Source organism: Martes martes (assembly GCF_963455335.1).
Source record: "Martes martes genome assembly, chromosome: 15".
Taxonomy (NCBI): Eukaryota; Metazoa; Chordata; class Mammalia; order Carnivora; family Mustelidae; genus Martes; species Martes martes.
The window spans coordinates 4,872,062-5,149,406 of record NC_137903.1 but is presented as its reverse complement, the minus strand read 5'-3'; the positions used below and the strand labels follow the sequence as shown (position 1 = coordinate 5,149,406).

At 51.6% G+C, this 277,345-nt stretch overlaps 9 protein-coding genes, 1 long non-coding RNA gene and 2 pseudogenes across 25 annotated transcripts; 4 read left to right on the top strand and 8 right to left on the bottom strand.

The window, feature by feature from the left end:
• Positions 1 to 44,173: 44,173 nt before the first annotated feature.
• On the bottom strand, positions 44,174 to 51,854 carry VANGL2 (VANGL planar cell polarity protein 2; the record flags this gene model as incomplete). The annotated part of the gene is made up of 7 exons (XM_080825043.1): positions 44,174 to 44,434; positions 45,126 to 45,357; positions 47,133 to 47,268; positions 47,735 to 47,871; positions 48,596 to 49,203; positions 51,524 to 51,644; positions 51,784 to 51,854. 7 exons carry the CDS (start codon positions 51,852 to 51,854, stop codon positions 44,174 to 44,176), a joined length of 1,566 nt encoding a protein of 521 aa, XP_080681169.1.
• A 20,465-nt stretch (positions 51,855 to 72,319) lies between these two features.
• LOC308356074 (cytochrome c oxidase subunit 6B1-like) lies at positions 72,320 to 72,577 on the bottom strand (annotated as a pseudogene). The gene has a single exon. The product of its transcript is annotated as a cytochrome c oxidase subunit 6B1-like (transcript).
• A 6,829-nt stretch (positions 72,578 to 79,406) lies between these two features.
• LOC308356002 (large ribosomal subunit protein eL38-like) lies at positions 79,407 to 79,617 on the bottom strand (annotated as a pseudogene). Its single transcript has one exon. The product of its transcript is annotated as a large ribosomal subunit protein eL38-like (transcript).
• Positions 79,618 to 89,561: 9,944 nt separating this feature from the next.
• On the bottom strand, positions 89,562 to 89,963 carry NHLH1 (nescient helix-loop-helix 1; the record flags this gene model as incomplete). Its single annotated transcript, XM_080824417.1, has 1 exon — positions 89,562 to 89,963. One exon carries the CDS (start codon positions 89,961 to 89,963, stop codon positions 89,562 to 89,564), a length of 402 nt encoding a protein of 133 aa, XP_080680543.1.
• A 10,434-nt stretch (positions 89,964 to 100,397) lies between these two features.
• NCSTN (nicastrin) lies at positions 100,398 to 115,080 on the bottom strand. The gene is made up of 17 exons (XM_080824691.1): positions 114,962 to 115,080; positions 113,249 to 113,353; positions 109,353 to 109,476; positions 108,703 to 108,824; positions 108,112 to 108,257; positions 107,248 to 107,398; positions 106,862 to 106,971; positions 106,445 to 106,597; positions 105,676 to 105,780; positions 105,417 to 105,494; positions 104,537 to 104,709; positions 103,129 to 103,231; positions 102,945 to 103,040; positions 102,637 to 102,724; positions 102,221 to 102,375; positions 101,794 to 102,006; positions 100,398 to 101,210 (listed from the first exon to the last, which is right to left on the bottom strand). The coding sequence occupies exons 1-17, from the start codon at positions 115,044 to 115,046 to the stop codon at positions 101,088 to 101,090; spliced, it is 2,130 nt and encodes a 709-aa protein (XP_080680817.1). The 5' UTR covers positions 115,047 to 115,080; the 3' UTR covers positions 100,398 to 101,087.
• Positions 115,081 to 115,175: 95 nt separating this feature from the next.
• On the top strand, positions 115,176 to 158,988 carry COPA (COPI coat complex subunit alpha). The gene is made up of 33 exons (XM_080824262.1): positions 115,176 to 115,320; positions 118,474 to 118,587; positions 118,977 to 119,050; positions 121,954 to 122,034; positions 126,549 to 126,625; positions 127,566 to 127,675; positions 132,757 to 132,866; positions 134,247 to 134,346; positions 135,132 to 135,267; positions 135,790 to 135,872; positions 138,961 to 139,111; positions 140,058 to 140,124; positions 141,021 to 141,096; positions 143,111 to 143,193; positions 143,817 to 143,956; positions 144,505 to 144,590; positions 144,706 to 144,844; positions 149,899 to 150,061; positions 150,163 to 150,309; positions 151,219 to 151,408; positions 151,527 to 151,622; positions 152,990 to 153,078; positions 153,271 to 153,394; positions 154,415 to 154,504; positions 154,684 to 154,793; positions 155,192 to 155,269; positions 155,432 to 155,500; positions 156,046 to 156,182; positions 156,414 to 156,600; positions 156,686 to 156,796; positions 157,119 to 157,280; positions 157,884 to 158,078; positions 158,354 to 158,988. The coding sequence occupies exons 1-33, from the start codon at positions 115,281 to 115,283 to the stop codon at positions 158,411 to 158,413; spliced, it is 3,675 nt and encodes a 1,224-aa protein (XP_080680388.1). The 5' UTR covers positions 115,176 to 115,280; the 3' UTR covers positions 158,414 to 158,988.
• Positions 158,989 to 162,377: 3,389 nt separating this feature from the next.
• PEX19 (peroxisomal biogenesis factor 19) lies at positions 162,378 to 168,671 on the top strand. The gene is made up of 8 exons (XM_080824175.1): positions 162,378 to 162,463; positions 163,854 to 163,963; positions 164,382 to 164,547; positions 164,990 to 165,075; positions 165,748 to 165,909; positions 166,672 to 166,848; positions 167,075 to 167,119; positions 167,283 to 168,671. Exons 1-8 carry the CDS (start codon positions 162,394 to 162,396, stop codon positions 167,364 to 167,366), a joined length of 900 nt encoding a protein of 299 aa, XP_080680301.1. The 5' UTR covers positions 162,378 to 162,393; the 3' UTR covers positions 167,367 to 168,671.
• An 11,144-nt stretch (positions 168,672 to 179,815) lies between these two features.
• On the top strand, positions 179,816 to 222,212 carry DCAF8 (DDB1 and CUL4 associated factor 8). Of its 11 annotated transcripts, none has more exons than XM_080824531.1 (15): positions 179,817 to 179,970; positions 181,015 to 181,087; positions 183,486 to 183,610; positions 194,087 to 194,161; positions 196,891 to 197,561; positions 198,517 to 198,657; positions 199,909 to 200,003; positions 204,475 to 204,585; positions 212,425 to 212,497; positions 212,969 to 213,026; positions 213,537 to 213,644; positions 215,199 to 215,329; positions 219,065 to 219,184; positions 219,578 to 219,694; positions 220,294 to 222,212. In XM_080824531.1, exons 4-15 carry the CDS (start codon positions 194,113 to 194,115, stop codon positions 220,408 to 220,410), a joined length of 1,791 nt encoding a protein of 596 aa, XP_080680657.1. In that variant the 5' UTR covers positions 179,817 to 179,970; positions 181,015 to 181,087; positions 183,486 to 183,610; positions 194,087 to 194,112; the 3' UTR covers positions 220,411 to 222,212. The 11 variants fall into 11 exon arrangements, with proteins under 11 accessions (XP_080680656.1, XP_080680657.1, XP_080680651.1 ...); XM_080824533.1 differs by having other exon boundaries at positions 179,927 to 180,299; positions 181,048 to 181,087; XM_080824532.1 differs by having other exon boundaries at positions 179,933 to 180,142.
• Positions 222,213 to 222,548: 336 nt separating this feature from the next.
• On the bottom strand, positions 222,549 to 231,917 carry PEA15 (proliferation and apoptosis adaptor protein 15). 2 transcript variants are annotated; one of them, XM_080824538.1, is made up of 5 exons: positions 231,799 to 231,917; positions 225,972 to 226,145; positions 224,715 to 224,870; positions 224,475 to 224,562; positions 222,550 to 223,153 (listed from the first exon to the last, which is right to left on the bottom strand). In XM_080824538.1, the coding sequence occupies exons 2-4, from the start codon at positions 226,141 to 226,143 to the stop codon at positions 224,498 to 224,500; spliced, it is 393 nt and encodes a 130-aa protein (XP_080680664.1). In that variant the 5' UTR covers positions 226,144 to 226,145; positions 231,799 to 231,917; the 3' UTR covers positions 222,550 to 223,153; positions 224,475 to 224,497. The 2 variants fall into 2 exon arrangements, with proteins under 2 accessions (XP_080680665.1, XP_080680664.1); XM_080824539.1 differs by having other exon boundaries at positions 222,549 to 224,562; positions 231,799 to 231,916.
• Positions 231,918 to 234,396: 2,479 nt separating this feature from the next.
• On the bottom strand, positions 234,397 to 243,300 carry CASQ1 (calsequestrin 1). 3 transcript variants are annotated; one of them, XM_080825107.1, is made up of 11 exons: positions 242,546 to 243,300; positions 240,814 to 240,898; positions 239,978 to 240,078; positions 239,644 to 239,755; positions 239,256 to 239,329; positions 238,833 to 238,963; positions 237,868 to 237,913; positions 237,401 to 237,455; positions 237,070 to 237,170; positions 236,173 to 236,247; positions 234,397 to 235,166 (listed from the first exon to the last, which is right to left on the bottom strand). In XM_080825107.1, exons 1-11 carry the CDS (start codon positions 242,804 to 242,806, stop codon positions 235,023 to 235,025), a joined length of 1,185 nt encoding a protein of 394 aa, XP_080681233.1. In that variant the 5' UTR covers positions 242,807 to 243,300; the 3' UTR covers positions 234,397 to 235,022. The 3 variants fall into 3 exon arrangements, with proteins under 3 accessions (XP_080681233.1, XP_080681232.1, XP_080681231.1); XM_080825106.1 differs by having other exon boundaries at positions 234,545 to 235,166; positions 239,978 to 240,114; positions 242,546 to 242,987; XM_080825105.1 differs by having other exon boundaries at positions 234,545 to 235,166; positions 239,840 to 240,078; positions 242,546 to 242,987.
• On the top strand, positions 243,125 to 265,819 carry LOC308356260. Its single transcript, XR_013968066.1, has 3 exons — positions 243,125 to 243,337; positions 246,229 to 246,400; positions 264,650 to 265,819. It is a non-coding gene; the product is annotated as an uncharacterized lncRNA (long non-coding RNA).
• LOC308356258 (sodium/potassium-transporting ATPase subunit alpha-4) lies at positions 246,518 to 275,494 on the bottom strand (the record flags this gene model as incomplete). The annotated part of the gene is made up of 22 exons (XM_080825104.1): positions 246,518 to 246,546; positions 246,717 to 246,808; positions 250,017 to 250,118; positions 250,236 to 250,366; positions 253,032 to 253,177; positions 254,395 to 254,518; positions 254,675 to 254,829; positions 256,093 to 256,261; positions 256,518 to 256,668; positions 257,055 to 257,191; positions 261,033 to 261,205; positions 261,330 to 261,519; positions 264,579 to 264,713; positions 264,882 to 264,991; positions 265,201 to 265,399; positions 266,929 to 267,197; positions 270,299 to 270,416; positions 270,691 to 270,825; positions 272,641 to 272,754; positions 273,447 to 273,650; positions 275,164 to 275,223; positions 275,342 to 275,494. 22 exons carry the CDS (start codon positions 275,492 to 275,494, stop codon positions 246,518 to 246,520), a joined length of 3,096 nt encoding a protein of 1,031 aa, XP_080681230.1.
• Between the last annotated feature and the right edge of the window lie 1,851 nt (positions 275,495 to 277,345).

Below are 277,345 nucleotides of genomic sequence, written 5' to 3'. Positions count from 1 at the left end.
TGAACTCCCTCGGTGACTCCAGTCTACGTACTGGCAGAAACATTCTTTTGCACACGTAGACTACACGGTGTGGTCTTTGAGAGGAGACTGATCTTCTTGGTGAGGTCATGTGTTGATCTTCAGGTACTTTAATAGAACATCAATGGCATGCTTATAGACTCGAGAGACCAAGCTGGAGGTGAAGCTTCCCCAGCTCTTCCCCATTCCTATCCACAGGCTGCTGCCCCCCTGCTGCCTCCCGCAGAGTCAGCACGTAAGGGTGGAGGAGGAAACAATCAGAGTCAGTGAATGGCTGAGAAAAGGGGTTTAGGATCGATGATGGAGGTGTTGTGGGGGTGGGGAGTCAGTAATGAAGTGAGGAATGAAGAAAGTATTCCGTTGGCATACTTTCTTAAGTCCTAAACCAGAAATCACAAACTGGCAGCTGAAGATAAAGATCCTATCTACAGATATTTGGCCCCACAGTGCTTTAATTTTGTTGTTATTATTACCCTGTGCTCACCACAAGTGTAGCTGCCATCTGTCACAGACAACACTATTACAACACCATTGACTATCTTCCTATGCTGTGCCTTTCATCCCCATGACTTATTCATTCCATAACTGGAGGCCTGTATCTCCCAGTCCCCTTCACCTTAATTTTTTATAGAGTAACATGAAAAATTGAGACAATTTACCTTGAGATACTCACTTCTCACTTTTCTTTAAAAATGTTTTCCAGATCCCTGACCATACTGGGAGCACATTTCTACAGGGCAGCAATATCTGGTGCTAAGGGACATTTGTCCTAATCTAAATGGGGCTCACACTCTACACTTCATCCCTGGCCTGGCCCGCCCACCTCACTGATTTATTTGATATGCCTGATATCTATAAAGATTTAAGCTTCCAACCTCTAGATTAAGCCATGAAGCTTTGCCCCACTCCATACTGGTCCAAGAAGCAGATTAGTAAGTCAGGCAAAAGGCCTGACCTCCCTTCCTCACTCCCATCTAGCCCCAAACCAATAGTTGGATCCTGTGCGGCTTTAGAACATTTCTCCAAAGCTTTTAGTCAAGAACCACTTAGCCCCCATCCGGGTCCGATGTATATGTTTCTAGGAGGAAGATTGCCACTGACGGAGGCAGAACAGAGAGAAGGTAACCCTGCTCCAGAGTCTCAAGGCAGACCTTTCATGCTGAATTTCACGGTGATGACAATGACCTGAGAAGTGAATTCTCAACTTGAGACAGGGGAAATCTGAACTCCTGATTCTCCTCTTCCCAGATGTTGCCTAAAGACACTTTCTGTGGGAAAGAAGGAAGAGGCCATTGTCATTGACCTCTGCCAGACCGCTAAAATGAATGACTTATGCCCCCAGTTTTCACTTCTTCATACCTAGTCGCACCACTCTTCTGAAGCTTCCTTCTTAAAAGCATCAATATGCTGGTGCCTTCTGGGGCATTTGACATTACAGAGTCCTCTCCACTCCAAAAGTTTCCCACTTTTTAGTTCTCAGTAGGTTGTGCCAGCCTAGCCCTCTCCCCTCTCTTTCTGGTCCTTCTTCCCTTTCCTTGGCTTGGCTTCTCTTATGATTCTTTTCTCATAAATAGATTTGTTTTGCATGATTCTGCTGACTGGACACTTCCTGGATGTCCCATAATCACCTTAAACTCTGCTTTTCTCTCTCCTTTTACTCATTTCCATGGACTATATATCATTAATACTTCCAGTGACTCAAAGGAGAAACTCCCTACAAAAGCCCCTTTTGGGATCTGATAACAATCCAAGTCATAGGGTGAGTTCACAGCAATTTAAGACAAAGGGGAAGGTAACTTAAGTTTTTAACTTCTTACAATAGAGATTTTCAAGAGAGGAAGGGACAGGAGCCTGCTTATGACAGAGGGCAGAACGTGCAGTTTGAAGAGACACAGTCAGTGTTACAGGCTTATATTTAGAAAACAAAATGTACCTCTTCAACAGCTAATCCTATGAATAATTGCATTTATTAAGCAGTTGTCATTTAGCTATTCATTAATTTGGTAAACATTTAACTGCTCCCTGAGTGCTAGGTACTAGGTATTAACATTTAAAAAGATAGACAGGGCCTCAGTCCTCAGGAATCATGGGGATAACAGACACTACACAAATATGCAACAGATCTAGGTGGGTAAACACAAATAAATACAAAATGACCTCTGTGGTAAGTGCTATATGAGTCCTTCAGAGGTACAGGCAATGTTGAACCTGCTGGGATCTACGACCTCAGGGCTTTATACTTGCCACTCTCAGAGCACATCTCTCTCCCCAGATCCTTGTGTGGCCAGCTTCTTCTCACCAATCATATCAAAGAGGATTTCTCTGATTTTCCTACCTAAAATTTCTCCCAGCCTCCCCACCCCCACTCATTCTGTCCTGTACCCTTTGTTTTCTCATAGCACAGATCACTATTGGAAAATACATTATTTATTTCTATACAGGTTTCTTGCCTAGCTCCCCAACTAGAGTCTAAGTTCAGTGATGGTATGGATTTTGTCCTTTTTCTTCACTGTATTCTTAGCACTCAAAATAGTGTGTGAGACGAGGGGTGCCTGAGTGGCTCGGTCATTAAGCGTCTGCCCTCAGTTCAGGTCAAGATCCTAGGGCCCTGGGATTGAGCCCCACGTCGGGGGCTCCCTACTCGGTGGGAAGCCTGTTTCTTCCTCTCCCACTCTCCCTGCTTGTGTTCCCTCTCTCACTGTGGCTCTCTCTGTCAAATAAATAAATAAAATCTTTTTAAAAAATAGTGTGCGAGAAGAAATAGATACTCTGAACTTTTGGTAAACTGATGAAGGAACAATTACAGAATAACGAGGAGAAGCCTACCCAGACAAAGAGATCAAGGAAGGCTTCTCTGAGTTAGTGACTTTTTAAAAAAATTTACAAATAATAATCTGCGACCAAAACTTCTTATCTGGTGTGGATACACGTGTGCGCGCGCACACACACACACACACACACACACACATACACACACATACACACACACACACCAGTTCTCAACCTAGAACATTCCCTGTCCTGAATCTCAGGATGACTTGTCAAGGCAGTGGGTTGGCTTTCAACACCCATCCCGTCTTCCTTCTATGGGTCTCCCTGTGCTATAGAAAGAGAACATCTAATAAACCACATATCCTAGACCTCTATGAAGTTGGGCAGTACCTCTCTGTTTTTCTTCACCAACTTTTTGTTGCACAGATATAGGTTTGAAGGAAGCAAAGTGTCAGACTTAATCAGTGTTGACATTCAGATATAAGACTCAGAGCTTGGAAATGGAATTCACAGAAATCAGTGACTTGACTATATATGGGAGATGAGGAAGAGACATATGACTATGATGAGTCAAATATATCAATGATTGGCTGAAATTCAAAAATGAAGAGGAGAAGGTTTGGAGAAGATAATTAACATGGTCTTGAATGAATTTAAGCCGCCTGAAGGACATCCAAATTCTCGTCACTGAATGTCAGAAATAGAAGACTAGAGCAGAAGAGCCCATTTGGGGCTGGAGCTACAGATCTGGAAACCACATGCATTTGGGTGGCAGCTGAAGCCATGAGATGGTGGGATCACCCAGGGAGTACATGCACAGTGAGAAGAGAAAAGAACATGTAGGGATCCCTGGGTAACTGAGAAGTTACCCCTGAGAAGGAAAATCCAAGAGAAAACAACAAAGGGAGTTGACAGAGAGTTAAGAGAACCAGCAGATCTAGAATAACAATGGTTCAAGATAAAAGAGGTTCGAGGAAGTGGAAATGATGACAAATTCTGCAGAAAACTTAAGTAAAAAGTTTGCTAAGCAGGAGATCATGCATGACCATACAATGAACAATTTTAGCTTTGAATCTCATGTTATAAGACTATAACACCACCAGTCTTCCTGTTAGAGTCACATGCATTCCTCGGGTCACTGTCCTCCAACTCCTTGAATTTAACTCCCGGCTGGCTAACTTGTACACTCTTCAACACTACTCCCTTTGAACTTCTATCCATGCACATGGTCCTTCCATTAACCTTGTTTTTCAGATCCCTGACCTCTTGTCCTCCAATGACCTTGTCTTCCACTCCTTTCACTTGATTAGCCTCTCAGTTGTTCCATCCTGGTCTTCTCCTCTGTCTTTCTGGCTCTTCCTTACTGCTCCTTGGCTTGCCTCCTCTTGTGATTCCTGTCCCATAACCTGATTTGTTTCTCTAGATTCTGCTGATTAGCCATCTTCTGTAGTCATACCTAGTACCAAAAGCTACACTCTTTCTGTAATCTTAGTTTCAAGCATCCTACTCTTTCTAATCTCACCTTCTTTCTATTTCACTCCTTCTTTTGCCCCAGCTCCAATAATCCCTTCACTTCCATGCCCCAGCCAATAGTCCATTGAGCCAACTACCTTTCACTGTCCCTCCTGCCCCTCGTGACATCACTTTCCTCCTTACCCAGTTTAATGACTACAGTAAGTCATTGTCATCACTCCCTCTCACACACCCTTAAGTCCCTTCTTCCATTTTTGAGTCGTATCACCTGGCAAATAAATAAATAAATAAAAATTCAATACTGCTTAATTCCAACTTGGGCTTGTTCATGCGTGAATTTGTACAACTATCTGGAAAAAGAGTATACAACCATGCTATGATTAGTCTCATTTAAATTTATGATTCCTAACTTCAATGCTACCAAGAAATTATACTTTATTTCTGTCGTTCCTTCTCTCACTCTCTTAAACAACTACAAGGTGAGGGCAGAGAAGTCATAAGGGGCACCACCTTTCAATACTTAACTGTCTTCATTCTCAGCTTCCTTACTGAAAAAACAGAAGGTATCTGAAGAGTATTTCCACATGCTTCCATTATAACAACCAGCCACCCACCTTCATTTGTATCCTACTCTGTCTTCTCTTCCTCTCTGTATCTTTCTTCATCTTCCTGTTACTATGGATGAATTTAATTAACTGTGTCAAGTGAGGGACAGTTCCTCTACTTATGCACTAGAACCAACTCCTCTTGCCTGCTCAAGGACATTGTTCTAGCAGTTCTCCCCCTTTAAATCTCCCCTTTTAAATTTTAACAAATTCCCTCTCCACTAGATCTTTCCCATCAGATCACAATCAGATCGCAGACATATTATTTCTCCCATCTAATAAACAAACAAAAAAAAATGCTCTTGATCCTACTTCTCTCCCTAGCTGCTGTTCTATTGCTCCTTCCATTCACAGAAAAATCCCTACTTTTCTTCTCCCACCCTCTTGACCCATTGAAATACTCAGTCCTCCAATTACATGAGCTATCAGTATTATTTGATTTGGTCAATTCCTTCCTCCTTCTTGAAACATTCCTTCAGTCATTTTCCAAGCCACCACACTCTTCTGACTTTCTTCCCATCTCCTGCCACTCCTTTGTCTCTCTTACTGTTCATGCTCACCTTCCCTGCCTGTTAACATTAGATTATGCCAAGGTTCAGCTCTTAGAACACTAATATTTTCTATTTATTCTCATTCTGTTGATGATCTCATCTATCCTCATAAGTTTAACATCTACCCACAGGATAATGACTGACAGATGCACATCTCCAGTCCCTTGGACAAATAAATTCCATCCTTTATCCAGCTGTCTCAGACTTCTACACTTGAATGTCTTCTAACCACCATCTCATGTTTAATTGGTACAAACCCAATCTCCTAATCTTTCCTCCAACCAGCTTTTCCCACAGTACTCCCCAGCTCAGTAAACTGCAACTCTATCCTTCTAGTTTCTAAGGACAAAAATCTCTGAGTCCTTATTTCTCAAACCCTCATCCCATCTGTCATTGTATGCTATTGGTTCTCTCTTTTAAATAGATCCATAACAGCTCCTTCACTGTGACTTCCCCGATCCAGATCACCATCATCTCTCAGCTAAATTACTGCAATAGCCTCCCAGCAAGGTAGGTCTTCTTCCTATCTTGCTCCTTTCAATCTACTGTCAACAGAGTGATCCTTTTTAAACTTCAGTCAGAACGTATCACTCCTCAGCTCAAACCTCTCCAATAGCTTTTTAGCTCACTCATAGTAGACGTTAGAGTCATTAAAATGGCCCAACAGGCATGATGTGGCTTGATTCTCCTATCTTCCACTACGTCTCTGACCTCAATTCCTACTAAATTTTCCCCTCACTTTCAGCTGCAGCCACACTGGCTTTCTGGCCATTCTTGAAACATGACAAACCTTCCTACCTCAGACCTTGACCCTTGGCTATTTCCACTCTTTGGGATGATATTCTTCCAGATATTTACATGGCTTACTTTCTCACCTCCTGGTTTTGCTCAAATGTCATTTTCTGGAGAGAAAGATTTGGGAACCATTTGCATTTGGGCGACAGCTGAAGCCACAGTATTGATAAGGTCACATAAAGAGTGTGTCTATAGTGGGAAGAGAAGATGGTCACCTACAGAGCCCTGAGTAATACCATGGTGGGAGAGAATACCAACAGGAGAACAAAAAAGGAATTAACAGAGAGCTAGGGAAAAAAAAAACAAAAAAAACAAAAAAACAGAAAACCCTAGTGTCACAAAATTCGAGGAAAGGGAGAGACACAGGAAATAGGAGACATGTAAATGAATTCTGCAGAAAACTTAAGTAATATATAAATGTGGCTGTTAGGAAGTCATCAGGGACCTCAGCAAGGCCAGTTTCCTTGACATGGTGGGTCGAAGCTACTGGCAAGGGATTGAGAAATATCTGGAAAATATGGAAGTAGAGACTGAAATTGGAGAGATTACTGTTTTGAGAAGCTTGGTTCAGTAGAGAAAGAAATTAGATGGTAGCTAGGGGTAAATGCAGGTACATGAGAAGGAAAGTCTTATTCCTTTGGAAGAAAAAAGCTTGAGTTTATTTATAGACTAAAAGGAGCTAAGAAAAGGAGAAGTGAAAGATCCAGTAGAGGGTAATTGACACACCAAAGTCCTGCAAAGAGGATTCAATAGCATCCAACAAATATTTATGGTGGGCCAACTACCAAATGATATCAAGTGTTGATTCTCAACGAATGAAAGAAATATACTGTAGCATAATGGATGTGGGCAAGGTTAAAACCACAACCACAGATTCTGATTTTAAAGCCAAAAGGAATAAAGGATGGAGGAAAGGATTGGTTACAGAAAATTGAGAGACTTCATATTTTTATGGCCTCTATTTTCTCAGCAAGCAAGAGACTGCAATCTGTTGATGGTGAAGGGAATATGAGAATGGGACATAAGGAAGATATTTCAGTTAAAGATTTGTAATAATAATTAAAGGGAATAGGAGGGAAATCTAATAAAACCAAAATGAAAAAGAACCTCGGACAGCTTTGGGACACCTCGGTGGCTCAGTCAGTTGGGAGTCTGCCTTCAGCTCAGGTCATGATCCCAGGTTGAAGTCCCACATCAGGCTCCCTGCTCAGTGGGGAACCTGCTTCTTCCTCTGCCTCTGCCCGCCCCCCGACCCCGCTTGTGCATGCGCAATCTCTCTCTCTCAAAATAAAGAAATAAAATCTTTTTTTTAAAAAAGCTCTGAATGCCTACATGATATAAATGCTGTTAATTTGTAGAGGTTTCATTCTCTGCAATTATGTGATTTTTATTCACTAAACTTCAGCACTCAGGTACAGAATGACTTGCAGAACTCACAGATGGCTGGTGGCTTACAGGGCAAGGGAAGAGGTCACGTGTAGTGGTACGATCCTGAAAACAATCAGCTTGGGTTTGTCTATTTCCAACCCGTCTTTCCTTTGCCTGCCTCTAATAGTGAGGTGGTAAAAGGTAAACACTTACTTCCCCAGCAACCCTGCAGCTAGGGGAAGCCATGCGCCGATGAGACATAAGCATAAGTCTACAAATAATGCCCTTCTGTTTCTCTTTTCTAGTGTTTACAGCACAGTCATGATGCTTGGAGAAGCAGCAGCCACTTGGTGACCTTGAGGCCGCAAGTAGGTGGATAAAGTCACACAGTAAGGACGTCAGAGCAGAAAGGGAGAAAGAATGTGCGTTCCTGACGGTGTTCAGTGCTGTTGTTATCAGCTCTGGACTGACTAGCCTCAGGTTTCTTATTATGTGGAATAAATAAACCCTTATTTATGCAGGACATGTTTTTTGTGTTTTCTGGTGGTTTGCAACCAAATGTGTTCATACCTGAAACAGAGCTCTGGGCTATGTAAATATGTTAGTCACGATGCTTTTGGGTGTAAAAAACAAAAATGTTAGGTAAATGTACAAGCTTCTTTTGTATCCCATGCGTGGGATACAAAACAGACCCAGCTACAATGCAGTTTTTGACTTGACAGACCCTCTACCTCAATGATGTCTGTCTCAAAATGTCTCCAGATCATCTCTGTACTGCAAAATAAAGCCGAACTTGGGGTGGGGGTGGGGGGGGGGTAATTATAAAGTAATTTAAGGGAAAATAAGTGGGAGAGGATTTACTGACTCATATGGATGGAAACATCCAAGAGATAAAATTGGCTTCAGGTCCAGCAGGATCCATAGTTCAAATAATATCACTAGAAAAATTATCTCTCTTTACCTCTCAGCTCTGCTTGCCTTTGCTTGGCTTTATTCATTCCCAAATCTCTCCAAGTTTCCAGCAGCTCTGTTTTTACATATTCTCTTTTTTTTTTTAAAGATTTTATTTATTTGACAGAGATCACAAGTGGGCAGAGAGGCAGGCAGAGAGAGAGAGGAAGAGAAGCAGGCTCCCCGCTGAGCAGAGAGCCCGATGTGGGGCTCGATCCCAGGACCCTGAGATCATGACCCAAGCCGAAGGCAGAGGCTTTAACCCACTGAGCCACCCAGGCACCCCGAGTTTTTACATATTCTTTAGAGCTCATGACCGCATAGGCTGACCCTGACCCTTTCTCTTACAGTGTACATATCAACCCTCAACAAGGATTGCTTGGATGGCCTGGGTCAGGGGCCCACACCTATGGTGGAGGATTAAGCCACAAAATCCAACAGCCCCACCACTTCCTCATGGAATGCAATAAGAGTTTCCGGGTGGTACCAATGTTCAACACACAGAGAAACAATAGGCCGATGCTGCTGGGAAAACAAATTGAGGCTAGGAAGGAGACAAATAAACTGGGAGAAATGAGTGGGTTACTGAACTGGAAATATTTTTTTTTAAAGATTTTATTTATTTATTTATTTGAAAGGCAGAGATCACAAGTAGGCAGAGAGGCAGGCAGAAAGAGGAAGGGAAGCATTCTCATCGCCAAGCAGAGAGCCCGATGTGGGTCCCAATCCCAGGACCCTGGGATCATGACCTGAGCCAAAGGCAGAGGCTTTGACCCACTGAGCCACCCAGGTGACCCTGAACTGGAAAAATTGATGAGGTTTATAATTTGTATTGAGAAATGATGCAAGTCATGGAAGGATAAAAATTTGTGGTCAAGCAGTAGGATACAGTAATTTAGTATTTCTTTTTATTTTTTTTAAGATTTTATTTATTTATTTGACAGACAGGGATCAAAGGTAGGCAGAGAGGCAGGCAGAGAGAGAGGAGGAAACAGGCTCCCCACTGAGCAGAAAGCCCGATGCGGGGCTTGATCCCAGGCCCCCGAGACCATGACCCGAGCCAAAGGCAGAGGCTTAACCCACTGAGCCACCCAGGCGCCCCAGTAATTTAGTATTTCTGACAGGCGGAACATTTTAGATAATTGGCAAGGTCTAGTTTGTGCATGTAGATGAAGGTGGTAAAAATAAAGATCTGAGTCAAGAAGATTAAGGTACTAGATCAAGATTATCAAGGATAGATTTATATCTTCAAGGCCTTAAACTAGTAAGATATTTATGATACCTGTGTTAATTACCTATGGCTATGTAACAAGTTACCCTTGGAAACCACCATTCTACTTTCTGTTTCCTTGATTTCAATGATCTCAGATACTTCTTGTAAGTGGAATCATACAATATTTATTCTCTTGTGACTGGTTTACTTTACTCAGCAAAATATCCTCAAAGCTCCTCCATGTGGTAGCATGTGACAGAATTTCCTTCCTTTCTGAGGCTGAATATCTACTGAGTTTTTAATTACAGCAATTATATGCCTTATTTCTGGAAACTCAATTTTGTAAAATCTTGTTTTTTGTTTTTATGTTTTTAATAATTTTAAGCATAAATATTTTACTTTCTAGAATATGATGCCAACCTATTATTTTAAGTGCTTGAGGGCTCAATTTTTCCTTTTTTAAATATGCTGCCTTTTTAAACACTCTTGTGTGCTTTGAATTCCCCATCAAGGGAAAAATGGGAACTTGTTCAATGGGTGTAGTTTCAATTTTGCAAGATGAAAAAGTTCTAGAGATCTGTTACACAACAATATGAATATAGTTAACGCTACTGAATTATATACTTAAAAGTGGTGAAAAGGGTACATTTCATATTGTGTCTTTACCACATTTAAAAATTTTTAAATTAAAAAAAACTCAATAAACACACCCACCAAGATAAAGTTGATACGCTTTCCTATTCTTCTCACTGAGAGCAATGTAAAACCCTAGACATTGTATATAAAACAAACGCAAGAAGATGCTGAAGGTGGAGAGAAGAAGACAAACAGGCTAGGGAACTCAGGACCCAAGGAAAGGCTCAGTGCTGAGTTTTCTAGGTTCTGTTTTTGCTTCATATATCCTAAACTTAAAGCTGAAGAAGTCAGCAGTCTAAAAATGCCAGTGGGTGTAGACAACTTATACCTGGAAACCACCAACATGTGGGTAATTTTTAAAGGCATGAGACCAAATGTGGTCCCATGACGAGTTAATATAGAGTGAACAGAGGAAATGTAAAGCAGACGGTTGCCTCTGGAAGAGGAAGACATAATAAAGGAGTCTGACGAGGAGTGGTCAGAGGGGGAGGGGGGGAAACCACTTATGTGCCAGGCATCAGGCTCATATTGTATACAAATTATCTCATTTAATACTCACAACTGCTCTATGGTTTAGACACTATTATTATTTCCACTTTACAGACGAAGAAATTGAGGCTTCAGGCTACTTTGTCACTAGTGTGACCCCTGACACTCAAAGTACCACCAAACACAGGTCTGTGTGTCTATCACTCCTCCACTTGTTGAAATTACTTTCTAGGCCCAAGGTGGGCCACCCTGCCTACAATACCATGGCAGCAAGCTGAAACACACAATGTTCACACCCTGTAAATGCTCTGCTTGATCAGAAACACGGTATGTCCAGTCAGCCAAGCCCCATCCCCCAGGCCACCCATGGGCTCTGTGTCTTCTTTCTTGTTCTTCATTCATTGTCCTAGAAAAGTGTCCTGCCTCCCACTCCATTTTGCAGTGCTCTGAATGGAAACGGTCCGCCTCATGAAGTGTGAGATAAAGTTTATGTCACCTACATGGTCATCTTTAATCCTTTTTAAAAACACTTAAAGATTTGAGGGAGGGGCACCTGGGTGGCTCAGTCGGTTAAGCATCCGGCTTCCCCTAAGTTCATGATCCCATGATCCCAGGGTTCTGGGACTGAGCCTGCTGAGCAGGGAGCCTGCTTCTTCCTCTGTCTCTCCACCCCACCTCCCGGTTTGTGCAGTTGTGCACTCACTCACTCTCTCTCTCTCTCTTTCTGTGTGTGTCAAATAAATAAATAAATAAATAAAATCTTTAAAAAAAAAAAAAAACTTGAAGGAAAGGGCCAGGGTGCATGATGCAGAATAAGAAACAAATTAAAATGGAATCCTTCAAATCACTATCTTTGAAGTCCCTGGGCCAGCCACATAGAGAGACGTCCCCACTGGTGACGTTCTCCATCGGTTCCAGCATGTGCCGTTCCTGCGGGCTCACTCATCCTCTCTCCTCTCCTCTCAGACTCCCAGGCCCCACGAGCCACAAGCTGCTCATACAGGTTCACACAAGTCAACTGTTAACATTTCAGGAATTTTGCTAACCTGTTGTTAAACACAGCCATCATAAAAAACTGAATTGTATAAGCTTACATGTAAATACACTAATTTTTAAAAAGGTAGTAAGTACTCAAAACACATCACTTCCTAATTATTTGACTATACGTGACATTCTATGCCCCTGAGATGATTTACATCTATTGCTCTCATATGGTGGAAATAGTTTATATTAGTGCCGATCTCTATGCAAATGCCGCCACAGACTTGGGTAAGTGCTGCAAATTAGGGTGTTGTGGGGTTGGGGGGAGGTTGTTTGTTGTTTTTATTGGAGAGGGGCTGTTAAACCTACCAGCGCTCCCATGGGAAAACTGAAACACACCTGTTATTCTACCTGAAGACCAAGCTCAACCCCAGGTCCCCGAAGTTCCCTTTTCTGAGCAGGCTCTGGGGCCAAGAGCTGAACAAGACAGACCTCCTGAGGAGCTCTTTGAAGACTTCCTCAGGTGAGTTTTGCCATCCATAAAATTTGCACCTGTTGCTGTGGGTTTTCTAAATAGCGCACTCACAAATCCGAATAACCCTGTTCCTTCAATAGCAGATCCAGGGCACAAGTGTTCGGTATTGCAATGGCTTACGAGAAATCAGTGAGAAAGACGGCAGAGCAGTGACTTTGGAAAAACTGAATCTCCCTCCCAGGAAGGAGTCAGGAGAGACTGTGTTGTTGTTGAGGGAAAAATCCTAAAAACGAAGAGAATGGAAACACGTTTTTCTGTGAGGGGGATAAGAAAAGGGAGGGGAGCACCCCCTTCTATGGTTTATGAGTCATTTCCTGGTTTAATTCTGCCTGTTTGTCCTTGGTTTTTCCACAAGTACCCAGTGAGGCTCGACCTTCCACCCTTACCACCCCTCCAGCGTCATGATTACCGCAGTCCTGGTGTTTGGGCGAATGGCAGGGACTCTGGGGCACTTTGATGTTCAAAGCTGTTAAAAAGACATCTAAATTTGCAAACTTTCCGGTGGCTGTGAGCCTCTCTGATTGAATATGTAGATATGCGCTCCGAGGGAGCCTCTGCCTGAATGCCTTCTGTTTCTTTGTGTCTCCGTCTCTTCTTTCTCTTTCTTCCTTTTTCTCTTTCTTTCTTTCTTCCTGCCTTCTCTCTGTCTTCCTCTCTTTCTTTCCTTCTCTCTCCCTCTCTCTTTCTGACCTGTTCCCCCCACAAACTCTTGTCACCCACCCCCACCCCCTCCTCCCCCACGTCTTTTCTTTCTTCTTCAGTGTTACTCTCCATACTTCAGATGCATCCTGATTTGGGGGTCCTATCATGAGGAGAGGAAATAGGAGTCTGAGCACATGATTTTGAGGCTCATAACTGAACTACTTTTGGTCCACAGGAGGCATGAGAAAGAGACAGACAGATAAGAGAAAGGAGCAAAACAGTGTTCATTTGAAAGAGGAACCGTAAAAATGAAACTTAGGGGCCTTGTTTACCTTTCTCTAAATAACATCAGAGTACTTACATCTGAGAATAATAATAGTTCCACTGTGTGGCGACTTTCTTCTGAAGTATTTGCTGTAGTCGCTGGAAAGAGCATGGACTTTGTTGTGGGGTCGCTTGGGGGGTAGCCCGGGCCCCCTTGCTGGCTGTGTGACCTATGTGGGCTGCGAAGCCTGCGTCCTCAAGGCCCACACTTGGGCTGACCTCATGGGCCTACTGACTGTTAACTGCCAGTGTCCTGGTTGGTGGCTGACTCTGCTTACCCATTGCTGAATGTTTTTAGTCAATCCTGACCGAACAGTGTACGTGAGGAACCGATCAAAGAGTGACTGGAACATAGTAGAGGATGTTCAGTAAATTTTAGTTCTGTCAATTCTTTTCCTACCCACCCACCCCCAAATATTGTCACCAACACAGTTCTGTAAGGAAACAGTAAAAATATATCTATTTATATATTACTATTATGTTCCACAGCTTACGTAACAGAAAGCATAGACACAGAGGTGAGTGGGTTAAGAACACAACGATCAGTCAGAGCCGCCAACACCTGATCAAAGCTCCTCACGCCCAATTCAGAGTGTTAATGGCAAGAATCCAGGTCTGTCTGGTCATCAGTTAACAGTTTTAAAGTGGAAAGAGTGTGAAGTTTGGAGTCGGAAAAATCTGGGTTCAGACTCTATCCTTGTCACTTATAGTCTGTATGACCTTGAAAAACCTGTATAACCTCACTAAACCTGTCTCCTCATCTGTAAAATGGAACTAACATATCTAAAGGTTTCAGTGAAATAGTGTATGTGTAAAAGGAGCTTAAAATGAGATTCTCTCTTTTTAAATTTGGGCTAAGCCTCCAAAAACCATAAATAAGACAATAGATGCTAAGTTCTTCCCACATTACAGGGCTGGCCCACTTTTTCAGGAATCTACAAAGATGATGAGAAAAAGCTGGTTTTATGGCCCTCAACACTTCGCTTCTAGCAGAAGTTGAGGCTGAAGAGAAAAGGACAGACTTTCTCTGCAAAAAGTTGTGGGAATGTTGCGTTTTACACAGCATGGGGCAGGGGATGTCCCCTCCCCTCAAGCCGGTTGGATAGACTCCAATAGAATCATAAGTGGCAGGTCATTCAGAGTGACATGTGTCCTCAGGAGGAAGGGCTGTGAAGAGAGGCTGTGCGTGGGCAGACGGGCCTAAGGCCACAGAGCAGAGGACGGGTGACCAACTGCAGATGTTGGGACAGATCCAGGAGTGTTTCCGCAGACCAAACATAGGCTTTCGGAGGTGGAGCTGACCTGGAGCCAGTCTGAAAGCTCATCACTCCACAGAGGTCCCCCAAGACCAACTTTGGGAAGCTCAGTCCTGAGAGTTGACGTTAAAACCAGGCAATCTGATAAGAAGCATCACCCACATCTCAGGATTTACAGTTAAATATTCCCAGTAGGGGAATCTTTGAAGAATTTACAAAACAGCCAGTAATGTTAATCTGCCCCAATCCAAATCACAGAGATACAAAAATGTGCTCAACCCTCCATCCTGCGTCCTTTGTCAAGGCAATGCCCTCTTTTATTGTATTGTTCTCGTAGTCACTTTTGGCTCCAAATTCTTGTTTCTGCCAAATTCAGTTTATGGATCATTTGACCACCCATGTGTATTTTCCTATTCTTTACTACCTTAAATCCAGGGAAGATTCAGATCACTCCCGAAATTTCTGCCACAAAGTCTCATTTACACAAACCTGTTGCATGGATACAACATTCCAATTGTAAGAAAGGTTTTGGGGGGCACCTGGCTGGCTCAGTCATCAAGCGTGTGATTCCTGATCTTGGAGTTGTGAGTTTGAGCCCCATGTTGGGTATAGAGATTACTTTAAAAAATGAAATCTTTAAAAAAGAAAGGTTCTTGGAAGAAAGGTTGGTTTACACCAGAACAACACAGAATCAGCTATTATTTTTATCTTTCCAGGAAGTATTTCTATCCTCATTCTTCTGGTACTAGACCCTTCCCCCACCCCAGGCAAAAATGTACTCACATGACCTGTGTTAGTTGATCATAGGGCCCTATTTCACTGGCGCTGATGATTGGCGCAAGGGATGAACACAGAATCCAACCAAGGCTAGTTAGAACATGTCCCTGGAATTGTTACATACACACCAGAACCCCTTTCCCTCCTCCCTCAACAAGCTCTCTCTTTATGGTTGCTGAGCTAGGTCTGACAGCAACCATGTTTCTTGCCACATGGCCAAGTCCTGTCTGCTGCAGGAAAGAATGAAGTCAAAGAAAAGCAGAGCCAAACAGAGACGAGGAAGGCCAGACCCAAAGGAAAGCAGGGAAGAAGGGAAAGAGAAAGCGAGATCTAGCACTGCTAACCCACGTTGCTGCTTTTGGTGCCTGCAGCATTGGTGTCTGCAATTTTTCCTTAGTTGCTTAGTTCCCAGTATCTTACCAAACTTTGCGACCCACTAAGATCCTTTTTTTTTTTTTTTTTTTAGATTCTTTGCATTGGATTTGTGTCACTTTCAAACATAACAAGCCTGATTAATAGAGCAGAAAACGTCCAATTAAATGATGGGTATCTCTGGCTTTAAATGCCCTTTCCCTACTCTGCCTCTAGAAATGCTCACCCATGCCTGTCTCTCGTTTTATATTCTTACGGTGGTTCCACTCTCTTTCCTTGCTCTTCCCCTTCTGTCTTCTCTTTTCTGTTGCCTCCTAGAACGAAAAGTGAATTCCTTCCCTTCTATATGTCAAACGGTTCAGCCACTTTTTTCACTATATTGGTCCTGAAATCCATGTCCTCAGTTCACATCCTTTACCATAAGTGCCTTATCAAGGTATTTTCCTAAATACAGGTCAGTACACACACACACAAAGTTTTGGGCCATTTGTTGTCTATTAGGGAAAAAAAACCCAATCTACATATTCCCTAACAACTTTCTGGATAATTGGTCAGGTAAATTATATCAATTTTCTCAACTGTAAATTTACATTTTAGAATTAAGGAGGTTATGTAGATGAACTACCGTAACCCCTTTAATAAGCTTAGAGAAGTCAAGTAGTTTGTCCAGGGCAAAAAGGAGTTAGTAGTATTATTGGGGCTCCTGATTCTTTGTCCAGAGCAAAAGGACAAGCCTTTATGACCTTGATTAATGCCATAATATAGGTAGGTTTAAGTTCGCAAACTCAATGTTCAGAAGAACCTCTGAGCTTCAGTCCCTCAACCATAGATGACATAAAACAGATCATAGTTCTCAAACACTTTTAAATCTTGAACATTTATTTAAATGAAATTCTATACCGACTGCAAATAAGAACCAAATACATATTGGTAATAATAAATATATTAATTCAGATAGTTCAAGAAACAAGATGCCAAAGGTTTACTGGAGGAAATGCCTATGAAAGAAAAAAGAGAATAAGCCGGAGAGGTGGACTCTTCAGACCATGATGCAGTCTCAGACGGCTGTGCAGTTCTAAGAAAGTTTCATCTGGGTGGATGTGTCCTCAAACCAGAGTCACCCATCAGAGGAATCTGTACCTTGCAGGAAAAGACCTACATTAGTATTCATACCACATTCAATCAATGACTACAGGCAGCCCATGAAAAGGGAGGCTTTCGTGCAGATACAATGGTGGATTCAGAGCACACTGCCAGAGTCATCAATCAATTAGGTTTCCTGCAACAAAAGACATGAGTGGTGTACTTTCATGGCAACCTCAAAAAAAAAAAAAAAAAATTAAACAGAAGTTGTTGCAAACTGGGTTCTTTTCTCTATCTTCCACTTCTCTCTTTATTGTGTTTATGTGGAAATAAATGGAAGATACAGAAACCAGGCAGAAGCTATAGAGTTGAAAAATACAATACCTGATATGACAGTTCACTAGCTGAGCTAAACAGATGCAAAAGAAATGATAAACAAACTTGATGACATAGTAATAGAAACCATCCTAACAGAAGTAGAAGGAGGAAAAAACTCTTAAAAAAAAAAAGAAAAAGAGAGAGAAGGAAGTACATCAGTAAAGGGTGGCACTGTTAAACAGTATAATGCAAATGTTGTCAGGTACCAGAGAAGGGGACAGCGGAGAAATATTTCAAGGAAAATGACCAGAAGTATTCTAAATTTGATACAACTATAAACTTACAGACCCAGGAAGTTCAACAAACCACAGGCAAGATAAACATAAAAACTACTCAAGTAATATCATAACCAAATTGTTGGAAACCAGTGATAAAAAGAAAATACTGAAGTAGGCAGAGGAAAAGGAACATTATATACATGAAAGAAAGATAAGATTTAAGGCAATCTTCTAGTAAAAACAAAACCAAAAAAAAAAAAAAAATGCAAGCCAGCAGACAAACAACATCTTTAAAGTGTTAAAAGAAAGAAAGGGGGAAAAAAAAAAAGCACAAAATCTAGAATTCTATCCAGGGAAAATATCTTTCAGAAAGGAAGCAAAATAAAAACCTTTAAAGAAGAATAAAAGATTCAAAGAACTCGTGACCAGAACTAAATATTAAAAGAAGTTCTTAAGGTCCAAATACCAAGATTCCAGATGGAAGCCTCGATACGTACAAAGGAATAAAGAGGAATGGCTCTAATCTCATTTAACAAAACTTGAAAATATGCCTCAAATATCAAGCAATTCCCTAGTAAACTAACTGCACAGACAACTCAAAATTATTTAAAAGAATTCAAAGAATCTCAATAACCTAAAATTCGCAATAACTGGAATCCAGTAAAAAATTACTAGGCAGGGTGCCTGGGTGGCTCAGTAGGTTAAAGCCTCTGCCTTCGGCTCAGGTCCTGGTCCCTGGTCCCTGGGTCCTGGGATCCAGCCTGGCAACAGGCTCTCTGCTCAGCAGGGAGCCTGCTTCCCCCTCCCTCTCTGCCTGCCTCTCTGCCTACTTGTGATCTCTGTCTGTCAAATAAATAAATAAAATCTTTTTTTAAAAAATTACCAGGCGGGGCGCCTGGGTGGCTCAGTGGATTAAAGCCTCTGCCTTCGGCTCAGGTCATGATCCCAGGGTCCTGGGATCGAGCCCCACATCAGGCTTTCTGCTCAGCAGGGAGCCTGCTTCCTCCTCTCTCTCTCTCTGCCTGCTTCTCTGCCTACTTGTGATCTCTGTCTGTCAAATAAATAAATAAATCTTTTTTTAAAAAAATTACCAAAGTAAAGAAGCAGGAAAATATGACCCATAATGAGAACAAAAGGACATTAAATATAAACAGAAGCCAAAAATGATACAGATGACAGAGTCATAGAAAAAGACATTTAAACCATGACTACAGACACATTCTATATGTCCAAGAAGCTAGAAGAAAATAAGAGCATATTAAGGAGAAGCTTGGAAGATATAAAACAGCCCAAACTGAACTTCTGGAGAATAAAAATATTCAATGTCTCTCATCAAAATATATACTAGGTAGAATTAAGAACTGATTAAACACTGCATTAAAAAAAAAGACATGAACTGGAAGACACAGTAATAGAAACTATCCAAAATAACACATAAAGAAAAACTGAAAACAAGATAGCTTGGAAGCACTGATTTCTGGGGGCACTTCACATGGACCAACGTACATTTCACAGGAGTCCAAGAAAAGGGACGTGAAAGTGAAAGGTTTGAAAAAATAAGGGTCAAATTTCCCAAGCTTGATGAAATTATCAAAGATAGATCCAAGAATAAGATCCAAGCTCAATAAGTCCCAGCCTCAAGAAACTTCAGAAAACTATGCTAAGATCCATCATAATCAGGTTACCTAAAACCAGTGATAAAGAGGAGAGCTTAAAAGCAGCCAGAGATAAAAGACACATTAAGCACAGAGGAACAGGGCACCCGGGTGGTTCAGTCAGTGGGGCTGTCTGCCTTCCGTTCATGTCATGATCTCAGGGTCCTGGAATCGAGTCCTGCCTTGGGCTCCTTGTTCATCAGGGAGTCAGCTTCTCCCTCTCCCTCTGCCTCTCACCCATGTTTATGCTTTCTCTCTCCCTCTCAAATAAATAAATAAAATCTTTACTAAAAAAAAAAAAAAGTACAGAAGAATAAAGATAAAATGACAGCAGGCTTCTCGTGGAGAACAGTGCCAGCCAGAATGCGGGGCAGCAACATCTTGAGAGTGAGGGACAAAAACGGTTAACCTAGAATTCTATACCCAGTGAAAATAGTCTTCAAAAACACTTTTTTAGAAGTAAAAAAGCTGAAAGAAATCATTACCAGCAGATCAGCGCCATAAGAAATGTTTTAAAAAGCCCTTTGAGAAGAATAATAGTTTAATCAGAGGAGGTGGCTCAGCGGTGAGCCCCTACTGCTGAGCCCCTCCCGCCCCTCCACTGAGACGCTCCCTGCGGGAACTCTGGAGATGCCTAAGGACACCTCAGAACCACCTCAAATGATTTCTGAAGACCCTTCCAGTTCTTGCCTTTTAAAAAGACTTGATTTTGAGTCCAGATTATGTGTTCTCTTGGGCATTTTGCCTAATAACAGAATGAAGAGCCATCAAATTAATACTAGTGAGTGTGTGACAGTTCCATGTTGCAGCGTCAGAAATTAACTTCATGAGACAGTTCTCAGAACCAGCCCTTCTGCGGCTGCTAATGTTGGATACCAGTATTACTTGGATTGTCGGCAGTCAGGGATGGGTCAGAGAGGCAGGATTTGTGCTAGAACTGACAGACAAAGCCACAGTCCCAAGCATGGTGTGTAGCGGCGGGAAGTGCAGTGAAGCAGACTCCTAACACACTGAGCACTGGGCCCACGGTGCAAGGAGGGACCCAAGCTTGAGACTCAGTTTCTCTGTATTTATAATTAAGATTTTGGTTAAATGACCCTGAAGTTCCTTCTGGTTCTGGCTGCCTGTGAGCCTGTGAGTGTGACTGAATTCAGACCAGTCTCATCCTGTCACTGTCTTGCCCTTCTCGATCTGACTAATTATGAGCAGGGAAATTCCTGCCACCCCAAAATAACCATTACTTTTATCATTCAAAAGTTCGAATCCCACGGTATAAATGCACATTGAGCACATCATGCCAAGTAAAATAAGTCAGCCGGAGAGAGACAGATAAACAAACAAACAAGCAGGTGGCTGCAGAGGATAGAGTGGCGGCCACCAGAGACAAGGGTGGGCAAAATGGGTGGGGGCAGTCCAAAGGCACAAACTCTGTTATAAAATAAGGAAGTCACTGAGATGTAATGTACAGCATCAATGTATTTAATTTATATTTAATGCATATTTGACAGTTGCTAAGAGAGTAGATCTTAAAAGTTCTCAACACAAGGAAAAGTTGTATAACTGTGTGTGGTGATGGATGCTAACTAGACTTTTCGTGGTGATCATTTCACAGTATATACAAATATTAAATCACTATGGTGCACACCTGAAATGAACATAATGTTGTCTGTAAATTATATCTCAATTTTAAAAAGTAAAATGGAGGGACGCCTGGGTGGCCCAGTGGGGTAAGCCTCTGCCTTTGGCTCAGGTCATGGTCTCAGGGTCCTGGGATCGAGCCCTGCATCGGGGGTCTCTGCTCAGCGGGGAGCCTGCTTCCTCCTCTCTCTCTGCCTGCTGCTCTGACTACTTGTGATCTCTTTCTGTGTGTCAAATAAATAAATAAGATCTTAAAAAAAAAAAGGATAATGGTAGGTTTGAAAATCTTCTCAAAATTTACACATCATATAATGTCCTTGCAGAGACACCCCCAGACAGAGAGCAAGTGAGTGATCACCAGGGTTTGTGGGTGGGGACAGGGGTTCACTATAATTGGGTGGCACAGGGGAAATTTGGGAGTGACAGGACTGTTTCATATCTGGATTATGGTGGTGCTTATATGACGGTGTATTCATTTGTGAAAACCCATAGAATGGTACACCCCAAAATGAACTTTACTCTATATAAATTTAAAACTAAATAGTTTCTTAAAGAATAAGCTAATAGCTTCAGAGTTGATTCATGGTGTTTAAAGTTTACATCATTTTAATATAGCCTAGATAATTTTCCAGGCATTGATTTAACTTCTTATTTGATTCCTAAAACCTCTTAAAGTCTCTTAAAAATATCCCAATTCTTAGCATATACTTTAAACCATCTAATGTACAATGTCAAATAATTGTTTTATTTTAAATTTTAAATTTAAATTCAATTAACATATAATGTATTATTAGTTTCAGAGGTAGAGGTCAGAGATTCATCACCATCCAGTGCTCATTCCATCCGCTGCCCTCCTTAATGCCCATCCCCCAGTTACCCCATCCCTCCACCCCCACTCCTCCAGCAACCCTCAGTTTGTTTCCCATGACTAAGTCTCTCATGGTTTGTCTCCTTCTCTGATTTCATCTTGTTTCATTTTATCTTCTCTTCCCCTATATAAATACATTGTTTTAAAAAATATGACAGTGCATGGTCTTAAGAGACTTTTAAGAAACAGATTTTTCTAGGTATAATACTCATACCATAAATTCATCCGTTTTAAGTGTACAGTTCAATGATTTTTAGTAAATTTACAGAATTGTGGGGCGCCTGGGTGGCTCAGTTGGTTAAGCAACAGACTCTTGATTTCAGCTCAAGTCATGATCTCAGAGTCATGAGCTCACGCTCTGTGCTCATCACAGAGTCTGCAGGAGATGCCCTCTCCCTCTCCCTCTGCTCCTCCCACTCGTGCTTATCCTCCCACTCTCTCACTCTTTCCCTCTCTAAAATAAACAAATAAAATTGTTAAAAATACTTTCTTATTTGTAAAAAAAAAAATACTTTATCATTTGTATCTATGTTATTTCTTTTTTTTTTTTTTTTAAGATTTTTTTCCCAGAGAGAGTGAGCACAGGCAGACAGAGAGGCAGGCAGAGGCAGAGGGAGAAGCAGGCTCCCTGCTGAGCAAGGAGCCCAATGTGGGACTTGATCCCAGGACCCTGGGATCATGACCTGAGCCGAAGGCAGCCGCTTAACCAACTGAGCCACCCAGGCGTCCCGTATCTATGTTATTTCATTTGGTCTTCCTGACACATGTATAGAGTAAATGAGGTCGGTAGTGAAGGAAACCATTTCGAAGGGGCACAGGTATCGTTACAGGGTTTATAGAAGACTGGATGGACCTCCAGCCTTCATCACCAACTTCTCACCAAGTCTCCCCACGCGGGACACCTTCTTTCCGGTTCTCCTCAAGAGTAAGGACTCAGTTATCCATGAAGCACGGCGTCCGTCCAAATGGGCTCTGTAAGAGACACTGGAGGCAGAGGAGAAACGTTAAGTCCATAGATGTGCGATACACACAGTCACAGAGAAAGATGGCGATGGGGTCCGTTGCATCCCAGCAGAGAAAGAGTCACTGGAATCACGCAGTTCAAAGACTCAGAAAGCAAGTCAGCCTCTAGAGCAGAGACTAGCACCCAAAGGACTCGGGTAATCTGCCTCCTGCCCAGTATCCAACTTGTGCAGGGGGAGCTCCTCCAGTTCGCTTGCGCAGTTCTTCCCCTGCTGACTCGAAGGATCCCTCTGTTCCCCCAAAGCATCAAAACCTTGAGAATCGGCTACCAACAGCAGCAGCCACCCCGGGGCCCTGAGAAAGGCAGCAGCTGGGGCCACGAGGTCCCAGGGAACTTAGAGGTCATGAATGTGCCAGTCTGCCTAGAACCCACCCAAGCCATACTCGATACGGGTGATACTGCAGTGTTTTCACGATTCCACGTCCGTAAAATAGCCACATGCAAACAATCAGTGGGAAGAGGGAAGAATAGGTGTACAAAGTGGTTCATTCCATTGCTCTCAAATTTGTGCGGAGAGCAAATTTTTTACCGTGGGAGAAAAAAACAATGGAAAACAGATATATAAAAGAAGTGATGGTGTGTATCAGTGGGGAAAGGAGGGGTTTTTTAAAGGAATCACGCTGGGGCAAGACATCCTGCCACCTGCCACCAGACACAAAACTCACTTCCAGGATCATTAAAGAGTTGGACATAAGACACAAAAATATAAGATCTTAAAGGACAATATAGTAGAGTAGCTTCATGATCTCGATGCAGGAAAGGATTTCTTAAACAAGACACAAAAAGCGTTAATCATACTCACCTGTTAAAATTTTTTTTTTAATTTGTTCACCTAAAGACATTATAAAGAAAGTGAAAAGCCAAGACACAACCTGGGGACAAATATTTGTAACATATGTAACTGACAAAAGACTGACATCTGGAAACATTTAATGAATTCCTGTGAACACAGATGTACATAAAGAGAGAGAAAATAAAATAAAATAAAATAAAATCGTGGCAAAGACATGAACAGGCATTTCCCAAAGGGCAAAGGGGAAATCCAAATGGTCAATAAAGACACGAGATATTGCTCAGTCTCTTTAATAACTAGAGAAATGCAAAGTAAAACCACAAGAAAGTGCCATTACACACCCTCGGATAACAAAAATGAAATATTAAAGTCTAACCATACTGCATGGAAGAGAGAACACAGAGCAGTGGAAACACAGAACAGTTATACTTGCTGAGTGCAGAATAATTTGGTATAAATCGTTTAGTCTTTTCCTGCACTTGGTAATTCCACCCATAAGTGTACACTTGAACGGATTCCTGCCAAGTGCACCGGGAGCCGGATGCAGGAATGTACACAGAAACTCTATGCTTATTAGCTCAAACCCAGGAACAGCCCAAATGCTTTTCAACAGCCGACTGGATAAATAAACAGTCATTTAGTCATATAATGTAATATTACACAACAACCCAAAAAAACTATAATTGCGTGAGCAATCTAGCTCATTTGCACCAACAAAGTAATGAATGAGAAAAGCAAGTCTCAAAAGAACACGTGTGGTGTGATCCAGTTATATAAAGACGTAGCAAGCACAAACGAGCTACGTTCCTTAGGGTCGCCTTCACGAGGAAAAGAAATGCTTACCACAAAACTCACGTAGTGTTACCCAGAGGGACAGGAGGGACGTGTCCCGGGGAGGGGCGTATGTGGAGGCAATGCTCTCTTCTTTGAACTGGATGGTGTTTATACTCCTGTTTGCTTTAACATTTTCCAGCAGAGAAAGGGTCACTGGAGTCATTAAATAGCGTACAGCATAACACATCATGAAATTGCCATTTTTATGTGTCAAATCTAAGCAAATACTGACAATTTCGAATGCTTCGATATAAAATTATATGTGTTTATACAATATGATCTGTGTACAATATATTTCATAATTTAAAAAAAAGAAGAAGGGGGGACGCCCGGGTGGCTCAGCTGGTTGAGCTTCGGGCTCTTGATTTTGACTCGGGGGTGATCCCAGGGGCGTGAGATGGAGCCCCACGTGGGGCTCTGTGCTCAGCGGGGAGTCTGCTGGGGATTCTCTCCCCCTCCCTTTGCCCCTGCCCACCCCGGCATGCGCTCTCTCTCTCTCTAGTTCTCTAAAATAAATAAATAATTTGTTTAAAAAATGAAAAGAAGAAAGAAAGAAGTTATTGAATAGGAGTCAGGAAACCTAGATTCTAAGATAATTCATCGGGTTCCAAACTGTGTTCTAAAACCACACAGAGCTCTTTACCCCTGTCTCTATAGAGACCCAGTGTCGACCGGTTGTTCCGTGCCAGGGCCCCGAAGACAGGGGGGCTCTGGGTTTGAATCCCAGCCTTGCCCACTTAGGAGCGGTGCTTCCGTGATCTGATTAAATAATTTATTGACCCATCGATCTCCTCATCTGTAAAGCAGCCGGGGTAGTGGTTCCTACTTTACAGAGTTGTCGTAAAGAGCGTCTGTGAATTTAAATGAAGCCGCCGTAACTACAGAAATAGCTTAGAACCGTGCCTGGCCCTTGTAAATAACCGGTCCGCATTGGTCACGTGATTTGGTCTCATCCTCTCCCTCCACATTTCTTCACAGAGTTCCAGAAAGGGGCAAAAGGAAAATTATCTGAGCATGTTCTGAAAATGATTCCATGCAAAGCCCTACGGCTGTTTTATCGTCTTCCGTGTCCGTGTCTGTCTGTCCTCATTTAGCACAGAGGCCACGCTGTCACCCGGACAGCCTGGGAGGCCAAGCAGTCACTGGGAATTGGGACAGAATCAGCACTGACTTTCACACATGTCAGCCGCGAACACAGCACCGTGGCTTCTCAACAAGAAATTAAACCACGGTCTTCCCAGGCCCGGCCTCCTAGCGCGACCCTGAGACTCTTGAACTTAAGGTTACAATTAAGGACACTGGGGCGCCTGGGGGGGCTCAGTCAGGTAGCCAACTGCCTTCAGCTCAGACATGATCCCAGGGTCATGGGATTGAGTCCCGCATTGGGCTCCCTGCCCAGCAGGCGGTCTCCTCCCTCTGCCTGCAGCTCCCCCTGCTTGTGCTCTCTCTCTTTCTCTCTCTCTGATGAATAAATAAATAAAATCTTAAAAAAAAAATTTAGGGACACAAAAATAAAGTCAGAAACAAGATTTTCTTTTAAGCAAATGGGCAGGGGAGTGCTGTCCTGCTGCGGATTTCTTAACTGCAGCTGTTGTAGGATGGTACTTACTAGGAATGAGTCTGGAAGGTGTTTGGATTTTATTGGTAGGATTAGAGGAGGTCTCCCAGCTGTCCTTGGGTCTCAGGACCCTCTTCCAGATTCCTCTAAGTTCCCCATGGGTCTGAACCTCAGGGAAAATGTGGATGGGTTGTTAATCTCAGCATTGAAGGAAAAACCGAAATGAGTAACAAGCAGTTGCTTAGAAGGCTAGGGACGCTATTGCCTTAGGACAACAGGCATGGATTAAAACAGGCCGTGTTAAAGCTGGACCTGATTAGACCCCCTCCCTCCCTCCCTGCAGAACTTGAGCAATATTTTCTGGGAATGCAAATGGATTTGAACGCGCCGAATCAGGGCTTCCTGACCCTGTGCATGAATTGCCCTGAACGGCTGATAATAATTGACCCCCATATTATCCATCCCCTGGACATTTCATAGTGTCTGGCCTTTACTGACCACACCAGTCACGGGCCTACCCATTCATACTTGGTGCGGAAAGAGGCCGAGCCTTCTATGCGTTCTAACACTCATGCTCCTTAAGATGACGGGCAGAACATCCGGCCTCTATCATTTGGATAAGGAAACTGGCACAACCCTTGGCCAGCTCATTTTTTCAAATTCTGTGTCGATGATTTGCTGCCTTCCTTTGAGAAACGGGCAGGGAGGGAAGCCTGGGGGGCTCAGTCAGTGAAGCCTCTGCCTTCAGCTCAAGCCATGATCCTGGCGTCCTGGGATGGAGCCCTGCATGGGGCTCCCTGCTTAGCAGGAGGCCTGCTTCTCCCTCTCCCACTCCCCCTGCTTGTGCTCTCTTTCTCTCAAATAAATGAATAAAGTCTCTAAAAAACAAAATAAATGAAACCAAACACCATACTAATCTCCAGGAATTCTGAATACGGCATCTGGCTTTGGAGGAGAGCAGTATCTGACAGCATTAGGACGGGAACGGAGCGAGCTGTCACGTTAAGTGGGAGAGTAACTGTGGAGAGAAATGGCCACAGCCCCAGAGGTGTCCTGAACCAAACTAACTGCTTCATAACAACCTAAACAGAAAGTCCAAAAGGAGCCTGAGCAACATTCGTTCATCCAGAAATGAGAAATGCCCATTTTTCACAATTCACGAGGTGCCCCGGCCCGTAGCCAGAGTCTGTCTCAAGAGCACTGGGGCCGGTGAGGCCGTGTTTTGTCCCCCAGGGAAGAATCCAGGGGCACAAACAAGCACAAAGACTCTTCTGAACCACCTCCCAGAGAGCAGGGACCACACACCACAGGGCCATTTTCTTCAGCGGCTAGTCCTAACTTTACACATTAAAACAATTAAATTAAAAAATTTTTCGCTTTAAAAAACATTTAATTTTATGCATTCAAAAAAAAATTCAGTGAACTTTGTAAAGGAAAAAACCCCACTCCTTCCGTGTATCTGTCACTCACAAAACCACCACATTCACAATCCTTCACTTCTGACACCAGGCATGTGGGGTTCCCCACTGTGGGGCAGTCCTCCCAGATAGAAGCTGAGCGAAGAAGCTACCAGACAGAGCCCAGGTCTGGCTCTATCTACCCGAGGGCAGCACTGGATGCCACAAGTTAGGGGCTGAGGCCACAAGACGGCCCGCCAAGTCCTGGGATTTCAGCCCTATTTCTGACCTGACTATAAGTCAGGGTTCTCGTGACTCCTTCTCAGGGTTCAAGAATTTGCTAGAATGACACACAGGACTCAGGAAACACTTGCTTACATTTACCACTTTATTAGGGAATACAGATGATCCTAAAAGATACAGATGAAAACAGCCCAATGAAGATCTATGGGCCCAAGGTGTGGGAGGGTTTATGGCTAAGTGGAGTTTGAGAGAACCATCCTCCCTATGCATGAATGTGTTCACCGACCCAGAAGCTCTGTGAACCCCGTATCTTTGGGATTTTTACAGAAGCTTCATCACATAGGCATCATGGACCATTAACTCCATATCCAGCTTCTCTCCCTGCTCCAGGGAAGGGGATTGGGGCTGAAAAGGTTCCATCTTCCTGGTGACAGGCCCCCATTCAGGAGCCCCCCCAGAGGCACCTCATTAGAACAAAAGACACTTCTGTCACCCAGGAAATTCCAAGGGATTTAGGAGCTCTGTGTCAGGAACCAGGGGCAAGATCTGTGTAAATACACACAATTTTCTCTATTATTTCACAACCTTTGTACGACTGTCACATTATCTGGTAGTCCAAACAATATATTTTTAAAAGTTTTTATTTATTTATTTGAGAGTGAGAGACAGAGTCTGAGTTGTGGCAGGGAGGCAGAGGGAAAAGCAGACACCCTGCTGAGCAGGGAGCCCAGACAGGACAGACATGGGACTCGATCCCAGGACCCCAGGATCATGACCTGAGCTGAAGGCAGATGCTTAACCAACTGAGCTACCCAGGTGCCCCCAAAGCAATATTTTTAATGACTATTTATTTAAACCTTCCAAACTCTCACTTACAAAATATAATCTTGTCAAGTATTTTAGAAGAAAATACAGTGACTGATACTATTATCTTAATGTGAATGTTTTGCAGAAGAAAGTGCTTCCAGTAGGTGAGAATGTAGAGGTTAAAAACACACACGAGCACTGGGTGCTGGCTAGGCACTATTTTTTTTAATCGCTCTCAATTTTAATTTTTTAAAAGTTGCTAAAGGGGCACCTGGGTGGCTCAGTGGGTTAAAGCTTCTGCCTTCGGCTCGGGGTCATGATCCCAGGGTCCTGGGATCAAGTCCCGCATCAGGCTCTCCGCTCGGTGGGGAGCCTGCTTCCTCCTCTCTCTCAGCCTGCCTCTCTGTCTACTTGTGATCTCTGTCTGTCAAATAAATACATAAAAAATCTTTAAAAAAATAAAAAAAAAAAAATAGAAGTTACCAAAGATTGGACACCTGGGTGCCTCAGTCATTAGGCATCTGCCTTCAGCTCACACATGATCTCAGGGTCCTGGGATCAAGCCCTGCATGGGGCTCCCTGCTTGGTGGGAAGCCTGCTTCTCCCTCTCCCACTCTCTGCTTTTTTCACTTTCTTGCTGTGTCTCTCTCTGTCAAATAAATAAATAAAATCTTTTTTTTAAAAAAGTTGCCAAAGATTTATTAACTAATAAACTCAATATGATAGCACAAAGTCAACTAAGAAGCATAGAAAATTAATAATAGAAAATTAATTAATTAATATTTTCAGATGCAACACAATAACTTACTATTAAGAAATAAACAGAAATACAATAACTTCTTGAAACTTTACACAGAATCACGAAATTGGGTTAAATCTAGGTTCACATAATTTACAACGTTGCCTAAGGTTTATACAAAAGAACCAATATATACGGATACCACTTATTTAGGGGGTCCTGAGGGGCAGTTGCTTGAGCACTGAGTCTTGGTTTCACCTTGGGTGGTGGCCTCAGGGTCCTGGGATCGAGTCCCACATCAGGGTCCACACTCAGCATGGAATCTGCTTGGGATTCTCTCTCCCTCTCTTTCTGCCCCTCCCACTCTTGCTCTCTCTCTCTCTCAAATAAATGAATAAATCTTTTAAAAAGAGATATCACGGGGCGCCTGGGTGGCTCAGTGGGTTTAGGCCTCTGCTTTCGGCTCAGGTCATGATCCCAGGGTCCTGGGATCGAGCCCCATATTGGGCTCTCTGCTCCGCAGAGAGCCTGCTTCCTCCTCTCTCTCCCTGCCTGCCTCTCTTGCCTACTTGTGACCTCTGTCTGTCAAATAAATAAATAAAATCTTTAAAAAAAAGAGAGATATCACTTATTTAAATTATAATTCAATGTAGTCGCTTATAACTATGTTTATATTTACATACTTTTAAATAATAGGTACTTGACCTAGAGGACAAGTGTAAGAAATTTAGATCGTTCCATACAATCTAGTTTTTTGTTAAAATAGAAATACAAAGTTTTGAATTAATTAACATGCTGTGTTTGTGTTTTTGTTTCACGCTGTGGCAAACACAAGAAAAAGAAAGAGTCATAATATAACTCCAAATTCACAAAATAATTGTATTTATTGTAAAATCCATTTTAATTAGAAGTATAAGTGAAATTGAATTTAAATTTGGCTCTCTTGTTTTTATTTTACTGAGTAATATTAAAACTTTATGGGGTTTTGGGGCTCCTGGGTGGCTCAGTTGGTTAAGCGTCTGCCTTTGACTCAGGTCATGGTCCCAGGGGCCTGGGATCGAGCCGCACATCCACTGTCCATCCGGCAGCCTGCTAGCCCGCTTCTCCTCCCCGCTCTGTTCTTCCCTCTTGCTTGTGCTCTTCCGCTCTTTCTCTCAAAATAAATAAATAAATAATCTTTTAAAAAAAACAACTTTGTGGAGAATACAAAAAATTTCTTCCAACCTTTTAAATGACAACTAAAACTTTTTGTCATTGTTGCCTTTTTTACAAAATAAAAAGTTGGACCTGAAGTCTCTCGATTAATTTGTAATCAAATTTAGATTGATTTTCCCCTCTTAGAAGTCTGAATTCCCTAGAGGTTTGCTGTGAACTGCTGGCCCCTCATGCTGACATCCCTTCTCCATTTGAAAAGCCGTGGCAGGCTTGCTTCTGGGAGCTGGCAGACACTGGATGTCTGCCCTGGGGACACTGAAGTGTCACGTGACACAAACTGCCCCCCACGAACGGCGTGTTATCTGACCACTGAGTATACACGTGAATGGGCCTCACATCTATCTATTATAAACCAGAAGTGGAAGGTGCCAGACGGGGTGTGATCAGGTGCAGAGGGCCTGGGTGAGCCGCATCAGCAGGAGGCTCGGTGAGGGTTCCAGATGCTTGTCCGTCTCTGCCCTTCACCGCACACCGACAGGTGAGTTTCCACTAATGGAGGAAGAAAATGCACGGGGTTGGATCTGTACTCCATGCCGGCTCTCGAGGGAAGAGAATGGCCTCTCCGCTCCAGCCCACTCAGTGACCACTTCGAAGTCAGGTATGAGAGAAAATCTCTCCACTAGGAAGCACCCCAAGTAGCATACCGGATAGTCCCCTGTGTTTGGAAGGAGACCGCCTGAGGTCCTTATCTGCATGAGTCATGAGTAACATCTAACAGGTGGGCCGTCTGGTTGGAGACGTCAAAGAAAAACCTTGAAGACTGGTAAAAAGAAAGTCTAGGAAACTACGTGAAATGGTCAGAGTATGGAGACACTCACATAAATGTCATTGACAACACTGGGATCCCGCAGCTGTCACCTGCGACTACGACAGGCAGAGTACTTGCCGGGACATCTCAGCATCGGCCCGTGGGCCCCAGAGGCAAGGGGGAGCCAACGCAAATGTGAATCCTTGCCTCCAGGTGGGCCATGAGTGATCAAGTCGTTTGTCTCTGACCCAGGACACTTGTATCTTCTGTCAGCGTCTGTGAAACAGTGGCAGGCAAACTTGTTAGCTTGTGAGCAGGCGAAAAAGTCTCAGATCCTGACAGTTGTTAACAGTTTTGGCAAAGAGGACAAGACGCTGACAGAAATATGGCTTCCTGGAGGAGGAAGTCCGAGGGCCCATTGTGGGCTGGGTCAGGAGATAGGAGAGGCTCCCTGGGATTTGGAAGCAAACGCTCTCATCCAAGTGATGGGCAAGAGGTGGGGAGCACGGGTCCCCACTGTTCTATCTGTCAGTGGGGCTGAGGGTCAGGAGTTAAGATAGAAGCAAGCTGTCCGACGGCATTTGGCTGCTGTTCATCTTCCTCTGAGTGGGAGGAAGAAGGGTGGGGCGGTGTAGTGCCCCAGCAGCCCCCCAGCAGTAGCCACTTAGCCGAGATACCCCCAGAGCTCAAAGTCATGGTATCAGGAGCAGAGAAATCAAGCTTTGGGTAGACAAAACCGGAAGTCTGGCTCCTTGAGCCTGGGCCACCAGCAGTCACTTAAAACTAAAATAAGTGCAAAACCTTGCTTCCTGGCACAGAATCATCCTCAAGAGTCTGGTTGAGTCATTGCAGTCTGCCCCAGAGACAAACACTATCTTTATCTTTCACAGCTCTGAGAGTTGTTTAAAGGAAGCTTCTCTATGAGGTGACATTAAGCTGACAGCTGAATGACAAGAGCCTTGTAAGTAAAGATCAAGTGGTAAGCATTCCAGGCAGAGAATGCCTAATGGAAGGCTCTTCACTGAAAATGAGCGTGGCCTGTTCCAGGGACATGAATGTGGGGAAAGAAGACAGGACAGGAGTCAAGGATCATTCCTCTGTTTTTAGTTGGAGCGAGGTGGACAGACGTGTGTTTAATGAAACGGGATCACCAGGGAAGAAGCAGATGTAAGCAAGGAACCAGTCTGTTCGGCCATATTGAGTTTGAAATGACTCTTTGATGTCTTTGTGAAGAAATCAAACAGGCACTGAGATTTATGGATCCAGGTTCTGGGGAGAAATCAGGACAAGAAATAGCGATTTGGGAGGACTTGGCATACAATGAACATCTGTCGGGTGTTTATAAGGTGCTGGACACTCTCTAAGCAATTTATGAATATTTCCTTAGTTATGCTCTCAAAATCCCTATGTGGTTGGCACTGTACTATTGTCTTCATTTTACTGATGAGGAAACAGAAAATTTCCCCATGTTTGTTCAACCAGTAGTGGTAAAACCAGAAGAAAACCCCAGGCAGGCTGACCCCAGAGCCCAAGCTCTTTACCACTTGGCTGTGCTACCTGTACAGGATGGCATTTAAAGCTAAAGGACCAGATGAGGTTCTCCAGGGACAGTATGTAGATGAGGGGGAAAGGACAGCATCTGGTTATGTCTCTTCAGAACTCCCAATTCCCTCGATCTACTTCTGTACTTAACAGGCAGGATGTTAATTTGTTCGTTTGACCTGTCTCAGCAAGAATGTACCTGTCAACAAAACGAAAAGGCAACCTACAGAATGGGAGAAGATATTTGCAAATGTCTCATCAGATAAAGGGCTAGTATCCAAAATCTATGAAGAACTTACCAAACTCAACACCCAAAGAACAAATAATCCAATCAAGAAATGGGCAGAGGACATGAACAGACATTTCTCCAAAGAAGACATCCAAATGGCCAACAGACACATGAAAAAGTGCTCCACATCACTCGGCATCATGGAAATACAAATCAAAACCACAATGAGAGGAACGCCTGGGTGGCTCAGTTGGTTAAGCCGCTGCCTTCGGCTCAGGTCATGATCCCAGGGTCCTGGGATCGAGTCCCGCATCGGGTTCCTTGCTCGGCAGGGAGCCTGCTTCTCTCGCTGCCTCTGCCTGCCTCTCTGCCTGCTTGTGTGTACTCTCTCTCTCACTCTCTCTGGCAAATAAATAAAATCTTAAAAAAAAAACACACAATGAGATACCACCTCACACCAGTCAGAATGGCTAAAATTAACAAGTCGGGAAATGACAGATGTTGGCGAGGATGTGGTGAAAGGGGAACCCTCCTACACTGTTGGTGGGAATGCAAGCTGGTGCAACCACTCTGGAAAACAGTATGGAGGCTCCTCAAAATTTGAAAATAGAGCTAACCTATGACCCAGGAACTGTACTCCTAGGTATTTATCCAAAGGATACAAATACGAACATAGTGATTCAAAGGGCATCTGCACCCCAATGTTTATAGCAACAATGCTCACAATAGCCGAACTATGGAAAGAGCCCAGATGTCCATTGGCAGATGAATGGATAAAGAAGATGGGGTACACACACACACACACACACACGTGTGCATGCACACACACTGGAATATTACTCAACCATCAAAAAGAATGAAACCTTGGGGCAGCTGGTTGGCTCAGTTAGTTAAGTGACCAACTCTTGATTTCAGTCCAGGCCATAATCTCAAGGTTGTGAGCTTAAGGCCCGCATTGGGCTCTGCACTGAGTATGGAGTCTGCTTGGGATTCTCTCTCTCCCTCTGCCCTTCCCCCTGCTTGCTCTCTCTCTCTCTCACAAACAGTAAATAAATAAAATATTTTTAAAAATGAAATCTTACCATTTGCAATGATGTGGATGGAACTAGAGGGTATTATGCTAAAAGAAATAAGTCATGGAAAGACAAATACCATATGAGTTTACTCATGTAGAATTTAAGAACGAAACAGTTGAACATAGGGGAAGGGAAGGAAAAATGAAATAAGATAAAAACAGAGAGGGAGACAAACCATGAGAGACTCTTAACTCAAGGAAACAAACTGAGGGTTGCTGGAGGGGAGGGAGGTGGTGGATGGAGTAATTGAGGGATGGGCATTGGGGAGGGCACTTGATGTAATGAGCACTGGGTGTCATATACAACTGATGAATCACAGAACTCTACCCTTAATAATAACTAATAATACAGTATATGTTAGCTAAATTGAATTAAAATAAAGTATTTTTAAAAAGGTGTATTCCCATACAGATGACCACCCTCAGTCCCCAAAACAGATCTACTAGGTGCTAGAAATTAATAGAATCCCATTCTTATCTGTAACTGCTCTCCTGTGGCTGGCTTGATTCTATCCCCCAAACATTGTCTCCCTTTGATTCACTGATAGAAGTAGAATGTCTGGACCAGCAATGACCTTCCAGGCTGCTAACACTCTGTGGGGGTCCTACCAGCAGCACCCAGCAGGCTTTCCTGGGCATCTCCTTAGCCACCATATGCGCCATGCCAGGAATCCATGTAGCTTGCTGAAAAACTCAAGGGGAAAAAATTCTGAACTGCAAATGGGTAACTCAGAATTTTCCTCAAATGGTACATACTGTGTTTCAGCTATGCACAAGCTTTGGCAAGGCGGAGACCGTGCCCTCGGGAAGAACCATGGCCACTGAGCAGGAGCCAAGACAGGGATGAACTCCGTGGTCTAACCATGGGGGATTGCCACAAAGTTCCTCCTTTCCCTAGTATCGACTAATTGGTGTGTATATCAGCAGGACGCATTTGATGCTCCAACTCCTCCTCTCTCTCTCTTTTTCTTTTTTTATGCTTAGAACAAAAGATTCACTTATAACTTTTATTTCAGGTGCCATGTCTGTGAACAAAGACCACATCTGTACTTTTCATTGCCCTATCACTAACACCTAGTGTAGCTCTGAGCACAAAAAGCACTCAACAAGTCTTCGTTGAATGGCTCAGTGAGTGGAAAACACTGGGCACAGATGAGGCAGCAGCATCAACTCTGATCGATGATGTTGAAGTTTGTGTCGCAATCACCACTTTGACAAAGAAACTCAAGAAGGTATTTCCAATCTATTGATATAGGATGATAGTTTACTTTCATCCTATAGCCTTTGCCATTAATATAAATACTGTAGCCCATTAAGACATCTTATCTGAAGCTCTCCATACTTGATAAAACCGAATTTCCTCTGTTCTGTTGATCATGTTGGCAAGAAATCTGAGGTCAAAGATAATTGATATTAGAAGCTGCTCCCTTCACTTCTGTGGGCTTTAATGTTAAAATCTCACCAGATTGGCCCTTGTTTACGTCATTATGATCGTCTCACTGAATCAGCAAGAGGTTCATGGGGCCACTTGTGTGTAAACTCTACACAGAAGGCCACCTCACAACACCTGAGAATCTCACAAATGACAACTTGAGAGAGGGAGTGCCATCTTACAACAGGCACAACAACGACTTTACCAAACTATTTACTACATCCATGAAATTTAGGTCGCTTAACAATTTCGATCTCTTGGATCAAGTACCTGAGTGTTAAGTAAGGCCAGGTTGGGCCCCTCAAAATGTCACAGGAATACGGTGTCTCTGAGGGACTTGCCCGTCAGAGAAGTTCTGTGGAACATCACCAGGCAGCATCTGGTGTTGGGACTGAATCCTGTCCTTGCCCAAACTCCTATGTTGAAGCATCTGTGATGGTTTTACATTGGGACGTCCAGGAGGTCATCAGGTTTAGCTGAGGTCATGAGGCTAGAGCCCACATGAGATTAGTGTTCTCCTAAGAAGGGGAAGAGACCAGCGTTTTCCGTCACTGCCAAGTGAGAAGAGAGAGAGAGGGTGGCCGTCTGCAAGCCAGGAAAACAGTCCTCACCAGCACCCTCCTCTCATCTTCAGAACTCTGAGAAAATAGGTTTCTGTTGTTTAAGCCACCAGTCTATTTTATTTATTTATTTTATTTTTTTCTGGTAACCTGAGTGTCTAAGACACCAGGGAGCTTGTTAGGAGTGCTGAATCTCAGACCTGATCCCAAACCTGTTGAATCAGAATTGGCATCAGAACCTACTTCAAGACAGAATAAAAACCCACCTGAACATTTCCAGCCCAGCCAACAGGTTCACTGGTGTCAAACTCTTCAAGATGCTCCCAACCGGAAGAGCCCAACTGCTGACCAGTCCTTGGAAAGGACATCTTCAGGGAACACTTCCTTTTCAACTGGGTCTCATTTTGAGGTTCCGTATTAGGATGTAAACCAACAGGCCTTTGATCTTAACTCTAGGAAGCAAACTGAGGGTTGCTGGAGGGGAGGTGGGTGGGGGGATGGGGGACTGGGGGATGGGCATCAAGGAGGGCTCGTGATGTAATGGGCACTGGGTATTATATGCAACTGACAAATCCCTGAAATCTCCCTCTGAAACTAATAATACACTCTATGTTACTTAAATTGATTTTAAATTTCAAAAATAATTTTTAAAAAGATTCTAAAAAATAGTCCTTTGACGGCAAGGTTGTTTTGCGCTTCATCGCAGTTATCATTGCAAACAAAGTTCTTTGTATTCTAGTGTACAGCAGGTTTTGACACATGTATACTTTGTGAAACGATGACGGCAATCGGATTGACACATTGGTCACCACACTGTTACCTCGTGTGTGTGTGTGTGTGTGTGTGCGCACGCACGAGTGTGGTGAGAACACAGAAGGTCTACTCTCTCAGCATATTTCAGGCACACAACACAGTGTTGTTAACTGTAGTCACCGCGCTGAGCAGCAGACCCCCAGGGCTTACTCATCTGATAACAGAAAGCTTATCCCTGCAGCAACACCTCCTTAATGCAGTAACCTCACCCTAAATTCACACATTCTGTGTCAAATAGAACAAACACTAACAGGAACTTGAAAGGAGCAAAAACTGCCTTTAAGAGAAACCACCTGTTTCTTGACACATTCAAGCCCATTCATGCAAATTTCCAGCTGTCAATGCGTGGATGGACCACCAAACCCTCCTTTTCCGGAGGTTTTATCAGAGTTCCAAGCTCCACGCACGGCACACCTCCAGGGATCCCGCAGAAACACCAGACACTTTCATGTTTTTTCCCCTGAATCACAAGAGCCAATACTATTACTTTTATTACTAGATCCGTATCTGGAACTAAGTTAGGGTAGGCTTGCATTGGGTCTGTTTGGTTTTTTTGGTTTTTTTTTTTGGGGGGGGCATCTGTTTTTTTTTAATAGATCTTATTTCTTCTCCTTTCCATTTTGCTGAGATAAAGTTGACCTGTGGCTCTATGTGAGTTTAACGTGCACGGCGTAACTGCTTGACCTACAATGTATTGTGAAATGATGATCGCAATGAGTATAGTCAACACCCGTTATCATCTCACACAGATACAAGAATAAAGGAAAGAGGGAAAAAAAGAAAAACGACTTTTTCTTTGGGATGGAAACTTTTAGAATCTACTTCCTTAGCAGTTTTCAGATACATCATACAGCAGTGTTAACCGTAGTCATCACGCTGGGATTAGATCCCCCGTACTTACTTATCCTACAACTGGACGTTTTACCTTTTGGCCAGACTTTATTGTCCAGAGCAGTCTAAGGCTCAGTGTGAAAAATAATAAAGAGATACGTCACTGAAGTGGACTCTGGGGGCTAGAAGGAGGGTGTGGTGAGGGGAGCCCTACCGCTCAATGTCAATTATGGGAAAAATGACTTTCCTCTCCTGCAAGAAATCGACCACCCCTGCAACTCAGCCAATGAGAAGCCATCATTGTCCTAAACTCTTGTTTCTCTCCAATGGACTTTTGTTCAAAACAATCCCTCCCAACTCCTCCTTCTTCTCCATAAAAATAATGCTCTTCCCCTAGGTTTGCTGGACTCACCTGTGGTTTTCATGGCTTATTAGTCCTGGATTGCAATTCTCTGCTCTTCTCAGACTCATCTTTTGCCAGTAACCTAACTGGTAAGGTACAGAGAGTTCCCAAAGGCACCTTGCCCCCAACACAGGTAGAGGCGCCTCCCCCCATGTCCACATACCCCACCAGAGCAGCACATTTGTAACAACTGCTGAACCTATAGTGACACATTATTACCCAAAGTCCCCCGGCTTCCATTAGATCTTACTCCTGGTGTTGGGACTTTCTGTGGATCTGGACACGTTTATACTGACACGTATCCACGACTAGAGTCTCATATGGAGTAATTTCACTAAAAAATTCCTAAAAATCCACTTTTACTTGCAACTGCATAGTGTCCTGGGTGAGGGAGCAGAATGGACTGTGCCCATAAACCAAGCAGGAAAGACAGGACCCAACTGAAGATCTCCTAGTCCTCGAACCCTGTTCAGCCAAAGCGGTCCCCGTTATGGGACACCGGAGGGTACAGATGGTTCTTTTTCGGTGATGACATCCTGCGGCTTACCCACCAGGCTCAACACTCTCCCCAAATCTTGGCTTCAGCGTGTCCCACCTGCAGGTAAAGTTGACTTCCTTGGGTTGCTGAAAACAGGCGACAAAATAATAAAATTTCTGTGGTTTTACTAGGCAAAGTCCCATGAACTAGAGGAGGGGCGAGGCTTTATTTATCTCTGTATGTCATTGCCTAGCATACAGTGTCTCCCCCAAACTTGCTCAGACAGGAATGAGAGAAGCCAGTGCCTTCCCGGGTTTCCCAATATGGCCAGTACCTTCTCTCCCTTTTCCACACGTGATTCAGTTCCGCAATTCTTGTGATGGGTTCTTAGGATATCACGTCCGCCCTGAGCTGTGTAATGAGGGAAAAAGACCCCATTCTCCATCTACAGAGAAAATGGAGAGCTAGTACAGGGATAACTGGTCCCCAAGTTCTTTCTACAATGCGGGTGGTCCTCTACTCTCTCTCTAGCATCTTCCATGACCGCTTGTGCCCTAAGCTGTGATAGTTTTCCAAAGGCTGACTTCCTCCCGCCCCGCCTTCCCAGCAACTGGAGTCCATCCACGCTTAAACTAACATATGAAAAGTCAGGGCCTCTGTGAGGCTGCTGTTTTTTAGTTCTGTAGAAGACATTTAAATGGACCCAAACAAAGGTTTTGCGGACAACTGGATCTAAAGATTCTCATGTCTTCCCCCGCCCAGAGCCCCAGCCCTGGATTTTCCCTTTGGCCCCATTTCAGGGGCAAAGGCTAGAAAACCACGTCTGGCCAGAAATGTCCAGGAGAAGTCTGGCATTATCCCGACAGCGCCCGAGCTGACTCTGTCTTGAGTGATTTGGAAAGTACTTCCATGGAAAAAGTGCATCCTCTCAGCAGTAACAAAAGCCCTTTGCGCCCTGACAGTGGTCAGGGCTATCACTTCCTCATTCAGCAAACCCCAAGAGAGGATACGATCCCGCAGATCAAGGGCTGAGACCTGGCCTTAAATCTCTTCATTCCTGTGGCCAGTGTTAATGGAGGAGGAGGTCTGGGAGGTTAAAGACACAGCTGGGGGCATCACGGACACTGAATAAAGCCTCACTAGCCCAAGGTATTTGTTGTGCTTGGCCTCAAAGAGTGAGAATAATTTCAGAAGCGGATGAGGGCAGAAATTTGGTTACAGTAAGTCAAAAGTTGGCTTCGAGGTGACCTGGAAACAGTAAGTGAAACTACAAGTCTAATTCCCAGAAGGATGGTCACGAGGCTGGGGGATGACACTTCAAGGCGAGTGTTTTTATTCATTTTCCCATGAGAAAGATGGGAGCACAACTTTAAAGGGAGAAGAAGAATATGACCCCTGTCATGTGCCCCCACCATTTGGTTAGCTTTTTGAATTCATTACTCATTCAATAATTTTCTTTTTATTGAGTGCGAACCGTATGTGAGGAACGCTGTAGATCCCAGGAATACTTTGGTGAACGAAACAGAGAAAGCCCCTTCGCTCAAGGAGACCGTGTCACCCAAACGTGATTCTTCAGCAAACTCCAGAAACTTCTTGGAGGAAGGCTCCCTGAGCTGCTCGGAGTCCGGCTGGCGCCTGTGTGTGCTCTGCCCGTGAACGCGGCACGCGGCATTTGGACCGGTGCTTTGAGTGATCTAGCCTGGGGTCGCGTGTGCCCTTGGCTCTTCCTGCAGGACAAGGCCCGAGCCGCCTGTCTTTGCATCCTCAGCCTGGCAAAGTGTGCACCGGGGAGAGGGAGACGGAATCCGGGAAATGGGTCAATGCTCAAGAGAGCTTACAATTGCTTGCTTGTTTGTCGTTAACCCCAGAAGGCTGCTCGTGGGTGAAGCCTGGTGCCCAAAGTCCCAGACAAGTGGGGGCCTGGGCAGAGCTGAGAGAAGGACCCTGATCTCCTAATAGCGACTCTGGTGCTTGGCTATAAGCATCCGGCCAACCGAATGCTTCCATCTTAAATAAATGACTATTGCTGGAAGATTCTTTTTGCGCCATGCCTGAAAGATTAGAGAATGGCAGGAACAAGAAGATGCTTAGAAGAGGGGCGCCTGGGTGGCTCAGTGGGCTAAGTGTCTGCCTTTGGCTCAGGTCATGATCCCAGGATCCTGGGATGGAGCCCCGTGTCGGGCTTCCTGCTCAGTGGGGAGTGCTTCTGACCCTCCTCCCTCTTGTGCTCTCTCTCTCTCTCTCTCAAATAAATAAATATCATTAAAGAAAAAAGAGAGAGAGAGAGAGAGAAGATTTTTAGAAGAGAGATACTTCAGGAATTTTTCTCCGTGAGCTATGACGAGATAGCACTGTTGACTGAAATCACCAACTTCCTGAAAATACTTCGGATCCATCCAAAAAGTAATCTTTCCTTCCTCCCTATCCTGATTACCCCGCCCAGGGAGCAGCGGAGTCTTCACTTCTTGGAATCTGGGTTTGGAGGGGGTAGTTTCCAGTCTCAAGAGCCTGGGGCGGCAGGGGCAGCAGAGCAATGGTGAGTTCACACTGCCCCCTGCTGGCCGCTCTCCCCACACGAGGAGGACACACCTGCCCAACAACTTCTCCTGCTCCAGTAGAAAAAGAAAAACAACAGAATGCCCCCACAAAAGTCAAATGTCTTTATTTTATATAAAAAAAATTTGTACAGTTTTAGTTCCTATGTTTAAGAAAAAAAAATCCCTAAAATTGCCATTATGTTTCGATCCACTGCAAACTGTAAAAACAAGCTTTTTATATATTAAAAAAAAATTTACATTTTACAATTTTCTACATGCATGCACAAGGTCTCTGTAACCCAAAAAAAGAAAAACAAAAAGAAAGAAAAAGGAGAAGAAGAAAGAAACAAATGAAAATGAAAAGAAAAAAAAAAAACAAACCTAGATTCAACAGTGGCAAATTCTACATTTACAATCTCACTTGGAAGGGACCCAAAACAAGCCCCCTTCCTTTCGCGCACAGAACAACAGATCACAACAGTCACACACCAGGACCGAATCCATCAGCAGATGCTGCCCTGGGGGAAGGGCAGGGGAAGAGAAGACGGACGGACAGACGGACGGACGGACGGACGGACAGCGCGGAGGGGTGAGGGAGCTCCTCGGGTCCCACAGAGGAGAGAAGCGCAGACTCTGGGAAGGGGTATTTCAGATGAGAAGGCTCTGAGGGGTCCCACTGCCTCTTCACAGGTACCATGGCGGGGTTGGGATGTGGAGCGCGAGACGAAAGGCTCAGATGGGACGGAGATGGGGAGAAACAAGGGAGGATCAAAAAGAAAAAACGAGAGTCAACGGAGCGCGAAGGGTCGTGTAAGAGAAACGGGACCCGTGGGGACAGGCAGCGTGGCGAGGTAGGTGAAGGCCAGACGTGCAGCGTCCCCAGGGCGCTCCGAGGTGACGACAAGGAAGGCCTGGCTGGGGGGAGCTGGAGAAGGCCGGAGACCCGGCCACACGCCCACCCGGGGTCCTGGGGGAGCGGTGAGGGGGCCACAGGTAGGCGTGGCCCCCACAGGAGAAGAGGAAGAAACCCCAGCGTGGCAGGAGCGGCGGAGCAGGGGGGACAGTGCCCAGGGGGCCTGGGCCCGGGGTGCGCCCCGCAGCAGTTCACAGCATGAAGACAGCTCCCCGTGCGGAGAAGCAAAAGACACACACAGCCGAACACTTGACAACTCATCCTGACATTTTAAAAAATAATAATAATTATTATAATAATCGTCAAAGAAGACAAAGATACCACAGTTCCGACGCAAAGGACCAAAACGCTACCGTTCTCAGTCACAGCCCTTAGTGCTTAGAGAGTTGGGGGAAAGTTTGCTTTTTGTTTCCGGAAAAAGGAATGAAAAAATCACAGTGATTAAAAACATGGCAGGTTCTGAAAAGAAACGCTCCCCCACCCCTAACGTAGGGCCACAACGAGGATCCCACCGGGTCCTCCCGTCTGCCCGCCCCCACCGGGTCCTCCCGTCACACCACACCCCGCGCCCGCCCACCATCCAGGCCCCATTTTCCAGGATAGTGAGGTATTTAGAAATGCGACCCAGGAGGGACTCCTCGGAAACCCGGTCCTTGAAGAGAAGAAAAGATACCTTCCCGCAGCCCCCAGGACAGGACGCCTTTCCCTCGGGCGCTGCCTAAGTCAGGCCCCAACCCACTGCCCGTGCGGACGGCGGCAGCACGAGCCGAAGAGCCTTGTCTGGGAGGTGGCGGGTGGACAGATGTGCTTTCTCAGAGAGGACGGGGGAAAGGCCAACTCGAGGGCTGCCCCTCCACAGGCAGGAAGCCTCCCTGGCCAGACACCAGTGGGGATCTGAGCCCAGGGGGTGCTCCGCGTGCCCAGAACCAGTGAGTCTGCCGGGAGATGATGGGACCGGGAAGGGGCGAGTTACTCAGAGGCCCGGCCCGGGGGGGGGGGGGCACCCTCCAGCCCGGCCGCCAATGGTCCGCCGCGGGGATCCCGGCTGGAGGTTCCAGTTCCCTTGGCTAAAACGACACGTCTGAGTGAAAGGCTCAGATTTACACTGAAAATATGTCTTAGAACACCGGTGAATTTTGCTCCAAAAGAGACCTAAACTCTAGAGAATTCAGATCGGGTGTAGAGACTACAGAAGCTCAACGGGGCGAGGGACGGATACCCACGAGGGCGGCGATCCTGGCCCCTCACCCCAGCACTGAGGGAGACGAGCGCCCAGAGAACCAGGCAGGGAGACAGGAGGGGACCCTGGCCAGCCAAGGAAAAGAGACCCCTGAGGCAAAGAAGTGGGCTTAAGGCAGGGGATGAGGAGGAACTACCGGCTCCCCCCCAAACGAGATGAGGCAACAGGTCCCTGGCGCGGAGAGAAGACACACAGGGGGGCAGGGGGGGGTGTCAGGGAGGAAATAAAAGCGTTGGTCTAAGACCGCAGGGGTCGTCGGGTCGCGGGCGGCAAGCCACTAAATCAGGGCTGGCGTCTACTCGCCATCCCTCCCCAGGAAGGGGAAACCTGGCCCAGCGAGGCGGGAACGAGGGTACAGGCAGGTTCAGGGTGGGGGTCCGCGATGTTCCCCGGGGTCTCTCCCATCCTTCCCTCAGAGGCTGCCCAGCAGGGACCCAGTGAGGGAAGGCACCGTCCCCCATGGCCCAGGAAAGGTGGTCACAGAGGGTTTCTGCCTCAGTCTGCCTATGGTCCCGGGAGACCATATGACTCAGAGACAAGGCAGAGACTTTAGGGCTGAAGGGCAGGATCCCCCCTTGCTCTGAATGTGTGTGGCTGTGCGGGGGAGGCTCCGACAGACGAAGCCAATGACCACAGCAGGGAGACCCCTGACCCGGGCTGAGTCAGGGGGACGCACGGGTACCCTGCCCCGAGGACTCAGCGATGGTACCGGGCCGGCTGAGTGGGCAGGAGCGGACGACCCTCCGTCTGGAGGAGTTTGGCACGGTGGCTCTCTGGAGTCATGTCTGTGCCCCCGGGACACCTCATCGGGGCCACAGGCGGAAACTGCTACCAGAACCTGGTTTGGGGGGCGCGCGGGGGGCTCAGGAGGGCCCTGCCCCCTCTCAGGAGAGACCGCCATCCGGGAGGGAGAGAGGGAGAAGCAGGGCTTCCCGCAGGATGACACCAAGTGAGGGCTGGGGACGGAGAGCGAGCTCCCCAGGCTCTGCTGACGCAGGGGCCTCTTGAGGCTCCCGTGGGGCAACCAAGGAGGAAGGGGGCAGATGGGTGGGGGGTCAATTCAAGTAAAAGGAAACGGGGGCAGGGGGCCGAAGGGCGGCAGGAGACGGGGGCCGAGCCCGCCCCCCGCCCACAGGGGCCCGCGCCCCCGGCCCTGCGGCTCAGTCACACCGAGGTCTCAGACTGCAGCCTCATGACAAACTTGTGCGACTTGGGATCCACAAACTCCTCGGAGAGTTTGAAGAAGGGGACTTTCTTGGTGCTCACCACCAGGCTAAAGTCCTGGCGTTTTAAGAGGAAAACGATGCCGTCCTTGAGCCCATTGGTCACCGGCTCCTCGCTCACCAGCGTCCACTGTTTGGCCAGCCAGCGCTCCTTGTGGTACTGGATGGTGGGTCCGGCCGCCAGGTACCGCTCCAGGAAGGCCTGCGGGGGGCCAGGGGCTGCGTGGGCGTCTCTCCCACCCACCCATCCCCTCATGCCCCCACCCCGGGGGGCATGGCTTCCAGAGAGCACCAAGAAGTCCCCCAGCTCACGCTCTGCTTCCACACCGTCTAGAACAGAGCAGAAAGGGGCAGAGCCCCTCGGCTTCAGGCCCTCATATGAAACACGGGGGAGCGGAGTGCAAAGAAGAGGGGGGCGCCCCGGGGTCAGGACCTGCGCCCGGCCACTTGCCCCCACCAGGCTAGGCCACAAGCCCTCCCTGGTTCTTCCTTCCCCTGCAATCAGCTCTCACGGAGGCTGTCACCCCGCTCACCGAGGGCGGCTCCGGATGCAATTCTAGGGGGCTGACAGTACAGCGGAGGGGAGGGTAATGGCTCAAAAAAGCACAAAAGCGGTGGTGAAGGGGCAGGGGGGACTCGGTGTGGCAACCACACAGAACTTGCAGAGATGGGAGTCAGGTCTCAGTGGCCCCGGAAGAGTCCAGAAGCCGCCCCTGCTCCTCAGCACCTGGGAACTTGACTCAGAGCCGAGCTGGGGGGGCAGGAATGAGAGAAGAGACCACAGGGGGCGGGGGGGGGGGGAGGGCAGGGCCGCGGGGCGGGTGTGGTGAGAGCACCGTGGGATGGTGGGCGGAGCAGGGAGCGGCGGGATGCCGGCGGCAGGGGGGGCCTACCTTGGGCGTCATGTCGTGGGTGATGCAGAACTCCAGGTGCTGGAGGATGCTCTCCATGGTGTGGTAGGGCTGTTGCTTGGTGGTGCGAAGGTACTTCTGCATGGCCCGGGCCATGGAGGCAAAGATGGCCTGCGCCGCCTCCCGGGGGTCCATCACCTCCCTGGGGTTCTTCTGCTCCTCCTCCTGCAGCCGCTTAATGTGGGTGAAGGCCTCTTCCACCGCCACCACGAGCCTGGGGGACAGGAGGGGCCTGGACCACACGCCCACCTCCCATCTCCCCCTCGGCTCCAACCCTCCAGCAGCCTGAACGAGGTCAGGGCTCGGGGTGGGGAGAGCCGGAAGCACACAAACCCACCTGAGCCAAGGGCTGGGCTATAGGGGTGTGCGTGGGGGGCGGTGCACACACACGGTGCAGTGGGGGGTGGGGGGGGCAAGGCAGGAAAGAGCTGTAGAGCTCCGGGAACAGAGCGCAGCCGCCGTGCTGCCCGAGACCCCCCATCACGCTTCGCTGGGTGACAAACGAACAGGCACAGAGCAGACATCCGTCTGGGGGGTGGGTTTGCAAAGAACTGACTACAAACCAGAAGAGAAAAGCAAGAACACGAGGGCCGGATGGCAGAGGTGAGCCCACCATTCACGAGAGACCTGGACGGCTACAGACACGCAAAGCCCTCCCCGGCTGGCCACCAGAGAATGAAAACGTCCGTGTCCATCGAGACAGGCTAAGAGGGAAGAGGACTGTAATCCAAATACGGCCGAGGGGGCGGGAGTCACCCGTGACCCACGGCGCAGCGACAAGATGCTACACACCGGACTCGCCGCAGCAGGGGTGCGTCTCAAGAACCGTGTTAAGGGGAAGCAGGAGAAAAAAGTCCATCTGCGTTACAAGCATACAGGGGTGCCCTGTGGCTCAGTCGGTGAAGTATCTGCCTTTGGCTCAGGTCATGAGCTCAGGGTCCAGGGATCGAGCCAGCATTGGGCTCCTCCCTCTGCCTCCACCCCTCCACTCATCCGCTCTCTCTCTCTCTCTCAAATAATTAAAAAAAATCTTAAAAAAAGAAATGGCACTGCTGGTCTCTGACCTATGGCAGGGGACACCAGCCTCATGTTGGGACAGAAGGCATACCTTCCTCCCTTACAGCCTGGAGACCGTTGGAGGAGGGGCAGAGGGCACAGGGGGTGGTCAGATCCGGGGCCGCACTCCTGCCCGCAGGCCCCATGGAGATCCCAACAAGCCGCGGCGGGACGCGGCAGCAGCAGGTACCAAGAAAGACTCTTCAGGCCTGACTTAAGTGTACGTAATAATGCGGACAGGACAAAGGGAGGAGTGAGGACGGTACTGCAGAATGTACCAAGATCTGAGCGCCAGAACCTCATTTTTTGCAGGTAAAAGGAACCATCGGCTGAGCAGGCCTCCAAGAGCTACTGCTAGGAGGCCCAGTCCAGCCTCAGGCCCACTGCCGCGGGCAAGGCTCCTACGGTTTGCCGGGTCCCTGCTCCGCGGTGGGGGCAGACTTCCGAGACACCCCGTTTCTTCGCCTCCAGCAGATTCCCCGCTCCTGGGTGTTCCGCTCGCTTGGGACATTTTGCAAATACAATTGCAGCGCCAAGTCAGTTGACACGGACATCATAAAACAAGGAGATGACCCTGGCCAGCCTGATCTTATCCAGTAAGCTCTTTAAAAGAGTTTTCTCCAGGAGGTAGACATGATGCTGGAAACATCGGACTGCCCTATCCCGACTGCCCGTGAGGCCAGGTGACAAGGAACTGATTCCAGGGGCCGGGGAGCCTGGAAGAGGACCCAGGCTCAGGTGGGAGTGGTCCCGACTTTGGCCTGACACAGACCGAGGACCTGACCTGCGGGACTGTGAGCTGAGAAGCATGTGCGGGTTTACGGTGCACAGCATGGGGGTCTGTCCCGGCAGCCGCAGGACACAGACGCTCAGCCCACAGCCCCCGTGCCAGGCCCAGAGTCCCGCCCACACCTGGCTGGCGCCCAGACCCACCTGGCCCGCCGCTTGCGCACCCTCCTCTCATGCTCTGCCTCCTCATAGTAGTACTCGTTGTGGCTGTTGTCCCGCCTCCGAGCAGCCGCCGCGATCACAGCCCGGGACTGGCCCGTGGAGTTGTTGGTGCTGTTTTCTGCGCAGGAGCAGGACAGACAAGCACTGTCACCTCCCAGCGCGCTCGCTTCCCATCCCGGGAAGTCTGGAGACGGCAACCTGACGCGTCGGATGAGGCCGTGCCCACCCCCGTGGTACTGCCGGCACCCTCAACCCTCCTGGCCATGGCTGGGAGAGGCCCACAGGACGGCCACCAGGAGGGCCCTGGAGGGCAGGAGTCCTGCGCGTGCTCCCCCGGCGCAGGGGGCCCTGGAGCTCAGAGAGCTGAGGGCTCAGGACCACAGCCGGTGAGCAGAGAAGTCAGAATGGGGGGAGCGGGAATAACACGCCACAGCACGGAGGGACAGCAAGCCGCTGCCTGGAGTCCGGGGAAACAACAGAAGAAAAGGGGCCGGGGAAAGCAAGGGAAGAGGCTGAGAGAAACGGGGAGCAGGTACCGCGCCCTGCCTGGGATGGACGGGAGGGCAGGGAGCAGGGCCGCTCACCCTCTCTGAGGGAGTACACCTTGAAGCCAGACACTTTCTTGGCCAGGACGGACTTGGGCAGGTTGAGGAGGGCGGGGTTGTAGACAGGGAAGTCATGGTAATACTTCTCCAGGATCCACACTGCCACTCGCTGGATGCTGTGGGGGAGACGGCGGGAGGGGGAGGGAGAAGGGACCGACAAGGGGTGCCGGGAGGGAGACATCAGGGCAGGTCGGCAGGGCAGGAAAGGACAAGCACAGGGACAAGCTGCTTCCAAGAAGCCTGGCTCAGGGCCGGAGGTCGACTTACCAGGCTCCCAAGCCTTCCCCAGGCAGGGCCTGCTAGTCCTTCCCTGCTGTGCTGAAGCCCAGGGAAGAAAGGGCACGGGGCCTGGATCCCCGCAAAGGACCACCCAAGAGTCCCCCAAGATTCCCTCCGGGACCAGGAGGTGCTCCAGATAACTCCACAGGGCCTGGGGCGGGGGGGCGCAGAGGAACTCCCCCGTTATCTCTTCCTCTGGGGGTCCTGGGGGTCCGTCCTCCAGCCAGTTCATCCCAGCGACCGCGCACTTGAGGGCTCACCAAGGCTGTGCCTCCAAGAAGGCCAGGGAAGTGCTTCCCCAAATCCCCTGTTCACGCCCCACACCTTTCTCCTCTTTGGTCCAGCCCTCTCTAAGGTCCCCAGTGGCTCACTGCTCGTTCTCTCCCCACTCCTAACTCCCAGCCCAACCGGCCCCAGGACCCTGCGCTGCTTAAAACCTACTGCGTGCAAAGTCCCCTACTGCAGCCTGCGGCCCCCCAGCTCCTCACCGCCGCCCCCACGCCCGGCTCTCTCCCATGCGCCCTGCAGACCCCCAGCCTCCCCTCAGGCCCGTGCCCACACCTGAGGTGGCCCACGTTGTAGAAGCGGCTGGCGCCGTCGGTGGAGCGCACGACCTTGAGCGTGAACTGAGGCTGCAGCTGGCGCAGCTCCAGCAGCACCACGGCCAGGTAGTGCACGAAGAGCAGGGCGTCCACCAGCGACACGGCGAACTGGACGACGCCCTGGTAGCTGCGCTCGCGGGCGTCCAGGATGCGCACGCCGTAGAAGAGCCAGTAGGACACCACGAGCAGGAAGACCAGCACCATGAGCAGCGCGCGCAGCACGAAGACGCGCGGCAGCGAGGCCTTGGGCCGCCGGAAGAACAGGGCCCAGCTCCCCAGCAGCAGGATGAGCAGCTTGAAGGCCACGGAGATGAAGAGGCCCTCGCAGGCCGTCCCGCAGGGCTCCAGCTCCTCCCGCCACAGCAGCGGAGGCAGCAGCAGGAAAGCCAGCGGCGTGAGGAAGGACAGCAGCGCCAGCGCGGCCCCCGCCGCCACACCCAGGTGACGGGAGCAGTCCAGCGGGACACTGTCCTCCATGTCCTTGGCGATGCGCGTGAGGTCATCGTGGGAGATGCTGTGCTCTGAGGTGCCCGTTACCACTGTGGTCGTCTCCCCCCAGTTGTCATCCTACAGCAGGAGGGGCAGAGGCATCGAAGGCGGGGGTTGGGGAGGAGGAGGGGAAGAGGAGAGGAGACGGGGGAGATAGGGGAAGGGGAGGGGGGGGAAGGGGAGGGGCAGGGAGGGCGGACAGACAGCAGAGCACAAGAGAGAAGAGACGGCCGTCAGCCAATGTGCAACCACCAAAACATTACCAAGATCCACTCTGGCCAAGCTTGGCCTCTGCAGGGCTCGCACTTCTGAGACCTGGACCAAAGGGCACACAGCAGAGAGCTCGGGAAAGAACACCGATGCCCAGATCCCACCCAAGAGGAAAACCACCTTTTTAAAAAAAAAAACCAGATGATTTGGCAGTGCCTGGGTGGCTCAGTCAGTTAAGCATCTGACTTCAGCTCAGGTCATGATCCCTGGATCCTGGGGGATCGGCTTCTCCCTCTCCCTCTGCCCATCCCCCGGCTCACGCTCCCTCACGCTCTCTCTCAAATAAACAGAATCTTTAAAAAAATCATAAAAAAACAAAGACCAGATGATTTTCACGTTCATCCAAAACTGAGAATCACTGAATTCACTCAACAATCCCTAAGTCCTGTTTACTCATAACATGGTCTGTGGACCAGCAGCGTGGACACCTCCTGGGAGCTGCTGGAAACGCGTGTCTCAGGCCCCACCCCGTGCCGACTGTGCCGGAACCTGCATTTTAACAAGCCCCCCATGAATCACTCGAACGTTCGGGGGCTGGCAGGGGGAGCTGAGGCGCCCCAAGGACGTGCAGGGGGCACAAGCCAGGAGGAGAGTCAGGCATGGCCAGCTGGAGCGGGAGCGGGCCACCTGCACACTGGGCTAAGCCAGAAGCACCTACTCCCCAGACCTCGAGAGCCACTTTAGGTTTTTGACGAAGGGGGTGACCTGAAACAAAGCAGCATGGCCAAGGCCAGAGGACCCCGGGGGGCAAGGAGGGGGAAGGCAAGTGACCAGTGCAGGGCATGGGAGACAGACACACTTAGGGCCACCCGGGTCTCTGGCTGGCCCGCAGCACTGCAGCTGCCTGTTGCTGGAGGCAAGGGGGTAGACAGGCTGAGGTCCCCAGTGTCCTTCCGAGTGGGGTTCACTCGAGCAACCTCTGCTGCAGCCGGACACCATCCCACAGAGGGGCCCCCAGTGGCCATCAGTGCCCACACCCTTCACTCCTGGACAGCACGGGGACCGCGTCTCAGGACTAGGACGCCGACTGGGGAGTGCAGGAGATGCCTGGCAGGGTCAGTGACTGGGCCTTCCGAAGGAAGATGGGAGGAGAGTCTGATCTGATGAAAGGAAGTGGGTGCACTGAGCACGTTCAGCTCGAGGAACTGGGTCTAGTCCTCACTCTAGGGTGACCCGCAGACGCGCTGCCCGCCCTCCCCAAGCATCGGGGGTGTGGCCTCCTCCCCCACAGCAGGTGAGCGGACCATGTCTCGGGGTCCCTTCAAGAACTCGGGAGGCCAGGTCTCAGGGAGAGGACAGGACTGGGGAAGAGGGAGAAAGAATACTTCCCTTAGGTCCTCATCTGCTCCTGAGACCCAGGAAGTCCCCACGTCAGACACAAATCTGTTGTGCGGGGAAGGGAGCTGGGAGTCTCCAGCCCGAGAAGGAAGCGCGGCAGGCACGTGAGACACAGGCAACCCCAGAGTCCCCTCAAATCCTACCTCTGCCCTCATCCAGCACAGCCTTCTGCCTCCTGGCCTCCCTGCTGGCGAGCACAGTGGGCCACAGAGGTTAGAGCAGGAGCAACCTGCTCACGGGCCCTTCTGGGAATGACAGCGTCCTTCCGGGCGCCCCCTTCTCCCGCTCCTTTCTCCACTGACTCCGCCCACACCTGCTTCCCTCCAGACCCAGGCATCGCAACAGAGGGTGCGGGCGCAACAGAGGGTGCGGGCGCGGGCGGCAGTGCCCACGCCTCCGGGCTCAAGGGAAACCCCGCCCACACTCTCAGACCCCACCTGCCGCACGGGGCCCTCCTGCTTGGGGTTCCCAGCCCACCAGCCTGGCTGGCCTCAGGCCAGAGGAGCCAGGTGATTCCCAGGACACAGCCCAGGTCACCTTACCTCTCTGACACCGGGAGGAAGAGGCTGCTGCTTCCAAAGGGATCTCTACAGAAACTCCCTGAATTCTACTGAAGCAGGGTCCTACCGTGGGACACCAAGCAGAAGGAGGTGTGACACCAGATGCCCTCCCTGATAGGACCTCTGTCCAAAGAGCCCAGATCTCCAGGCCCTGCCCCATCGGTGGACCTCCAGCTTCACGGAGCAGCCTGAAGCCCCCTGGCCCGAACCCCGTGCCCACTGAGGCTTACCCGCTCATCCCCTCGCGTGGACTCGTTGTCCAGCAGGGGCTCCCCTGGAGCCTGGATCGTCACGGACTTGTCGCCGCGGCTCCCATCCCGGCTCTTGGAGCGGTGCCGGTCCCGGCGGTCCCTATAGCAGGAGGCCAGGGCAGCAGGCACAGAAGGTCAGAGGGGGGACCTGGGTCTTCTCAGCAGCCCCCGTGCACGCCCTCCTCTCACGCACCCCCAACACACCCTCCACCACGCACATCACCCCCACGCCGGCCCACCTGTGCTTGCGGGAGCTGCGGGAGTGGCCCGACTTGTAGGAGTAGCCCGAGTACTGGGACTCGGTGTCCATGGCGTCTGAACGCCGTGCCTTGTAGCGCTCCAGGGCCACGGGCTGGGGCCTTCTGGGGGGCCCCACAGCCGCCTCCTTCAGCACCGGCTTCTTCAGGCCAAGGGGCACCTTCAGGAAATCAACTGTCACCCTGAGGGACTCTATCTTGCTGGACGGGTGGGCTTGTCTCAGAGAAAATCAAGCGGCGTTCCTGAGAAAAGCAAGCAGCTGGTTAGCAGCTGGAGCTCCCTGGGAAGTCAGGGCCGAGAAGAGGACCGTCCCCAAAGGGCGGCTGCACACGGCCTCACCGCAACCTCAGAATAGTCCATCCAGGTTCCCGGTCTGCCCAGCGGGCCCAGTTCCTCTGACCCCGCCTCCTACAAAGAGCACCCCTTGGCCGTGCCAGCGGGCGCAGGAAAGACGGCCGGCAAAGGCCACTAGGAACGACCCGACCCTGCGCGCCCCGGGGCCGAGAGCCAGGGCAACGTTTTCCTATTCTCAGCCAGGAAACCCAAGGCTCAGAGAGAGCAGGTTCTGGCCAGGCCGGCAGGCTGGGGCAACAGAGACCTCACAGAGCAGAAAGCAGCTGGCTGCTGTCCAGGCCTCTCCTTCCCCGTCAACTCCTTGTCCCCTGACTCACAGCTTCCGAGGATGCCCGCAGAAGGAGGGCTCCTGTCACCATCTTGCCAGCATCTACATCGAACAGCCAGGTCACGCTGGCGGCTCCCTCTGAGCCTCAGAGACAGGGTGTGTGTGTGTGTGTGTGTGTGTGCACGCGCGCGCACGCCCGCACACGTGCACGCACACAGACTAGGGGACAAGGTCAGGAATGGAAACCGTGGATAACGTTGGGGGCAAGTGGGGAGTAGAAGGCAGCAGAAACCATTCTCTAAAAGCCTCAAGTCCGTAAATGGCAAGGTCGAGGCAAGGTCCTGGCTGCGTGCGCTCCGGGCGGCATGCTCATTCTGCACGCTCGCCTCCACGCTCCTCGGAGCAGAGCGAGCTGTTCCTTCTCCTGCTTCCCCACCCCCGACCCACATCCTGCCCGGGCCCCCAGAGCCCAGCCCTCTGCGACCAGCAGCCAACATGGTGCCATCTCCTCTCTGTCCCTCCTCTGTCGCGCACGCACGACTCCGCCGCGCACACGCGCATTTCCCAGCCTCACTCGCCAGCCCGTGGTCTCACTCTCAGGGACCGCCATGCACTGTGCTCCCCGCAAGGCCCCGGGGGTACGGCGGGGACCTGACACCGCATTCCCGGGCCGGTGGGGCAGGTGCACACTGACCGAGGAAACCAGAATACGAGTAACTAACCACTGCAGTGATGACAGGAAAAGAGCAGAAAACCAGGAGGGACGGCTCTGGGGGCCGCGGCCAGAAACCGAGCGCTTCTGGAAAGTTTCTCGGAGAACAGGACACCTGAGCCTAAAGGGAGAGCAGCGGCGAACCAGGCAGAGTGGAGGCGAACAGCAGGGAGGCGCGCTCGGGACGACCAAGGGCGGCAGAGCTCGGTGTATTTCAAGGACCAGCAACGACCAGTGGGACTGGAGCTGAGGAAGAGGGTGGTGACAGGTAGCCAGGGGCCAAGCTTATCCGAGATCCTGGGCCAGGCGAGGAGCTCACGTTTTATTCCAGGCGCAAGGGGAAGCCTGTGAAGGATGTTAGCTGTGTGGGCAGGGAAGGGCTGGGGGGAGAGGAGAGCAGACGTGGGAACAGGAGGACGGAGGCGTGTGGGCCTGGAGGTGACAACAGCCGGGTGTGAGACATGCTGGGGGGGATCAGCAGGGCCACTGGGGTCTGGCTGAGGGCAGGGAGTGCCTGCGCAAGAGAGTAGATGGCGGTGCTGTCACGTGGGGGAAGGGGGGGCCAATCCGGGGAGGAAGGCCGTGAGCTCCGTTTCCAACGGGTTGAGTTCAAGGCCACGAGACAGGCGGTCAGGGAGGCAGTGGGGATCCTGAGGAGCCAGACCCAGGAGAGTCTGAGCTGGAGGTGCTGACGGGGTGCGAGGTGGGAATGGTGGGACCCCCTGGGAAGAGGAAAGCATACGGGGGATCTGGGAATCCCAGGATGTAAGAGCAGGCAAAGGGGCCGACAAGGCACGGCCGGGGGAGGAGGAGGGCCAGAAGGGCTGCCGTGGCTCCCAGAACAGGAGGGCGTTTCGAGGTCGCATGCCGTCATAAAGTCAACGATGTTCAGAACCGAAACGGGTTTGCCTTCGTGTAGTTGTTAACTTCTCTCCAACTAAGCCAGGTCTTCGGCAACCGGAGAACGGGAAGCACGACCGAGACCCGGCTGTGTCCACGCCCCTCCCAGGGGCCCGCGGCAAGAAACCGGCACTGACCTTGGGAACGCACCTGCTGCTCTGACTCCCAGGGAGCCCGCCACGACTGTGGGAGATGAAATCCATCCCCCCATTCCTTGACCCCCCCACCGGCTACCTAGAGGCAGCCCCGTGGCCTCACCATGCCTGTCAATAGCCCCACGTCAAGGAAAGCATGTGACCGACACACGTTTAGGGGACACAGACACAAAGCCTCACCCCAAGCCGAACCCTTTCTCGACACCGTTGCCGTGAACAGGCACCCCGTCCACAAACGACACGCGGGGCTCCTGCAGCCCGGCTCCCGAGAACCCTTCCTCCGGGCTCACATCTCCGTAGGTGCCCGCCCTCCGTCTGCGGCCTATTCTCGTCCCCAAACCTGAACTCCACCGGGAGGTTCAAGAGAACAGGTGGGCTCCAGACAGGGGGTGGAGAAGTGAAGGGGAACAGACCTGCCCTCGCCTGGGTCTGGACTCCGCACCCTCTCAGTCTTGCCCTCAATGCTCACGTCTCCCGGAGCCAGTGGCACAAAGGGCCGGGGACGCGCGTCCGAGGCTCGGCATTCAAACCCCGACTCTCCCGGCTACCCGCTCCGTGACCACAGGCAAGTTACCTAACTTCTCTGTGCTCTGCAGCCTGGTAGGCTCATCAGTACAACAGGAAAACAATGATGCGTGTTTGATGGGGCTGCTGTGAGGACCCTGGGGTGAAATGCTTCTGCGTACGGCTCAGTTAGAATTAGTTAAGGAATTAATACGCTCTGGCTCCAGGGTCGCCCACGCTCGATCCCCAGACACCTCCTCTGAGACTTGGGAGAGAGGTGGTATAAATAAATCCTGCTGTTGGGACTACTAAATAAAGAAGTCTCACACACGCACACACACGCACACACGCACACACACAGCCCTGGCCGGGACCACTTCAAACACACCCAGGAGGGAAGCCGATGCCATTGTGTTTCCCCTACAGATAAATTTCAAACCAGACAAGGGTGCCAGCCCCTCCCAGCCCTTTGTTCCGAGCTGCTCAGCCTGCAGCCCCTACCTTCCTCCCAGCCACGTATTAAAGACCCAGCATACGCCCTGTTCCCCTGGCCTGCTCCACCCACCCCTTCCAACCCAACTTGAGGTGCCCCAGAAAGCATCCGAACGTGCTCCTCCTTCCCCTACCAGGGTGGCCCGAACGAGCCCGGTTCCTCAGAACCTTGCCTGCTGTCCCCTCGAGCACCCGGGGAACTAACCCGAGTCTGGAGAGGCTGGGGGAGGGATGGGAGGTGAAGGAGGACGAGGGGAGAAGTTGCCCTTGTTTCGTCAGCTCAGGAATCAGGGGTCTGGAGGGTCTCCCGGGTGGGCGGGTTCCCAGGGAAGAGGGTGGGGGAGGGGAGCCCTGGATGAGACCAACAAGTGGAAATGTCAGAGGTGGACCTCGAGGGCAGCAAGACCCGGTGTGGATGGGGGTGGGGGGTGAGGGGGACTGGTCTGCTGCTGGGAGGCTGGGAAAGGGAAACGTGTCCCGGTGCATTCACCTTGCCCCCACCACCAAGACACAAATCACACTCACTCGGTTCCCTGCTCAAACCAACCATGGATTATCCGGGGTTAAAAGGAGGCCAGAGAGGAGAGAGGGAGGGAAGGGAGCCTGTCACAAAAACAAGACCCTTCTCCCCCCAAAGGCCTTTCAGAAATAAAATTAATGGAATGTGTCTCGGTACCATCCCAAGGGGATTGGGGGGAGGGGTGGGGGGGAATGTGGGGGCTTTTGTCCCGGCTGCCCAGCTTCTCCCACATTGATCACCATGGCAACCAAAGCCCCCTGTTGCCTAGGTGATGGCAGCCGGGTCCTGGAACCCATACCCAGCATCCAAAGCGAGAGAGGTTGTGAAGGGGGGGGGGCGGTTAGGGACAGAGGGGGGAGAATGGGGTTTCTCCTCTGGTAGCCCCAGCTTTTGTCTGAGCCCTGGGATCGGGTTTCTTCAGGAAACAATCAGAGGCCTTTGGAAAAAATACACTCAGAACCTGGCAACAGGCAGAGGGAACAAGGCCTTGCGGGGGTAGGGGGCTTACAGAGGGGGAGGCTGGTGTTGACCAAAAGGCAGACTGAGACGGGACCCTTCCCCTTTGCCCCCTCAGAGGCACAGCTCAGGTGGACAAGGCACTGGACATGGACACGGGCACCCCAGTGTGGGGCGGGTGCTGGGGACCGAAGGCCAGCCACCAGGTGGCTAGGCTCACGACCTCCTCCAAACGCCGTCTGGACCAGGGCCACCCCACCACCCAGTCCCAGCTCCTTCAGGCCTGGGGTGGGGAACCGAGGCGGGGCAGCAGTGCGGGTGGGGCTGGGGGCGTGACTTAGCCCGGAAAGGAAAGGTGCGTGCGGAGGGGACTGGACACAAACGTGGACCTAGAGAGAGCACCTGTTATTCCCCATCTCTAGGGAAAACGGGGCTGGGGCAGTAGACCAGCTGCACCGTGGAAGGCGCTTGGGCTGGATCGTCCCGCTGCCGGGGGAAGAGGATGCCAAGAGGACAGGATGCCAACAGCTTTCCTGACTCTGATGGGGCAGCGCTCTCGATAGGCCACTGTTGAGACAGAGGGCCCTCCTCTTCTCAGTCCGAGACCCGGAAGGAAGGGGCGTGATCGCCTCCCTGGACCCCTCCTACAGAGCAGTCTGTGGACACTGGCCCTTGAAGGGCTGTGATCCCACGCAAGAGCCTGGGTCTGACGGCCTCCGCCTCCCCCTTCCCGCTTCCACCCACAGCTAGGTGTGGACGTGGGAGCGCCCCGGTCCCGCGGTCTCTTCAGCTTCACCCACCACAGCCCCGCTGTCCAAGGACGTCAATGTGAGTTCCACGCCAAGTGCCGGCTGGCCACCTCCCGGGGGGCAGCGGGGTCCTACCTCCCCACCCAGTGTCCAAAGAACTAGAAATCTGTCAAGGAAGACAGAGCACCCTACCCGGTCAGGTAGGGCAGAGGTCTCTGCAGGGCAGAGACTCAAAGTCATAACTATCCTTCTTCAGCCCGGTGGTGTCTCCTCTTTGCCATGAGACTCATCTGTGTGCTCAATCCAGACCCTGACAACCACAGGTGGTGGGGAGAGGGGTCTGGTGTGGGAGTGAATGTGGTGACCGATCCAGCTGCCGCACAGGACAGTGAGGTTATGAGAACCCCTAACTGTGCCCATGTGGTCCCCGGGCTCCCCCTTCTCTCCCCTCCTCCCAGGAGGGAACCGCATGGACCCATCCAGCTCTTGGAAGGTGCCAGCACTAACCTGGAGGAAGGAGGCCTTCCAGAGGCAACCCTATGTTCCAAGATAAAAACACGCACCCCAGAGAAAGACACCACAGCCGCATCTCGGGCACGCCTGTTTGGCCTCCCCCGTCAGACCTCACTAAAGCTCTGCCTTTGCATGCTCCTCTCAAGAGCGACACCAGGTTCCTCCACGAGACTCCTGGTCCTCGGAGTGGCCAAGACTGTAAGGCCGGGATCGGGAGAACTCACGTGGACCCCTGCCCCAGCCGCTCTTCTCACCAGTGACAAGGGACAGACCAGACAGGCCCAAGCCGAGACAGTGCAGACCAGAGCCCTTTCCCTCCAAGGGCTGGTTTCTGCCCCAGCCCTCCCCCACCCATCTGAGGCTCCTGACGCTCCCCCAGCCAGTCCCCGGGCAGTCCCCAGCAGTGGACAAGCCCTCCATCCCAGGAGGCCGTGCTGGATTTCCCCATCACAAGAAGAATCAAGGCAAGAAAGGCCAGGAACAGCCCCAGGCCCTAGACCAAAAATGGGCTGGACATGTGCTCCCCCTGCCGCCCCATTCCTGCACGTGAAAAGGGTCCCAGTGTCCCTGGGTGAGACCAGAGGGAGCAGCTGGATCTCAGAGGGCTGAGGAGGAGGAAAGGGCCGGCCTGGGGAGCCCCCCCACCCCCACGAACCAGGCACTCTCCCAGGACAGCCCCAGACATGAGCTCACCATCTTTCCAGCCCCAGGGCGGGGCAGGACCCTTCTCCTCCCTGGGCTGAAAAGCAGGGACGGCTGTGCCTGAGTCCCCGTGGCGACCGCGCTTCCAGGCAGATGCGCAGGGCCGGACCCTGGAGCTAGGAGCCCCGCTGGGGAGAGCCCACACACCGGGCTCCCGGCCAGGACACCTGAGGCTGCATTCTCACGGAAGAGGAGCTGGGGGAGCCAGAGCCAGGCGCTCCTCCTCTACTTCCTCAGTTTTCCTCCATCTAAGGCAGGGGTGATGTGAGCACCCTCCCATATCCACAGACACACTGACACGCAGACACACATACACCCACACTCCTAGCCCCCTTTGAAACCTGGACGGGCTCCTGCCTGCCCCACCCAGCTCCACCCACCCCGGCCAGGCAGGTTCTGCAGAGACCTGCTTGGCTTCCTCTCCGGCTCCCCCACCCCCAACCCCGCTCCCAGAAAGTCTCTGTCCCCCAACACACCAGGCACCCGCACCCCAGCACCCCGTTCCCTAGCCTCAGCCAGCAGAGAAGGGTACACTGGGCCGGGGGAGGGTAGGCTGCAGAAAGGGTGAGTAATCACTCTGGCATCTGTCCCAGGTTGGGGGCCAGAGGGGAGACAGGGTGCCAGGCGCGGGGAGAAGGGAGCCAGGGCTTCTAGGTGCCCGGATTCCCGGTTTCATTTCCACCCAACGGGCTGGCCCCACAACTCCCACCCGCCAGGCTCCAAACTTCTTCCTCCCTCCCTCGGCTGGGGCGAAGGACTGGCCCCTACCTGCCCAGCAGGTGAGCTGTGGGAGAGCCAAGAAGGAAAACAGGCACCTCGAGTTGTCCTCAGGGACAGGAGAAGGCTGAGGGAGGTGAGCGGGCTGCTCACAGATCAGCTCCTGTGCGCTCCGCAGCCCCAGCCTTGCGGAACACAAAATGCCTCTCTTCAACGCCTACCGTCTCGGGTAGGCCCCCCGTGACCCTGACTCCAGGAGGCCCCCAGCCTGCTCGCCCAGCCTCTGCCATGGAGTAGGAGGTGGCAAGCGGCTACTTGGGGAGGGGAATCCAGCGGACCTCGGGCTGACATGTGGTGGGGGAGCTGGGAGCGAGGGCCACAGACTACGGAAGCTGGTTTGTATGGGAGAAGCAGCAGGGTGGGCCTACGGGTGTGATGCAGCGGGACAGAGGGCGCGGGTGGCAGGCCTGGCTCTCCCCACTCTGGAAACCTTCCCCTCACACTTCAGCCCAGGGGCCGAGATCTGGCAAGCGACCCAGCTCCTGCACAGGAAAACCAGGCCAGCTGACAGGCCCACGAAGCAACCGACCTCCACCATCTTGACTAAGTCACCACCCGAGGTCTCCCTCTTCCGAAGGAGCCGGGATCAGGAGAACTCACGTGGGCCCCAGCCCTTCTATCTGCCACCTCCTGTCCTGGAGCAAAGCACGTGACAAAACAGAGTGTCTCTGTTCACACTCGGTTGTTTTTTAAGTTACCGCATTCACACCTCGGGCTCCGCACCTGCTCCCGTCCAACCCCCAGTTACCCTAAAAAGCCAGAGGCCCCTCCCCAGACTCACACTATCTTCTGCCCAGGGTCGGGGAGCCAGGAGCCCTCTGGTGAGAGTGGAGGTCCGAGGGATATTTTGGGGGTTGCTGGAAAACACTACAGACAACAAGGGCCAGGCCCCTCCCAATCACAGACAAGACCCCACGGGCTGGAGCGGCCAGCGCCCGCCACGTGTAAAGGGGCCCACAGAGAGGAAGAGGCCGGCCCCTGGACAGGCTCTGCCCAGGCTGCAGCCCTGCCCCCGGCTCGTGACCAGGAGGTGCTCCTCTTCCAGGAGACTCCCCTAGGCCCAGCCTCAGACGCAGCCGTCTCTCCTCGAGCTGACACGGAAACTCATGTCCACCTTGCAGGAGACAGGCCAGCTATTCAAGTTCAAGATTAAAGGCCATAATGAGCAAGTCAGATTCCACCGGAAGGAGGCAGGGGCAGGCGGGAGGGGCGCTGTGGAAAACGGAAGAGCCGCGAGGTGTGGCGGACACAGCACAGCCTCTCGGGGGCACGCCGCTCACCGTCTCTAAACCTCAGTTTTCAGGCCGGTAGAATGGAGGAATGGCACCTACTTCAGAAGGTTAAGAGTTTTCCACAAAATAACGTACACAGGACCTCACGGAGTCAGGAGCAATGAGGCGTTAGTTCCCACCGCTTCGTCCTTTACAGGGTGCACCTGCCATCGTCTCACCTCCGGTTCCCATGGCCTCCTTGTGAGAAGACCCCAGCCAGAATAAGACGGAATCACCTCCGGCTAGAGCGCTGGCCCCAGCCCCCGGGGACCCCGACCCCACCCTAATTCCACCACAGCCAAGCACTGACGGAGAGAGCAGCCAGAACCCCTCTTCCCGGTCTCTGTCTCCTTCCTGAGAGGCAGAGACCGGGCCCGGGCTCCAGTCACCCCCCCCCTCCACTCTCCCATAGGTGCTAAGCCCGGCTGTGTATGCAGTGGCTGGGGAAGGGGACCCCAAGTCTTCCATCCCCCCCCCCAGCCCCCAGCTTCTCCCTCCTCTCCCCTCACGGCCCACCCTGATTACCAGGAGGTCCTTGGCTCCGCTGATTCCAACCTGCTTCTCCCAAACCCGTTCCCAACTGTCCTGTCTGTAATTACCAGCCTCGCCGGGGCACCAGACAGACACAGTAACACCTCATTTCCAAAGGGCCCCACCACACAAGGTCTCTGCCTCCTACTCCGAACCAAGCAGCGTGGAGCAAGGGACGGAAAGATTCTCCTCGACCCGCCTCATTTCTCTCCGGATTACAGGAGGGCTGCCTGGGTCAGGTCACCAGGAGGCGGGCTAGAGCAGGGAAGGCTGGGGTGGGGTGGGGGGGGGCCTGCAGTGGGCGAGGGGGTGTTTTGAGTAGGATCACGCCCAGGCTTTTCCCTCACCTCCGCTACTAAAACCTCCCCGTGAACAAGGCTCCCAACCTGGAGACGGTGAGAGAAGAAATGTCAGGTCAATTCAGAGATGGGGGAAGTTGACGTCCGGTAGAGCTGAAGGACAGGAACCCACAGGGATGAGGGCAGATATGAACAGGAGGGAACCACCTGGGAAAGACGAGGAAAGGGCAAGAAAGTCCCATCCTCCACGCAGGCCCTGAGAAGCAGCAACAGGATCCCAGACCCTCCCTCCCTATTCCCTCCGACGCCACCAACCTCAGGGGACTTCCTTTTACAGGCAGGGAAACTGAGGCCAGATCCCCACCCTAACCTAAGATCCAACAGTATCATGCTGTGTACCGCTCACCGACACCCCCAGTCCTTCCGGCACACATAGCCTGGACATGCGGAGCCCCCTGCGGGCCCCGCCCCGTCTGCCCAGCTCATACTATCCATCCTGCTAAGGTCCATCCACACCATGGAATACGATTCAGCCATGAAAAGGACTGAGGTTCTGACGCCTGTTCTCACAGGGAGGAACCTTGAAGAGCAGGTGCTCAGGGAAGGCAGGCAGACAGAAGAGGTCACACGTTGCATAATTTCATTTCTATGAAACATCCTGAACAGGTAAATGTTCTGAATGAATGAAGACCGGCGGTTGCCAGGGGCAGGCGTGCAACTGCTTTGTAGGGACGAGTTTCCTTCCGGTGGGGAGGAAAAGCTTTCAGACAGAGGCCAGGCTTGCACAACACTGCCAATATACTAAACGCCAACGCGCACTTTAAAATGGTTAATTTCGGGCGCCTGGGTGGCTCAGTGGGTTAAAGCCTCTGCCTTCAGCTCAGGTCATGATCCTGGGGTCCTGGGATCGAGCTCCACATCGGGCTCTCTGCTCAGCGGGGAGCCCGCTTCCCTTCCTCTCTCTCTCTCTGCCTGCCTCTCTACTTGTGATCTCTGCCTGTCAAATAAATAAATAAAATCTTTAAAAAAATAAAATAAATAAAATGGCTAATTTCAGGGGTACCTGGGCGGCTCCATCCGCGAAGCATCCAGGTCACGATCTCAGGGTCCTGGGATCCAGCCCCGCATCGGGCTTCCTGCTCAGCAGGGAGCCTGCGTCTCCCTCTCCCTCTACTACTTATGCGCTCTAGCTCTTGCTATCTCTATCAAATAAAATTTTTTTAAATGGTTAATTTATGTTATGTGAGTTTCACCTGTTTAAAAAAACAGCCAGCAAACGGCACATCTCCTCCCTGGGCCTTCCCGGACACCCACCGCAGGGCCGAGCACTCCGGTTCCAGGCTCCGGTGGCCTCCGGAACACACCTCCACACAGCACTCACCGGGCTGCAGAGGCTCGACGTGTTTCCGCACGTCTCCCTGTGAAAGCCCGTTTCATCCGCCCCTCTCTCCCCGGCGCTTCCCACGGCGCCGGGCAGACAGCGGGCAGTGCCCAACATGGTCTGCCAGGAGAGCCAGACCAACGCCTCGCTCTGCTCCCCAACCCAGTGCTGCCCCCCATCATGATCAGCGAGACCCCGAACCACTCAGCTCACGGGCACCAAGCGCTCCCTAGGAGCCAGGCGCCGTGCGGGGCTCGCTCCCCATGCCTTCACTTAGCCCTCATAAACCGAAGAGGTAGGGTGTACTATTAACTCCGTTTTACAGGTGAGGCTTCAAAAAGTTACCTCCTCTGTCTGAGGTCTCAGAACCAGGAAGGGGCAAAACCGAGAAGGCAGAAGCAAGCCGAAAGCCAGGCAAGGATGCCACCGGGAAGCCTGGGGTTCCTGCAGAAACGCCCCATCTGGGGTTGGAGGACAGTGTCCAGGACACCCAACAGGCTAAAGAATGGGGTTTAAGAACTTGCCCCACATTAGGGCACCATGAAGGACTAGTTCCAACCAGTGCCGTGAGGGTGTAGGGAGCTGCTGGGGGCAGAAGGTGCAACAGAGCAGAGAGGAGTCCCTAAAACTCAGAGGGGAGGAGGAGAGTCCCAGAGCTCATCCCTCTTCTCCCCCAAAGCTTCTGGTAGCCAAGGACACACCCCCCTCTCTAACCAGAAGGGCCTCTGGGAAGCCAGATAAACAGATAAAAGTCTGTCCTGCTCTAGGGCCAGGAAAGGGGGCCCTTCCTCAGACTCTGAAGGAGCAGAATTTGCTGAGGGCCACACCAGAGAGGCCTGTCTTGGTGGAATGACCAGGCAGGAGCAAGACAATGGGGCAGGAGGAGCCAATGTGGCCACTGGTCCCAAAGACGGCCCCTCCCAGCCTCTGAGCACAACACCGCCTCCTTGGGAGAACGCCCCACCGGCACGGTAGAGAGCCAGAACCCCCCATCCTAGATTCAAGAGCCTTGCTCACCATAGGAGCCCGCCCCGTCAGGTGTCCGGCTTGGGGGTATCACGCATCTGGTCCTTCCTGCTCTGCCCGCAGCCCTAGTCCCAACATGTTCTAACTCCCACTACCCTTATCCCCGAGTCTTAGGGAAGCCGGGGAGCCCTGGGGACTAGAGAGAGAACATTCCAATGGTACATGCACTTTAGGGACTCAGACATTCCAATATTGTAGTTCCTCAGAGACCCTGATAAACTTGCATGGTCACCACCTTGGCCCCTAAAACTGGGAAGCTCGCCCTCACCCCTGCGGGCGACAGGACAGCGTCTGGGAGGGCAGGGCAGAACAAAGCGTGCAAGATCAGCCCCTTCCCTTCACCCCAAAAGAGAAAGGAAAAGAGACAGGAGAGGCAAAGGGGGTACACACTGCTTCCGTGGGGAGAGGTACACCCACTTCCCGGACAGTGGTGACCTCCCGCCACACCTCCAAGGGGTGCCCACTCTCTCTCTCCCCAACACACATTCACCCCCTCACTGCCTCAGCTCCTGGTCCTCACCCTCGGACCGGGCCCCAGACCACAGCCCCACCCCAGCCACGCTCCTCACCAGGGAAAACTAAGGGATCCACACAGACGCAGCTGCAGAAACTCTTGAGGGACCCCCGTCCCCCCACCCCAGGCTCCCTGGAGCTCCCATGCCACCTTCTCAACCCCATGGACAGACCCCCTGTTCTACACCCCGCTGTTCATCCCTCCAGCAGGCTGTCGGCTCTGGCCTCCTCTGACCTCCACCCTGTACCAAAATCCCAGGTCCTCAGGAACTGTAGGGTCTTGGAGGCAGGGCAGAGTTGGTGGGCTCTGAAGTCAAGGACTCCACGGCAGGGCGCTTTCCAAGACAACTGTGGCTGAGCCTGGGCCCCGGAGAGCCAAGAATGTGGTGAGGGAGGCCCCTCTTCCTTCTCTCCCTGACCCCTCCAGGGCCTACGATTCCTCTAGGACTACAGCCAGAACCCCTGCTCTCTATGCCCCACAATACACGCCCTTTTCTAGAAAAACCCACCTCCCCAAACAGGCACCTCTTAAGACAGCCCACTCACTCCCACTTGCCGGGCTCGGATACTTAAAGCTCTCCCCTCGCACCCCGGAGAAAGCCACATCCGAGAAGCTTCAGAAGCATCCAGACAGCTGTCCCTTCGGGCTTTCTCCCAGGAAAATGTGCCTGCAGAGGCAAGAGGATATACCCCCAAAACACAGTCAGAAACCCACACACGCCTAAGACAGTACCCAGACTGCTACGTACCCATCAAGGCAGGGTCCACACAAGAGAACGGATTCGCTCGGCCCCCTTCCGCTGCACAGGTGCACGCACACCTACCCAGGTGTGCCCCATTCTGCTCTCACACACCCACCTTCCTCAGTACCTACACCCTTCTTTCCCAGAAACCCCTGTGCAGTTCACACACAGAGACACACGCCCCTTCCCCCGAGTATCCACATAAATGCACAGCCAGGCACAGGCCGATCCGTGGTCCGCTGCTCTCCGGGTGCACACACCGCCACAGAAAAACGCCGACACCTCCAGACCCAGGGGCCCACCTGCAGGAACACGCAGCACATCCCGGCGCGCGCGCACACGCACACTCACACACACACAATCACGCACACTGAGCCTCCACCGATGCTTGAAGACTCACTAATGCAGAGCCCCCAGGCCCCCCAAATGGGGCCATCTGAGTGGGCAGAGGGTCGCCGGCGCCTGTCCCTGGGCCCCCGTACACGGCGCCCGCCAGCCCCGGCCTCGAGCAACACACGCCCCCTCTGCTCTCCTCGGCCCGTCCCCAGACTCGCCACTACTACACCCCGAATGCGTACCTGCCCCGGCCCTCCCACCCTCCTGAAGGTGTGTCTGCACCCCTAAACACCTCCCCCCTCCAGTACCTCCAGACTCCGAGCCTTGCACTGCCTCTCCCCCCACCTCCAACACACACTCCCGGTCTCCGGCTTCAACCGGCTCCCCCGGGATCGTCAAGGCCCCCGCCGGGGCCCCGGGCCCAGGAAAGTCCCTGGTTCTCCAGGCCCAGGCTCCGCCCCCTCCCCACGAGCCCCCGGCCGTCCGCAAAGTTGGGGGGGGCACTCCGCCGTGCAGTGGGAAAACGGACCGGAAGGGGGGTGCCCCGAGCCCCCGCCCCGTCCCCCAGCAGCCATCCCGCCCGCCCAGGGGCCGGGCACCCCCTGGCCCCCGCACGATCGTCCTCCTTTCCTGTTTCTCGTCCTCCTTTCTTTTTCTGGCAAACTTTGCCCGCGCCCCCGCGGCCCGGCACTCACCGCCGCCGCCGAGTGCCGGTGGGCTCGGCCCGGCGCCTTTGTATCCGCAGCGCTCCGGGTCGCGGCGAACTCCGTGCTCGCGGACGGGCAGCGCGGGCGAGGGCGGCGCGGAGGGGGCTCCGGAGCCGGCCACCCCCTCTGCGTCCCAGACCGCTGCCTGTCCCCCTCGGGGCCCCGGGGGCAGGGGCCGGGGGATGGGGGCGCTCAGGCTCCCATGGCGGGGCCCAGGAGCACGGAACCGGGGGCCGGGAATCGCACCGGAGCCGCCGGCGGAGCTGGGAGGGGACGGGCAGGGGAGCGGGCGGGGGGCAGGGGCGGGGGGCGCGCGCTCCCGGGCGCCGCCTCCTGGCTGTTCCCGCCGCCGCGCCCCTCCCGCCGCCGCGCCCATTGTCTGCGGCCCGGCTCTTCCCGGAGCCGCCGCTCCCCGGCCGGCGGGCCGCCCCGGATGCGCGGGGCCCTCCCGACCCCGGAGGAAGGCCGCGGCCTGGCGACCCCTGCCCCGAGCGGTGACCCGGGAGGCCTCCATCCCCGGCCAAGGCCCAGCCACAGCCCCTCCCTCCCGGGGCGCCTTTTCCCGACCCGCCGGTGAGAGACCGAGCCCCCGGGACCCCCGGGGATGGAGGTGTGCGTTCTTGCGGGCCACAGACCCGGCGACACAGAGTCCAATCCGGGACGTGGGAAGATTGATTTCCTCCCCCACCCCCCCAGGGCTGCGAGAAGGGAGAGTAATTTCTGATTTTAATTAGTGGCAGGAGACGCCCCCCGCTTCCCGTGCATACGGGGATTTCCCTGACACCAGCACCACCGCATCCCACCCCCCCTTCCAAAAATAATTTAATTACTCGGTGTTCTAGCTGCGAGCGGCGACCGCCCAGTCAGTATGGGACGCTCCCTCATTAACACTTTTTTCCTCCCCTCTGGTTTGAGCGTAGGGATTAATTACAAAGGGAACCCTGCCCTGGGGGAGCGAGGGCGGGGGAGGCGCGGGGACAGGGAACTTGGATGTAGGGGAGAGGGGTGCTCCTCCCAGGAAACCTCCAAAGGCCTATCAGGTCCTTAAGCCCAATCACACAAGCTCTGGACCCTGGGGGATTCAGATACCTTGGAGCTGGGGGTAGTAGACAGAGATTGTAGGTATCACAAAATATCCCACACAATTGGGGCATTTCTGCCTTGGAGCATTTCAAGGAACCAGTTGGCCTTCATGAAGTGGGCCAGGAGCTCCGAACCCACCAAGAATCTCCCCCATCATAAAAATCTGGGTTGTGGGAAGTCCCTATTCCCTTTGGAGTGAGCAAAAGCTTTAAGTATTATTATATTATCCTATTACTGCTACTCAACCCTGCGCTTACCTAGAACAGTAATATTTCAAAAGCACCTTCGCGTGCTTCTCCCTCGAGCGTCCTCTCAGCATATCAACATCTTCGGACTTCCAGTCCTGATATCTTCTCACCCAACCCTGTGATTAAGAAGTCCCAAAGAAAGAAGTTTCTCAGCCTCAGTTCCTCACTTATTTGGGATTTCTGCTCCTCCCTGATGAGATTTTTTTTCTCTGACACTGAAGCTTATCCGTCACGGTTGCCCATTCTAACCTAACCAAGGTTAGAGGACAGAGCCACCTTTCTCTGCACTGCTAGCGCTCAAAGATGGAAGACCTTGGGGAAGACGCACCCTCTTCTTAGCCCTTGCCTCTCCTCACCACCGCCTCCCCATCCCACGCCACGCGTGAGCAAGTGACTCAGTACCAAGACTGCATGCCATATGCAGGATCATCATTCTGGTACCCAAGTCCCTGTGCGAGTCCAGGTGCTCGGGGCCTGTCACGCGCACGGCACCAGGCTGCACCCGCGGTCCTGGCGCTGTATGAGGGACACGTGGCTGAAGAGCTGGGAAAGGGAAAGTGAGGCCGAGCCGGTGTAGGGGCTCCCAGCCTGGCCCCAAGCACGCCCCCAGTGCGAAGCAACGGGTGGATAATTTGACCCAGTGTTGAGGCTGCGCTAGCTTCAGCATGAATATGTTCGTATGACGGTAGCCTATTTCACAAGCCTCAAAAAGGCCCAAAGAATCGGAAACAGGGAATTACAGATCATTCTGTGCACGGGCCCCAGCTACAGCCAAAACCTAAGTCGGGATGTCAACAGATCGAGCTTCAGCCGGAATAAACTCGGGCTCTCCTTTCTCCTCTGCAAGGGCGAGGTTCGAGGCTTCCAATTCTACCTCTGCATCGAAAGCCCCGGCTCCCACAGGGGAGGCCCAACATTCAGTCTAAGCAGTGTGATGTGTCCCACGTGGCCCTTCTCTGCGCTATGTTCCGGGCTCACCCCTGGAATGGAAACCCATTTGGATTCACAGAGGGAAGAAGTGGAGAGCCACAGAGGAGGTCTGTGTATCCTCCTGGGGCCCAAGGGACCTAGCCTAACTCTAGGAGGGAAGAGCACACTGAGGTGACATCCAGCTGGAATTTTCCCAAGGGGCCCAACCCACAGTGACAGAGGGAGGTCAGGAGCCAGAAGGACAATAGAGTGGAACAGATGATGATGATTATTATTATCAACAACTTCAAAAGCACAGCTCCTAGCTTTGAGGACGTGGGCAGCTTTCTTAATTTCTTCCGGGCTCAATTCCTGTTCATAGAAAATGGGACGAATAAGGTAACAGAAGGAACCCCCTCCATATCCACATCATGCCCCTGTCAATTCTCAAACTTCCCCTCTTTGTTATGTAGCTTACAAGATTGTTAGTGCTTTCTAGAATCTTGCTCAAGGAAGGGGCTCCTACCCAAACCAGAGCCCTCAGCAGAAGTTCTTTCGGCCCCTCCTCCCGTCATGGGCCTCAGGCAGTTGGGACGGATAGAACAGGCTGACCAGAGGCCTCTCAGGAGCCGTGAAGTCTGCATGTCCAGGGAGGATACCCAGAGGCTCCTGCCATGGCCACGGACACTCTCTAAAGGGAAGTCCCAGCTGCGGGAAGGGCCCGCTTCCGGTGAGGCCGAAGCTCTTCCCGGAAGTCAGGCACAGACCACGGTGGCGAATGTCAGGTCTTCCACTCTGGTGAGAAGCAGGGCCCTTCCCCAGCACCACTGTTGAGAAAGGGGTATCTTTAGGACCTTGCTTAAAGGCAAGCTTCCCATCCTAGCAGGATGGCCGTCAGAGCCTTTCGCCGTTGAGCGATGAGCCATTTCAGCCAGCTCCCAGGTTCAGTGACCCCAGCAATGCCCACATCCTAGCCAGAACCATCACCTTCTTGGAGCCCTGCTGATAAAACCGGGCACAGTTCTATCTCCCGGGATAATTAGAGCTCTTTCACGAGCACCCACTTTCCTAGAAAGGCAACTCTCAGTGCTTACAAAAGTATTTCTGGTTCCAGTCCATACTGTGAAACAGCTGGATTTTTTTTTTTTTTTCACTTTTATCGAGAAAGGGAACAAAACAGCAAAACATCTTAACTGGTTAAAAACTCCGTGATATCATAGGGTCGTTGCGAGATGTCTCTCCTCTTCCCTAAGCTACTGGTGTCTTTGGGAACAAGGACTGAGCCTCATTCATTGCTACATGGATGGCACATAAGTCACTGAGTTGTTTGTTCCCTTCCCTTCTAACTTCCTTCTCTTTCTCTAGTTCTCACCTGTCCCAAACCTTTACTGTCCCCTATCATCCAACCTTTATCAAGTGCAAGGTTCCTCAAACCCCATCCTGTTATCACCAATCTAAAAAGTTACCTACAATTAAACCAGTGGTTCTCAACCTTGACTGCAGATTTTAATCACCTGGGAAGCTCTGAAAACATACCAATGCCCAGGACCCATCCCAGCGTAATTAAACCAGAAATTTCTGAGGTGCACCCAACTATTGACTTTTTTTTTTTTTTTTGAGTTATCTCAGTGATTCTACCGTGAGAACCTCTGAATCAAACTCTTTCTGATCCCTTTCCTCCTTCCTTGGCAGAATGAAAGCCCCACGTCCCTTGCCAAGGATGACCTTCCCCAGGTTTGCCTTAGATACTGTCCCTTCTTGCATCCACCTGTCCCCCCCCCCCACCACCGCTGTCTCTCCTGTGTCTCACTTGGGCCTCCTGGCCCATCCCTGCCTAGCTGGCAGAACAACATCAGATTACCCCCTCCCCCCCAGGCTCCCTTTGCTGCAGCCCTCCCTCTTCTCTCCTTCTCATCGAACCCTCTGGAAGGAGTAGATTCCTCGTCACCACCCGCCCTCCTCCCTTTGCTCCTTGGCTTCCTGCTTTTCACCCAACCTCTCAATCTCTCCTCCTCCTGACTTCAGACACTGATATTTCCCAGGATTCAGCCTTTGGCCCCTTTACGGCTCACCTTACAGGCTCTTCCAAAGTACTGTCAATGTCTTTCTCGTGCCTTCCATCAGCGCTTACTTATTCCTGCTCCTAAATCCAGATCCCTTTTCTGAGCATCAAACTCATATTTCCAGTACCCTGTTGGACATTTTAACTTGGCTCTTCTTTGGGGGTAATAGGATAAAGGGAACACATGGTCTTCCCCCACCGCCCTCCATGCCCTTGGCTTATTCAGACCTCTGTCACTTCCAAACTTGTGTTGTTCCCTTCCAATGTACCTTCCCCTCCATGGCCAGCGTGCTTTCTCTGAGAAAGAGAAATCAGATGGTCATTCCCTTGCCTCAAACAATCCAATGGTTCCCCACGATGAAGTCAAAACTTCTTGGCACTCTGTGTAAGGGCCTCGAGTACCCGACTCACTCTGCCCTCCAGCCCTCTGTCCTGTTACTCCTGTGCACTCAAAGCCCAAGCCTTCAACACGCAGATATTCAAACTAGCCTCATGTGTGGGTTGTTTTGCCAACTTGGGATGCTGCTACTGGTTACTGCCTCCCTCTACATTCAAGTGGTGTTTCCTGGGCCTGAAATGTCTTCCCCCCACCTTCTCTCTGCTCAGAAATGTCTGTCCCTCCCCCAAGACTCAGCTGTGGTCTCCTCTTTGAGGCCTCCCAATGTTCCCAAGCAAAGTTAGATGCCCCTCCCCCAAAGGGCCTCCTTTGTGTTTCCAGAGCTCTGCATTTTATGACATTGTATGGTAATTTCTTATTTACATATCCATCTGCCCAGCTGGTCTGTGAGTTTCTGAAGTGGGAGAAACAGTGCTTTATTTATTTTCTAAACGCAGAACTTCGCTCGGTGAACGGCACAAGACAGTAAATGTTTGTCTAGTGGAACAGAACAGAGGAGAAGAGCCTGAGAGGAAATAAACTGTGGAATATTTGGTGTTAAAGGAATCTACTTGTAAGTCATAAAATAATAACATTTTGAGACTGGAAGAGATCGTTCTCTATTTTACAGATGAGGAAAGGATGCAGAGGACGTAACACATTGCCCCCAAATCAAACAGGAAGTTAGTGGTAACACCAGAGCTAGAACCTAGGTCTCCTGATTTTTTTTTTTTTTTTTAAGATAGAGAGAGGAATGGGGAGGGGCAGAGGGAGAGGGAGAGAGAGAATCTTAAGCAGGCTTCATACCCAGCACAGAGCCTGATGCAGGGATTAAGCTCACCACCCTGAGATCATGACCTGAGCCAGAATCAAGAGTTGGACCCTTAACCAACTGACCCCCCAAGCACCCTAGGTCTCCTGACTTCTCATTCAGTAGTCTGTCAACTGCACTATATTAACTGAGCAACAATCATTTCATTTGAAATAAAGACACAAGGCAGTCACTCTTAGCTTTTTGTGGACTGTCGCTGTCTTTGACACTTTAATGAAAGCTATAAGTTTCCCCCAGGAAAAACACACATAGAATTTTACATCCATTTTCAGGGGGTACAGGGAGTTAGTCCCTGTGTGAAAGATGGTGGGAAGGTAGAAGAATCTAGAAGTGGCAAGACAGAAGGCTAATGCAGTAGTTGAGGGGAGAGAGAGAGAGAAAGAGGGAGAGCACAAGAATGAGAACAAGCATGTGCTGGGTTCAAGACCGGGGGAGAGAAAGGAAAGTTCAAATTTGAGAGGTGACCTGTGGGTGGGATGGTTAGAGTTGAGGAACAAAGAGGCATTTAAGATGACTCAGAGGCTTCTGGTATAGATATTAAGGAAAATGGTGATGCCATACATCAAATTATGGGCTACTGAGAGTGAGTACGTTTGAAGGCAGATAATGTGGTTGATTTGACAGGTGTCTTAGCTATCTGCAGGCCATCAGGGTGGGGATGTCCATAGGAAGCTGCCAATAACACAAGCACCTTCCACATCTTCTGCTGCCACTCTTCCTCTGACCATCTGGATAATCCATTCTCTCCTGATCCAAACACCTACTTTCTGGTCCCTATCCCCTTTGCTCATCCTATTCCCTCAACATGGTGTGCCTTCCAACCACCATCACCCCGATCCAGTTCAAATGATATTTTCTCTATTCTTTTTATAGAGAATGTGGTCTGTTTAAAAACATAAAACAAAACAAAACAGAAAAAAACAATCACCCTGAAGCCTCTCTTCCTGGTCATTCGCAGTTTTACACTTTTCCAAGGAGTATTCATTATTAATTAAGCCATGGTTCAGCATCCCAGGTTGGGGATCACCAAATGTCCAGGTCCCCTTTCACCACCCTGAGAGAAAGATGGAGGAGAGAGGAGAGGTGAGTGGAGCCAGTTCAGATCTTTCCAGGAAATGTGTCTTGTGCCCAGCAGTTGTCCCAGGTTTACACCCAGGATGTGGGGCACAAGGACTTGTACTCATGCTGGTACATTCACACACAGAGACATCACCCCTTTAGCAGTCACTGCATTCTCTCATCAGGGAAGTCCACGTAGTTCTGCCAGAAGTTCCTTGTCTGGTTCTGGTTGGGGAAGTGGCTGTCAAAAGGGGAAGTCTGGTGGTTCTTGATTTTGGTCTTGATGTCTTCTGCCATGGCACTGACTCTAAAGACACCCTTGCAGCCCCTTGCAGCTCAGTGTGACCCTCAGCAAGGATGCCAGGGTCAGACCAGAGCAGAATTAAGACCTGATATTTTCTCTATTAAGCCACTCCTGACACCATCAGTTTGATCTGTAAAATCCCAAATCTTTCTCTGAAATTCTCATGGCATATTTTCTATTTTGAATTTCACTTATTTACATTATTAAGAAAAAGGCAGAAAAGAAGGGAAAAAGAAATAAAGGACAGATGGTACAAATAAATAACAAATACCAAGACAGAAAATTTAAATCCAGCTATATCAATAATCACATTAAATGTAAACGATCTAAACACACCCGTTAGAGGTACCTGGGTGGCTCAGTCAGTTAAGTGTCTGCCTTTGGCTCAGGTCATGATCCCAGGATCCTGGAATCAAGCTCACAGCAGGCTCCCACTCAGCAGGGAGTCTGCTTCTCCCTCTGCCTCTGCCCCTGGCTTGTGCTCTCTCTCTCTCTCATTCACTCACTCTCTCTCTCAAATAAATAAATAAAATATTTAAAAAAATAAACACACCAATTAAAGGAGCTTGTCAGATTGGATTGTAAAGTAATATCTAACTATATACAGCCTACAAGAAATCCCTTTCATTATATAAAAACATGAATAAGTTAAAGGTAAAAGGATGGGGAAATATATGCCATGCTAACACTAGTCAAAATAAAGTTGGAATGGCTATATTAAAACTAGATAGAATAGATTTCAGGGCAAAAAGTATTACTAGGAATAAAAAGGATCACTTCATAATGATAAATGGGTCAATTCATCAAGAAGACATAACAATTTGAGGGACACCCGGCTGGCTGAGTTGGCTGAGGTTATGAGTTCAAGTCCGACAGTGGATGTAGAGATTGCTTGAAAATAAAACCTTAAAAAAAATAGAAGAAGAAAACAATAAATTTTAGGTACTTACGTACCTAATAACAGAGATTCAAAGTACATGAAGCAAAAATCGATAGAAATGTAAGGAGAAATGAATGAATCTGTGGTTACAATCAGAAATGACAGTACTTGTGTCTCAATAATTGATAGGACAAGTGAGCGGAAAACCAGTAAAGACTTGACCAACTCCATCAATTAACTTGACCTAATTGATATTTATGGAACATTCCACTCAGTAACAGCAGGACACACATTCTTTCCAAGTGTGCATGGAACATTTACCAAAATAGACCATATCTTAGACTGTAAAAGCAATCTTGGTAAATTTTAAAGGGATGAGATCTGGGGTGCCTGGCTGGCTCAGTTGGTAGAGTATGTAACTCTTGACCTCAAAGTTGTGAGTTTGAGCCCCACACTGGATGTAGATACTGCTTAAAAATTAAATATTTATAAATACATACATGCATACATAAATGGAATGAGATCATACAAAATATATTCTCTGATCACAGTGGTATTAAATTATATGTCAATAATAGAACAGTATCTGGAAAATCCCCAAATACTCGGAAACTAAACAACACTGTTCTAAATAATTCATGGGTAAAAGAAGAAAATTTAAATTTTTGAACTGAATGAAAACTAAGAACGAAAAGCTGGTTCTCTGAGAAGATAGGAAAAATAGATAAATCTACCCAGACTTATCAGACAAACAAGAAAAAAAAAAAACCACAGATGATTAATACCAGGAATGAGAGAGATGATGTCACTACAGTTTCTAAAGATATTAAAAGAATAATAGGAGAATTTATGCAAAACATTTGATAGCTTAGTTGAATGTAAAAGTTCCTTAAAAATGATAAAATATCGGGGTGCATGGGAGGCTCAGTTGCTTAAAGCCTCTGCCTTCGGCTCAGGTCATGATCCCAGGGTTCTGGAATCAAGCCCCACATCGGGCTCTCTGCTCAAGGGGGAGCCTGCTTCCTCCCCCACCCCACTCTCTCTGCCTACTTCTGTCTACTTGGATCTCTGTCTGTCAAATAAATAAACAAAATCTTTAAAAAAATAAAAATAAAATGATAAAATTTCAAACTCACTCAAAAAGTAATAGATCCCCTGAATTACCCTGTAAGTTATTAAGCAGGTTGAATTATAGTTTAAAAACTTCCCACAGGGGTGCCTGGGTGGCTCAGTGGGTTAAAGCCTCTGCCTTGAGCTCAGGTCATGATCCCAGCGTCCTGGGATGGAGGCCCCCCCTCCCCCCCCGCCCCCCTGCGCTAGCATCTGGCTCTCTGCTCAGCAGGGAACCTACTTCCCTCCTTCTCTGCCTGCCTCTCTGCCTACTTGTGAGCTCTGTCTGTCAAATAAATAAATAAAATCTTTAAAAAAATAATAAAAATAAAAATAAAAAATAAAAACTTCCCACAAGGGGCGCCTGGGTGGCTCAGTGGGTTAAGGCCTCTGCCTTCGGCTCAGGTCATGATCCCAGGGTCCTGGGATCGAGCCCCGCATCGGGCTCACTGCTCAGCAGGGAGCCTGCTTCCCCCTCCTCTCTCTCTGCCTGCCTCTCTGCCTACTTGTGATCTCTGTCAAATAAATAAATAAAATCTTTAAAAAAAAAAAAAAAAAAAAAACTTCCCACAAGGGGACACCTGGGTGGCTCAGTCGGCCTTAGGCTCGTGTGATGATGTCTTCAGGGTCATGGGATCAAGCCCTATATCAGGCATCCCTGCTCAGCAGGAAATCTGCTTCTCCCTCTGGCTCTTCCTGCCTCTCCCCTCCCGCTGCTTGTGCTCTGTTTCTCATGCTCTCTCAAATAAATAAATAAAATCTTAAAAAAAAAAAAATCTTAAAAAACAAAACCAAACAAACAACTTCCTACAAAGGAAACACCAGACCTAAATAGCGTTATTGGCAAATTCTACCAAATGTTTAAAAAAAAAAAGAATAATGCCAATTGCACACACTCTTTCAGAAAATTGAAGCATAGGGAATATGTCCCAACTCATTATATAGAGCTGATGTTACTCTAACACCAGAATGAGACAAAGACATTATAAGAAAACTAAAGCCCAGTGTTGCCTATGAACACAGATGCAAAAACCCTTAACAACATTTTAGTAGGTCAAATCCAATATTATATAAAAAGGATAATACATCATGACCAAAAATGCAAGGTACAGTAAACACCTGAAACACTGAAACATTTCTAACAATTAAAAAAGAAAAGACAGGAAAACATGTGATCATCTTAATACCTATCAAAAACACATTTGACAAAAATCCAATGTAAAGTTATGACTTTAAAAACTTCTCAACAAATTTGGAAAAGAAGGAAACTTCTCCAACCAGATAAAGGCTTCTACACACACACACACACACACACCCCTACAATAAGATCATATAAAAACATCATAGTAAAAGATTGAATACTTTCCTCCTAAGATGAGGAACAAGACAAGGATATCTGCTCCCACCACTGTTCTTCAGAATTATACTGGAGGCTTTAGCCAGTGCAATACGGCAAGAAAGATTAATGGCATCCAGATTGGAAAGGAAGAAATAAAATTTATTTTTTTAAAGATTTTATTTATTTATTCGACAGATAGCAGGAGAGAGAGCAAGAGAGAGCACAAGCAGGGGGATCAGCAGAGGGAGAGGGAGAAGCAGGCTCCCCAGTGAGCAGGAACCTGACGTGGGTCTCCGTTCCAGGATCCGGGATTGTGACCTGAGCTGAAGGCAGATGCTTAACTGACTGAGCTCCCAGGCACCCCGAAGAAAAATTGCTTTTATTCAGAGATGACATAGTCATCTATATGGAAAATTCAATGGAATCTACAAAAAGTTACTAGATCGGACAACTGAGTTTGGCAGGTTTTCAGGCTATAAGATCAATTCACAGAAATCAATCATGTCCCCGCCTACTAGTTGAATTAATTTCCCTTGGCTGCCAGGACAAAGTGTCACAACTGGGATGGCTTAAACAGCAGAACTTTATTCTCTCACAGTCCTGGATATTAGAAATCAGATACCAAGGTATGGGTGGGACCATGCCCTCACTCAAGGGTCGGGGAGACGCCCTCCTTCCTCTTTGAGCTTCGGGCATCTTCGGGCAATCCATGTGTTCCTCGGCTTACAATGTGTCCCTCCAATTCCTGCCTCCATTGTCACATGGCTGACTTTTCCCCGTGGGTTTTTATGCCATTTTCCCTCTCTGCATGTCTGTGTCCAAGTTTCTTTCTGAAAAGGTTACAAATCGTATTGGATGGAGGGCCCACCCTACTCCAGTCTGACCTCATCTTAACTCTGATTAGATCCACAAAGACCCTACTTCCAGATAAGATGACATTCACAGGTACCGAAGATTAGAGCTTCAATATATCTCTCGGGGGCACAAGAGATATACCCCAAACACTAGCAATGAACACTCAAAAGTTAAATTAAAAAATACTATTCATTAGAGGCGCCTGGGTGGCTCAGTGGGTTAAAGCCTCTGCCTTCGGCTCAGGTCATGATCTCAGGATCCTGGGATAGAGCCCCGCATTGGGCTCTCTGCTCAGCGGGGAGCCTGCTTCCCCCTCTCTATCCACCTGCCTCTCTGCCTGCTTGTGATCTCTGTCAAATAAATAAAATCTTTTAAAAAGAAATACTATTGATTATAGCATCAAAAAAACCCCATAAAATCCTTAAGGATAAATCTGACAAAAAATGTGCACTGAAGACTATGAAACATTGCTCAGATAAATGAAAAAAGACCTAAATAGGGTGCCTGGGTGCTCAGTCAGTAGAGCATCAGACTCTTGATTTCAACTCAGGTCATGATATCAGTTTCATGAGACTGAGCCCTGCCTCTGGCTCTATGCTGAGCAGGGAGTCTGGTTGGGAGTCTCTCTCTCCCTCTCCCTCTGTCCCTCCCCACCCCTGCTTGTGCTCTCTCAAAACAACAACAAAACAAAAACAAAAAATAAACAACAACAACAAAACCTTAGAAAGAAAAGGACGTAAATAAATGGCAAGATACATATTGCCCATGGATTGAAAGTCTCAATATTATTAAGCCTTCAATTCCCCCAGATTGATCTAAACATTTAATATAGTCCCAAGCAAAATCGCAGCAATGTTTATTGAAACTGACAATCTGATTCTATGTGTCATATGGAAATGCAAAGGGCCTAGATCACCCAAAACAACTTTTAAAAAGAAGAATACAGCCGAAAGACTTGAATAAATTCAAGATTTATTTATTAATTCAAGTAATTAAGATAGTATAGTTATAGGCATCAAAAAAGACAAATAGATCAATGGAACAAAATAGAGAGTTCATAAGCACATCTACAAACATATGGTCAATAGATTTTTGACAAATGTTCCAAGGCAATGCAGTAGAGAAGGGATGGTCTTTTCAATACAGAACAGTTGGATAACTACATGCCAAAAAATAAAATAAAAGAAGGAGGAGAGGGGCGCCTGGGTGGCTCAGTGGGTTAAGCCTCTGCCTTCGGCTCAGGTCATGATTCCCAGGGTCCTGGGATTGAGCCCTGCATCAGGCTCTCTCTGCTACTCGGAAAGCCTTCTTCCCCCTTTCTGTCTACCTCTCTGCCTACTTGTGATCTCTGTCTGTCAAATAAATAAATAAAATCTTAAAAAAAAAAAAAAGAAGGAGGAGGAAGAGAAGAGGAGGAGAACATCAATCTATACCTGGCATCATACACAAAAATTAACTCAAAATTGACCACAAAATTAGATGTAAAACATAACTTCCAGAAGAACACATAAGAGAAAATCTTTGCAACTTTCAGGTAGGCAAAGATTTCTCAGCTATGACACTAATAGCATGATCCATGGGGTGTCTGGGTGGCTCAGTCGGTTAAACATCTGCCTTCAACTCAGGTCACGACCGGCGACTCCCTCTCTCTCTGCCTCTCCCTCTGCTTGTGCTCTCTCTCTCTCTGTGTCAAATAAATTAAATCTTTAAAAAAAAAAAAAAAGGAGTCCAAATTTTTAAAAAAAATAAAAGCATGATTCATAAAAGATCATTCATCTTAAAAATAAAAGTCAGTTATATTACCAGCAAAAAAAAAAAAAAAAGCCTTTATTCAATAACAGAGAATTGAAATTCAGGACATGCGAACTATGGCAAAATCATAAACAAGCCTGCAGCATCTGGATGTCTCAGTTGGTTAATCCTCTGCCTTTGGCTCAGGTCATGATCCCAGGGTCCTGGGATCCAGCCCCACATGGGGCTCCACACTCAGCAGGGAGTCTGTTTCTCCCTCTGCTGCTCCCAGTTTTTGTGTTCTTTCTCTGTTAAATAAAAAAAAGTTTTTTAAAAAAGAAGGAACTAGTTCACCATATATTATTTTTAAATACCATCTCATATATAAAAGCAGAATAGAAGTGTGTGTGTGTGTGTGTGTTTTAAATTTTTAAAATTTTGATACAGTTCAAATTGAGTAAGGGACAGGTGAGGCTAGGTAGTGAGAGACAGGTAGGGGGAGCCATGACTAGGGTCCCTCAGGGGCATAGGTAACCAGGCTCACAGAAATCCCAGATGTGAAGAAATTCACATGATACTTACAAGAACACCTTGTTTGTGGGGGTGATAGTTACAAGTGGACCTTGCCCTGTTCTAAATAGACATGATATTCACAAATCTGCCATGCTATTCATAAGAAATTTACCAAGTTCCCAGGTCTGTATCCTATAAAAGACCTATGGTAAAAGCCCTCAGTGGCAGCTCCTTCTGGACCCCTCTCACTCAAGAGAACTCTTTTCTTTCCTTTCTGTTCTCGCCCTCACTTAATAAGCTTCCACTTCACTTCACCTTTTTGTCCCCGAGATTCATTCTTGGACTCCGTGAGACAAGAACCGTGAAACCCTGCCACAAAATCAGTGAGCCATGTTCATTTCAGCTCCTTCACTACCAAACCTGGGGGCAGGGACTGCTTGTTTCTCTGCCTTCTCTTTGTCTGTGATAACCAAGGTATAAAGGTATCCGCTGCATGAAACTTTAAACATCACATTATCCTTATTTTTCTTGATCTTGACAGATTTGACATCCTTTCACCTGGCCCTGAGCAGAAAGTCCTTGATTTCTTCAATCTTGCAGGGCATGGCTATGAGGGACATAGGGGACCGAAAGCCAGAATAGAAGTTTTTGACATTTCAATCTTACCTGTTTATTTTTATTGAAGTATGGCTGATGCACAATGTTACATTAGTCTCAATTGTGCAACATAGTGCTACAACGTCTCGATGTTACGCTGTGTTCGCAAGTAGAGCAGCCGTCTGTCACCTTACAACTCCGACGCAGTCCTTTTGACTCTGTTCCCTACGCTGTGCCCTCCATCCCATGATCTAGCCATTCCACGGCAAAAGCAGAATATTTCAGATTTTAAAACACAATGTTTAGGAAAAAGCAAAAAGAAAAGTAAAACAGAATGAGATGTTATTCAACACGATTGTCCTGAGATGCAAAACACACAAAGTAATACAATGTATTGGTCAGGGACAGCTATATATGTCGATATAGGAGTGAAAGGGGAGTCCAATGACTAAGTAAATGAGTGCGTAAATAAATCTGTGGTGGGGGTGGCAAGGAAAGGGGGAACAAGGATGGGAAAAGAGGAGGCAGCAAAAAGGGAAATGTGGACCAATTATTTAGTGTGCCATAAACCGAGGGATTTAATTGATTATACCAGCTTAACAAAAGAAGGACAAAAACATTGTTTTACTTAAAATACATTGTATTACTTAGAGAAAAACATGTAGCATAAAATGAAGAAAACAAATAAAACAGTTTTTTCAAGAGGCCAAGGAAAAGAACAGGCGATTCGCAGAAGAAATACAGGCATCCAATAAGAATATGAAACTATTATCACCAATCTCAAATAAAGAAAACCTTAATTAAGAGAAACTCAATATTCTTTTGTCCATTGAATTGGAAAAATATTTAAAAGAATGATACCAATCATTGCTATGAAGTGTTTGAAGAAATGTAGATTCTCATGTGTGTTTGGAAGAATTGTACTGATAAGGACTTTTGGGAGGGCAGTTTGGAAGTATCTATCAAAATTTTCAAGATGGGGGAACTGCCTGGGTGGCTCAGTCAGTTAAGCATCTGCCTTCAGCTCAGGTCATGATCCCGGGGTGCTGGAATCCAGCCCCATGACCCTCCATCCCACCACCCGGGATCCTTGTTCAGCGGGGAGTCTGCTTCTCCCTCTGCCTGCTGCTCCCCCTGCTTGTGCTCTCTCAGTCAAATAAATAAATTTTAAAAAAAAATCCAAAGGTATATTCTCTTTAATCCAGCAGTTCCGTTTCTAAGAATCTACCTTCCAAAAATGCTCACCTAAGTGCCCAATTACATATGCATAGAACAGTGTGGTGCACTGCAGTATTATTCATAACAAGAGATCGGAATTAACCTAAATGTCAGCAGGAGGAGGGTTATATGAATTATAATACATATGTCCTAGGGAGAAGTTTAAAAAGTGAAGTTAGTCTATATGTACAGATATAAAAATATATTTATAATGTATTGTTAAAGAAAAAATAAGCAGCAGTACATACTAAGTTAAAGTCTAATGGTAAATGTACAGTTTAATTTTAAATGCATGCATCTACATGTTTATATATGCATTTGCAAAAATCTCAAAAGTCTGAAAGGATACAGACCAAATGGTTAATATGAATTACTTTTGGAGAGGGAAGTGCAATTCAGACTTACACAATTAGTATGTAGGGGTCATACATCTACCCCCCCCCTTTTTTTTTTTTTTGAAGTAGGCGCCACACCCAGCATGGAGCTCAAGGCAGGGCTCGAACTCATTACCCTGAGATCAACACCTGAGCTGAGATCAAAAGTTGGATGCTTAACTGACTGAACCACCCAGGGACTCCTTAAGTCTAGGCAATTTAGAATTAATCGAATGTGTTATGATAGGCATATCTTACTTTGGTACTTTTTTAAAATGAGAAACCTGGGGCTCCTGAGGAGCTCAGTCGGTTGAGAGTCTGCCTTCGGCTCAGGTCATGATCCCCAGATCCTGGGATCAAGCCCCACATTGGGCTCCTGATCAGTGGGGAGCCTGCTTTTCCCTCTCCCGCTCTCCCCCTGCTTGTGTTGCCCCCCCTCTCTCTCTGTCAAATAAATACATAAAATCCTTTTAAAAATAAATAAAATTTAAAAAAATAAAATGAGAAATCTGGGGTGCTCTCTCCCTCTCTCTCTCTTTCTGTCCGTCTCAAGATAGATAGATAGATAGATGATACACAGAGAGATAAAATAAGAAATCCTATGGTTTCCAGTGAAGTGAAAAGATAAGACAAAGTTTCTGGAGGGAAATAACTTATGAGAACCCCATCTGAAGTGTCAAATGGGCTAGAATATGTGAACAATTACATATTCTCAAGGCAAAATGGTAACAGGCGCTGGGTCGCCTGGCTGGCTCAGCCAGTAGAGCGTGTGGATCTTAAACTTTGGGTTGTGAGTTCCAGCCCCATGTTGGGTGTAGAGATTACTCAAAAATAAAGTCTTTCAAAAAAAATAAAAATAAAATAAAACGACAACAGGTGGATGTTGGGAGGACAATTCAGCAAATTAAAGAGGAAGGCACTAAAAGCTGATTACCCTAATATAAGCACCATGTATTGAACACTATTATGCACTAGCACTGGGGCAAGCCCGTAGCGGCGGGACTGAATGATCTGAAATCTCTGAGCATCTGTTTCCTCCGCAGAGATAGTGCAGGAGGGACGGAAACAGGACAGCCGGGGCAACGGAATGTGGAGGGTGTCATTTATTCATGTGAGGGACACCCGGGGAGAAATGGGGTTGAGGAAGGAGAGGAGAGGGACGCCTGGTTGGGGTGCATGGAGCCGCAGATTTCTGGGAGGCGTCCCGGTAAAGAGGTCCAGCTGTTTGGCAAAACCGCAGAGAGCGGCTTCCTCTCCGGCCACACCATGGAAGGCTCCTCCAGACATGTGTCCCACTCTCCCTGGAATGTCGCCACCACAGCCACCATGCCCCCACAATTCCCGGCACGTCTCCCCTGCTCTGTAGTCTATTTTGGAAGGGAGCACCTCTGTCCATCCAGGCTTCCACGCTGGACTCCTGGGGTCCCCCGCTAGCCCACTATGTTTAAGCCATCACCCAGCCCTACTGAATCCAGTTTAAACAGCTTTCCTCGGTCTGTCCTTTCTTCTCCATTCCCTCTGCCACTGCTTCAAAACAGACCCTTGTCTTCACTTGCTGACCTTGCCATAGCCTCGCCTGTGACCTTGCCTGTGACCTTGCCATAGCCTCCTAAAACTGTCCCTGCACAGATCTGAGCCCTAGCTCGACTCTCTTCACAACTACTCCTACAGTGACGTGTCTACAATGCCCATCTGATGGTGTGTATCTGCCCTACTAGGGAACAGCTCCCCATATCCCACTGCTACGCGGCCCCATAGAAGCATGACCAAGGGGTCCTCTCCAGACACGTCCCTGCTTACCTCTCCAGGTCACTCTCCACCACTCTCCTGTCCCACTAGCCCCTTGCATTTTATGTCCCAACAAACCACACTGCTTAGAGTGCACTCTAGCTCCCAAAACCTCCTCGGGCCTCCGTCCCGTATGCTTACGGTGCCTTCTACCTGGACTGTCTCGGCTTAGGTTGGGGTCTCTGGGAAAGGGATTCTTGGGCAGGACAGCCCTCTCAGGTGCGCTCTTGGGAACACCTGTTAGGTGTAAGAGACCAGAAGGGGGAGCTGAAATGTGATCCTCTGGCCATCATGGGGGGGGGGGGTGGAGGGGTGGGGGGGGGTGTCCAAGCACAGCTGGCCTTTCTTGGCTGCCCCTGGGCAGGGTCTCTGTGACCCGCACCCACCAGTCCTTGCACACAGGCTGCCCTAGGGAGGGAGCACAACCGGAGACAAGGCAGCTGTCTTCCTCCCAGGGCATTCCCGAGGGGGGCCTGGGCGGTGAGCTGGGAAGTGAGTGTCCCCATTCAGAGGAGGAGATTTGCCAAGGGGTCTTGCCAGCCCCTGGGCAGACCCGACACGCCCCCACCCTGTTCAAGACTGGGCTCGGACCTGACCGCTCCGTCCCTCTCCAGCCCCGCCCCTGAGTCCATCCTTCTCCTTGGCCCGACTCCAGTCCTCGCACGTGCTTTTCACTCTCAGGAGTGTGTGTTCACACGTCTGTCTCCCCCCACCCCTCCCCGGCCACGACTTGGTATTTCAGGACCCGGCACAGTGTCTGGCCCGCGCTGGCTATTTCATAAACGTGCGCTGCAGTGAGTGGAAGGGGACTGGTGACGAAGGGGACAGCCACGGGGTAATTAAAGAAGGCTGGAGGTTCCACGCCAGTGAGGACAAGAAGGAGGTGGTGGCTCTGGGCTCCGGGTCCTCCCAGTCCTTCCACTCACTTGGGCACCGAGCCCGAGGCCCCGCTCAGGAGGCTCGAGAACGCCGGGGAAAGACGGAGCAAGGCTCTGAGCTTGGCCCAAACGGGGCAGGAGCCGTCAGACGACTGTCCGCTGTGGGCGGCTGGTGGAAGGGTCGACAGTGGGGGAGGGGAGGGCATGAAGCCACCGCCGGCACCCCCCCCCCCGTTCCTGCAAGCCGACGCTCAGACGCCCCCCCCCCCAGGAAAGGACGTCGAAGCAGGCCCACGTGCGTCCGCACAGCCGGGGGCGCAGAGGAGGCGAGCACCCCGGGACGGCGCGCACACGCGCGGACGCGCGGCGAACGACAGGGACACGCGCAGGGAGAACCCGCCCGCGAGTGGTTCACACACGTCCCTGAAACACCCACGAATCCCAGACCTCGTCGTCCGCGGTCAGCAGCCACGTCCCAGTCTCCTCCCAGACACTCCGAGCGCAGCAGAACTCCGGATCGCACCCCCACCGCACCTCCCGCGCCCGCGCCCGCGCCCGCGCGCACCTCTCGCCGCGGCCGGCGGCTCCGGCCCGAGGCGGACGCGAGGCGGCGCCGCGGGCGGCCGGCAGGGGGCAGTGTTCCACAAGCGATCTTCGGGGCGGCTCCGCGACGCCGACGCGCGGGGACCCCGGGGGCGGGGCAAGAGCCCGCGGTCCCTCCTCCCGCCCGGGGTTCGCCTCTCCACCCGCCGCCCCCGCCCCAGCTCTCCCTCCTCTCCTGCTTCCTAAGCGCCGTCTCTTCTCAGCCGCGGCGTCTCCTTGATGGGGTAGCCTGTTAGTAGTCCAGCCGTTCCCTGCTTTCCAGAGAAGACGAGGGAAGGGATCGCCCCTTCGGGCGTCCCCAAAACCTTCTCGAGCCCTCCCCACTCTGTCTCGGTTTCCAAGGTTGTCAGGACTCTGAGTTTGCGGTTGGACTCCTGTAAGTTCATCCCCGGGCGTCTTTACTGACACCCCTGGCATGACCGGTGGCTCTGGCTAAATGTCAGGCCCCTTCACCGTCTTGGCCTGGCACCTTGTACAGTGCACAGACTGTACAACAGTACAGGTTGTCCCTGCTACTTTCTGCCCCTCACTGTGTCATTTAGGGAGCACTTGTCATGCTGAGCCCTGCCGGGATGACCTCGTTTCATCCTTGGAGTCCCCCTGTGAGGCAGGTCTTAATAGAGTCCCCACCTTACAGCTGAGGAGACTGCGATGCAGGGAGTGCCTGTGATTTGCTTGTTATGGCACAAAGAGCGCTGGTGAGTCTGGAGCTTGGACTCAGGTCCTCTGTCTGCCAGCCACGGGCTCTCTGTCCCCTCCATCCCAGCACTGCCTCCCTTCTCCCCCGCTCCTCCTCTGGCTTCCTTCTTCTCTTTCCGAACCAGCCTTCAAGGACAGCGACCTTCCTTCCCCTTCTTTTTTCTGTACCCAGGCTTCGCCCAGACTTCAGGGGCCCAGGAAAGGACACAAGCAAGTGAGCAAACAAGAGGCAGAGAGCTGGAGGAAGGGGAGGTCCAGCTAGAGGAAGAGGAGGCTGCGCAGGCAGGCCCTGCGGTGAGGATGGAGAAGGAAGGGAGGTGAGCGAGAGGAGGGAGAGGAGCCCCCATGCCCAGCCTTGAAAGGGGCACAGGCAGGGCCTCCATTATGTGGCACAAAGGGCCATATGCCTGGCAGCTTACATAGTGTGTGTGTGTGTGTGTGTGTGTAGGGGGAGGAGAGGCTAGGAGCCTTCCCTCCACTCTCAAGCCCCTTGGGCCTGCTGTGGGCTCTGCCACGGGGGTGGGGTTTGCTGAGGAAAGGGCAGAGCACTGGTGGGTCAGCGCCTGCATAACTGGAAGGAAGGCATGGACAGCTGGAAGGGGCCGGCAGGGGTGGGAAGGGGCTGGAGGAGGAAAGAAGGGGTGAGGTGCTCAAGTCCCACTGGCCTAGTGCCCCCACCTGCCCCTGGCCCATGCCACGGGCCCACCTGCTGGGTTTGGAGGGGCAGAGTGGGGGCGAGGTACAGGGAATGAGGGCCCCAGCTGTCTCCTCTTCTGACATTCCCTCCCTCCTTCCCTGGGTGTTAGCCCCAAGCTCCCACTTTCCCTCCATCCTCAGCCTGGGGACTTGGGTTTCCCAGAGAGTCCCCTCTCCCAGCGCCTGGCCCCCTGCCCCCTCCCACTCCCCACCTCCAGCTTCCAGTCCTGTGGAGCAGAGCGGCAGCCGAGGCCAATTGATTATCTGAAGAAATTTGGAGCTAGCCAAACAGCTGCAGCTGCCCCCTCTCCCCACCCCCCGGCCCTGAGGGATCCCCAAGCAGAGGGGCCCAGGAACCTCCTTCTGCCTTCCAGCGGGGCAGAGTGACAAGCGGAGAGGCAGGGAACTCAGAGCGCCACGCTGCTGTGCAGGGGAAGGCACCAGGCTCCAGGGCCAGGAATGGAGGACACAGGTTCTAACCCCAGCCCACTCGCATGGGTGAGTCCCGTGGCTTTTGTGGACTGCAGCTTACCTGTCTTCAGAACAAAGGTGTCGAATTTAGTGATGCCATTTAGTCTCCCAGCTCCTGCCCTAGAGTCCTCACACTCTCCCTGGTCTCTGTTCAGCCCTCCCTCTTTCTAGGCTCTGGGCAGAGCACACATTTCCTCTAATGCAAATAGGGAAGGGAAGGTGTGTGGTGGTTTCTCCCCCAGTCGAACTTAACCCCCTCCTGCCGCCGATGTCAGGGAGGGAAACGGCACCTTCAGTGTCCGGACATGTCTCAGGATTTCCCTCCCATTGCTTGCCTTCGGACTTCCCAGAGGGCCTCCAGTTTGGAAAGGATCCTTGAGTTTCCCTAGGTAGTGGTCCACCGAGGCAGGAAAGTACTCGCGGGTTTCTGTCTGTGCTCCGTGCTCCCACGGGGCTGTGGGGACTCCCCCTCGTCGAGGCAGACACTTCCGTTGCTGGACAGCTCCAGCTCCGGGGTTGAATCTGTTTCCTCTCCCTTCCCCCTCCTGGTTCCGATTCTGCTTCCCGGGGGCCACCCAGCATGTCTTACTTTCCTTTCTTCTCTCAATATGTGAACATAAGGACCATGTTGCCCCCAACTCGGCCCTTGTGGAGACACATAGCCTCAGTTTTTCAGCTATTCCTACTGCAAAGTTTTCTCCAGATCTTTGGCCTTCTTGGCCACAAAATACTCTCAATTTATTGGGGTTCTTGTTAACATAGGAGGCCCACAGAAATCCCCCTCGCAGGCTGGGTCGTTTCAGGGAAGCAGGGTGTTGGCAGGGCAGGACATAAAGAACCTAGGTTTGAACTTCATTTCTGTACCCCAACTGGCTGTGTGACCTTGGGCAAGGCCCCCCCTCCTCTCCGGGCTTTAGTGTCCTCATCTAGAAGTTGACTGTAGGGTCTCTCCCAGGATTCCTCTGCTATTCTCTCAGAGCTCCTTTTTATCCCTTTCCCTATTCCTCTCAGAGTCCCAGGTCCTCTGTTACGTTCTCCCCCATATCTTCAGGTTGGGGAACACCAACCGGGCCAAGGACAAATTGCAGTGAACACTGACCCAGTTCAGAGACAACAAAGCGGAGAGACAGACTTCATGCCATGGCTTTCCCCAGCAGTGTGGACCTACAGACACATGTGTGACTTGGGTTCCCCTGGGAACTTGAGCTCTTCTTCAGGCTCAGAGAGAGCAGAGCAGAAGCCCAATATCAGAGGGGTCACTCAACGAATACCAAGATGACAAGTGACAGAAAGTGTCACTCAACGAATACCAAGATGGAGGAACATGGGACTCTCGGTGGGGAGGTCTGGGACCTGTGTCTTATACCCTTCCCTGCACCCCTTTACTCTGCAGCCCTGTACCCACCGCACTGAGCTCTCATGGCCCCATCAGAAGAGCCTTCAAAGCCTAGGGCCCTCCACGCTTAGGCCGGCTTCTCAAGCCCATCGAATGATCCACAGCCATACCTGGTACTAGAACGAGGTCACTTTAATTTTTCTTCTCATATGAAATCGGAAATGCAATGGGAGGGGGATCACACGAAGGACTTGGGGCATAGACCCTGGGGGCCTGCGGCTGGGGCCATTGGGAAGAAGTGAGAGGTCACGGGAGAGGGCTAGAGAGAGAAAAGAGGCAGGCAGGACTGGGTGCGACGGTCTGGGGGTAGAGAAAGCTACAGAAGAGTCCAGGAGCCCTAGAGCTGGGGGGAGGGCACCATCCCAGAGGACTCAGTGTCCGGACAGACAGATCTGAGGAAGGAATATGGGTGTGGTGAGCAGAGAGTTCGCAGCTGGAGTTTGCACACAAACCCCACACCAGGAGTTTGTCGAAGGAGTAAGAAAGGGAAAGGAGTAATCAGGGAGGAAGCGAGAGAGACCCAGCTAGAACGGCCAGGACCCCCCTTGCTCTACCCCAAAGTGCACAACTCGGCAATAAATAGTAATATTTATAAATAAATAAGTAAATAAATAGATGAATAAATAAATAAATACGTAAATAAATAATATCCTTGTAGAGCGTGGAGTCTGGCATTGGGGAGGAGGGAGCGTGGGAAGGGACTGAGCTGCTGCTTCTGGCCCCGCCCTCTGGGCTGCTGTGAGCAGAGGGGGCCGAGCCACCTGGGAGGGAGGCGCAGAGAGCCTGGGAGTGGGGAGCGGGGCGGGGTGTCTTCCCTTGCTGAAGACAAGCTTAAGGAAGGAGAAAAAATATATCTATAATGAACTGGCCCTAGATCCCAGAGAGCTATGAGCATTCCCGGGGGCAGTAATAGAACCTCCCCCCCGCACCTGAGGGAGGAAGGCGGGTGGGTTTTGCACATCTTCCCAGTGGGCTGGGATGGAGGGAGCAGATGTGAGATCTGGCCCACCCCCTGCCTGGGCCCTCTGCTGAGTCTCTGGGCTGAGTCTGAGGCCATCATCCCCTCCTCCAGGATCTAGGTTTCCCTCTCTCCAGCTGCACACAGGGAGGGAGAACATCGGGAGGCTGGGTGGGAGCAGGCAGGGAGCTCAGAGAGGGCAAGGCACTCACTACCAAGTAAGATCCGAGGTCTGTCTGTGCTGAGCCTCAGGAACAAGAGAGAAAACGGGCACAGGTTTTCCCCCTAATTCCCCGCTCTGAGACTCCCCTGGCAGGAGCCCACTCAGGAGACCCCTGGCTGCCCCGGGCCTGTCCCTCTGGCCAACAGGGCCAGGCGGAAATGTCTGAGAAGCAGCCCCCTTTGCACTTGGAGCCCAGCCTTCCCCCTTCCCTTGCCTATGACCCTCCCTCCCAGGGGCAGGAGAAGCTGGAAAGAGGCTGGGAGACAGAGACAGAGTCTGGGGTCTCTGGAAATTTGGTCGTGGGATTAGAAGAGGCAGCAGACCTTGAGAGAGCTAGGGAGACCGCTTAGGAACCCCAGCAAGAACCCTACACGGACCATCCAGGCAAACATTTCTGACCAGCTGGGCCCCAACCACAAACACTGGGAGGTACAGGAGAATCGCCCTCCGTGGGGGAGGGCCCCCCCACCCAGGGGTGGGAAAGAGGAGGTCAGGCTTTTGTTAGCCACCAGTCGGCCGGCACCTGCGGGGGGTTGGGGTGGGGCGGGGGTCACCCCGCCCGCCGGGGCCTGCGGGACTCCGTGCCTTGCTGGGATGCAGGGGGGGAGGAGGGGCCGGGGACCCCCGCGAGGCGGGAGGCAGGCCCTGTCAGACGTCCAGCACGTGGTTCAGGTAGGAGATGTAGCAGATGGCCAGGCGCAGGATCTCGATCTTGGACAGCTTCTTGTCGGGGGGCAGCGTGGGCAGCAGCTTGCGCAGCTCGGCGAAGGCCAGGTTGAAGGCTTCCACGCGGATCCGCTCCCGCGTGGCGTGGGCCGTGCGGTACTTGGCTGTGGCCCGGCGCCGGCGCCGCCGCTCCTCCCGGCTCAGGTGCTGCAGGTCTTTCCGGCCGGGCTCTCCGGGCTCCAGGCCCCGGGCCTGGCCCCCTCCCGGACCCCCAGGCCCAGCCCCGTCGGGTCCCGCCCCGCCCCCGCAGTCGCTGAAGCCTGACTCGGTCTCGGAGTGGGAGGGAGGCAGGTCCAGCTCCACCGTGTCTGAGTTGAGCATCATGATGGAAGGCCCCTGCCCTGTGAGATCGCGGTCCCCTCCCCACCCCTCCCTCTGGGAGCCTGCAAGCTGGTGGTGGGAGGGGCAGGAAGGGCCTGGGGGAGTGGGGTCTGCCACTGAGCTGAGGAGGTCAGAGCCACTTCAAGGTCCCATGGTCAGGGTTCCAGTCCCGAGCCTGGAGGAGAGAAGGGGAAATTGATTGGGGCGGGAGGAGTTATTAGGGTAATTAGGGGACAGCTCCGAGATGGGGAGGGCAGGAGGAAGGTGGGACAGGTGTTGGGAGCAGGGAGGTACTGTAAGGTGGGCGGGGAGAATGGCAGAAACGTGGGAGGGGTGGTGGTCCGGGAGAGACAGGCAGGTGGACCCAAGTACAGGAGCAGGAGGAAAGACGGGAAGAAGGGAAGAGAATGCGGGAAGGGAGCAACAGGAGAGCAGGGGAGGTGAGAAGCGGTGAGGGTTGCAGGATATGACCCAGCGGAAGAACTAAACACCTAAAACTAGACAGCTCTTAGGATAAAACACAAGGGGAAGCTTCATGACACTGGACTTGGCAGTCAGTGATTTCTTGCATGCGATGCCGAAAGGAAGACAGCAGAGCAAAAACAGACAAATGGACCACGTGGAACTTGAAAACTTCTGCAAGTCAAAGGATGCCACGGGAAGAGTGAAAGGGCAGGCTGGGGGGGAAAACCCGCGCACATCTTGTATCTGATGAGGGGTGAGCATCCAGAGGATTATAAAGAACCCCGACAACAACAAAACATCAGAGCAATTAAAAAAGGGCGAAAAACTTGAACAGACTTGTCTCCCAAGATGATAGACAGATGGCCAGCAGGCATGAAAAGATGCCCCTCATCCCTCATCATCAGAGAAAAGAAAATCAAAACCACTACGAGCTAAACTGTCACCCCCCCCATGAGGACGGCTACTGTCAAAACAAAAACCGAGTAACAGGTGGGGTGAGGAGGTGGAGACACCGAGTCCCTCAGACCGTGCGGTGTGTTGGTGGGATTGCAAAATGGTGCAGCCACTGTGGAAAACCTTATGTGGAAAACCCCTCCAAAATTAAAACCAGAACTACCAGATGATCTAGCAATCCCACTTCCGGGGGGTAGCCCCCCAAAATGGAGATCGGGATCTCGAACCGCTCTCTGCCCTTCCACGTTCACTGTAGCGCTCGTCGCCGTAACGAAGATATGGACACAAGCCAGACGTCCGGCGGCAGATGGCCAGGGAAAGATGTGGCCTCTACCGTCAGTGGAATACTATTTGGCCTTAAAAAGGAGCTGGAGCATAGATGACACTTGAGGGCATTATGCTAAATGAAATAAGCCTGCCTGTCCCCAAAAGACCACTATTGTATGATGCCGCTTATATGAGGGATCTAAGCAGTCAACTTGAGAGAAACAGAATGTGTATTGGCACTTTGCCAGGGTCTGGGGCAAGGGCGGGGTGGGGGGAGAAGAGGAGGTGTGGTTCAAAGGCTGTAGAGTTTCAGATTTGAAAGCTGGAAAAGTTCTGGAGATCTGTTTCACCACTGTATGCATAGACTTAACACTACCACACTGTACACATAAAATGGTAAATTTTTATGTTACGTGGTTTTTTTTTAACCATAGTAAAAATATTTTGTAATAATAAGGAGGAAGAAAAAGAAAACTGAGCGAGACCGCAGTCACAGCTTCCAGAGAGGTTGGCCATGACTGGAAACCTCCCCCAGCTGGGACGAGAGCTCCGAGCGTTGGTCTCGCCGTCTTCTCCCTCCCAGGGCCCCTCTCCAGCCTTGCTGCCTCTCGCGGGGGGGAGGGGTACACACGCAGATCGTGCATTGTAGAGTGGACTGGGACATATGGAGCTCGGCACAGCTGCCCCAGCTCAGTGCCTGCCGGCCCCCCACTGCCCACCGTGACCCCCGAAGACACCTGATTCTACCTCCCTGTCCCTTAGAATCAGGGGCTTGTATCTCTTCTGGCTATGATGGCCCTGCTCAGGACCAGCGCCTTCCTCTAGCTCTGCCTCCAACACCTTCAGCGGTGGGTGCCTTTCCCTGGTGCTTTCAGTGACACCACAAAGAAGAAGAGGGGAAGGGATGACAGCTTCCCACTCCAAGTCCTCCCATAGCCCACCCTCTGATCGGATATGGTCTGCAGGGGAGGGGGGCGTTGACAGCTTCTTGGGGACACCATTATAGGACTTGGGTGAGGTTGGTTTGTCCCTGGGACCAGAGGAGGTCAGGGTGAGGCGGCAGGGAAAGGTCTGGGAAAAGCTTTGCTTCGGAGGAGTGTTAAGGGGGAAATGGGGCCCACTCACTGGGAGCTCAGCGGGACTAAACCGCCCAAAACAGGAAGCACCGAGGCTCCTTCCCTTCCTCACCAGCCTAGTTCTCCGGCCTGATGGACCTCCTCCCAGAGGTCAGGACCACCCCCCCCTCCCGCCCCATCCCACTGCAGGGAAGACAGGCTCAGGGGTAGTTGACAAGTGGTTACCAAGCGCTGGGGGGCGTGGCAGGTGCAAGGGTCCCCCTATCTCACAGACACATGCACAACCATCACACAAAACAGAAGGTGGTCAGTGCTGAAATTCAGAACACGCTCCGCATTCCAGGTTGCACAGGGACAAGAGTGGGTGACAACACCATGGAGGGCCCCCGAAGTCAGCACCTTCCAGGACCTCCTTCCTGCCCCGACTCCCCACCCTTGGCTCAGGAGTTAGCTGCGGGGTTCCTCTGAGCACGTCTGTCCCAGCCCCGTGCCCGTGTCGCTGCACCCCTGACCGCTCCGCCATCGCCTCCCCGCCCCTCCACGTGCTCCCTATGTGATCCCTGTTCCACCTGCCCCCGGCCCGCCGTCCTCCCAGCTCCAGTCCTGGCAGCAGCTTCTGTTTACCCCTGCAGTCCTCACCCCCAGTCCGCTTCTGGTCCCAAAGTTCCAGGCTCCAAGGATGAGGGAGAGCAGCAAAATCCCAAGCATCAGGGGTAGGACCTCCGGCCCCACTTCTGCCACGCTCAACCCGATTGAGAACAGACAGGCACAAAGAGTCCAAGGGGAGGAGTGAGGAAGAGGGAAGTGCAGGGTCACGGCCCGGGAGGGGACCTGAGCCAGAGGGCAAGCGACACACCCACCCCTCCCCAGCCCACAGTTCTCCCTTTACCTAGGAAGACCCTGTGAGGGGATCCACGCCGGCAGGATGGGGGCAGCGTTTACAGCCCCGGTCTCCTCTGGCTGCTCAGAGCTCATCCGTCTGCAAAGTTAGTGACCAGCTCTCTAGAGCTCTCGGGGGCAGCCTTGTGGCGTGGCTGCGCGGGCTCCGGGGCGGATGAGAGGGGTACACATGGCGAGGATGGAGGCCCAGGTGGAGAGGGTGGCCTTGGCCAGGTACGGAGGCCAGTGGCACACACGCACACACATACACACACACTCTCAGACACATACACACCTGAGCGGGCCCAGCCCTATGTATATATATGGAGATACACACACACCCCCAGCCCTCCATTGGCTGGCCCAGGCCCCCCCCTCATCAATATTAAACAGTCAGGCCAGGCAGCCATTGGCAGCGGGAACTGGGAACACCCCCCCACCCCACCTCCGGGGAGCTGGGGGTGGGGAATGGCCCTGGGGGGGGCAGGGAGTAGGGGAGCAGGGACATCTGTTCTCCATGCATATTTCATAAGCAAGAAATGGAGAGCCGGGGGAAGGGGTGGGGCTGGGGCGAGAGCCAGGGCAGGATCACAGATGAACCCCCTCAGTCTTCCACACCAGAGGCGGTGGGGACAGAGGCCCCCAGCATGCCAGGTTTAAGCGCCATGGTCCTATTCCCAGTCCCAGTGTGACTTTGACGGCCCTTCCCCTGTGTCCCTTCTCCTGGGAAGAAGGCTCTCCAAGGTATGCAAGTGGACAGAGCTAAGACGTGGGAAAGGACCCCAGAGCCCTTGCTCTCGTCACCCAGCTCTCATCTTTCACAAAACCGGTGCCCGGCGGACCCCCTGGAGGCTGCCTGTGGCTCCCGTTCAGGCGCCTGCCCTCGTCACCCTGGGACTCAGTCACCCCACACCATCTATCCCAGCCCCCATCCTCCTGCCTTCCTCGGCACCAGGGGTAGCAGGGTCAGATTCCCGACACGGAGCTGACCCACTGGGAATTAGGGGCCCTGGGGAGGAAAGGAAGGGCTAAAGGCAGAGTGAGGACGCGGGAGAAGGCTGGGCAGGGAGGCCTGGACAGCTGGGAGTGTGCCGGGGCAGCAAATGAGCAGTAAGAAAACCAGATACAGAGCTATGTGCAAACGGGCATTGGTGAAGTTCACACGAGTAGCTCAGCTTCCTCCAGCCCATGTGTGTGTGTGTGTGTGTGTGCATGAGCACGCACGCGTGTGCATGCATGTCTGAGTGCATACGTGTCTGAGTGCACGTGTGTGCGTGTGTGTTGCAGGGTGGCAGGGGCTGGGATCAAGGGAAGCACAGAGAGGCAGAGGGCTGTGGTCCTGTGTCCTCTCCTCCATCCAGCTGTTGAATATCTTCATGGAGCCTTTGCGAGTGTCCAGAACGAACGATGGCCCCGAGCACTGCGGAGAGAGTGTGCTACGGTGAAGAAAGCCCTGGTGGGCTGTGTGACCTTGGACAAGTAACTTAACCTCTTAAGCCTCAAACGTCCTTTTCTGTAAAATGGGGTTAATTATAGCTGCTTCCTACGTTGCCATGGAGACTGAGTTATTGCATAAAGGTCTGGTTATCCCCAGACCTCAGTAGGAGCACACCCCACCTGCTGGTTGTCGGAGTCATTTGCCATTTCCCTGCTGCCCATCAACCTTTCCTGGGCTTTCTCCAGGGTGAGGCATTCCCTAAGGGGAGTCCTCTAATCCCTCCCCAACCTCCTCACCCCCAGGTCTGGGAGGTGCCAACTCCCACCTGGGCAGGCCCAGACAGGTGCCCCGGCGCCAGCAGATGGGCTGAGCTGGAGGGGAAAGGAGGCTTGAGGAGGGGGGCTGGGGGACAGGGGATCAGGTGGCATCTCAGTTCTTGCATCATCATTGCCATGGTGCTGATTAAAAACCAATCTCCACCTAATGAGCCCCCAGCAGCCACAATTCTGCCTCCCCCACCCTCCTGCCCTCCACCCTGGCCAAGAAATTGGGAGACAGAGAGACCCAGGAGAGAGTGCCATGGGGTGGGCTGGAGAGGAAGGGGAGACAGGGGGAAAGGAGGGGACTGGGAGCACGCTGTCGGTGGGTAGCAGACATGGGGCAGGCATAGGGAGAGGGACGTGCCGGGCAGACCAAGAGAGGAGAGACACAACAGAGGAACTGCTAGGACGGGAGAGCTCCGTGGGGGCTCAGAGACGCGAGCTGGGGGCACTGGTGGGGGTGGGGGGTGGGGAGACACGGGAATTCTGGGATGATCCTGCCTGGTACTGGAGAGCCCTGGGGGAGCCCAAGACAGGGTGGGGACACAGACATGGAGGGGGCAGAGAGCCGGGGACGGGGAGACAAGATTAACAGAACTCTAGGTCTGAGGGACTGTGACCGAGGCCGGGAGGTCCCATCCCACAGGGGGAGACATTAAGGGAAACAGAAGCAAAACCTAGAGGGACCCCAGGAGCAGAAGCGCCCGTTGCTGGGGGTGGGGGTGGGGAAGGCAGGGAGGAACAGGGTCCCAGTCCTCAGCTGCTCTCCTTGTAGGCTGTTTGGCTCTGAGAATTTGGTCCTATGATGTCATCCTCGGTATACCCAGCCCGAGCTGTCCCCACACACCGGGGTTTGATGGTGAGGGGGTTGCCTTAGGACCTCCTTCTGTGGCCCCGGGACCCTGGACTCTGGGGCCCCCCAGCTCCAGCTGAGGGATTCCATGTTTGTTCCTCAGGGGAGAACACAAGCCTGTGATACGGAGGAGCCGAAAACATGGGGCACCGGAAAGAACGAGCGATGCTCCCGGACGGGGAGCCAGGTGACCTTCACCGGGTCGTTAATCCTGACTTAGGCAGTTTTGTCCTCTGTGAAATGGGGATCAATCAAGCTGCCTTCCTCACAGGGCGCTTGTCACACACTGTGGGGGAGTCCTAGGCCAAGCACTCACCCCAACCCGGACATCTGTGGGGGGTGATTTGAATCACCTTCATGCATGCGTGTATCTGAGGCATTATGGGTGAGGGAGGGGAGGCTCTGGGGTCAGCCCAGGCTGCCGGCAGCCCTGGTCCGAGGGGGCAGGAGACCCCCCCTATTGTCCCCCAAGCTGTGTGAGGGTCTCTGCTGCAAGGAGGGCGGGAAGAGCAGGAAGGGGCCTGAGCTGGCCCTGTGGCTGGTTGTCATCACTTTGTGCGCCGTTGTGTCCAGTGTTTCAGGCTGTCACCATCTTTTCGTGTCTATACAGCCTTCAAGGTGGATTGCTGGGGTGGGAGGCTGGAGTGTGGGGAGGACACGGGGTCCGGGGCCTAGTCCTTGAGGGTGGGGGGAGGGCCCGGAGGAGCTGGGAAGCAGTGGGTTTGGCAGGAGCGGGGGTGACATATGTGGGGAGCCCTGGGGACCCAACCAGGCGAGCCGGCTGGCAGGGAGAGCAGACGGCGTTAACCCTAGCTGTGCCACGCTGCCTGACCCTTTCCAGGGAGTGGCCCCCGGCTGGGCTGTTATGGGGAAAGACTGGTCGGCATCCTGGGTCACGAGAGCGAGGCAGGCCGGAGGAGCCTGGGCAGCGGCCTTGGTGTGGCTGCGAAGCCTTGGCCCTGCCTCCACCTCCTTGTCTGCTCCCACGCTGGCTCTGTCCGTCTGTCTTTCTCATCTCCCCTCCCGGTGCCTCTAGAAGGTGACAGCGGGTCTCCACTCTGGTGAACTACGCAATCTGTCACTCCCTCCGCTGCCAGCCGGGCTGGAAGCCCCCCTTTCCAGTGGCCGGCCAGGGCCCTCTCCCACCCTGGCCCCCAGGCCTCGCTGCCTTTGTCTCCCGGGGCGGCCTCGCCTTTCTTCTTTCCTCTCTGCTCACCTCTCCGCAGCAGCCCCAGCCCAGCTCCAATCTCATTAAGGCCTCCAACCACTGCCCCTCCAGCCTTCCCTCCTCCCTCCCCCACCCATCTGTCTTCCCTGCAGCTCTGCTCTTTGTGTCCACCCATCTGTCACCAGCAGCTCCGGGGCCCACTCCCGTCCCAGCCACGCCCGCCGCCCCCCCACCTCCCGGGCTCCGGGCTCCCGCAGTTCCCTTTCCCCCTTTGGCCCTGGGCTTCCCTACTTCCTGTTTCCCTGTACTGGTTTATTCTTTTCAGGATGCCCGCTTTCCTCTCCTCTCCCTGCCCTTTCTCCAAGTCCTCTCTGGAGGTGTGGGCGGAAGGGGACCCCAGGGTCCCGGCCCCAGCAGCCCCCCACCCCCCCGCGGCCAGCCCACTGGAGCCTAAGCCTGGAGGCTTACTTGGGGTTGCGTCATCTCTAGGCCTCCTGAGGTGGCCCCTGCGCTCTGCCCGCGTTTTCCCTATTCCAAGGACTCAGGGACAACTCGGGGACTGAGGACTACGGCACAGAGCTCTGCCTGCCTGTCTCCACTGCAGGACGGTGGGGGCCCCTGTACCTTGTCTGTGTGGAGTCAGGAAGGAATACAAATCAGACCCCAGGCCATTTAAATCCCAACCTGGAAAGGGCTCTCTCCTTCCCCAGCTCAGCTACAACTTCAGGGAGGATAGAGGGGCCGGGACCCGAGTCTCCGAGTCACTTTGCAATGGCCTTTGTGTTGCCATCCCACCACCCACCCCCAGACTCCTAGGGTTCTGGGGTTACAGCACAATAAGTGCCTCCCAGGCCTTCCTCTCTGGGAGGAAAACTTCCTAACGGCCTTAGAAAGTTCAAGAACTGATCAACAGTCTGCCCTTATTTTAAGATTTTACTTATTGGTTTATTTGAGACAGAGAAAGAGAGAGCGAGCATGCGGAGGGAGAGGGACAAGCAGACTTCAGGCTGAGCTTGGAGCCAGACCAACAGGGCGTTTGATCTCACGACCCTGAGATCATGACCCGAGCCAAAGCCAAGAGCCTGCTGCTTAACCACGTAACCGACTGAGTCATCCCGGGGCCCCAAGAATTGACCAACCTTTCATCCCCGCTGCCCTGAGGAGTTGAGTGTGGAAGTGAGGCCACATGGAGGCGGCTGCGAGAGCCAGCAGGGACCCCGGACAGCTGCCCCTCGTCTGACTCCGCGCGGTGCAGGCAACACGGGCCCGTTCCAGAAGCACACAGACCATTCATGGCACACCGGGCCCCCCGCCCAACGCCAGCCTTCCGTCGTCTGAGCTCAGGCAGAACTTATTCCCGGCACTGATTTTCACGGAGCGTGCACTGCTCTGCCTGGTTATTTATCCTGTGTCCTGTCCCTTTCTGCCATCCAGGCTCTGGACCCCAAGTCTCTAAGGGAAGCTGCCATGTCTCACCATAGCTTTTTCCAAGGCCAGGACAGAGCACCTTGTCACACCGTGTGCTCAGTAAATGTTGATTACTGCCCGTGCAGATACAAGACTTGTTCTGGTCTCAGCTCGGTTCTCATTCACCTTGGGCAAGCCACTCACTCACTCTGGGCGACTGTTTCCCCCATTTGCCGAATGAGTGAGATCATACGTACAATTCTTAAGTTCTGCTTATAGGGTTCCACGAAGAAACAGAGTCCTACTGAATAAGGTGGGGTCTTGGTCCAGAACACCAGACTCTCGATGAAAATATCTGCCAGCACTTGCTTTTGGGAAGGCTGAGAGAAGCACGGGAAGAAACACCAGCTGTCGGCAGAGCCCTCAGTGCTGAGATACGAGGGGGCTGCGGCAGGGAGAGACGGCCTGGGTCCTGGGACAGAGGACGGCCTGGGTCCTGGGACAGAGTGGTCAGCTCTTCAAGCCCCGCATGGATAGAAGTAGGGAGGGGAAGTGACACATCCCCAGGGGGCACAGGGGTGAGCAAGGCCCGAAGCAAATGTGGGGGAGGCAGGCTGAGGCATTGAAGTCTGTGACCCTACCCGGCTGCCAGCCATGACCGTGGTCATGAGGTCTCCAGCGCACAGCGGGTGCGTGGGGAGGAGCCAGACCAAGGTCTCAGCGAAGGGGCCCCTGAAGGGGTCAGCTGGGGATCTGTGCCCCTCCTATGGAGCTTGGTCTCCCCAAGAGCCATGGGGAGAGCCCGGTTTGTTGCTTTTGTATTTGGGGGTGGGAGGGTTGTGAGGTCGGGGTGGCATGGGGGGTGGAAGGCAAGTTGGCGCGGAGCGTTCCCTGGGCCGAGGAGACCGGGCCCCTTGTCTTGTACCGGCGCCGGCGCTGTGCGGCCCCCTCGCTGGTACCCAGCCACTTCCCTGCTTCCCGAAGCTGCCAGCGGGCCGCGGGAGCTCACTGCCCTGTCCGCTGGGAGACCCTGTTGGCCGAGGGAGGCGCGGAGTCGGCCCAGCAATGGTGGCAGCTGCTCCTGCCTCCCGCCAGCACAGTGTGCGGGCCAGGAGGGGTGTGGGGGTGGGGTGGAGCGGGGCTCATTTCTACCTCCTACAATCCCAAACATGTCCGCTGAGGGGAGCCTCCAGGAAAATCAGCCCCTCAGCGGGACACAGGAAGGTGAACAGCCCAGCCCCAGGGACTGGGGGCAGGTCCTTCCCAGATCAGCGGTCTTGGGGTCTTGGGGCCCAGAGGCCGGGCTCCAGGGCCGCAGTGAGGGGACAAGGATGGCCTCAGGCACTGCTCCGGAGGGGTCTTCCCCTCCCCAGACTCGCTGCTGCCCACCCCTCCCGCCCCAGCATTTAGCTGTGGGCCATACTCTGCAATTTTGCTCCCAGAAAGACCCAGGGAACTCGAGTATTTGCCCAGAGCCAAGGTTTTCTTTCCAGGAGAGTCCAAAGCCACTCCTGTTTCGGTCTACAAAGTGCCCATGGGCAACAGGAGGCCCAATGCCTCAGCATTCCAGCCCAGGCCCGCGTGACCTGCCCCGGCCTTGTCTCCTCCTTCGTTGTGCCCTGGACAACTTGCCCTTCCCGAATGCGACCCGAGCCTCCCGGGCTCTGTGCTTCGGCGGCTGAACTCCCGACTGAAACTCAGATGCCTCCCCGCTCTGGGCGGCCTTTCCAGACGCCACCCCAGGGCCCTGAAGCCTGCCGCGTGCTGTCTGAGCACTCCAGATCCGCCGCCCGCCATCGCACCGGTCCCCCGTCTCTCCCCGAGGGCCGGTCCCCTTCACTTCCGCACCCGAGCTGGTGTCTCGCAGTGACCAAAGCCGCGCCCGTCCAATACGAAGTGGGAAACGAGGCTAACGAGGCTAACGGGGCTCTTACAAGAGGGAAGCCCGGGCTCCGCGGTGCCACGGGAGCCCTGCTGGGAGGACTTCCTCTGTTTCTGACAGAGCCTCACTCCTTGAGCCCCTGGAGACCCAGAGAGAGCACGTGAGGTAACAATTTCATGACTTCTGGTCGTGGTCACCGAACGTGAGGGTGGGGAAGAACACGTACAGGTCACGTGGGACAGTTTATTTTAATGAAACTTGCTATTTATATATTTACACACACACACACACACACACACACACACACAGAAGAGAAAACAAAAATAGATATTACAGCTTCATAAAATCACAATGAGCACTGTGGCCGGAGGTGGGCCACCACCCAGCAGCCCACCCCCCTGCTGGGCCATCTAAGGGTCTGGGGACAGGACAGCAGGAGGGAGACAGCAGGCTAGGCCCCAGACGGCCTGGCCTGCTCCTTAGGGCTTCCTCGTAGTTTGTCCCTGGCATCCGGCCTTCCTGTCCTTCCCAGTGAGAAAACAGGAAATGGTTGGATGCGGGGTGGGGTGGGGAGCAGAGGGTGGTCCTGGGCAGGACAGAGGGGAGAAGAGGGACCCTGAAGGTGAGTGAGGGAGCGCAGCTGGGATTCGAACAGGAGCAAGAAGCTTCTATTTGCCGTTCCAGAATCTGGCAGGGGTGAGGACCGACCATGGAAGGGGAGATGGGCAGGGGGAGCTGGAGAGGACAGGTGACTTGCTTCTCCCTCCCTGTCTCTTTTGGGCGGTTCTACTTCTTTACATTAATTCCAGTCTGAGCAGGCCCAGAGAGGTTCCAGTGACAAACTAGTGGTTTATGTCCCCACGGGACACATGATCTAGGACATGAACAGTAGAGCTGGCAGGGAAAGCCAGGTTCCTCTTCAGTAAGACACAGCTCCGGGCTCCCGGGGGGCGATGAAGAGGACGTCGGCCTTGGCGTTGATGCAGTAGGTGACGACGAGAGAGAAGACGAGGATGCCGAAGCCCACCATCAGGGTGATGAACTGCAGGCAGGGCGGGCAGGGAAGGGCAGAGGTGCTCTCAGAACTCAACCCAGTTTCCTCCGAGTTCCGGACCTGGCTCTGAGCGCCAAGTCCCAGGCAATCAGAGGCAACATCTTCCCAACTGGGAGACCGAGTCTCTCCATTTGGAAAGGGAAGTAAGGGATCTCTGCTCTTCTTTCCCCCTTGCCTGAGTTAGATTTTAAGCATCCTGAGGTTAGGATCCATGACTTTTGACTCTGGTGGCAATTACATCACTGACTTCCTCATGACAGATGCTCAAGAAATGGGGGACCCTGTCCACATCCCAGGAGCAGCGGGTGAGACGCTGCTGGCTGGGAGTGGCGCTGCGGGGGGTCCCCGGCAGAGGAGCACCTCCGTGGGTCTCCGTGGGAGCCTAGCTCCAACGTGAGTACAGACCCAGACTCTCCGTGAAGACAGGCTTCCTAACGGGGCATGCTGGCTGAAAAGGGACAGAGTTATAGGTGGTTTCTGTGGCACATCTGGGCCAAATGGGAGACGGGAGGGGGTGTGAGGAAGAGGCAGCAGCCGCAAGGAGAGCTCCACACCGCCCCTCCCGGCTCACCTCCAGCTCTCTGCTGGCTATCAGAAAGATGCGGGCCCGGATGTCTTTCCAGCGGCTCTCCGTCCACGTGGAGTACTCGGTAGAGCCCCACTGCCTCAGCTCAAAGGCGGGGGACAGGGCCCTGGCCAGTCGCGCCGTGGAACGCACACAGTGGGGCAGCCGGTCTGTCTCGTTGGCATTCAGAGGGCCCTGGACCCATGCGTACTCATACAGCTGCACGGGAAGACAGGCCACGGCGCGGGGCTGAGGCGATCCTCTCTCAGACAGGGTCTGCCTCCACCCAGGCTACTGCCTCTCCAACACTCGAGTTTAAGGCGCTGCAGCCTCTCCATCCCAGCCCCTTGGGTCCAGCCGGGCCCAGGACATTCTCCAACTTCCCCAGGGGAAAGGGGCCCTCGGGGCACCTCCCACACCTGCTACCACTCACATCCTTGTTTTCACTGGGGACTTTACTTGGATCCTGGCACTGCTCTCGGGTAAGGTCGACCACCTGGCCAGTCAGGTTTGCCAAGGCGTACTGCACCACGTAAGTGGTGTTGGTGGGGCTGGAGACGGCGATGTAGTGCTGAAGAGGCCCATCGCCTGAGCGGAGACCGCAGGGAAGGGAGGATTTGGAGGGTGGAAGACGGGTGTCGGTGTGAGACAGAGGAGCCCGAGGTTGGCAGGGGCCCGAGAACAAAAGGTTAAGAGAATGGATCCGATGTGTATCAGGAGAAGGAAAGGAAAACAGAGGGGAAGAAAAGGACAGGACAGAAAAGGAAAAAAAAAAAAGGATTAAACCAAGACGGTCTCTCTCTATCCCTTGCCTTGGCCAAGGGTGCCATTCCCACAGCAGGTGCTTACCCAAGTAGGACCTTAGGTCCTGCCTGAGGACAGACTGGAACCAGGAATTGTTGGCTCTGACCAGGAACCCATAGAGCAGGCGGGTGACCTGGGATTGGGGCAGCGAGAAGCAACAACCTCGAGACCCGGAGCCCAGGGAGCCTTCTCCGGGGAGGCCCTGTTGTGGGCCAGGGGCTGGGGAGGCAGGGCCCGGCTCACGGGGACGCAGGAGAGCCCCACCCGGGTGCCGTCCCAGGTTTGGGAGAAGAGACACGTGACAGAGAGGATGGGGCAGGCTGCCGCAGGAGGCAGGGTCCGCCTGTCCCTACCGTGTGGGCGTCGGCCCGGATGGCATCGGTGAAGTTGGTCCCCCCTGCGAGCTGGTACAGCGCGCGTGCCAGCACTGTGGCCACATCCGCCAGAGCCTGTGGCAGGCAAGGAAGGGGGCTGAATGGCCCACCTCTTCTACCCTCTAAGCAGCGTCCCCGTGCTCCCCGCCCAGGCGAGTGCTACCTTGGCAGTGTCCGTCACGAAGTTCAGGTCCTCCTCGGGGCTCTGCCACTCGGGGTAGCTGACGTTGATGTTCTCCGCAGTGTCGTAAATGCTCTGGTAATAGCTGCCGGGAGACGCGCCGTGAGCCTCGGCCACACGTGGCCAGCACCCTGCCCCGGCCCCCCTCACAGGCCCTGCTGCAGGAGCCTCTCCTCTTTTCATCCTCCGAGGAAAGGAAGAGAGCACAAGGGTTCCATATCGAAGACGGGGTGGGGACCGGGAGATGGGAGAGGAGCGATTAAATACAAGGACCCTCCTAACGGACACGCGAGAAAAGGCGAACGAGATCAGGAATGCAGGAGTCTCCCTTCCCGGGAAGCTTCAAACGGAAGAGACGCTCTCCCCTCCGCTTGGGCTGCAGACGTGCAGGACGGCTGAGAGGACTTTCTGGGAGCACGCCCACCATCTAGAGCTTTCGTGCGGCGGTTCCAACACATGTCAGCGTTGAGGGTGGGCTGGGGCAGAGGGAGATGAGCGGGTCTGCTCCCAGACACACGGTACTTTACCAGGTCCTCAGGGAGCCCAGCAGAGCACTCCCAGCCTTCAGCCCCGACGTATGCTGGCCCCCACAGGAGCAAGGCTGAACGTGAGCAAATGACCATTCTTGACCCCAAGGTGCTGCGGGGGTCAGACATGGAGGAGAGTGCTCACCTGAGCTCTGGAAGCGTCTCTGGCCCAGATAAATGAGAAAGTCCTCCCTGGCTGGGGTCAGAGAACTGAAACTTAAGTGTTTTTACTCAGAAACCCATTTGGTCTCATGGCAGGGGGAAGGGGAGCTGGGGGCCTAGCAATGCAGCCCCAGTGAGAAGTCCCCCGATAGCCTAGGGCTGCAGTTAGGGGCAGTCTGGGGTGCCCAGGACCAGGAGAGAGGTGACCGACAGGGCCTCACCCCTTCTCTCTGGAGTCCTTTCATCTGTAGGGGACACTTTTACCCCAACGGCAGGCACACGTTACACTTCAGAGCACGAGTACTCTGCACGCCCAGCACCCTGGGACAGCCCCACACTGGCCAGCTCAGGTCCTCCCGCCGGCTCCTGCGGGAGGTGCTGCCCTCTGCTGGCAGCCCTGGGGACCCAGGCCTCCGGAGAGCAGGGCGAGGCTGGCTGAGCAAGGATGCTCTGTGCCAGGGAAGGCTGAGCGGGGCCTGTTCTCGAAGATGCCATCAAGTCAAGTCAGATGAGGCGCCTGGCTTGGAGGTGGGCAGGCTACTGAGCAGAGGACACGAATCGACCTGCGCTCTGGAGAGGATGCTGTGGGGGCAGGGGAGGGTGGGGCTTTTTCTTGACACAGAGACGTCCCCCCGCCACAGACCCCAGACTGCAGCGTAGATTCTCTCCCAGAACGAGGCTGCGGCCTCGGTGACTCTTACTGGTTATGGAAGACGGCGGAGTGGTCCGCGAGGACGACGCCGGAGATGTTCCGAGCCCGAAGGAAGCGCTGCAGGGAAGACGGCGGGAGGGGCTGGGACTGGTTCAGCCTCCGGAGGGCCACAGCAGGGACACCGGCTCCGCTCCTCTCCAGCGTGCTCAGGAGGGCCTCCACCTGCGGGAGTGGGTTAGCTCGGGGTGGCCGGAGGTCTCTTCTAGGCCCATAGGGCCGTCTCCCTCAAGTCTTGGGAGCTGCCCCCAGGCCTCCTGCACCCCAATTCCTCAAGCCCTTGGGAACTGAGGCTGAGTGTCCTGCAGCTCACACTGTCTTAGTCTCACTAGATGCTCAACTTCCTACTTGTGCAGAATTAGAAGAGCAAATCGCTCCCACAAAACCATGCGGGATGCCACACAGGAGCCCAGAGCGGGGGCGGGGTGTCCGTACACCGGAAGGGCAGGAAGACCACCTCATGAGAAAAACAGGCCTAAAGCTGGACCCTGAGAGGGAAGAGGGTCTTGAGCAAGCGGTGAGGAATGTTGAAGACAATCTGGGTAGAGAGTCTGAAGCAGCCAGGCATCGGGCAGGGCGGCCTGGACAAGCAGGTCGGTGCAGCAGCGGAGAGAAAGGAGCTAGTCGCTCCCCTGGCCTCTACTAGGCATGGAGTCAGAGAACTGCCCGTCCCGGGAAACCAGACACACAAGCTGCGCTCACAGCTCCTGGGGAGCTGAAACAGCCATGTCGTCCATCCTTTAGCTGGTACCTAACCCGAGGTCCTGTCTCACAGGCCCTGAGGGCTGCTGCAGGGTATACGGCCCGGGGGAGGGGTGCCCATATGGTAAGCTGTTGAAACAGGAAGTGAGGAGGAAAGATGCTCAGATTACCTGATTCTGTATGGACCCATTTTTCTGAGACATGGGGTCTGTGTGCATCCAAAGCTCTAGTGAATTTCTTAAGGCCACCTGGGGGAGGATGAAGGTGTGGTGCGTGTCACGGGTGCCATGGTGGCCCGCGCCCGGGAGAAAGGCGTAAGGTCAGAGAAAAGTCAAGGGGAGAGGTGGGGGCACCAGCAGTGGGGACAACAGGACACAGAGGAGGCAGCATGAAGGAGGAGGGAAGGGGGTGAGGACACACGCGGCACACCTGTCCCAGCTCCACGAATGACTCAATGTTCTCTAACTGCACAGGAAACTTGCCCTTCTCCATGTCGTAGACCATTCTTGAGCTGCCAATGTAGTCAAAAGTTTCCTGAGGGTGGAGATGGGTGGGAAACGGAACAGAGATTCCCAAGAGTCAGGGTAGGCTCTGTCCTGGGAGGCCAGATCATCAAGGCTTAAGGCATGAAGCCTACTGTCCCATGTCATCACAGCTGCCGGCCAGCTCACGCAGTCACGTGACTCCACCCTCCTCTCTACCCCGCCTCCCAGCTGTGACCAGCCCTCACACGTGTGTATCACAGGACTTCTCGAGCCCAGAGACGGGAGAGCAGCCTCGGCAAAGGCCCGAGGCGAACATCAGCTGTTATGTGCCTGCTCCTTGCCTCTCCCTCCCCTCTGCCCACTCAGCCACGGCTGCTGTTCCCTGATTCCAGGGCCAGGCTGTGGTGGCAGTGGGGAGAGCCAGGGGCCTCAGGGCCCTTGGGTGGGAGTGGCAGGAAAAGGGTTGAGAGAATAAAAGTAAAAGGCGGGGAAACAAGGGGACTGGCAACACAGCGATTTCAGGTCAGGGTGCAAAAGCTTCCGAAAATGTGGGACTCCAAGGGGAGACACACAGAGTCACATCCAGACGCTCTCTGCCGAATAACCACCTACATCAAGTGCCCAGATCGTCCCCAGACAATAGCCACGCCCACTCTGACCGCGCCTGCCGCCCCTCCCCCCCATTCTACCGTAGCCAAAGAGTGCTTCCATACCCCTTGGAAGAAGACGAACATGACATTGCGGGGAAGGGTGGTCACATCAGGGGCCTTCTGCAAAGCTTCAGCAGCAGCTAGCTGAGTGACGAAGGAGGCCACGGCACTTTCAGCCCCTGGGGCCACATTCCAGAAAAAGGAACGACTGTCCAGCTGGGCACAGCAGAAAAGGCAGGGGAGGCAGGCTTTGAAAATGGCCATTAGGACAAGGCCCCAGGCCCCCGAACCTATTCTAGCCAAGAGAATGTTCATATCCTGGGATAATGGCTAAGCTGGGGAGGCCCAGAGCCCAGATCCCAGATCCCTCTCCACGGACGCTCCGCACCATAGCAAGCCGGAAACCTGATATGCCCACACGAGGTCTGCCAGCCCGTCCTGGACCAGCCCCGTCCACCCTGATCAGGGGCCAACACTCACCCGGGTCGCAGCAACCACAACCTTGTCGTCGGGCTCTAACATCCCAGACATATTTATAGGCTTAAGCATGCTCCATACGTTGTAGTCGGACAGGGGGTCACAGACGATTTCTGAGCAGGACACGGGAGAGAGCAACAGGCGTAAGGGAGGCCGCAGCCCCAGATGTGGCATGGAAGATTCCTCTGCCCGCTGCCCTGTGGACCTGGGAATCCTTTTCTGTCTCCGCTGCTCAAGGTTGGTTTCTCTGCTCTGCCCACTTCAGGGACCAGTGGCCTCAGCTGTTCAGAATCATTTCTGCATCTCCCAGCGCACGTTCCCTGCCTGTAGTTTCCCTCCCACGCTCTCTAGCCCCCCAGTGTCCCTGGCGGGCCTTGGACCTGGCCTACCTGGATTGATGCTGAAGGTGCTCTGGATGGAGCTGCGTCGCATGCAGGTGACCGTACTGAGGACAGCGTGCATGTGGGAGAAGAGCTGCATGGCGCACAGCGGGAAGGCAGGCGCTGAGCCGTTCGGACTCAGGTTGTGATCGCGATAGCACTAGGGAGGGAGACAGACCCCACGGAGGCAGCTCGCATGGAGTCCTGCCCAGACACCCCAAAAAGAGGGCCCAGCCCCGTCAGGAAGCCACTGTCACATCTGTCCCTGAGCTAGTTATTCTGGTACAAACCCAGGGTGTACAAGGTCCAAGAGAAAACCTCACTAAAGAGCCACAGGCTCAATGCCTTAGTTGGGGTGGACGACACGACCGCATCCCAAATGGCCTGGCTCAAGTTCTTAAAGGGATCTGATGTACAGAGCAGTGAACCAAGGATCAAAAATCAAATTCAAGACCACTTAGACATCACTGTGAAACTATGGAACAAATCTCCTAATTGCTCTGCGTGTCAGCACAAAGAAGCTAGACCAGAATTAGCAACTGGCCGGAACTGAAAAAGAATGTCAGAGGTCTCTGACCCTCTCAACGCCTAGTCTGACGCTCTTTCTACCATGTTCGCGGCTCCTATCCAGGGCTCCACGCCTTACTTCACAGCAAATACTGTTTCTATTTTCTTCCAGCCTTAACCGTCAACACTGTAAGAGCAGGCAGGATAGAAATGGGAAGGGAAATGTGAGAAAAATAGAGGTGTTGGCTCTTCTCAGAGCAACTGTCTTTCAGCGGGCGTGCTGGGAGATGAGGTCCCTCCAAACAGGCGAAGCGCCTACAAAACTTCTCTTTGGAACTAGAATTGCTAGGAGCTGGCAGTCATTACCTGCTTGATGACCCTGGTTTCATTCTCATCTTCAAGAAGGAAGATGGGGAAACTGAAGTCTTCATAAGCCAAGCCATCTCCCAGCGGGTTCCACTGGATTTCTCTGCAGTGAGCAAATTCCGGTCCATAGGAGTTGGAGTAAATGCCTGAGGGGGTGGACGGGGGACGGACTGTTGGGACTCCAAGCGCTCAGGGACCCAGGGAGGGAGGAGGGCTAGGAGATCACTGGGTTGGGGCCAAGAGTTCCAAAGGAAAGGGTGGCTCAGAGAAGCAAGCATCAACCTGTCACCACTTAGAGTAAAACGGACAGTGGGAGCAGGGAGCCCGAGGCTGGGTGATGAGGGATCCTAGCGTGTGACAGAAAGGGACGATGAGAGAGAAGTGGAAGAAGGGGAAGCAGCAGATGGAAGGCATGACTGACACTAAGAAACACCATCTCCTGTTTGCGAGTCAGCTGCTTCCCTACACACAAACAGACGCACAGACAGACGTCCAGACAGATGCGTACCCCCAACCCCTCCAAAGACATGACGCTGAAGCAGCAGTGAGCTCTGGGTGACGGGAGGTCCCCTGATCCTTTGGGGCTCTTACCAAACCCATCATTGGGACACTGCACACTAGGAGAGAAGCCGGATGCAGGGCTGGGCTTGGCCAAGGACACGGCCAGGCCAGCGATGCGGCTGGTTCTCCCCTTCAGTTTCTCCATCAGATTCCTGTAACAGGGAGGGAAGGCCAGGAAGGAAGGTGGGAAGGTTATTAGTGTCCCAATATCTGTCCAAGGATGGAAACAAATGGGGAACTAATGGAAACCAACCCACTGATTTCTTGTAACTCTGTAACTAATGTAATGTTGTTTGTCAACTATACACTTAAAAAATTAGAACAAACAAAAACCACCACAACTGTTGACTCCTTTCTTGCCTCTCTGTCTCTAACTCCTAAGCGAGGCTGATGACCCAACCAGAGCTCAGGGCTTAATCTCACCTACCCTGTCTCTGAGGGACCCTAGGGACCCCTCCTTCCTCCCTGGGGTCTTTACTCCCTAGAGCTCTATTTATGAGGTCACCAACATGATTCCACTGATGGTGGATGTTTCTTCAGAGACTCACTCCTACCACCCTGCCCCCTTCCCTCATCAGACCAGGGAAGCCAAGGGAAGTTTCTATTTACAGATGTGAGGATGGTTCCCCAAATCTTCCTCTCTCTGCTGTGTCTTCCCAGCAGGCACACACAGCCCTCACCTGGTGAAGAGTGCACCCTCCAGCAGAACCACATAAGGGGGGTTGGGGCCGTCGGTCAACACCCACTGCAGGTCCTCTTCCTTCTCTACCACGTGGATGACCCCTGTGTCCCCACTGACGGAAGCTGCCAGGACAGAATGGGTCACAGTAAAGCTCCCACAGTTGACAATTCTGACTTTGCCTGATTCTGCAGATCATTTATCCCCCAAACATGGCTCAGGACATTGGGCGGATGCCGCCGTCTCCAGACCCAGACTTGAACCGAAGGCTGAGTCACCCAGCTCCATCTGAGGGCCACCAGCTGGTGGGCCTGACTGGGGGACAAGAGAGCCCAGGAAATCTACACACTAAAGGCTTTATTCACTAAATCTCAGAAAGGTTATGTGATCATTTTCTTGCCTGCATCCCTCAATTGTATGTATGTAAGCATACATACAAATTTCTCGAACAGCAAACACCAAAGTTTTCAAACTGTATTTTCTCCAGGAAATGGCAGGTTCTAGAACCCCAGCTCAGAGTTCTAGCACTGAATGTTCCTTTGTGAGAACACATGTGTAGACTCCCTTGGCTTCAGGAGAATTCCTGGGTATCCACTCCTCTGCCCTATTTGGGAATGATTTTACTTGCTTTCAGCCAGTTTTGGGTAAGATTAATAAAGAACCCTGGGGGACCTTCCCAACTGATGGGGCTTGCTGGATTAATGATGAGCTGATATTGACCCCACTCATTTCTGGGGACCTAGGTTTTCCAAAGACCCTAGGCCAGTCACTCCCAGCTAGAAGCAAACTCATCCATTAGCCTAGGATGCCTACAAATATCATCCATTTCCGTATATGCCAGGATGCCACCCAAGTAACATTTTCTATGTGTCTCATGAATGACAAAGACTGGGAAGCACCACAGTAGAGAATGGAGGGTTCATAGTCCCAAATGCCCGTCAAGTCCCTAGTGATCCATGAAGAGACATCCCATGGTCTCCCCACAAGCCTTCTCCCCACAGAAAATTGGACGTGTTATTCGGATATTGTCTCTGAGCCGTAGTTCTCAACCCTTGCTGTGTATCACTCTCGAGTTTTAAAAAATACAGATACGTGGGCCTTAGATCTACTAAATCTCTACAGGCGAGGCCCTTGAATGTCCACTTTCCAAACCTGCCACAGACAGTCATTATTATTATTGTTTTAAGATTCACTTATTTTAGAGAGACAGAAAGAGCGTGCATGAGCGGGAGGGGCAGAGGGAGAGGGAGAGAGACCCTCAAGCTGACTCTGCGCTGGGCTCAGACCCTGACGTGGGGCTTGATCTCATGACGCTAAGCTCATAGCCTGAGTGGAAACCAAGAGTCAGATGCTTAACCAACTGTGCCATCCAGGTGCCCCTCATATGGTTCTTTATTACATACAGCCAGTCATGAGAATTACGGCTCGAGGTCAAGGCAGTGAAATATCTCTAACTTGTGCAAAACCTTAAGCATATCCCGACTGTCAGCCAAGAAGATTTCTTCCATGTGATTTGGTAAAATCTAGACATGGAAGCAAGTACCCAACCTTCAGCTACATCTTACACAGAGTAAGTGCCTAAGAAATTCCTGGTGATAGTGAATATGATACATTTTAGAGTAGTATCAGAATCTGGAATAACTTTAATAAAGATCTAGCTACCAATGGCGGTTCTTGGTCCAATGAAAGGCAGGAGTCCTTGCCACATAAAACGTGCAGAAAGGAAGAGCTGTTCTGGGGAACAGAATATATTTCACTGCAGCTCCAAGGAGCACAGAGGAAGCCGAGCCAGGACACTGGACTGAAACACCTGCATTCTGACCTGGGTTCCAGCTGGTGGCTACGTCGTCTGGAGTAGCTTGCTCACTTTCTCTGGGCCTTCAACGAGGAAAAACTTTTTCACCCTTATTTGTCTCATACTGTGGCGACAGATTAAAAAAGGAAAGAAAGGAAGGAAAAGGAAGAAACCTACACATAGCCCCCTTGGAGCACTTTAAAAGGGGCTGACGGGGCACCTGGCTGGCTCAGTCACTAGAGGGTGTGACTTTTGGTCTCTGAGCTGCAGGTTCGAGCCCCGTGTTGGGTGCAGACATTGCTTAAAAATAAAATCTTTAAACGAATAACTAACTAAAAGGGGCCAGTAGAAGGAGAGAATTATCATCAGGAAATCAAACCCACGTCTTTTTCTCCTTAAGTTTATCATGCTAGGAATCCTAATTAAAGAGGGTGTAGCCTGCTCAGGATGGACAAATATGAAGTAAGACTTAGAAATAAATTGAAAAGGAGTCAAGCTCTTCCCGAGGAAGTGGCCAGAGCCCAACCCCTCCCCTGTCATTTCTCTGTCCTGACACTTGGCTCATATCTACAGGCTATTGCTTCCCATGGAGCTGCTCTAAGAACATGAAGCAGAATGACTCATTCCCAGAGAGGCTCTCTGAGAGCACACCTCCAGGAGGATGGGGGCCCTAACACCCCCAGAGCCTCTTGGCACCAGAGTGGAGTCCCAGCAAGACCAGCAGTCTGATCTCAGCCCACACTGGACCCAGCTCTCTGCCACCCACAAATCCAGTTTAAGAATGAAGTCTGCAAATTTTGTGTGGAACTGTTTGGAGCCAGTTAACCTACCCCCAGAACTTCCTGCACCAAGGACATGGCACAATTAACACAGAGTATAGCTCCAGGAAGGACCTTAAGCAAGCCCTTCACTCCCGGTGTGTGTGTCCTCCTGCCAGTCTGGAAGGTTTCCGGCGACCGCACAGTACTCACTGCTGGGACCGCGCTGCTCACTCAGCCGCCATTGGTAAGAGTCTAGAGAAGGGAGTTTGACTTTCAGCTTTGTGCGTGTGTAATCTAGCCACTTGGCAGGTGTAAACTGAAATTCAGACGTGACCAATTTGATGATGAAGAAACAAAGATCTGGAGCACCTGGGTGGCTCAGTCAGTTAAGCCTCTGCCTTTGGCTCAGGTCATAGTCTCAGGGTCCTGGGATTGAGTCCCGCATCCGGCTCCCTGTTCAGCAGGGAATCTGCCAGGCCCCTCTCGCTCTGCTCTTCTCGTGACCCCCCAACCCCGCTCACGTACACTTGCTCTCTCTCTCTCTCTCAAATAAATACAACTTTAAAAAACCCCAAGATCTGATTCTACGTTTCCCGCTTGTTGCCCAACTGCATTCTGACAGAACTATTCACAGGAGAACAAAATCTGAAGACAAGTGAAACTGCAGAGGAACTGGGGTCCGGCCTTCACGTCACTGCTTCCTCCCCTTGCACAGTTTTGTAACCGTATTGTCAGGGTATGCTGTTTTGGGAACACATTTATAAAACATACAAAGACAAATCCGAATGCTTTACTAATTCCTCCTGCAACTGTTTGTCTTTCTCATGTGCCTTCTCTACAAACAGTCCCCTGCCTTAACAGAGCCCGTCCGGTTCCAAAAAGATTGTTCAGAGAGCGGGTGATGGCGGGCTCCATAGAATACGAGGCTTCCTTCTCTTTAGAAAACAGTGGTTTTCTACTTTAACTAGCGGATGGTTGAGAGTCCTGGCTTAGAACTTGAACCGTGGGGCTCGACTGCTAGTTTCATCAGTTAATAGCATGAGGACCTTGGAAAAGTCACTCAGCTTCTCTCAGTCTCAGTTTTGTCGTTTGTAAAACAGGGATAATAAGAGAATCTATTACATGGGTCTGTCGTGGCAGTTAAACGAGTTGTACTAGAAGCAGCTTAGGTATGCAACACTGACGACTATCTCGCCTGGTTTGACAAATAGTTCTCTACCACTTCCTGCCCACACAGACTGATTTGGGTGCTGAGACTCTCAAGCAGAACTCGGATCTTCATATCGAGGGCACAGACTGAAATGTCAATGGTCACAAACACAAATCCCAACCTCAACTCACACTGGCAGCCGATCTGATGTGTCGCATTGAGCAGACGGACACAAGGAGCTGTTTTATTTACGGAGATGTAGATCTTCCTCTCCACTGAATTTCCCCCGCAGAAACCTGATCAGAAGACAAAAACTGTCAGAAAACATTGACAGACATTGGCACTATCAAGTCATTCACTTGCTGTATGGCTTGGGTGTATCATACTTTCTAAAATGGGACTAAGGGAAATTCTTCTCACTTCCTGGACACATTACTGGAGTCAACGAACGCACACAGCTAGGTGCCACAGGGAGTTATTACAAATTTCACTTAGGACAACTTATGTCAAAAGCAAAAGAAAGAAAACTTCATTTCCTAAAGCAAAAGCATGTAGCCTCAGAGGTACCTGCTCCTGGTAGCCTGGGTGAGCACACCTCTGCCTCTCACCTTGTGTGTATGTATCTATCTGGTTAATAAAAGGATAAGATAAATCTAACGACAAAGATTACAATGAGAAGTCTGAGACATTTTTCCAGGAATCTGAACAGAATTGGGAGAAATTAAGATGAGTCACTTAATCCAACATCCATAGGTCATTTGTGTGTGGCTATGGCGTGGGGTGACTATGGTTTCTCCTTTGGGAATCTTTTTTTTTTTTTTTTAAGATTTCATTTATTTATTTGGGGAGCCTGGGTGGCTCAGTGGGTTAAAGCCTCTGCCTTCTGCTCGGGTCATGATCCCAGAGTCCTGGGATCGAGCCCCGCATCCGGCTCTCTCCTCAACAGGGAGCCTGCTTCCTCCTCTCTCTCTGCCTGTCAAATGAATAAATATTTCTTTAAAAAGATTTTACTTATTTATTTGAAAGGCAGTGAAGTGAGAGAGGGATCACAAGCAGGGGATGGGAGAGGGAGAAGCAGGTGCCCCGTGGAGCAGGAAGCCTGATGCCGGGCTGGATCCCAGGACCCTGGGATCATGACCTGAGCCGGAGGCAGACACTTAACACTGAGCACCCCCGGGCGCCCCTCCTTTGAGGCTCTTTAAAGACAACATGAATTTAGGGGAAGGAAGGGTCATAGTCATACCCAGGCATGTTTGCATTTTAGGGCTCGACCAACTAGAAAGACCTACAGCAGGACAAAAAGGTGCGTAAGCAAACATTTCTGTGCACTGTAAATGCCTCGAGTTCCTGGAATCATTACTCCACGGTCTCAGCAGCTAAGAGCGCCCACCGCCCACTTCGTCTCACTTCACTGATAAGACAAACTGAGGCAAAGCACAGGGACGCGGATTTTCGGTGGAACCCACAGAGGAGGGAGGGAGCAATCCGCTTTCTGAAGCGCCGCACTGCACCCGCGGAACCGGGCCGCTCTCAGCCTACACGGCCTCCGCGCGCCGGCACGAAGCGGAGCTGCCTGACACCTGTCTTCTGACAAGTGGGTGGGGTGGCTGGGGCCGTGGGGAGAACGAGGCAGCCGGACAGAGTGGGCGGGTCAGGCTGGAAGTCCAGGAAGAGGCCCGGCGGAGGAAATGGGGAGACACGATGTGTCGCGGGGGAGAAGGGACCCCCCAGTCAAGTCCAGGCAAAAGGGGGAACTTCTGTCGCGGGAACGAAAGAGAAAGAGGATTTACTGGGTGCGGGGACAGGGGCAGAGGGGACCAGAAGGGGGACGGCGGCAGTCGCGGGCGGGCCGATTCGGAAGGTTCCCCTGACACAGCAGAGCTCACGGGCGGAGGAGGCCTCACCTGCCAGCAGGACGCAGAAAGACACAAGGCGCAGAAAACTCCGACTCCTCGGGTCGGCCACAGAGCCGCCCCCAGCCGTGGCCATCTTGCCTCACGGCTGAGCGGAAGCTTCCCCTCCCCTCTTGTCCGGCAGTGGCTTCTCTAGGCCGACACCGGTGCCGTCTCTGTGGTCCGGGGGGGGCGGGGCTCCTGGGACCGGAAGTTCGTGTCCGGGGAGCTTCCGGGAGGTGCAGCGTAGCGGCGCTGACGTGGAGGGAGCCGAAGGGCAGCAGGGAGTGGCGGGGCTTGGGTCGGCACCTCGGAGCCGGAGGCCTGAAGGATGCTAACCAAATTCGAGACCAAGAGCGCGCGGGTCAAAGGTAGTGGCGAAAACCAGGGGGAGCTCGGGGGCTGGGTGTCGGCGCGGCGCTGCGCTGGGGCGAGAGAGGCCGAGCGGGGCCCACCGAGCGAGCCCGGAGGCCGAGGGGAGGAGGGCGGGTCGGCCTGGCGGCCGTTCTGCAGCCCTGTCTCTCCCAAGCGCCCTCGGGACGCAGTTGACCTGTGGCGGCGCCCGCACGGCAGGAGGCCCCGTAGGGCTGCTCCCGGTGCCTTCCGTTCCCTCTTCTCCTGGGGCCACTGCCCCCGGCTTTGCCCCGTCGCAGGGTCCTGTGACCTGTTGGCGTTTTGATAACTGTGTTATAGGGAGTGGCCTTGGGGATCGGGTCTCACCCTGTGCCATTCGCATCTAAGTCTGGCATTTTCGGAAACGAGCGCTGGCTGCCTCTCACCGAGGCGTTGGCCGCACCTTACCGACGTCCAGGGCCTCCATTAGGCGCTGTGTCCTACCTGCAGACAGGACACTGAGGCCCGTCGCCCCGGCGAAGTCTGAACTTGCTCAGGTTGCCAGATGAAATACTGCACGCCTGGTTAAATTTGAAGTTCAGAGAAACAGCGAAATGATTTGCCGGTAGTGTTCGCTTTTTATCTGAAGTTCATCTTTAACGGGGCATCCTCATTCTTCGTTTCCTAAATATGGGAACTCCAAAGCTTGAGGATCAGTGGGTGGAGGTGGAGGGCAGGGACTGAAATAGCGGTGGTGTCTCTTAGAATGTTAGAATGGGAAGGGCAGAGAAGTGAGATCTCTTGAGGGTTGGAAAATTTTATATTTATGCATATAAAAATTTATATATATGCATATATCTTGGATATCTAGTAAGATGCATTAGAACAAGGTGTTTGAGAACTTGGTATTTGGAGTCAACATGGGCTTTGCTTTGGAATCCTGAAACAGTCCCTAACAAGCTGTATGATCTTGGGCGACTTACTTAAGGTTTCTAGATCTCTACTTTCTCATTCCTAAAATGCAAATGATTAACATTCTCCTTAGAATTGGAATGAGATAATGTACGAGATTGCTTATTACAGTGCCTGGTATAGACTCAGTGGCTCAAAAACCGGAGGCCGTTGTTCATGTGGGAGTAGATTCTGAGCAGTGTCTGAGTCTTGTGGGAGTCGTGATGGAATTTATGGATGGCTGAAATGGGTCTGCATGATCCTTGAACTTTCCCTTCTGATTTCTCACTGGGCAGTAGGGAAAGAAAATGGGGGGAAAAGATATTTGAATATATGAGAGTTACTGTCTGTTAGTGGGAATTACTACATACCACAAAGGAAAACATTTTTTTTAAGTTTTTATTTTCTATTTATTTGTCAGAAATAGAGAGCACACAAGCAGGCAGAGTGGCAGGCAGAGGAGGCAGAGAGAGAACCAAGCTCCTCACAGAGCAAGGAGCCCGATGTGGGACTCCATCACAGGACCCCGGGATCATGACCTGAGCCGAAGGCAGCCATTTAATGGACTGAGCCACCCAGGTGTCCCAGAAAAAAATAATTTTTAATGGGAAAATAGACAACTTAGAAGAAATGTAAGTGTTCAGTAAATAAATGAAAATATTCTCCAACTCGCTAATAATGAAAGAAATATTAAAAAAAAGAAAAAAGGAAGAAAAGAAAAGGTGGCTCAGTTGGTTAAGCGTCTGACTTTAGCTTGAGTCAGGATCCCAGGTTCCTGGGACGGAGTCCTACATCCTGCTCCTTGCTCAGTGGGGAGCCTGCTTCTCCCTCTCTGTGCGTGTGCACGTGCTCTCTCCCTCTTTGACAAATTTTTTTAAAAATCTCTTAAAAAAGTTAATCCTTTTTTAAAATTTTAGGTTAGTAAAACAAACAAAACGACAAATAACCAATAACATCCATGTTTGGCAATGTGTGCAAAATTGGTATCTTCAGAAACTTGATCAGACTATATGCCCCTAGTCTTTTTGCAGTCAGATAGTATCTATGAAAATGTTAAACGCACATACTGTATTCCTGAGCAATCCTACTTCCAGGTCTTTAGCCTAAAACGGTAATAATGCAAACAGACTAGATTATGTTTCGAAATATTTTCTTTAAGCTCCATTTTCTGGTAGATGAAAGTTAGAGGAAAAAACTTAGACGCTTATCACTAGAATAATTTAAAAATGTGGTACATTTGTATTTTGCTGTTGTTAAAAAGAATGAGGTGTTTTATATCTATCTATCTATATATATATATATATATATATATACTTAATGAGATCCATGGTATATAGCTAATCGAGAAAAGAAGTTTGTGTAACTTATTTCCTTTTTATAAAATGATACGGTCTGAAATGATACACTCCAGACTGTTAGCAGTCGTTACTTCTGTGGGCTTCCATTTCCAGTCATCGTAGAGTAAAAAAAGACCAGTGTTACCCTTCCACCTTAAAACAGCTGTACAACTGAACACAGTGTGTGGAACAAAGGTTTCAGACACCGGATGACAGGCAGTGCAGGAGAGTGATTCTTGAGAGTCCTGTGGCTGTATCAGCTTACCACGTGGAGAGTTTCCAGGCTGTGGTAGAGGGAAGGGGAAAGAGCCCTGTGGTCTCACTGAAGACAGCTAGAATTTGCTGGACAAAATACCAAAGAGGGAGCTACAAAGGGAACACTGGAATCCTGCAGGGGATGCTGTCCGGCCTTTGTCTGAGTCTTCATCTGCATATACGTGTGAGAAAATGACCCAGAGCCTGGGAAAGAACATCTAGAAAGAAGGCAGAATAATCCCTGCAGCTCACTTAGAGCTGGGAGTAGTTTTGTGTTCCTACTTGTCAGAATCGAAGGCCTCCTAATACTGCAGGGCATCACCTGGAGACCTCAGGTGGCATCACCTTCACAGTGGTGCCAAATTAGATCTAGACTAACAGCTGTTGTGTGCTCACGCTAACAAAGCTAAAAGTAGACTTCCAAACAAGTAACCTCACAACATCCTAAAACAAAATCTAGCAATATTTAAAGGAATGTAACAAAATCCAGCACCAAACAGCATAAAATTCATGTCTGGCATTCAGTGAATGAGTGTATGAGCCTAGGGTCAGCTTAGCTCTTTGTTTTTCCTATCCGAATTGGTGGGATGCTATTGTGGTCTATGCTTAGCTAATTGGATCGTCCCGTTTGTTTGTTTTTCCTCCTAGGGCTCAGTTTTCACCCCAAAAGACCTTGGATCCTGACCAGTTTACACAATGGAGTCATCCAGTTATGGGACTATCGGATGTGTACCCTTATTGACAAGTTTGATGAACATGATGGTAAGATAACAGTTTCTAGGAGGAAATTAAAGAGATCTTAGTATTTATTGTCTTCTGGGGCAGTTTAAGCTTTCTTTAGGATTAGAGAATATGAAAGGACTGGATCCTGAATAAGAATCACCTTGGAGGGGCACCTGGGTGGCTCAGTGGGTTAAAGCCTCTGCCTTCGGCTCAGGTCATGATCTCGGGGTGCTGGGATTGAGCCCCGCATCAGGCCCTCTGCGGGGGGATCCTGCTTCCCCCTCTCTCTCTGCCTGCCTCTCTGCCTACTTGTGATCTCTGTCAAATAAATAAATAAAATCTTTAAAAAAAAAAAAAAAAGAAAGAACCACCTTGTTGATTAGGAAGTACAGTTCTCTCTAACCTACATTGCCTGTTTTCTTCCCCAGGTCCAGTACGAGGCATTGACTTCCATAAGCAGCAGCCATTGTTTGTTTCTGGAGGAGATGACTATAAGATTAAGGTACAAAGGGTCTGTTATGATTGGGAGTAAAGGATAGGATTTGGGTTTGAGCAGTTATGGAAGGGACCCAAAACAGGACATCACATTCATACAGAGCTCAGGCTTTTCTGATGTTATCAGGGACACCGATCCAGCAGATATGCATCGAATTCTTGCTGTATACCAGACACTGTTTTATTTGGGGGGGAATTCAAAAATAAATAAGAAATGGAGAAATATTCTAATACAATAAGAAATATTCTAATGGAGGAGATACATATACACCCAAAATAATAGCATGTACAGCTCGCTGAGTGATACATTGGAGAGGTAACCAAAGTGAAATCGGGAAGGACAGTCCAGGTCAAAGATAGAAAGGCATGACACAGGGGCGCCTGGGTGGCTCAGTGGGTTAAAGCCGCTGCCTTCGGCTCAGGTCATGATCCCAGCGTCCTGGGATCGAGCCCCGCATCGGGCTCTCTGCTCAGCAGGGAGTCTGCTTTCTGCCTGCCTCTCTGCCTACTTGTGATCTGTCTGTCAAATAAATAAATAAAATCTTTAAAAAAAAAAAAAAAGAAAGGCATGACACAGCTGGATACACCTGAGACATGTAATGAGTGTGTGTGAGTAAACCCTGGAGAAAAGGTGTGAGAAGGGCCAGAAGATGAGAGGGGCCGGATCATGGAGTGCTTATTTGCAGTGCTCAGAAGTTTGGGTGTCATCGTTAGTAATGAGCCATTACAGGGGTTTAAATAGACAAGTGACATCAGATTCACTTTTTTTTTTTTTTTTTTTTTTAAAGAACACGTGGGTGGTGGTGTACAGGATGGTTTGAGGGAAGCAGGCAAGCTGGATGCAGAGATGCCAGTTAGGAGACTGTCCTATAAGCCCGAGTAGTAGATGGGCAGAGCTTAACCTCAGGCGGTGGTGTTTCACAGTGGAGACAGATGGAATAGAGAGCTTAAGGAGGGGCATCAGGGAGTCTGCTGGAGGGATGGTAAGGGGAAACAAACAAGATGACCTTTATTGCAGGCTTCTAGCCTAGATCACTGGCGGGGGGGTGGGTACCATTCACAGGGAAAGGAAGAAACGAGGAGGTGCAGTTTTCTTGAGTGCCGGCGGAGGATGGTGTCTTGGCCTGTTGGGGCTGCTCTAACAGAATACCACAGCCTGCGTGGCTTATAAGCAACAGAAACTTCTCATAGTTTCAGAGGCTACAAGTGCAAGATTAGGGGAACAGCACAGTCAGCTTCTGGTGAGGTTCCTCTTCTAGGCTGCAGATGGCTGCCTTCCCTCTGTGTGTCTTCACGTGGCGGAGGGGTGAGGGATCTCTGCAGAGTTTGTCTGATGAGGACACTGATCCAGGGCTCCAGCCTCCTCAAAGGCCCTGCCTCCTAATCCATTCACATCGGGCATTAGGATTCCAACCTGTGACTGTGGGGGCAGACACAGACATTCAGTCCATGGCAGATGGGTAATGAGTACCATCTTGATGCTGATGAGTCTGAGGTAGCTAAGGGGCAGTCTGTGGAGACACGTCTGAACTGGAGTCATATTTGGGCATTGGCCTCATGAAGGAGGGAGCTGAAGCAGAGGTTGTAGAAGGTGTCGCTCTGGGATTATGTTGAATGAGAAGCTGTCATTGAAGAGCTAGAGGAAGTAGAGTTCATGTAGGAAAGAATGATTTTAGAGCTTGGAGGTGAACCAAGGGGAAGAAGCAGAAGCTTATTGGATGCCAAGGAAGGAGAGAATTTAAAGGAGGAGAAAGTGGTTGGGATAAATAAGGACCAAGTTAACCTTTGGATTGCTTAAAGAGGGAGATGTTAGTTAGTTAGTTAATTTTAATTTTTTTTTCAAGATTTTATTTGTTTATTTGACAGAGAGAGAGATCACAAGTAGGCAGAGAGGCAGGCAGAGAGAGAGGGGGAAGCAGGCTCCCCGCTGAGCAGAGAGCCCAGTGCGGGGCTAGATCCCAGGACCCTGAGATCATGACCTGAGCCGAAGGCAGAGGCTTTAACCCACTGAGTCACCCAGGCACCCCTTATTGTTTCCTTTTGAGTCATGGTATCTGTCCCGCTTTTTTATCCTGATTTAAGGTAGTAGGTAACACACTAGGAGGTCAGTGTTGAAGCTAAGAACGCAATTATGAAGTGGAAAGAAGAGTTAAGCCTGGTTAGACCTCTTGTCTCATGTTATTAAATAGGGATGGTTTCTCCCCAAAGAAAGGAAAAACCTATCCATAATTGTCCCTAGCCTTGCCTTTTTTTCCCCTCTCCATATATTTAGCTGACCTATGTTTTCAGCTTTGATCTTTTTGCTTCCAACCTTAAGTCTTTTCTTTTTTTTTTTTTTAAAGATTGTATGTATGTATGTATGTATGTATTTATTTATTTTTTAAAAGATTTTATTCATTTATTTGACAGGCAGAGATCACAAGTAGGCAGAGAAGCAGGCAGAGAGAGAGACGAAGGGAAGCAGGCTCCCTGCAGAGCAGAGAGCCCGACGTGGGGCTCGATCCCAGGACTCTGGGATCACGACCCGAGCCGAAGGCGGAGGCTTTAACCCACTGAGCCACCCAGGCGCCCCAAGATTGTATTTATTTATTTGACAGACAGAGATCACAAGTAGGCAGAGAGGCAGGCAGAGAGAGAGGGAGGGAAGCAGGCTCCCCGCCAAGCAGAGGGCCCGATGCGGGGCTCGATCCCAGGACCCCGAGATCATGACCTGAGCCGAAGGCAGAGGCTTAACCCACTGAGCCACCCAGGTGCCCCAACCTTAAACAAGTCTTAAACAAGACTTCTATCAGGGTTCCTACTTATTTAGAAATGCCAAAATATAAACCAAATGTACTTGTTGAGAAACCTGAAGCTCTTTGAGGCTCAGGACCCTTGTGTCGTATTGCTTAGTTGCGTTTCTCCTTGCAGGTGTGGAATTACAAGCTTCGGCGCTGTCTCTTCACATTGCTTGGGCATTTGGACTACATTCGCACCACATTTTTCCATCACGTAAGTAGCCATGGTGCCTCTAGTTGTAGAGCATTCTTCGCTTTCTCTGTGGTATCTTCTACTTACATCTCAAGAACCCATGCTTTGATACCAGAATTATCAGGGTTCTTGGAGTGGCTCTTCTAGAATCTGTGTGGTGTTGATCTTTCTGCTTTATTGTTGATCTTTTGTTTCCTTCTGCAAAAAGGAAACACTTAGGGTTGTATCAAATTGAATTGAATTGAATTGAATTGGATTCAGTGGGCTTTATAAGGAAGGCATTGATTCTCTATTGGGAAAAGCAGAGATTTGATTTCAGGTTTGCTGAGCTAGCGAACAAAAGTTTGCAGACTAGTTCCAAGTGGGTTTTTAAGTAGGTGTGTCTGGAGGGATGTTAGATGCCGTTTTGATGAGCTAATCAGTTTGAAGCATGAACAATCAAACCTTTCAATCCTAGGATTTTAAGGTCCAGTAGAGGTTGTTCTTTTAGCCAGGCTTTCTACCTTCTTTGATCTGTCAAGTATCCTAGAAGACAGAGTTAAATGTAGATTAGAGACTCCCAGCCTCTTAACCAGTCTCAACCTGTCTGGATCTTTCTATAATTCTATGCTATTAGATTTAATTTCTACTGCTTCTTGACTAAGTCTCTTGAATTCAGTTAGAATATAATGAAATAGGCAAGAGTTTCTTGGTTAAGTATAGTTTATTTCTTTTTGTAAAATTAAAAAAATTTAGAATGATTGCAAAAATTATAGCAAAAACATGTGAGAATGATTAACCAAAAAGGTGAAAGACCTGTAGTCTGAAAACTATACAACACTGATGAAAGAAATTGGAGATGAACAAAGAAATGGAAGGACATTGTATGCTCATGGTTTGGAAGAACAAATACTGTTAAAATGTCTATACTCACCAAAGCAATCTACAGATTTAATGAAATTCCTGTCAAAATACGAACACCATTTTTCATAGAACTAGAACAAACAGTCCTCAGATTTGTATGGAACCACAGAAGACCCCTGCATAGCCAAAGCAGTCTTCACTTGATCCTAGCCAAAAGGCCAAGAAGCGATTAGCCAAAGCAGTCTTGAAAAAGACTGGAGATATCACAATTTCAGACTTTAAGTTGTATTACAGAGCAATGGTAATTAAAACAGTCTGGTACTGGCATAAAAAGAGACACACAGATCTTTGGAACAGAATAGCGAGCCCAGAAGTAAACCCACAATTATATGGTCAATTAATCTTGGACAAATGAGGAATGAATATACAATGGGACAGATTCTTCAAGAAATGGTGTTGGAAAAACTGGACAGCTACATGCAAAAGAATGAAACTAGATTATTTTTTTCACCATACACAAAAATAAACTCAAAATGGATTAAAGACCTAAATATGAGACCTGAAACCATAAAAGTCCCAGAGGAGTGTTGGCATGGCTCAGTGGGTTAAACAGCTGAATCTTGAGCTTAGGTCTCTGAATCTGAGCTTAGGTCTTGATCTCATGCTGGGCATGGAGCTTACTTTAAAAAAAAAAAAGTGCTTGAAGAGAGCGCAGGCTGTAATTTCTTTGACATTGGCCCTAGCAACATGTTTTTTTTTTTTTTAAAGATTTTATTCATGTATTTGACAGAGAAAGATCACAAGTAGGCAGAGAGGCAGGCAGAGAGAGGGGATATCAGGCTCCCTGCTGAGCAGAGAGCCCCATGTGGGGCTCGATCCCAGGACCCTGAGACCATGACCTGAGCCGAAGGCAGAGACTTAACCCACTGAGCCACCTAGGCACCCTGAGCCATAGCAACATTTCTTAAGGTAAGTTCTCCTGAGGCAAGGGAAATAAAAGCAAAAATAAACTTGGGATTACATCAAAATGAAAGGCTTTTGTATAGTGAAGGAAACAGTAATCAAAACTAAAAGGCAACCCGTGGAATGGGAGAAGATGTTGGTAAATGACGTCCAATAAAGGTTTAGTATCCAAAATGTATAAAGAACTTAAAAAACTTAATACCCAGGCATGCCTGGTGGCTCAGTCAGTTGAGCATCTGACGCTTGATCTCAACTCAGGTCTTGATCTCAGGGTTGTGAGTTCAAGCCCTGTGTTGGGCTCCATGCTGGTGGTGGAGCCTACTTTAAGTAAAAACAACAGCAACAACAAACTTAACATCCAAAACCAGATAATCCAATTAAAAAATGGGCAGAAGATGTGAGCAGACATTTCTCCAAAGATACACAGATGGCCAGCGGACACCTGATACGATGCTCAACCTCACTCAGCACCAAGGAGATACAAATCAGAGCTGCAGTGAGCTATCACCTTCCATCTGCCAGAATGGCCAAAATGAACAATGCAAGGAACCACAAGTGTTGGCGAGGATGGAGAAAGCGGAACTCTCATGAGAAAGCGGAACTCTCAAGCGCTGTTGGTGGGAATGCAAACTGGTGCAGTCACTCTGGAAAAATAATATGGAGGTTCCGCAAAAAAAAAAAAAACAAAAACAAAAACTAGAGCTACCCAGTGATCCGGTAGTCACACTACTGGGTATTTATCCCCAAAATACAGAAACACTAAATCAGAGGGATACACGTACCCCTATGTTTATTGCCACATGAATTACAGTAGCCGAGCTATGGAAGCATCCTACGTGTCTGTTGACAGATGAGCGGATAAAGAAGTGTGTGAAATATTCAGTGTTAAACGGGAATAAAATCTTGACATTTACAGGGACACGGATGGAGCTAGAATAAAATACTAAGCAGAATAAGTAAGAAAGACAAATACTGTATGATCTCCTTCATGTGGAATTTAAGAAATACAACAAATGAGTGAAGGAGAAACAAAGACAGATCAAGAAACAGATTCCTAACTATAGAGAACATGATGATGGTTACCAGAGGGGAGGCTAGGCGAAATAGGGGATGGCGATCAAAGAGTGCACTTACCATGAGGAAAAAGAAAATTCTCAGACGGCGCAGGCCTTGCTGTGAGCTTGTGGCTGGTGATGAGGCCGTCCTGCTGACACTTAGTCCTGGAGGACCTGCTTCACTTCATGAGAAATGAAGCCAAGAGTGCTTTCTGTTCGATGCCTGAAACTTCTCTCAACGCACAGAACAAAATGAAGGAAATACATTTTTTTTTTTTTAAAGATTTTATTTATTTATTTGTCAGAGAGAGAGAGAGAGAGAGAGAGTGCGAGCACAGGCGGACAGAGTGGCAGAGGGAGAAGCAGGCTCCCTGCAGAGCAAGGAGCCCGATGTGGGACTCGATCCCAGGACGCTGGGATCATGACCTGAGCCGAAGGCAGCCGCTTAACCAACTGAGCCACCCAGGCGTCCCAAGGAAATACATTTTATTAAGGCCGTTCTCCGAGTCCTTTCATCCTCAATTTTTACCTCCAGCACTACTGGGACTTTGAGGAAATCATGTGCAGGGTTAAGACCCTGTGGTGTTTGCTTTTATTTTAAGTCTAGAATGATAAGAGGAGGAGGTGGCCAGTGTGAATGGAATACTTGCTGAGTGGCCTGAATGGTTTTAGGAACCTCTTCCATGGTTCTCCACCACGGGGCATTTTGCCCCCTAGAGGACGTGGTAGTGTCTGGACACATTTTTGTTGTCCTGGCTTAGGGCACAAAGGCTGCCGACATCTGGTGCACGGAACCCAGGTATGCTGCTAGACGTCCTTCCACGTACAGAACGGCCCCCTTCGAAGACTCATTCGACTCAGAAATGTCAATAATAACCCCATTTTATGGATGGAAAAATCTGGGTTTCAGTGATGTCAGGTAATTAATAGAAATATATGTGATCAATTAAAAAGAAGACATTTGAGAATGATAACCGCTTGATGAGATGATCTGTGAAGCAAATTGTTTTGTCCTCGGGGTAAGGGACGTGCTGAAGATCTGTCCAGAACAAGTTGCCATCCAGTTGCAAAGTTCAGAAAAAGTTTCTTTTATTTTTTTGGCTCAATAAGTAGATGTGTGCCTTGTACTTATTAAGTTCTGTGCTAAGCACTGAACATACTACTGTGAATAAGAAGTACCTTCTTTTCTCAATAAACTTACAGACTCTAAAAGAACTCAGTTGTTTTTCCATGTTATTTTGTGCTTTGGTTCCTGAGATGGGAATTTTTTGAGACTGGGTGGTGTGACAGGAGTCAGACCATGAAACAGCGTTCTAATCCTAGAGTGAAAGAGAGAAGATCCTTTCATAGGATCTTAATTGACAGGACTAACTGTGTATAAGTAGAAATACATGTAGGCACACACAGGCACATAAAAGTAAGAACGATATATATTCTTCGCCTCTCATACTCCTTCATGCCTTTGTCTGGCTTCCGTTCTGAAATCTCCAGGTGAAAGTGCCGCTGTGGGAAAAGCTGGCAGGATGGTGGGGAGGAGACAGAAACTGTGGTCCCTTTGCTAGCACAACTGAGATGCCCAGCAGTGGGAGGTTTCCTCCAAAGAGAGCTGTGGCTACAGAGCCCGAAAAAACACATTTGTTTAGTGTTGAAACCCTTGTCTGGATTGTCTTTCAGGAATACCCCTGGATTCTGAGCGCCTCAGATGACCAGACCATCCGAGTGTGGAACTGGCAGTCTAGAACCTGTGTCTGGTAAAGCAGGAGACGCAGCCGAGAGAGAGGCTCCGTTCTGCCTAGTGTTTGCATAACAAGCTTCCCTTCAGAGCAATCCTTTCCCTTCCCTGGTGGGCCCTGCCCGCTGACTAATCACTCGTTGTATTTGTAAGATGCTTTTAATAGATGATAAGTATAGAGGCAGACTGGTTAGTAACGTCACAGTCTGGATTTTCGAATCACTTCTTGCCAGGGAAGGGAGGGCATCACTAGGCTTTTAGAACAAAACTTTCAGCTAGTTTTCAGTTCTGTTCCCATGAAACCCGAGTTAAGGTCTGGACCATCGTCCTGCTTCCTGTTCAAGTCTTGAGCTTTCCATGAAGCTGTAAGGACCCTTGAAAATGATGCTATTTAAGAGGGATTATTCCACCAAAATCTAACTGGTAGTTTCCGGTATAAATTACTAAGACTCCATTTATTTTGACATGTGAACTTTTTTTTTTTTTTTTAAAGATTTTATTTATTTGACAGAGAGAGAGACAGTGTGAGAGGGAACACAAGCAGGGGGACTAGGAGAGGGAAAGCAGGCCTCCCGCCAAGCAGGGAGCCCGATGCGGGGCCTGATCCCAGGACGCTGGGATCATGACCTGAGCCGAAGGCAGACGCTTAACGACTGAGCCACCCAGGCGCCCCGATATATGAACATTTTTAATAGGAGAGGAGAGTGGTGCAATGTACGTCTCCTGCAATTAGTAACATTTAAATGCTGAAGCATCGGAGGAAAGAAGGGGACTATTGTTAAAAGAGCTGACCTTGCTTACTGTTCCTAATTCAAAATTGTTAGGGTGACTTGCCTTTGCCTCCAAAAAGAATACTTGGGACTGTTATCTGTTAAGTATGGAGAGTGGTATTTAGAGTGTAGGCGTCTGTTGAGTCCTGCCTCTTAATTTGGTATTGTCTTTCTTTTTTCTTCTTGCAGCGTGTTAACAGGACACAACCATTATGTAATGTGTGCTCAGTTTCACCCCTCAGAAGACCTGGTTGTGTCAGCCAGCCTGGACCAGACTGTGCGTGTTTGGGATATTTCTGGTGAGCTGCCCAAGTTCAGGGGACAGCCTCATCGTGTCTGGCGCAAAACTGCAATTGCTTTTAAAATAGTGAGGGTAGTTGGCTTAGAACAGGAGAAGTTAGAATATTCTGTTCTCATGTAATAGCGTCTCTGCTTATGAGGGTATTAAGTCTGCTTTTGATGGTTCTTGGCGTTAGCATATTGTTGAGGAAAGTGGCTGCTCTGGAAAGTGTATTTAACCTGAAGGGAGTTTCACTTTGTAGGTGGAAGAGTTTGTAGTAAAAATCTAGATGCTGCTGTATAGTGTAACATGTAGAATCTGTATACCTGGGAATATCTGAGAGTCATGCCTTCCAGTGAAATAAAACAAGAGATAACATCTTCCACCAAAATGAATTTTGGGAATAGATGAATGCAGGGAAGCAAGATTCTGGAATCTTGTGGCCTCATTTAGAAATAGAAAAATCCCTCCATTTCTTCTAATGTAGGAAGCACCGGGGAGGATGGGATTTTTATGTCCAGGAAACCTTTCAGTGGGCAGACTTCTAGAAGTTAAAGTGACCAGAAATTAAAATAGATTTATAGATTTTAGAGAGTTGGGATAATCCCTCTTTTCACAGTTTATGTATCTTGATTTGGGAGTACGGATTTACTGTTTGGCGCTATGTAGAGGAGGCGTGAGAAGTTGCTAAGCCGAGAGCGTAAACTCGAGGAAACGATGGCCCCTGTGAGGCGGGGAGGCCGGTAGGCCAGTAGGCTGGCCGGCCGGAAGGGCTTCATGGATGGCTGGAACACGGAAAAGGAACACCGGCTGCTGCGGTTCCCTGCCCAGTAAAGTTTACTTACCACCAGCTGGATTGTCTCTCTACTTGTTGCTTTTCAGAATTCCTAGAGATGGGGGTTCTGTGGAAGGTCAGTGGCGAGAGGGCCAAACACTTGCTTCCTTCTATGAAAGGAAGGACTCAGGGGTCCTTGGCCTGGTTCTTTTTTGTGGCAGAGGTGTCACCCGTCTGAGTTGTGTGGCCCAGGTCGTAGCTTTTCTCAGCTCGCTGGTGACGTGGCGGGCTGGAGCACCACAGTGCTTGCCCATCGTACGAGCCACTTAGGAACAGCGAGTCAGAGAGTTGGATTTCTGGGAGCAGCGCTCGGAGTGCTGCCTGGAGCAGTTGGGTAAGATCCGTGCAGCATGGAAATCTTGCAGCAGAGGGAGAGCAGAACCTTTGGGTTCTTTTTTTTCTTTTTCTTCTTTTAACTTTTCAACTTTCTCATGTGTACGTGTTTTGGTGTGGCAGAGATCTGAAGAGCTGGAAAGTAATTGAGGTGACACAGACGCTCTCACCCATCCCTCAGCCCCCTGCCCTTCCCAGCCACGAGAAGAGTTTTTGACAGAAACTCAGCGTATGTTTCGTATTGTCTTGAACTCGGGGATGGCAGTCTGAGTCCTGTGTCATGGCGAACCGTTGTGATGACTCTGGTCTTGGAATTTCTAGAACCGTCTGCACTTCTCAGAGGGTCAGGGTGAGAGGGCAGTGGCGTCAGCAAGAACGTATGGTGATAGAGGCAAGTCATGCTCTTTTCCACTGGGGCTTCTGCCATTGCAGTTTTTCGTCAGACTGATGAGGCCTTTTGAAGTACACCCAGATGTGACCAGCCTTGCCGAGAGGGGTTAACACAGGCGCCGTGAGCCTGTGCTCTCTCCTCACCGCTCGGGCCGGGGGGCTCCTTCTTTACTCTCTCAGTAACCCAGCTGTGGCTTTCCGTGGTTTTCAGCGTGCACACATTCAGAGCGCCCTCTCGGTCTCTGGGTGCAGGAGCCCGCGGGGCTTGCATCCGGCTCGTGCGGTTTCTGCCGCGGAGCCTCCCTTACCGAGCAGAGCGTTTCCCAGCCAGAGCTCTGTGACAGGACCGAGCGCCACCCAGATACCGGGAGTGACTGTTTTCTCGCTTCTCACGAGAATGGTATATATCTAATGCCACTGGAGATCATAAAGAAGTCAATTTGTTACATGCGTAAGGGATGCTTTGGCCATTAGGGCCTCTGAGAGGGGCCTCTCCGCCCCGCTCTGAGAGTGCTGGCCACGCGCCCACCTGGCACCGCGGGTGCCGCTGGCCTGGTATGGTGATTGGGCCAGTTCGGGTCGTGGATTCTCACTGATAACCCGAAATGCCCGAAGCAAGGAAACCTTTTCTTCACTTTTGTAGGTTGAAGGTCATTTTTGCGTCAGAATTAAGGACCTTAAAACCGAGAGGAGAGAGAGTTTGACCCCAGTTGGGGTTTCTACTTGCTCTTGAATGTGTGCAGGGCGTGGGTCGCCGTCTAACAGTTGTGATCGCTGTACTTGGTTAGCATATGTGATGCTGAGCACTTCGTGCTGACTTGCTCTACTAATGTGAATGCTCTCTTTCCCATTTCTAAGTGTTTTTCTCTACTTAAAACTCTCTGGACTTCCAGTAACCCCTTAACGAGAGTGAAAGGAGTTGCTTTGGTCTTTAACCAAAAGGAGCTTTGAGTTAGACTTTTACATTTATTCTTTCCTTTTCTGGAGATCAGCATACTCTTATTAGCCGAGTTATTTTTGCCTGGGTTCGAGTAAGTCTGAACACAGGAAGAGGAATTAGCTTTCAGGTCTTTTAGGGACCAGAGGTAGTAACTCCGAGAGAGGAGAAGTGCATTCTGAGTCAGAGAATGAATACCCTCACATTTAAAGGACTGCTGAAAATCCTAATTGTTTGGAATGTCTACCTCTCTGAGCTTAACATAACAGTAAGAAAACAGAGATCTTTAAAGAAAAACCTGTCTTGTTATCTGTGCTATGAGAATTGAGCCCCTTGGGGCTTACTTAACCTGAATCTTTTCTGTTAGCCTGGCAAAGTATGTTTAAAAGAGAATATATTTACAATCTAGATATAGAAGATAGGTTGTTTTTTTAGCTTGATCTTCCAAGTAAACTGACAGTTAAATTATCTTAATGTGCTTACACCTTTGCATGTCAAGCCCGTGTAATTCAGGCTTTATCTTTGAAATGACAACTAAAAAAGTATTAATTTGCTGCCAATTCCTGTCCTTATTCCTCTCTTTTTACTACTTCCGCTGGCCCCCATTGGGAAGCGTGCGTCAACCTGGTCCAGTCTGAGAGTGAACTCCCTTCCCTCTGGATTTGAGTAGCTGCTGTAGAAATTTTCCATCTGTCGTTCAGTTGTAGTGAGTGGCTTTTCAAACGCTCAAATATTTCTTCTCTGAGTATCTTTTTCACTGCCTGTCACTATTCATCTGTCTGGTTTTGCTCTGCCCCCTTTCCTGAATCATGACAGCAAGTGCAGCAGAGGCTTGCGTTCTGTCATACGGCTTTTCCTTTTAATGTGTTTGTTGAGGTTTATTGGAAGTGAAGTTCTTCACAGCTGTCTCTGTGTCTTCCTTTGAATCTGTTTCATACACCAGACCCATTAGAAGAAGTTGACAGATCCCATTAAAGAGACAAGCGAAGTAAGTGAGAAGAGACATCCCTTTGATGATGTACTTATGAAGGTTTGGAGAGTGCATTTTTGTTACAGCATCCGTGTTATTTCTCTTACTGTTGACTAAGTGCTCATCTTGGACAGGGGACAAGGTGATTGACGCCATCGGGCCCTCTTAGCACTTGCCTCCCCAGTGCTGATGGAAGAGAAGAGATTACATTAATACTGTAATTTTAAAACAAAGATAAATGTAATCATTAAACTTAAATGTTTATATTTTCCTACAGAGACCAACTTTTAGACTTAAGGTGACTTAAGTTTTATTTTCAGTGATGGCTTTTATTTCCCCCCCAATTGTGGATACTTGTTTTTTATTTTACAAGTGCCAGTAGTTTGAATTCCCGCTTTCCCCCACAAATACTTCAAAAGATAGAATTTTAGTCCCAGTTCTGTTTTCTTATTAAAGTATAATTATACCTGCTTGCCTGTCTCTAAGGTTGTTATCAGGATCAAATTATAGAACATCTGCAATCAAGTGTAAAATGTAAAATTGAGTGCTTTGAAAAATCACAAAGTGCTTTTCAAATGTAAAGTAGTTGTAAAGCATGCTAACAAGCATAGCTTTGGTTGCGTACCACAGATAGTCTTTAAAGATAGGTGTAGTTGAGCCCTGAGTTTGGGTCCTGTGTGAATAAGACTGTTCTTATCCTGGTGTCTTTTTTCTGTTGTTTTCAAATTATGGGAAGTTCCTCTCAGCGAAACTAGCCTCCAGAAGATTTGTTGGCAAAGTACACATACTCAGATCTGTAACCAGCCTTTTTAAGTCAGAGCTTAAAAGGGCTGACAGTTTTTATTTATTTATTTATAAAATTTATTTTTACCCTAACTAGATTTTATTAGTCATGATCTAAAGGAAAGAAATTACGTTGGTCCGGCCATCTTTTTGTTGCGAGTACATTATGAAGTTCTGTTGTGCATCAGGACTTGGCAGTTGAAATTATTTTGGTCCCTGCGTAAGAGTCACATAGAAGAGTACACTTTCTGCACAGTTGTACTTGTATCCTCTCTTCCACCAAACAGTTGTTCAGCGTTTAATAGGCCTTGTTTCCTTAGCTGCGCTGGAGCTGTCCCGTGGCGTGGCTGAGCCGCCTCCCGCTTGAAAAGCACGGAGCTGCGGCTCCCCCAAATGGCTTTTCTTCCAAGGTTTTTGAGATGATGGAAGAAAAGTTACTATAGTTGCCCTAAAGTTGAAAGTGGAAATGGGAGGTTTACCGCTTCAGGCCACAGTTCAAGAACAAGACTGGGAATGATCTCAGGGAGACAGCTCTTGGGACAAAGCTTGCCGAGGAGGTTAGCCGGGTCAGGGGTCTGGATTGCCGTCCTCGTCCTCGGGGAGGAGATCCCAGTAGCAGGGCTGTGAAGCGTTCAGGGAGGGAAAGAGAGGCTCGTCAAAGTGCGTCAGCATCTGGAACATTTCTGGAGAGGTAGATAGGGGCTCTTGACCGACTTCCGTCTCTCCCGATTTCTTTTTCCTTTCTTTGTCCTTAACGTTAGTCTCTCCCTGCACCTTCCCGTGCCTCTGTTACTGGGCTCTCTTTGGTAACATGATTTTGTGTCTTCCATCCCACTCCTCCTCCCTCCAAAGGTCTAAGGAAAAAAAACTTGTCCCCTGGTGCAGTGGAGTCCGACGTGCGAGGAATAACCGGGGTCGATCTGTTCGGAACGACCGACGCGGTGGTCAAACACGTGCTGGAGGTACTGATCTTCACGGCCCGCAGCTCGTGGGGGCTCTCGTCGGGGGAGCAGGGACAGGACGCCACTTGCTCGTTCCCTCCTGGGGCAGAGATCTGTGTGGTGCCTGTGAAGTGCTGGGCATTGTGTGGAGGCCCTGGCGACAGAAAGTCCGGGAACTGGGAGAGGTGAAGCCTCTGTGGCACCTGAGGGAGAGTCATGTCACCTCCTAAGCCCAGCGGGGAGGGAGGGAGAAAGCTGGCGTCGGCTCTGTCGCACCCCAAAGCAGAGTCTGTTCGCATGCCTCTTGTGAGAGTAGGGAGTGGGGTGGGGGTTGTGATGTAATCAGAGTTATTAAGGACCAGCCGTGGGTGAGGAATTTGTGTGCGTGGTGAGGAAGCAGAAAAGCATTAGAGAAAGAAACTAGGTTTTTAAAAAATATCTTAATTTAATCCTCACAGCTATCCTCCGAGGCAGATATCGGTAACTTCATTTAACATATGAAAAAAATTGAGACTTAGAGAAATTGGGCAGTTTACCAAAATTCACATGTATCTAGTAAATGGAGGAACTAGGATTTGAACTTGGATCGGAGTCTAAAACCCAGGGGATTTATGCCACAGCATGAAGTCTCTCTAAAACACTGCTGATCGGAGACTACCTTATCTGCTGTCCTGTTGCAGTACTGAGTACAACTAAGTACAAGATGTCTGAAAATTAGTTCTCAAGCTTTGCGGTCTGAGAATCTCTGTATACCCTAAAGACTTACTGAGGACCCCACAGACTTCATGTTAACGTGGTTTATGTCACGTTAAAAAAATTTCAGTCTTTACCGTATCTGAAATTAAAAGTAAGAACTTTTTAAAACATAAAATGCATAAGCACACATTCCGTTAGCCATCAAAGCAATGACGTCATGTCACGCAGCCTCTGGAAAACATTATCCTCAGGAGAGAGTGAAAGTGAAAAAGGCAAATAATGTCTTAACATTAATTACAAAAATAGTTTGGGCCTCGTAGGTTTCCTAAGAGTATTGGGACTCGCCCGAGAGTTTCCTGACCACATTTCCTCAAGTTATAAAATTGGTTTTTATTCTTGTGAGGCTAATAATTAGTTGGGGAAATAACATAAATAGATAACAAAACAAGGCAGGGTATCCCAAATGCAAGTGATGCTGACTTTGGGGGTAGAAAGATTTGGGAATTGCCATGAGAACTTGGGTATAGTATTGGGTGGGTTGGTACTAACTCTCATGTTCGTATCTTAGACTACCATAATCCCTTGACTCTTCTCTGGAGGAGTAAAAATCAGAGACGTTTTTGATAACCACCCGGTGGCGCTTTAGTTTGCTTTCAGTGATCGTTACAAAGCCACTGTAGAAGAACCACTTCTTTTTTTCCACAGGGTCATGATCGTGGTGTAAACTGGGCTGCCTTCCACCCCACTATGCCCCTTATTGTCTCTGGGGCAGACGACCGGCAAGTGAAGATCTGGCGCATGAACGGTGAGTAGACCAGGGACAGTATCACTGGGTCTGAAGAGCAGGCTGCTGGCCAACAAGGTGAGGGAGCCAGGTCTTCTGGACTTAGTGACCCATTTTCCTAACTTGGGTTCTTAACGCTAACCCTAGGAACATAGACATTGTCCCATTCTTTTTTTTCCTGTTTTGAGGTATCCTAATTTTGAGGATTCCTTTTTTTCTTTTTTTTAAAGATTCTATTTATTTATTTGACAGAGATAGACATAGCGAGAGAGGGAACACAAGCAGGGGGAGAGGGAGAGGGAGAAGCAGGCTCCCCACTGAGCAGGGAGCCCGATTCGGGGCTCAACCCCAGGACCCTGGAATCATGACCTGAGCTGAAGGCAGATGCTTAACGACTGAGCCACCCAGGCGCCCCATGATTTTGAGGATTAAGAGTAGTTAAGAGTAAACATTCAGAAACTATTTATTGAGTACCTGCTTTGTACTAATCATTGTTCGAGGCTCTGGAGATACAGTGGTGACTAAAAGCTATGAAGGCTGCATTTATTCTACCATGAGAGCTAGTGACAAATAAAACAGGGTAAGAAGATAATGGTGGAGAAGAGGCGCTGTCATTGATGGTTGGGTCTGGATGGAAGAAGAAACATGTAGAGATTCAGAGGCTTGAATGAAAAAATCGCCCTGTCTGAGAGAAGTTGCTTGTGTAGCATTTTGGAGTAGCTCCTAGCATTTGGTTAGAGATGCCATAATTTTAAGTCCTGAACTTGTAGAGAGTTGTGATGATCTAATTCTCTCTGGTCCTTCAGAGTCAAAGGCATGGGAGGTCGACACCTGCCGCGGTCATTACAACAACGTGTCTTGTGCCGTCTTCCATCCTCGCCAAGAGCTGATCCTCAGCAATTCGGAGGACAAGAGTATCCGAGTCTGGGATATGTCCAAGCGGTACGGGGGATGTGCTGACGTGGGACCCAAGCCAGGGGGAAGCCCCTCCTGCCTCGCATTCTTTCTCCGAAAAGGCAGATTAGACTGCTTCTAATCTGCGTCTCTCCCATCTTCAGCACATGGAGAAGGCTGATCCAATGTTTTCAAGGGGCGTAGAGATCAGCCAGTGTTTACTGATCTCCTGTCAAATACAACTTCCACATGCATTCTTTTTCTCCTCCAAATTTAAGCATGTTCTTCAGTAGTTAGAGAAAGAAATATGGAATTGAAGGTAATATACTAGGAAATTGTGATGAACAAGGGAAAGTTGAAATACCAAAATATTAGGGTCAGTGAGGTTTCCTTTTTCTCTTGGTAGAATTTATCAAGACTCCCTTTACTTAGTATGTGCAACTTGCTGTCCCTGACTTAATCTTTAATCAGTGTGCTGGCTTACACTCGGTGCTCAGTGCTCTTGTATGTGATAGGCTGAAGATTACTTGGAAATTAATATTTTCCTTTGTGTAACCTTTGCTTTCCTAGGACTGGGGTTCAGACCTTCCGTAGGGACCATGATCGTTTCTGGGTCCTAGCTGCCCACCCCAATCTGAACCTCTTTGCGGCAGGTAAGGGCCATTTCTTCTTTTTTTCTCTTGTTTAAGTTCCAAGTCTGTTAAGACATGAGAGTGAATCTCCATCAGCTTTTTCGCCGGTTGATGCGTGGCAGGGTGGTGGGGAGAGCTAGGGTTCTCAGAGCCGTGCAGTTGAAGCTCCTCTCCTTTGCTCCCCCTTGCCTTCCTGGAGAACTATTTGTTCGGGGTTGGTTCTCCACCCAGATCCATTTGACAAGAAAGCCCCTTCCCTTTGATCAGTTAGGAAGCTAATGGTGGACACTCAGGGTTGTCAGAGGAACTGAGGGGCTAGAGGCTGAGTTTCCATCATCCGCTTAGCAGATGCGTGCTGCTCGCCAGGCCCTCATCTGGGTGCTGCTGTGAGAGCAGTGTCCCCGATCCTGGGGAACTCTTATTTGTAGTGAGGGGGAGAGAGACCATAAAACAAGTATATAAAACAGCACGTGGAAGATGCTTTGAAGAAAAGCAAAAGGAAGGGGCGTGGGGAGGGACGTGTGGGCACTGCTGCTTCGTGTTGGGTGTGGAGGACAGTGAGGGGATGACACACGCACTGATGGTGCTGGGAGGGCTGCTGGGCACCTGTGAGTGGCATCAGAGGTCAGGAAGGGCACAGTGAGTAGGGGCTGAGTCGTGGGAGGGAAGAGCAGGTCCGGCTGTGCTCTGCCTTGCGGGCCAGGGTTAGAGCCCAGATTTTTTTTTTCAAGATTTTTATTTATGCATTTGACAGAGAGAGAGGCAGCAAGAGAGGAAACACAAGCAGGGGGAGTAGGAGAGGGAGAAGCAGGCTTCCCACTGAGTGGGGAGCCCAATACGGGGCTTGATCCCAGGACCCTGAGATCAGTCGTGCTAAAGGCAGACGATTAACGACGGAGCCACCCAGGTGCCCCAGAGTCCAGATTTTACTCTGAATGGGCAGAGAGCCATTAGAAGGTGCCGGCTAGGGAAGCGAATGATCTGGTTTACGTGTGGGGAGCTGACCAGGAGGCCAAAGGTCACAGGTTTCTCTGAGAGGTGGTTGATGCTAGTAGGGAAAAAAGCAAAAGATTTTTTAAAACAACTGAAAAGGCTTTTTGAATTAGCATCCCTGTTCAGCAAAACCTTTTATGTTCTTGTTATATGCTGGGGACGGGGGAAGGATGGAAATGATTGTAATTTCTCTCTTCAGGGAGCTGGTGGTGTCGGGGAGCCAGTGGACTTAGACAGTTACAGTGCAGGGTGTTAAGTGCTGTGCTGGGGGGTTCAGCGTAGTGGACATACTATGTCCTGTTAGTTTCAGGGGAACATCGGAGTGATTTGGTATCTTTTTTTTTTTTTTTTAAGATTTTATTTATTTGACAGACAGAGATCACAAGCAGAGAGGCAGGCAGAGAGAGAGAAGAAAGCAGGCTCCCCACCAAGCAGAGAGCCCGATGCAGAGCTAGATTCCAGGACCCTGAGATCATGACCTGAGCCGAAGGGCAGAGGCTTTAACCCACTGAGCCACCCAGGCGCCCCTGGTATCTTTATATATTACAAGATAATCCTCAGGATTGAGTCTACTTACTGTCTGTCACCACATGAAGTTACAGTGTCATTGACTGTTTTCCTTAACGCTATACATACATCTCCATGACTTACTTATTTTGAAACTGGATATTTATACTCTTAATTCCCTTTACGTATTTTGATCCCTCTCCACCACCTCCAGCCTCTGGGAACTACCAGTTTTTCTCTGTATCTGTGGTCTGTTTCCATTGTGGTGATGGTGGTGGTCATTTTTGTTTGTTTGTTGGATTCCACATACAAGCGAAATCTTAGAGTTTTTGTCATTCTCTGTCTGACTTATTTCACTTAGCATAATTCCTCTTAAGTCCATTTATGTTGTTATGAATGGCACGATTCCATTCTTCTTTACGGCCTAGTAGTATGCGTGTGTGTGTGTGTGTGTGTGTAACACGTCTTCTTTCCCCATGTATCAGTGCATATGTGTGTTGCTTCCGTATCTTGGCTACTACAGATAATGTTGCAGTGGACATGGAGGTGCATATTATCTCTTCAAATTGGCATTTCATTTTCTTCAGATAGATACCCACTAGTGGATTTGCTGGATCATACTGTATTGGTATTTTTAAGTTTTTGAGGCGTCTCCATGCTGTTTTTTATAGTGGCTACAACCAATTTACATTCCCACCAACAGTGCACAAGGATTCTCTTTTCTCTAAATCCTCACCAGCATGGACTATCTCTTGTCTTTCCGGTACTAGCTGCCCAGACAGGAATGAGCTGATACCTCATTGTGGTTTTGATTTGCATTTCCCTGAGGATCAGTGGTGTTGAGCATCTTTTTATGTGTCTGTTGGCCATTGCTGTGTCTTCTAGAAATGTTTATTCAAGTCCTCTGCCTGTTTGTTTTTTTTAAGATTTTATTTATTTATTTGTCAGAGAGAGAGAGAGAGAGGGAGAACACAAGCAGGCAGAGTGGCAGGCAGAGGCAGAGAGAAAAGCAGGCTCGCGCTGAGCAAGGAGCCCGATGTGGGACTTGATCCCAGGACCCTGGGATCATGACCTGAGCCGAAGGCAGCAGCTTAACCACTGAACCACCCAGGCATCCCTCCTCTGCCCATTCTTTAATTGGGTTGTTTGTGTGTGGTTTTCTTTTTTTTATACTGGGTTGTGTTCTTCAGCTATTTTGGATATTAACCCCTTATTAGATAATGTGATTTACAAATATTTTTTTCATTCCATAGGTTGCCCTTTCATCCTTTTCATCTTGTTGATGATTTCCTTTGCTGTGCTGAAGCCTTTTAGTGATAGAATTCCATGTGTTTATTTTAGGTATAATGGAACGTTGTATGAAGTGTTGGGAGATCACAGAGGAGGGTTTGTCTAAATGTGATGGTGTGATACAGAGGACTAGGAAAAGTTTCACAGAAATTTATTTGAATAAAGATTCTAAGAACTGTGACAATTTAGACAAATAAAGGATGCATTTAGGTATCTTGGCTTTTAGCACGCACATGCAGTCCTTATCCTTGTGTATCTTCTGCTTCCAGCTTGCTTTCTTGCCTACAGCTAATTCTTTCGTCTTCTCCCTGTGCCCCAGGCCATGACGGTGGCATGATTGTGTTTAAACTGGAGAGGGAACGGCCAGCCTATGCCGTTCATGGCAATATGCTACATTACGTCAAGGACCGATTCTTGCGTCAGTTGGATTTCAACAGCTCCAAAGACGTAGCCGTGATGCAGTTGCGGAGGTAAGTCTGACCGGTTCTTCCCCCAGACCCTCTCTGTCGCTGGAGGTGATGTCCACAAACTGGACTCTGCTCCCAACAACATTTTGGATCTCAGCGCCTCTCACTGATCGAATCCCTGTTGGGGAGCCTACTCAGCTGAAACCCCAAGAGCATGGTGGGCAAGGAAGGTGCCAAGAGGAGAGTGGGGGTCTCCCTACGGAGAACGCTAGTGACCTGTGCAGAGGAGACCGTAATGGCCTCAGTCCGCCAGGTCTCCTGCAAACCACAGTCTCCTGGGGCAGAGCAGCCCAAGTTGGTGACAGACCTTTTTGCCTCTGTTTGGCATTTCTGTAACTTTCCTTTGCTTTCCAGCAAAATGCACGCATCTCTAAACTAGAATATATGGCTCTGGAAGCTCTTAACTCTGAAGATACGATAACCTCTGGGATGTCTGGCAAAAAGAACTGTCCTCTTGGAAAGCCAGCTGCATCAGCATGCTGAAACATTCATGGTGGCAAACTCTGGCATGAGGGTTTGATAGCCACCCTCCAGCGTTACTACAATAAAAAGATGGGTTTATGTGAACGCTCCAAGGGACAGGAGAAATTAGCCAGAGACAGAGCACATCATGTTACTCTGTGGTGTCCCCTGCAGTCATGTGTAGGAATGTGTACCCAAGAAGACCCCGTCCTGCTCACTATAGAGCATGCTAACCCTACCCTCCATCGCATAGCTGGGCTTGTACTAGAGTTTGTCTTTTTAAAAACTGTTTGTCAAAGCTGATTTAGAGATGTCCCCAAGCCTTAAAGGAAGGAGGAGAGTAGATGCAATATTGATTTTTATTCCCGATTGTAAAAGTGATGAGTATATGTATACAGACAAGATAAGTAGGAGGCGTGGGAGTAATTCCGTTCTTCCGTCCTGATTCCTCTTCCGTATTTTCTCTTTTTTCCATGTATAACTCCAGTGGTTCCAAGTTTCCGGTGTTCAACATGTCATACAATCCAGCAGAAAATGCAGTCCTACTGTGTACGGTACGTAACCCATGGAGTCGTCCTAGGACTTTCCCGTTTCCCATAGGTCTCTTTCTCATGCCCTTAGGGAACCTCCGGCGGCTCCTTAGAAGCCATGTAATGGTCATTTAAGGGAGCTAACATAGTAAACAGGCTCAAACCAGGTCTGCTTCATGATCACAAACACGTTAGGGTTTGTGAACTTCTTTTGTATAAGGATGATGATCTCTAAACTGAACGGACCATCAAGATGAGTGCCCCAGATCACTGTATCCTGTGTGGAGAGATGATTCCCTGATTCCTCCATGTGGGTAAAAATTGTGGCGCTGACTTGAAGGAGGGTTCCTGTTAGTGGAGCTGCTTTCAAGGTCAGCCAGTACCCCCGTGTTTCTTGCCTTATAACTTGGGGGGGTAAAGAAGTGACATTCTAGTATTAGTGTCCTTTTTGCCAAGTTAAAAAGAGTGAAAACCTGTTTTTGCCCATACGACTTTGAGTGTCTAATCCGGTCCTTGTTCAGTATCTGAGAACATTTTTTTCCCTGACAGTTGTCTTTACTCTCTTTCCTCTCATTTTTTTTTCCTTTTTTCCCTTTGAACGGATGTTAAAGGGGATAATTGTATGCAGGTAGAGCAGCCAAACTATTGGTTTGGTTCGTTAATTTTTGGAGCAAAGAGCTATCCCTGCTTCGTTTCAAATACTACCTGCATCTTGGGAGATTACAAAATATAAAGTGCCGTGAATTCTGAGTTCTTGGGCAGTGAGCCTGAGAATTTTTAGTGTAGAAACATTCCCTTGCCCTCTGGCTGAAGGGTGAGGAAGGGATAGCTTCAGACTGTTGTACGCACGGTGTTCTCTGTCGGAAGAAACTGCTGCCTTGGGTTCCTCTCACGATTTGACCTCTCTCTGTCCTCTACAGAGAGCCAGCAATTTAGAAAACAGTACCTACGACCTGTACACCATCCCCAAGGATGCGGACTCCCAGAATCCGGACGGTAGGTGCTCCCTGTGTCTGCCGGGCTTGCGCACGGTGCTCCTCTCCCGCGCCGTCCGCCCCTTCAGGGTTTTCGAGTTCCGTCCCCAGGCTGCGGCCACATCACTCACGGCTGTTGGCAGGGGCCGCTGACAGTTGCATCAGAGGCGACCATGGTGTGAAATATTCATGTCCCTCCTCCATTTTATTACTCCAGCTAGATATATATATTTTATAATTTGGTTATTAGAAACTCTCCATTTTCTCTTTCGGCACAGCATGTTATCCTAGTTTATTGTCAGCTGATATGATTTTCACCCCAGTAGTTTCATTTATTTAAGAATGTGGTTCCAATCTTGCCGGGTCTCATCCTGCGACTGGGATTTGTGCTCTCCCATCCCCATCCAGATCGGATCAGCTTCCCTTCGTATGTCAGAGAGATGAGGCTGCTCCCAGCGCCACACCCCACCAGGGACCCCGGGATCCAGCTGAGACCCCTGTCTCCCTCTTCCATCACTCCCACCCCTGTCGAGTCTTCCCTGTTAGAATTCGAGGACCGCCTTCTCGGAAGCTCCTGCCCTCTGCTTCCTCCCCTTGCTCTACAGAGGGCTTGTCCTGGGGTCCCCAGCTTACTAGCACGCTTCCGTGACCCGTCAGACTCCGTCAGCAGACTGTGAGAAACCATTTTGCTAGCCCTGGCCTTGTTGTGGGTGCTGCTGTGTTGTTAGTATTGCTAATACAAATCACCTTTTTTTTTTTTTTTTTAAGTGTGGTCCTCGTGAGAGGAGAGGAAGCCTGTTTGTCTTTGGCGGCCATATATCAGGCTTCCCTATAAATTAAACAGTGAAGCCATTTCTGACCAAATTTTATGACTGTGTCCCTCTCTGCCCACCCCCTTGCTCTTTTTCCCCGTCTGTTTACAATTAATAGCATTTAAAATACCTTAGTTTTGTTTTAAAGATTTTATTTATTTAACACAGAGAGAGACACAGGGAGAGAGGGAACACAGGCTTCCTGCTGAGCAGGGAGCCCGAGGCGGGGCTCCATCCCAGAACCCTGGGATCATGACCTGAACCGAAGGCAGATGCTTGACGACGGAGCCACCTGGGCGCCCTGACCTTAGTTTTGTTTTGCTCCTACTCTTGTTTTCTCCTTTCAAGGGAGAGAAGAATCCGTAAAGGAGTACGGGGCGGCCTGGTGACAGGCAGCAGAGAGGAGAGGAGGAGAAAGCAAAGGCTTGATGAGCGTGGCTCCCCGTCCTGGAGAGTGGGGGTATTGGCTGTGATACGAGTTGCCGGTCACCCACAGGTGCCGGAGAACTACAGGGCAAGGCTGGCCAGCCCGTTCTGTCCACTTTTCTGCTGATGCTAATAGATAAAAGTGTTTCAGGGCAGCCTTCTGCCTGTGACCCTGGGGAGTGTCCCTGGGAGTGGAGAGCCCATTCAGAATTCTAATCAGCCAGTGAAAGGTTGGGGAACTGAGGAACATTTAGAACTTTCTTCAGGGTAATAAGAATGATTGACATTTATGGAGCAACAGCTTGGTGCTAACTACTGCTCTGCACAGAATTCCTCGGCCTGTCAGGATTTCCTTGGGAGCGCCCTGCCCCACCCTGCTCTACCCTGAGGTCTGCATTTGCATGTTAAAAGCAGCCGAACAGCTGCGTCCTGGGGAGGGGGCTCTGTGGAGACAGGAGGTCCTAGATGCTGCTTGGCCAGCTAGGCCCTGCTCGTTAGTTTGATGGAGTGTGCTGTCTCCCAAGATGGGCGGCCCTCCTGCCAGTACACGGTGTTGGCTGAAATGCAGCTACTTGGCCTTCAGAAAAGAGGCTTGGCAGGGGTGTAGGTTGGAGTTTGGAGGGGACTGGTGGGGAAAAGTCACTGACAATAGCCTCAGGTTACAGCTGAATTAGTTAGGAAGCAGCTGAACTGGCAAAGCCAACATGGCAGCCAGCATGACTGGCAGCTTGGTGGCACCTGACTCTGTCACCTGCCAGGGGCTCCCCACACGCTCCCGCCCTTTGCTTTTGTTCTCAGCTCCAGAAGGGAAACGATCCTCAGGCCTGACAGCCGTTTGGGTTGCTAGAAATCGGTTTGCTGTCCTAGATCGGATGCATTCGGTGAGTGAAGCCTAAAAAGGGAAACTGATTTGGGCGTTGTCGGGGCAGTGGTTTGTGCAGGAGTGAAGAAAGAGCATGTTTCTCTCTGCTCACTGCCTGGGGAGTTGTAATCCTCGAGCAGATACCCCAGGCCCCTTGGGAAGCAAAGAAACCTGAAAATTGACTTGATTGGATTGATGACCCCCGTGGGTCTAAGCTTGAGAACCAGCCTCATGCCACCCTTGATAATACAGAAGCCAAAAAACACCAAATTTGAAATAAGTGGACTGCGTGAGGAGTAAATCCTCCCCCCCACGCCGCACTGGTACGTAGAATGTAAGACAGACAAAGCTCAAGAAAATATATAACAAAAATTTAAGCCCCAAAAGTTTCCTCTGGTTGAGGGAGAAATTCACACTTTAGTTGGATTTCTCAGGATGTTTCAGTTGGGGAAGAAAAACAAAAGCTTTCAAAGCCCCTGGAGAGGGTCAGGCTTGGAGCCGGCTGCCTGGAGCGGTGCTGGCTTGGACAGGAACAACCTAGATTTGATTTCTGGAAGCTAAGGAACTCTTGCCTGAGGCACGTCATCAACTGTGGACATGAAAGCCCATTTCTGATCACCCCACCTGTGGTCATTATTTCAGCTTCTGATCAAGAATCTGAAGAATGAGATCACCAAAAAGGTACAGGTGCCCAACTGCGATGAGATCTTCTATGCCGGCACAGGCAACCTCCTGCTTCGAGATGCTGAATCCATCACGCTCTTTGACGTTCAGCAGAAGCGGTAACATGTCAGCTGCCCCGAAGTAGACAGGCTTGTAGTGGGTGAGAGTGGACCTCTGTAGTGGGAACTTTTCTCCCAGTGAGTCTGCCTCAGGCGTGGCCACTTTTGTGCTAGAACTCCAAGACTCTTTCTCACCACTTTTCCCTCTGGGGTCACTTTCCATCCTCTCCATACTAGCATTTAAGGAGGGTCTTAATTACCGGGTTTTGGAGCACTAACCCGAATGAGGAATGCTTCTGGGACTTAGAAGTGTGGGCACGTAGGGATGAACAGCACAGTTCTTGTAATGAGAGGAGCTTACCGTCCACTGGTGAGATCAGACATACATGAATCCCTAATAACACGTGCGAATGGGGGCAGGGAGTTGAGGGAGGAAAGAGAGTATGCCGTGAGCCAAAATGTTTCAGTCGCTCAGCTACTATAGAGAGTGTTTTTTTGGTGTTATTTTAAAAACTGGGGCTTCTGATAATTTGGAGATGAAAAGGATGTAGGTCTTAACCTGGGACAAGGGAGTTAGGTCCTCTCGTGTTCACCTTTCTCTGTCCCAGGACTCTGGCCTCGGTGAAGATTTCTAAGGTGAAATATGTTATCTGGTCAGCAGACATGTCCCACGTAGCACTACTGGCCAAACATGGTAAGTCTTCATTATATCCGCCCTGATTTAGAGACCAGCCTCTCCCTCCCCACCCCTGCCAGTCTGCTGCACTCACCCTGTCCAGCAGAGCACTCATGCCCTTTGCCTCTTACAGCCATTGTCATCTGTAACCGCAAACTGGAGGCTCTGTGTAACATTCATGAGAACATTCGCGTCAAGAGTGGGGCCTGGGATGAGAGTGGGGTCTTTATCTATACCACAAGCAACCACATCAAATATGCCGTCACCACTGGGTAAGTGAGTTATCTGACACCCAGAGTGGGAGAAGGTAGCTCTTGAAATCACTGTCCTGTCTCAAGGGATGTCACTGAGTCCTCCTTGAACTTTCTTCGTGGGAAATCTTTGTCGGGCACATATGTGCTGGGCACATCTCAGCATTCTTTTTCAACCCTTTACAAAATCGGGACACATGACTCAAGTAAAGAAACATGCACGGAGTCCATAGAGAAGAGCAGATTGTCACATTGTGGACATCTGTGTCCCTGCCACCCAGTTCAGGAGCTGGAGCAGTGTGGGGGCCAGAAGCCCTTGGCCATGGTCACAACCACCTTCACTTCCCACGCAGAGATCACACTATTCTGATTTCTGTGGACATTCCGTCCTAGCTGTGCTTTGTAATTTTACTGCCCAGTGTGTGTCTTAAAATAGTATGTTTTAATTTTGCCTGGTTTTGAACTTCATGTAAATCATACTGAACATATTGTTTCATATTTTGCTTATTTTGCTCAATATTTTGTTTCTAAGCTGCCTCCATGTTGTAGCTGTAATTTATTTCTCTTCACTGGTGTGTAATATGCTGTTATGTGACTATACCACAGTTTTCCAGTTCTACTATAGAGGGATATTTGAGTGATTTCTAGGATTCGGTTACTGTGATGAACAAGGTTCTCTTAGACGTTCTTCTACATGTGTTCTGGGGCAAATGCACGTAACGTTTCTCTAGAGTGTCTACCCAGAGCCAAATTTTTTGGATCATAGAGTTTGTGTATCTTCACGGTTACTAGGTAATGTGAAACTGCTCTCCCGAGTGGCTGTACCGATTTGCACGCCCACCAGTGCGGTAGAAAAGCTTCCCTGCTGGTCATCCTGGCCAGCACTTGCCTTTGCCAGACTTAATCTCTGTCTGTCTGGTGGGTGTGCAGTGGCACTGCATTGTCATTTTACTTTGCCACTCTCTGATTCCTAATGATTAAGCAACTTCTCAGTTGACCATCCACTGGGATTTCCTCTTCTGTGAGTTCCGTTCAGGCCTTTTATCCATTTTTTAAATGAGTTATCTTTGTTAATTTTAGGAGTTCTTCGTATATTTGCGTGTGCCTTCTTTGTCAGGGCTACGTGTTGCAAATCTTAATGTCTCTTCCCTTCTCTAGCTTATCTTCTGATTCTCTTCATGATACCCTTTAATGAACAGATGTTCTTACATTAAGATAGTTGAATTTATGAATCTTAAACCTTTTATGGGTGTTGGGTTTGGTATCTTCTCTAAGAAATCTCAATTGACTCCAAGGTTATAAAGGCACCATTTCATAGTCTCTTACAGGAACTTCAGAGTTTTGTTTTCCATACCTAGGACTGTGGTCCGCCTGAAGTTGCTGTTTATGTGTGGTATGGAGTACAGGGAGCTCAGTCTCTCAGTTTTCCTTACGGCCACTCGGCGGTGCCAGTGTCATTTACTGGAAAGATCAGTCTCTACCCCCTCATTCTGCAGTGTCGTCTTTGTCACATATGAATCACGTTTCCAAAAATGCGAGGACCTATTTCCTGTGATAGGTGTGTTGATCTCTGATCTCATTCTGTCTTAAAGTATTTCAGTTTTAGGAATTTCCGCATCTGCTAAAGCATCCTCAAATCCTTCCCACTTTAATTTTTTAAGTTATTAGGCTATTTTCTAATTACTTTTGCCTTGAAAAGGCAAATTTTCAAATTTTTTTTTTGCTTCGAAAAAGTATGTTAGAATCAGCTGGGCACCTGGGTGGCTCAGAGGGTTAAGCATCTGCCTTTGACTCAGGTCATGGTCCCAGGGTCCTGGGATTGAGTCCCGCATGGGGCTCCCTGCTCAGCGGGGAGCCTGCTTCGCCCTCTGCCCCTCCCCGGCTTGTGCTGTCTCTCTCTCTCTCTCTTTCTTAAATAAATAAAATCTTCAAAAAAAAAAAAAAAAAAGAATGAACTTGTGAAATTCCATGCAAAATAAAACCAATAAACAAAACAATGTTGTCATTTTGGGTGGGATTGCATTGGATCTGTTTGTCATTTTGGGCCGAATTGACATCTTTACAATTTCCTGATCTGTGAACATGATGTAGTAACTCTTCATTTATTTAGATGTTCTAAAACCTCTTTTGGTAAAGTTTATAATTTTCTTCATAGAGATCTTGCTTTTCCTTATTCTTAGGCCCTTGGTAGTTTTCAATGCAATTTGTAAGTGGATAGTATCCCTTTAAAAATTTAATTTTCTGATTTTTTATGGTATTTAGAAATACACTTTTTAAATTGATTTTATCTCAGAGTCCTTGCTAGACTTACATTATTTTTAGTAATTTGTCTTTTTTTTTCCCCACAAACAATCATAGCATCTGTGGGTAATGACGATTTGTTTCTTCTTTTCCAGTACTTTTACTTTCATGTGTTTTTCTTGCACTGATCAGGGTCCCCAGCATAGTGTTGAATAAACAGGTGATAGCAGGGCGCCTGGGTGGCTCAGTGGGTTAAAGCCTCTGCCTTCAGCTCAGGTCATGATCCCTGGGTCCTGGGATCGAGCCCCACATCGGGCTTTCTGCTCGGTGGAGAGCCTGCTTTCTCCTCTCTCTCTGCCTGCCTCTCTGCCTACTTGTGATCTCTGTCTGTCAAATAAATAAATAAAATCTTTTAAAAAAAATTAAAAAAAAAAAAACAGGTGATAGCAAACTTCTTGTCTTGTTCCAATTTAAAGAGCGAGCTTTGGGGCGCCTGGGTGGCTCAGTTGGTTAAGCATCTGACATGTGGTTTCAGCTTGGGTCGTGACCTTGGGGTTGTGAGATTGAGCCCACATCGGGCTCCGCACTCATTGTGGAGTCTGCTTGCGATTCTGCTTAAGATTCCCTCTGCCCCTCCCCTGCTTGCACTCACTCTCTCTCCTTCTCGCTCTCAAGTAAGTGAATAAATAAAATCTTCAAGAAAAAGATCAAGCTTTCAGTGTATTGGCATTATGGAAGCTTGTCGTAGACTTCTTTAGAGATAGCTTTTATTTATTAAGGAATTTCCTTGCTGTATCTCAGATGAATATTAAATTTTATTAGATACTTTTTCTGCATATACTGAGGTAATCGTAGGATTTTCTCTTTTTATTGATTGGTGAATTCAATTGGTTCTTAAAAAATGTTAGACCAGTGAGCACCTGAGTGGCTTAGTCGGTTGAGCATCTGCCTTTGGCTTGGGTCGTGATCCTAGAGTCCTGGGATTGAGCCCCGCATCGGGCTGCCTGCTCAAGGGGGAACCTGCTTCTCCCTCTCCCACTTCCTCTGGTTGTGTGCGTGCGTACGTGCGCTGTCTTTCTCTCTCTCTCTCTCTGTCATATAAATAAAATAAAAATTTAAAAAAATGTTAGACCAACATTGTATTCCTGTTACAGATCTAACTTGGTCATGATGTTTTACCCGTTTCTGATATGGCTAGTTTTAGTTTGCTAGTATTTTGCTCAGGATTTTTGCATTCATGTGTAACTGAGATTGGCCCATGACTTTCTTTTTCTTTCTGTCCTTGTCAGGTTTTGGTGTTGAGGAAAGTAATACACCTTCCTCTGTTCTCTCAATGAATTTGTAATAAGATTCGATTTAATTCTTCCTGGAACGTTGGGTAGAATTTGCCAGTGAAGTCATCCAGGCCTGGGGCTTTCTTTTAGAGAAGGATTTTTTTTTTTTTTTAAGATTTTATTTATTTATTTGGCAGACAGAGATCAGAAGTAGGCAGGGAGGCAGGCAAAGAGAGGAAGGGAAGCAGGCACCCTGCTGAGCAGAGAGCCTGACGTGGGGCTCGATCCCAGGATCCTGGGATCATGACCTGAGCCGGAGGCAGAGGCTTTAACCCACTGAGCCACCCAGGCGCCCCTAGAGAAGGATTTTTTTTTATGATTCAGTTTATCTTGTGTAACAGTTATGGGACTGTAGGGATTTTCTGTTTCTTTTTAGTCAGTTTGGTAAATTTTACTTTTCTTGGCATTTGATCATTTTAAAAAAGTTTATGCCTATCCCCATCCTGCGGGAGCTAGCACAATAGCCCCTTTTCCATTCCTCTTACTGCAGTTCGATCTTTTTGTGCTCATTAGCCTCATGAGAGGCTTCTCAATTTTATTTAGCTTTTGCCTTTATTGACTGATGAACTTTTTTTTTTTTTTTAAGATTTTATTTATGTATTTGGCAGACAGAGATCACAAATAGGCAGAGAGGCAGGCAGAGAGAGAGGGAGGGGAAGCAGGCCCCCTGCTGAGCAGAGAGCCCGATGCGGGGCTCGATCCCAGGATCCTGAGATCATGACCCCAGCCGAAGGCAGAGGCTTAACCCACTGAGCCCCCCAGGCGCCCCGACTGATGAACTTCTGTGTTACATTTTTGTTTTCTGTTTCTTAATTTTATGATTGACTTCATTTTTTTCCTAAGTATGTTCTTTGATTTAACTTTTAAAAGGACAAAATTTTTGAGTTGGGTGCTTATTAATTTTTACTACATTTTTGTTTTTCAGATTTATTAATTTTCTAATACATGTACATGGAACTCATTAGTTTTCAGTGTTCCTTCTAATACAGTGTGTGCACTTAGCATCCTGGATTATCAATCAAGTATTGTGTCAGCTGTGCCCATAAGTTTTATTAATTTTTAGTTTTCATTCAGTTCAGTCTATTTTTTGCTTTTTGTCATCTCTTTGTGTGTCAGAACTTCGCATCTCCCACTCTCCTCCTTTTACCTGTAGCTGCAGGGAAGGGTTTAACTGGCCCAGTGCCTGTATAGCAGAACTTAAGATTCAACGTGTAGGCCTGGTTCCTGTAGCCACGAGTTGGCTCTCAGAGTCGTAGCTTATGAGGAAAGATCATACCACATGCCCTGTGTTTTCCTGCTTCGTACAGAAGAAGGAGGAGTGTGGTATTTAGTTCTGCTCTCTTTTCAGTCGCTTCCCATCTATACCATGGTGCAGACGGCCCTTGGCCAAAGAGCAGTGAGAAGAGAAAAAGTTGTGTCCTAAGCTTGTTCCAGGTCCTCACAGGCCAGGTTCCCCCCTCACTGGCTGAAAGTGGTGCCTCCTAACTCCTCTGTTTGCAGGGACTACGGCATCATCCGAACTCTGGATTTACCCATCTATGTCACGCGGGTGAAGGGCAACAACGTGTATTGCCTGGACCGGGAGTGTCGTCCGCGGGTGCTCACCATTGATCCCACGGAGTTCAAGTTCAAACTGGCCTTGATCAACAGAAAATACGACGAGGTATGAAACGAGAATGCACACTAGGGATGTGAGTGGGCCAGCACTCGTTTTTCCCTCTGAGTGACCTCTCCGTCCTGCCCTCCCCCACCCCGAATGTCTAGGTGCTGCACATGGTGAGGAACGCCAAGCTAGTCGGCCAGTCCATCATCGCTTACCTCCAGAAGAAGGGCTACCCGGAAGTGGCACTGCATTTCGTCAAGGACGAGAAGACTCGCTTTAGTCTGGCACTTGAGTGTGGAAACATTGAGGTGAGGGAGACGTGGTCACGAGCCCCGTGTCATTGCAGAGAAGGTGAGAGGGTTAAGGTCACGTTGCGAGGATGTCATCCTGGGCGTGCTTCTTCAGCGAGTGTGATGGGATTGGAGATTGTTCTAGCTGTTAGGTAGAGCTGTCTTCCTCTTGCTGTTCGCTACTTCCTGTCTCTGCTTCTGCTGTAGCATCGCTGCTGTTGTCACTCTCGGTCATTCTGGATTTATTAACTTCTAGAATTGGAGCAGCATCACATGGAATCCGAACAGTCTCATTATTTCCTTCACTTTTCACTTGCTGATTGGCCGCTTAGATGAAGAAGCACTTGTGAAATGTTGCGACCTAGAGGGGCGCCTGCCGGCTCGGTCAGCCTCTGACTCTTGATCTCAGCTCGGGTCTGGATCTCAGGGTCCTGAGTTCAAGCCCCTCCACTGGGTGTGGAGCCTACTTAAAAATTAAATCAAATTTTAAAAGATACTGGGACCTACAGAGTGCAGGCATTACTTTTAAATGGGGAGAGGGCTTAGGTGAATTGACTTTCTAGTTCTGAACTTCCTTCTTTTGTTATTTCTTCTGTCTTTCATAAAGCCCCTGACGAGCTTCAGACTTAGCAAGTAGCAGAAAAGGTAACTAAGTAAGAAATGGCCCTACAGAGTCAGCAAATGGTCGGAGATGATTTTGTCATAAAAGTGAATTTCTGAGGAGGAGGAGAATGTGATGTGATTCCGTGGAACGACAGGGACTCTGTTCGCTGATAGGATCTTCAGTAGAATTAGATGGAGCGCTGGCAGCAATTGCAAGTGTAGAGTCTGTGGGAGATTTCTGTGGAGGCAGATGCTTTGACTGAAGGCCCCGGTTTTGAGTCACAGTGTCTGCCAACCTGTTAACTCTGACCCTGGGGCCTCTAGATTGCTCTGGAAGCAGCCAAAGCGCTGGATGACAAGAACTGCTGGGAGAAGCTGGGAGAAGTGGCCTTGCTACAGGGGAACCACCAGATTGTGGAAATGTGTTATCAGCGCACCAAAAACTTCGACAGACTTTCTTTCTTGTACCTTATCACTGGCAACCTAGAGAAGCTTCGCAAGATGATGAAAATTGGTGAGTTCCCGGAAACTAAGGATGGGAAGAGCCGTCCTTGGCGGGAAGGGGAAGCAAACGGAGAGCGAGAACTTACGAGAAAAGACCTGACTCGGTGTCTCTTACCGACCTTCTGCAGCTGAGATCCGAAAGGACATGAGTGGCCATTATCAGAATGCCCTCTACCTGGGCGACGTGTCCGAGCGGGTCCGGATCCTGAAGAACTGCGGGCAGAGTAAGCGAGCGTGCGGGACTCCCCGGCTCTCTTGGGGCTTGGACGGTGTTTTCTCTGGGTGGCGAATTACCCACGCGTAGGGGTGAGGTATTTCCCTTTGTTGTGCATTTCTCCAGAGGAGACAGCATGCTCCCGTCATGCTCAGAAGACGTTCTCCAAGCCCAGTGGAGGTACAGCCAGAGTATTCGGTCTGGCCGAGCACTCCGAGGGAGACAGTTAATAGTCATGGCGGAGCCACGCGGTCGTAGCGCGTCCTGAAGCAGAAACCCTAGTAAATACGCTTGGTCCGATGCCGTTAGAGTTTTAGTCTTTCATGTCCAGCCAGCAGGTTTCACTCATTTACCTTTTGATTTATTTGTTTATATATTCAAGGGTATTTCCTTTTTTTTTTTTTTTTAAGATTTTATTTATTTATCTGACAGAGAGATCACAAGTAGGCAGAGGCAGGCAGAGAGAGAGGAGGGGAAGCAGGCTCCCCGCTGAGCAGAGAGCCCGATGCGGGGCTCGATCCCAGGACCCTGAGATCACGACCTGAGCCGAAGGCAGAGGCTTTAACCCACTGAGCCACCCAGGCGCCCCCCAGGGGCATTTTCTGAGGGCCCACTGTGTACCAAGCACAGTACTAGCATTTGAGGTACGCTAGGAAACAAGAAAGGTGAGAGACGTGGTTTGGGCGGAGGAACTAAACAGTAACGGGGTCAGACTTGCCGTGTGTTGTGAAGGTGGAATCGTGACTTACGGAAGGGCTGGATGTGTGACGTGAGGAGTCGGGGAAGATTCCAAGATTCTTGTCAGCACTGATGAGAGAACTTAAGGATAAGCAGCTGTATTAGTTGCTTACTGCTGTGTAGCAAATTATCCCGAAGCCGAGTCTTTTAAAACAACAAATGCTGCTTACCTCAGTTTGCAGCATCGCTTAGCTGAATGCCTCCGGCTCAGTGTGTCCCAGGAGTCTGCGATCAGGGTGTCGGCCAAGACTGCAGCTGTCTCAAGGCGTGAGTGGGGGAGGCTCTCCTCCCACGCTCTGCAGGGCCGCCGGCGGTCCTCAGGGTCTTGTGGGCTGCTGGCTGGGCGGTGTCCGTTTTGTGTGGGTGTCTCTTCAGGGCACCTCACAGCGTGGCAGCTGGGTTCCCTCAGAGCAGGCGATGGCCTCCAAGTGGAGGCCACGGTCTTTGTATCCTAATCTCAGAAGTGACAGCGCCATCACTTCTGTCATGTCTCGTTCATTAGAAGTGCGTCACCAAGTCCCTTCCGCACGGCAGGTGTGGGTGTGGGGGCGGATTTTGCACAGCCTTGAATCTCAGGAGGCAGGGGACGCTGGGGGACGTCTGGGAGGCTGTCTGCCACGGTGTCTGTTTCCTCTACAGAGTCGCTGGCCTACCTCACAGCTGCTACTCATGGCTTAGATGAAGAGGCTGAGAGCCTGAAGGAGACATTTGACCCCGAGAAGGAGACTGTGAGTCTTTGCTTACCGGGGTGTCTGGTTACAGGATGAACTGAGATCTGGGGCCAGTGTAAATCTAGAGATGTTCCTCTCCCACCTGGTTACCAGGAGAGGCAGAGAAGCCGAGGAGATCAGAGGAGGTCCGTAACCTTCCCTGCACGATTCCTCACAGCTGTTTGCTTTTCGCCTCCTTCCACCCTTCAGATCCCGGACATTGACCCTAATGCCAAGCTGCTCCAGCCCCCCGCACCCATCATGCCGTTGGATACCAACTGGCCCTTGCTGACTGTGTCCAAAGGCTTCTTTGAAGGTTCCATTGCCAGCAAGGGTAAGTGCCCGCCCCTCCGTGGTGGTTTTGTTGTTTGTTTTGTGAGGAGCTGTCCCACAGAGCTCCCTCAGCTTCTTCGTCCTTTCTTCTGCGTGAGCATCATGGAGCACGGAGATGCCAGTCAGAGCTATGGTACATGCTTTCAGAAATTAAATAAAAGCATTATGAGATGATGAGAATTTGGAAAATAGGGGGAGAAAGGAAAGTTGTGTCATAGTCCGGGCCTCCGACGACTGCTCTGAACATTTGGGTGCGTTTCCTTAGGCTTTTCCATATGTGTACGTGTACAGTCCCGTTCAGTATTTCATTGTTCATGACGTATGGTCTTAACGGCACCAGGGCCGCATGCAGACGTGTGCCCTGCTTCGGTTTTCTTGGCTTCGTCTCCTGGCTTGTTTTTCTTGGCTGAGAGCTTGGATACACCCCTGAGCATCTTAGTCCCAGCCCTGCTCGTTCCTCCACCTCTCTCTTACCCTTTGTCCCCATGCCCTGTACACACTGTGGTGGTGGTAGCTAAGCAGAGCTCTCAGCAGGAATCTCTTCAGAGTTGCTAAGTAAACGATGGTTTAAGAGGGGCACCTGGGTGGCTCAGTCAGTTGAGTGTCTGCCTTTGGCTCGGATTATGCTGCTAGAGTCTTGGGGATCGAGCCCCACATTGGGCTCCCTGTTCAAGGCGGAGTCTGCTTCTGTCTGACCCTCTGCCCCTCCCCCTTACTTGTTCAAGCACACACACGTCTCTCTCTCTTGGAAATAAATAGATAAAATCTTTTTAAAAAATGGTTGAAGAGGCAGGTTTTAGTAGCAGGAAGGCCTTTCTAACTCTCTTTCATTCCCTCTCTCTTTGAAACCTACTGCAAGTTAGCATAGCATATATCCTATAAAAGTAAATAACAAACAAGAACTTTAAGTGGACACAGCCTTGGCACCTGCTTTTGCAAGGCTGCAGCTCGCCTGCAGAAAGGGCCAGACCCCAGACTTGCCAGCCGCGCCGAGCTCCTTTTGTTCCTTCTCTCTGTGCAGGCAAGGGGGGTGCGCTGGCCGCCGACATCGACATCGACACTGTTGGCACCGAGGGCTGGGGAGAGGATGCGGAGCTGCAGCTGGATGAAGGTAAGAGCACACTTCTCGGACTGTCCTGGCAGGATGGTGGCCTGGGTGGGGGCTGGGTTGTGGGGCGGCCCTGCAGGGTTCCAGACCATGGGACCCACAAAGATCCTAGCATTATGCTTTCTTTGGGCTAAGATTGTGTCACTCTGCAAATCCACTTTGAGCCTGGATTTTCCCTACAGACGGGTTTGTGGAGGCTGCAGAAGGTCTGGGGGATGATGGTCTTGGCAAGGGACAGGAAGAAGGAGGCGGCTGGGATGTTGAAGAGGACCTGGAGCTCCCTCCTGAGCTGGTGCGTGGGGTTCTCACCCTTAGAAGGCTCCCTCTGCTTCTCCTTGTGCCAGCTGCCATCCTTACCGCCCCCGACCTGTCCTGAGGTTCCCAAAAGGCAGGGAGTCTAGACCCTCCTGGTCTGATGCCTGTCTCCATTTGAAAGAAGGGAGGAGATAATCAGGTTGTGCCAACAGCAGCTTATGAAAAGGCAGCAGGTTTTGTTGTCTGAATTGGAGCTTTTGGTTTTTGTTACTGGTGGAGCTGCTCCTGTTTTGAGGGTCTTCTCCCACAACCGTCCCCCTCCCCCCCCCCCCCCCCCCCCGGTGGAATCTGGGAACAAGGTAAAGGGCGGTGTTCAGACTTACCAGGGCAAGTGCTTGACCGGCTTACAAAATGACTGACCTGTTTTCCACCTAGGATATACCCCCTGGAGCAGCAGGGGGCGCTGAGGACGGGTTCTTTGTGCCCCCCACCAAGGGAACCAGCCCGACTCAGGTACGCAGGGAAGCACAGCCGTGTGGGTGTGACTGGTTCTGAGCTGGCTATACTGGATTAACGTGTGAAGACTGTGCTCTTCTGCTGCAGATGCAGAGTGGAGTAGTTCGGGAGGAGAAAGTGCAGAGTGTCACTTGGCTTGGGTTTTCTGTTTCTTGATAGATCTGGTGCAATAACTCTCAGCTTCCAGTCGATCACATCCTGGCCGGCTCTTTTGAAACAGCCATGCGGGTAAGTCTTAGAGTAGCGTTGGCTCTTGTTGGCTCTTGAGGCCCTCGCTCAGGTCCTCAGGGAGGTGACTGACTCCTCTTAACCAAATGGAAATTAACCTGCGCATAAGGGCAGAGGTGTGTCTTTATCGTGGAAATCCTCATCTGGCCTAAGGAGACTTGCCTCATAAGGCCGCCTTCTCACTTTCCATTTGGCTCAGTAATCTCTTCAGGCAGATCCCACCAGCCACCTTCCCCCATGTATATAGTCTGTTTTCGGGCTCGCATCAGTGAAGTCAGCACCCCTTCACAAACAGGTGTGTGAAACACTGAACCATGCGTTACGCTGACAGTAACTACAGATGCAGCAGCCACAAACCTTTCCTCTGTCGACGGTGTGTCAGGCACTATCCTAAATGCTTAACAGGTGTTACTGAATGCGGTGGGTCCTGTAACGAAGTGTAATTTACAGATGAAACAAGTGCGGAGCAGTTAATAAGCACCTTGCCCAGGGTCAGCTCATTTCTCAGTGGTCAGTTTTTGTGTTGCTTTCCTCCTGTATTCCAGCTTCTTCACGACCAAGTGGGGGTCACCCAGTTTGGCCCTTACAAGCAGCTGTTCCTACAGACCTTTGCCCGCGGCCGTACCACCTACCAGGCCCTGCCCTGCCTGCCCTCCATGTATGGCTATCCTAATCGCAACTGGTAAGGCCCCTTGCTCCTGACTTCTGTCTCTTCCAGCTTGGGGTAGGTACTTCAGGTGGTCGCCCGGGGGACGGTTAACCGCGTCCCAGAACTGAGGTTTCCTGGTAGGAAGAGAACTTCGGCTTGACGCTCCGTGAGGCTTGGTTTCTACACCTGTGTGCGGGTCCCCCTCCCGTTCCCCCCACTGAGCCCCGGTTATCCTGTCTTCTTCCTGCTTCTCCACGCTCGCAGGAAGGACGCGGGGCTGAAGAACGGTGCGCCGGCCGTGGGCCTGAAGCTGAACGACCTCATCCAGCGGCTGCAGCTCTGCTACCAGCTCACCACGGTGGGCAAGTTCGAGGAGGCTGTGGAGAAATTCCGCTCCATTTTGCTCAGCGTGCCTCTTCTCGTGGTGGACAACAAACAGGAGATTGCGGAGGTAGGAGGCGCGGCCGCTTGTCCTGGTCCTGGGCTCGCCCACAGCCTGGCCTCTGCGCCGTGACCTTGCTTCGCCCTCTCTGCAGGCCCAGCAACTCATCACCATCTGCCGTGAGTACATCGTGGGTCTGTCCATGGAGATAGAGAGGAAGAAGCTGCCTAAAGAGACTCTGGAACAGCAGAAGCGCATCTGCGAGGTACAGTCTCTGGGCCTCTGCGCCGTACAGAGGTGTCCTCCCCTCTCCCATCCAGTAGGTCGGAATTCTTGACTTCTAAACCCAGATTTCAGCCTGGGGAGTAAGAGAGATTTGGGCCCACTTCTGCGAGGAGAGAATGTATTTCTTCATTGCATCAGGCCTCCACACCCAGGGGGCAGAAGGATCCCTCTGCCGTGTAGTCCGTCCCGTGTTTGTTTGCTTTGTGTCGTGTTGAATGCACGTGCAGCAGCCTCGAAATGATCTGTTGATCTGTAAAGCTGTGCGGCCTCAGCCTGGCATGTGTCCCTCCTCTGTCCGCCAGATGGCAGCCTACTTCACCCACTCAAACCTGCAGCCGGTGCACATGATCCTGGTGCTGCGGACCGCCCTCAACCTCTTCTTCAAGCTCAAGAACTTTAAGACAGCTGCCACCTTTGCTCGGCGCCTCTTGGAACTCGGGCCCAAGCCGGAGGTGGCTCAGCAGGTAGATGGGGACTCCTGTGAACATGAAGGACTCGGGTCTCTTACGTGGAGGGAGTAGGAGAGCCAGGCCCTGGCCTCTGAAGCAGAGTGCGGAGGAACAGCCGGCCTCGTCGCGGAGCGGCGGGTGCGCCTCCTCCTGCCCCTGGAAAGGGAACTTCGAACTCATTCGGCCGTGGTGCAGGTGTAAGAGCGACCTGCTCCCTAGAATACCTCCTGCCTTCTGTGCCTAAGCCCTTCCACCTGTTAGTGCCACCGCTAACCTCCACACACACGGGCCGCTACTTGTATTCTCTAGAAGCGTTCTTCTCGGGGGTCGAAGCCAGTCTTACTCCTTTGAGTCCTGGCCCTGATAATTCCCGACTTGGTGGAGGAATATGGGTCTAGGTCCGTGGAACCACTTTGGTATTGAGAAGGGGAAATCCTGACAGAGCGGGAGCAGTGATTGCGACCCTCCGCACATGTCCTGTGTGAAGGACACACTCTGTGTCCACTCAGGACGGTTGCATCTTGAATCAAAGAAACTCCTCAGTCCTAGTGCTGAGATCATTTGAGTTGTGGTTTGCAATGTTCAGTCCTCTTCAATAAAATATTTCATCTTCCTCAGACCCGCAAAATTCTGTCTGCCTGTGAGAAGAACCCCACAGACGCCTGCCAGCTCAATTACGACATGCACAACCCTTTTGACATCTGTGCTGCATCCTATCGGCCCATCTACCGTGGAAAGCCAGTGGAGAAGTGTCCGCTCAGCGGGGCCTGCTATTCCCCGGAGTTCAAGGGTCAAATCTGCAAGGTCACTACAGTAAGTACTGTCTTCTAGAAATGCATCCAGGACTTTGAGGGAAGAGGAAAGGGAAAGAAGCATGTGGGTCCTTTTTTCCTCCTGTATTTGCCTGTAGCTCCTTGAGGCAGTGATACTGAAGAAAGCTGGAGCTTCTCCCACTGCTGTTTACTGATCAGTAACAGATGTTAACAGTGAATCCTGCTGTATGCCCTGAAGAGTGGAGGGAGTAAGCTTTCTGGGCTTTTTGCCCTCACAAATCCTTCATTTTTTTTCCTCTGTTTCCTTTTCCGCAGGTGACAGAGATCGGCAAAGACGTCATTGGTTTAAGGATCAGTCCTCTGCAGTTCCGCTAAGGCCCCCTTTGGTGTGTGCAAGTCAATCACCCTATTTTCCTTCGGGGAATCTCTCTGTCCTTCCAGCTCCTCCTTCCTCAACTACCCTTCGGATCATTGACATTTAGCTCTCCTGCCCTAAGACCTAGTGTCCCTTTCTCTTCTTCTGTGGCTAATCGGAATGTCTACACGTGACTCTTTGTCCTCTCCTCAAGGGTGACTACAGCTGTGGTCGCTGTTGGCCTTGCCTCCCTAGCTTCGATCGTTCAAGGAACAAATGAAAACTCGGTGACGCACATTTGCTCACTGAATTCCTTTAATACTTATCCTTTCCCTCCCCACTGTCTTTGTATTTTCCTTGGGAAAGAAGCAGGATGTAATAAATGAGATCAGTCAGAGCAAACCCTTAGCCATCCCCCATTTTCCTCGGACATTTAAGCTCCCAGACAAGTACCCTCTGTGTGCCCAGAAACTTTTATAAAGTCTGAGGAGAAACTTGTTTTCCAAAAATGCACGTCACTGTTTATTGATTTGTTCTTCATAGTCATTGTTCTTGTGCTTTGTTTCTCACCCCTTAATAAAGTAAATTTCTAAGAGTTTTGTGATTCCATTTGTTTCCCAGACACCCTCATGTTCCTGCACCGTGTAGCTGCCTCACCAAAGCAGACAGCTTTTTTTTTGTAATCATTATGCAATTAAAGTTACTTACTTAGAGTTACTTGTAATTTACATTACTTTTGTAAGTAACAAATGCCCTTTGTCTTTTTTTAAAAAGCACGTATCGTTCATATATTAAACTGTGAGAACGTAGAAAGCAAGTAGCTCCCCTATTCCATGACTGATGACAGTGCCCTTTCCCACTTTTGCTTGTTAGAGCCAGACTGAGCACCTACCACCCATCTTTCCTACTTGTCTCTGTTCTAGATGTTGTACAGTAATAGACAAGTGTAAGATTAATAAGTAATACGTTATGTTACAACCGTTACCTTGGCAACCGCGGTAGTTTGCTTGTCATGTGCTAAGACTACACTGGATAGAGTGACATCCTGTGCCTGTGATTAGAGTTTGTACTTTTTTTTCATTTTAAATTCATGTTTTCAATAAACAATATGTTCATTCATGTAGTTCAAAACTCAGTAAAAATAAAAAGCTATTCTGTAACATCTTTCTTCCACTTTTTTCCTCAACTGCCCAGTTCCTGTTACCTTCCTCCAGACAGGGAGCCACTCTTGGCATCCTTGTATGCTCCAGCGGCTTGTGTGTCTGCCGACAGACAGAAATATGTCCTTCCCCGTTCCCCTGCTATACATACATGACGCATGCCACTAAATGACTGCACCTTGTTAGTTTTATCATGTACTGCATTTAAGATATTTTTCTATATCGTATGTTAGGTTCTCTTTTTTTTACTTCTCTGCATAGTGTACCATTGTACGATTTAGTTCGTAGAAGTTGCCTTCTTTGTTGATGCATGTTTAGACTGTTTTCACTCTTTATTATAAAAAAATGCTGCAGTGAATGACTTGAACATACATTGTACAGTTTGAGGAAATGTGTCTGTAGGATAAATTCCTCAAGATGGAATTCGTGCACCAAAGAGCACAGGCCTTGATATTTTTTTAGCTTTAAGAGCTGCTTGCTTAAACTTAATATCCCCAAACAAAGCCTGCCCTCTCAAAAATTTGCATACTATTTTGATGACACACTTTCAAGTTGTCAACATTCTTTCTGTAAACGTAGGCAAGTTGGTGATAAATTTTGGCAAAAAAAAAAAACTTGTAAGTTTAAAAGTTAAATTATAAAACTAACTTTGCACACAAACAAACTATTCTGAAAGGGGGTATATGAAAGAAGGACAGCCCATGCTTCCTGAAGCTCATGTTACTGGGGAAACAAAATGGATATATGTAAGATACTTGTGAATATCAGGCAAGAATTTGAAGTTGGTCATTAAACAGTGGAGACCCATTGAGTCCTTAATCGAGAGAATGATACAAAGAAAATGCTGTAGGGGCAGCTGGATGGCTCAGTCAGTTAAATGTTGACTCCATCTCAGGTCTCGAGCTCAGGGTCATGAGTTCAAGCCCAGTGTTGGGCTCCATGCCTAGCTCCACACGAGGCTTGGAGCCCACTTTTTAAAAAAAGCTGTAAAATACTATTTTGCAACAGTGTTCACTATACATTAGAAGGGCAGGAGGTGAATAAATATGAAGATGAAGTTTTAGGAATGTCATTAGTAAGAAGAGAAAAAGCAGAAGCAAGTTTAAGAAATGATGCAAAGTGTGTGTTTTCAACTCCATGTTGTCTCAGTTACCTCCAGTATTTTCCTTATTAACATGCTTGTTAGAATTACCTGTCATGTGGGCGCCTGGGTGGCTCAGAGGGTTAAACCTCTGCCTTCAGCTCAGGTCATGGTCTCAGGTCCTGGGATCAAGCCCTGCATCTGCTCTCTGCTCAGCAGGGAGCCTGCTTTCTCTCCCTCCCCCACCCTCCTCTCTTCCTACTTGTGATCTGTCTCTCTCTGTGTCAAATAAATAAATAAAATTTTTTTTAATAAATAAAATCTAAAAAAAAAAACTTGTAATGTGCTTGATAGAACGATAGTCATATTAGAGACACGCATGTAAGCAGTTTGGAGTTGAGTGGAGAAGCCTAGAATAGATTCTGGTACATGTGTTGAGAAAGGGGTTAAACGGAGGGGGTTTCCATTATAGAAGTTCAGAATTGAGAGAACTTCAGCGTTACATAGTTGCCATCTGAGGCCTTGGGTGGTGAAGTGTTTTGAACAAAGTTACAGAATTGGGACTGGGGCTTCAGTTTTCTGACTTAAGTGCAGAATGTTCTCTCCTGAGTCACACCACTTGTGCCTGGGGCAATACAATAGGTTTTGCACGGTATGATTTTAAAAATCTGTGAAGGAAAGAGGAAGGTACTTAAACTTGTGCATGACACAGAACTCAAGTCTGTGCTTGGGAAGCCAAGGACAGAAGGTGGGAAGTGACTTCATTCACATGTAATTTCTCCCTTTTAAGCTCCATAGCACTTGATCCTTCGTTTAAGACCTCTACCGTGTACCATCCTTGCGGCCCGTCGGACCCCACCTCCAGCCCAGCCCCTGGGCCGCGGTTTTACAGCAGGGGCTGGGCCTGCCTGGCGTCTCCCTCCGCTGTGCCCAGCACAGGATCCTAAACAGTGGATGCCCTCCAAGGGCTCAAGTGGGCTTGCGTCCAAGGGGTTCCGACCCGTGTGAAGAGGAGGGGAGGGATGTGTAGAGTTGCCCCTTTCCGCGCCTCCCCCAGCCTCTCGGGGTTGGAGGGTGGGTTCCGTCCGGAGAACAGGACATGCGTCAGGGAAGGCAGGTCTACCACGACTACACTTGAATCGCCCCCCGGCTCGTTCCAGGGCCCCAGACTGACTTTTTCCGCCTGAGTGGCTCCAGCTGACACGGGTTCTAAGTTCCGAGGCCTGTGTCCTTCGGCCTGGCCGTCCTGATGGGGAACAGGCGGTGACAGGGAGCCGCCGGACTCGTCAGGGTCCGGGCGGGCGAAGAGCGGCCCGCGAGCGTCTCGCCCCGGCCCGGGAGCGGAGAACCCGGCAGGGACGGCCCTTGCCGGCGCGGCGGCGGCGGGGAGACAGGGAGCCGGGGGAGTAAACTGTACGGAATGCCCGAGTGCGTCGAGTGTCAGGGAAAACGATGACAGAGCTCCTTCTCTGGATAATGCGAGAAGTTGAAATAAAGGAAGCCAGGCTACTGAGTAACCTGGCAGAAGTTAACAGTAGGTTCCCCTCCGTTAGTTCAACGGTTCCTGGCTCGAAGGGAGGAAACAAAACAAAACAAAACAAAAACAAAAACAACCCACAAAGCTTCCTGTCCCTTTAAAAATGGCGGCTCCGCACCGACCTGCACTGCTATTGGTCTCAGGAGGGGAAGGGGCGGGGCTCGGGGGCGGGGCGCAGGCGCCTCGGAGACCCGCCTCCTACGGCAAGCCGGAGAGAGCAAGATGGCTGCTGCCGGGGAGGACTGTGGTGCTGGGGCCGACGCTGACCAGGAATTGGAAGAGCTCCTGGAAAGTAAGAGCTCGTTATGGGAGAGGCCCGAGGGGGCGGTTGTAAGGGCTCATTCGACGGTAAACTGAACCTGAGATATTGGGGGCGGAGCGGGAGACGCTCTCCAAAATGTTAGCCGGCGGCGGAGGGTCAGCCTGCGACTCCGAGGAAGATCTCTGGGTCACGCTCTCCTTCCTCCGCGGCGGGAGCTAGGGAGCCACCGTGGGCCCCTGAGCCTGTCAGACCGTTGGTCTCCGGGCCGCAGGGAAAGCGGTAACGCACCGGCCGGCGTTTCGCGGTCCGACCCGAGCTCCCCTTGCTCTAGATGAGCAGCTTCCTTCCCGCCGGCCGCAGCGTTCGGTCCTCGGTGGCCAGCGACCCCGACGCTCACCGACGGCTTGCTTGAAGCGTCGACGGGCCCGTGGCGCGGCCTTCTGTGCGCTGTCCTCTCCTCACTCGCCTTCCGCCAGGCCTCTCACCTTTTCCTCAGCAGGCCCCATGCCGGTGCTCTCACCAGTCAGAGCTCAAGCCCACCCCCTTCTGCGGCCTTGGGGGCAGACAGTTCACCCTCCTCCGAGAGGCGGAAGGTTCTTTTCTGCCTTAGCCCTGACCTCCGCTGCTCTGTTGGCCGCTTGCCCGCCGTGGGCCGTGCCCTCCCCCTAAGCCTGGCAGGCAGTGTTGGGGTGGGGACTCGGGTTGTTCAGGGCAGAGGTGAGTATGTGTTGTCTCTCGCCCAGCCACGGACATGTGGGGAGGTGGAAGGATGAGCAGAAGTCAGGAGTGCCAGGCGGCCGTGTGGATTGGCACACAGCTGCAGAGAGACCGGAGGGAGCTCTGGGAGCTTGGCCTGGGGGGTGGGGGGGGCTGAATCGCAGGATGAGGGAAGGGAGTTGAATGCTCTCCCGGGAGTAGAGCGCGGTCCCTCAGTCGGTGCTAGTACCCGGACCCATGGGAAGCGGGGTGGAGCATCATGTGGCTTCTGCTTTCTTGCCAAAAATGAATCCCTCGAGGGCTCCAGAGTGAGTTCAGGGGCCTATGGATGTCTGTGCTCTCTGCTCCTCTTGGATCCGTGGATTTCTGGGGAATCATTAGATGTGGCAAGGAAGGCACTGTGTGGAGGGAGAGGTCTTTGCAGAGCTTTTCACTGCCTCCCCCCCAGCTCTGAGAGAGATGCCTCTTCCACCTTGAGGGATTTTTTCTGCTTTGATCACATAAATTGGGTAATGAGGAGGGAAGTGGGAAGCTTATTGAGGGGGGCCCAGGAGAGGGAGACAAAAAATAATTTTTTTTTAGGAAGGTTGGCACTTTGAAAGATTGTTCTCTTAATGCTTTGCCCAGAACTACCCCTCCCTGACCCCAGCCTTGCATCCTCATGCATCCCCCAACACACACACTATGTCTCTTGTCTCTGAAGGTGCTCTTGATGATTTCGATAAGGCCAAACCCTCCCCAGCACCCCCTCCTACTACCACGGCCCCTGATGCTTCGGGGCCCCAGAAGAGATCGCCAGGAGACACTGCCAAAGTATAAATTCCGCCCTCTTAAGGGAGGGGGAGGGGATGGGCATGCATCTCTGAGCAGAGGTGGGACAGGCCCCTGTGGGTTGGAGTGGTCTGGGGGGAGGAGGCCCTGGCCTTACACTGCTGAGTGCTCTTTCAGGCCTCAGTCCTGGTAAACAGGGACTTTTGAGGATGGACTGGTGGGATCTCGAGGAAGTTCTTTGAAAAAAAAGTAGGTTTCAGTGGTTGGTTTGGGAATGCCACCCCATACCCTTTCCTCAGTGGCCTGATGCCTTACTTACTGTTCTCCTAAAGAGAGGTAGTTAGAATGTCCAGCAGAGGTGGGCAGGAGGGAAGCTCTGCATTTTCCAGAGCCACTGCCTGTGGCTTGTGTCAGAGGGTTGCCGAGTAAGACATGCCTTTTTGCCACCCCTTCCCTGCAGGATGCCCTCTTTGCCTCCCAAGAGAAGTTTTTCCAGGAACTGTTCGACAGCGAGCTGGCTTCCCAAGCCACTGCAGAATTCGAGAAGGCAATGAAGGAGTTGGCTGAGGAAGAGCCCCACCTGGTGGAGCAGTTCCAAAAGCTCTCGGAGGCCGCGGGGAGAGTGGGTGAGGAGCCTCCCCCAGGGCTGGAACACTGGGAACAAACTTATCCCGTCTTTGTTGCCCAAGAACGCGAGAACCTTCAGTAAAGCCGAGAACTCTCAGTAAAGCTGATAGTGCTATCACAGCCGCCATGGGGTGGGGCCTGGAGATGGGAAGAGGGATGGCCACAGGGCTTCAAGAAAGGAATGAGGCTGGAAAGTCCTTGAAAAGATTGTTGAAAACCGACCACTTGAAAGGTCACGGTGTTGTGGGTGTCATCTTGGAGAACAGACTGACACACACAGTTCTTGCAGATTGGTGAAAATGGCTGTGAAGATAAACACAGGACTCAGATTTGGAGTGCTGGTGATCCACCAGTAAATGTTGCATATCAAGCTGATAACCAGGTCAGTCTGGGTAGAGACAATTAAAACCTGAAGACCTTGTCTTTCTTCATCTTCCTTAGGCAGTGACGCAACCTCCCAACAAGAATTTACGTCTTGCCTGAAGGAGACACTAAGTGGACTCGCCAAAAATGCCACTGATCTTCAGGTGAGGGAACGGGGTGGTGCCCACCAGGATCTCTCACGCACAGGACAGCAGAGTCTTAAAAGACAGACCCTATCTCGTAGCATGTGAAGTCTGTTTCTGCCACACTGTTTTGCTGCAGGCAAGTTTAAATAGTTCTTTCCCACCTGAGGGGGTGGTAAGCATCCCAAGAAGGCCATATACAGATCTTCCTCAACTGATGAATCCACCATAAGTTGGAAATGTCATAAGTTAGAAATGCATTTAATGCAGCTACCCTGCTGAACATCAAGCTTAGCCTCGCCTGCCTTAAACACGTTTAGAACACTTACATGAGCCTGCAGTTGGGCAAGGTCCTCCACACAAAGCCCGTTTTCTAATACGGTATTATCTCGTGTAATTTATTAACTGCTGTGCCGAAAGTGAAAAGCAGTGGTTGTGGGGGGGCGGGACGTCACCAGTGGGACAGTTGTTGACCCTGGTGACAGTGTGGCTGCCTGGGAGCCATGGCCACTGCCCAGCATTACAGGAGAGTATCCTCTGTATCTCACCAGCCTGGGAAAAGATCCAAATTCGAGATCCGAAGTATAGTTTCTACGGAATGTGCGTCCCTTTTCATGCCATCCTAATAAAGTTGAAAATGGTCCGAGGTCAGAGACCACCTGTATTGGCTCACCTCCTTCCTGTCCTTTCTAGAACTCAGGCATGTCAGAGGAGGAACTGACCAAGGCCATGGAAGGGCTGGGCATGGATGAAGGGGAGGGGGAGGGCAACATCCTCCCCATCATGCAAAGCATCATGCAGAACCTCCTGTCCAAGGACGTGCTGTACCCATCCCTGAAGGAGATTACCGAAAAGGTTTGTGAACTTGTGTTTCTGCTTTTCCTCCTGGTTGTCCGTTGCGTCAGCCCCTGTGGGCTACTTCGTGTGCCTAGAGCCTACAGAGCTAGAGAGTAACTCGAGGGCACAAGCCGTGCACTCTTTTCTCCTTTGTGTGTTTGGAGCGGGAGGGTACCACACCAGAGATGTTGAAGGTGGAAGGGGCGGTCCTTCAGCTCTGGTCTCTGTAAACTGGTTTCGGACTGCTGTCCCACCAGCCCTTTTGCTGGTTTTGTGCTATGCACAGTTTAAGAGTAGTGTCAAAGATGGCCCTGCTGTCAGGGGGCTTACAGTTTCGCTCAAGAAACAAAGTACAGTAGTAGAAGCTTTTCCGTGTCACAGTACTACGTGTGGTCAGGTGTGGAGTGAGCAGTGTAGACCAGGAGTTAGCAGGCCAGGGTCTGGGAGGACCGAAGCCAATTCTCAAGCTAAGAATGGTTCTTACAAGTTTAAAATTGTAAAGTCAAAACAAAAAGAAGAAAGACTCTGTGACCGAGCTCACACATGGCCCGTAAGGGCTAAACTAGGACTGTGTAGGCCTTCCCCGAGAAGTGCGCCGCCCTCTGGTGACCACCGGTGCTAGCATAGCCGGTCGTCTGGTCGGAGTCAGTGCTGCTGCTTGACACTGAACTCGCTTCTTTAGTTTTTATCTTCCTCCGTGCCCTCCCCTTCCTTTCATATTTTATTGTTTTTCATATTTAATTTCCTTTCCTCTCCGTTGTTCATTAATTCTTCCCTTAGTATCCAGAATGGTTGCAGAGTCACCAGGAATCTCTTCCTCCAGAGCAGTTTGAAAAGTACCAGGAGCAGCACAGTGTCATGGGCAAGATATGTGAGCAGTTTGAGGCCGAGACGCCAACAGACAGCGAGGCCACTCAGAAGGCTCGTTTTGAGTTAGTGCTGGATCTCATGCAGCAGGTAAGGTCTCCTCTGCCGTCTGCCCACTGGTGCTGTCTGGGTGTTCGGTGGAGGAGGGGTCTGGGAAGAACGCCACACCGCCAGACCCAGTGGAGGAGGGAGCACAAGAGAGGTCCCAAAGCCTGGCCCCCAGAAGACGGGAGAGACACCACGGGTCAGATTCCTCTTTGGGTTGCTCTGTTGTTTTCTAGGATCTTTTCTTTCTCAAGTTCCTCTTATTTTCCAGCTACAGGATTTGGGCCATCCTCCAAAAGAACTGGCTGGGGAGATGGTGAGTATGTCTTCTAGATTTGAATCTGAGTCCCAAGTCTCTGCAATTCTGTCATCTTTAATGATTTCACATGAGGCGATCACTGTGGCTCTGGGGGAGGCACCTTCGGAAGCTCTTGCTTGAGGTAGGAGCCGTCATCTCAGTCCCTCCGTCTCTTCTCCAGCCTCCTGGCCTCAACTTCGACCTGGATGCCCTCAATCTGTCGGGCCCACCAGGTGCCAATGGCGAACAGTGTCTGATCATGTGAAACACAGCACGTGTCTGTCACTGAGTCCCAGCCGTGGGGAGCATCTGGAGTCAGCAGAACCACTGGGAGCCGAGGCAGGAGAGCCGACTCGAGAGCAGTCTGCCCGCTGCCCTGTGTTGTCCCAGCTGACTGGGACTGTGCCATACCAGCTGAGGCTTTTACTCTGTCTTTCTAGAAACATGGCCTATTGTGCGGGCCATTTCTTTGGGCCCTATCCATGTGGTTTCTGCTGCTAGCAAAGGCCCAGCTACCTTCCAGGTGAAGAAAGGCATCCCTCGTGGGGCATGTACTTTCTTACCTCCCAGATAATGTTATATATGGCCACACTGATGTTCACATTTGCATTCAGGGTCTTCGTGCCTTGTCTCTACTCCTTCTGGGACCTGGGGAGCAGAGACAGAGTCCTGGGACTCTGTATTTCTCTAGTTCTTTTGGGCAGAGCCTTTGGGATTGATGGGGAGAAACTTAGCCTGGGCTGGGACTCGAGGTCTGTCACCATGTCCTCTTGCCTTCAGACAGACCGTTATGAACTCTATGAAGGAAAAGGAGGTGGGGGGTTTTGCATCTAATCACAGTAGGGTTGAGAGAGAAGCCCTGGGATTCTCCTCTCTTTAGGTGCTGAGCCTTCAACTCCCTGTTCCAGCCTGAGAGCTCAAGTGCTCTGGGATCTGGGTGAAACCAGCCCTTGACCTTCCTCTGCCCCCTGCCTCTCCTCATCTTCTCTCTTTTTAAATACTCGTTTATTCCAACGCTTCTCTGGAACCCAACTCTGACAAAGAAGGGCCATCTTATATCCCCTCATCTGGGCCGTCCACCACTCTGATTGGAAAACATATATAATTACAGTGTCAGGTCTAGGAAATGAATGACTGTTCTTCCCCAGATACGTTCTGGCTTGTTTGAGACCTCTGATTTCTTTGAATCCTGTCCCTTGATTAAGCAGGTGACTTGGGAACGGGAGTGGAGTGCAGCCCGGGTCCTTTTTCTTGACTAATAAATATTCTGATTGAGGAGCGTGGCCTGTTTTTCATTCAGGTCTTTCTCGGATCTTCCTCACTGTCTGTAAGCCGCAGTGAGGAGTGCTTGCAGACTAATTCTGCATAATCTCGTGGTGCTGGGTTCTACCGTCACCCGCCTTCCCCAGCTCAGTCTGCGCCTCACTTGGCAAAGGAGACTGAATGGCCATCTTGCCTCATTCCCTCCCTCTGGCTGTTTCAATCTGGCAAGCCCTTCAGTTGGTACTGTACCCTAACATTTGACATTCTTATTATTGTTAGTAGTATATTTTTAACCTTTTCTTTTAAATTACAATTTTTTTTTTTTTTTGAGTTGACCTTGCACTTCTCCTTGCATCCATGGGCCTTGGCTGCCAGGTATTGGTGGGCACTCTGGTCAGGCCAGCTGGCTGTCCCGTTCGGCACTCAGAAGATGGCGCACAGAGCAAGGGTACATTGAGCATCTCAGTCACTCGGTGCTCCTGCCCTGCCACTTCCCTTGGGTAAAGCTTTTCACCCCTTAAAGTGATCCTGCATGTTCTGCGGTGTTGACAAGGGAGGAAGTGCTCTGAGGGCCTCAGGCTGTTTGGGAACATCCAGCCACGGTTCCTTACCAGAGTGCGGAAGCGCCCCAGTCTGAATCCAAGACTCGACTCCTCTCGAGGAGGTGGGCACGGTGCAGGCGACTTGTGATGGTGGTCACAGAGCCCGAAGGGCTAAAGTCTCTCCATCTAGCCCCGGCCAGAACTGGACGATGGTAGAGAGGGGAAGGGAAGAACAGAGAGGCCCCAGCCCTTGATCCACGTGCCTCCTGTCCCGTAGGGGCGGCTGGTTTTAACAGATTCTCACTCCTGCTGGCCTACTCCAGCCTTACTCCAGGAGTCGAAACAGATGCCCTAGTCCGGTCCTGTTCTGTTCCCAGGCCAGGCCATTTGTTTTCATTTTGATTGAACATAGACAAATTGACCTCCAGTTGGTTACTGTCTGTTCCCAAAGCATTATTTGACTGATTCTGGGACTTGGGGAAGGACAGAGCAGTCCTTCTCAAACTGTCTTTGGTAAAGGATCAGGCTTTCTGCTTTACAAATACCCAGTCCTTTGTATCCTAAGATGTGTTTCCGTGACAACGGTGCAGTCCTCACAGTATGCTGCCCACCCCACAAGCTCCTGCATACCTGAACTGACCACATTCCTTTCAGCATGAGAAGTCCACAGATTGTGCACTGGGATATCACAGCAATGTCAAAATGCTAAAAGGTGTCTAAACACTCTCAGTTACTAATTCATCATGTCATAGACTAGTGAGAAGACCGTTCACAGACTGGTACAAGTCTTTGAACCACGTTGAATAGCACTGCTGGGCCCTCCCCGGGCTCCGTAGCTCCGTCAGCCGCACAGACAGTCTCGGGACCTGTTCTTTCTCACGTGAGGATTTTGCCTCTTGTGAACTTGCTTCTTCGGCAAGGTGTGTCACTGTAAGGATATTTATAGTATTTTTCTAGCCTTTTCTCTTGCTTAAAAATAACCATCACAGGGTTTAGGTTTAAGCTCTATGAGGAGTTTTTATGCTGCTCTCAAACTTTAAAGGAGCTGCCCCTTTGTCCCAAAATATTGTACGTTAGATAATAAATTTATAGTTGTTTGGATGGTTTCATGAATTAAGAACTGAATTCCTATGGATTTTTGTGATAATGAGGATATTTTCCTGTGACTCTGGACCATCCTGGCGAGGGCCCTAAGAGCCCTCTGTTGAGATGGCTTTGGGGGACTTGGAGAAAACGATGGCCCACAGGAAATGAAGTTGAGATGATGGACCATATGAGAAGTGATCAGAAGGCCTAGAGGAAGTGAATGTGTATTATGCTGGAAAACCCACTGGCTGACCATGTTCCTCAGGAAGGCCTGAGGACAACATTTTTTTATAAAGGAAAGGCACTAATGAATGGGTCACTGGTATCTTTGAGAAGTTTAGAAGTGGCTGTCTCTGTGGGTGGAGGCTGATGGAAGGGGATGTTTAAGAACCGGTTTCCCTTGTAGCAGTGAGGAGCATAGGATCCTGGCACAGCCGAGGCCAAGTGGCAGCACTTACTCTCAGAAGCAGAGTGGAGAAGGGCAGCATGTTCAGCGTGGAGGTGGCTAATGACATGTGGGTGGTCCTAGGGACCAAATGAATGGTAGGCAAGGATGGTACCGATTTACATTTAATTAAGAGAGATCAAGAATGATTACCCAGAAGAAGGAGTTAGTAACTTAAGCGAAAAGTCAAAATTCCTTGCCCATTTTCTAGGTCTCAGACCATTCTCAGACTCGACCTGTCAACTGAAAGTTGACCTGGCTAAGTATGTTGGGGGAAGACGACCTAATTTTTTAAGTTGGAAAACAGGGATACTGCGTCAGAATTGACTCTGATACCCAGTGACCTAAAGGACCACCACAGCGCTTCCCTTCCTACACTCATCCCCTTTGCGATAGGGACAAGTGGGCTCAGAGTGGAGTGCTCACCCAAGTCAGCCTCACAGTGGGTCCAAAAACCCGCTTTATGGTCATTTTTTCAGTTTCCAAATGTATAATCAGAATGGACGTATTTGGCAGTTGGCAGAAAGCCCCAGTCAAAGCCCCTGAAACTGTACCCCCATCTGCCAAGATAGAAAATAAGAAAATCGTCCTGCATGCTAGGGAAAACGGCAGTGATAGTTCAGTGCTTAGAAAGGTAGAAGAATGCAGGGTGCGGGTTTCCTTCATTTCCCCCTAGTTTCTCCGGTCTGGCTCTCGCAGACACCGGGCTGCCGTGCCCCGCAGGCAGTTGTCCCTGTTGCAGTACCGCGTTGAGTGTGGTTTAGAGCCTCTGCCACGGGTATATGGTGATGAATACGTACTTTCTGACCCTTCACAGAATGTTCGCTGACCCTGTGATGCAATGAATATGCATCACATATTCAGTGATGCAGTACCCATCAGAAAGAAGTATCAGAAGCAATTTGCGTTCACAAGCGATGGGCACCAGTGTATTTTCACAGTCTTGATCTAGGGCTCTGTTAATTCTCCCCCGTTGTCACAGTGTAGTCCAGAGGGAGCCGGACATTCTACAGAATGTCACGCTCGTGTGCTTTATTAAGCTTATGCTATTCAGGAAATAAGGATAAGCTAATCAGACCTGATGAAAAGACATTGTCAAGTATTTTGGATTCCTTGGTGAGACACTTACATTCCAGGGAGTGGAAGATAAATCCTGCAGGGCTACAGGGTCCTACCACACTGAGTAAGTTTTTAGTAGGAGCCCCGTGATCCGGAGTGTGCAGAGACATTCTCTGTAAGGCAAAGGGTTAGCTATTGCATGTTGTATCCTTTACTGCACGAAAGAAGCCCAGTGCCATGGTAAGCCTCTTCGAGTTGGGGAGGCCCCATATTCTGTACTCAGGAATGCGAGAAAGGCCCCTGCAGCAGATGCAGGCTACGACACAAGCAGCGCTGCTGCGTGGGCCGTATGACCTGGAAAATTACGCGGTGCTAGAGGTGTCTATGGTGGGGAAAGATGATGTGTGGATTCTAGGGCAATCCACAGTAGGAGAGTTGCAGCGTAGTTCTCTAGGGTTCTAGAGGAAGGCTATGGCCTCTGCAGTAAAGAAAGTTTCATCATTTGAAAAGCATCTCCTAGCATACGATTAGGCCGTGATAGGGACCCAGTCAGCGCCTGACCACAAAGGATCAAGTGACTGTGTGACCAGTTGCCCATAGAGCCCGCTGGCCATTTTGAGACCTGCCAGGTCATGAGATTGGGCAGATACACCAGCCGTCCATCTTACAGAGGAAGTGGTGCACTTGGGAAGAAACCCAGACACGCTTGGTGGGCACAAGTAAGTTGCAGTGAACAAGGGTCCCCAGACCTCCATTTACAACTGTGTGTGTCGCACGGGGCTAGCTTTGTCCTAGCTCATGCCTGTGGCAATGTCAGGATTCCTGCAACCTTTTGTCCAGGTCCGGTCGGGGGATGAGTTGGTTTGATACGTTAGGGCAAGACAAATAAGGACCATTGCTTCTCAGCAGCCCCATCTAGAGTGGTCCTGAAAGTCCATGATGAGAAATTCTCAACCAGTAGTTCTTGAGGCAGTGTAGCTGATCACTTTGCGTGGAGAGAGAAGTGGCCTGAGGCCAGGGTATACATGAACGCACAGCCAGTGGGCTGGTAGGTCAGGAACCCAGAAGGTGCAAGATAAGAAAATGCAGGAGAAGGTCTGGTGAAGAGCGTTTCAGTGGGTCTGTGAGACCGGGACTTGTTAAAATATTCACCAGAGAAGTGTTGACTAATAACCACATGGACAGGACGCTTTGGTTAGGAGCCTCACCTCGCGGGGTTCTTGCACAGGGTGCTCGCAAGAAGAATCACCTTGCCGGCAGAGATGGATACTTACCCACCTATTAGCACTGGACTCCTCTCCTACCCACCCAGTAGGCTGACCCAGCTATTTTTAAATACCTAACCCTCAGCTACAAAGCAGTGCTGATCCCCTAGTTCAGTACCACTGCTCAAGAAGAGCCCGCCACCTGGTGGCAACAGTTCGGTGCTGGAAAAGTCACACCCGACAGCTTCCTCTGATCACATATTTTCACTGTGCTTCTCCTGCTGAAAGTGCCTTAGCTAGTACTACCATCCAAAGACTCAGAGACTTTTGATCTACTGGTGTGGGATCCTGTATAATAATGCCTTGGAACAAGGGACCCATTTAATGACAAAGCAGGTGCAGCAATGATAGGAATACTCTTCCTGTCAAATACCTTTCCATCCAGAAGCTTCTGACCCAGTAGAGCCTTGGGATGGGCTTTGGAAGGTACGTTGGTGGTGCCAGCAAGAATGCGGTGCTGTCCTTTACGATACAGTATAAACCTACATGACCATAATAGGGTGCTTCATCCTCAGCCCTAGCCCTTAGGTAGAATCCAAGAGTTCTGGGCCCAAGGGTAGAAACAGAGGTGACCCTGTTCAGCATCACTCCCAGTGATCTACTTGAGAAATTTTATGTTCTCTCCCTGCAACTTTAAATTCTGTGGGTCTGGAGGTCCTGGTTTTGGTGGCGGGCTGGGGTGGGGTGGGAGAGCCTTCTATTAGGCTCAACATAAGAATCTCAATAAACTTAAAAATATGCTGTCTTCTGGTCACTTTGAGCTCCTAATGCCCGCAGACTATCAAGCAAAGAAGTTCCACACTGCCTGGGAGGTAGGACTGCTGCTAATAGGACATGGAGAGGAAGATGCACGTATGATCCTTGAGATCTCTCTTGGTCCTCCTATACTCAGTTTTAACTATAAATGAGGAAGTAAACAATTATATCCTGATAAGGGCATGATCTCTAGGGACTCAGAACCCTCAGGAGTGAGGGTCTGGGTTACTCTTGGATAAGCCATCTAGACTAATGGGAGTGCCAGTCAATGAGGAGATGAATCTAGAATGGGTACTAGAGAAGGGAGATAATATCACTTACAGCTTAGGGACTCTTCTTGTCCATGTCCCCAGAAATTGTGATTAACTAGAACACTGGAGAAACTGCCTGGATAGAATGAACATGTGTACAAAGCATGTGGATCTGAGCAATGCTAGGTAGAAGTGGACTGAAGTAAGCATTATCGGTACCCTGTCGAGATCCTCTTTACCAGGAAGCAGAAGTCTTGGCTGCAAATACCTCACAGCTGCATCCTTTTGGGAATTGCCCTCTGTGCCGATGGAGCCACTTCTAGAAATTCCTGGAAGGTTATTGCCTCCCAGGGACAGCATCACAGATAATGGTACGATGCCATTTTCTGCAAAGCAGGCAGCTGGGATTCTGATAGAGATTGCATTATCAGTGATAACATAATCGGTAATTGTGTTATCATCAAATGATTCTTCCCCCCTTCCTCAGGGTGGGGCAGATGTGCCGTATATGTGCCAAAGAGTTCCCGGTGGAGGGTAAACTTAGGAACCCCTATCTTTACCTAACTTTCCCCCCTATCCTGTCTTGCTTTCCTCACTCTGTTACAGGTTTTACTTGAGAGCACTCCCTCAAGAAACCGTTTGCACAGAATCTCTTTTTGAGCTGTTTCTAGAGCATCCAGGCCCAAGACAGTACAGTGGTGTCAACTAAGAGATAAGAATAGGAGAAGTTCTGAGTTTGACAAAGGTAGAGGAAAGGTGAGTTCGCTTTGGGAAAGTTAAACTACCAGTGGCTGGAAGAGAAGGGAACCTCCCCAACATGACAAAGGGCATCTATGAAAAATCTACAGCTAACAGTATACTTAATGATGAAAGTCTGGGTACTTTTCCCCTAAGATCAGGAACAACACAAGGATATCAGCTGTCACTGCTTCTAGTCAACATTGTGCTGGAGATTCTGGCCAGGAAACTTAGGCAAGAAAAAGAAATAAAAGGCACTGAGATTGGAAAGGAAGAAATAAAGCCGTATTTGCAGATGGCATGATCTTGTATAGGAAATTCTAAGGACATAAGATCAGTTTACAAAAATCCATTGTACTTCTATCCGTTTGCAATGAGTAATCCAAAAATGAAGTTAAGAAAACAATCCTGTTCACAATAACATAAAAAGAATACTTGGGGGGAAAGAGTACTTAGGAGCAAATTTAACAAAAGAAGTGCAAACCTATACTGTGAAAAATACAAAACATTGTTGAAACAAGGGAGATCTAAATAAATGAAGAGGTATCTCATGTTCATGAAGCAGAATACTTAACATCATCAAGAGGGCAGCCCTCCCAAATGATCTAAACACTCAGTGCTGTCCCTGTCAGAATCCCAGCCGACTTCTTTGTGGGAATTGACTAGGTAATTCTAAAAATCACATGAAATTGTGGTGGACTCAGAAGAAAACAGTCCTGGAAAAGAAGGAGGACTCACACTTCTTGATTTCAAAACTTACTACAAAGCACTGGTAATCAACACAGTGTGCTATTGGCACAAGGATAGACACAAATACTAATGGAATAGAATGAAGAGTCCAGAAATAAACACACATCTGTGGTCAACCGATTTTTGACAAGGGTGCCAAAACCGTCCAGTGGGGAAAGAACAGTTTTTTCAACGGTGGTGCTGGGACAACTGGCTGGCCACATCCGAAAGAATTGAGCTTAATCCTTACCTTATATTAGATAAAATTAAAATAGGTCAAAGACCTGAAAGTAGTAACCAAAACTGTAAAGCTCTTAGAAGAAAACAGGGTTAAAACTGTTATAACTTTGGGCTTAGCTAGGGATTCTTAGATATGGCACCAAAAGCATGAAAAACAGAAGAAAAAAGATTAATTGGACTTAATCAAAACTAGAAAGCTTTGCGCTTCAAAAGACACCATCAAAAATGAAAACCCACAGAATGGAAGGAAATATTTGTAAATCAAACACTGATAGGGACTTGGATCTAGAATATATTTTTTTTATTTGACACAGAGAGAGAGAGAGATCACAAGTAGGCAGAGAGGCAGGCGGAGGGGGAGGGGAAGCAAGCTCCCTGCTGAGCAGAGAGCTCAATGCCGATGCCAGGCTCCATCCCAAGACCCTGAGATCATGACCTGAGCTGAAGGCAGAGGCTTAAACCACTGAGCCACCCAGGCACCTTAGAATATATATTCTTGAAACTCAGAAATAGACAGTTTAAAAGTGGGCAAAGGACCTGATAAGACATTTCTTCAAAGAAGATGAAAATGTCTAATAAACATGAAAGATGCATGACATTGTCAGTCATCAGGGAAGTGCAAACCAAAATCACAGTGAGATACCACTTCCCATCTGCTAGGATGGCTAGAAATAAAAAGTCAGATAATCAAATATTGGCCAGGATGGGTAGAAACTGGAACCTTCATACACTGCTCATGTGAATGTGAAATGGTGCAGTTGCATTTCTCAAATGATTAAGCTTAGAATTAGCCACGTGACCCAGAAATTCCATTCCCAGGTGTATATCTGAGAGAAATGAAGTATGTGTCCACACACAAACTTGAACATGAATTTTTATAGCAGCATTATTCATAATAGTCTTAAGAAACAACCAAACTGTCCATCAGCAGATGAAGGGATACACAAGATGTGGAATATTCATACAATGGAACAATATTTGGTTACAAAAAGGAATGGAATACTGATACATGATACAACATGGATGAACTTTGAAGACCTGCTAAGTGAAAGAAACCAATCACACACAAAAATGTAGGATTTCATTCATATGGAAGTCCAGAAGAGGGAAATCCATAGATACAAAGTACTTAATGGTTTCTTAGCGCTGGAGGGCTATGGGGAGATAGGGGATAACAGCACAGGGTACTGGATTTCTTTTTGAGAGGATAAAAATGGTGGAAAACTGTGATGGTTGCACATATCTGTGAATGTACTAAAAGCCGTTCAACTGCACACTTCAAATGAGTGAATTGTATGTGAATTTCATTCTAATAAAGCGTTTTTTTAAAAATGCCATTGGCTATCAAGTATGCGATTCTAAAGCTTGAAGGAGAAGCCTGGATTGGCAGTAAAGGCTTTGGGATCTGGATGGTAGTTTAAACTGTGAGAATGAGTAAGATCACTTTGGAAGCACATGTAGAATGAAGAGGAGGAGAAGCTCATGAAATAAATTGTCAAGAGACATAAATGAACTATGACATACATGTCACAGAAGTCTGTGAGACTGAATTTTTAGAAGGGGTCAAGGGTCATCACAACCTCAAACACAATAAAAAAGCCCAAAATAAGATTTGGTGGTAAAAGCAATGGTGTCCATCAAAGCATAGTAACCAGATCCCAGTAAACATAGCTCCACTAAAATCACTCTTGTTGCAGTCTTAACCTCCGTGTTTCCCAATCCAGTGGTCAATTTCCAGTCATCTTAACCTCAAACTCGTCAACAAGAATGACAGTTGATAGTATCCTTCTTGAAACATTGAAGAAATTTGTTTTATAAGACCCGTTACTCTCGGGTTTTAAATTATATTTCCTGGTTGCTTCTTCTAAATAAATTTTGCTGGATTTTTTTTCCCACCCTGACCTTTACTAGCTGGGGTGCCTTGGGATTAGAGGGTCCAGCCTGTATAGAGACTACTTTTCTTCCATATCAAGTAAACGCTCCCCACTCCATGGTTATATATGCTGTTTATACCCTCAATTGTCTTCTCCTATGAACCTCAGATTCATATTTCAATTGTTTACTCAGTAGCTCCATTTGGAAATCTAAAGGCATCTCCAGTTTAACATGTCTAAAATAGAACTGGACATTTTTCCAAAAAAAAAAAACAAAACAAAAAAACAAACAAACCCTTCTGCTCCCCACCCCCTCCTGCCTGGAGTTCTATCTCAGTAAATGGCATTACTACTTACCCTGTCACTCAGGTCAAAAAATCTGAGATAGCTTGATTCTTTATCTTGCACTTCATACTCAAACTATTAGCAAATCACCTCTGCCACCTTCAAAGTATGGCCTTAATCCAACTACTTTCTACCACGTCCACTGCAACACTAGTCTTGCAGATCTTTTGCAATAGCTTCCTAACTGGTCTTTCAGCTTCTGTTTTGCTTCCCTTCGGCGGTTTTCAAAGAAGCAAGCAACCAGAGTAAATATATTTACTTAAAAATCACATCGTGTCAGTTTTTTACTCAGAATCCTTCATGGCTTTCTAGCACTCTTTGGAGATAAAATCCAAAGTCCTCTCCTTGGTCTATAAATCTGGGAGCGATCTGGCCCCCATCGTGTATCTCCAAACTAATTAATTGCTTATCTGCTCCTCGGCCACGCTGGCTTCCCCGCTGTTCTTTGGGTACACCAAGCACACTCAAGCTTCAGGTCTTTTTACCTTATTGCTCCCTCTGCCCAGAAGGTTCTCTCCCCTGTGTATATGGTTCACTCTCTCACTTCAAATCTTTTTTCAGATGTCACCTCAGCAAAGGGACTTCCCTGAACCCATTCTGTGAAAGAGCACATCTACTCAGGTGAACCCTGCTTTATTTTCAGCTAGTCTTCATGACCTTAATATTTGTGTGTGTGTGGCCCTGTCTTCCGCTTACACTCCCAACCCCTGCACTGAGAAATAAGTTCTGTGAATGCAGGCATCTGGGTTTGGTTTTTTTTTTTCACTGCTTCAGCCCCAGTACCTAGAACAGGGCCTTACACGCTACAGGAATTCAACAGATGTTGCCTGAGCGAATGAAAGAATGGATAGAGCGGTAAGGCATCAGAGAGCACTTTGTGCTCTGGTCCTCTTCTAGATGCTGGGGTTACAACGATGAGAAAGATAAAGTCCCTGCCGTTACAGAGCTTATATTCTATTAGTATACTTAGATTACAGATACATAATTACAGGTTAAGTGTTCACAGATTAAAAAAAAAAAGAAAAACAATGCAGAGTGAGAAGACAGAGGAGGATGGCAGAGTGTGATACCATTTGCGTTGGAACCGTCAAGAGCTGCCACCCAGAAGTAGGATTTCAGTAGAGATCTGAGTGGAGGGAGCCAGTCTGGTAAAGATCTGGTAGGCAACTATGCCAAGAAGGGGGAACAAATGCAGAAGCCTTAAGGGTGGGCCGTGCTTTGGCTGGAGTTAAGAGCAGAGAAAGCCAATGGGGCTAAGCCGGAGGCAGGCAGCACGGGAGGAGATGAAATCAGAGAAACAGGTGCATAACGCGCGAGGCCCTCTTTGGAAGCCATTGTGGTTTTTTTTTTTTTTTTTTTTTAATGTGTGATGAGGAAGATTTGGGGTAATAATATGACCTGACTTACGTGTTAAAAGGTCACACTGGCTGCCTTCTGTCTGGCAGGTAAATAGTGGAAGCAGACAAACCAGCTAGGTGTCCATTGCGACAGTCTAAGTAATACATAATGACATAATAGCACGGTAGCAATAGAGGAGGTGAAAGGGGTCAGCTGCTTGCACCCAGGCCGGTCCAAATCCCCGCGCCTGGCAGCCGCCTTTCCCGACCTCTGCAGGCTCCCTTCGGGCGTCCGAACCGAGCAGAGCGCACAGCACCAAGGCCATGCTGGGGAACCCACCGCCCAGCACCCGCCTTCGGACAGACAGCCTCTGCAAGAGCTCCGCGGCACCCTGAGCTTCCGAATCCCTTCTTTGAATCTGGAAAGGGGGGGATGGGAGCTCTCAGGGGGAAACGGGTCTCGGAGGTGCAGAAGCCACTGAAGAAAACAAGGTCCTCCAAGGAAATGGGGTTATCAGAGGAAACCCGGCGACAACCGCCTGTTCCCAGTATCGAAAAGCAGGGCAAAAAGGAGGCTGCCCAGGAGGTCGCCCGCCAGCCCGCCAGAAACGAAGTTTATTTCCATCACACCACCGCAACTCGGGGAGGCCCCCAGCTCGCGTCCGCTTTGCCAGTGCGAGGAAAGCGATCCCCGCCGGAACCCGCCGCGAGAGCAACTCCGTCTCCCGGGAGTGCGCACGCGCCCCTCGCTCTGTTTTCCGTTGGTCCTAAGCCCCGCCCCTTCTGCGTCCTCCGAGGAGGGTTGGGAGCCGAGAGCTCGCGCGACCACTCTTCCCTCAGTCTCCTCCAGCACCTCGTCGCAAACGGGGCCGGAAAGCGTGGCGGCGCAGGCGCAGGCGCCGAGAGCGGAGGCGGTGGTGGTGGCGGCCGCTGGCCAGTGTAAGATGGCGGCGGCGTTGGTGGCGGCAGTGGACGGGGCGGCTGGGCCTGGAACAGTCGGAGCAGCCGCTGGCAGAAGGATGACCCAAGACGGGAAGCGGGCTGCTGAGCCTCGCCGGCTCCCGTGCTTGTAACTGCCCCAGCCGGACACCCCCCCCCCTTGACCTATCCGGTCCGTGTCTCGTTCCGGCTTGGCCTCCTGACCCCCTCGCCCCCGGCCCGCTCCCCGTCAGGATAGGTTGGACTCCTTTCCCGAGCTCCCTGGTCTCCGGTCTGTTCCTGGCCCTGACCCGAGTCTCCGCCGGGAGGACTGGCTGCCCTTGCCTCAGGTCAGCCCTGGGGTTGCCCCCAAAAGCCTGCCCCGCAGTCTTCGGGGACGTCTTGCTCCTGGGGTGACCCGTTTGTGTGCGCGTTTTTACCCCTTAGACCGGGGGAAGCGGTCGCCCTGCGCCTCCCCGTCACCTCGGGGCCACCGCGCAGTGTGCCCCCTCCCCCACCGCGAGTTCTCGGGCCCAGCACCTTGTACGGAAGGCCGAGGTCCAAGTCAGTTGTTGCCGTCCGCTCTTGTTCCCTTTGTAATACAATTCTCGCAGCTTGCTTCCCCTCACCCCCAGATCTTCCAGGGCACCGCAGAACCGTACCATTTGCTCCCTGTTAGTTGGAAAGCATCTGGTGGCTTGAATTTCTGACTCATATGATTGTTGCTGGAGTCCTGTAAACAAACCGGCACTAGCGCTATCACATTCTCCCCGGGATTTCCCCCTGCTCTGTGGCTTGTTGAGAGGTTTGCTTATGGGTTAGCGTCGGAAGGATTCAGGTTTTCCTTTTAGGTGGCTTTTTTACGTTTCGGTGGAGCCGGGAGGTGACTTCCCTGGTTCATTTTATTCCTGTTAACTGGGTGGGTTATTTGTTCAGTAGCTTGAGTTACTCTAGTTTTAAATCGTTCTGAGGAGGTCTAAAAAGACTCTGAAATGTATTCCTAAATATTTTTATTGTGATGTTTGGTAGAGATACCTTTGCCATTTAAACTTTAACTTTTCTCAGTCCTTCAGTGAATCAACAGACCTATTTTCTCAGGAGCTCAGCCTGGCCCTACTTCAGTGATAAAGAAGGAAAGGTGAGTAGGAGTTGAAGGCATTTGAATTCCTGAACCCAAGACAGACCCTACCCTGATGCTCAAGTGCTGACCACTGGAGTCTTAAAATTCCTGCCACAGTATTCCAGAGTTGGGGTATTGTTGTTGGCTGCGTTCCAGCTCTGGTTAAGTTACTTTGACAAGTTTTACTGGCTGTGGGCATCTTGACTTTCTGTCCTAAACTATTGCTGTGTATCTTCAAATAACCCCAGTGAAGCCTACAGGTCCGTGTGTCTCCCTCTTGGTGGGTCGTGATTCTTACACTGTTAAAAGCTGGGAATTCGCTTGCCCGAGTTCTGGCCTCTTGTCAGATCCAGTCTCTTCCCTTCTTGGGGTTTTGGACTGTTGTTTCTGTTTAGGGGTGAATCCAGCTGCTCGTCAGGCTGGGAAGTGACGGCACCGTCAGTTGGTGTCTGAGTTCAGTCCACCTCTGAATTCCAACTTTTCAGGACATAGTAGTAAATTTGGGGTTAAAAAAATTCAGCTGTTCTTTTATATTTGGTCTGAAGAGTTTTTGTTGAGCAGAGCAATCATCTTGTGCATTTAGCAGCATGGGCCAGGGCCCAAGAGGGAGCCCGAACATTCTTGTAAATGTAATTTTTGTAGGACTCTTAGGTTTCTGGTAGCAGAGAATAGTGCTGTGCTTGACATCCATGGGCTGTGACAGAAGAGCTGAGGGGCTCTGGAAGGTAGGCCTGGCTGATTGTTAATACCCTTATGACAGGTAGTCGGTAAAGGTTGAGCATGACCTGGGAAGTTTTGTTCCTCGAACTGGAATAAGATTATTATTGGTGGCATGTATGTGTATCAGTAAGATATAAAAAGATAAATCAGCTTTGCGAGCTGGACAGACCTGAGTTTAAATACTAAGATTTATTGGCCCTGTGACCTTGGGCAAGCTACTTAAACTTTGACTCTTAATGTCCACATCTCTCAAAGTGGGATAATGCCACTTACCTCCTGGGGTCGTTGTTAGTATTGTATGAGGGAACCTGTGTTAAGCTGTTCAATGCCTAACATAGGATGGACACTTAAAAAAAAAAAAGTTTTCTTTACACATCGTTGCTGTGGCTTTGAGTTTGAGTAAGGTATGCATTAGTCTACGCTTCTTTGCATTCTGCTTTCGAACATGTTTTCCTCTTTTTTTTTTTCTTTAAATCATTTTTAATTGGTCAGCCAGATGTGTGCTTTGTTGGTACACACCTACAGTTGTCGTCTGAACACAATTGAGTCTGTGTGGTGAGGGTTCGAGGTCGGAGGACAGCGGAAATACTACATGTCAGTCTGTGTGTGTATCTCTCAGTGCATTCTTAGACGAAACATTAGTACCTTCCTTAGTTCGTTGCTTCCTTTCCTCCTGGTCTCTGTTAGCACACGTGATCAGCGTTGACACAAAGATTGTAATTCCTTCCCTTGCTGTTTCCGTGGTGTTCGTCGCCTCTGCTCCAGCTACCCGTTATGCTTTTCCCTTTTTGCCTTGAAGAGAATACATTTTTTCAAGCTATCGGGCTCTGCAGTGATCCTCATCAATAGATTATCAGAGGACTAGACCATGAGACGGTCTCCTTGTGTTTGGAAGTGAGTCTGGGGTAGGCAGCAGGGAGTGCAGAGCATTTTATTTGATCTCTGCAGCTGGACCGTCTTAACAGTATGATGGCAAAGATGCAGCTTTTTAACCTCATGTTGGCTTTTCTTCTACATCTTTTGTGGGGGAGGTAAGGGCAGATGAAAATTAAAAGTGTTGATAATACTGCAGTGAAATCAACTGTATTCATTCAAGCCAGTGATCAAAATAGAGTTGATCAGTTTTCATTACCACCATCCAGGGTCTGAGCTCTCCCTGTTGAAAAGTAGACTTTTGGATGGAGGGTTTTGAGGTGGGCCGAGACCACATTTTTATTTGTGTTTTTATGAGATCTGGAGATCTGTGTTGGGGGAGTGGGGTGGGAGGAGAAAAGGACATACGTTGAAAGAGGCATAACTTTGCTCTTCTCTGTGTGCTGGGTAAGAATCCCTCCTCCCCCAGGGGTTTCCCATTCTGAGCTCCAGGTGACATCTTTGTATACAGTGAACCAGTATTCTTAGTCCCCGGCCACAACTGTAAAATTCTTACCTTTCTGAAGATGCTTTATATTTCAGAGCGTTGCATAAGAATTGTCACATCTTATTAGGAAGTATTTCCTAGTATGGCTGAAGTGGGAGGCCAGTTTGCTTGTGACCTTAATCCAACCACCAACCTGACAGGGCATTTTGTACAGCGGTCTGTGGAAGGTATAGGAATCAGTACCAGGGCTGTGATCCTTAGTGTTGACTAGAATCAGCCTAAGACGGAAGCTTGTCTTCAGAGAGAGCTAAAAGCAAGCAGCGTTTTTGTTGCCAGTTTAAAACAGTGCTGACATTTCAAGAGCAAAAGGACTGTAGGAGAAGACGTTCTGCAGATGCGCGCCCTGTTGTGGCTGACTGAGACCTTCCGACTTTCACACTCTGGGTCCTGTGTTCTAGCAGGTGAGTTTACAGGCTTTTAAAAGCATGGGGTGACTAATGAAACTTTGTTTTCAGGAGATAGATTTGTTTCTGGATTGTTTCTACCATAGGAAAGTTATTCTAAACTTGTCTAGGAATGGTCCAGATTATAAAAAACAGAGTTATCCAAACAGCTTTTTATTGCATAACATTGGTGTTTAAGTTAGTTTTTAAGATTGAATTAGCTTTTTCTTTTGAAAAAACAAATTATCAGTGAGCCAAGGTAATCTACTTACTGTCACCCAATCTGGAACCCAGGCAACTAACTGAAAGAATTGAATCAGCAACAGACGTGGAGGTGGTGGCATGTGTATGTTAATGTCAGAGCCAGATGCCAGTGATTTTAGCTTAGCTTTGCAGTAATACGAAAAACTTTTCATCTTAATGTTGTGAATATAATAGAGAAACTTTGTCACCATTAAGCTTGGTCAGAAATTCTTGTTTACTTGATTCAGTTATTCTCTTGGAGAAGGAAGTCCTTGAAAGGTCTTTGAAAGTTAGTGTGTAATGAATTTTGCGAATCAGTCACACTCCTCTACAGCAGGCTTTTATCTCTGTCTCCATAGGACATAGTTTCTGGGCCAGAGCCCACTTTCTCAAGTACTTGCCTTAACCTCTGGAACGTGTACGCTAAAGATAAATTACTGGACTGAGCCTGCTCTGAGTTTGCAGGTAGGGCGGGGGGAGTGATTAATATGACAAAGATGGCATCTTATTACTGCAATGTAGTGTGTCTAACGGATTGGGTTACTGCAGACATTTTTGGTGTTGCACCTGAGAGCCTAGGTGTGTGCTCTCGTCCTCCGATGGTACTGTTTAAGGAGGTCTTGGGAAGTCCTAATGCGAAGCATCCGTGCTTGCCTCTCGTGTCCTTCTGTCGTTCTTGGTTTGTCTTAGCCATCTGGAGATCTTTGTGGGGGTAGCCAAGAGCCTGCGTTCCTCTGGTGTACTTTAAGCCTTGCCACATTACCAGACACGTTTTAGCTTACTGAGGTCCCCGCGCTAGACTCTCTGCTCTCACCTAGTGTGTAGGAGGGCACTTCCGGATGCTAGACTCTCTGCTCTCCCCTAGTGCAGGTAAGAGGGCACTTCTGGATGTAGTTCCCCGCACTGGACTCTCTGGTCTCCCCTAGTGCAGGTAAGAGGCACTTGTGGATGTCGTTCCCCGCGCTAGACTCTCTGCTCTCACCTAGTGCAGGTAGGAGGCACTTGTGGATGTCGTTAGCCTTCCTGTTCTTACTGTTTCATTATCCCTTGTATCTTTGGAGCGTCCTCTTCTGTGTCCTTTCCAGTGACTAAAGAGCAGTCTGAAATGGGGGTGGTAAAAGCTGGTAGTGGGCGTGGATTCTGACGTAAAGGTAAATCTGGAAATTGTGGAAACACAGTGGAGTTTCCTTAGAAATGACTTTTCCTTAGAATCATTTACATTGAGGTAAATGGGCTTCAGTACGGTCATAAAAAATTCCTTAGCTGTATTGCTGCGATGGGACTTAAGAGCTGGTGTGCGCTCCTGACGTACTCGGAAACACCGTTATTAGAGTCAAAGCCCGTGAACTGTAAAGGCAGGGCATTTGGTCTTACCAACAGGGAGAGAAGGCATTCTTCTCAAGGAGGAAGGGAGTTCCTTGTTCGTCGTATAGTGTATAGTCGACGCAGGAATTCCTTCTTTTCTTCTTCATCAGTGAGGATCGCTTTGAAGTTCTCATCTGGGCTATCCAGGGAGCCCTCAGGAGGGAGAGGAACTAAGGAGTGCGAGGGTTGTGTTTTGAGCACCTGGGTCTATTGGTTTACCGTAGTTCATAGAGCGTGAGTGTGCTCGAGGGATACTGACCGAGCTCCCTGGTTCTTTAAAAGGCCAGTGAGCGGGGAAGCAGCTTTTATAGACTTGGAACTGTGTCCCCCGTGATGCGTGGTGTGTGTCGTTGCTGAGTGGTGAAGCCCAGGCTTCTCTAGGAAGTGCGGTCTGCAGAAATGAGAAGCTGGAAAAATAATGTCCTTCCCTGCCCTGTACAGACAGGCTCTTTGCACAAATGTCTCTAATTTTCTAAACCAGCTCCTGCAGAGTAATGGTATTGTCCCACTTTATAGAAAGAGAAACAGACCCAAGGGGTAGAATCAGAATTCAAACCCAGCTGTGACTGACACCGAAAGTCCTTTTTTATTATACCTTGCGCTGCCTTTAGAAACCTGGGCTTTTCCGTGCCAACCAGTGAAACAAATGAGCTGGAAAGAAGAGTTCGGTATTTCTTATAAAACATATGTGAAGTGTAAAAGGTCTGTCCCCATGACAGTATGAATAAAAACATTTCTAAATTGTTTAAACACGGGTCTCAGGTTGTGATTAACTGGTAGGCTATTGAGTTTTTTAAGGTAGTAACTTTAATGGACGTAACTACACTGAAGGAGATAGCTGAAGCCTTTTTTGATCCTCGAAGAGGGAGAAAATGGCATTTTCCCTTCAGTCTGAGGGTATCTCCACAGAACACTGTTCCGACTCTCCGAGCCTTTCCTCACTCTGCCTCTTTCTGTACTTCTCTGAAGCAACATGGATGGTCCCCACCTTCTTGAAACCTTCCTGTCTCTTGACCTCCAAGGTGTTTGACATTCATTATTCCTTCTGCTCTCCTGTGCATTTTGTGGTCTCCCTCTGATTTCTTTTCCTCAGGGTAGTTGTTCCCCAAGGTTCTTTCCTTGGACTCTCTCACCTTTCTTGGGTACTTAACTTTTGGGGGTTTTTTAGTGAGGTATAACTTAACAGGGTGGTTGATTTTGAAGCTTCTCTGTACAGTAATTCCCAGGTCTGTATCTCTGACCCTGATTTCTTAAATTCCAGACCGACCTTTGTTTTCCAGTACCTTCCTGACGTGTCAGCTTGGATTTTAAACATAATCAAAATCAAATTCATCTCTTCTCCCATACATGCCAGCTTCTCATTTATGACGTTGATTCTCCCTGGGCACGCGGACTTCAACTTGCCCTTTTGATCTTGGGGGCCTTGTAACTACTGTTGAGCCGGGTACGGCCAGCTCTGCCTCGGCAGGGTCCTCACGTCGCTTCCCTTCTCGTTCCCTCTGCCGGCAGCCCCAGACAGGTGCTCCGTGCTTTTTACCTCAACGGCTGTGGATGCTTTTAAACTTGTTTCTCCTTCCTTTTCTGTCCGTTTCAGTCCCATCTTGCTAATCTTGACAAAATAATTTTCTTGACACCCCCCCCGCACCCCCTCCCCCACACAACTTCTTAACTGATGAGCTGCGCCCCACCCCCTGGCCCAGACCGACGGGGCCATACCAGGTTTTTCATCTTGCACGTATCTTCTCATCCTTGTCTGGTCTTTCTCCGCTTCACCCCCTGAAATCCTATCTTCCCTTCAAAGCCGAGTTTTTATCTTTTCTTTTTTTTTTTTGATGATGCTGATGCTGGCATCCCTTGTGTCCTCGTTGTATACTCCTTTTTCTGACTGATGAGTGGCTGCAGAAGGGATTCGGACTGCCTGGGCCGGGTTTGTAGCTCCTGCCTTGTAGGCTGTTGCCTTACTAGCTTGCCCGTGCATCGTTGGGCCACTGGGTGGTGTCAGAGGCCTAGGATGTGGGTACGCAAGGGCGGCTGGCGTGCTGTACAGTTAGGGGCCCTGTGCTGTCAGATCTTCCGCACAGCACGGAGAGGGCTGAATTTTCCTGATCCAGAAACACTTACAGTTTCTTTTCGCTCCTCTGCCCAGCGTGCCAGAGCAGACCGTAGTATATTTACCTCCTCTTAGTGCCTCAGAGGGAGTGGCCCCGCACTATAGGCCTGTCCCCCTGGAAGCATGTTGTATGTCGCCTGAAGTTCAGTTTCCTCGGGGTTATCCTTTGAATTTCAGTGCCCGGGGTTCTCTGATTAATAAACACCGCACTGTTGGAGCGTCGCTGGCGGTGGGAGTCGGAAGTTGGCTGAGGAAGTGTTTATTGTGAAATAGAGAAATAAGGTGAGGAGAATGAATTTTAAATGAGCCATTTCAGCTTGAAAACCACAATTGGGGATGGGGAAGGTAGGTCTGGTCGATTCCAGTTCTTTTTTTTTTTTTTATTTTAGGATTTTATTTATTTGACAGAGAGAGAGATCACAAGCAGGCAGAGAGGCAGGCAGAGAGAGAGGGGGAAGGTCTGGTCGATTCCAGATGGACACAGAGCCCCAGGGCAGAAAGGCGGATTTGTCCTGTAGATGGAGATGGGGCCCTGAACAGCTGTCCTGTTATGGGTGTGTTGGGACGTCTGTCCTCCCAAGAGGAGCCAAACACTGTGACTCTCAGATGTCTGTTCTGCTAATAACTGAAGTATTTTCTACCACTGTTTGTCAGTTTCAGAGGCGATTCTAAAACTTTGTCTACTTTATTTTATTTTATTTTTTTTTTGAAGATTTTATTTATATATTTATCAGAGAGGGATCACAAGTAGGCAGAGAGGCAGGCAGAGAGAGAGGAGGAAGCAGGCTCCCCGATGAGCAGGGACCCTGATGCGGGGCTCGATCCCAGGACCCTGGGATCAGGACCTGAGCCGAAGGCAGAGGCTTTAACCCACTGAGCCACCCAGGCGCCCCAAACTTTGTCTACTTTAAATATGGGTGTTGATGTAGGAGAGCTTGGGGCTTCAGTTGCAGAGGGAGGCACGCCAGTCCAGACTGCCGGGCTTATGTAAGGCATGGGGACGCGTGGGGCCCGGTGAGCCCGGGTCTTAGTAAAAGGGATCAGGGACGGTAATGTTTGTAGTTGTTGATGCTCCCATTGGGCCTGAGGTGAGGAAGAATGATCACACCCATTTTCCTAGACTCCAAAGGAATGAAAATGAAATTTAATTTGAGAGAAATTTAAAAAATAAATTTAAAAAGCATTAAGTATACAAATTGACAGTACAACCACAGAACTATTTTAAACTCCTTCAAGCTCCCGATACTTTTAGTTGTCACCAAGACAGAGGGGTTGGAGTCTTTTTATAAGTTTAGGATTCATCTTGCCTGTCATGGTGTTGCTGGGAAATCACAGGTGGCTTCTGTCGCAGCCAAACTCCTCCCATACTTTCTTTTTCGAACAAGAACTGGTATCTTGCTCTCATTTACTGTGTCATATTGAGCACTTTAGCCAGTGTCTGTTAATAGTCACAGCATTAAGAATTTAGTATTTTTAATTTTATTCTAACTATTATTATTTTTTTAAAGTAGGCTCCATACCTAGCATGGAGCCCAGCACAGGGCTTGAACTTGTGACCCTGAGATCAAGACCTGGGTGGAGATCGAGAGTCGGACGCTTAACCAACTGAGCCACCCAGGTGCCCCCGCCCTGAGAATTTAGTATTTTCAATTTTAATTGTTGGGCTTTGTCCGTCATTAACACTTTGCCTGACTTCTTCCTCCCACATCCCTTTTCTTATTCCCTTTTTATTGGCCACAGTTTTTGAGGTATCATTTACATACATGTAAAATTTACACCTTTTTTCAGTGACTCATTCTGTAGATTCTGACAAACACAGTCACATGACAGCACCAAGGTGGAGGCATAGAACAGTTCCATCACTTCCAGAGGTTTCCTCATGCCTGTTCGCGGTCCGTTCTCCCCCCCCACCCCCGGCAACCGCTCTTCTGTTTGTCCGTATCGTTTATTTTGTTTAGCATGTTCCGTGCATAGAATCATACCACGTAGCTGTCGGGGTCTCGCTTCTTTGACATAGTGTGACATACCTGCCACCCATCTGCATTGCTGTGTTTCACTAAGTCCTTCCTTTTTGTTGCTCAGTAGATGGATCACAACTTACGTATTACCTATGACATGGTTGGGGAATATTTGATAGTTCCCTGGTTTTTGGTGAACCTAAATAAAGCCACTAAAGAAAACATTCACCGGTAGGTTTCTGGGTGAACATGTATTTTCTTTCTTTCTTTCTTTCTTTTTTTTTTTTTTTTTCTGAGTACGTACCTGAGTGGGATTCCTGGGTTGTATGGTAAGTTTGACTGTATAAAAAACTTCCAGACTGTTTTCCAAAGTGACTGTCATTTTGCATTTTTGCCAGCAGCGTGTGGGACTTGAGTTGCTCCCTTCCTTGTTAGCGCTTGATAAAGGAAGCTTTTGTTATTATTATTTTAATAAATTTTAGCCATTCTAATAGGTGTGTAGAGGCTTATTGTAGTTTTAGTTTGTATTTCCCTCATGGCTGAGGGATGTCGAGCATCTTCTCAGGTGACTGTTATTTAGCTGTGAGAAGTAGATTTTGGCTGCTGCCCTCTAGGAAACCATCTTTTGCAGATATTTTCTTCCAGTTCATGGCTTGGTTTCTCATTTTCTTAGTAGTGTCTCTTGAAGAGTAAATTCTTAATTTGGTAAGTCCAGTTTAATTTTTTCTTTCACAGCTTGTGGGGGGCTTGTTTTGAGTCATTGTCTTAAATATTTGCCTAACTTGTGTCACAAGCATTATCTTCTTTGTTTTCTTCTCGAAGTTATATTGTTTGAGCTTTTTTTTTTAATTTTTAATTTTTTTATTTTTTAAAGATTTTATTTATTATTTGACAGAGATCACAAGTAGGCAGAGAGGCAGGCAGAGACAGAGAGAAGGGGGAAGCAGCTCCCTGCCGAGCAGAGAGCCCGATGTGGGGCTCGATCCTGGGACCCAGGGATCATGACCTGAGCTGAAGGCAGAGGCTTTAACCCACTGAGCCACTCAGGCATCCCTGTTGTTTGAGCTTTTACGTTTAGGTCTATGATCCATTTTGAGTTAGTTTTTGTATATTGTACAACTTAGGAGGAAAGGTCTTTTTGTGGGTTTTTTCCTTTTTTCTTTCTCTTTTTTGCACTTGGATGTCCTATTGTTCTGGTATATGTGGTCTCTTACACAAATCTTTCCTCAATATTGAGAAAAGAAAACCCCCCCAGTGGTTTTAAACAAGAGATGTTTGGTACCTCTTCCACAAAGTACTTTTATACACTGTATTAACTACCCCTTTGCTTGGTTTTTAGTTAATAATTTGTCATATATTTGGTTAAAAATTTAAAGCCTTTTTATTAACGCAAGAGAAATCTAGGTCATTGGAATTTCTTGGGTAGAAATTAAAATGACACCTGGATATTTTTTCCCCCATCCCCCAATAGTTTACTCTTTAACCTTCAGTTTGGCAGGGGTTAGGGTTATTTTTAGAGTGTAGGCAGTAGAGCTAATCTAATTAAACTCCCCCAGCTACCTGGGACAGTGAGCTCATCAGCTCTTCCAGGCTGAGATTGGTTTGCTCTGGACTGGATTTTACATGGCAGTTCATCAAGGTAAAAGCAGTGGATTTGTTGGGAATGTAGTGCATGAAGAAGGCAATTTATGTTTGGGTCAAGTTTGGTCCCTAACTTCTGATTCTTTTTTTTTTTTTTTTGAAGATTTATTTATTTATTTATTTGACAGAGATCACAAGTAGGCAGAGAGGCAGGTGGGGGTGAGGGGGGAGCAGGCTCCCTGCTGAGCAGAGAGCCCAGATGCGGGGCTCGATCCCAGGACCCTGGGATCATGAACGTGAGCCCAAGGCAGAGGCTTAACCCACTGAGCCACCCAGGCACACCCTAACTTTTGATTCTTAAATAAGGTTAATTCTTCGGTGCTGAAGGAGAGTCTAGAGGGGTTCCTGTACTTGAGACCAAGGGTGCCATCATAGCGTTTTGCCTCTTAATATGGATACTTAAATTCCTGCCCCAGAGTTGAGACGGTTTTAAATTTCTTTATTCTGATAGAAATGTATACAATAAGAATAACAGGTCATTTCCAAAGTGATTGTATTTTATTGTCACCATTTCTCGGATTTTTATTTTTTTTATTTTTTATTTATTTTTTATTTTTTTATTTATTTTTTATTTTTTTATTTTTTTTCATTTCTCAGATTTTTAGAAAAGTGGTCCTCCAAAGGGGAAGGTGTGTACCCCACGGAGTATTGAAGGTGACACGGTGATATATAGAAAAAGAATCCCAGAACTTGTTTTTTTTTTCCCTAGAAAAATTAAGCTTAGTGTTCGATGTGACTTGATTAGATGTGTGATGCACATGCACACATACTGAGGACTCGTGGTAGAACTTGCCGCTGATCGGGGTTTATGAGCCTTGTTGAGAGCACTGCTGGAGAGCATCCTGCTGCAGGACTTTTAACCTGGAATTCTGCTTACGTGTGCCGTCTCTGCAGTTACTGATACTGGTTTACAGAAAGAGAAAATGAAGTCTGGAGAAGGTTAAGTAGCTCACCAGTGGTCAGAAAGGATGCTCATGGCTTCGCTGATACTACAACCCGGGACTGGTTTTCAGTCTAGAACTAATTTTGCTAAACTCTGTGGCCCCTTAAATGTGACCTTTAGAAGCTATCCGCCTGCCAGCTCAGGGATTAAACAGAGTTGGCGTCGGCATGCACAGGGTTGTCCCTGTTTCTGAATTTGCGGTACATTCTGTCAACTTCTTCCCAAAGAGAAGATCTCTTTTGTAAGAACCTTAAACCATTTTCCCCAAAAGACAACTCTGCAGCCCCTCAGTGTGAGCGGAACCGTATGGCTCCGCTCTCCCTGCCTCTCAGGGCGAGGAGCCCGGGCTGCTCCCAGTCATGGGGGCTGCGAGAGCAGATGTGTTCTCCAGCACCTTACGGATCTGTGGCTCGGGCCGTCTGGGCTCCTGCAGGAACCGGTGCCGTTCAGTTTTGAGCCAGGGTCTCTGGAGCCACTTTCTTCTTTGGAAGGTGATCATAGTGGGGTGGACAGTATGGTGCGGTTGAGAGTTTTGCTTCTGGAGGTGAGAAAACATCAGAGCTCTTCTCAGTTGACCAGAACGTGTGCTCATGACCTGAGTTTTTAATCGTAACAAAGTAGCACACTTGTTTTCTGCACCTTGCGCTTCCCCAGTTAACGTAATTAACTTAAACCCTAGGTGGGGAAGAAGCCATTGCCTAGATGCTCGAGAATGTAAACAGGGACTCCCAACAGGAAAAAGCCAGTGCTGTGTGAAGAATGCTGTGCCGAAATACCTCCTTGGAGTAGGAGGAGGAAAACAGCCTGCGCTGCAAACCGCTCTCCGCTGGTGTTTGTGCCGTGCCGTGGCTTCACAAATCTGTGCTTTGTTGGCGTTGTCTCCCAGCACCCTTCCAGGGCCTGCCTCAGACTCGGCCTCGGTCCTACCCGTGCGTTGCTTCTACTCCCCCGCCCTGGCCTGCAGAGCAAGCTTTGGGCAGCTGTCTCTTGGCAGGGGACACTTTTTGAAGCAACTTGGATTTCTGTAGAGGAGAGTAGGGGGTCAGGATAAGGATGGGGCTGCTTCTGGGATAATTGTTGTGGGAATGAAAGGGCTGTTGAAAGATTAGAAGCCAGTGTGCCTGGGTACGAGGACCGGAGTCATAATCATACTTTGTCTTTGACCAGTGCCTTTTGTCCAGGCCCTGAAAGGGCTTCACAAAATTCTAGTCTGAATAATATTATTCTTTGCTCTTTGGAATTTGCTCGAGGTGGGAGTGAGGCCCTGTAAAAATAATGTGTTACAGTGGTATGAAAGGAAAAAAGCTAGGTACCCCGATTCACAGATAGGGCTTTGCCAAACAGGTCTGGTGAGAGTTGGTGGAATTAGATGAAATAACGTTGGCCACTTTAGAGATGGATTGAGATGGTTTAATGGAAATGTGGCCCTTTTCTTCCCCAGCTGTGGACTTGGTGGCTTAGTTGTAAGAGGAAAAAAGAAACCTTTTAGGTTCTTTCTTGGGGAAGGGTGCTCCTGAATTCTAATTTGGCTCTGCCTCTTACAATCCTTAGTGTCTGTGCCTGTAAGATCAGAGCTTGGCATCTGAGTGAACACAGAGCCCGAGCACTCACCCCTATAGCTTGGTCTCTCCCGTCTCTTGATTCGTGTGTAAGGTGATATTCGGAGTCTGGCCTACCTCTTCATATAACGAAGGCATGTCTTTCACAGAATTTATGGGTCATACATATGATTAAATTTACAACAAGATTCTTGCCTAGAGGGCAAGGCTGAAGCTAGCTTTCTGTGTTAGGCCTCTGTGCGTGTAGTACCTGTCGCTGGGTATATGCTTGCCGGTGCAGGTTTGAGCTCAGTTCCTTCTTTCCCATCTCAGAAATCACTGCCAGCTACTCAGGTAAAGAGATGACCTCCCAAAGATATGTCTCTGTATGGAATTTAGTCAGGGGGGAGGGGGATCTGCTATGATTTTCAGCAGCTGACAAGCCCTGTTGAGCACACAGTCAAAACTCTCACTCTCTCTTTTTTTAAAAGAGTCTCTACACCCAATGTGGGGCTCGAACTTACAACCCTGAGACCAAGACTTGCATGCTCCACTGACAGAGCTAGCCAGGCACCCCTCAAAAAATCATTTTTACGAAAATGACAAAGGCTGTGCATGGTTAAATATCTTGTCCCTTTTATCTTCTCTCCTAGATTATTTCCTAATTGTTTCGTTTTCTTCCTCTCCTAAATGCAGGCTGGCCACAATAAACATCATTCAAGATGTCCAGCAAAGGGAGCAGCGCAGATGGCAAAACAGACTTGGCCAATGGTAAGGGGCCACCTGAGGTTCTCCTCCTCCCCTGAAGAAAGTGGAGACCTGGGATTTTAGTGGAGGGAAGGAAATCTTTCCTAAGAGTGGACCCCTCCTGTGTTCTGTGTGTAGAAAACTACACAGGAGACACCCTGGACTATCTGGGACTTTTGTGGCTTCAACTTCTGACTGTTTCCAGAAGGTCAGTAGTAGAGGTGTGCCATTAGGAGGAGTTCAGGTAGTTTGGAATTCTGAAAGGTTGTAGGAGTGGATGAAACCTAGGAGGAAAAGATCAGTTAGTGGTGGAAAGAAGGGAGCTGTGGGAGGGTAAGGTTCCCCGGTTGTACGAGGGGTCTCTTTCTGAGGCGGGTCCTAGTTCGGTAGAAGCAGCAGACGGGAGATGAGGTTACAGCCTAAACCGACTGGGGTGAGGGCTGGCCTCTGTTCTTTGTAGGGTCTGGCCAGGTGTGAACTCACTGGGTCTAGGGCATGTGTGAAGGTAGAATATCAAGATTTTAATAGCGGGTTATTCGATGAAGGCTTCAGCCCTGAGCCAACTTCTGAACTGGAGAAATGCCCCTCAGGTGTCACTGGGCAGCGCAGCATTCAGCATTCTTGAGCACGTTGCTGGTCAGGATTATGGGCTCAATTCTGGTTGATGAGATTGGTAGAGCAGTGAAGTTGAGTAAGGGAAAGAGAGATTTGTCAACGTGCTGTTTATTGACCCTGTGTTCTCTTCTTGCCAGCGCTGTTCGTTCATCTTCTGTTAAGAAAAGTGAATCAGATTTTTCACTGGGCTTAGTTGAGAGACTCGGGGTTCTAGTGTGGTTTGAGGTATGTAGTTGATTTGGAATTTGACCATCAGCCGGGTCAGGGATTGGCAGACTGTGGCCTGCGGGCCGGATCCAGCCTGCCCCTGCTTTTGTAAACTTTGTTGGAACGCAGTCATCCCCACTCATTCACATGGTGCTTACGGGCGCTTTTGTGCTCTAACAGTGGAGTTGAGTACTAGTGACAGAGGTCCCTGTGGCCTGTGAAGGCCCTTGCTAGAAGAAATTTGCTGACCTCTGGATCTTGGTCATTGGCTGTGAGGGTCCCCTTGCTGAGCTCATGACGTACTCTGGCCTTTATGTGGATATGCTGGAGCCCCCAAGTCGTCTTGATGGGTTAATCATAGTTTTAACAGGAAATGCTAGGAGTTTCGGTGTTTTCGTTTTCCTTCTCCCCAGAAGCGAAGTGCGTGGCGCTTTACCCTTTCTCGCCACTCCCAGTTTCAAGGCCAGTTGTATCTGAGAGACCGCAGCTGCCGAGCTTTCTCGGCGTTCGGCCGTCTCAGCAGGCGCAGCTCCTAGGAGCAAACTGTTGCACTTTCCCCCTTTCTCTTCCCGTTCCTCCCCCCGTAGTCTCCACGCTGGGATCTTAGTTGAGGTGCTTTCTGAAAAGAGCCGTTTACAAGTCTCCCTACCTTCTGTCGCCGTTTGAACCAGCGTGCTTGTATTGTCCATCTGTTTTCCGTGGCGGGTTTTGCCTGAGAGTTTGTCGTGCGGGGGTTCCATGGCTGCAGAGATCTTTGGAACTGCTTGCTCTGCTCCGGGTGACTAAGCTGTCAGGAGCTACTTGGAATCCTTTCAGTGTCCTCGTGGGGTCAGGTAGCTCTTACCAGCATCGCACGGAGCTGCTCTGCTGTTCCTCACAGCCTTCTCTTCTGGCGAGGTCAAGTTCGTAATCATCAGGAAAGGAGGCCGTGAACAGTGTTTAAAGTCCTCTGCCGCCTTCCTTCCTTCTACCTTGGCTTCAGCGTGGAGGCTGTGGTCATGTGGCTCCAGCACACCGCGGAGCGGGGCGCTCGCTGGAATGCGATTTGGCTGCTGTTAGGTAGGCGAGTGCGGTGTCCGATCGCCGGGGCTTAGATTGCCCGGAGTGACCTAGGTCTTGGAGAACCACCAACATGGCCAACCTGGATGTGGTGAGCTTCCCTGCTCAGATACCGCTCTCGTAGCCCTGCTTTTCATCAGTTCTGTGTGTGCGTCTTGATAAAGCTCTACCTCAATAAAGAGTTCCTATAATTAGCAGTAGCATTAGCATTGTCAGGTTAATGGAAGTCAGAATATGTTTATTAGTGAAAGGTGAGCAAAAACCCATCCTAATGATCCCAGTCCCACTTGTCCCTTCTACTTCCTTCTGGTTGTTAGTGGATTTTAGGACCTCAAGGGAAGAAATTAGGATTTGGGGGGAGGGGAGGAGCGGTGCTTTCTTGAAGTAGGAAATAGTTCAACTCCCACCCATTGTCACAATGATTTTCATTTGTTATTTTCCGTTTTTCTTTAAGAAGATGTCTATACCATTTCTTGCTGGGCATGGATGTTCTTTTCTCTTACATGTGGTTGAGTTATTCGGTGTGACTGGTGGATGTGCCTCGAGCAGGACAGAGCTTAAGGTGGTTGGTACTTGGGCACAGCCTGTCCATGCTTTGCAAGAGAGAGAGAATTGATCGCTCTCGGGCCATCCTGGAGTTCTCCACTTGGTGTTGAAGTACCTTTATTTGCATGTGGCTTTGGTCTCAATCTTTTCAGTTTCTTGTCTTACTCAGAAGGTAGTCTTGGTAAGCATATGAACAGAAACACTTTAATCGAAGTTGGTGTCTGGACCTTTGGACGATGGTTTTTAGACTGAGGCGGGACATCCTTCTGATCATGGTCCCGTTTCCTTATTTGCCCCCTCACTCCCCTCATCTCACTGGCCTGCAGGAAGCTTGTCTAGCAGTCCGGAGGAGATGTCTGGCGCTGAGGAGGGCCGGGAGACATCCTCAGGCATTGAAGTGGAGGCCTCGGACCTGAGCTTGAGCCTGACCGGGGATGATGGTGGCCCCAATCGCACCAGCACAGGAAGTCGGGGTACAGATACGGAGAGCTCGGGTGAAGACAAGGACTCTGACAGCATGGAGGACACTGGCCATTACTCCATCAACGATGAAAACCAGGTCCATGACCGATCAGAGGAAGAAGAGGAAGAAGAGGAGGAGGAGGAAGAGCATCCTAGGCGCCGGGTCCCGCGGAAGCGGGCCAACCGTGACCAGGACTCGTCAGACGATGAGCGGGCCCTGGAGGACTGGGTGTCTTCAGAGACGTCCGCCCTGCCCCGCCCTCGCTGGCAAGCCCTCCCTGCTCTGCGGGAGCGGGAGCTGGGCTCCAGCGCCCGCTTCGTGTATGAGGCTTGCGGGGCAAGAGTCTTTGTGCAGCGTTTCCGCCTGCAGCACGGGCTGGAGGGCCATACTGGCTGTGTCAACACCCTGCACTTTAACCAGCGCGGCACCTGGCTGGCCAGTGGCAGCGATGACCTGAAGGTGGTGGTTTGGGACTGGGTGCGGCGGCAGCCAGTACTGGACTTCGAGAGTGGCCACAAGAGCAATGTCTTCCAGGTGAGGCAAGGGAGCAGAACAGCAGTTGAGAAGGGCGGGCGGCAGTTAGACGAGCCTGAGAGGCCTGCACAGGGAGCTGACGGAGAGCTGCGGTAGAAGTAGGCATCAGGACTAGTCCTGCCGTGGCTCCCGTGAGGACTCGGAGGCGTCAAATGCCCTCGGAGACCCACGACAGCCTTTTGTTTTTCCTAAGCACAGAGGTGGTTAGAAGCCTCATTACCGGTGGGGCGCTTGGAAGTCCTCAGGAAGGCACTCAGTGTGCCCTGGGGGAAGGCTCCAGAGCTAGACTGGGTTCAGTTCCTGGCCCTGCCCCTTATTAACTTTGTGATCGTGGGCAAATTCTTTAATCTCCGGCTTCAGTTTATTGGTCTGTAGTGTAGAACTAATAACACAAGGGACCAGGGCAGTTATACAGCAATGGAAGTTAAACAGTTTGGAACCAGGCGTGGGGTTAGTGGAATCCTTTGGTTGGGTTGGTTGGAACCTTTGACGAGTATTTGTTAGCATCACTAGTCTCTGTTTACTCACCAGCCCCACCCGTCATATTGGTCCTAGCACTGATTCCTAGGCACGATCTCTTCCCCAGCATCTCCTCTGGTTTCCTTTGTCTTTGTAGCACATTTCTGTTTGCTTCCTGAGTCAAGATAGATTTTCCCTCTTCTTTTCTTAACTTTCTCCCCTAGTAGGCGCAGTCCTAGTTCACCCGCGCACTTACCCTGTACCAGCTCAGCCTTGCAGGGTCGGTTGAAATGCTCTCTTGCATCAGAAGGTTCTCCTCCCTCTTCTTTAACTCTGGGAAGAAGTTGGACTTGAGCCCACGGTGTAAGACTAGGAGAGCTAAGTTTCCAGCTCTGGTGCGACCAGAAGGATGGGTTATGTTTGTTATTATAGTTTCCCCCTCTCAGATTCACCTCCTCGGTTTCTTTTGTATGTCTCTTTTCTCATTAATACCCAGGCCAAGTTCCTTCCCAACAGCGGTGATTCCACCCTGGCCATGTGTGCCCGTGATGGGCAGGTGCGGGTGGCAGAGTTGTCTGCCACGCAGTGTTGCAAGAACACAAAGCGTGTGGCCCAGCACAAGGGAGCGTCTCACAAGGTAAGTAAGCTCTTGCCCCCGTGGTTGTGTGGTCTCGATCCTCCACCAAGGATCTCAGCTGGGGCCTTCCCAGATCTCTGCCCTGTGTCTCCTCTGTCGTGGCCACCTGCCTCACTTCTTTTGTCCTAAAATTTGTAGATGAGAAAAGGATGAAAAGCAGCCACCCTTATCTTCTTGCAAGTGAAGTATTTGAAAACTTTCTAGATCTTGCACGTACAGCGTTCAGGTGATGATACCTAAGCCCTAAGCTGACCAGCGGTTGGTTTGGAAATCCTTGAGGTCTCCTGTGCCTTCCAAACCTCTTAAATTTCCCTTGATTGTATCTGGAACACTTTAACAGCTCCAAGGTCTTAGTGGCCGGCCCCTCATGTGCGAGAGCTCCAGCTTCTCTCAGCTCTCAGGGACAGCACTATTTATGGACGTCCTGTTTAGGACTGGGAATATAGAACAGACAGTCGTGGGGCAGCCAGTGAGGAGCCGAGAGCTCGTCTCAGAGCGGTCATGCTGTAGAAGGACGGCGGCCCTCTCACACAAACCCTAAGCGGTAGGTAGGTGGACGTGGGATATCCTTTTCTAGGCCGAATAGCTCAGAAGAATATGAAAGTTAACCTGTTTCCTTGATTCTTAAGCCTGGCTTCAACCCATTAGTTAACTAATTTTTATAACTAAGGTGTAAGGAATGAAACTTGGGCACCATTTCTCTCCCCACCTGAGAGTTTAATTGTTTTTCTTTGAGAATGAACCTTAATGGTTAATGTTTTTCTTTGGTATCTCTATTCAGATCCCTTGGGGACTTAGTTGAAATAGCAAAACTCCTGTCCTTTTGACTTGTTTGGAATAAATAAACTGTGACAAATTCACACAGAACAAGAGAGAATGGGTTTATTAGTCCTTTCCTGGGGTTTTACAGCAAAAAAGCTAGACATCTCTCTTGCTGAGACATTTGAAGTGCAGTCCTTCCTGAAGATAAAGGAATGAACTAGTTGGCTTCTAATTCTAATCTGTAGAAACCTTTGTCTTGGGGCGCCTGCGTGGCTCCATCATCTGCCTTTGGCTGAGGTCATAATCCCAGGGTCCTGGGATCGAGCCCTGCATCAGGCTCTCTGCTCAGCGTGAAGCCTGCTTCTCCCTCTTCCCACTCCCCCTGCTTGTGTTCCCTCTCTCGCTGTGTCTCTCTCTGTCAGATAAGTAAAAATCCTTAAAAAAAAAAAAAAAAAGAAAGAAAGAAACCTTTGTCTTTTTGTCCCTTAGTTGGCCCTGGAACCGGACTCTCCCTGTACGTTCCTATCTGCAGGTGAAGATGCGGTTGTCTTCACCATTGACCTCAGACAAGACCGGCCAGCTTCGTAAGTATAGCAGTAATGTTTTTACAGAACTGGATCTCTTGGCCTTGAACATACCCCACCTGTCCTAGGTAATATCCACGTGTCTGGTCCATCCGAAGAGTCCTTCCGTGCCTGTGCAAAAAAGCAGGTTGAGGGTTGGGCGCTGCTTCCCTTCTTTGTTGTGGTTGGTCTGCTGCTCAGCAGCACGGGACTGTTCAGTCTACCTTCTTTTCTAAAACGAGCTTCAGCTGTCTTCTGTGTCGGCTGTAATCACGTGGTGATCTCCTCTCCATCCACTTGGGTGCCGCTCGGCTCGCCCACAGGAAGCACATTACTCTGCAGAGCAGCCTAGCGATACGGTCCGATGGAGTTTTTAGTTCAATTATGTATAGAAACATGTAAGCAAAGGATAAGTCTTGCATGAAAATATTAGTGCCTGTAATAGAGTCTGCCATAACAGTTTCTTTTTACATGAACTTGAGACTCCTATGGTTAATCGCATCACTCCTCAGCCGTGTGATGTCCCGTAAAGAACAGAGCATCTTACTTGGATCTGAACAGACCTGGGTCAGATTGCCCCTCAGGCACCGCTGACCATTCTGGACTCCGTTTCTCCAGCCTTAACTTGGGACATAACCAATCAGTATTTCTCTCTGTGATCTCCTTGAGTGTTTTCGATAATGTCCTTGGTGCCCCAGCATAGTGTCTGGCTCCACATTTGGAACTGATTACATTATAGCTACTGGTTAGTTTAGTTTTAAAAATTTTAATTGTTCTTATAATAAGTAAATATATCTTATTTTAAAAATTCAAATAATAAAGTATATTGACAGAACGTAAATGCTGTCTCATGCACACCTCTCTGCCCCCACTTTCCTGGCTGGTGGTAGCCACTGTTAAAAATTTTGGAATACCTTTCCAATCCTGTTTGTGTACTTTTATGTATCTTAAGATATACAGTTCCCCTCATAAATGGGATTAAATGTACCTATGTATAAATACACACGTGTAGGCCCCTGCAGTTTGCTTTCTTCATGTGGAAACATGTTCTAGAGATCTTTCTACATCCGACCGTAAAGGTCTATTTAACCATGGTAGTTAAAGCAGTGGTATAACAGAGTTTATTTAATTTCTACCTTGTTAATGGACTATCTACATTATTTATGGTCTCGTTAGTGTTAAAAATTATAGCAAGTCTTGTATGTCATTACCAATGTTAACTAAGGGATGTTAATGATTTATAAAACATAGGAGTAGAAGATAAGCTAATTTAGGAAACATAATCTCGGGGTTGGTTATTATTAGACATTTATTTTTCTTTATTTTTTAAGATTTTATTTATGAGCGAGAGAGAGCGAGTGAGCGGACAAGTGGAGGGAGCAGCAGGGAGAGGGAGAGGGAGCCTGATGCGGCTTGATCCCAGGATACTGGGATCTTGACCTGAGCGGAAGGGGCTGCTTAACTGACTGAGCCACCAGGTGCCCCTTGTTATTTTCTTTCTGTACTTCCAGAGGGGAGGGGAAGCTCAAAGATGCAACCAGTGGGCTAAGTTTGTTTGCTCTGCTCTGGTAGAGAGTTGTGAAACAGAGTGGGAGCTTACCCTGTGCGCCAGCTCATAGGAAAACCACTGTTAGATCACAAGAAGTTGGAGACCCTGTCGTGGGCAAAACAGATGACTTCGGCAGATTATTGAATTTGGAATGAAATGACAGAAGCAGTGGCTCCGGATGCAAGCACTGATGGATGGGCTAGAAATTCAAAGAGGGAATGTAGGAGAAACTTGAAGGAGGAGGAGGCGGCCCAGATTCTGGATTCGGGGTAATAAGAGACTGTGAACTTTCAAGAAGTTTTTGCTTTAGGGGCTGAAGAAGTAGTAGAAAGCTTGACAGAGGTGGGGGACCTCATGTAAGGTCATGGCCGGAAACTCCAAGCTCTCTATGTGTGAAGCTAGTGCGCGAACATCCACACATCAGAGGCATCCTTGTGTGAAGCTGGCATAATGGGAACTTCTCTTTTGTGTATTTATGATAGCTACGTCTCTGGAAGTGGTGAGACTGGCTGACATTTTAGGAAAAGAGTTGCGTTTGGAGCTGTGGGTGGGATATTCCTTTAGCCAGTGGAAGCCTGTTTGAGATACTCTTCCGAGGACTTCTGTGCCCCGATCTGTAGTTATTTTCCCCTTTTTGTTGGAACATACCTGCTTACTAAAAGTAAGACTGATGAATCACAGACCTTGTACCCCTGAAACAAATAATACATTGTTGAGTGATTTTTAAAAATGCAAAGTTTAAGGCAAAATTTGGTAAGTTTGTTTCTTAGGCTTTCATGTGCTCCCTCCTTCTGATAGGAAAAAAAATTTTTCTTTTCACCTGCTGCCATGATTAATCATTTTTATAGCGCCTCTGCCAGCTCCCTGGAAAACCCATGGTACTCTGCATTTATCCATTGGGAGAGAGAATTTTTTGTTTCCGATGAGTACATTGAGGCATTAGATCGAGCTCGTCAGGATTACAGGGTGGTGGAGCCCTGTTTCATAATCTGTCCCTTCAGTTTCTGCCTTCTGCTTCTGCTTCCACATGGTCAACCTTATGTTTGTCTGCCTCTCTCCTTCTGAAAATCCACATTGCTGAGAAGATGAGATGATCTTGTGAAGAGCAGTGGCATCTGCTTTTCCCCGACTTGAGACCTGATTCGAGCTGCCTCTCCTCTGTGCTAGTTTTGTTCCTTAAACTCAGTTTGGATATGTTTTCTACCTTGTGTTTTTGAGGGTTGTGTATGTGTGTGTTTTCCTTAATGACATTCATTTTAATGAGCTTCACGCACTGTTTCTTTTTTCAAGATTTTATTTATTATTTATTTGAGGGAATGCATGCGAGCACGTAATTTAGGTGGCAGGAGGGGCAGAGGGAGAGGGACAAGCAGGCTTGATACCAGGACACTAGGATCATGACCTGAGCTGAAGGCAGACGTTTAACTGACTGAGCCGCCCAGGCGCCCCCAGGTAGTGCTTCCGTGAAAAGCTGCAGAGATTTTAAAATCAAGTAAAATCTCTCCACTTTGCTTAGAGCAGTTCTAGACTGGGGGGACTTTGACCATGCAGAGAAGATGCTAAAATCATTTCTTTACAAAGAAACTCGTTGTCATGGTTATATTTCTTTCCGTTTCCATAACAACAGAATGCACAAAACCGTAGAATTAAAAACGAAAGCTAGAACCCAGCCCTTTCCTTCCCTGTCTTTCCTTTCCTGTAAATTCATTAATCTCTGTGATAGCATATTTGACTGGCTGGACACTTGGACTCAGGAAAAGTATTCATAGTGCCACCCTTAAGCTGGGACAGGTAGGGCTATTTAGCCAGAATCTTCTGGCTAAAACTGAAATTTTATAGGGTTTTACTCAGGACTCCAAAGACCTCCTAAGGATCGCCCTTTTTTTGTGGTACAACCAGAGGAGTAATTTCGAGATGATTTTCCAGTTTTAGAAATAGCTGCCTCCATGAGAATCTCTCCTCACCTGCTTCAGATAAAGGAAGAATGCTGCTTTCCTTTGGGCCGTCCTGTGCTAGGGCTGAGGCTTGTCATTTTTCCGTGTGCATTTTTAGAGCTGGGTTGGAAGTGACACTTCTGTGGAATCTGGGAAGTAGATTCTTTTCTTTCTTTTTTTTTTTTTTTAAAGATTTTATTTATTTGGGGGAGAGAGAAAGAAGGAGGGCACAGGGATATGGAGAAGCAGTCTTCCCACTGAGCAGGGAGCCCGACTCAGGGCTTGATCATGACCAGAGCCGAAGGCAGACACTTAACTGGTGCCCCCTAGGAGGTAGATTCTAACCTTAAGGTCTTTTCTGGCCACTGTTTTTATGATTCATCCTCCTCTTGCTCCCTGCTCCCAGATGGATTGGGAGGATGTATTTATATCGATGGGAAGATGTGGGTGGTATCGTCTGTTTAATGATAGCTTATCATCGTGTTGGACTCCGGCTAAACCGACACTACCTGAGAAGCAGTACTTTCATATACTTTAATTTACATGTCTTGAGGAACACCAGAAAATGACTTCACTACACGTTTGTTTTTCCTTCTCCAAGGTAGCATTTATTAAATATATGTGGAGGTGATTTTTGGTTTTTTCTTGTTCCAGTGTTCAAAACAAAACAGCTTTTTTCTTGCTTTCACAGTGAGAATCTGGTCTTTTTTTTTTTTTTTAAGATTTTGTTTATTTATTTGACAGAGAGACACAGCGAGAGAGGGAACACAAGCAGGGGGAGTGGGAGAGGGAGAAGCAGGCTTCCTGCCAAGCCGGGAGCCCATTGCGGGGCTCAATCCCAGGACCCTGGGATCATGACCTGAAGGCAGATGCTTAACGACTGAGCCACCCAGGTGCCCCAAGAATCTGGTCTTACTAGCTATGTCTGCGTTACTCTCTGTGCTCTCTATTGTCGTGACCATCTGGGTCTTTTAGAGAGTATAACTTTTACACTCTTCTACTCTTAAAGGAAACTGGTGGTGACAAAAGAAAAGGAGAAGAAAGTGGGGCTGTATACGATCTATGTGAATCCTGCCAATACCCACCAGTTTGCAGTGGGTGGACGAGATCAGTTTGTAAGGTGAGTCTGGCTCTTTTGTGTGAAGACTTAGAGACTGATGCATTGGGGACCACCAGATGTCCTTTGTGGCACATGTGAATGGGCTCGGAATCCATTAACCACCATCTTGAACTTTTTATCCTCTTCCAGAGAGCTTAAGCTTCTTCTGGGGCGTTCTGTTCCGTGATGTAACAGTAGGAATTCCTGAGGGATAGCTTACCATATTACAGAGATTGTCAAGTTTTTTTTTTTAAGATTTTATTTACTTGAGAAAGAGCACGCAAGAGAAAGCATGGGGCGGGTTTGGTGGGAGGGTGGGGCACAGATGGAGAAGCAGACTTCCTGCTGAGTAAGGAAACTGGTGGGGGGCTGCATCCCAGGACCCTGGGATCATGACCTGAGCCGAAGGCAGGTGCTCCAGGCATATGAGATTGCCATGTTTTAAAGAAGTTTGATGAATTGACCAAGGTCCCCACATAGCAGCTGTGACATAAATCTGGGTTTACTAGCAATTGATGTATTAGTAAATATTTTCCACCATTTTTCGTATATAAATTAACATGTACTAGAAATTTTGAAGGCTGGCTTCAGATACAGAAATGATGTGAGTGGGAGTACTCAGTGTGAGCTCTGGGTTTTTGACTCCCACTGTCATGAACCAGTTTTCTTTCTCCTTAGTGATATCTTTGTTACTGTGAATGTTTGTTGTAACACAGTCTGTTGAGGCATATCCTAAGGAAAAGAGTTCAGAGGTTCAATCCCCATGTGCATCACTTAGTTTCCTTCTGGCCCTTAGTCACAAACTGTATCCCCTCCCTACCCAGTTGGCCTGTTTGAGCTCTGTTTTTGTGGTTATACTATCCTGCTTTACTCAGGGATCATCAGTTTGAAAAGGAGGAGGGAGAGGATCGCTAGAAAAACGAATGATTTTTTGCTTTCTTGATTGGGGTGGGGGGTGAAAAGCATTATTTTCCTTTTAAAAAAAGAGCACTTTTTTTTTTTTCATAACTGCATTCTGAAATTAATTTCACTGGTACGTATCATGGGGATAGAGTAAGTTTTTAGAAATACATGAAAGATGACCTTCCCTTGTTCAAGAATCCTGCCACAAGAGAATTAGACAACTTTGTGCCTATTTCCTGTGTCCCTTGCTTTCCAAATTCTTATCCTTTATTCACCAGTAGTAAATACGTAGGAATAGTGTTTTTGGGTTTTTTTTAATAAGCTATTGATCAAAAAGGGTTGTAGTTGTCAGGTGCTGCCTCTTCCAAATAAAGCATTTACTGAAATTTCCCATTTGGATTTCCTGCTTAGAGCTTTGGATTGCTTGAAAAGTCTGTATCTATCTTTTTTTTTAAGATTCTATTTATTTATTTGACAGAGATCACAAGCAGGCAGAGAGGCAGACAGAGAGAGAGAGAGAGAGAGAGAAAGAGGAGGAAGCAGGCTCCCTGATAAGCAGAGAGCCCAGTGTGGGGCTGGATCCCAGGACCCTGGGATCATGACCTAAGCCGAAGGCAGAGGCTTTAACCCACTGAGCCACCCAGGCGCCCCGGATTTTCTGTCTGTTATCAGCTCAGTAGCCTCTGTCCCTTTGTACGTTGCAAATTTTTAACAGATGTAAGCTGTTCACTTGGCGTGTGTAGATTTGGAGGCACACTGACCCCGTGCACGTAGGTGGTCCTTCGAGCACCCCAGCTCTTCTCGGACATTAGGCTCGTACAGTTTCTCTGGCACCTCTTCAGTTCAGCCAGTTGAATGTTTTGGGATTTAGCCTTTCTTTCTTTCTTTTTTTTTTTTTTTTTAAGAATTTATTTATTTATTTGACAGACAGAGATCACAAGTAGGCAGAGAGGCAGGCAGAGTGGGGATGTGGGGGAAGCAGGCTCCCCACTGAACAGAGAGCCGGATGTGGGGGCTCAATCCCAGGACCCTAGGATCATGACCCAAGCCGAAGGCAGAGGCTTTAACCCCCTGAGCCACCCAGGTGCCCCGGATTTCCCCTTTCTGATTATTTCTTTGAAGGGCCCTAAAGAGCTCACCTTCCAGTACAAATCTGAAAATATTTTTGATGAATATTTTGTATCATGACGCCATTAGCTTTCATTCCTAGCCTGAAAGAAGTCCTTCAAGGGAATACAGAGAAATTGCTTACTCATCCTCAAGGCCTTTGCATCATGAATACTGAATTTTGGTTTAGTATTGTGAAGAAGCATTTAAAGGAAGCCTAGAGAGACCTGCTTTTTGGCCTATAGCCAGAAAAGTGGTGGGGGAAGAAAGGAAAAAGTAGGCAAATGGAGGTGGTGGAGGCGTGGATGCCTACTACTGGATCCTACTTAGGTTGGTTTACGAATTGACGGGAGTGAGGAAAAGGAGAAAGTATCAGATGAATGAATCCTGGTGTGTTGACATGTAAATTTATCGGTAAAGGATTTGGTATAGGTCCTGACTGATAAATACTCAATAAATAGTCCCTTTACTTTTCTGTTCTTAGGCCGATATCAGCAACACCGAGAGAGAACGCTAGATTAAGGGCAGGGACAGGTGGTGGGCGGGCTGGGGTTGGGGGGTGGGGAGAAGAGGTGAGGAGGGAAGAGAGAGGCTTAAGGTAACAAGCTAATGGATACGTGAAGGCCTTTGGAGATGCCATAAGGGTGTTGAGACCGTGCTGAAACCACGCTGTATTTGAAGGGCATGGGAAGAATCAATGTTGTGAAGATGTCACTTTTTCTCAACTTGATCTGTTGATTCAGTGCAATTCCTGTAAAAATCCCAGCAAGTTATTTTGTGGATGGTGATAAACTGATTTTAGAGTTTATATAGAGAGGCAAGAGATCCGTAATAGCCAACACAGTATGGAAGGGGAAGAACAGAGTTGGAGGACTGATACCCCCCAGCTTCAAGACTTCCTGTAAAGTTGCAGTCACGGAGACAGTGCAGTATTGGCAGAAGAATAGACGAGTAGATCAGCGGAACAGCATAGAGAGCCCTACATTGACTCACGTAAATGTAGTCGACGGATCTTTGACAAAGGAGCACAGGCAGTACAGTGGGGCCGAGAGGATCTCCTCAGCAAGCGGTGCTAGAGCAGCTGGGCATCCGCATGTGAAAAATGGAATCTAGACAGACCCTACACCTTTCACAAAACCTGACTCAGATGGATCACAGACCTAAAAGTAAGACCCCAACCTGTAAAACTTCTAGATCACATAGGAGAAAACCTGGATGACCTTTGGTATGGTGATGGCTTTTATTTTTGATTTAATAAATTGTTATTTTCCGGAAGGTACAGTCGCGGGCTCTGTTCATGCATCTTCACTGGCAGCTCGGGCACCTCCCCCCTCGGCGCTGCTGGCGGAAGCTCCTTGAGCTCTGTGCTCTGTGCTTTGAGACCGATTCAGTAAGGATTTTGCTGAGGAGCTCCTGCAAGGCTGCCCTGGCCAGAGGAAGTCGCCTCCTCAGTCTCTCAGAGACAACAGCTGGAGTGACAAGCTTATAACTCTATAACTCTATAACTTCCTTATAGAGTTAGTCACTTGTTGCTTTGTCACACAAGACCAGGTTACTGAGCTTGTCCCAGACTTTGCTTCTGGACCACTTCTTTTTGGCCTTGCCCTCAGATTTGTTCACTGGGCCTTTGTCTTTTTTGGTCGGCTTTCTGGCATCTTCCTTCTTGTCGTCCTTGGGAGGCGTTGGGAGGCTTGGAGAGCAACAGCCACACCTGAAGCCTTGCTGAGATGTCGGACAAAAAGTGGTGATGCCTTTTTAGATACGATTCCCGCAACGTGATTTGTGAAATAGTTGATAAGGTACACTTCATTAAAATGAAAAACTTCTTTGTGCAAGAGAATTCGAAGACAAATCACAGGTTGGGATTAAATATTTGCAAAAGGCATATCTAGATAAGCCTGTTAACCTAAAATGCACTAAGAGCTCTTAAAACTCGACAGCCCAATTAAAAAATGGGTCCAAGACCTTAACATAGACACCTCGCTGAAGAAGGTATATAGATCGCAAATAAATATGTAAAAGGATGTTCCATGTTCCTGGGTCATTAGGAAAATGCATACTAAATGACGAGATCCTGCTCCCGAACACTGACACCACCAGATGCTGGCAGGGATGCGGAGCCACAGGAACTCTCATTTATTGCTGGTGGGAGTGCAAGATGGTACGGCCACCCTGGAAGCCAGTTGGTGGTTTCACACAAAACTAAACATGCTATTCCTGCACGATCCAGCAGCCGTGCTCCTTGGTGTTTACCCAGTGGAGCTGAGAAGTACGTGCACTGAGACACCTGTACACAGGATGTGTGGAGCAGCTTTCTTCGTTGTTGGCAAAACTTGGAAACAACTATGGTGTCCCTGAGTCGGTGAATGGATAAACTGGTACATCCAGATGCTGGACCAGTGTTCGGTGCTATAGAAGAAGTGAGCCGTCAAGACATGAAGACACAGAGGACCATGAAGTGCATATTACTAACTTTAAAACATGCCAATCTGAAAAGGCTGTATACTATATGATTCCAATCATATGACATTCAGGAAAAGGCAAAAAACTATGGACATGATAAAAATGCTAGTGGTTTTCAGGGGTGGGGGTGGGGAAGAGAGGACCAGGCAGAGCACAGAGGATTTTCAGGGCAGTGAAAATGCTCCATATGGTATCATAACGATGGATCTATGTCATACATTTGTCTAAACCTGTAGAAAATACGTCAGGAGCAAATGCCCAGGTGGCCGCAGTGTGTCGGTGTAGGTTCATCCTTGGTAAAAGCAAACAAAAACCATTCTGGTGAGTGATGTTGATAGTGTTGAAGTGGTGTGTGTGCGGGCAGAGAGTGAGGGAAACCCCTGCCACCCCTGGATAGTATTGTAAACCTAAAACTGCTCGAAAAAATAAAGTCTTTGACATTTAAAAAATATATATTTTTTAAATATCAAGGTCCTGTTCTATGCTTAGAAAATAGGGGGAAAATTTGTATTCATCTTTTTATCCACACCATCTAGCACAGGAGCTGGCAAACTCTACTGCCTGTTTTGTTTTGTTTTCTTTTTAGTTTTGAGAGAGAGCAAGCAGGAGCTGGGGGAGGGGTCGGGGGAGAGGGACAGGCTGACTCCCGGCCGAGTGGGGAGCCTGACGCTGGGCTTCATCCCAGGACCCTGAGATTGTGACCTGAGCCAAAGTCAGGTGCTTAACTGAGCCATGCATATGCCCCTATACTGCCTGTTTTTTATAAGTAAAGTTTTATTGGAACACAACCATGGCCATTTATTTACATATTATCCAAGGCTGCTTTCATGCTACAGTGGCAGAGTTTGGTAGTTGTGACAGGGACCAGATGGCCTGCCAGCTTAAAACATTTCCTGTCTTACCATTTCAGATCAAGTTTGCCAACCCCCAGTCTAGCGTCCTATCTAGAGTATAGTAGGTTCTTCTTAAATAGTTAGGGAAGAGAGGGGAAGGAAGGTAAGGGTTTGCTCAGAAAGGAAGAGCGGAGAGTCTTCCGTACCGAGGAACACCGAATGGGCCATACACCAAAATATTGAATACTTAAATATGTTTTACTAATTTGCTGACTTAGAGAGTTATGGTGACTTAGTGATATTTAAGGGCTGTTGATTAGGCTTTGTTTAGAGGGGAAACATCAGATGATCAGCTGCTGTGTTTGCTGAGGAGGAGTACTTGGCAGTAGCAGTCTCCTGTTTGTCTTTTCTTTTTTCGGGGTTCACTTAGCAAACATTTCCGGACAATATTCTTAATGCAGGAAGTTAAGCAGAAAGTTGTGGGGAACACAGACATGTATTGATTCGTTCCTCCATTCCTCCCGTGCTTACTGAGCACCCTAGTGCTAGCCCACAGTTAAATAGACAGACCTCGCCTTTTTTTTTTTTTTAAAGATTTTATTTATTTATTTGACAGAGATCACAAGTAGGCAGAGAGGCAGGCAGAGGGAGAGGGGAGGAGGAAGCAGGCTCCCCGCCGAGCAGAGAGCCCGATGTGGGGCTCGATCCCAGGACCCTGGGATCATGACCTGAGCTGAAGGCAGAGGCTTTAACCCACTGAGCCACCCAGGTGCCCCAGACCTCGCCTTTGAGGAACATTCTGGAGGAACAAGTATATTAAAGATAAAAATTGTTAAGTAAATGCCCAGGATTACTCCACTGCTAAGCAGCAGAGTCAGTGTTTGACCTCAGACTCCTTAAATGCGGGGGAAACCACTTCTCCATGCTGTTCTTTCTCACAGAGGAAATCCTCAAATCGAACGAGACATGAGGATCGCGGGTAGAGGTAGGACACAGGCTGTGACACGTGACACAGTGTGTTCGAGGAAGCCTTGCTCTTTTCTGCTTGTTCTCGTATAATGTACAAGTTCTTGGAGAAGAGGTGGAGAGTCCTAAGAGATGGAACTTGGACTTTATTTAGGAGAAAAATACAGACTCACTGGAGAGATTTTAAGCGGGGAATTTGCGTAAAATGTTGCGTTTAGGATAATTTTGGCAACAGCATGAGCAAGGAAGTCAGTCAGAAGGATACTACAAATAATCTAGGCCAAAGCTCCCTCGACGTCATGCTTCCCCTATAGAGTCAGAGGAGAACTTCAGACCAAAGCTCCGGGGAGCGTCAGCGTTGAAGAGAGAAAGACGGAGAAGCTCGTGAACGCCAGGAAGGGGTGGCTGGCCACCGGCCGAATGGTGTCAAGAGGAGAGGGACAGGCCCAGAGAGTGGCCTGTGGGTGGAGGCTGTCGGGCCACCGGTGACTCGAGCCAGGGAGGCCTCACCAGCGGGCTGAGGGCCCAGGCTAGATCGGAATGGCTTGAGAAGGGAACGGGAAACGACTCGACAGCCCTGAACGCAGGTTGCTTTTTTCAGTAGTTTGACTATGAGAGGGAAGGACAGAAAAAGCAATAGTGGAAAGTCAGGAGAGGGAGGGAGGGTGTTTAGGAAATGGGCAGACCGGCACGAGGAAGAGGTCGAGGACTGGACTTGGCGAAGCCGGTCCTCGGAGGGGGAAGAGCACAGCTGGGGAGAGGCGCGCTGAGGTGGGAGGAAATACACCGGCGGCGGCTTGTTCCTCCCGTGTGTCCAGCACCTGACAGGGTACCTGGCTGATGACATCTGTCCTAGGTGTTGGAATGAAGGCTCATTGATGAGGAGTGGTGACAGTGGTTGGATGGGAATGAAGGCAGGAAAGAAGAGGAGAGGAGTCTTGGGGAGATCCTGGGCGGGGCGGGGGGTTTAATCGTCGCTGTGAGGAGCGAGAGGACGAACGGGCCAAGTTAGAGGCCGGGACAGGCTGGAAGACCCACGGACTTCTAGAAGCCTGGCCTCTGTAGCAGTAAAGGCTATTGGGGAATTTTCAGTGGAAATAAACGGTGAGCGATTAAAAGCTGAGAGGAGAGAGAAGCCGCTCGGGTTCGTGTGATGTCGGGTTCCCGCGCGAACTGGGGAGTGTCTGGACGAGAGTCAGGATTCGGAAAGGGCTGGGAGAGGAGGGCCTGCGGGCAAGGCTGGGAGCCGGGATCCCGGTGGCGGTGGCGTCCTTTACCCGTCCTGACATCCAGCTCCCGGCTCCTCCTGCCCTGCTTTGCAGTTCTCCAAGGGATCAGTTTGTAAGTTTTGTTTTTTTTTTTTTTAAATTTTTTATTTTTTATTTGACAGAGAAAGTGAGAGAGCACAAGCAGGGGGAATAGGAGAGGGACAAACAGGCTCCCCGCTGAGCAGGGAGCCAGATGTGGGACTTGATCCCAGGATCCTGCGATCAAGACCTGAGCTGGAGGCAGAGGCTTAATGGCTGAGCCACCCAGGCGCCCCGGGCATTCGTTAAATTTTAACATTTTATTGTTTCTCCCCTTACAGGATTTACGACCAGCGAAAAATCGATGAGAACGAGAACAATGGAGTGCTCAAGAAATTCTGTCCTCATCACCTGGTAAGATTCATGAGGGGCCAGTGGTTCCCAGCTTTCCTAACTCAAGCCCAGGGCTGCCCCCAGCATCGTTGGCACGGTGGGAGTTGCTTGGACTTTTCGAGTCCGTTCCCTGGATTTGAGTCCTGGCTCTGCCACTTACCAGCTTTGCGATCTTGGGCAGTCACTTTACCTCTGTTAGCCTAGGTTTTCTTGGTCTCAGAGTGTAGAGGTAAAGGTCATCGCCTTGCCCCGTGATGGTAAGGCGGGAGGACAGAGTGTGTCTGTCACATGGCTCGCACACAGAAAACCACCAGCAGGAAGCCCTCTCCCCTGAGCTGGCCACATTTCACTCGTACTCCTGCCTCTGCCTCTCTCTCTCTCTCACTCTCTGGGAGAAGATAGAGGGGAGTTTGAAGGAAAACCTGTCTCCTGAAGGTGGTGTAACGAGTGGCGGGGGGTGGGGCATCAGTCAGTATCTGCTCCTTATTGCAGGTGAACAGTGAGTCCAAAGCAAACATCACCTGTCTTGTGTACAGCCACGACGGCACAGGTACGTGAGCAGGGCCCAGCTCCTAGGCTGGCACGCCCCCTCTGTCTAGGGAGCTGCGGAGCCCGCGGGGCGTGCGCCCTCCAGCGCTCACCGCTGTGCTCTGGCTCCCCCGGAGCCGCCGGGGCCTGGCTGCCAGTGCCCGGCGCGCAGTGGGAGGCTGCCGCAGGCGAGCCTCGAGGGGCCGGCGCCACCCGCAGAATGCCGCAGATGAGGCTCGCAGTGCCCGTCCCGAAGCCCAGGCTCTTTCCTGAGCAAGTGCTTATGCCTGTGGCTCATTCTTGCCTTAACGGGTGTGATGTTCCTGAGCATCCTGCCGCCCCTGGGCCGGCAGTGTGTCCTCGGGCTGCCCTGGACGCCTGACCTGCCTGCCGCTCCAGCGGAGTGAGATGGGTGCTCTGGCGGGGTGTTAGGAGGGGGCGCTCCTGGCGAGAAGCTGCACCCCAGCCCCCACTCCTGGTCCCAGCTCTGTTTCAGCCTTTGCCTTCACTGCTGTGTGCTTGTTCTTGGCAGAGCTCCTGGCCAGCTACAATGACGAAGACATTTACCTCTTCAACTCCGCTCACAGCGACGGGGCCCAGTATGTGAAGAGATACAAGGGCCACAGGAATAACGCGACAGGTGAGCTCGTCCTCCTAGCGGCCGGCGCTTGGCCGAGGGACTGCAGTGTGTCGTTCAGGCTGCACAGACAGGACGGGGCTGCGTGTCAGGGCCGTGAGAGAGTGTCCCTCATCGGGCCGGCGCTTCCGTGGGCGTGCTGTGCTCAAGCACAGAGGGCCGGAAACCTCTCTCACTGCAGGGGTGGAGCCTCATTCAGGCATAGGAAGACGTGAGTGAACGCGTTTTTCTCAAGATCTCAGGTAACGGGGCGCCTGGGTGGCTCAGTGAGTTAAGCCTCTGCCTTCAGCTCAGGTCACGATCTCAGGGTCCTGGGATCGAGCCCCGCATCATGCTCTCTGCTCAGCAAGGAGCCTGCTTCCCCCCTCTCTCTCTCTGCCTGCCTCGATGGCTACTTGTGATCTCTGTCAAATAAATAAATAAATAAAATCTTAAAAAAATAAAAATAAAAAAGATCTCAGGTAACTTCAGGCTTAACAGGCTGTTAGGGAGTCTGGGAGAGCCCTCCTCAGTCTGGGGCACTGAATTACCTGAAACCAGGGGGTCGGGAGGAGTGAGGAGCTTCTGGCTCTAGGGCGGAGGGGGCAACAAGTCTTCAGAACGAGGCAGGGGCAGAGGCCTGGTGCCAGGGCCTCGTCCGCAGGCTGCGGCGAAGAGGGGCCGTCTGTGTTGTGTTTGTGGTCCCTGAGCTCGGCGGTGCCACGGAGTCACCTGCCAGTCTTTTAAGGCCTGGCTTCTGTCCCCAGACATTCTGGTTTAATTGGGATGGGGTGCAGCTTGATAGGGTTTTTTTTAAAAGCTCCCTGTGTGCCGCCAGCATACGGAAGAGCTGGGGTGGCCACTGCTCCTTGTCCTCACCGCCCCTAACAGGTACCTGTTGTAAGTTTGACTTGGGGAGAGCAGTGACTTGTCCTTTTTCTTCAGAGCTGGTGAGGCGAGTGGGGAACCAGTGCTTGGAATGTAGTCCGCGGGCAGAGAGAAGCCAGGTGCAGTGCCGTGACCGCCATGGCGCCACACGGGTGCTGGGACGCGCGGTTTCTCTTAGTCATTTCAGGGGCTGGAGCCGTGTCCTTGAGAGTCTCGGTAGCAGGCACAGTTCCGTGCCTCTGACGGGCAGCGGCGGCCTAGCCCGCCCTCATTCTCAGGCCTGCTGGCGGCCCAGGAAGCCCTGACAGACCCAGGGTGATCCTCGGGCATAGGACAGGGCTGCCTGGGCGTGGGCAGAGCTGGGGTGACTCAGCCTGGGACAAGAAAAGCGTTAGTGAGGCCAGAGGTGCTCCACTGGGCGGAGATCACGGGGACCAAGGCTGCTGCTGAGGGACTGCAGCCCCTCAGCCCCGTGGAGCCCTGCGGGGCAACAGAAATCGTTTCTGGGACTGGCGTGATTTTTGGCCTCTAATATACACGCAGTCCCTTGGTTTGTTCTGTGAAAATGAAAGGACTTCTTTGGCTCTTAGCTGACTTAGAGTTTGTGAATAACTCAAGTCCCTATGAGGTAAATATATACAGGCCTGATGCCAACTCTCCAGTGGTTTCTTCCCTCCTTTATCATTTCAGTAAAAGGCGTCAATTTCTATGGCCCCAAGAGTGAGTTTGTGGTGAGCGGCAGTGACTGCGGGCACATCTTCCTCTGGGAGAAGTCATCGTGCCAGATCGTCCAGTTCATGGAGGGGGACAAGGGAGGCGTGGTGAGTATGCCGCGCTGGGCTGCCTGGCTCCCTGCTCTCCCGCCCGGAAGGTAGGTCCCAGCAGGCCCGCGGCGCTCTGGCACCGTGACGCCGCGACACCGCGGCTCGGGTCCAGCCGGTCCAGTGACGGCAGGGGAGTCCGGTGCTGCCGAGGTTTTGGTGGGATCTTGTCTCCCATTTTCTGTCTTCTGCCAGTCTAAGGCATGGTTTATTGAGGAGAGAAAGGGATCTTGGGAGAGAACCTCTGGCCTGAATGCGGGATCTCGAGGCAGACACCTTTTCTAAAAGAAAAGCGCTGGAGCTCGGGGTGCACCATCCTGCGCTGAGCCAGACACGTCTGCGTGGCGCGTGCCTCTTCCCCGAAGGGGCGCGAAATAGTGATCTTGACTAGATCCTGGGTCAACGGATATAAGCTAGAAGGACCTGATAGGGACAGAGCAAGCACGGCAAAAAAAATTTTTTTAATTTTTAGAATTTTTATTTACTTTTTTTTTTTAAAAGATTTTATTTATTTGACAGACGGAGATCACAAGTAGGCAGAGAGGCAGGCAGAGAGAGAGGAGGAAGCAGGCTCCCTGCTGAGCAGAGAGCCCGATGCGGGGCTCGATCCCAGGACCCTGAGATCAGGACCTGAGCCGAAGGCAGAGGCTTTAACCCACTGAGCCATCCAGGCGCCCCTATTTATTTACTTTTAAATAATGACTGAGCAGCCTGCTCTGCCTGTCCTTTGACTTGCAGGCCGCCTTCCCAGAGGCGGGCCAGAAAAGCAGCTCGGAGACCCTAAGTAGGGGAGTGAAGCGTGGTCAGCTTCTGTGGTGCATCTAGCTAACCATATATTTCTTTTTGACACCCAGAGTTAGGAAGGGGGTCGAGTGGCTTCCTAGCGTAAGGTTCTCGGACGGCAGAACAGAGGCGGTGCGGCAGACCGCTTCATGCCGATCGCCGTAGGCAGGCTGGTGGAGAGCCTCTGGGGAGCGGCCGAGCTGGCTCGGCTTCTCTCCCGCTTCGTTCCTTCTGCGCTCCGTGGGGTTGCAGAGAGCCCAGCCGTCTCTCCGTAGGCTCATCCCGAGAGCGCAGTAGAATTCAGAACGGTTCGTTGCTGTCGCGCTCCTTTTCCTTGTGTATTTCTTGCCCTGGTGTGTAATCATGTCAGGTGGTTTTCTGGTTTTGTCTAAATTTTGGGGACCTGGGGCCAGGACAGATCCAAGGCTTCCGGAGCCTGCACATACGTGGAGAGGGGTCCTGAGCTGGAAGGTGTGTCTCACGGTCGCCTGCTTCATGTCCTGCTCTCCCCTAGGTCCTCTTCTGTCATCTGCAGTGGCCACGCTAAAACACCGGCGTCCTCATGAGAGTTCTACAGTAGGCGTGTAGGCAGAAGGAAGTCACGAGGGGCCAGTGAATCCTTTCTAGATCCTAAACTGTCTTGCGTTCCGTTCCAGAGAGACGGAGGGCTGCGTGCCCTCCCGCAGGCCGGCCCTTGTCCGTTCCCCCAGCCCACTCCGCAGGCCGCCTTGCTCTCACCTCAGCCAGGCCCGGGGTTTGGTGAGGCATCCAGGTGCTCAGGTGGGGAGGGCACCTGCTTGGGATGGGTGGGCCCCAGGCCTGGATTGAGTGGTCCCGAGAGTGAGAGACAGAGAGACTGCGCCCCGAAACAAGGTTCCCAGCTGGGGCGCTTGATGGTCTCTGTGCCCTTGCTTGGCCCCTCGGTTCTTTGGGCCTGACTTCCTGCGGTGGGTCACCAGGCACCAGCCTCCGAAGCAGGCAGAGAGCAACTCATCGTGATGTAGAATTTTCGAACCAGAAGGGGTCTTAGACATTCTTGTCTGCCTTGCCCGGGTTTTTTAAGTCTGCTTGTGGCTCAAACTCTAGTCCTTTCTTTGTTCCGATTCAGGGACGGATGGGGGGAGGATGGTGGAGGACAGTCCTTAGTCTCCCAAAGCACTTCGCTGCCCCTTCCCATCCCTGCGTCGTGCAGTCCGGTCCTCTTAAGGCTGGAGCTCTTCGCTCTGCTCGGGCGTGTTCCTGACAGGGTAAGTCCTGGCGCTCAGACAGGCCTGGTCCGGAAGCTCTCTGCCAGCGCCCCCGGCAGGCTCCAGCCAAGGTACCGTGTGTTCCTTGCACCCCTCTCGCCCTTGGCTCTGCCCTCGGTCTTGCCCTCAGTCTTAAGTCCCAAGGAATTTCTCCTCTGTGCGTTCTGATTTTACTGACCTGCTCCAGCAGGGGTTAGGTCGGAATGGAGCGGAGCAGAGGCTTATCGGGAGGTGGGTGGAGGAGCCCCGGTTGGCGTGCGCGAGTGGTCACGTATCTTTTGATCATATTCTCAGGCGGTGGCGCCCTGTCTAGTGCCTCCTCACGCTGCACAGGCTGGAAGCTCTTCCCCACTGCCTAAGAGAGCCCCCATACAAACTGGGGATCCCCATGGGAATGAGAGAAGGAGAGGAGAAGTGGGGTTTCTGCTTTATTCTTAGGCTCAGGCTTTAGCTTCGGTTTTTTTCTGGAGCATTTTTATTTACTTGTCAAATGGAAGAACGAAGAAGGGTGGAAGTCTGGGTCAGTTTTATTTCCGACACTGGCTCCCGTTTCCCCTCAGCTGCTCCCCCCGCGTGTGCAGGCCAGGCAGAGGAGGCCCGTCCAGAGAGAAGTGAAAGATAAAGGAGGCTCTTTGCCAGGGGTTGTTTTCTTGGCCTACAGGGCAGCTGCAGGGCGGGATGGGATGGGATGGGATGGGGGGCGGGTGAGGAGCGGCTGGGACCACACCCTCTTCCTTCTGGGGCCTTTCCTATCTATCCCTCATCTGACTCAAAGCCCGAAAATGCTTTGGCAGCTCGACCTGGGACCAGCTCTACCAGTGGCCCTGGGAGCTGCCTGCCCTGCCCTGCCCCACCCCGCCCCACCCTGCCCTGCCGTTTGGAAGGTGATGTTTCCAAGTCAGACAGCAGGGGGCATGGGTGCCTCTAGACCGAAGGAGGCTGCCTGAGCCAGAAGCCAGCCTATCTGCGGGAGAACATCTCCCCTGCTTCGTGATGGTACCCAGGGGTGGCTGATGCGGACACCATGGGTGTAGGAAGCTCTCCTGCACTGTGCCACGCTTGAGCTGAGCCTGTTGGGCTTTTGGGGCGGACAGCAGGGTGCTGAGCCCGGAGTGCGCAAGGTTCTCAAGCATACCTGAGCCTCTCCTACCTCCTCGCTCCCGCAGGCTGCCTCTTCGCAGCCTGTGCCTCCTCCAGTTCGAGTCAGCAGCACCAAGTGAATGTAATCGTCCTTGGACTCTCTTCAGGGCATTCAGCGGCAGCTGTGGCTTTCTTCATTTTTAAAAATTTATTTGCCATTTCGTGAAAGCCTCTGAGAGGTTCCCCCCGCCTCACCCCCCGCCCCCCACCCTTGGGCAAGTCTGAGCTGTGGAATCCGGAGTGGATGAGGTCATCTGGACCTCACTGCCTTTTTGTGAAGCCAGCAGTGAGCTTGGCCAGTCACCCGCCCACCCCTGGGGCTGTGTCTAGGGTGAGGCCACCCCTGCCTCTACTTAGGGAATGAGAGAGAGGCCTGGTCTTATACCCGGTCTGTGTCCAGTGTTTCCTCCACCCCCAGGGCCCTGGGCCCACGCTCCTGACGGTCGGGCCTGCCTTCCCGGCTCTGCCTCAGCTCTGGTTGAGGAATATGTTTGGCTCAAGGTGAGTAGTGGTTCTGAAGCCCGTTCCCATCCAGCCTGAGCCTGTGCTTTCCTTTCCTGACCAGGTGAACTGTCTCGAGCCCCACCCTCACCTGCCTGTGCTGGCAACCAGTGGCCTTGACCACGATGTCAAGATCTGGGCACCCACAGCTGAAACTTCCACCGAGCTGACAGGGCTGAAGGACGTGAGTAGCTGACCGTGGATGTGCCCGGTCCGCGCTGCGTCCTGGCGGGTGTGGGGCGGGCAGCCGGCTGCCCGCTCTTCAGAGGCACTGCCGGGCCGAGATTGGCGCTCGGGGAGTGGTCCCAGCGCGGGGTTCCAGGGCCGCTGCGGAGCGCCTGTCGTGCCGGTGGGCCGGGGGTCGGCGTCCGGAGGAAGAATCATTCTAGTTAAGGGCTTCCCAGCCTCCCGGGTGGGTGAGCCCGGTGCATCCTTTCCCGACGACGTGGTCTCGCTCCCCTGCGGCGGCCCGGTTGGTCAGGGAGGTTTTCCCGGGGGTGGAGGGCCAGCCCTCTCTGCCCCGGCCCAGGGCTCCCATTCACGGCCGCCCCGCCCCCGCCCCCCTGTTGGGTTCCAGGTGATAAAGAAGAACAAGCGGGAGCGCGACGAGGACAGCTTGCACCACACCGACCTGTTTGACAGCCACATGCTCTGGTTCCTCATGCACCACCTGAGACAGAGACGCCACCACCGGGTAAGCGGCTGCGGGAGACGCGCTCCAAGGGCAGTGACTCTCTCCAGGGTAAAACGGTTCAGGGCACACTTCCTCGCTACTTTAAAAAGAGGTCGGGTGGTTGGGTTGGGTGTCCGCTCTGTGGTCGTCCGGCCCCACCAGAGCCCTGCTGTGGCCTTGGCAGAAGCGTTGGTGTCTGCTTTCTGTTCGCCGTCGCCACGCAGAGAGTGCTGTCCCCGTGAGGGCAAGGCAGGAGCGTGCTGAAGGACTTGAGAAGAATAAGTGTCGGGGTGACCTTCTTTTCATCCTTATGCCAGGGGAGGCCTAAGGCAGGGGTTAGCAGACTCTGGCAGTTGGCATGCTGCCTGTTTTTTGCAATAAAGTTTTATTGGAACACAACCATCCCATTCATTCCTGTTGTCTGCGGCCGCTTCCGTGCCGCAACAGCAGCGCCGCCGCGTAGTCGCGGCGGGCTTGTGGCCCGTGACTGGTAGTTCTTATCTGCCCTTGAAGAAAAATTCTGCTGACCCCTGGCCTGGAGCGTCTGGAAGAGAGTTAAGACCTAACAGGCTTGTCCTCGCTCCAGGGCAGTTACTAACAGAGCCTTTCCCTTTGTACAGCGCTGGCGAGAGCCCGGGGTTGGGGCCCCAGACGCCGACTCTGAGGAGTCTCCCAGCTCCTCAGACACATCGGACGAGGACGAGGGCCCCGACCGGGTGCAGTGCATGCCGTCCTGAGGCCTCGTCGCCAGGAGGGGCGGGCTGGGGCTGCTGGCCCGATCCTGCCTGGACAGCCCTTTCCTGTGCCAGGCCCTTCCATTCAGCAGACACGCACTTTGGACTTTTTGCTTTAGATAAAAAAGAAAGACATCCCAGGAGAAAGACCAGAGGGGGAGCGAACCCGCGGAGTAGCTAAGAGTGGGAGCCACGCCCCAGATGGGCTCCGTGGAGAGGTGCACAGGGCTCAGCAGAAATGGCCTCTCCCCAAAGCCTTGTTTTTTGGGAGTGGGGAGCCTATTTTGTTAACTGGTTTGGGGTAGGGAATGGGGTTTCCTTTTCTTTAATCTCCCTTGTTTCTTGGGTGGGGGGGTGGGGATAACTGGCTGTTCAGTACCCATGGGCCAGAGTGGGGGTGGTAGGAGTGCCACTCTCTCTTTGGTTTAGGTTTTTGGCCTTTTTCTTCTTTATTTTTTAAAAGTCTGTGACAGTTGCATTTTTTTCCCCCCCGAACAACCCCAACCCAGGATCTTGTTTTTTCTGGGGAGTCCTTAGAGCCCCTAACCACCCCACACTCTTCACTTTCCTTCCCACCCGTGCACCCTCTGTACTTCCCACAGTGTTTCACACTTGATGATGTGTTGTTCACGCTCTGCTCTTAATCCCGTCACCCCTAAGGAGGTCTGGTGAGGGGGGCTGGGGGGAGCGGGAGGAGGGGCGGAAGTGGAGGAAGGATAGAAGGACGTGTTACCTCTTCTGTTACTTTTAAAACAAAGTTGTTTGGTGGCAGCAGTTTCTTTGCCCTGTCACTGTTAGAGGCCTAATTTTATATCTATAAATATATTAAAAAGCAAGTCAAACTTGGATGTATCACGTTAAAATTATTGTCAGTTTAAATACCTACATATTCTGACCGCAATAAAGGGACTGAAAGGAGCGCGCGGAAGTAACGATGTCGCGGTCGCGCTGGGGTCAGCCCACCCTGTGTGCGTGGCCAGTGGAGATCGGGGCGAACCCCTTAGGTTCTTGGAGGCTCCGGAATGGAAGGACCCTCCATTCGGCCCTTCCTTGCCTCCTGCCACGGTTTTGGGGTTGGGAAAACAGGAAATTCCTTTCAGTTCTTTGCCTCCGCTCGCCTACCTCTCCTACTGTCCTGTGGGGTCCCCAGGACGGCTCTCCCGACCAGAGGCTGGCCCGTCTTTATAAAACTTGACTGAACTCGGACTTTGGAAAGGGCGCCGCCGCTGCGGACTGTCCTACCGTATGTGACAGAGGACGCATTCACACTAGCGTCAGCGGCTTTGTTCTTTAAGCCGCCCACCTCCCCCCAGCAGCTCCTTTCCTAGGGGAAGAGCGTAGTCGCCAGAGCCCTCCTGGGCTGGCCTTTACAGCCTGCCCACCTCCTGAGACCTCGCGGCCGAGGGACACGTTGAGGGTGCAGGCGGCTGGGGCTCGGACACGTGTCACGTCGCCGGTCACGGCTGTGGAAGTCGGAGTTGCGTCCCGCCTGTTGCTTGTGCTGCTCTCTCTCTGCGCCGCATCCCGGAGCTCTGCACCCCGGGGCGGTGCGCTTCTACCGGAACCGGCCGGGAAGGAAGGGAACAGCTAAAGGATGGAATTCCCAGACCCTCCTTCCTCCTGGCCCTTTTCTTAGCAACCGTCAGACCAGATGTGAGCGGCTGCACTTCCGCCCTGAGGTAGGCGACGTGTGGCCACAGTGGTCTGCGTTCCCACGGCTGCTGGGATGATGGAGTGGCCTGAAAACCGTGCACTCTGGAATTTGTTGTGTATTTTCTCTCAGTAAAGCTTTTTTTTTTTCTTTCTGACCGCTGTTGTGTGTGTGATGCGTGGCCCGTTCGTTCACGATGGGCTAGTTTTGTTGCGTCCAGTGTAGGTGCCTGGCCCTGTCCTTACCGCAGTTGGAGGCGGCCTGGTCTGTGACAGCCACGTTTTCAGGCTCGGGCCCCAGCCGGAGCTACTGTCCGTGGCCTAGGCCCCAGAGCTCTGGGCTACTTAGGGGGCGGGGAGCAGGAGGGTGGCACTAGGTGTTTTCCCAGCCTCTGTTCGAGGCTGCAGGGAGGGACTTGGGGCATATTTCCCCTCCCTTCCCAGCCAAAGGCTCCAGAATCCTTCACAGAAATTCTAGAATTCAGCCGGATACAGTACAGTCAATCACCTTTATTCCAGGGTTAGAAGAAGGCCGTGCACACTGCAGACAGAGGAGCACAGGATAGGGACGATCTCACAGCCATACGGGGGTGGGAGGGCAGGTTAGTCTTTTTAGATGATTTTTGCCTTACAGAGGTATTCCTAGACTCTGCTGAAAACGACCCTGTCTCCCTTCTCCCATCTCACCCTCTCCTCCCTTCAGAGAAGGCTCCCATCCCTTCCTTCTCTCTCTCTTTCTCTCTCACACACACACTCACATCACATAATCCTGACCGGAAGGACAATTCGTGCTCAGTCCCCCCCCCCCCTTCCAATTCTACGAGTATCTCTCTGTCCTGGAGGGAGAGGCAGACAGGGCTGGGCAGGCATGGGGGGGTCCTTTAAGGCAGAGCTGTGGAGTGCTCCAGGTGTGCGTGTTAAGGCAGGTGCCGCAGCAGTGGCCAGAGGGGACGGTGGGGCCGGGCCAGGTGGGGAGCAGAAGCTGCTCTCCGGCCAGCCTGGCTTCTTCCCTCTTCCAGCAGCCAGTCTTCCTGTCCCATGTCAGTTTTGCTCCCACATCTTATAAGCTCTGAACTTCAACTTTCTCTAAAAGTCTCTTGAGATGGCATGTGAATTTAAAGTTTAAAAAAAGAAAGTTTTTTCATTTTGCCTATGTAGCAACTCGACGGGCCCTCCCTTGGCTGTGGCGTTCCGCTCCCAGCCCCGCCCTGGCCTAGACAATAAGTTAATGCTAGACACCACGAGCAAGGGCAGACATGGCAGTGCGGGTTTAATATACATATATGTAGATATATATGTACACACAGTTAGCACGGTCAGGGTGGGGAGAGCGTCTTGGCACAGGAAGGGGGCTGGGGTCTAGCGATTTGGCTAGGAGGCATTCACGAGCCCAACACGCCAGGATACCGAGGGAGACGGGCTAGCAAGTCCCCTCCTGGACTGAACTGGGGGGGTCAGTCCAAAGGGAAAGGCTATAATTAGCTTCTTCCTGTCTTTCCTGCTGGGGGTGTTCCAGACCCCAGAGAAGGAAGGTCACCCGTAGTGACCATGCAGGGACCCTGTGGGTGGGGCAGGGTGGGAGTGAAGACCTAAGGAGCTCATTCCTCAACCTCCCCAGGTTTGGAGTCCGTGTGTGCAACAGTCTGAGTAGGAATAAAGGAGTGGCGAAGAGGGCCCCCTCTTGCCCACACCCCCGGCGCCTGGTGCGGTGGGGCCTGCTCCCAGCGTGGGCTCTCGGGGGTGCGGGGGAGTAACTAGTGCTGGCTGCTCCGTGGAGTCCGTACTTCGGGGCCAGGGAAGGGTCCTGTGGTCCTCTCACTAGATCCCTCACTAGATCCCTGGCTCATACCCATCCTAGGCCCATAGGAGGGGAGGAGAAAGGGACCTGCTGGGGCCCAGGCCCTCCAACCTAAGGAACATCTAGAAAAGATCCCTCCGCCGGTCCAGCACAGGGTACAGACGCGGAACTCTGGCTTTTCTCTGCCCCTTCCAGGTGGCGGCTGAGTGACCGCCTTCCTTCCCACTGCTTGTCACTAGATGCACCCACCTCGCCCCACGCTTTACCTCCAGCTCAGCTCCGTGGTGTAGGAAAATACAGGTCCTTTCTGCTCCCACACTTCAGCCATAGAGGAAAGGGCAGTAGGAGGAATGTGCCCATTTCTATTTGCATAGAAATAGCCCCCACGTCCCCCTAAAGTGGGGAAACAAAGCCCCCCCCCCCCAGCCCGACCCCCTTCCCCTCACGAGGAGGAGGAACTAGATGAGCTAGACATAGAGACAGACAGAGCGTGCGCACACGCACACACACGCGCACAGTAAGGGGGTTAGGACCAGGTTAGTAAGTGGGTAGACTGGGGGGTGGCCCTTGCCCCTCCCCTGGAGGCTGGGGGAAGGGAGTGGCCCGCTGAAGGTCCAACCTTCCTCCTCTCCTCCCCCTCGCTCAGGCTTTCTTCGGTGGCGGAGCCAGTTTGATGATCTCTTCCTCGGAGGGCTGCCGGATAATGTCTGGGGGGGCAAGAAGGGATGTGTCCAGGGACAGAAGGCGTGGGAGACAGCAGGCAAGCCCCCGACGTCCACTCCCATCTGCCCCAAATCAAGCGCCCCAAGGATCACCCAGGGGAGCGGGCAGAGGTGCATGTTAAAGGCGCGGCTCCTACCTTTGTACTTCTTGGCACTGGGGATACGGGTCAGCTTGGTGTCCAGCTCCTCCTCCTCTGAGATCTTCAGAACACGGGTTCTGTAGTCCACCACCATGGTGAGCAGGTCCGGGCGGCGGGAGATCTCAAAGATGTGCTCGATGTAGGAGAGGTTGTCTGGAGGGAGGCGGGAGACAGGGTCAGCCAGGCCGAAGAGGCCGGCCTCTCCTGCCCGACCGGACCGGGCTTCTGCAACCAGGGCAGAGGTGCTCACGTTGGTTATTGGAGGGGGCGGTGCGAGAAGAGGACGAGCTACTGAGCAGGACCGGAAAGCCAAGGCCCCGACGATACAGAGGACTGTGCAGGAGAGCAGGGGGTTGGCCAGTGAGGTTTCAAAGGGATTCAGGCTAAATAGGTCCCACGTTGTGGGGAGGGAGAACAGAAAAATGAGTCGGCCTACCTGATACCCTATGCCCACCTGGTCCCCCTCCCGCTCTTCCTCCAAGTCAGAGTCAGAGAAATTTCCTGCTAGAGCATGTGGGACCTGGGGGAGTCTCTAGACAAGGCCCCCACGTGGCCAGAAGGCCACTGTCCGTGGCTGGGCCGCTTCTAGGAGACTGGGGACGCCCTCAGTCCCTCCCGCGCCCCCCACCCCACTCCCCTCCAACAGCTGCAGGTGCCTCCTCCCAGGGCCGGGTCCACCCCAGCCTCCCTGACTGCTGACCCCCAAGGCCCTCAGCTGGCTCACCCCGCCTACTCAAGGCCCTCCACGGCACAGCCTCAACCAACCTTTCCAGCCACTTCTGAGCTCACTCAGGCCCCAGCCAAGCTAAGCAGGACCCCTCGCTCTTCCAGACGCACCAGACACTCCTGCCTGTGGGACTCGGGTCCTTTGCCCGGCAGCCCTCCTCTGGACCCTGCCTTGGAAACCACTTGCCTTTCGGGGCCTTCGTACGCCAGCTCCCCGCCCCCAGCCCTTCCCAGAGCAGCGGCCTCTGGAAGTTAGACAATGTTAGAGCTTGCGGTTTTAACTTTTACCACTTTTAACTTGTATTCTACTGTTCTGTGACCTGACGATCTGTACCACGTGACTCATCATAACACAGTAGTATCTGAGTGCCACGCGGCTCACCGACGCACCCCGCGAGGGCCGGGAGGACCGCTGTCCCCGAGCCTCCGCTCTCAGCCTCTCCCAGCCTGTCAGGGAGCGGCGTGCTTCTCTCTGCCGAAGGGACCGAGCCCGAGAGGCTGGGGGCCCGCCCCCCCCGCCCCACCCACCTTTGTCCAGCTTGTTGTGGCTCTCCAGGAAGCTGAACCAGGCACTGCCCGTAGTGATCTCCTCGCTCTTCTCGCTGGGGATGTCCTCCTTGCAGGCCGACTTGAGCTGCTCCAAGTCTTCGAGGGTGATGTTGTTGGTCAGGTCCCGCAGGAGGGTCCCGTACTCAGCCATGACTGGGGTTGGGAGGAACAAAGGGAGAGGCCGCTGAGCTGGAGGTGCCAGTAAGGTTTACTCGCTGGTCCCTCCCACCAGCATCCCCGCTCTGGGGGGGGCCGGGGGAGGGTAAGGCGGGTGCAGGCCAACAGGGAGGCTGGGGAGGGCTGGGCTGGAGGGGAAAAGGCCTCAGGGTGGTGGCAGTGGACAGGAAGAAACAGAAGCTAGGGTCCAGGCTACAGCCTAGAGAGACAAGTCACACCTCCTTACCCCCATCTTTTTTCCTCATTACCCCCCCAACAGTAACCCTGGCAACAGCTCCCCTGACTGAGGAGGCGGTTACCATAGCAACCTGCTCCAGACTTTCTCACCCGCTGCCTCCAAGGCCCCCCCAGAATCGCCCCACCCACCTGCAACCCCTCCCCCTGTCAAAAAAAAAAAAAAAAGGAAAGAAAGAGAAAACACTCCAAAACAACCGTCAGGGAGAGGCTGGCTGGCTGTGGCAGTGAGAAGCTCAGAAGGGGCAGGAGGGGGTCGGATGGCTGGAGCTCGTGTGTTCTAGCTTCCATTCTTCCCCAGAAGCAAAGGGGACCCTCACTCTCAGCCCCCCACCACCTCAGTAATGACTCATTTTGGACCGATGCCTAGGTGCTTGGTCTAATGGTCCCCTGGCCCCTCCGTGGCCCCCTGCATTCAGTCCTTGGGGCTCGGGTGGGCGGGGAGGGGGAGGCAGTGAGCTCCCCCCCGCCAACCTTCGTGCAGCCCGGTTTCTCCCTTGACCGCCGCCGGGCATCCACGCAGCCCCTCTCCCAGCCTTTGTGCTGTGCCCACAGCCCCCGCGCCCAAGAATACCAAGCGGCCGGCTCTGGCCCCCTGCCCAGTTCCCAGGCTGGCTGGGTGGCAGGGGAAGGGGTTCAGCAGCAGCGCTGGGAGAGCGGCAGGAATGGGGCTGCTGCTCCTGCTTGTGTCACTGTCAGGAGGGCCTCCCACGGGGGGGTGGGCAAGTCTGGGTCTCATCGGCCTTGAGCCCATCCCTGTTGCGTGGAGATCCCCAAGGCCCTCCTGGCACTCACCAGGTAGAAAGTGTGTTTAAGACAGGAAGAAGGAAGGTCAGACCTTAGAATGAACTTTCTGGATGGGATAAAACGTGAAATTCACCCACAACAAGGGAATTTCTTTTATAATCAGAAAAGTAAAACATTTTAGGGGCGCCTGGGTGGCTCAGTGGGTTAAGCCTCTGCCTTTGGCCTAGGTCATGATCTCAGGGTCTTGGGATGGAGCCCAGCGTCGGGATCTCTGCTCAGCGGGGAGCCTGCTTCCCCCTCTCTCTCTGCCTGCCTCTCTGCCTACTTGTGATCCCTCTGTCAAATAAATAAATAAAATCTTAAAAAAAAAAAAAAGAAAAGAAAAGTAAAACATTTTACAAAGTAAGTTATATCATAAGCACTGTGGCTAGACCAAGGGCTGGGGATAGGAGCCAGATGACCTTGAACTTGACTGAGACTGCCCCCAAATCTCCCCAGCAGTGGGCTGGGAATGCAGCAGAGAGCAGGGGGCATCTGGCCTAGATGCAGAGAAACTGAGGCAGAGAGGCATGGCATTGGGAGAGGCGTGGACCCAGAAGTCCCCATTCCCAGCCCCCTACTTGGGCCAGAACAAACACGCCTCCCTCCGTGGCAGGCACCGTGACACACACACACAATGAGCCAGGCAGCAGGGCCAGCAGGACCCCCTCAAGAAGCAGGCACTCCCAGGCACGCTCACTTGCACACCCAGGTGCAAGCAGACAGAAGGGCCCAGCGGGGGCCCTGCCAGGCTCGGCCAGAACAATGCTCTCCGGACTGTCAGCACCAGGAACCGTCTCTGCCTTGAAATCTAGGTCAGAGCAGCAGGCTCCGGAGCCCAGCCCCCCACCCCACGGAGCCCAGCCCCCCAGGAGCCCGGCCCCCTGCGCCACGGATAATCCCCAGGAGCCCGGCCCCCCAGGAGCCCGGGCCCCCACCCCATGGATAATCCCCAGGAGCCCGGCCCCCCGCCCCACGGATAATCCCCGGCCAGGAAAGGGGGCGGTGAAGGGGAAGGGGTCCAGGCATGAGGAACTAATGGGGAGTGGGGAGAGCTTAAAAGGAAGGGGGAGCAGGGGGCCCCCAAGAACACCCTGCCCCCGGGAGCAAGCCCTCAGCTGGAAAACGGGGCAGCATTTAGGGTCAGCCTGTCCTGTTTTCACACGGAAGAAGAGACTGTAACTAGATCCTGGGGAAGGAAAGTGTGTATGTGCGTGTGTATCTCCTGGAAGGAGTTAAGGTTTAGGGCTCTGAATCGAAAACACAGACTTCCAGGGGAGGTGGCGGGGAGGGATGACTGTGTGTGAGTGAACCACCCACATCGGCTGGGGGGCGGTGGGCAGGTGCTTTCGAAGAGCGTGAGGCAGACACAGTGAGACCCCCAGGAGAACGGGGGTGGGGAGGCCGAGCGGTGAGCCAGGCCCGCTCGGCTGCTGCCCCCGGGCGTGGGCACGGGTGCGTGGAGGCGGCAGCGGCGGGCATCTGTGCGGGCGTGTGCACGCTCTGGGCATGGGTGTTAATGTGCCAGCACTGGACGTGCGGCGGTGCAAGTACGTGCTGTGTGTGTGTGTGTGTGTGTGTGAGAGAGAGAGAGAGAGAGAGAGAGAGAAACAGTGAGAGCGTGTGCAAGGTCTGTAATCACAGGCTCACATCCAGAGAAAAGGGGAAGGGTGAGGAGACCCTGCAAACTGGAGGGAGGGCTGGGGCTGGGAACGGGAAGGAGGCGGCAAATGAGATCCTGGGGGGAGGGCCCCCGGGACTCAGCGGTTACCACGGCAACCGCAGTTCTGGGTGCCCCCCCCACCGGTCAGGACAATGACACCACTGGATGGGAGGGGCATGGGGAGCCAGTGAGTAAGAAGGGACAGCAGGGGAGTAGGGCCCCCTGAGGGAGGGGGGAAAGGCAGCCTGGGTGTGGCTCCAGGGGCAAGGCTGGCGCGTTGGGGGTTTTGGGGGTACAAGGAAGTGGCTCTCTGGTCTCACTGATCTGTCATCGTCCCTGGAGTGGTGTGGCTGTGGCGGAGCTGGCCCCGTCACCCTCCCTGGCCCTCTCCTCTGGGAGGTTCAGAATTCCTCGGGGCCTATGTGAAGTCTCCTCCCCTCCTTGCCCAGAAAAGTCTTCCTGATTGCTGGAGCAGAGCAAGGCGGCCCGGGGAACACCAGGCAGCCTGGGCGGAGGCCATTCTTGGGACAGGATACCAGGGCAGGAACCGGGGACCGGAGCTGAGGCTGCCAGGAAGTCGGTCCCCTTCCCTCCCGGATCATTCTGTGCTCTGCTCACTGCTTCCTCACACCTTCCTTCCTTCCTGCCTCCCTCTCCTTCCCAGCTGGTCCCAGGTGGAGCCCTGACAAAGGTGGGACCAGCCGAGGGTGCTGGGGGAGAGAGGCAGGAGGTCAGAAGCTCACAGACCGGTCTCTGGGGATGGGAGCTGGGAGCGGGACAGGCGGGTGGTCTGTCCTCCCCACCCCCCCAGCACCCTAGCCCAACGGGACAGCCACCTGTGCAGAACGCCCCAGCATTTGCTTCAACTTGGAAGAAAGCCTGAGGATTAGGAGCCCCGGCACCCCTCCCTCCCTCCTCTCTGCTTGGGGCTACCTGGGCTACCTGCTGCGGAGGGGAGGGCCAGCCCACGCAGGTGCAGGGGTGATGCTGCCTGGGTTCAGGGGTGGGCCGGTGATCCAGCAGAGGCAGAGGAGTGGGTGGGGAGAGCACAGGGTGCCCATTTTAAAATCTACCTGGGCCCCCTCGTTCAAGCAGTCCTCTAGTTCGTCCCTAATTATTCCCTTAACAGCACACTCTGCTGGCTTCTTCCCTTAGCATCCATTCAGCTTTTGGAGGTGGTGGGAGCAGGGAATGTTTTTATTCTGTAACAAAGGAAGGGGCTCTAAGACTCAGCCAGCCTGGGAGTGAGGGGAGGCAGGTACCTGGGCCTCAAAATGTTCAGCTCAGTCCAAGAAGCAAATGGGTGAGCCCGGGGCACAGAGACAGTGCTAAGCCTTCAGCCCTTAGTCTAAGAGGAGTGAGATGGATCCAAGGTGGGGGCAGCGGGAGACCCCTGCACAGGGTCAGGCCTGCTGGTGAGGGGCCGGCCTGTGGGCTCACCACTGGGGGGGGGGCTCTCCTCCTCCCTTTTGTCTCCTTCCCATCTCTCCCCGCCTCGTCCACCTCCTCCTCCAGTCTCTTCCTCCTTCCCCTTCGGTGGGCTTTCAGCCTATCTCAGGTGGTGGTAACCCTGAATACGGAGGGCTTCTGGGGCCTGTGACTCAGTGTCCCCATCTGAACACTCAGGGCCACTGTCCGACTGGGAAGGAATGAGCTTCCCTGCTGTAAAGGGATCTTCACTTTGGTGGGGAGGGCCAAGTCGGTGGGTGGTGCGGGAGGGTCTGTAGGAAAGGGGAGGGCCGGCAGGAGGGACATGTGGCCCTCTTCATGCATGACTGTCCACGCACACGGGATGGACACAGGTGTCAGGGAAGTGAGGAACTGGGCAACCAGGCCAGCGGCCAGCCTAGGGCATCCCTGGCAATTTCCCCAGCGGAGTGTTTAGCCACAAAGGGAAGAGCAATTAAAGCTAATCGCTCTGACAGCCCGGGGGCCAGACTCATCGAGAAACAAAACCCCCGTATTCAGCATGTTTCCCGGCTCCCCGAGGTCTCACGCCACGCTGCTTTCACCCGCGCTCCGCGCCTGGGGAGCCCAGCCCCCCGCCCTCTTCCCACTGCTCTGGCCATCTCTGTGTCGCTTCCTCCCCTCGCGTCCCCAACTGCGCCCCTGTCCCTCGCACACATTCCCCTCATTCTCTCCCTCCCCGACTTGGGCTCCATCCCCGGCTGACTCATACTCATTCTCTTTCTCCCTCTCCGTTTCTCCCACCCACTCCTCTGTCCTTTGGCCACTCTGGGGCGCAGAAACCAGCCAGTCCCGGCACCCTAGGCTCTAAGTGGACCCCGCGAGAGAGGCCACCGGCAGCCCCCCTGACCCTCCCCACCGCACCGGCTTCAGAGCACCGGGCAGGCTCCCCGGCGCCGGATCCTGTCCCCTGTCCCAGAGCGAGAGCAGGACTTCCTGCCATGTCTCCCCGGGGTTGGCGAGCGGGGCCCCCAGAAGCGCAGGGCTGCGAGAATCTGCCCAGACGATCGCGGTGGCGGGGCCCAGGGCCCCCACCCAGCTGTCCTGCGGACAGATGTTCCTCCGGGAGGCACATGGAGGCAGCGGGGGGAGGGGGACGTGTAGTGCGGGGACGGCTGTGATTTGCTGCGGGCGACGCGGTGTGTGTAAGAGTCACATGGGCGTGTGTCACCGTGTGTGCTGGCGTGTCTCCTGTAGGTGTGTGTGTCCCCGTCAGCTCCGACACGGGGCGTGTGGAATTAACGGAGCTTTCACGTCGGCCCCCCGCCCCCCAGCGCCCGGCCCCCGGCCCCGGGTCCGCCGACCCCCGCGCCGCCGGGGGGGGGGGCGGCTGGCCGCGCGGGAAGCGGGCTCCCGTCGAGGCCCCGGGCCCGGCCACGCACCCCGGTCCGCGGACGCCCCCCCCCGACCCCGGCTCGCCGCCCCGCCGCCGCCCGGCCCCGAGCCCGCCCGCCCGCCGCCCCCCGGCCCGCCTCTCACCGCCTCGGGCTGAGCGCTCAGGGCGCGGCTCTCCGGCGTCCCGGGTCCTGGGGCAGCGTCCGGAGCCTCCGCCTCGGCTCCCGCCGCTCCTGCCGCCGCCGCCGCCGCTTCCGCCCGCCGAGCCCGAGCCCGAGCCCCGCGCGCGCCCCGCCCGGCCGGCCGGTGACGTCAGCGCCGGGGGCGGGGCGGGGCGGCGCGGGGGGCGGGGGTTCTGGAAGGCTCGCGGGTGGGCTGCCGGGGGCGCCGCCCGAGCCCCGGGACGGCGGGGCGCGGCTGCCGGGGGCGGGGGCGGGGGTCAGCGTCGTGCCCTGCGCCCCTCTGCGGACCGCGACGGCGGGGACCCCGGGGAGCGCAGAGCGGGCGTGTGGGCCTTCGGAGGGCCTTGGGCCTCATCCTCCTGGCGGGCCGACTTGTGTTGGGGGCACCTCTTTCCGCCCCTTCTGGGTTCGGGGGACCGGTGGCGAGGGCCCCAGGGACGGCTCCGACTTTATCCACTTTGGAGGGCCGGGGTGGAGGCGAGGGTGCGGGCGGGAAGCAAAGTGGGGCCTCCTTGCCTTGACCTGGAGCCCAGATCTTCTCCGCGCTCTCTCCTTGGGGTGATGCCCCCTGTGTTCCTCTCACCTTTCCCGAATATACCGCCCTCCTGCCTTCCCCCCACCATGATGTAATTTTATTTTCTGGGGAGGGAATGAGCAGCGGTGAGCTCAGCGTGCAAATATAGACATCGCGCCAAGCCACACTTAGCTCCGTCTCCTCCTCGCGCTGCCTCTCTGCCCAGGCCCCGCACGGCGGCTCTCACTTCCTCTCCACCCCAGGGACTTTCCTCCCCCAGATTCTCAGCCAGACTGAAAGAGGGAAGGAAGAAGTGGGGAAGCATCTGTCTGCAGCCCCTGTCCCGCCCGAGGGTCCTTGCTTCCACTCTGGCAGAGTCTGGCCCTGGGAAGAGGTCTGAGCCCCATCCCATGCCACGGCCGGGACCGCCCTGGCCTCCTCTCAGTTCTGGCCCAGTAGACGCCCGTCAGGAAGCCTCAGGTGAGCCCCTCCTTTCTTGGTCTACACTGCGCCCGAAGACACTCAGGCTCCTACTCAGGCTCCTGCTGCTTCTCCGTGCTCTTCAGCGACTCTCCCCGTCACCACCCTCTGGGAGCAAGACCGCCTCGTCCTCTGCTCACGTCTGTCTCATTTGCTCTGTGCTGTGGGACCAAAGCCACGTCACTGGCCCCTTGGTGAGACCCAGAGAAACGGAAGGACTTCTGGACAGCGACAGGGTCAGGTCTCCCTGAGGCCGCAGGTGCAGGGGACCTGGGCTTCGCGCTGGCCCTGCCCCTTTCACGTGCTGGGTCTACCTTGGGCTCTCAGTGTCCCCACCAGTGACATGGAGATGCTGACGTCCACCCAACATGGTTCTCCTGAGACTTGGAAATCCTAAGTGTGTAAGGACTGGCACAGGTGGGCTCTGGAAACCTGGGGTGACTGTTACATCTGGGGCCTTCCGCTGACCAACGCTGGACGGTCAGCCCCCCCGTTAGCCCTGTGTTAGTTGGGTGAACACACAGTTTCTGCTCAACACGCTTCTGCCTCCACTGGGAGCACTTTCTGGGTTTGTCTCTGAAGGGTGACCCGTGTGTCACCTCAGGTCTCCTTTGCCACCTAGGCAGCCCACCCACTGCTACCCCGGCCCCATGACCGCTGTCCCGTCTGGGAGCTCTGGGCATGGTCAGTTCCTTGGCTCCCCCACACCACATCATCTGACCGCCCCGACACGTACACCAGCCTGGGCGGTGCTGGGGAGAAGGTAGGTCCTTCTTGCCAGGAGCCTTGGCAGCCCGGGTCTGGGGTCGGGATGGGAGCCCTGGAACGCAGAACTCTATGTCTCCTCTTTACCCCACGGCCACCGCGCAGGGCCACGCTCTCCCAACCTCTGAAGGGCTCCGACTGTGAAAGCCGCCCCCCCCCCCACCTGCTGTCTCCGTCCTCCCCTCCCTCTGCCCATCCGGCTCATCACTGCCACATTTAAGTTGTGTCCTTCCTCCCAGCCCCCAGGTTTAAAGTCAAACTTCTTTGCATCCTGTGACGTCCCCCCATTCTCATGGCCGCCCCTTGAGGTTCTCTTCTTTCCTCTCCAGTCTCTTCTGCACCCCCGTGGGACACCCACTTTCTGCCCACGCTTTTGATGCTCTCCACTGACGGGAATGTCCCTTCCCTGTCTCCTTCGCCCTGCCTTCAAGCACCGCCACCCCCACCCCGCAGTCCGGTGGGGAAGAGGGACCTGTCCGGGGAGGGTGAGGGAGTGCTGGACTGGAGGCGGAGAGAGTGGCCCGTGAGCCTGGAGGAGGGAACCACAGCGGCCGCCTCTGAGAAGGCCTCCCCAAGAAGAGTTATTTGGGTTCAGTCCTGCGGGTTCCAAGAAGAGCTGCAGGGAGGGTGCTATCAAGCAGCACATAATCACTTAATTACGTATTGCTTTGTGCTCGGCTTCAGTTGTTGGGCTGCTCGTGTTGACTTCCCAGCGAGGCTAATCAGCTCGAGAGCAGGGACAGGCCCAGCACTCCCCGTTCTCCCAGAGCCTCCCAGCGGTGCTGGACAAACACCACGTGTGAGGGGAAAGCTTGTGCACTGGTGGCAGATAAACAGTCCTCTCTTCTCTGGGATGACCGTCTGGAGGGAGCCCCCCATCCTGGTGCCCTAACGAGGCCCGCGCCCCCAAGCCCCCATCCTGGGGCTGCCTCTCCCCAGCAGACACTTGCTCATGCTGCCCCAGATCCTTTATTGAGGGCTCCCGATATCTGACCCAAATGCATCAACAAGAGATGGCCGAGAGCCCCAGACACGGGGCCCGCCCTTCCTCCTGGCCAGGGATCAGGCCGCCAGAAGGATGGAGGATTTGAGAGTGTGGGGAAGAGTGTGCACAGGTGGAGGGAACCAAGGAGAAAAGAATCGGAGGGAAGAGCATAGGGAATGGTGAAGGAAACAGATCATGGAGGAAATGGATCGTAGGAACAGGGCCGTCAAGGGACAGGTGATGGCTGGCAGAGGTGGCTGGGCTGGCGCATGGGGACGAGCAGGTCCTGGCCTCGTGGGGCAAAGGTCGGGGTCTCAGCACTCAGCATAGGGCCTCCCTACTGCAGAGGATGGCCCAGTGTCCCCAGAGGAGCCCAGGGAGGGACGGGGTTGGGAGGGAGCCCAGGGAGAGCGGCCGGGCTGTGAGAATGAGGCCACAGCCACTAATCATCGTCATCATCATCGTCGTCATCATCGTCGTCCTCCGTGTTGATCTCGCCTTCCAGCACGTCCTCCAGCCAGTCCTCCAGCTCCTCCGCGGACGGCAGGTCCTCCTCGTCGTCCATCTCCATCCACACGCTGTCCGCCTGGGGTGAGGCACAGACAGGGGACCGGAGCTAAGCCCGACTCGGGTCTGCAGACCTGTCCTCCCCGTCATGGGTCTCCCTCCGTCCTTCCCTACATCCTCTGTCCCTCCCCTTCACCTGTCACTGGCCGGGGTCGCTGTCCAGGTGAAGGTCTAGGTGGGAGTGGTGACAGGGTGGGGGACAGGGATGGCTGGGTTGGCCTCTGATGGGGAACCGCCGGCGGCCAGAGAGCCAGGCCAGCCGCCCTTCAGCTTTTCATAACCGGCTTTTCCAGCCCTGTTCGCAGAAGCCTCTAGTCTCGCAAGCTATAAAAAATGACTTGCCTTTTCCAGTACCTGATACTCATTTTCCTACTTTGGACCTTTCACACTAACTTTCCCGTCGGTTTGGAAAGACTCATCATCCACCCCGCGAGCGTCCGGCCTCCTCCAGGCCGTCCCGTCTCTGCTTTCAGGGCCACTCCTTCGAAACCCTTCTCTCTGATTCTCTCCGGCAGGAGCTGCTTTGATTTCTGGAGCTTCCTAGCATTTTATGAGTCTCTTTGTAATCGAGTTTATAAGATCTGGCTGTGTTGTTAACAAAATACCCGCCGCCCTGGTCACAGGGAGAAGGGGATGAACGCAGACTGGCTTGCTCCGTACGCCAGAACAAACTTGCGGAGGCCACCTGCTGTGTGTGAACCCGCTTTCTGCCCTCCAAGAGCTCAGAGTCTACCTGAGAGAGGCGAGGGGAGAGGCGGGCATGATGCAGAGCTAGGGGAACCGAAATCCCGTTAGCAATGTGACATGGGCTCTGGGGTTGCCGATGAGGGGGCCTGACTCCAAATGGGAGATCTGGAGAGGATGGTGGGCCAGGCCTGGGAGGAGGAGGGCAGGGGGCTGTGTGCTCAGACCCTGAGTCTCCGGGCATGTCTGACTTCTGGGGGGCGGTCAGCGGAGCAGGGAGAGCTGGATGGGCTGGGAAGCAGAGTTGGGGGGCAAGTGGGGCATGTGGGAAGGAAACTCACATCGGTAACGTTGACCACGCCTATCTGCGGGGCTGACAGGTCGATGTCAAATGTCTTCTCCCAGTAGGGCACCAGCTGTGGAGAGACCACATATGGTAACGATACAGCGTCTGGAAACACGTGGGTCTAGCACGGGGAGTGTAGAGGGTCAGGGGAAGACAGGGGACAGGGGAAGGTCGCTATGAGCTCACGGTGGGGGATGGGGGACGGTCCCCCTGTGGGGCCCAAAAGGGAAGGTGTAGACGGGAGCAGTTGCAGGTAAAAATCCCAAAGGGAAATCATCTGGAGGGGTCAGCTGAAGACACTGGCCCAGACTTTCCCAGGAAAACCGCATCGGAACCTGTGTTCCGATCCTGGCTCTGCTACTGCCTGATCTTGCGACTCTGGGGAAGTCACTTCTCAGGGACCCTCGGGTTCTGCATCTCTAAACTGAGGCCGTCGTCCCCCAGTAATTGCCAATGTTCCTCACGTATCTGTTCATTCTGCTGCTCTTTCAACGACGAGTTCGAGTGTTGGGGATCTGGCTGGGAACGGAGCTGTCCCCGGAGGCACGGACTCTCCCCACTTCCAGTCTGTGATCGTGTAGAACCATCTGCAGGGTTCATGGGTCCACTTGCCCCCCAACACTCTGTTTTTTTGTAGAAGGAGTCAGCCCCGGGCACACGAGCTCCCTGCCGCGTCTCTGCTCGGGGCATCGTGTGTGCTATGTTCCATGTCATTTACTTCTCATCCTGTCTCCCCTTCTCAGGGTGACTTCCATGCCCACGGTGCCCTTGAGCACCAGCCATACCCCCCCAAGTTCCTCAGGCCAGAAGTTGGGGCTGGAACCCTGACAGCAGGTCCTCTCAGGAAGGGTGACGGCATCAGGTCCTGCCTGGGGAGAGCCGAGCCTCTCACCAGGGGGAAGTCGTCAGGGTCGATCCAGATGATGCTGAGGTCGGGGTTTTCAGTGTTATCTTGGGCCACAGACTTGAGCGTCTCCAAGAACTCATAGCCATCTAGGAGGGAACACGAGTAAGAAGCGTTAGGTGGGACAGGGAGGAAAGGGAGGCAGAGGCAGCCGGTGTCCGGGGTGCTCCCCTCCTCCCACCATCGATGCTGCCTCACCCCGGGGTCCCTGCACTCCCAGAAGGGCCTCCCACTGAAGCCTGAGCTCATACATCTCACAAGCACCCCTGTGTCCCCCAACCACCAGCACCGCCCCCCCAAACCAGCGTCCCTCCCTCACCAGGATCAGCTTCCTCCGCGAAGGCCACAATGTGGATTCCGTCCATGTCGTCCTCCTGTTGGGGACAGCGTGGCTTAGCTATGCTTCTTGAAGTTTGAGAGCCACGCGCACGCTGCCTCCTCCTAGAGCCTGAATTTCGTGGAACCCCCAGCTCCTGGATTAGGTACGTTCTTGTGGCGGCGGCCCTGCCCCGGGGACGCGGATGGCTCGCTTCCCCTCCAGGGCCCCCACCCCGTCTCCTCTAGCCAACTCTGCAGCCCCAGATCTTCTTCCCTGTCATCTGTGTCAGGGTCTGTGTGTCTCCTAATTCCTGGCACGTTCTTAAGAGCAACAGCCTCCAAACTCTGCTGGTGTTTGGTCTTTCCTGCCAGGCACGGAGCGCAGCGGGGCGGGAACTTTCCGGGACTTCCGTCCTCAGCCACCCACGCCCCCCTGGGGACCCGGCCCCGTCTGGGGGAGACACTCACCCACGTCTCATACATACTCTCAGGCTTCAGCTTCCTCAGGGTGGACCTAGAAGAGATGGTCACGACTCAGCGGGCGAGAAGGATGCCCCCCAAGAGAGTTTAGGGTCAAGCCTAGGGCACAGACAGCTTGTAGGCCAGAGCAAAGCCATCTGGCGGAGTCTAAGCTCCGGGCTCCAGGCCCGGGTCACCGCCTGGTTAAAGCAGGTGGGGAGGCAGCGGGTGGGCCCATGGCCTGGAAGAGTGTCTTTGGGAGAAAGGCGAGAACGGGGTATCTGGGCATTCCCTCGTTCATACCGCACAGCCGAGAGGCTGAGATGTTCTGGGCGCTGTGCGAGGTGCCGTGGAGGTGTTGTGACTGGCCCTCCCCGACAAAAGGGACCGTGATCTAGCGGGACAGGGTGAAGGGAGCGGCATCTCCACAGACACGAGGGGACGCCCCCAGCTATGGGGTGCGGTGAAGGAAGAAAACCACCGCGTGGGAGTGAGGGCAGGGTCCCAGCCTCAGGCTGGAGAATTTTCTGTTGTGGGGTGCAGTCCGGTGTGCCCTGGAGGGTTAGCAGCGCCCCTGCTTCTCCCCACCAGATAGCGGTAGCTCTCTCCTCCATCAAAAATGCCGGTGTCCCCCTGGAGGGTGAGAGCCTCCCCGACCTGGCCCGTCCCTCCCCCCGGTCACCCAGGTCGAGAAACAGTGGTGCCCAGATCCGGGTCAGGATCCTGTTCTGACACTTCCTACCGGTGGGACCGGGGTCCCTGAGCTTGTTGGGAAGATTAAAAACAACAGTAGAGTTGGAAGCCCCCTGGCCGAACCTGGTCTGTGGGCGAGCGAGCGGCAGCCGTGCCCGGGACGGCGTTCATCCCGCAGCCAGACCAGCTTCCTGGCTGGCGGGGACCCCCGGCCCCTCTTGCGCATGGGTGTTGGGGCGCTAGGCGGTGCCACCCGGCTCAGGGGCGCCCCTGCTGCCCACCTCCTGTGCTCCTCCACGAAGCTGACAATCTCCTCTTTGCTGTTGGGCTTGTCTGGGATGGTCACAGGCTCCTCCATGAAGGCCTCATAGAAATCGATCTCGTTCAGCTTCAAGGTCAGCTTCTTTGCCACCTGGCAGGGGAGGGGGTGGGGGAAGCGCGTCATGGGGAGCAGGTCTTAGGACGGAGGTCAGACGACCTGGGCCCGCGTCGCTGCCACTGGGACAATGGACAAGGTCTCTGGGCTTTGGCTGAACCCTAGAGGAGTGGGCTAAAGGGTCTAAAATCTTTGGGGCAAGAGAGAGAGGCCCGAGGTGGGGGTGGGGGTGTCATGTGTGACCAGGCCCCCCCACAGATTCTGGGACAGAGGTCCGGAGGGCAGCTGCAGGGGCGAGGGGGCCTCCGTATGGCCGCAGGAAAAAGACCTTGCTGTCGAAGGTGGCGAAGAAAGGGATGTAGGGGTGAAACTCTTCCGCCGCGTCCTCGAAGGCCTTGTAATCTGAAGGAGTAAGACAGAGTCAGTCTCTGGGGGAGCCAGGGCCACTCTGTCTCTCCCCAAGTCTCCTTTGGCCAGAGGGGTTCCTTTTGAGACCCCCCCTCGTTCTCTAAGAGCAGTAAGACTTCAGTGGGGGAAGTTAGGGGGCTGGGGGTCCCTGTCTGGGAGCCCCAAGTGCAGGGAGGCCAGAGCCCTGAGGGAGCTGACCACGCCAGGGGGTCAGTTGCAGAGACATGGAGACAGTGGGTGGAGTGGGGGTTAGGGAGATGGGTAAAACGGGGGCCCACAGAGGGACAGGGGCTCTGGGGGTGACGCACGCTCAGAATCTTTGTTCTTGAAGTAGCCAATGAGTTTGATCTCGTCCTCGATGTTCTCAAACGCCTGCAGCTCGCGCTCGCCCTCGATCAGTTCCACAGGGTCCTCTAGGACCTGGAGGAGAGCAAGGGGTCTCCTCACTGGAAGGAGCCGGGGGAGGGATGAGGGACACAGGGGTGGGCGGGAGGGGCTGTCTACCGAGTGTGTGTGCCCGTGTGTGTGAGCATGTGCACGTGTGTGCAGGCGTGTGAGCATGGGCACGTGGGCGAGGCTGGGCTTGGTTGGGGATGGGTGTGAAGTCTTAAAGCAAGGCCACGGGGTCCGGGAGAGCCTCACATCGAGGAGAAACTCCACCAGGGTGTCTGCGGAGAGCTCGCCGTCGTACTCGATGACCTCATCTCCCTTGAACACGTAGATGCTGTCCTCTTCCGTGAGTCCTACGGCGCCGGCCGGAGGTGAGCGGGGCGGCCAGGCTGCCCACAGGTCCAGGACCCGTCCCAGCACCCCTGGAGTCCTCCACCCCTCCCTGCCCCCACCCTGCTCACCTCACTTCAGGCCCCTACAGCTTGGGGTCTGGGCCTGTGCGTCTAGCCCAGGCAACGGGCCGGCCCGGGGCTCTCCAGAAGGCGGGCTCAGCGGGGGTGTCGGGGGGACATGGGGAGACGTGGACTCTAGCAAGATGTCTGCCTTTCTCTGCTCGCCATAACTAGAGACAGATTTTCCTTTACCTCCTCTGAGGACTCCCGTCGCTCCCTGCCGGTCCTGCCCTGTAACCCACTGCTATTACTGACCAGATGACCTCCTTACTGACCGCCGGCCCCAGCCACCTCCGGGGTCCAGTTCAGGCCTCTGCTGCTCCCTGGTGGCCGGTGCTGGGACCCGCCCCTCCCGCAGGCTCTGGACCGAGAGGCCTCTCCAGCCGGCCTGTGTTCTGCCCCTTTCCTCCAGCACTCAGCCCTGGTGTGTAGGTTAGGATGAAGGAGGCCGCCCCTGCCTCTTTCTGGGATTTGATCACGGGTCTCTACGAGGAGTGAAGGAGGTGCCAGGACGCCCGGTGTCAGTCTTTTCTTCCCACTGCCAGATCAGACACGGTGGGGCCCACGCAAATCCCTGGCCTGGGCCTCGCCCATCCCTCATGTGCACACACCAGGGCCTCCCCACCCGTTCCTTACCTAGTTTCTTGGCTACAGCCGCATCCTTCTCCGAGTCTACCAGCCCAAAGCCAACACCCTTGTCTTCGAGGACTTGGGCCGCTAACTGGAGGGAGCACAGGGATGGAATCAGCTCTGGGACTCCTAGTCACCCCGTGCCCATCTCACGCTTCCCAGAGCGGTCACTGGGGACATGGGGAAGAGAAGAGTTGCCCTTGGCGCGGCGCAGGGCTCCAGGGAACCGCCATTTCCCCCGCGAGCCCGCCCTCGGGCTGTGGTTCCGTTTCGGCCCCTGGACACGGCTGCTCGTGGGCATGGAGCTTCCGATGTCGCTCCGCAAGGCGGGTGCGGGACACTTCCGGGCTCCCGAGGGATGCTGGGAGTCTGATTTCAGAGCAGCTCAGGCCCTTCCTGCTTTGGGGCTGAGCCCTGCCCACCATCGTCATTAAAGGCCAGGCTCTGTGTGGGGTGACACTAGAAGTCCTTGAGGTTCTTCTTAGGGACCCCCACTGTGGAGCATTTTGGAGGGCAGGGGTGCGGGGGGGGGCGGTCATGTCACTGAGGAGTGGCCGAAGCCAGAGAGCTGAGAGTAGAGGTCACCGTGGCCACCACTTGTCACCTTCAGAGGAGGACTCTAGCAGGCACGAGAGGGGACACGGGTAGAGCTGTCCTCACTGAGGCCAAACGTGCCCTCTGTGTCCCAGCCCTTCCTTACTCAGGCTGTGGACAGTCACTCCCCTAGGTCCCTGCCCCCTCCAGCCTCCCAGCTGGACTCAGCCCTGGCTCACTCTGCCACGCTCCCTCTTAAGCGACACCGGGCGCCCGGATTCTCCAGAACGGGGAGGCTGTTGGCAGGTGAATGAGCAGAGATGCTGAGCACTCAGGATAAAAATACTCGGTGCATTCATCCGATGGCAGGTCCCAGCACCCACAGGGGCACAGGGAAATGAGAGCTTGTGGTCCCTCCCTCGGGCAGGCTGGAGCCTCGCTGTCCTGCCGGGCTGGAGAAGGGGCTCCAGAAGCTTGGACCGGAGCACGAATGCGTCCTGGCGGCTAGAGAGTGTGTGGGCCTGTGTCTCCCAGGCATCCCCCGGAACAGGCCTTTTCTCTTGTAAGTCTGCTCTGCTCCGGGGCGAGGAGAGCCCTTCCACAGAGCGAAGCTGGGGGAGGCGTTCTGAAACCTCCTCCGACGGCAAGAGTTTTCCCATCAGGGCATCCGGCCTGACCCAGTGGGGGCGGATGGAGAATTAGGGAGAGAGGGACTGAGGCCGGTGGGAGCCATGGTGGGCTTAGTTAAACCTTGGGCGGGAGAAAGTGATGCCATGCGAATGAAGAGGTAGGTAGCCTTTAAGATGCATCCCATTTGGATGGGCTTGGGGTGCAGGCCCTGCAGTGTGCGGACAGGGGGGCACGTTCTGGCCGGGAGAGTGGATTGGGGCTGCTGTCCAGCTCCAACCCCCTGCTCCGAAGCACGTCCCTTTTCTTTTTTGTGCTCCCCTTCCAAGGACACCTCAGTCCTGGCCTACCGGAGCACCAGCAGCCTCCGGCGGCTTGGAGGAGGGGTCTCCCTGCAGCCCCTGCCGCCTAAGCGTGCCTGACCGTGGTGGGACTTTGGGCTCCAAGCCGCTTTCTCGTGGGGCCAAGGCCACACGCCGCGAGTCTGCTGGCATGTTGTCCCCCGCCCCCTGAGAGTCCCCCTCCAAGTCTGCATGTGGCCAGGCTGGGGGTGGCCGGGAGAGCCCCCCCCACTCACCTCCAAGATCAGCTCTTCCATCTCGAACTGTCTTTGTGAGGCCTTGTCGTCCTCGGGGGGCTCGTGGTAGAGCAGCGCCAGCACCTCATGCTTCTTGAACACGTTCTTGTAGTTCTTCGCGTTGACATTGATCACGCGGTCCACGCCGTCATACTGAGGGAATTCCAGCCCGTCCTCCCCCTGCACCCCCAATCTGGGTGAACCTAGCACGAGCAGGAACAGCACTGCAGGCCACAGCCCGGGCCCAGCACCGGCCCCCATCCTGTCGGCAGGTGCGCGTGGAGGGAGCGGGGTCGGGGTCAGCTGGCCCGGTCCTGAAGAGGGAGCTGGGGTAGGGCGGGGCCGCGGGTCCTGAACCCTGAGTGAGGGGCTCACAGAGGGGGTGGGGTGGGGAATGGCCCAGAGCAGGGGACGGAGGACGCTGCTGGGTTCTGGACACACTGCGGACAGAGCCAAGAGTGAAAGGGTCAGGAGGAGGGATAGGAGCAGGGGGCGGGGAGGGAACCGGAGCTGTCCCTGAACTTGGCACCACGGGGGCCCCCACCTGGCTCCGTCTAAATATGTCTCTGGGGTTGGCAGGAGAGAAGATAACCTTCTGAGGCCAGGACAGCTCCAGGAGGGCCGGGACCCTCCCTCCTCCTCCACCGCGCCCCCAGGCTCCTGGAGCCCCTCCCCCGCCGCCTTCCGCCACGGGCAGGGTTCCTCAGCACGGTCCCCACTGCCCGCGGAAGCTCATCGCCATATTAAGAAAGGAAAAAGGCTGAGCTAAAAATAGGACCAGATGAGTCGGAGGTAAATGAGCTGGGCTGGGGGAGGGGAGGCGTGGGGTCATTAGGGAGAGTCCAGGGAGGGTGAGGGTACTCAGACTGAGAGCAATGGGGGTGGAGAGGACGTGTTCTGGGTCAGAGATTAAATTCATACGCCTGGACAAAGGGGCACAAATGCCAGATTGCTTCTTGTCCTAAAACCTGGGACTGTGTCCTCGATCCTGCGGCCGAGAGGTTGGTACGAAGCGCCCGGGCTGCAGGAAGAGACCCCTGCGCTTCCCTTTCAAGAGCCAGGACCAAGGATGAGGTCATTCTCTGAATAAAAGATGGAACCTCGTTGGCGGCAAGACGGGGCCGCCTGGCCTGGCCCCAGCCGCTTTCCTGTGCTTCACTCAACGCCCTCAGTCTGGACGCAGGGGCAGGACGGGGCGTGGGGCCAGGAGAACTGGCCCGCGTCCACCCTGCAGAAATGCGATTTCGGGTTTCTCTCCACGGGGCCGAGCCGAGAAGAGGAAAGTCCTGTGTGCTGCCTCGTCCTCGTGCTCAGCACAGACTCGGATCAAAGGGGCCTCCGTTCTCTAGGGCCCAGCGGGGAGGCTTGGCTCCCTGGGGCTGGGCCATCCTCCGGAGGGAGAGTTGCTGAGCACATTCTGACAAAGAGGATCAGGTGCAAAGGCCGGGGAGACGTTAACTCAACTCGGGGAAAACCTGAAGACGGGGGCCCTGCACCAGAGCCGGGGGTTGATTCTGATTCGTTCTGTGCACTTGAGAGCCCTGGTGGAGTGGGGGGAGGGGCTCTAACTTCCCGTGCCCCATCCTGGGGGTGGGGGCTGGGGACGAGTTCAGCTCTGGGTACCTAGGAAGGAAGGACCCTTTTCATGGCCCTCCAGGACTCCTACCAGGCACAGGGAAACTGAGGCACAAGGGAGCCCAGGGAGAGGCTAGATCGAAGCCCTCCGCCCCCACCCTGAGCTATTTCTGATTTTGGAGAGGGAGGGTTTCTTTTGCACCCGGGGAAGGGACATGAAATTGTGTTAGAAGAACAACTTTCCCCCTCCTGTGGGGTGGGCCTTGCACCACGAACCAAGCAAGTAAGGCCACGGAAGATCTCAAGAATGTGGCAGGAGGGGGTCCAAGAGAGACAGCTGCCACTGGGACGGGAGAGGCCAGAGCCAACCTGAGCTGGGCCCGTTTGAGCTAAAGAGGCCTCGGAACCCATCTCCTGGCCTCACAGGAAAGCCACCGAGCTGCCCGCAGCAGCAAGCCATGGCCACGGCCAGAGTTTCTGACTTCCGCTGCACTCTGGGGGAGGGGCAGACGCTGGAACATTGGACCTGCCCCTCGGCACCCCCAGGGGTGTGAGATGGGGCTAAGAGGGGACCTGGGCCCCCCACTCCCACCCAGTCCATCCCAGCAGCTGCACCCTCCCCTCCTGCTCCCCACCCCGCACCCCTGCTGCTTTGCTCCCCACTTTCTACTCCGTCCCTTCCCTCTGGGCCCCTGTCTTCAGGCCCTTGGACTTAATAGGCCTCAGCAGCGGGTATCAAATGACCCCGAGTTGGGGCCTCTGTATTTTTAACCCACCAGATGCCCGAAGCTCCTGCCGTTGAAACCCGAGTTGCTGGTCCCTCAGCGCTCCCCACCCCCCCCCCCACGCCCCACGCCTTGGTCTCTCCATCTTCCAGGCCTGGTGCGGCAGCCGAGTCAGCAGCAGGGGAAGGACCCCAGACCGATATAGCCCTGTCCCTAGGGGACCTGCTGCGGGAGGAGGGCGGGCGACAGGTGGGAGAGACCTCGGCGGGAGCCTGGGGCAGGGACCGAGCGGGAGCGGCGGGCTCCGCCTGACAGCGGCCCTCTCTGCCGCTCAGCCCCCAGACCCTCCGGGGACTTTCCTCCACCCGACCCTATTGTTCTGGGTCCACCCCAGCCCTCACTGCGAGTTTGGGCTCTAAGTAGTTACGGGTGTAAGTGCTGGAATCAGACCAACCTTGGGGGCCTCATCAGGGAAACAGGGTGGGTGCTCCGAGTCTACTTGCTGTGTGAGTTACTGGACAGTGTGCTTCGGGCGCTCGCCACACTGGGCTGTCCCTTAACGCACACGCTCTGTTTTTGGCGACAGGCGACCACTTCCAGCAGATTCCCTTCGCATTTCTCTCTGCCCTGCATGCTTTGCGCTCAGCCCCCAGAGAGGTGTGACCGTGACGACCTCCAGGGCAAAGCAGACCGGCTCACAAAGCAACAGCCAGTACAGGGGTGAAGAGGAAGGAGGAGCCCCCTCTGAGGGTGCGAGGGAGGGGCGGTGGGGGGGCAAAGGCCCAGGGCTCCTCCACTTCCTCCCCAGAGACACAGCCAGGAGCCTGGGCCGCGCTTCTTAGGCTCCAGAGACCAGACCTTTGGGAATGTCCCCCTGGGCAGAGCCAGGGGTGAAGGGGCAGGGTGCTTCACCCAAAGTCAAGGCTACTGGATCCAGAATGATGGGATGGGGTGGAGGGGCCGGAGGGCAGGGACCAGCGTCCCGTCCCCAGAGGAAGGCTGTGTCCCACATTCGCCACTCACCGTGGGACGCTTCCCAAGTCCTGTTGGACCTTGGGTTCTGCATGGACGACCTAAGGTCTTTCCTACCACCAAGTTCCATGATGAGTCCATGTGCCACTCTGGACTGGGGTGCTGTGGTCCCCTGTTGAGTCTGGGGCTCTGCTGCTTCTCTCTCACCCCACCCGTGTCTCTGACCCTGCTCCACTATCCTGTCCTCTCTTTCTCTTGGCTCTTTGGACTTTAAGTCGGGGGCCAGCCCTCAAGGGGCAGCGATGCTTGATTCCGACCCCCTCCCGGCCCCAACTCGGTCCCTGAAAGGCCCCCCTGCCTAGCTCCCATGGAGACCTCGGAGACACCGTCACAGTAGTCCCCTCTTTGCAGAAACCAGACGGACACATCCAGCCAGATGAGGGCCACTGCAAACATTTACTCTCTAGACTGGCTACTAACTCAGCAGGACAGCGCCTCTCCCACCGGACACAGGCTGTGCTGGCCCTCCACCTCCCCAGTGCCCTCAGTCCAGCACCAGGACTGCCTGTCTCTCTCCTCCCAGGTAATCCCAGCAGCTCTGCCCTGACTCATGCTTTCTCAGATGCGCCCGACTTATAACCCCAGCCCCCCACCCGGCCCTGGGACGCCCCCCGCACGGGAAGCTCTTCTTCTGCTGAGTTCAGTAGTAGGTCTCTCTTTCCAGCCACCCTGTGGGTGAGAGGAGACCAGAGTGAACTTGGGAAGGTGGAGGGGAGCCCACTAAGGAGGGAGGAAAAGGGGTGGGGAGAGAGGGGCCCGGCCCCCTGGGAACAAGGTGGGAGGGGAGAGCTGGTCGGGAGGCTGGAGACGCCTTGGAGCAGGGAGCGGGGGGGCCTCACCGCCAGGATGAGATCGGATGGTGAGTTTCCTAATTTCATCATAGATAAAGATGAGAAGGCTGTAGGGAGTGGCACAGAGCCACCAGGGTAGCCTGTGGGGGACAAGTGTTGGTCAGCAGGGCGGGATCGAAGGGCCAGAGGAGGGCAAGTGCAGAGGGCAGGTGCAGAGAACAGCGCGCAGAACCGAGCATCTCATCACCGGCTGGAGGGCTGAGCCCTAGCCCTGGGGAGGTCAGAGCCGGGTGGGGGAGGGAGGAGAGGGAAACCCAAGAAGCCAGTGACAACAGAACGTGACAAATTCCGCGTTAAAGGTACTGCAGTGCTCCTGGCTTCTGCAGTCGTCAGGGAGACCCCTGTTGCCTTACAGGTCTTCTGGGCCTTGTGCCCCCAAAGGGGAGGGTGGTCTGAGCAGGAGGGGTCTCCCCGGGACTGCACCTGTGGGGATATTTCCCTGAGGAATGGATACACTTGTCCATGTTGTGAACACGGGGAACGTTTTTCTTCCGGAATCTCTTCTGTCCTTAGAGGCCAGGGAGACTGGGGAAGAGTCAGATCACAGCCACGTTTGTTCCCTGGGGTGACAGGGAGGTGGCCTAGCCCAGTGGCATCACTCCGAGCCACGAGGCTCACTGTTTTCCAGTAGCTGCATTAAAATAAGTAAAAAGAAATGGGGGCAATTCATTCTAATACTAGGTTTTTATTTAATCCAGTATATCCAAAGTATCATCGTGTGCACAGGGAAGCAGAGTAAACATTATGAAGGAGGTAGTTTACAAGCCTCTTTTCCCCTAAGTCTTTGGGGTCTGGGGAGTATTACACGCTGAGGACACGTCACATGTCAGACACTGGATTTTCCAAGGGTAAGAAAATGTAGTCCAACCCAGACAGGAAAGTTGTGTTCAGTGGGACAGTCCCTGAGAGTCTAAGTCTACACTAACTAGAGAGGATTACGAACTCTGGTTCTCAGTCTCAACAGCCATATTGCAAGAGCTCAGTAGCGAGTGACTGAAGGAGGGTGTTGTGGGAAAGAAGGCAAAAGAAAAATTACATTTCCACACTGCCTCCAGCCCGCTGACGAGTCCTTGAACCAGGCGGAGTGACGCGCCTCCTGGGACTCAGCTGCCTTGATGCCCAGACCTTGCTAAGGGCCAAAGGCAACCTTAGCCCGACTCCCAGGACCCTGTAAGTCTACTTTAACATAAAGAAATTCCTCTGGAAATTTCCTTTATCTCTACCCTCTCAAGATATAGGTTGGCAGTCATCTGCCCAGGATATGCCCCGTTGATATACATCTGAGACGTCTCAGGACTAAGGTTTTATTGGAGGGTAATAAATGGCCTTTGACCTTTTCCTAACAATAGGAAAATGTCCCCTTCAAGGTCCTGGAAACCCTGTCTCCAAAATTCCTTAGAGACTGATGACGCTTCCCTAGCCCCCTCCCAACTTGAAAGTATAGAAAGTATAGAACCCCCCAGAGTTCCTGGGGGGGGATCAGTTGTTAAGCGTCTGCCTTTGGCTCAGGTCATGACCCCAGGGTCCTGGGATCGAGCCCCACATTGGGCTCCCTGCTCAGCAGGGACCCCGCTTCTCCCTCTGCCCTTCCCCCAGCTCGCTCTGTCTCTCTCACTATCTCTCTCACTGTGTCAAATAAATATATACTATATATATTTTTTTAAAAAATGAAAGTATACAATCAGCCCCAGAGCCGCTCTTTCTGCCCACGGGTCCTGTCCCCGGGCTTTAACAAAACTACCTTTCGGCACCAAAGACATCTCAAGGATTCCTTCTTGGCCATCGGCTTTGAGCCCTGACGTCTCTCCTGCATCAGGGGGCGGCTGCCGTCTTGGCCAGCGGGGGCCTTGGCCGGGATTCATCCCACGTGCACACACGGTTCCATACACACGGCCACAAACACATTCAACAGCAATCGCCATGTGTCCCTCCGTGTCCGTGTAGGGCGCGAGAGACTAAAACGGATGGCATGATGATGGCCTTTGACCTCAAGGAGCTCGGGTGGTCCGGGAAGCGAAGATAGAAAAACAGCCGAAGTGCAATGTTGGGTGACGTGTGCTGTGGTCGGGGTGCGTACAGAATGTGTGGGAGCCCAGTTAACGCCCCGCTGCATCGACAAGGACTTGAATGTTGACATCGCTAGCAACAGGAATCAAGCTCCTATGAACAAAGCTCCTGCAGTGACCCACGCCACCGTGCTGGGTGCCCTGTACACATTTCTGCACGTAGTTCTCACAACGGTCTGCCCGGCGTGTAGGACGCAGGTCCGGCTGAGGCTCAGCCGGGTTACACGCTGTCCAGAATAATACACAGCAGAGTTGAGATGCAAACCTGGGCTTTTCGGTATCTAAGGGCGGCGCCAGTGTCTGGTATTAAACATTAATTGGGCCCCGACAGTATACAAAGCGTTGTATAAAACGCTGCGAGAGACAGAAAGGTGAGTGAGGTGTGTGCATTGGTAGCAGACGAGCGGGAAGCACACGGTCTGAGTCAGGAATAGACTGCCTTTGCAGCTGAGGGTGATGGGGGGCGTGGTGGTTTTGCTTTTTTCCCTGTAAACATTTTTTTTAAGATTTATTGATTTATTTTAGAGAGGTAGAGAGAGAGCGCGCTTGTGCTCATGCAAATGGAGATGGAGGAGGGGTAGAGGGACAGAGAGGGGAAGCAGCCTCCCCACTGGGCACAGAGCCCCAAGGGGCTTGATCTCAAGACCCTGAGATCATGACTTGAGCCAAAACCAAGAGTCAGATGTTCAACAGACTGAGCCCCCCAGGAGCCCCTCCTTGTAAATTTGTTCACAACAAGGATAGACTAATGTAAAAAGACAATACGAAACAAAAGCAAAAACATGGGCCTGTTTTGAGGAGAACAAGGTAGCAGACAGTACGACTTTCTGCATGCCCACTCACAGACGCACCTTGACGGTGTCTGCCTCCGCACAGCACAATTAGCCATGCGTGGATTAGGCTATTTTTATGTTTACTTCCGCTCCAAGCCATTTGTACCCTTCAACAGCTATGCCACCCGGCACCTTCAAAAAGATGCCCTTGGGTGGAGTGCCGGCAAGTCTGCTAAATTTCCATGTCTCGCGGGGTGCCATCACTTGGCACGGGGCCCCCATCCCTCCCTAAATACGACGCATTTATGGGAGCACAGACGGTTCTCCTTACATCACCCAGGGTGGCCCAGTCCGTCCTGGCAGCCCCCAACTGGCGGCTTCCTCTCCTGGGGTCTCCCTGTGCTGGAGACCCCCGCCCCCTGCAAGCCTGTGTCCCTGCCCTCACTCACTTGAGTGGGTACATCCTCAGGGCTGTGTCCATGCCTGGTGTGTAGCACAGAAAAGCAGCCAGGAAGGTCTCCTCCAGGATCCCGAATATTAGGATCTTGTTTCTGGGAAGAAATGGGGAAGCGTGTGCTGGAGAAGAGGAGGGGGAGGTAGGGGAGCGGCACCGACCCCCCCCACCGTGTGTGGGCAGGAGGGGGTGGGGCCGGGGCAGGGGCGCTCACTTCATGCCCTGTTGGAAGACTGAGTTGCGCCGGGTCTTGCAAATGATGAGGTCGGCCCACTGCACGACCACGATGCTGGCAAAGAAGGCCGTGTGGCACGTGAACTCCAACACCTTCCGCTGCTCGTAGGTCTGGGGGAGGGTGGGCAGAGTCAGAAGGGATCCAGGTCGCCTCCCAGGCTCCCTCCCTCCCCACCCCTCCAAGGCGAGTCAGGTCTAGGCCCCCCGCCCTTCCTACCATCTCTTCTCAGCACTTTCCGTGTTGGGTTCTGAGTTGTTTACTTGCTTTCCTGACCCACTGAGAGCCACTCAAGGGCAAGCACCTGTCTCGTTGACCTTGGCGCCGCCCTCCCATGCTTAGTTCAGGGGCTGCAGGTGTGCGGCTGCGAAGTGTTCAGCAGGTGAAGAGGAGGGGTGGTGAGAGGAGGAGGCAGACCCAAGAGCCCAGGAAGGGGCTCCGAAGGGGAGGGGGCGCGGAGGGCAACTGGCTGCAGAAGGGGGGTGCCGGGGGTCGGGGGTTGGCACCGGAGAGGAGCGCTCGCTCCCCCACGGGGTCTTCCTCGCATCCGTACGTGACACATAAGGAACCTTAGTGGGGAAGAGAAGTAGGCTGGCCGGCCAGCGCCAGAGCAGGTCCCGCGGGGTCAGTGAGGACGTGGGAGCACAGAGAGGCGCATCTCCATTGGACCGGAGAAGAAGGCGGTGTTTCAAAGACGAGAGCGGCATGGTTCTGACTGACTGGTAGACTGAGCAAAGAATTCGAGACCCTGGAGGACTGAGTGACGGCAAGATGCCGTATATGGAGCCTCGAGAACTGTGGCGCGCGGAGGGAGAGATGCTGCCTTGAGAGGCTGACGTTGATGAGCCCTGTGCTGCGCCAGGGGCCAGTCCCATGGGCCCATTTGTGACGTCCCCGTCACTGCCACCAGCACAGTCAGCCACCCGCACCCCCGCACCCCATGGCTGCTGGCAGATTTCAGCTCTGATGCCCTGACTCGCCCGCTCCTGTCCTAGGTTCTGGGAATTCAGACATCCGTGTGGATGACCCTTCCAGCACCACGGTCTGCCTCTCCAGGGAGGTGGCCCTCCGCTCCCCACCTGGGCTGCTGGTGCCCATGTCACACCGTGGATCTGTCCTTGCTGAAGGCTGGTTTCTCTGGGATTTCCATTCCAAGCATCCCTCCTTTCTGACCACAGCTTTGACCTCTCCATCCCACCCACTCTGGTGTCTCAATTCCAACACTTCCCGGACTCGACTCGGACTCAAGTTCCATGGATCCTATAGGTTTCATATTTGGTCATTAGCTGTCTCCCCTCCCACCCCTGCTCCTAGCTAGAGTATAAACTCTGCCAGAACAATAAATTGACCATGTTTGTTCACTACCATACCCCCCAGTGCCAGAAGAGCATCTGGAACCGAGAAGATGCTTCCTGGATGAGGAAGTGGTGATCAGTGGAATTGATGGCGAGATGTATTTAGAAGGTAGGGAGCTTTCCCTGGTTCTAGCAGTCTATGGAGTCCTTCCTGGTTGGGGCTGGGGGGATGGTCCCTATGAGATTATCTGAAGATTATGGCATGGGAAGACGCATAGACCCTGCCTTTATGAACTTATTCCTCCGGGCAGTTGTTCTCAACCCATTCTGCAATACTTCAAGATGTCTTTGATGTAATTTGGTGCTACTTCAAATTAATTTTAATTACCTTTAATTTATTACAAATAAATATATGTTGAGCTGTGTCTTAGCAGCAGGGAGATGTTATCAAGATATAAAACTAACAAAGGCTGGACTTGAGGATCGAGGAGATGCTGACAAGGTAATGACTTTGGGCATCATTAGACCCAGGAGTGATCTTGATGGCTGAGAACAATTGACCTCTGATGGTCTCGTGGAGCTCGGCTAGGGGAAGCCAAGTATGTACCAGGAGCACCTTTCCAACAACCAGGATTCTAACCTACTTTTGAGAAACCTACAGTTAGCTTGGTTTGGAGGCATCATGGAGAAGGAGGAAGGTGCCGGGCAGGAACCAGAGCGGAGCTCCCTAGAAGCCTTTCTAGGGATGCCCCGTGGGACTCGGCGCAAACCGCCAAACCTTTCTAGACTCAGTTTCCTTGTTTACAGAGTGATGATAACAGACTATGTGTCTCCTATAGACTCTGCGTCCTCTGCGGTCCTACGAGTCTAGCAATAATTGGTGTCACGTCGCCCACTGTTTTACAAATCGGGACAGGCACGTTCACAGGTAGGAAAACAACATACTAAAATTCTTGGACACATCCTGCTGGCCAGAGGGCTTCAGTTTGAACCTCATTCATCTTGGGCTTTAGGAAAGACTACTACAGAGGCATCCTTGATGTTGAACAAGTTTAGAGAGGTGAGAAAGGGAGGTACAAAGCACATAGGTTTTCAGACTTGAAGTCATGCTATCTGAACCCCATGGAAGGAGGGAGCGAAACAGAGAGAGAAGACCCAGCACTCACTTCTGAGGTAATGATGCCAAGAACCTGGAAACACAGAAATCAGCCCCCCAAAGTTGACGTGTTGAGGAAGACCTCCAGGTGCAAGGAAGCTGAAAGACCCAGCAGGGTAAGGACAGGTGACAGACGGCAGGAATGAACAGGAATGAACAGAAATGAAGTCATCCTTTGAAAAGTCTTCCTTTGAAGAGGATTTGCTGATGCAATGGGAGATTGAGGTCACGTAGGACTGGAGAGGAGGAGGCGTCAGCTCTGTCTGTCTCTCTGTCCCTTTTTCGCCCTTCCCAGTCACTGTCTCTGGCGTCACCCCCTCAACTCACCCACTGCTGTCCGTAGCTGTCCTCCAGGTCATTGGAGAACCGGTCGTCCCAGTTCAGGCGGATACCCAGCAGGTCAAGGGGCTTGAAGCCGTTCTCGGCCAGGATCACAAAGTAGGTGAAGAACCCAGCCAGAGCCTGGATCATGCCTGTGAATGACAGTCACGGGACAGAGGGACCTGGTTCAGAGCAGGACCTCAAAAGGCAGACCGTGGAAGGTCATGGCCGGCTTCTAGCTGGGCTGATGGGTGTCTGAGCTTTCAGGGCTGGAGACGCTTGCCATCAGCGACCTGATCCCTTCACTCTGTAGGACTTGTCTCCAAGCCCTGACATTTGTCTCTGGGCTCTAAACCAGAGTCATCTCTGAGTCACAGAACCTGAAAACTCAAAGGACCCTGGAGAGGATCCTTTTTTCTTTCCACGGAGCGAGCGCCGGACTCTTCTGCGTCCACTTCCTCTCACGTGCGGACCCCATCAGGTCCTGTCCTCTCCTCACGTCTCCCCCTCTGCCCCTGGCCTGTCCTTTCGTCGACGCCTGCGTCTGCCAAGCCCGGCCATGGCGATAGCGGGCGCCAGAGTCTGTCCACCGTCTGCTGAGCGGCGTACCAAGTCCCTGTGGACCTCGATCCTCATGACAACCGTAAGCTATCATTCACCTTTCAGAGATGGGGAAACTGCGGCACAGAAAAGATTCAGCCCTCGTCCAAGGTCATACAGGCAGTAAGTGGCGAGACCGGGATTCACACACAGGTCTGGCTTCTCAATCTGTGCTTTCTCTGTGTGTTTCCTCCTCTAGACCTTGGGGAGGCCTCCCCTGTCCGTCCCTCACCGGCAACCTGGAACACGGCCCCGGCAACTCGGGAGCAAAGACTTCTAATGGCTCGCCAGTGCCTTTTAAGGCGGGCCCGGGGAAGTGCTGCCTGTGGCCACAGCCTCACCCCTACCGTGCCTTTCTCACGAGCCCGGGCTCCCCCAAACCGGTCATTCGCTCTTCCACAAGCAGGCGTGTGAGTTCCCCCTCCTCTGGCTCACGGTGCCTCTGTGACCTTCTAGTACCAGGCGCGAGCCCTGCTCCCCCCACCCGCCTCCCTGACTGTCCTCCTGGCCCCTGAGCCCCCTGCTCTGTTCCGCCGTCGCACAATCTGTACGTGCTCCTTTCTCAGCCCTGGGAAAGATGCCATCGGTCTATGTATGTCTGTTCCTTCTCGGCTGGGCTCTCAAGTCAAGGGCACATCAGACAGCAGTGGCTTTGTGTCCCCAGGGCCCAGCACCCAGTTTGCTGTCACGAGAGCATCTCCCTGATGCCCGTGGCCCGGCAGGTGCGGCCACCCCCCGCTGCCCCAGCCCCTCATGCCTCCGGCCGCACCGATCTGCCCGTAGGCCATGCCGATGAGGCGATTGTTCACCAGGTTGTCAGTCTTTGGATTCCGGGGGGCCCTCTTCATGATGTCACTTTCGGGGGACTCGTAAGCCAAGGAGATGGCCGGGACCTGGAGGACAGAGGGTGGGTGTGACGAGGGACACAAAGTTCAGAAGCAAACACGGGAGTGACTCACGCGAGCTCTGTCCCTCCCTCTGGACACAGCCTTCTCCTGCTCCCCGGTTCCCCTGGGGCACTGCGAGCCGGCTCCCGGTTCGGGCCTCACCATGTCGGTGCCCAGGTCGATGCAGAGGATGGTCACGGTGCCCAGAGGCAGGGGGATGCTGAGGATGATGAAGAGCAGGAAGGGCGTGATCTCGGGGATGTTGCTGGTCAGGGTGTACGCGATGGACTTCTTCAGGTTGTCGAAGATCAGGCGGCCTGGGGGAGGAAAGCGCCCCTTCTGTGAGCGGTGCCAAGAGGACACCACCCGCACGCCGGCCCCTGGACAGAGAATGCTACAAAGCAGCGTCACAGCCCCTGGAAGGGTCTGGAGGTCGGAGACCTCCACCGGGTCTCGTTCCCAGCTTTGTTCCCGAATCACACGATTCTTCGGAGCCACACTCCTTAGCCCGCCAGGCCTGTGCCTCCTTGTCCTCGGATCAGTGGGGCTAATGGCACCTGATCGCCGAGAGGGAGGGGGGCCGGGCCCCGCTGATTCGCAGAGATGTCTGAGAACAGCAGCATAGAGGCCCCTAGAAGTTCAAGGCCGAGGTGAAGAGTCCAGACTTGGGTTCCAGTCGTGTGTTCTGCCCCAATAGCTTGTGACCTGGGGCCCCTCTCACTCCCCGAACCTCATTCCTCCTGCCTTGCAAGATGGCTTGCGTCGCTCCCTGACGGCCCTTTCAAGAACCATATAAGCCCAGCCCCGTTGTCCTTATGTCCTTGTAATGCACAGTGCGGTTCCCTGTCTGTCTGTCCTGCTACACCAGAAACGAAGGAGCACGAGGGCAGGGATTTGTGTCTTCTTATCTCGCGCTGTTGCATCCCAGCGTCTAGAACGGAGCCTGGCATGGGGCTGGTGCTCCGCACATACACGGAACCGAATGGAACCAGATACGGAGCGAAGCGTCGGGATCTCACTAGGTCTCAGAAAAAATGGTGCAGCTGTTACTCTCATGTGGTTTGTCATAGGTTTCAGTAACATGGGCGCAGGCAGGGAGCGGGGAGCCCGGGAAGCAGGACTCCGGGGCCGTCCTGCTCGCCGGTGGGTGTGGTCTGCAGAAGTTTCTGGGAAAGGGGGCGCTCGACCTGCTCGTGCTGACAGTCCCAGATCGGCTCTGGCTGATCTCGCTGAGTCAGCATCATTCAGGCCACCAGTTCCCAGGGCCCCCCACGATGGAGTCGTCCCAGAGAACAGCTACGTCTCAGAACCTGGGATAGACCCGCCGGAATGTGTGCGAGGGGACAGAGACACGCTGCGAGACCAGAGTCCCGGCCTCCTTCAGTCTGCCCGTGCCCTCGGCCTCATACAGAAGGGCCCCCCACAGTGATGCCCAACCATGGCCAAGTCTAACTGACGGAATTGTCTCTTACACCGATTGTTCCCAGTCTGTACAGGACCACGGAAGTGGAATGATGAGCAAAGGGACACCAGCTCCCGCCCGACTGGCGCCTGAGCTGATGGGCACCCTGACCCCTCACCCTCCTCCACGCCCGTGACGATGGAGGCAAAGTTGTCGTCCAGCAGGATCATGTCGGCGGCCTGCTTGGACACGTCGGAGCCCGTGATGCCCATGGCGATGCCGATGTCCGCCTTCTTCAGCGCGGGGGAGTCGTTCACGCCGTCCCCGGTCACCGCCACGATGGCCCCCTGCACGAGGCCCAGAACGGTGATGTTATCCCTGAGTCGGAGCGAGACAAGTCCCAGAGGTCACTCTGATCCCATCATCCCTTGTTTCTCGGCCCTTCTGTCTCCTGATCCTCCTGAGACGCGAAAACTCTCGGGGGCCCCAGCGGACGCCCATCTCGGGGCTCTGGACAGGTTGCTCCTTGGAGCCGCCCAACCAGCCTGAGGAGGTTGGGGGCAGGGCTGAGCCAGGCGCCCCAGGGCGCCCCGTCCTGCTCACCTGCCGCTGGCAGCCCTCCACGATGATGAGCTTCTGCTGCGGGGACGTCCGCGCGAACACGATCTCCGTGTGGTTCTTGAGGACCTGGTCCAGCTGCTCCGACGTCATGTCCTTCAGGTCGGAGCCGTGCACCACGATGGCCTTGGCTTCCCTGAGGAAAGGATTTCAAAAGCCAGTGCAGAGTGCTCAGAGGGGTCCTGGTGCCTCGGTCCAGCCTCCGCCGTGACCGCCTGTTTCTGCTTTCAGTCCGGCTCCTCGCTTGTCTCCAGCAGCCCACTGTCCCCGGACAGACACGCTGCACCCCTCCCTGCTTCCCACCCGCTCCTCCCTTGGCTCTGCGCCCTTCCGTCTACTTCCTCTGAAAACCCACCGGCATAGTCACTTAGTCCTTTTCCTATTATGTCTTATTTTGCACTAAATAAACCCTACACGTCCTACCGACCGCAGGAACCTCCAGGAACTGTGGGGAATGGGGTCAGCATGGGGCGGCTGAGGATGGGGGGAGACACGGCGGATCTGAGTTCTCTAGGGGCCCACCTGGAGTTGACCTGGCTGACAGGGACCTGGAGCCGGGCCGCAATGTCCTCCACGGTCTCGTTGCCTTCTGATATGATGCCCACACCTTTGGCGATGGCCTTGGCTGTGATGGGGTGGTCTCCGGTCACCATGATCACCTGGGTCAGGAGGGGAAGGAGGGGAGCCGAATCATCTCCAGGGGGTCCTGGACCCTTAGCCTTTCTCTCCAGGACCTAACGGATCACCGCCTTCATGCCAAGGGGCCATTCATAGTTCATCCCCAAGGACTTCGGCTGTGGTGGCTTCACCCCCTGGGACTGGGTCGGGACCACCAGACCGAAACACACAGAACAGTTCGGGTTCTAGGTTTCCCAGGCATAAGCTGGGGATTTGGGTATATTACTATATTTGGAATTTCACGGAATCGTTCCAGGGCTATCCTGTCTCTTTAAGCTGAAAAGACAAGTACCTACACGTAAAACACATGGTAATAAAGGGGCGTTTGGGGTAGTCCGTCTGCCTGCCAAAGCATCCCCCAGGCCCAGGTGTGCTCCGACCCTCACTCTTGGTCTCGCTTCCCTGGGGTCTCCCCTGGGTTCCGGCCCTTCTGCAGATGTCCGGACCAGCCCCAGCCCTGTCCCCTGGCTCCCCAAAGCACAGGGGCCTGGCTCCGGGCTGTCCTGGCACTCTGTTCCCTCTGCCAGCCCTCCTCCTGCTCCGCGTGGGGCGGGCGTCTCTGTCCACCGGTGGAGCGCTCGGCCAGGATGGGCCGGGTCTGGGCTGCCTGCGAAGCTTCGCTCTGGCGCAGAGCCTGGCCGCAGCCCGCGGTCCACAAGCCGCCGTCAGAGGCGGGAATGAACGAGTGTTTCTCAAGAAGCCCGGCCCAGGCTCCCGAGGGCCCTCAGGGTGCAAGGCCTTCCCGGCTCCGATGGAGGGAAAGGCAGCTGTGGGGCTGTGACTGAATTGTCCTGGGAAAGTTCCGGAAAGGTCCATCTGTTTGCTTTCAGAGCATGGAAACAAGCCTGTAGGGAGTTTTTCCCAGAGCCCGTCTCACTGTGGCTGCTGGCCTGAGAGCAGCGGGACTCCAGGCCGGGCTTGCTGAAGGGAGGTGGTGACGCGGACGTCCGTGTGGCCCCAGGCACGCCCGATCGGCCGCTGTACCCGCACCACGGATGGCGAGTGTCCGGATCTCACCAACGCGGCCTTGTGGGGTGACTGCATGCGCACTTCCGACGTTCGCGATGAGACGCCCTTCAGGCTCCCCTCGCCCAGACAGCCTCCCAGGGGCTTCTCCGTGGTGACCGGGGACCTGGGGCAGGTGCGCTGCCCTCCCGGCCGCCTCCCCCGCCGCCGGCACCTGCCCCATCTGACCACTCAAAGGGACTGTTCCGTACTGGTTTCCAGCAGGTCCACCTCCAGGCCAGGCTGGAGAAAGAAAAACACCAGGCCGGTCTCCCCAAGACTGAGTTCCCAGGATGCGAGTCCTGCCGAGAATGGTTCCCTTTGAGGTAAAGGACATTTCACGGTTTCTGGGATCCGTCAGGGACTTAAGGGACGTCCTCTCCAGCTTGTGGGAGCTGACTGTGGCTCTGCTGTTCCCACGTAGTCTTGCGAGCTGCCCTCTGGTCCCCTTGTCCCTTCTCTGCCCACATTGGGCCCGTCCGAGAGGCGGAGTCTGGTGTTGGTGACACGGCTGTTGGCCTGGTGGCCTGCCTGCCCTCCTTGGAGGAGGCCAGGTTCACTGTGAGGCCAGACACCTTCACAGCGCCGACAGCCTCAGTGAGCAGCAAATATAAGGGATACTTTTATTCATTTTTAAATTACATTTATTCCAAGGGCCCGAGCACGAGGCCCGACGTGGGAAGCCCCGGCCCTGCCATCATGTCCTTGTAAGACCTTTGCTGTCCTGTGACCCCAGGGCTCTCGGCTCGGCTCTGCATCAAGGCCATTTTGGAACCAGCCCTGGGAGGGTCTACCCTGTGTGACAACCCGCCGTAGATCTATTACATTTGTCCTCTTCTAGGGACAGCATCGTGTGTCCGTCTTTCATGCCCCTATAGGGAAAGGGGGCCAATTCAGAATTTCTCACCGGGTCTGCCCAAGTTGTGCCCGCTTCGGGTCCAGGAGACGTGAGAAGTGGTAGTGTGAACTGTAAGCCTGTGCCCAGGACACGGACTGGCCCAGACAGGGCCTCCTGGGCCAGGAGGCCAGACAGGGCCTCCTCCCCAGGGCCTCCTGCTCCAGCGGCGGGCCTCCGGCTCGCCGGCTGCGGGTGGGGATAACACTCACTAGATCAGCCCTTCGGCCCCGTTCGGGCCTCCCTGCCTTGGCTGACATTGTAAGTCTCTCCATCTTGCTCTAAGGGACCCACAGATGCCCAGAGGAGATGCGTTTCATACCCCCAGCGTGATTCCCTGTTCCAATGGCCACCTCAAGGCTCAGAGAACCCGGGTGGGCCCTTCCCCAGCTGGCGCCCACGGGGCAGCGTGGGAGCTTCGAGGGCCGGGGGAGGTCGGGACACTGGGGGCTCTGTGCGGACGGGCTGTGTCGGAGCTGCTGCTCCAGCAAACTGGCCGCCCCAACAGCGCGTGGTGGTTAGAGACCCCACGCCAAACAGTTCCTACGTCCGTCCCTCGGTCCTCACTCCAGCGACCAATCATTGAACTCGGCATGGTCCAGCGGCCCCCAGGCAAACCAGCTCTAACCGACAGCCCCTCCTTCTCCCTAAATACCTCCAGTGCCCCCCGCCCTCCCACCTGCTCTCGAGACCCCAGGTCCGAGATCCAGAATATCAGGCAGAAGCAGGAAAGGCGTCAATCTCTGACCTGGGAGGGCGTAGGGGAGTCTTAGAATGTGACCTGGAACGGGGCTGCAGAACGCCTCAGAACTAGAGGACTCCCATGAAGTCTGAGCCCTCCTCCCCTCCTGGCCAAGTTGGGATTCCCACCCCTGGGTGTGTGTTCTGCAGCTGTGTTTCACTCTCAGACCGACTGTTTGCGGTTTCTAGCTTTTACTCCTGGACCCGTACCTGTAAGTGCAGCTGTTCACCCCGAGGCTGGTGCCCTGAGGGCCCAGCTCTCCACGGCTCAGCCCCTGTGGCACCCACTCCAGCCCCCAGACCCCTCCCAGCAGCACCTTTCCCCGACATCTTCTAGCCCTTTGCTACTCCTGCTGTGGTCTGCAGACCGGCAGCGAGGCATCACCTGGGAGCTGGTTACAAACACAGGATCTCAGGGTGTCTTAGACCTGCAGAATTGAGATTTTGGCTTCCGACAAAACCCCTAGATGAGTCACGTGCGCAACCCTAGGACACCGATTCTCAAACTTACCTGCCTAGTGACATCTCTAAGGAAGTTTTAAGAGACGGGGCGCCTGGGTGGCTCAGTCGGTTAAGTGTCTCTGCCTTCGGCTCAGGTCATGATCTCCACATGGGGCTCCCTGCTCAGCGGGGAGTCTGTTTCTCCCTCTCCCTCTGCTGCTCCCCCTGCTTGTGCTCTCTCTCTCTCTCTCTCTCAAATGAATAATCAATACATAAAAATCTTTAAAAAAAGTTTGAAGCATGCAGATGCCTGCCCTGAGACTTTCCTATTTAATGGGTCTGCGGTATGGGCTAAGCATCAGATGTTTTTTAAATTTAATTAATTAATTAAAGTAATCTCTACGCCCAGTGTGGGGCTTGAACTCACAACTCTGAGATCAAGAGTCGCACGCTCTATCGAGGGAGCCTCTGGGTTGGGGGGAAGGGCTAGGCATCAGATTTTAAAGGACCCCTGGTGATCTTAATGTTCAAGGCAAGACAGGATTCTGACTACAGAAGAAACTCACTATTTCCTATTAGGTTCTCTGTTAAGACTAAGAATCATAAGCTCAAGGAAACAGACACCAATTCAGTTAAACCAAGATTACGAAGAACCTATTCTAGGCGAGGCTTTCTACGGTTGCTCCGGGTTGTGACAGGTCAGAGGACTTCAGGGGCGTGGGACATGGTCAGGAGTTTACCTTAATCCCTGCACTACGACACTTGCCCACAGCGTCAGGCACTGCAGCTCGGGGAGGGTCAATCATGGATATGAGCCCCACAAAACAAAGGTTATCCATGGGAAAATTGATTTCATCTGTATTAAACTTGAATCCCTTGGAGAAAGTGCTTGGCAGAGTCAAGAAGCAGAACCCTGGGGAGAGACAGAGGGACCGGTAGTCATTCAGCAGCCTGCATCCCTGTCTCTCTCACCCCAACATTTTCGATATTTCACCCCACAAATAACCATTTGGATGTTATCTTGCACAGCCCCTTACCCAGCACACGTTCCCCCAGGCCTCCTAGTTCCAGGTAGGTGTTCTGGAAGTCTCTCCTCATCTCGTCGTCCATGGGGTACTCCACCCCCTTCAGAAGGTAAGAAGAGCAAAACTCTAAGATCCTCTCCGGGGCCCCCTTCATCATCAGCACGTGGGTCGGGGAGCTGTCGTCCTGCAGGTGGATGGACACCTGGGGACGAGAGAGGGAGACTCCTTGCAGCAGGAGGGGGAGCAAGGGTTGGGGCAGAAAAGCAGGGGCAAAGTTTTTGAAGGTAAAACACTAGGCGACTCGGTCCACATGCCCTTCGCTGTTTCCTTTGTGCCCTAACTCCAGTGCAGCGCCCTCCCTCCGGTCAAGTCCAACTCAGGGTCGAGCCCACCCCTTCTCCTGCCCGGGGATCCCAGCCTGCTGTTATTTGCACACAGATCTCTGCTATCTCCGCCGGAGCTCAGGGCACAAGCAGGTTCTCACTTCTGGAAAGCACAAGTGTGGTCCCCGCAGAGGCAGCAGGGGAGACAGGGAAGAGAACGTGGGGGCCACAGGCCTGCGTCCCACCCGCCGGGATGCTTTGTGATTTCAGGTCAATCCACTGAACCTCTCAAAACCTTAGTCCTTTGATACGATGCAAAAGATTCTGTGCTGCCGACTCCATTGGGTTTTTATGAGACATAGTACAGTCAAAAACCCACATAGATCTTTGGGCTCCGCCAAACCTAACTACTAACATAGTTCACTGTTGACCCAAAACCTTGCCAATAACATCAATAGTCACTTAACACATATTCTGTATGTACTAGGTATTATAGGCTGTGTTCTCAGAGTAAAGCGAGCTCGAGAAAAGAAAATGTTAGGAAAATCACCAGGAAGAGAAAGTTCACGGACAATACTGTACTGTGTTTATGGAGAAACATTGGTGTTTGAATGAGAAACGTCCGTGCCGTTTGGGGGTCAGATTATCTGTAAAAAACGTACTTGGAAAACCACAAAGCACAATCCAGAAATAGGCTAGTCATCGTCATCCCTCTGCCACTCTCCCAGCAGCGTGAGAAGTCCCAGGGGCTAGCAGTGGGGTTGGGGTTGGGGTTGGGGCTGGGGTTGGGGCTGGGGTTGGCGTGGTGGGCTGGGGGCAGGAAGGCCAGATTCACAGTGGATCCGAGGAGACCACAGGCCAGGAGGAGAGAGGAATGACATGCATTTCGGTTTTGCATTTTCCCTTGATCTCTGATCTGGGAGCAGGAGCTATGATGGAGGTCCTCTTCCCAGCCAGGAACTTCCCGGTATGAAGGCTGTTGGGTCAGCAAACCGGCACCTTGAAAGGAGGGGGGCAGAGGGGGCCGGACCACACCGCCCCAGAGGATAACCAAGGTGGGAAGCCTGTGTGTAAACTGCTATTAAAACCGTCCCATTAAAAACCTTCAAATATTTCCTATAATTCTGTTATATTCAAAATATGCCTAAGCAGTTAAGAGGGAAAATCTTAACTTGTTTAACCAGAAAGCTGTTAAGAGGTTTAAAAAGCTTGATTTCCTGAGTGCTTAGTACGTATTTGTTCCCTATTTACTGGGGATTATTGGAGGAGGCAGCAAGACTTACGTATAAGCCAGTAACTTGGTCACAAAAAAATCACATCTTGATAGAAATTACAGATAAAAAGATGGGAGAAGTCTGGCACTATCAGAACGGAGACCCTGCCTTTCATTTCAGTCTGAGAGTGAGGAAGACACGAAGCCTGCAGGTGACACAGGGCTGGGATGGCCTCGCAGAGCGGGGGGTCTCCGCTGCCCCCAGAGCCCACCCGCGATGGCAGCGCCCGGCTGGCTGAGCTCCCCCGGGGTGGGCGCCACAGAGGAAGAGCTGGTCCTTTTCACAGGATACTCAGAAAACGCACCAACTTCGTTGTTTGGGGCAAAGTTGCTATTTTGTTGGACGTCCCAACAAATGTCATGGATACGTTGTGCTTTTATTTTAAATCACAAGAAGGAACAAGTAGGTACTTCGCAGTCCCGGGCTTTACGCCGGCCCCGCCAAGCACGGATTCTTGTCTGGGTCGTGAGGCCACTGAACGTCAGAAAAAAGTAGAAGTGAGTGAGACCTGTCTCATCCCGTGGACCCGAAGCCGGCCCAGACGGAAAGGTTCTGCATCTGTCTGTTTAACTCTTACTCATCATTCAGTGCGAAAACATAGGCAGTTGGGTCCTAGAAACTCAAAACTCTACATAGCTTTTGTTATTGTATTATTATTTTTTTAGTTATGATTTTTTCCCCTCGCGAGGAGGATTTGGGGGCTCTGCTCTCTCAGCAGTGTTCACGTGCAACGCTCGACGGGCTCGCCCTCGCACAGAGCCCCGCTAAGCTTCTCTGTGTTGTTCTGATGTTCGTCCCTGAGCTGCCAAGTGGGTACGGTTCTGGGTTTCTAAGACCGGGCGACAAAACGGACTTTTGGGGAGTCTCGTTGCTTCTCTGTCACCCACACCTGGACGTCTGACCTTCGTGGTAGCCCGTGTACGTGGAGAAAGTCCCTTCGCTGAGCCGACCACGACTGTGCTGGGAGCCCCAAACCCGACCGGTGGCGCTCCAGGCGCGGTGACACCCGGACCCCCTCCCCCGGCTCCCCCCCACAGCCCCCTCCCTCTTCAAGGTGGGCGGGACCTCGTGTGGGAAGGTCCCCCCGGCTTTGCCAAGCTGTCCCCTGCTCCCCGGGGTTGGTGCCCCACCACTGCCCCTCAGCCCGTGAATCCCCTTCGCTTGTCACGCCTGCCCCGGGACAGAGCTTCACAAAGGTGCTGGGGCCCCGCCCCGCCCCCAGCTGCTAGAATCACAGGCGTGGGATGCAGTCGGGGCTTCCGGGGAGCGCCTTGCCAACCCAGCCTTGTTTCACAGGAGCAAACCTTGCAGGAGCCCCAGAGACACGGCCACGGTGCACCTGCACGGCTGCAGGAGGCTCTACCGCGACTGTCACCAACCAGCCTGTCCTACCCACAGGACACTTCCCGCTGTCTCTCTCCACTGGGGACGGAGCGCCACGCTTGGCTGGGGATCGGGGATCGAATGCCTCTTCCTTTACACCTGTTCCTTCCTTTACCTGCTGGTCCCTTTCTCCTGAGCTGAGCCTTCCTCTTGAGGGGGCGCCGGGTCTCCACTGTCTCTATCCGACTGTTCAGAGGGGAGGCCCAAGGCAAGGCAAAGCTCCTGCTTCCCCAAACCACGAGCCCGCCTCCGCCCCCATTTTACCTGCACGGGCTCCGTACCTGGTACTTGTTGGTGGAATTAAAGGGGATCTCGGCCACCTTGGGGTTTTTCTCTCTCATCTCCTTCACAGAGCTGTACGACTGCTCGATGAACTTGAGGAGGGCTGACTCGGAGGCGTCCCCCGTCGTCTCCCGCTGCCAGGACGGGGTTTGCACGGTGAGCGTGAGGGGTGCGGCACAGGGCGAGGGGTGCGACGGGGAGGACCTGGGGGCAATACCTGAGCGCCGGGATAGAGATTTCTGGGGGAGAGGGCGGGGCACACCTGGACCCCGAGGCATCGGCTGCCCCCACAGGCCCGATACCTTAGCAATGGGAAGGTTCTCCTGATGAGCCTTAAAGTCGGCTCGGTTGCAGAGGCCGGCGATCCGGGCCAGGATGAACCAGGTCACAGAGCTCTTGGCGAATGTTTTCCCTAGGGAAAAGCAGCGGCTCGTGAGCAGGGTGGGGGGCGGGGAGTGTGAAGCCGGTGACTTCCTCGCCTCCTGCTCTGTCCCCCAGCCCTTGACAGGGACAGCCCTCGCCCGCGCTCAGGACCCAGTTGTCCTCTGTGTCAGCGCTCCCTCGGCCCACACGCCACCCCCGGCCCCTCCACGGTTGGGCCCCCCACGCCGCTCGAGTCACCGGTCTGCTCCTCGCTGGTGTCGGCCTTGTGTACGGTCTTGTCGAACCACATGTGGGCGACGGTCATGCGGTTCTGGGTGAGGGTGCCCGTCTTGTCGGAGCAGATGGTGGACGTGGAGCCCAGCGTCTCCACGGCCTCCAGGTTCTTCACCAGGCAGTTCTTGCGCGCCATGCGCTTGGCTGTCAGGGTCAGACACACCTGGGGCCACGAAGAGGGCTGAGAATTAGCGGAGACGAGGAGGTCAGCAGCTCACACCACTTCGCGGTCTGGAAATCTGATCATTTGCATCGCTCTTGTAATTTTTGGGACTTCTTTCCCTTTTTCTTCCCACCCATTTCGCAATTCCACCTGCGGCCACGGTAAAGAAAACCAGGAGGGTGACTGTGCTCATGCTTTATGGCAGAGCTCGGAGAAAGGGTATCTTCCTTCACCAGGGGAACGTAGAAGACGACGTTATCTCCTGGAATATTCTGCTCCCCCAGGACGCTTTCATCTTTGCGGCTCAGCAACCCTGTTCAAGTCAAGATCAGGCCATCCCCCCCCCTCTCCAGTCCCTCCTTCCCAGGGACCATGTCGATAGCTAACCTTTCATTGTGGTGTAAGAGGGCTGGTACCAATAGTTAGAAAAAAAAGAAGAAACCAGGAGAATCCTGAAGTTGAGAAGGAATATTGCAACCCTGGAAAGGACTTGAGAGATCGTTTATGAACTGGGACATTTTTGTTGACATTAATTATATGGACCATAAATTCAGGGAAGGTCAGGTGTGTGTGGCAGGGTTGTTTCAAATACTAATCAGTTCTTGGGCTATGGTTATATCAATACAGAATTCCAATCGTGGGGTTATGATTTATTTACATATTATCACTAGTCCCGAGGTTTTGGTGCTAACCAACCGCACCCAGAGTAGTGTTCTCATGTCTGTTTTATCTCATACTGTAGTATCTCATTATCCATTTCTATTTGTACTGGTGAATGGGAGCATCCCCCCAACAAGTGGTCAGTAAGCCAAGGGTGTGAAGACCGTTTTCCTGTGAAGAGCGGCGAGAGGAAAGGGGGTGATGTCACCTCCTACCGGAGAGTTTGAGGACACATGATGGCTCCCATCAGTCAAATGCTTAGTTTGTGGAAGAGAGAAAAATGACTTGTTTTGTGTCTCTTCAGATGGGAAAACTGGGACCCAACAGGAAGTCATATTTCTGCTCAACACGATGAAATCCACTAGAGCAAGCCCGTGGCGAAATGAGCAGAGACTGAAAGGGGAGGGGTTCCCAGGGCTAGAAACACTCATCATCTCCCATGGATTGTACGTAAGATATTCAAGTTTGGTGGAAAGGTTGGATTTCTATGGGCTTTGAAGTCCTTTCCAATAAGATGCTATAATTCTGAGTTAATCTTCCTCTAGAAACTGATGATTAATTAAACTGACGCCTGGAGATATTCAGTGATTTGGCCAAATTCACTGACCGGTACAGCCCAGACTGGAACTCACCGCTGGTGACTTAGAATCTAAATGCTTCCTGTATCACAACTCCTGGAGAAGAAAGAGAAGGCACTAGAAAATATGGGTGGGGGGAAGTCAGGGTCCTGTGGGCGCTAAGCGGCGGACACGCGTGCGCACATCAGGAGTCCTCTGCACTAGAAAGATTCAACAGCAGAAGAGATACATGGTTTCATCCCTTGGGGCGGCGTGTCTGCCCAGAGGCCCCCCTCCACCTAAGCTACTCACCGTGACAGTGGCCAGCAGCCCCTCGGGCACATTGGCCACAATGATGCCAATGAGAAAAATGACAGCCTCCAGCCAGCCGTAGCCCAAGATAATTGAGAGCCCGAAGAAAGTGACGCCAAGGAAGACGGCCACCGCTGTGATCAGATGGATGAAATGTTCGATCTCCATGGCGATGGGGGTCTTGCCGACCACCAGGCCTGACGTCAGAGAGGCGATGCGGCCCATCACCGTGGAGTCTCCCGTCGCGATCACAATGCCCCGAGCTGTTCCTGTGGAACGAGGGGGAGGTCTGAGGCAGGGGGCAGGGGGCGCTCGGGCTTCTGTTCCCACGAGGCGAGCACTGTCCGTGGTCCAAAGCAAGGCGGACGCTTCAGACCCTCCGAGAGCGTCTAGTATTCTATCGCCTCATATTTAGTTTACACAAGTCATGTTCTCCCTGCCCAAAAAATCTCTGAGATTTCACAGTTCTCCGATTTTATCGACTCATTGCCTCCCCCGTCAAGAAGGTCTTGATCACCCTTCATCTAAATGTCTTCTATTGTCTGTACGTTTCTTTTTTTGTCCTGAATGGACAAAATGCAGCTGAATGGTTTCTAGATTCCCAGGAATCAGGGTCTCCTTCTGCTAGAGTCCTCCCTCCCAGCATCTGGTTCTCCCTGTCCCAGAGGTTCTCAGCGTCTCAAGGGACACTGGGCGACGCCTGGAGGCCTCTCTGCGGTCACGGCTGGGGTGGGAGGGGCTGCTCCTGGCAGCGGGCGGGTAGAGGGCAGGGGTGTAGCTCCACATCCTGCAAATGACGGGAGCGCCCCCTTACACCCCCTCCAGGGGAGAATTATCCTGCCCTAACGGTGACAGTAGGGAGGCTGGGGAGCCGCGCTCCTGCCGGAGCCCCTCCCCGCTCCGCCTGCTGGAACCAGCCTGACCCCTGCCGGGGAGCAGACGCCATAACGGCTGGACTTCGGGGCCTCTCCCTCCGCCAATGCCCCCCTGCGCTGAGTCAGAAGGGGGACCTGGATGTCACGTCTGGCTTTACCTGCACGGGACGCTGGCCCCTCACCTACGTGGCTTGAAACAAGGTTCTTGGCTCAAAACAATTTTTCCCGCTTTATCAAAATAATGGCTGAAATTCCTACCCTTCCAAGGCACGGTCTGAATCACCCAGAAAAGTGACGTATCCTAGAAATATCACTTATGTTAGAAGCACGAGGGCTCTGGCTGGAAGTTCAGCTTTTCAGCGAGCCCCCTGGGAGCCCTGGGGCTCCGTGCGCACCGACTCTCGGGCTGCCTCGGCTCTGAGAAGGCGATGGAGGCATCGAGGAAGCAGGGGGGACAGTAAAGTTTATTCAAGGAGCCTAGAACGGGAATGGGCACATCGTAGGCACCCCAGTGTTGGCTTCTTTCTTTTCTTCATGCGTGGGACTGGGTTGGGGGGCTCTACTCCGACAGCACCCACAAACGCTGTTTCCAGGGTGGCCTCCCGCTGTGGGAGTCTGAGAACGGGGTCCCGCCCAGACGGCCACGAGGGGCAGGTGGGGTTCTGGGGAGGAGTGGCCCCGTGCGAGGGCCTCTGCAGATGGGCTCCCCACCTGCTGCCCGCCAGAGGGCTGCCCTCCGGAGGCGTTCACGGAGGCTTGGCGAAGGCACTATGGTAACTGAGAGGTGCTGCGAGGGTTTGGGGTTTGGGGCGGGGCTGGACTATGCCACTACCTGGGTCTATTTTGTGCCAGGGTTTGGTCTAGTTCTTCCTTTTTACTCCTTCATGGGTTTCCCTATGCGCAGAGAGGCAGGATCTAGTAACGAATCCCACGTGTCTGGAGACAGGATGGATGGATGTCAGCCCAGGGAAAGTCAAGGCCATGGGCAGGCCTCCCGTACCCCAGGCCAGACTGATGATCTGTGCTCCTGCATATCGCCAGGGAGACAGCTCCGGCCCCATGGAGATGCGTGAGAGCCCAAAGACAGACGTCTGTACCCGCAGCCCCATCGGCCATGAAAGTAGGGAGGTGAGGGTCTGGGAGAAGGTTTGCTCCTCGTTTGCAAAGCGTGTGGACGTTCCCCGGTTCGGAGTCAGGAGCTCCTCTGACCTAGCTCCGTGCCCTCGGCCACATCTCATGTTCTTCTGGTTTTCGACGAAGGCCCCCTCCATCCCGGCCAGACCCTTGTTTCTGGAGCGGGTTGTCACCACCCACTTTCCTCCCCTTACCTGAATACACTTTGCTGACCAAAAACCTGCTTGGGAAGGACAAATGTGAGCAAAACTTTTCCCTAAAATTTAATAATACAAATCTAATGTTTTTGAGGGAAGCTTGCTAACCTGCCTCTTTCTGTCCGATCAAAATTAAAAAAAATTTTTTTTCAATATATATTTTATTTTCTGGTTGGATTCTTCTTCAGTTTTATTTTATTTGAAAGTACTTTTACAAAATCTTTTAAGATATTTTTAACTTAAGTAAATAACTTCATGACCGGAGGGCTCACAGACCAGATAAGTGTCTGCGGAAAGAGCACGGGCTTTGGGGGACGGACTTGCACCAGAAACCTTGAGTCTCCTCTCTCCTACTGACTTGCGCTCTTGGATACTGCCTTTCTTTGAGCTCTCCACGTGCAAAATAGAGCTCATGTCTGTTGTGTCGTGTCGTGAGACCCAGACACGTCTGTAACATTTGGCACGAGCGAGCCATTGAATTAAAAAAAAAAAAAAAAAAGCTGTTTCTTGGATACCCAAACATTTATTCTTAAGCGCGAGGAACGGCTTTCATGTGTGTTTCAGAGAGACTTGCTGGCCTCCTTAAGGGGGGGGGGGGTGTCGACGTGAGACTGAGCCCATCATTACCACCTTGGCCAGAACTGCCTCCCTGCTCAAGGGTACCTTAGGTTCTAGGGGCAAAGCCAAAGTGTGAGGGGGACTTCTGGTTAACTCTAATTTCCAAAGCTAGTACCTCCCTGGAATAGTGACAAGTGGGGACTCCTCTCAGAAGAAGACTGCCCCTGCAGGGCCGGGTAATTTTCTGCCCTTCCGTGCTGTTTTCAACTTCTAGAGCCCAGTCCACTCACTGGCCAGAATAATCCGAGCTGACGATCACAGCACACTTCCGTCGTGTCAGGCTTTGTGCTAAGCATCGTATACGCGTGAGCTCATTGAATCCACGGGAAAACCTACAAGCCAGCGACTCAGTATCATCATGGTGCCCACGTGGAGATGGTGGCTTTGACCCTTCACCAGTGGCTTTGACCTTTCATCAGAGTGATGCGAGGACCTAGACTGTTCACCAGCTGTTACCTACCTACTCATTTCGAAGACGGAGAGTTCTCGAAATCTTTGTTTCAATCTCTGCTTCTGAAACTAGGCTACTTACGACGCCATGCTCACCTTCCACACAGTTGGTGGAGAAGAAGCAGATGTTGCGGGTCTCCAGAGGGTTCTCGTGGGTGAACTCGGGGGAGCGGGTCTGGGGCTCCGACTCTCCCGTCAAGCATGAGTTGTCCACCTGGGAGGGGAGGGAGGATGGGATGGAAAGAGTGAGCATGGGAAGAAAGATTCCTTTACAAAGACGACATGTCTTTGTCTGCCACCAGCGTCCTCATTCCTGGCCCGCAGAGAGAAACAAATCCACACCAGCACCTATTGTCTCCAGCCTCAAATGTGCTCCTGCAGCTCCTTGAGGCTCTGACCATGCTTTCTTTCACGGAGTCCAGCTCACTACCTACGGCCGCCCTAGGACAGTGCTTGGCCGCCTCCCGTAGCTTCCCGCATCCCCTCACCTTACATCCTTGGGAATAGATGAGCCGGATGTCCGCCGGGATTCGGTCTCCGCCCTTGACTTCTACCAGATCTCCTACCACCACGTCCTCCACATTGATCTGCATCTTCTCTCCGCCTCGAATCACCAGAGCTTGCTGTAGAAGATGGCGCACGGTCATTTCCAAAGCTTTCTGCTTCCCCCCTACCCGCTCCTGTACTCCTGTTCCCGGTCTCCTTCCACCGACGCCCTTCCTTACACGGTCACTCACCACATCACCCCGGAAGGTCTCTTTGGCAGATTGCACATTTTTACCACCCCTGTCCTTGCAGATGGCTCTGATGACCCTCTGTCTAAGAGATGGGGGTCTGTCTCTCCATCCTTACACTTAGGCTTGGCTACATGGCTGGCTTTGGCTCATAAGACATTAGAAACGTAAGGCAAGCAGAGACTTAAAAAGTGGGGGCTTGCCCTGTTGTCACTGGGAACCCCTCTGCCACCATCATGATCAAGCCTGAGCTAGCTGCTGGAGGAAGAGAGGTCAGGAGGGGAAAGGCCCCAGCTGTCACAGCCATCTCAGCCAGCCATCCCCAGACACCGGCATGAGGTCATCTGATACCGGCCAGCACCCCTCAGCCCAGTCCAGATCAGAACAGCCCCCCATAGAAGTGTGGGAACTGCTATGTCTGCTGTTTTAGAGCCACGAAGTTTGGGGTGGCTTGTTAGGCAGCCAAAGCTAACGAACGGTCTCCAAATCCTACTTTATTTTACCAAAGCATCATCCCCTGCCTGAACTCTCATGCAAGGGAGGAATTAATTCATGTTGACACCGAAGGGAAGAGATCCTGGGCTGTGACACTAGAACACGACGGTGCTGTCAGGAAATTCTGGTGCCTGTTCCTTTCCAAGTTTCCAGCTGTGTGCTTAGAAACCTCTTCCTGCTGTCCTATTATTTCCAGGTGCTTACACATACCTTCTTAGTAGAAAATAATCTAAACATTCAGAGAAGTGGTGAGCTTAAAAATTGTACCAAGAATACCTGTATAACCTGTACCCAGATTCACCTGTTGACATTGAACCCCGTTTGCTTTGTCCTGTGGTCACTGTCTGCACATATGCATGTGTGGGAACACTTCTTTGCCTGCACCATCTGAGGGTGGGTGACATACGTCCTGAGCTCCTATCCTGCGTCCTTCAGCGTGCACGTCCCAAGAATGAGTATGTTAATACCCACAACACAGTTGTCAATTTCGGTGGATTTCGCTTCCACATGGTGCTGTCCTCTACTGTCTGTATCCCGGCCTCGTCAGGTCCCCGTACGTCCTTTACCACATTATTTTCTCTTGAGGCACAGGATTCAGTCTCATGTTGCCTTTCGTTGTTGTGCCCCTTTAGCCCCCTGTAATCTGGAACATTCTCACAGCTGTTGTCTTTTTTTTTTTTTTTTTTAACAGAGAGAGAGAGAGAGAGAACTTGCTTGAGGTGGGGGGGGGGTGCAGAGAGAGAGGGCGAGAGAGAATCCCAAGCAGACTCCACCCCCAGTGCCGAGCCCAAGACCGGGCTTGACCCTGAGATCATGACCTGAGCTGAAATCGAGAGTCAGACGCTTAACTGACCGAGCCATCCAGGCGGCCCCGTTCTTTGTCTTTAAGGTCGTCGACGTTTGAAGAATCCAGCTTCTCCAACCTCCTTTGTACCTCCCCGGCTTTTACTAGAATGTTCTCCTTTGGGGCTTCAGATTACGTTCCTCCCATTCAGATTATGCACGCCGGAGCAGACTGTTTCATAGGTGATGCTGAGTCTTTCTCAGGGTGCTTTTAAGGTCTGACCCAGTAAAACCTGGGGGCCCCCACCCTCATCACCACCCTCACTCGGTTCACACATCGTAGGGCGTAATTTTCCGGGGGCTCCAAAAGTGTGTGTGTGGCCACATTCTACACCCCTCTCAGTAGATCCTCCGTAGCGAGCCTACCTGCGGCACCATTTTGCTGAAGGACTCCATGATCTTGGAGCTCTTGGCCTCCTGGTAGTAGGAGAAGCACCCCGTGATGATGACCACGACAGCCAGGACGCTGCCCAGGTACAGCTGGGGGCAGGGAAACAAAGGGCTCATCAGGACTTCTTTCCCTTCCTCCTCACCCTCAGAAAATCCGCTTGTAGTGGGTTAAGCCTCTGCCTTTGGGTCAGGTCATGATCTCAGGGTCCTAGGATCGAACCCCGCATCGGGCTCTCTGCTCAGTGGGGACCCCCTCCCCTCCTCTGCCTGCCTCTCTGCCTACTTGTGATCTCTGTCAAATAAATAAATAAAATCTTAAAAAAAAAAAAAAAGAAAACCCACTCGCGAGGGTAATAGCCAGGGGCTGAGGGAGAGCACTGAGTTTGGGTGAGGGCCAGCTGGATCCAGCAAACACCCAGGAAAGCTATTCATGGCCTGGGGGGGTAGGGGGAGGGCCAGGGAGGGAGCCTGGGAGAAAGGAGATAAAGAGATGAGAATTCTGGCAAGAGAAAGGGGCTGCAGAGCGCTCTGATGATCGGTCGGGAAGATAAATGATCCAAGGAGAGCAAGTTTCCGGGTGGAACCTTGGCTCTCGGGGGACTGAGTCAGGAGCCGGCCAGGTGAAAGGCGGGGGGAAACCAGGAGGGACCAAGGCCGCCCTTGGAAAATCCTGGGAGTCCAGGGGATTCGGGCCAGAGGCCTTGAGGAGTGCAAGGCTGCTGAGTGGCAGAGGGCAGGGCCAAGCAGAGACCGGGCTGGCCGGGGCAGCCGAGAAGGCTTACGTTGTCCTTGGTGGGCTCCTCATTGAAATGTATCTGGATGCCGTAGGCCACGAAGCAGAGAATGGCACCAATCCACAGAAGGATGGAGAAGCCACCGAACAGCTGTTTACAGAATTTGACCCATTCTGAAGTGGTTGGGGGCGGGGTAAGGGCATTGGGTCCGTCTCGTTTCAAGATTTGCTGCGCCTTTCCTGGGCTAAGGCCCTGTGTGGAGAGGAAATAGGGAAGGAACAAGCAGCAGCTGCCGCCAAGCTCCACCCCCGCTGGGGGCCCTCAGTGGCACCTGTGAGCTCCCCAAAGAGTGCCCTGGAGCGTCTCCCAGAGTTTGCGGCACAGAACGGCTCTCCTTTATTTAGCATGGTTACCCGGGGAGGATTTTCGGTCGGTGGACGGATTCGCAAGACTTTGGAAGCCCTGTCTTGGGTGGCTACGGTGGCAGGACAGCGGAACGAGTGGGAAGGGTCCTCACCCTTGTGGAGGGCCCACCCTCACGAGAGGCAGCCGTCCACGGTTCACGAGATCACGCGCAAGCCCATACGATGCTGGGGTCCAATAGCGCATGTCAGTAACATGGGGACAGTCACACTGGGGCTCGTTAACTTAGACATGGGGGAAAAGTTCCGACCCCAACCCCACACACGAAGGCACAGATTCCCCCGGGAGCCTGCCTTTCCCTCTAACTGAAAGCAACGGTAGAACCCACCGGAGGAGCAGAAAACAAACTGGATCCCCACCCGCCACGCGCCAGCTTCCCCTGAAAAACGTACAACTTGAATGAAAACGGGACAGACCTTCTACGGGCCTCCCTGGTTATCAGACAAAGCCTCCCCAGTGAAGAAAGTCTAGAACTAAGAACTTATATTTTGAGGGTCTGTAAGTTTGTATTTGTGGTCCTGGCATTAGTGGTAACAGTAGCGACAGCACTAAGGGTCATAGTCGGAATGTGTGGTTTTACTGTTAATCCAGTGGTTCTCAAAGTGTGGCCTGGGAGCCCATGGGGTTCCGAGACCCCCTCGACCCCTTTGGCGGCTCCACAAGGTCAGACGATTTTCACAACAGAGCTAAACCGTGGTCTGCCTTTTTCCGCTCTTGCTTTTGAGTGTGTGGCGGAATGTTCCAAAGGCTACATGACAGGTTATCACGACAGATTTAATCCTGAACATATATGGGAATCCAGCTGTCTTCTATTAAAAAGCTAGACATTAAAGAGGTTCGCAAAAATGTAAAATGCCCCTAAATTTTTATTAGGGAAAACAGTTATTTGTCGTGTGAATATTATTTATACTAATATATAATGTACTTACTCTTGTTTTTAAATGAATTAGGAAGAATTTTTTAATTTTCTTAAATTTAATGTTGAAGATGATAGCCATGGAGAGATGTAACTCACATACATGAAAGCTCTTTAGGGTCTTGAGAACTTAGGAAAGTGGAGAGCCCCCCTCTGCCCACCCCCCCCCCCCACGCCGGGACCAGGACTGGAGAAGTGCTGCCCCACCCCCTTCTGCTTTCTCTCATCTGACCCTGGACTCTGGGAGGTACCCTGCTGGGAGCAGGTGTTGGGGGGGGGGGGACTTGGCTGGGAGGAGGGAAGGGTAACAACATTGACCTGGAAGTTCGGGCGCCCGACTTCCAGCTCCACTGTTGCCCGGGGGGGGGCAGGGGGCTCGGAGTCGGAAGGAGACCCTCCGCCTCCCTCAGCGGCCACCTTGCTCACCAGCGTCAGGTCCACAGAGTACTTGGCGCTCAGCTCTTCCAAGGTTAACTTGTGGTCCTCCTGCGGGGACAGGGGAGTCGTTGGGGGATGGGTGGTGACCCGGGGCCGAGGGGGGGCCTGGCCAGGGTGTGGTCTCCGGGCAGGAGGGGACGGGCTGCTGCGGGCTGGGGGGTCTCACCAGGACCACTTCCTTCTTCAGCTCTTCCATTTCAGCCTTCTTTTTTTTCCTCTTCATTTTTCTTCTCATCCTAGTCTTAGACCCCTTCTTAGGTCTTGGGCTTGGGTTCTGCTCCTGAGGGGTCACAGTCCCCTTCTTCCCCCCACGCCCCATTGTCCTCCTTAGATATGGCTGACCCAGCTCAGCTGGCGGGAAGGGAGCCAAGAGCGAGCAGAAAAGGCGGGGGGCACCGAGCAGTCAGGCGGTGGGGACGGGAAGGACCAGGGGAGCGAGGAGGGGAGGGCAGGGGGGACACCGCCAGGGGAGGGCAGAGCCCAGAGGTGGGCTCCAGGGAGGGAGAGGCCGAGCCGGAGGCGGCGACAAGCGGCAGGCCAGGGCTGGGGACACGGTGAGGGCAGCCCCGCGGCTCGGTGAGGAGGTGCGGATGCTGAGGGGGCCCAGCGGGTGGGTTGGGGGGAGGAGGCCCCTGGCCCTGGCCCCGTGGGTGCCACGGCAACCCCCAGGTCTGTGGTCACAAAGGCCTCAGGACAGTTCTGGCCCAGAGTCCAGAAGTCCGGTCTCTGGGCTTGAGGGCCACAGGAGAAGCGTCCACCCCAGGGAGAACGTTGGCGTGAGGGCCAGACTGGACCCAGGTCCCCGCTGGGTCCTTCTGGCTTCCAGGGCTCACGGGGACCCTAGGCAGCTGATAGAAAAAATAAAGCAGGCCCTGGGTGTGAGCGTGCTCTGACTGAGCCCGCTTCTCCGCCCCCTTGACCTTGCGCTTTTAGTTTTAGGAGATCATAGCAGAAAAGGTCAGATCTCGGGCATTTGAATCAGTCCTGGGTTAGAATCCTGACTCTTCCGCTTACCAGCTGTGTGGCTTTGGGCAAGTTACCTAACCTCTCTGTGTGTCCTTTTCCTCGTCTGTCAGGGGGATACCGTCTACCTAAGGTGGCAAAAGTTAGGATTAAATTGAAGTGCTCTGTGTAAGGCACAATGTCTGGTATATGTAGTATGTGCTCAAGAAATAGCTTGAATTAACTATTACTAGTTTCATTTGTGGCTTAATGTGCAGCCCTTCTTAGTGAGAATAAAGCTCTGCTTTTCCGTAGGACAGCACGGTATTTCCCATCTTAATAGGACGTATTTTTCTCTTCCGTTCTCCTTCTTTGACATCTCGGTGAGTGCTTTGATAATGTTAATTTTATTTATGTTTTCTGTGTAAATACGTCCTTCCAAAAAGGATCTCGGAAGCAGCTGTATATTTCTATCATTTATAGAATTTCTCCGTGACGCGTGACGCAGACGCTTTCCCTTTCTGATCTTGTCTGATACTTGGTTCACTGCGTCTGAGTTTGGCGTGCGTTTTAAAAGTATGACTGCACCAAAAAACAAAACAAAACAAAAAAACAAAAACGACCGCATCAGGAAACATCATCTTGCTGCTGGCGCAATGTTCCTTCGCTATTCAGAAATAGAGATTTTCCTTCCCCGCCGGGACAATGATGCTCTGTTTCTTCACTAGATTGGGCTGGATTTTTCTTCTCTATTAAAAACGTATGAAATAAAAACCGGAAGTCCCACTTCCCCACTGCTACTGCTGTTGACGGTGTGTGTACCTCCTTCCAGTCTTTTCTCTGTTTAGACAGATAGAATCTCGAAGGAGATGCTTTCTCAATCTGTAGAGAATCATCCCCGTGCCCTTTGGTCGTCAGTCTTTCGTGTTTCCGCCGCTCTGTGTGCAATGTCTGCGACGTGTTCCCGATTCCGCCACGACCCTGAGCTGCTTGGTCATTCCCCTCCCCCCCCCTGCCCTCATGGATTTATAGGATAATTTCCTTTTCTTTTTAATCATTAGAAACAGCGCCGCAGTGGCAACCTCCCACAGAGCTCCCTTTACGTCCTCGAGCTTCAGTTTCCGTGGAATCGATTTCTGTTGCTGAATCCTAGGGTCCTCTCATCTGAAGTTTCGGAAGGCTCCGGCAGACCGCGCTCGGAAGGGCTCCTCCTGTCTCTGTCCCGGCA

Coding starts and splice junctions, on each gene's coding strand:
- NCSTN (XM_080824691.1), bottom strand. CDS start 115,046: ATGGCCACGGCTGGGGGCGGCTCTGTGGCCGACCCGAGGAGTCGGAGT. Junction 106,598..106,861: donor TTGTGGTTGCTGCGACCCGG/GTGAGTGTTGGC, acceptor TGCTGTGCCCAG/CTGGACAGTCGTTCCTTTTT. Junction 101,211..101,793: donor TAGCCAGCAGAGAGCTGGAG/GTGAGCCGGGAG, acceptor CCCTGCCTGCAG/TTCATCACCCTGATGGTGGG.
- COPA (XM_080824262.1), top strand. CDS start 115,281: ATGCTAACCAAATTCGAGACCAAGAGCGCGCGGGTCAAAG. Junction 143,957..144,504: donor TTTGACGTTCAGCAGAAGCG/GTAACATGTCAG, acceptor TCTCTGTCCCAG/GACTCTGGCCTCGGTGAAGA. Junction 156,183..156,413: donor GGCTATCCTAATCGCAACTG/GTAAGGCCCCTT, acceptor CCACGCTCGCAG/GAAGGACGCGGGGCTGAAGA.
- PEX19 (XM_080824175.1), top strand. CDS start 162,394: ATGGCTGCTGCCGGGGAGGACTGTGGTGCTGGGGCCGACGCTGACCAG. Junction 162,464..163,853: donor ATTGGAAGAGCTCCTGGAAA/GTAAGAGCTCGT, acceptor TTGTCTCTGAAG/GTGCTCTTGATGATTTCGAT. Junction 166,849..167,074: donor TGCTGGATCTCATGCAGCAG/GTAAGGTCTCCT, acceptor CTTATTTTCCAG/CTACAGGATTTGGGCCATCC.
- DCAF8 (XM_080824530.1), top strand. CDS start 194,113: ATGTCCAGCAAAGGGAGCAGCGCAGATGGCAAAACAGACTTGGCCAAT. Junction 194,162..196,890: donor CAAAACAGACTTGGCCAATG/GTAAGGGGCCAC, acceptor ACTGGCCTGCAG/GAAGCTTGTCTAGCAGTCCG. Junction 200,004..204,474: donor AGACAAGACCGGCCAGCTTC/GTAAGTATAGCA, acceptor CTACTCTTAAAG/GAAACTGGTGGTGACAAAAG.
- PEA15 (XM_080824538.1), bottom strand. CDS start 226,143: ATGGCTGAGTACGGGACCCTCCTGCGGGACCTGACCAACAACATCACC. Junction 224,871..225,971: donor CCACAACAAGCTGGACAAAG/GTGGGTGGGGCG, acceptor GCCTCCCTCCAG/ACAACCTCTCCTACATCGAG. Junction 224,563..224,714: donor CAGTGCCAAGAAGTACAAAG/GTAGGAGCCGCG, acceptor TTGCCCCCCCAG/ACATTATCCGGCAGCCCTCC.
- CASQ1 (XM_080825105.1), bottom strand. CDS start 242,806: ATGGGGGCCGGTGCTGGGCCCGGGCTGTGGCCTGCAGTGCTGTTCCTG. Junction 240,079..240,813: donor GGCTGTAGCCAAGAAACTAG/GTAAGGAACGGG, acceptor CCGGCGCCGTAG/GACTCACGGAAGAGGACAGC. Junction 236,248..237,069: donor ACCCTGACGACTTCCCCCTG/GTGAGAGGCTCG, acceptor GTCTCTCCACAG/CTGGTGCCCTACTGGGAGAA.